We start from the raw sequence: 288,358 nt of genomic DNA, 5'->3' as shown, positions 1-288,358 counted from the left end.
GAAAGCTTCAAAACCTGCAGCACAAGATGTGCGTAACACACTGCGAGATGTCACAAAGACCCTTGAGGAGCGTCCACCATAGACATTGCATGTAAACCTGATGCCCTTAATGCTCAAAAAGTGTTTGGTCTGAACGTAGCATTAAGTTTTCTGGGTCTGAACAGTGAAAATTAATAAACAAGCCATTCATTGATCCCTTCAAAGTTCTACATGTAAAACGTGCCAATTTGCGTCTGGCGGTGGCATTTTATGGGCAGGGAATGGGTAAGTTCTCAGTGGCAGCTGTTCACGTGCTTATGCCTAATGCCTATGCACATACATGCGTGTGCATGTATGTGCATAGGCAGCCTGCCTGGTTATGTAAACACGACAACAACACAGAGAGACTGTGTGTGACGTTTAACCGTAGTCCATCTGAAACGATACCTTTGGTTTTTCACAAAACAATCGTTTAGTTTTAATATAATGAAATTTTGCTTATTGGTCCTTTAAACTATTTGCAGAATGGGAAACCACAATGATGTATACATGACAAAAATAGATTCAGTTTACCATTAGTTCAGGCAACCACAGAAAGGAGGCGCTATAACAGAGAAACAAACACCATGAAACAGCTTTTCCTCACCCAGCATGGTATCCAGGCTACCTGTTTTATGTCACTCTTGTTCTCAAGTTCCAATTTTAATCACAGTTTTTTGTCCTCCTTTTCCAGGAAACCTATACATGCCTTTTTGTGTCCTCACACTCTCCTTGCTCTCCTTCATCAAGCTTTTGACTTCTGAATAAATCCTCTCAACCTCCCCTACATTGACCTGGTTGCTGTTCCTCTGGCTGTCCTCATGGTGCCAGCCATTCAAACCACACTTTAACCTAACTCAATCTTGCAAAACGAAGTAACATAGAGATATTACCACCAAACAATTGTTCTCCACCACTTCCCAAACTCAGTTTCTGTGGATCTGCTCACCTGCCTCTAGACCATTTCCTCCATCACCCCATGAGGACTTATCTTTCTGCTTCTTTCATATAAAGTCAGGACATAAACTTCTTACCTCTTTCCCGGTGTTTCTTCTGAATCTCACCCTGAACCCAGAGGAGCTATCCTCCACCTTTTTAAGCTTGACAAATCTGCCAAATGATTTTGTTGTGTCCGTAAATGTTGCCTGCACTCCAGTGAATACCTTAAACAACATGCAAAAAACAATCTGGCGGCCAATCTGACTCTGCGGCACAATTACGGACCTCTTTCTTAAAGCAAGGTGTCTTTTTCAGACATCATGACCCCCATGATCTCCAATCCCTAATGCAACAACAGACTCACTCTCTTGATCAACTCTCCAGACAGTATCAAGATCTAAATACAAGAGTTTCTCCTCTTCAACCTGATCCCGCTCCATCTGCTTTTTCCTCCATTCAATCCAATCTTGCTGTTCCACCCGGTTCTGCCTTCCTCATTTTCCTGGATGTTGTTTCCCAGACTCCAGAGCATTTTACTGGGAGATGGGCAGATACAGCGGGTAACTTCTCCAGTGTTCCCTGGATTTCAGTTCTTGTCGATCCGGTTGACTCAAGTAAAATCTCTTATGTGATCGGATTACTCTGGGACAAGGCACTTAGGTGTGAAGAGTCTGTTTGAACCATTTTGAAGAGACAGATTGGAATTCCCCTGCACTTAAAGGGGAGTTTCACAATTCTTCAAAAAAAATGGCCTATCATGATGAGCTACAAATTCTGGAAGATTTTATCAGTCTAGCAGTTCGCATCAATAACAGACATAGGAAGAGAGCTCGAGACAAACAAAGCGCAAGGTCTCAAATCTACTGACAAACTTTCTCGGTACCTGCTGTGTTGTCAGAAGGCAGAGCTGCTAACTTTCCCCCTCCATAGTGAATAACACCTGAAGAGAGACTTTGCATGATCTCAGGTTAAATTCCTTTGTTGTGCTGCCTCTGGTCATTATATTGCTGTTTTACCCAAAAGCCACGGCCAACAAGTAAATAAGGGAATACTGGTAGGCGGAGTTCTTGAAACTGAATACACCTGATTTTAGTTAAAGTCTTCCCTTTGCAATAATCAGAGTTTCCTTCTCATCCTCGCTTTATTTGAGCCTGGCACTGAAGAGAATTTAATCAACCCAAGGTAGAACTATACCACATTCCAGTCGACAAACTTAAACGTCCAGTATATGTCACTGTCCTGGATTGGTGCTCACTAGAAATCATAAGTCAGACTGCCCCTCCAAATTATCGCTTCTGGTCACCACCATGAAATTATAATCTTTTTTGTCCCTGTTGTATTCAGCAACCCGTGGTTTAAAGAACATAATCCTTATATAAATTAGGCAGAATCATGTATATAGTCCTGGAGCACTCACTGCCTCTCGTTCTGACTTCAGTCTGTAGCTGCCCAGGCTAGTTCATACTCTGCTGATCAGATTGCCCCTTCTGACTTTTCAAATGTGGCTCCAGAGTATCAGGATTAACACAGAGTTTTTAGTAAAGAGCTGGCCCTTTCTCTTTCCACTCATAACTCATATGACTGCGCCATTGATCTTTTTCCAGGCACCCTCTTCTATCTGGGTGTTTGTATAACCTTTCCCGGCCAAAAAGGGGGGGCTATGGCGTGATATATGAATTATTCAGTTAGTGCTGCGATAATCCACCCATCTTTTTCGGCATTAAGAGCAGGGTTTTACTTTGTCACACAGAGAGATATAGTATTAAGACCCTGTATTAATTAATGGGGTCTGGGCCAAATAACAGTTAAAAACAAATATCTATTTCCCCTAATCTTCTCAGCCTTCGAACCATTACAAGGAGCCAGCATCGTTTATAAATTGGACCTCAGGAACAAATACCATTTGGTCCAGGATGAATGGAAAACTGCTTTTGAGACACCTATCAAGAATCTTTATTATCATCATGTAACCATACAGAAATCATGGTGAGACACCGGCACAGAATTCACACAGATTGACACATAATACAGTAGTTGAATCCACAGACAAATCTTCCTAAAATGCTAAAAGCGTGCAAATAGTCCTTAGCATTTGATAAGATTTAAGTCTTTATGTAAAAAAAGACAGATAGTAGTCACTTTACAGACAATGTAAATTGTTCTGCAATTGCATGAATGTATAAGACAAAACATTTCCTGAGAGTTTGAGAAGTGTGTAAAAAGTTACTTGATGCTCAAGTCAAAAAGACAGATAGCAGTCAGTTAACAGGATAATGTAAAACAATCATCCTCGGAGAAGTTAAAGTGTGCAAATAGTAATTAACAAAAAATGTAATCTTCAAGTTGAATATGTGTGTAATTTGCATTGCCTGAAACACTAAACGTGTGCACTAAACAGATGTCTGAGAGCATGTTGGGCATGCCCACTGCCATTTCAGATGTTCATTATTTAAACAAACGTTGGTGGACCGGCCCCCAATATGAAAACGCCTAAAGAAGATTTAGCCTACTGAGCTTGTCAGTTTTTATTTTAATTTGTGTCATAAATAAATCATTAAATAAATGAAAAAGTTGCCAATATTAACATTTATGTGTTAGGTTCGGAACTAGATGGAATCAGTGTTCAAACCAGACAAACAGTAAGTTCCGATAAACAGTTTATTTAACTGAAACAGGGCAATCAACGCCAACGTCAGCGGCAGGAAAACTAAGGACAGAGACAGTAGGTTAGTGACCACGTCTATCAGGAGATGATTGTTCAGAAACGTGACGGTCACTAACCTCAGCTCAATGTCCAGACTTGCTCCGGAGTCCGATGTAAAATCCCAGCCGGCTGGCTGTTTACGCTGCACGGCGGTGGCCGCCCTGGGTGTCCCGGACGCTGGTCCGTCGGCAGTCGTCGGACAGGTGGATGGTCGGAGCCGAGGAGGGAAACGGTAGCAGGATGTTCAAAAAAGGATAATCCAGAATCGGCGTCGGGGATGCGGTCCAAGTTCAGAGCCAGGTTGTCAGAAATCCGAAGAGGCGCCAGAGGATAATCCAAGACGTGGTCGGGTCACAGGTCCAAGGTACGGTACACAATCAAGCAGACAGAATGTAAGAGGACAAGCAGGCTCAGTGGTCGATAGACGGAACTGGTCGGGATCAGGAAATCAGACAAAGTAATAACGCTGGAAAATATCGCACCTAAGGCTTGAAAATAAGCTGGCACTGCTGTCTGGTTTGGAAAGTGAATATATACTGTTCTAAGCAGGTGGACCAGGTGAGCGGTAATGAAAAACAGGGCTGAGTTAAACAGGTGTGTGGCATAGACGATCAAACCAGACCTCAGTGCCGAGATCTTGACATTATGTGGAGCTACAATGAATGGCTAACACCGAAGCTAGCCGAACACATGAACACCAGAAGAACGAATGTGCAGTCAGCAAGCGGAAACAGTGTGCACACACACTGGCGTTATGTAAGCACGTCAGAATGATTGCCATGTGGGACAACCAATAGATAAGGTGTGGGTAGGACGAGATGTGAAGGCATCTGATTGGTTGTTTCCATTCGGACCGAAGGAAAAGATGCATACTAAAATTGGTCAGAGTTTTTACAGGCCTGCAGCTCTCATAGAGATAAAAAAAAATTCAGAGGTTGGTAGAGTAGCCAAAAATTTTACTCAAGTCAGAGTACCACTGCTTCAACATATTTTTTCTCAATTAAAAGTAGTAAAAAAGTATACAGTAACAAGGCTACTCAAGTACTGAGTTGCTAGTCATAACAGCTAATGATTTCATATTTAAAAATGGTGTAATTGGACAGACAAAAAATATAAGGTTACAAGCAAATTCTGGTATTTTAAAGAAAAGATACAGTGAAGACACTAAAGCCAAAAGAGACACTTTTCTAAATCATTTTTTCAACATAAAACTTGAAAGCAATACTTACAGCAGTTAATGTATATACACTATGTTAGAACAGTGCAATCAAAATCAGAATCCAAACTGCTGAAAGTACTTTAAATATAAATTACATACTTTTTTAATTAAGAGTCATTTTTATTTGAATATACTTTAGAGGAGGCATCCATTTTGGTCAAGAACAGTACTGCCACCTCCCAGTTTGTGACGTCAGGTTGCGGGATCAGCTGTTGAGCAAGTCCCAATGCCCTATCTGTCCCCTTGTAAATAAATACCCGTTTTCATGCCTAAGTATTTTCTTTTTACCTCTTGAACAAAGATAGACATGGTATTAAGCGTTTAAATTTTAAGTAATACTAATTTTGTCACGAACAAGATATTGAGCACCCAGTATTCAGCCAGACAAGAGAGGTATAAACAAAAAACAAAACAAAAAAAAAACAGGATTTATTAATAAACAGGGACAGGCAAGGCTCAATGGTCAAAAAGGCAGTCCAAAACAGGCAAAAGTACAGACAAGGACAAGCCAAGGCAAAACTCAAAATATCCCAAGGCAGGTCCAGGTCAGAGAAACAGGTAAGCAATCATACAGGGCAAGAAAATCAGGTTCAGGGATCAGGCTGGCTCAGAATCAAAAAGGCAATTGGGTCGGTATCAACAGTGCCATCAGAATTCAACGCTGGATAAGACTCACCAAGTGGCTCGAATTGATCTGGCCCATTGCAGGAGGAAGAGGCAGGTATAAGTAGGGGAGTGAGCAGGTGAATGGAGTGAAAACTAATTACTGGCATGGGTGGAGCTTATCAGGAACAGGGAAGTGACTGGAAGTAACTGAAACTGATTGGATGGTGACTGAAGAAGAGGAATGACAGGGTGTTGACTAAGAGGTGAGCTGGCAGATAGCTGGCAGGTGAACTGAGTGACTGATTAAAGGCTGGAGAGTTAACTAATAAATCTAAATGAGCAAACAGCCAAAACAAAACCCAAATCCTGACAAATTTCATATTTTAGAGACATAAAAAGACAACAAATAAGCATTAAAGTACTGTTTATAGGTTGGGTTCTGCGATGTTATACGATGAGTATAAAACTCATCTTTAGAACCAATCTCTGCTCAAAATGGAGAAAATACGGGCAGAGCGGCTCCTTCTGCCTTTACTCTGCTCCTGTCAGGATGAGCTCCAGCGCGTTATGTCACTTTAGCAATAGCTCTCGCAAATTTCAATGGTATGGTCCTCTCGAAATCCGAAATAATTGTTGTTGATCGCAGCTATGAACAACAGCTCCTATTGAATTAGCTTGTAAAGCGCAGTGCCTCACTGCAACATTACATCACAGGATGTGATGTCAGGTGGCCATTATTGCCCAAATATGGGCAATAATGGCCACCCCCAGACACAGTGATCGAGGCGACAATTTATGCTTTTATTTTCTTATTGAATAACGCTAAATTCATTAAATCACCACAAATGTATTAGTGTTAGGTATAGCTAATGATCCACTGATTTTTCCTTGTTGACCGGACTTCTCCCTTAACATAAACCCTTGGTTTTTGTCTCTCTGGTGCACTTTTGGTTTAAACAAGTCAGTTCTTTATTCATTACTCACAGCAGGTAGAATAGCCCGAAATTTAACTTAAGTAAGAGTAGTGATACTTGAGTAAGAATATGACTCAAATAAAAGTAAAAAGTACAGTGCCGTAAAACTACTCCTAAAAGTACATTTTGTTCAAGAAGTTGCTCAAGTAAATGTAATTAAGTACTACCCACCTCGGAATTTATTAACCGGATTACCAACTATAGCTTAACAATGTATATGAGGCAGAGGGTGAGAAATGGCAGGCAAACCAGATGAGTTTATCAGAGGAACTGAGGAACAGTTGAGGAGGAGCTGTAAGAGGGAAGGAGACTAATTATTTATTATGTAGAAATGGACAGAAACCCTGATACAGAAAACACAGGGGCAAGGGCACACAAAATGAACTCAATGTATGAAGAACAAGAAAAAATGGTAAACGGCTTGTACTTGTATAGCTCTTTATCAAGTCCAATGACCCCAAAGCTCTTTACACTACAATCAGTGATTCACATGCACATTCACACCCTGATGGTGGTGAGCTATGTTAGTAGTCACAGCTGCCCTGTGGCCGATTGGCAGAGGTGAAGCTGCCTTACATCAGCGTCACCGGGCCCTCTGACCTCCGCCAGCAGGCAATGTCATAAACTTAAAAGCTAAATGCAAAGATAGACATTATCCGGGAACATTAGTCTCAGGATCTGCTGAGACATTAGTCCTTAAATAGAAAGAATCTCGCCGAGAACCCAGAGGAGTTACCCTTCAGCGTTTTGTGTTTGTTAAACAATGTCATTGTGTCTGGAATTGTTGCCTGCACTGCAGGCGTGACATTTGCAAAGTTTCAAAAAGCCCCGTTCCACTAACTCATAACAGCCGCACACCACACAACTCTACCCACTTCTGAATGTGATTCTATATATCTTTTTGTTTATTTATGTTTCATTCATAATGAAGTTTTTGGATCATTTACCATTTCTCGCAGATTTCTTTAAAGTGTCAACTGAGGGAGGAGGACGGGGGTGGGGTTGGACATAGAGGGTGGGGGGATTGAGGGGACAGGGGCTAAAACAACTCCCAGGATGTCTGTGCCTGTTCCAAGCCTTTCTAGGATAGTCAAATCGAGATAGCGGGAGAAAGTATCCGTGTGGGGAAGAGTCGAGTAGTGTGGGAGAAAACGAGCGGGTCAGTGGAACCGTGCCTTAAGACTACTTGGCTCAGCCCTGCTTATAAACAAAACCAATATGAGTTAGACATATTGAATGCAAAATACGCAAACAAGTAAGCTTTCAAAGTTTAAAACAGATATTATTTAAAAAGAAAGAACATTTGCTGGTTTCTATGATGGGCTTAATTGGAAATGGGGCCCAAAATCTAGTTCCAAATACTGACTCACAAATTCTTGAGCTGGCTCTGTGGCAACATAAGGAGCAGTAGGAGAGCGATTTTGTAAAAACCATCAACTGCTGATTGACTTTTTTGAATGGGTGAGTTCAGTTCCAGTAGCTGCATCCAGACCTGACTACTTCCTAACCCTTAGAATAAAACACACTCTTAACCTGTATGATAATGCAATGTAGGCTAATAGATGTCAAAAAGAAAACTCATATCCCAATCCAAAGAAATTAAAGTATACCCTTTTACTCTGTAAAAGGTTACAAAGGCTTTTATATGACGGTAAGGTTCCACAGATCACACTGAGAGCTGTTAAACAAGAATGTAGAAAAGATGGAACAGGGTTGAACTTTACAAAGATTGGCTAGCCAAGGAAAATTGCTCCAAGAGTGGATCCATGATTTCTCCAGGAAGTTACAAAATAAAAACACAATGTAGAGGCAAGTGGGGTCTCTCCAGACCCCACTTGCCCCAGTTAAGGCCAGAGTTCAAAATTCAACAAGAACGCAGAGACTGAGAAAAAAATATATCCCTGGGAGCGTATCAAGGCCAAAATCACTGCTGATTCAAATTAACACAGAGGCTTTGAACCCCCACCCCCATAAAAAAAAAACATATTCATGATCCACAAGACTGGTACAAAACTAACAGTGAAATAGAAATTCCTACCATCAGATATTGTCCCAGTGGCATGATAGTCTGTGGTAAGTTTGGTGGAAACATGAATTCTTCTCTTTATCAGAAATTCCCGAGGGTTAGTGATCAACATTTAGTCCGCGATCTTAAGCTCAAGTGTACATTGTGGGTTGATTTGGATTGCTTTTTACCCTTAATAAAATAAATCATCATTTACTCAGGTTATCCTTGTCTGATATTAAAAATACGTACTAAGAAAGCTTTAAGGGGACGCACTTTTTCACAGCACTGTACATCAGTGCTTTTTTAAATCTGCTTTTATGTGTGGCCTTTTCTGCTACCACTAGTTCTACTTTCTCTCCTCAGACGTGACCCAGTGCTTTCCCCTCTGTAATGTCAGCTAAAAACAGAAGTATAGTAGAAGCGATCAGTACTGTATCTCATCGCGTGTCCTCACTGAAAAACATCATGTAGGTGTAATTTAAAAGGATGGCTGCTGGATCAGCAAAAGGTCACTAATTGTCACCAGTCAAATGGAGTTATTATACAGCTCACTTAGGTCACGGCTAAACACTCCATGCAGACAGTGTCACCTACAGGTTAGGAGCCTGCTGCACTCAAGGCCTGCATTTCATGCTCCATTAATTCTGTGCCCAGAGTTAAACATTCTCATACCCAGTGAACGGTGCTTCGGAAAAGGAAAGGACAGCCGTCTGTTGGGGTCCTGCCAGGTGCTCTGAAGGGTCTCTCAGTGTTAAATGCTGCTGGATCCAGGGAGGTCATGGGAAAGATGAGATAATTGTTGCTCCTCGTGAATGCTCTCCATTGCTGCAGTTACATAACTGACTGTGCAACAGTCATACAACTGACTTCAGTTCTAAAAAAAAAAAAAATTAAATAAAACATCTGCTTAAATGCCTGATTTCAGTCTGCCGGTGTAAATGTAACGTTGCCAAGCAACTTTTTTTTGTGCTTGCATTTTGCTTCCTGAGAAGTTTCCCCTGAAAGCGTGTAGTGAAGTGTTTTGCAGTTTTCTGGGTTGATGGCTGTATGACATGAAAGGTCTTAGGAAATTGAAAGTGACGACCCAGCATGGAACACGCATGGAAGTCACTTCTCAGAAATGTGACCTTTTTCTGGATGTTAAGTCAGGGGTGGGCAAAAAAAAGAAAAGTGGAGGGGGGAGAAGGGCAGAGTAGAGGGGAACAAACTGATTTGAAGAGAGTTCTACACTAGTGAACGGCGCGGTCCAAGACCATGAAAGAACACCCCGGAAGGCATATCGCTTTAAAGGCGCCCTCATGTTGGAAGGGAGACCAGTGGTGTGTTGGTGAGCCAAACTGGGGATGACTTCTGGTGTCCACAACATGTGTGGGATAGCCAGCATGGTTCCACGAACCAGTGCCTAACCAGGTCTGGAGTGTTTTTTTCCCTGCCAAAATGAATTCTGTAAAAAAATACACCCCCCCACCCTACCCCCACAAGTGCACTCCAACTTTAGGGTCAGTTTATCGCAACAACTTGGCTGCTCCCGCTGGCCAAGACAGCTACCAAATGATAAAAACACTGATGAATATGAATGCATTACAGGTGCATCTCTGTACATTTGAATTTCATCAAAAAGTTAATTTGTGTCAGACATTAAATTAACACCTATCATTCTAGAAAGAGGGATAATTTTCCTAGCATTTATTTCTGTTCGATTTAATGATTAGGGCTCTAAGTTAATGAAAGCCAGGTAGATAATCGTTATGGCAATGTGATAGCAGACTGCTAACCTTCCACAAGGAGGGTATGCCACATTAGATTATTGCCTAAGAAGCTGACAGTTCACTGCATATTTGAACATTTAGTGGAAGGAAAACGTGTGACCCTTACAGGATTGCGAGGCAAAGCCCATTCAAGAGTTTGGGGTAGTTTCCCCAAGTGATGACGGCAGCTGTTATCAGAGTTTCAAAAGCCGCCCCACACATGTTCCCAGGACATGATTTACCTCTGTGTCATCCGTTGTGTTAAGACATGCGCCAAAGATATCAGCAGATGCATCTAAACAATGCAAAAGGAAATGAAAAAAGGTCTGATTTCTTGCTCACTGCTCCTTTCTATAGGATGTTGTTCTGCACTTCATGCTTTTCTCTTCTCTCCTCTTTTCTGCTGAGTGGTCCAGCAGGACCTGGCACCTGCCCATACTGCCAAATGTACTAATACTGGCTTTAATGACCAAGCTATCGCTGTCCGGACGATGAACCAGCAAACTCACCTGACCTCCAACCCACAGATAATCTGTGGATTATTACCAAGAGGAAGACAAAAGAAACAAAAGGCAACAAAATAAGTGAGCTAAGGAGTGCTATTAAATCAACCTGGGCATCCTTAACACCTCAGCGGGCTGATATTCTTCATGTTACGCTGTATTGATGCAGTAATTTTACAAAAGGAGCTCTAAAGAAAGTATATTTATTTTTGTGGATGGAAAAGTCATATATATATATTCTGAGAAAACTGAATTTCGGGTTTTAATTTGCTGTCGGCCAGTCTTCTGAACAAAGCCACATCCAGTTGCAATTATACAACTAACCACTAGAGGGGGAGCAATCATCACAAATCAGAGAAGAATTCAAGGAGCGCAAGAGACCAAATTATATTTGAGCAAACTGATAACAATTTATGTTCTTTTTTTTTTTTTTATTCATCCGCTCCTACTAGTAGCTATGTGTGTTTGTCTGTTTATGAAGTGTGTGGCGTGCTTGTGTGTGTTCCCGTGTGATGTATGTGCGTGTGTACTGTTGGACATATACCGCAGGGGACTCCTGCATTGTCAGGGGACCTCATGTGGCTCATGTCTGGTCTCATCATCACCATCCCCTTCCCCATCCCACCACCCTGCGCACCCTACACATCAGCCGCCTGCCCTGCTCGGACCCCGTCTGCCTTTTTTCACCCCACTCGCGTGAATACTCCCCGTTCACACTTTGCTTCGTGTTTGTCATCCTAATCAGTGATGAGCTGTTTGTTGGTTCTCTCCAAACACTTTTACGCGTCCCTTCCTGAGCCTTACGTTTATCGTGGGTATGATATAGGAAGGCAGATTTTGCGTTAGCCTATAGTTATTTAAAGGCCACAGTTTTTTTTTTTTTTTTTTTTTGTTGCAGACTCAAAAAAGAAAGAAAGAAAGAAAAGCCTCCTTCTTCACCCAGAGCTAATTGTGATCTGGATTGTCACTTTGTTGACACCAAGGCTGGTTGTTAAAAACACACGCCAGGTCTCTATGGCTGGGGCACTTTGAGCTGCTCAAGACTTCACACCCATCAACATGCACAAAAGGCCACCTTTCTAACTTCTTGATGTATAAACTAGTCAGGCTAATAAAAAAACTATCTTTCAAATGTACTACCTTACTTATGCACAACAATGGATGCTATGGTCAAAGTTTTTTTTTTTTTTTTTTTTTTTTTAAATAAGTAGCCGGTTTCAGCACAAAACTTGTGAAATTTTGTGTTTCAGTTCCACTTCTGAAAATGACTAATTGGGGAAATAAGTCTGCTTGAACACAACAGTTTACACGAAGTGTAATTTATTTATTTTTTACATGGCAAATTGTTCATGGACTAACATTCTAAAATTTTCAACAAGATTCTATATATGTTAGGAAGTTGGTAAAAAAAAAACAAATGTAAAATGTATTGGCCTCACCTCTAAAGATTGTAAAAAGCTTTGTAGTCAATATATTGTGCTTTGCAATAGCACAGTGACAAAATGCAATCAAAATTGTTTCTGTTTAACCCCGCTAAAAAGAAAATCTTCCCCAACCTCCTCCTTACTAGGTATGAGCAAGATAAACTTATATCATAGTCCAGCCTTGTCAGTCATGCTCTCAATTGTTTATTTATTGCTCTGACTGTAGAGTTGAATATCCCCCTTTATATATTTCTAGAAAAATCAACACATATGAGCCTTATTTATATGGCCTGCTTTCTTTTGTTTCCCATTTTGAAGACTAAGAGAATTTTGCCTCTTGGTGAAATCATATGCATAACAAGGAACACATAAATTCAAAACCTTCTATGCAAACATATACTAAACAATAAAGTATAATTTAAAAAAAGAATATGTTTATATGAATTGCTCAGGGTGTCATAAATTGTGGCCCTGGGGATTTTGTAAAAAAGCAATTACTGCTTGACCTGTAATTTGTTTTTCTTTCAAAAATTGTTCTCAAATTGAAGGCTGGGTTTTGAAAAGGCAAGTCAATGTGACTTTTGTAATGGCAATAAAAATATATATATATTAAGGCTTTTTTTCTAATCCCAGCCAGGATGCTGTGTACATAGCAGTCACCAAATAATGTTTTTTTTTTTTAAATTACAAACTAAATTGAAATAAAAGTGCTCACTTCCTTATTAATAAAATGAACGTTTCCTTATACAGTTGGCTTGTTATGTGCTGCATTGTTCTGAGTTTTTAAATAGTGAAATGGGGGCAGTACAAGCAGGTTCTGTAGAGAGAATACATTCCAGAGAAATTAACAGAATTGTAGTCAAAGTCAACTTCATGGTGACTTCTGCCTTATCCATCATGTGTAGTCATTAAAACATTGTTTTCTTAGCCCCATGGTATGCTGGACACAAGAAAATATATCACATTAAATAGAAAAATACCAAATGTATAAGATATGGAAAATGGATTGTTAGGAGTCCTTCCACATGTCCTAACTTAGGACATGTGGAAGGATGTGAGGACTGCACAGAATGTACACAGATTAGGGCTTTTTTAAATAATTTTAAGTATGATTTATTGTCAATATACCCAAATTAATGTCCAGGAAAAACAACAAACAAAAAAACACTGCTCTCTATGTACACAATACACAACACACAACACTTGTTCAGCCCAATAATGGTTCATTCCCTTCCTCTCTACAGATGGTCACTGATGACTGAGATTGAAGGAATGCAGTGACATGCTCAGTAATACCAGTTCAGGATCTGGAATCTGTTCACACTAATGCAAAGTTTATTCTAGCTTTGGCAAAGTTTGAGGAGTTTTTTTTTTTTTTTTTGGCATAATTCTCTTGAAGTGAATCTCCTGTTTGGCTTGTTTGTGCTTTCCTGCAATGCCCACTTTAATTGGGAAAATATAAATATGTATAAAAAGACCCAACAAAACATATTTTTAATCCCCCCCCCCCTCCATTAAAAAAAGGCAATTCTTAAAATACATTTCATTGACAGAGGGTCACATACAACAAAGGGTAGTATCTATTCCTCTTGCTGGTATCGGTTCCTCTTTACTGGTGTTATGCCAGCGTGTATTTTACCAAAGAAAAGCCTGAACCGGACAGTTTTTCAGTTCCTGAGGGAAGGAACATGTGGTTTTAGCCCACAGTCTGTGATCCAGCAGTTTTTTTTCCGGCCATCTGAGGTGGTGCACATATTTTGGATGTCACATCTGCTGTTGTATTATTGTTTTATTCGCCAGGCACCGCCTAATTATTTCAACAGCCCCTCTTCACTAGGGAGCAGACTGACAGTTGCCATCATCGGAGTGATCAGTCTGTTTAGTGCGCTGGGCCGGGGCTTATTTGATGTATATTAACAATAATTGGTGCCACCGCCACAATGATGTTTAGTAAACCTTTGTGTTAGGTTCCAGGAGGATGCCCATGAGGAATTTCTCAGAGCTGCTTCTCGATCCGCAAAGGCGCCTTCAGAGTCAGGGCAGATGGGAGGACTGTTTTCTTCTGCAGATCAGCGGACAAAACGACCTAATCATCATTACAGCCTTAATAGAACTTACAGTATTTCTCGCTACAGAAAAACATTTTAGGGGTATAAGCTGAAAAAAACCTTCTGGCATTTGTTTGTTTTTTTTTTTCACAAAAGGAAAGTTAATTTGGGGCATTGTTTTGACGAGATTTGTTCAGTTGTGACCGAGGAGAAAGAGGTGATCATGAGTAATCAGTGGGGTTGTTCTCAAAAGGGCTGTAAACATGTGTTTTACAGCACAGTGAAAAAGTATTTGCTCCTTACAAATTTAAAATGTCTTTTTGTTCCACTTAAATGCTAAAAATCATTAAGGAAAGGGAACAGAGATAACCATCCAAAACAACCTGCCCTATATGAAAATATCTTTTGAAGCTCCTCTCCTCACCCCGCAGCTTTTCAAATCAGGAATTAGCTGGGATTAGCCATATTGTTTTAGTTAATTCCACCAGTCACACTAAGGTCTAATTGCTGCCCGACTCGTATCAATAAATTCACATAAATGTAACTGAAAGACCTCAAAAACACAACACATCATGCCTCGATCTAAAGAAAATCTGTCTTGAAAGGCTTACAAAGGTATCTCTAAGGCAATGGGACTCCAACAAACTGCCTTGACCAACATGTTTGATGTTTTTCACTTGATAAAATGTAATGTTTGTTACTGGTCTCATAATGTAAAGTACTTTGAACTGCGTTGCTGCTGAAAGGTGCTATACAAGTAAACTTGACTTGACTACAGTGTCAATCACCCACAAATAGAAGAAAAACCAACATGAAACAGCAGTGAACCTTTCCAGGAATATTGATGACTCATTCAGGACTTCACAAAAGCACCGAAAGCCTTTTGAAATGGCTTTGAAACCCTTACCAGACTGATAGAAGTCAACAACTTTGACATACTTCTCGTATGCTCTTGCCTACTTCGTGTTGTCATAAAGGTTCTATTTAAGCAATTTCTTGGTGTAGCTTGGGAAACTGAAACAAAAAGAAGTGGTTTGTTACATTTAAGTCATTATATTTTCACAAATGGCCAGGTTGGTTTGAATAGCTTCCTTTTAATAAATAAAATATATTTTCTTTGCATGAACTTTTGCATGGTTATTTTTGGATGGTTTGAAAACCATACAAAAGCACACATGTAATTCTTTTAAATCTTACTTTGAAGAATATAACATAGGTTGCATCGGAAAGAGTGAAAATGGTTTGACAGGATACAAGCTGTAAGTTGAAGGAAGTTGTGCCATTAGGTAAAATGTAATAATATTCTTAGTTTACTGTTTTCAAAATGGGAACCCCTAATTAGCATTGTTGGAATAAATATTCTATAATGATGGTGCACTAACAGATAAAAAGGGAAAACAGATGTTCTTGGGCTGTTGACTTAAAACAAAAAAAGTTGGAAAAAAGAGCTATAACTCACTTATTTATTCACAAACAGTTACAGTGTACATTTAAAGTTGTTCTGTCTCAGGTACAATCGGCAGAAGTTATTATACTGGTTTAAATGTATGACCATATTTGCAGAGCTTTCAAACCATAAAGGTTTTTCCTTGCATCTACAACTAGTGAACTTCTCAACCTGTCTAGTTTGAATTTGAGTTCATTTTGGGGCCCCAAAGCCAGCAGGGGGCCCTCAAGCAGTCGCAAAGCTCACCCTGAACAAGTCATTCCACTTTATTTTCAGTGAGCAGAAGCCAAGATTATTTTTTTTATTCTAAGCCAAACACAGAAAAATTCTATCTACTCTATTACTGATCTATAAAAAAAGAACATTAACGTGTGCAAAAATATCTTTACAGCTCAGACACACATTGCAAAAAAATAATTCAGCTTCAAATATGAGTCTGGTAACATCTTTATGAACGTTTTCTGTAGCATGTGATGCAATTGTCAACTTGTCCTGTGGGAATTCAAAGTGTCTTGGCGTCCCCTAAGACTACTCTGCTTTACCTCAGGCCGGCCCTGACAAGAAACAATATGGACTAAATAAACAAAGCTACAAAAAAAAAAAACAATAAAAAACTGACCTTTGTGCTATATCATTTAAACCCTTACTGCTCACCCATAAACCTCTCCACCACATCTTGTTCTTTGGTTTGTTAGACAAAAGCCACAGCTCAAGACTATGCGGCTTCTGCCATTGAGTCTGATTCTCTTGTTAAGCTACAATTTGTGGGTTTCTTTCCAATCTGGCAAACACCAATGTGGGCAGCGTCTCAACTTCCAGCATCGAGCAGCGACTCCAGCAGTTTTTCTTTTTTTTCTTTTTTTTCCCCGAGTCTGCCAGATTCTACAAGTGGAATGAGAGGCAGATGTGCGGTGACAGCCCTACGCTCATTAGGCCGAATCAGCGTCACACTGTGACAAGTGGCCAACTTGAGGCTTCTCTCGTCAGTCAGTAGCCGCTTCACTCAGTTCGGCCAACACCAGCTCGGACTCTGCGACAGCTAATTTGATTCATCGTTAACTTTTCGGTTTGTTCTTAAACGGAAACTTTAAGGTTCGGGGTTAGAGTCTGGACCATTGGTAAAGCGATCCAATGCACAATGCCCCACCTGCCTGACACGTTCTCCTGAATCCAAACTCGTTCTTCGCTTTCAGTTTTGACCTACATGCTCTCCCTGGTGCTGAGCATCCTCAATCCCAGCTGCGTGGTCAGTTTCAGTTCCTGCAGGGCAGCATCCCCAGGCTGAAGTTGTGATATCTATTTCAGTCCAGTTGAGACCAGACAGGCCGCTGCTGTGGCTCCAGAGAATCCCCCGTCCAACGATTACCGTTGGTTCCACCACGCTCATATGCTTTAGTATCCCCTGTGTCCAAACTGCTTAGTGTCTGATGGGTCGCTCTGAGCCATTAAGGCCAGTTTGCAATTATAGATGTGTGGCTGCTGGACACCAAAACAGATGTGCTTTGATCTATTTATGGTAGGGAGGAGCGGCTGGGCTGGGCTGGGGTCGGGGGTGGTTGGGTCATTATGGCTTACTTGCATGCGTGGGTCAAATCTTGCAGTTCGCTTGACATGCACTTGTGGATTATAATCAGCAAAACGTTGGTGGTTTGTGTGGATGAAGAGGAGCACTAACAGAAACTGTCCTGTGTGTGTGTGTGTGTGTGTGTGTGTGTTAGTGGGTGTGTGCGCGTGCATGTGTGTGCCGAGAGAGAACATATTTTTTAAATTTTACCACCAAAGTGAGGACTTTGATGTAAAGTGAGGAGCCAAGGAGTAGGGGTTAGGTATGCACTGGTAATGGTTAGGTTTAGGGATAGGATCAGTGTTAGGCCACAGAAATGGTTGAAAATTAATGGAAGTCAAGGCAAGGTCCTCGGTACACTGTCAACACAAGGATGTGTGTGTGTGTACTTGCACTTGCAGCTGAGTGAGAAACATTTTTCTGCATATAACTAGTAAGTGAGGATGTTTTTTGTCCTCCTTTTTTTGGGGGCTAGGGGTTAGGTTCAGGGCTAAGACATGAATTAGGTTTAGGTTAGGTATATCCTGCTTGTGTGATTAATTGTAAGTTTGCAACCCCAGGTTTTGGCGCCCCCTATCTGCTGGCGATAACAGTGAGACCAGCTTCACTCCTTTTTTGGGTCTGAACAGCATTTCATCCCAACCACAGAATTTAAATATCTCAGTTTATTTGGCTGGGGGGTGGCAAAAGTAGAGGCTTGCCCAGGGTGCCGTTCCAGTTAGAACCACCACCGTGTGGCCTACAGGGAAAGCTGAAGGTGTGGTGGAGGACTAGCGCTGCATGTCACCATGAACACACCATTTTCATAGTAAGAAAATATAGTTTGCAGTATCAAGTGTTGAGTGGATGGGAAGATGGACGGAGATAAATACAGGGAAATTTTCCCAACTTACATGGAGGTCAATCTTTTTGCAGGACAGCAACCTCCAACACACAACCAGAGCTATGATGAAAGGGTTTAGTTGAAAGCATGTTTACGCAGTTACTCAAACTCCTCAAAAACACACTCGCAGATGGGATGGATGGTTGAACATAAACGCAGCCCACACTTTATGAAAAATTTTGGGGGAAAAAATGAAAGACAAAAAAAAGTTTGAAGGGCGTGATTACTTTTGCAACACACTCAAAGACACTGTCTGTGTGTGTTTTGCCTCCAATCTCAATCTCAAGCCATGTGTGGAGGTGAGAACGCGTTGAATGGAAATGCAGGCAAACTTATCGCCCTAAATAAAACGGAACTAATTCGAGCCCCATCTGTTTAATCATCCAAAATCACCAAGGGGCAAAATAGTTAGTGTTGTGGCACATTCTTAACGCCCTGTCTCCTTTTTTCCCCTCCTTTGTAGATTAAAGTGCTTTGGGTGGTGAAAAATGGAAAACAAATGTTCTGTTGACAGCTTTCTTATGCCCAGGGTGTGTTGGTATTTATATCATAAAGGTGCCAACACATCCTGGTTTTACAGGCTGACCACTGCTATAGGCTAGAAGCAAGGGGGGAAAAGGGGGGTAGGGTGTATCCTCCAGCTCATTTTGGCAATTAGGCCTTGATAAGCTTGTGACAAATTAGCTCACAACTACGTCTGCAGTGGCAGACGTAGTTGTGAGCTACGTTCTTTCCATTTTAAAAGATTGTGTTGTCTGCAGAAGTAAGACATTAATAAATGGAACCTGCTCATCCTGGATTGGATCAATGGTGGAACGCCAGTAGAGCCTGGACCTGGACAGTAGTAAAAGTGAGTTTGAAGCTGGAAAAACTTTTTTTTGCAGAGTTCAATAAAATAATAATCTTTTAATTCTTGTCCAAACGGCAACAGAGTTCAATATTCAGACTCAACAGAGTTGCCAACTTTTGAGTGGACATGGAGTGAAACAGAGTTACAGATGGAGTCAGTATTTAAAAAAGTAGGAAGTTACTAACACTATTTTTTTTAGTGACACATTTAAAAAATATGTTTTAGTCAGTAATGTGTATCATGAAAACATCTGAACAACATGGGTGTTTGCTTTGTGGTTGACTTTAGGGGATGAGATGTCAAAATGCAAGTACAGCTATGAAGAATAGCCAAAATGCCATGTGCTGACCAATTCGTGTGTTTTTTTCGGGGGGACGGGGGTCATCTTTAACCTCTCCTTGCCACTCTTCATGGTCCCACCCTGCCTGAAGTCTTTCATTATTGTGCCCATTCCCAAATAAAACAACCACCACCTGCCTCAATTACTACTGTCCTTTTGCTCTGACTCCTGCCATCATAAAGTGTTTTGAGAGGATCCTCCTGAAATTCATCAAGGACGCCATCCCTGCAGCCCTGGGCAGCCTCTGTAGAACAGTATCGTTCTGCAGAGGCTGCTATCTCGCTAGCGTTTCACACGGCTCTGACTCTTCTGCAGCATCCCAACACCTATGTCAGGATGCTATTCATGGACTTCAGCTCAGCCTTCAACATTGTGCTTCCAGACAGGCTGGCTCTGAAGCTCCACAGTCTGGGATTATTTCTGCTCCTGGATCAGTGACTTCCTCACCAACAGGCCCTGGGTTTCATAACCCACCCATAACAACGATGAGACCCACTGCAGACAGGAGGTCCACAATCTGACACAGTGGTGCTCCATTTTCAGGAAAAATCTCATCCTGTTCACCAACAAGACCAAGGGGGTAATAGTGGACTACAGGAGGTCTAGGAAAACTGAACATGCCCCTCTCTAGATACTGGGGTTAGGTGGTGGAGCGTGTGGACAGCATAAAGTTCCTGGGCATTCACATCTCCTCTGACCTCTCCTGGACTGTGAACACCTGGTGATGAAGGCCCCAACAATTCAATTAAATTTTTTAATTAAATTTTATTTATATAGCGCCAATTCATGAAACAACAACAGCTCTTCTTCCTCAGGAAACTGAAACGGACAGGACTTTCCACTAAGCTTTCCACTAAATCCTTCACAAAGCTACCATAGAAAGCGTTTTGTGTCTCAGCGTAACAGTGTGGTTTGGGAGCTGCACAGTGCAGCAGAGAAAGGATTTAGCACGGGCAGTGAGGACAGCACGGGATTGTGGGATTCCGTCAACAAGATCTGGACTCGGTTTATGCTGCATGAGTCCAGGAAAGGGCAAGACATTTTCACAGATCCCACCCACACGGGCAATGCACTGTTTGACCCACTTTCATCAGGTAAACGCTTCAGAAACATGAAATCAGAAACGAATAGACTCAAAAACAGCTTGTTTCCAAAAGCTGTAAGGGCTATCGCCCCCTGCTGGTAAGTTTGTGGTCTGTTACATGTTACAAACACACTACTGGTTAAGGCCTATTTGGACACACTAGTTTCTAAGGGAATGTCTGGCTGGACATCCATCCATGCAGATTGCACAGTTCTGTAAATGAAAGCTTAAAATCATTGCATAGTATTTACTGCGGGCATGAGTGTATCATCAAAGGAGCGTTGGGTTACTAATTCATGCAGCAACAAAGTAATTCATATCGTTCGCAAAGGGATTACTATCAGACTTTTTGGGGCCGGAAACCAGTCTTATCAGACATAAAGACTATTTGCATGCTTTAAGCTTCTCAGAAAGAGTGTTGGTGAGTGCCATCAACTGATTTTTTTTTTTTTAAACGACAGTGTAGAAATATTATATTTTGTTGTGTCTCCTACATGTAATCTGTGTGCAGGTTGACCCGATGTCTGTCTAGAAAAAATGTCACTATGGTAATACATGGTGATAATAAGGATTCTTGATTCTTTAAAGACATTTCCCTTATACCATTGTGGTCAGGAGAAATGGGTGTTGGAGTGCACTGTGGGCAAAGCTGGCCTCTGTGTTTCTGTGCATGACAATGGGGCTGTATATCGCATCAGTCACATGGACACAGAAGAATTTAAATTTAGGCTGTGCGGATTGGCTGAGTTTGTTGATACATCAGGTAAGCGGTTAGGGTGTGTCAGAAGTGGAGCGAATAATTTGAAAAGACTTTTTATCTTGATTATTACATAGAAAAGAAAAAAGAATATAATTCTTGGTTTTTCAGATTATTATTTCATCTTTTTGTTTATTTGTTGAGTATGTCTTGGAAATTGAGCAAATATTACAACAGGTGGATTTTCTGATACAGAAGAGTCTTTATATCTATCCCTATTGAGTTCCAGAGATTTATTTTTGTATTTGTTGATTTATGAAAGCCTATTTGAAATGTGTCATTTAATTATTCGGTCTACCTACACAGAGATGACATACTTTAAATATGTGCAAAATCACAAGTGTTCTTTAGGTAAACAGAGTATCATCAAAGGGCTTTACAACAAGCCCTTTGAGTTAGGGAGTTTGCCCTGTAATCGGTTGTCAGTTCCATCCCCTGCTCTGACCTTCTCACTGTGTCCTCGGGCAAGACACTTGACCCGCATTGCTTGCTGTCGGTGTGGTGCTGATGTATGGCAGCCTCACTAACTACCATAGCTCACCATCGTTAGCGTGGGTGAATGACTGACTGTAGTGTAAAGCGTTTTGGACTTGACAAAGTGATGTAAGGATTTTACCATCCGAGTATCACATTATAAACTGCTTTTGTGCCAATTGCACATCATCCTTTATGAGTGTTTGATTTATTCCTCAGCATGCCATAGCACCTCACTGTACTATCACAGGCAGAGTGCAGTGAGGGAGCCCATCCCTGATGTGCTATAAGAACGCCTGTCCTGAGGTGAACCATGTGTACACAGCTTTAGGTCCTCTCTGATGTACGTGTTTCTCACTGCAGCAATGCTGTGTTGCAAGGCCACTATCCCATTGTGCTCAGTGTCAGTGCCCTCAAGCGCCACGAGAACACGCTTACACAAGCTCACACCCTTCAACCTACAGATCACACCACTGCATGATCTTCCTTTCCTTTATTTGTTTTGCTGGAAATATTTATTCTTTCTTTATAAAAAAAGCAACTTCAGTTTACAGGAAATGCATTTATTTGTTGCCAAACTGCACACGACAAGTGAAATATAAGAAGAAATACATACCCCCACTCCCACCCTCTACAAAAAAAAAAGAAAACGAAACAAAAAAAATCTTGGAAGTTAATTTTCAGATCTTTGGCTCGTCCTGCTCATTAATTTAGTTTAATGAAGTGAGAGAGGAGAGGAAGAATCAGAGTGAACCAAGCAGGGGGAAAAAAACAACCTTAAAAGCATTTCCAGTGTTTGACTAGCATGCAGAGATGTTCATGTTTTCTCCTCTACTGTTTCTTGGCTTTCTTCTGCACTAATATTTCATGTTGTCATATTTTTTCTTACCCTTGTTGGGTAAACTTTTTGAAATGTTCTTTGTTGCGCTGCCCTTTTCCTCTCTGCCTTGTTTTGAATGTTGTGCCAGTCACTTGGCAGCGGACTGGGTCAAGGGGCACAGTCTGATCTTGTCCACCAGCTTTGGGCTGTGAAGGCTAATGCCTCCTGACACCCTCAGCTCCATCAGTCCTGGCAGCATCATTTTAGTAATGCAGAAGTCATCAGGGCCTGGGATTGCGTGAGGGCTTTGAACCGGAAACCCAAACAGCCTTAGCTCCGTTGAAATCCTGCTGATGAATACGAATATTAGTGAATGGATTAGGCTGATGCTTAGAGTCATTGTATCACACGATACAGTTGAAAAAAAAAAAAAATCTCCGAAGAAGTCTCTCAAGGAAAATACATTATTTAAATTATTTTTTTTGGGAGGGGGATAATATTTAAGAACTAATTTTGAAATCTGCAAACTCCAGTTCAAAGGCCAAAGTTTAATCTGAAGCACTGGGCCTCTTTAACTGGTGTGCTGGTCCTTTCCAACCACACTCCGCTTCTTTTATGGGCACTCAACTGAATTGTTGCTTAACCCGCGCAGTGACCCTGCCACATGCTATCTGCACCCTTCTACACCCGATGCACTGCTACACTATTCCCCTCGTGGGCAAGGGTTTTGCTGTGCATCAACGCCAGCCACGCACTCGCAAAGGGGAACTCCATAGATCTTGTGTGAGGGCAGGGGGGTGGGGGGGGGGGTGTGGGGGGGAGTCAGCACCAGTGCTTACTCATCTGTTAAAAACGGAGTGATCTGCAAAGTTTGTACGAGAGGGTTTTTGACGGTGCCCTGCTGCTTTGTCAGTGCAGCACATGCTGCAGGCACTGGCATCCCCTATTGCCTTCCAGGTCATTGGCCAGGCTCAGCGGGGGGCGGGCTTCTAGCCCCATGAATCGTCCCTGATTCACAGCTGGATCCGTAACAAGGTATCATAGCAAATGAGTCGGTAAAACATCACTGGTCTGAAGAGCATGAAAAATCGTCATGATATCATTTGTAATTCCTGATTTGGGCCACTGTTAGTGGAGAGAGACAGAAAATGAGAAGGAAAAGGCAGAGTAATGAAGGCGTTTTTTTTGTTTTTTTTTATCATTCCTCTTTGCCATCTGCACCAATCTCCGCTTTCTCCTGCCACAACTCTACAGCCTGACCCCAAACTGATGCTTGAGAAAAGGAAGGCAGGGAGCGAGGCGGCTCTCAGCTAATGGAAAGAGGCAATAATTAAACATCTTGTGATTCTCAGCCTAGTGCGCTCATAGGTGTTGCCCTCTTAACATGAGATCTTTATGACAAACTGTCCAATTCTTGAATGTGGCTTTTGCTCCTCACTGCTCGTGACTCTTGTGCGGTCGTGATGTGTCAGATCGGGTTCGTCTCGGTGTGCTGCAGTGACGGTGGTGATGTTTGGAAAGGTTCTCTGGGGTAAATTAAGAGCAGTTTGTCACATGGCATGTCTTGCAAGTATGGCTGCCACTGAGTGTGCAATTCTAAGCATGATACTTTTGCACATTTATTCTGTTTTTAAAAGAAGAAAGTACTGGTTGTTTCTCAGTTGTCACATGTGCAATGCTCAAAATAAAAGACAATGCTGATTATAATTTTCAAATAGAATAACCTTTATTTTATTTTTGTAAAATGTCTTATTTCTATTAACCACTCTTTGTTTTTGTTTTTTTGTTGAATTCATACAGTGCCTTGCGAAAGGATTCACATCTCTTTAACTTTTTTTTCCCCACTTTTCCTCACTTTATGTGAGAGACCAACACAAAGTAGCAAATAACAGTAATGTGGGTGGAGACTGATACATGGTTTGTATTTCCTTTTACAAGCAACAAACTGATGATTCAACCTCTTTAAATCTGATCCATCCATCCATCCATCCATCCATTTCTTTTCCCAGTGATGCTTTATAGATCATTCTGGGGCATCCAAAGGCATTTCCAGGGTGGAGCAAAATCTGCTCATTAGTTGTGCTCTCTTAACCTTTGGATGACATACAAAACAGTCTTTGTCGCCAAAAGGTAAAAAAAAGAAAAGAAGAAAGAAGAAGAAGAAAAAAAAAACACCACACTTCACATCATCCCATTCCCACCATAAAGCATGGTGGTGGCAACATCATGCTTGGGTAAGAATTTCTTTACCAGGGACTTGAAAGCTGGTCAGTAGTAATGGGAAGGTGGAGGGAGCTAAAGGCAGAGAAGACCTGGATGAAAACCTGAGGCTCCAAAAGACTTGAGACTAGGGTGAAAGTTCAGCTTTCTGGACAAAGCCCCTAAACCCACAGGCAGGGCTATGATGGAATGGTTTAGATCAAAGAATATTTGAATGTTACAGTGTCTCAGTCGAAGCCTTCCACTTTGTGATTTTACGCTACGTTGTGCTTGTCCATCTGAATAATAGATATTGAAGCTTCGGCTTGTATTGTGACAAATTGTGAAAAGGTCCAGTGGTATTATCACTCTTCCAAGGCACAGCAGATCCGAATATTGAATTCAATAGAAAATTATTTACACATTTTGCCTACAATCTTTTAATTTTTTTTATTTATTTTTTGCTTTGTCATCAAAATATCAAACGAGCCAAACACAATAAATCTGGCCTTATGATCTTTAATCTTTTCATGTTTGTAGAACGGTTGGCTGTGTGGCTATGTGCAGGTTTGATGGAGGCGAAGAATGGACAAGCATCAGCTCCCTCTAAAACCACAATGGAGACCTTGGATCTAAATGTCATGGTTTCATAACGGATACACTGACATTTGTGTGATGGGATTTAGCCATGGGTTAATATAGCCATTGCTGGCACACTGCATTGATGTCCATCTCACTTGGTCTGTGAAGTCTATCTCACCATTTTTTTTATTTATTTTTTTATTTTTTTCCCGGTGCCCTCACAGAGGTTCCGTTCAAAGGGCTGGATTGGCTTCTGTGCCGGTTTTAAACCAATTATTTTATCAGAAAAAAAGCCCGTTTGATATGTAGGTTTGTTTTATATGATGTTAATGTGCCTCAGGAGCTGTTCAGATCATTCTTCTTTTTTTTTTTTCTTCTTTTTTTTCTGGGAGGGGTGAGGGATATGGGTGGGGGCTGCTGGGGGGGAAAGGCAGGCGATCAGCATCAAAATCAGAGCCATGTAAATCTAATCAATTATACAGTTTTTTCAGATAAAATGTTGGTAAATCAAAACACATTTTCCAAAAGTCACAGTATAATGAGAAATTTAAATTGGAAACAGAAACCATTTGTTTATTATAAATGCCAGGGTGAGGTGGTGTCTTGCCATCCATAAATTTTGTTATCCTTTCATATTCTTTTTATCTCTGACTACAGCTTTGGCACTCGTTCAAGATTTTAATGAACCCAGACTTCTGAGGCATCAAGGCCTAGTGATGCATTGTACATTTGGATGGGGGGAACTACCGAGGGGGGCAAAGGCAAAAAAAAGCTTACCCTTTTGACATAATATTTTATATTCTGTTGCCTTCAGGGGGGTCATTAGGTGAGAGCAACGTTAAACAACATAACAGACTTACAAGAATAAACATGTATTCGGCATATATCTCAAATTAACTGCCAGTCTGATGAGCCTGCGAGCGGGTCCGTGTGTACGTGCATGTGTCTGGGGTTGACTTGGATCAAAAAATAATTTTCTGTGCTTCATGAGGACACAGAGAACCCCCCCGCTCTGGCGCGACCTGGTGTCGGCTGCTTTTCTCGGGCTCAGAGGTTCCTAGGGGAGACCAGAATGGAAGTTGAGCATCTTGCTGTGATCCAAAGAAAGTGTGCCAAATGCTATCAAAACTGGATTAGTGGACAACAATTGTGTTCAATGAACAGCAGGGGGAGGGAGAGAAGTAGTTTCCAAGTAACCCATGGATGGAATTTTCTTACTTTGATGCATTTTTTTTTTATCATGTGCAAGAATTGATTTGAACGCTTCCTCACTTTATTTAGATGTGCAAATATCCTCATGACACCAAGAGTTTCTTTAGATTTACTCTATTAAAAAAATCATGTACAAAACTGAACATGTATCGTTTGTTTCAACTAAAAATTATTACAATTCTGTGATAGACTGGTGACCTGTCCGAGTTTTTACAATGGCCCAGCCACCCTGCACGGACAAGTGGGTATAGACAATGGATGGATGATTCAGATGCATTAGAAATTATATTGTTTTGGTATGTTTCCTGGTAAAAAAGCACCAGGAAACAAGATTTGAAACTCGCTAAAATACACAATCAATTATTTCTTATGGTTCAAACTCCTTTCAATAAGAGGCCAGAGAAAGCCACAGCTACATATTACCAAAATGTTTCTGCACACTGAATATCCACCTGACTGAATGAGGGTTCCTTCCCTTTTCCTTTGCTTTAAAGAAAGAGAAATTTGGCACAATGAATATGCGTCCATAGTATATTTACAAATAACATGGTGAATCATACAGTACTTTGTAAACTAAAGGAGCACTACCCATCCGTTTTATCAAGCTAACGTGGCTTTAAGAAATTATTGTAGGCAAGGTACTAGTTTGATAGCCAGCCAACAGCAGACTCTACGAGAGCAAATAATCCAACGAATAAATCAGCTAAAATAATTGTATGTCTCTTTTACTCTATATTGAGCATAACTGCAAATGGGTATAATGTACACACTTAGTTGAAAATTAATACAAAATAAATGAATTCTGTGATTGCTCTTACGCCAGTGAGGTCCACTAGTTTTGGTCCACGTATTTTTACATGCTCAATAAGAAACAAAACATAGAATATTTTAAATTTATATATTTTAGACATATCCATCTGCCCATCCATCCTGCTTTTTTATCATTTCCTCCATGACTATGGAAAGGTGTGTGCTTGTTTCCATAACAGTACCTATTTTTGTGTCCATTTGGTTAGAAATTTACATTAAACAACAATGACCGGAAGAAATGTCATATTATTACCGTTTATATATTCTCAATTAAAATATCTAATTCCCCAAAGTTGGGAAAACGTGAAATGACCAAAAAAAAAAAGAAAGGAAAAGAAAAAATAAAACATATACAACTGGCTGCTTAGTCTGCATGCATTACAGTTAGTAAAGCATTTGCGCCTCCACACATCTACAAACTAGGCTCACAAAAAACTGCCCTTGAACTCTGACATTTGCAGCCAGTCCCCTGCAGAACTCGTCACTGGAAATCCTGTGTGTCATTTGTCCACAACACCAGGACCTGGCTGATGGTGGTGGTAGTAATTCACCACTGCTGTGAGAGACAACTCCTGTGGTGACTTGCCTTGTCCAAAAAGCTCTCTCTGTCTGAGCTTAAAACTATCTGGTTCATTTTAAGGGCATAGTAGATTAAGAAAGACGCCAGTGTATAAGAAAAAAAAAAGATTTGCATTACATTTTCTTGTTTATTTTAGAACCAATCCACTATCAATTGTCTCCTATGAACTGTTTAGTTGCCCTGAGTAACATCTTCTCTGTTTACCTCACCATGTGCTCGCTGAAGTCCAAGCCCCGCCCCTTCCTCACTGTCTGTCCAATTGAAATACTAAAGCAGCACGTGGGAGTATCTTTTGAGGCCAATGGCTGCGCGCTGTCTCGTGCGTCACAAGAAAAACATGGCGGCGCACATTGTCAGAGCAGGGAGACGTCTTGCTCCACAGTAAGTGTGCTTCTGGATGTTTACGTTGCTCTCATTTGCTGCGTGTTATGTGACAGCGTTTCTGGCTGTTATTATGAGACGGTAGCAGCGGTCGCTTGAATTTTTTTTACATGTTTTTTTGGCTCCGTAGAAGCGCACAGTGGGGTTGAATCTGAATGGCTACAAATGTGTTGCAGAGAACGTTGCGCTACACTTGACATGCTTAAGGTCAAAGTCTCTGAAAAAACGAGCTGGAGGAAATGGTGAAACATGTTGCAGTTCTCAACTTTGGCCGTGGTAACATTTAACAGATGCAATACGTGAAGTAAACATCATGAATGCCATCATTGGGAGCTATTCTGGGACTGGAATGTGTTTGTGATGTACAACCTGTGTTTACGTGCTTTTAGGCTAGTTTTATTTTCTTGAACCAATCCAAAATGTTACTGAAGCTCAAACTTGAATGTTTCAGTAAGTAAAAGTCAGGCGTTGCACTGCAAAAACGGAACTAGAAATAGGTAAAATATTCTCTAAAATGAGTGTATTTGTCCTTGATTTAAGCAGGTAAATAAGATGATTTGCCAATGGAATAAGATGTTTGCACTTAAAATAGGAACAATTCATCTCCATCTTATTTTAAGTGCAGGATGTCTAATTATCTTATTTTAGGGCTCAAAATACTCATTCCGTTGGCAGATAATCTCATTTACCTGCTCAAATCAAGGATTAAAACACTAACTTTAAGAACATTTCACTTATTTTTAGATCCGTTTTTGCAGTGTGGCGTTTTTTTTTATGCGTGAGTGCAAATATTGGGCAGGCGTTGTTCTGAATTACTACTAAATCAAACATTTTCCATTTCCCTTGTTGTTTATCAGAGTGCAAACTACAAACATAATATTTTCTAATAACCACACAGATGATAAAATAAAACGGGCGACCTGTCCAGGGTGTACCCTGCCTCTCGCCCATTGACAGCTGGAGATAGGCACCAGCATCCCTCATGACCCCGCAAGGGGTAGGTGTTAGGAAATGGATGGATGGATGGATAACAAAAGTAAAATGCAATAAATCAGTAGCTTATATACTTACCAATCTCTTCAGTACAGTCATAAGCCTCCCATCCATGAAGTCTATCAGTGTCTGGATCTGCTGAGCATCGTTTTGGGTGGCAGCAGCAACGACAGCCTCCGGTTTAGGCGGAACCAAAAAGGCTTTTTTTTTTTTTTTAACATCTTGATTAAAATGAAAACTAGCTATCATGTACTCATGTGACTGTACAGTTAAGGACGGACAAATTTGAGACTTGGAATCTTTGTTCCTGTCAATTTATTCTTTACTATAAAAAAAAAAAAAACATTGCATTTCATAGATTTCATCTTTCTGATCACATGTTATAAGGTAAAAAAATACCTTTATTATCCCACAACGAGGAAATTCAGGTGGTGGCAACATTGCATTGACCGAGTTACACATAAGTAATGAAAAACAAGCTAATCTAGAGTTGAGCTCTAAAGCAACGGAGAACTTATTAGAAAGGCAAAAAATATATATATATATAAAAAAAAAAAGTATTCTACAATTGTTGATAATACAACATATTCAGATAAAATGCAATATTCAAGTTAAACAGGAAGTACAGCAGCTGATTTACACCATGATGTGAGGAAAAATATGCCGTGTGCATGACTGTACAAGCGACATGATGCTACGATATTACATATCTGGTAAAAACTTTCCACCCCGGGAGCAAACCTATGATGTCCATATATAAACGTTTATTTTACTAGGCAGAACATTAAGAGCGATTTCCTATTTACGCCGCTAGCCCGAAAGTGCTGAGACACTTAAAGCGGAACACGGGGAGAGGACAACAAACGTTTGCAGACACAAACTTACAGCGGCTGAAGTTCCGGTTACAGCAGGCTGAGTGTGTTTTAATATTCTAAGGGTGGTTCTGTTTTGGTCGGCTACAACTTGTGACATGTGGGTCTAATTGAGGGTGCATAAATTCCTAGGGGCACAAAGCTGACAGTCTCGCTAAATTAAAGTGTGAAGTGACTTTCACACCAGTCTGGTAGGTCTATCTTTGAGTGTTTAACGCTGTTCTCGCTCTGCTTAAGCTAAAGAGGTTGCAGATACCGTTCTTTTCTGTCCCTGTCGGCCATCTCCATTTTTAACTTGCCGCTTCGCAGGTTTCTTTTTTCCACATATTATCGTTTGCAGACATGCACTGCAGCTGCCTTCCTAAGCAAAGCCTTTTACTAAGGGGGGGTACGTTCAAAATTATGACAAGTATTTCTAAGACCCGGTAGTTGGGTGATTAAATGCAGCCCTCTCAGAAGGAATGCGTGTGTTTGTTTTTATGGACAGCCTAGAGCTCTCGTCGCAGCGTTGGCGGCAGACTGCTCTTTGTCACAAACACCCTCATGTCAAAGATGCAACTGCATCCTGGAGGAAGCGTCGGCTGCCACTATGAAGTCGAAAAGTGATGAAAGTAGCCTAGAGGTTGTCAATTAAGTGAGCCAAGGCCTGGACCTTATAAGTTAATGGGCAGTTTCCCCTCACAGGGCCTGCTAGGACTTTATAGCGCAGCCTATAAAAAGCCTAAGTGTAATGCACCCCTATAACGTTTTCAATTAAGAGAAAGGGCATAAAGCAGTGCAGACGCTTGGCATTCATGCTACAGCGGTAATGCATGCGGCATCGGGCTTAAACCGGTAGGGGAATTTTCGATTGCTCCGGTTGTTTTAAGTGGCGGCTACTGTGCAGATTTTAATGTTGATGGCACTTCATGCTGACTGGAAGCATTATGTACTTTCTGGTGTCTTTTCATCAACGTTTATATATTTTTTTTTTTTGCTTTGTCAAATGGATGCGCAGCTTGAGGTTTCAAAGCCATCTCACGATATATGTGTGATGGTATGCAGTATTCACGTAGTGGGGGGGAAAAAAAAAAGAAATGCATCAGTGAGTTTATGGTTTATATGTATGAAACGGTAAAGAAAATTAACTCTTTGTATGTCACTAATTCCGCACAGTAAAAACGTAACTCCTGCGGCTCTGAGCCCTTAACCGAGCTGCCGTCCGCCCATCTGGCAGACCTCTGTGGCCGAGCTTTTCTTGGCTTCCGGTAGGAAAATAAATGAGTGTCGAATAAACAGCCGAGTGTTGACACCTCATTTCCTCATTGATTGGTGGTGGAAGCTGGGCTTAAAGGTGTGTGGCCATAATCCAATCAAGCAAGAAAACATCCACTGGGTGCTTTGTAACCAAATTCTGCACATACGGGGAGGGATGAGCAGGTTGGCCCAGTAACTTTGACCCTTTATGTCTTTTGGACTATTTTATGCTTAATCCACTCTCGACATTTCGTTGCACAGCTCGGGAAAAACAGCATTAGCTTTTGCTTCTTTCTTTCTCTGAGGCCGAAACTTCTTAGGGGTGTTTCTCTTTTCCTTTCTTATTTCTTTTTGTTCGCAAATAAAAACTGTTTTTTTTTTTTATATCTTCAGCAAAGGAATCAATAAATTGCCCCGCAACCTGCTGTCGTCCCAGCTAAGCCTGCCTTTGAAATCCATCACAGAGCATTAAGTTAACACATGTTGCTGTGCGAAAACAAAGTCCTGGCGATTTGGCGTGGAAGCCAGCTGAGTAAACAGGGCCGAGACGGCAAGAGAGAGAGAGAGAGAGAGAGAGAGAGAGGCCTACACTTGTCCCAGCGCCGACGAAGGTGGGTACACGAGGCCAGCAGATGGATACGGTAACCTGTATCCCACAGAAGAAGAAGAAAGGGAACAAAAACAACCAAAGAGGAGCGCTCCTCCTCGAGCCCGAGCGCCTTTGATCAACAGCACATCTTCGGGCCGTGGTGCGGGACTCCTCGCGACCCCGGAGAGCACATGGAGCCGCATCTGTATAAACACGGCGAGGGAGGAATGTGCGAACAATTGTAACAAAAGAATTTTGTTCCCAAAACACGGGGCGGACTTGGCTAACGGGCGGTCTATGTGGTTAAGGATTTGAACGTGGGGGTTGGATGAGACGAGGAGCTGGGGAAACAGTTTCTGTTTTTAATGGCAACACGTGTGGGGGGGGGAAAGCGATGTTTTCGCTCGCAGACGCGAGCCAGTATGAGCGATTAGGTTATCGTCTTGGAAGAATTGGGCAAGGGATCGTTACGTTTTTATTGCACGTCTCGGTTTGTCCAATCAGCCGCCTCTGTGCGTCTCCACACACTGTAGGTGGGTCAGAATTTGGGGGAGTTATAAAGTAAGGCAATGTTTAAAAGTAACGGTAACAAAGCAGATGGGGTTGATTTGACCAATTAAGCGCTCAGATGAGTGATTTCAATGATACATGTGTCTGTCCTTTGCCTCGGTTCTGTTCTAGCGTTCTGACAGCCAGGTATTGTTCTTATCGCCATGTGGACTGTGGGTAGATGTAGGACGATGAGGCGTACTTTACCCAGAGTTTCCTGTCTGATACACAGAGCACTAATGAGAGGCCCTTTTTTTTTATAGCTGAGTATTTAACCAAGCTCAGCAGGGGATTTGTGTTCTTGTGTGGCTTTTTTATTGTATGTTTTTTTTTTTTTCTTGCTCTTGTTGCTATTATACCTCAAGCATGTTAAAAGTGTGTGTGGGTGTGTGTTCTTTGAGGTTACTTCTAATGGATTAATTCAAGGCTGCAGTTCTTATTTGAACCCCTTGGTGTCAGTGTTGTCAGTAGGCTTTGGGATGAGAAGTGGGTAGGCAGTTAATTTTAATTTTTTTACCCCAAAAGCATTATCTAATATGTATGTTGAATTCAGTCAAGGAAACATTGTTTGCAGAATCTCATAGTATTTATCCGTATGTACTGTTGTTTGGAGCAAGTTTTCTTCTGTGAGAAATATCTTGTTACAAAGAGACCAGGTAAATTCAGTTAAGTAATGACCACATGTTTTAGTTACATTTATTACTTAAAAATTAATCTGATCGTTAGTTATTTCATAATTGGATGAGATTTAGACCAAACCATTTAATTATTTAGATTTTTTTAAATTAAATGCTTAATTGTACATTGTATATTCATTGAATGAGCATTTACTAATGTAGTAATTCTGTTTTGATAATGTGTTTTTAAACTGAGACCCAGAGCTGACTAAGTGATGACCTAATGTAATTTATTTCTATTACCAGTCATGTTAGGGACCTCTCATTTTTCCTTTTTTGTTTGATTTTTTTGTGTTCATATACAGAACGAAGTCGATCTACTATATTGTAAAATGATAAATGGACTGAATACATAGTCATAGTCAAAATGCTTTACACTAGAGCCACATTCCCCTAACCCCCCTCACTAACGCACACACATTCATTCACTAATACGCAGATTGGTGAGCAACTTGGGGTTAAGTGCCTTGCCCAGGGGCACATCAACATGTGACAAGAACTCTCAACCGTCCGATGGCAAGATGACCTCCCACGAAGCCACAGTTGCGACTATACTATACCACAGTCATAGTCAATAAATTACAATATTATTAAAAGGTCAATTTGTTTCAGTAACCCAATCAACTAAGGTAAACGCATTATACAAATGAATTCCTCACAGGCTGTTGTTTTAATGCCCTTATGTCTGTTAGTGACAATGAATTATTTTGCTGACATATAATGAAAACATGCCAATTAAGATTGCAATATTACATCAAATTGATAAAAACATACAGTTTTGATACAGAAATGTGGGCTTAATGAAAAGTATGTTTTATACATGCCTAGAGGTTGTTATTTTCCAAAGCTACTTTTAATCTGACAAATGAGCCTCGTTGGAACCCCTATTCCAATTTATTGACTATGACTATACTATGTACTGTAGCATAAAAGAAAATAATTCGCTTCACCAACACCCATTTTGATGCGTCTTTACTAACATGTAAAATAAGGTTTCTGTCAAATTGCATTATTTGTTAATCTACAGTTTGTTTTAATCCACTGTGATTTCCTTGATTGTTATATATCCTCTGTTTGAGTAAAATGATCTTCTTTTGGAAAGCTGAAACTATTAAAGCCCTGCCAGTAGCTTGCGATGATGGAAGCATCTAGCATGTTCCCTCAACATACAGAGGTAGAACACATTCTCGGATAAACCATTGCTTGTGTGTTCCCCAGAACAGTCATAGCTCGTTTTCTCCTTTTACATCCTTTACGATTTCCTCTCAATCATTAACCTCCTCAGACCGAGATTGAAGGTACAAGTTGACAGTTCGAGCAACAACGAGTGAGACAGATGTAGGGTGTCTTGTAAAGTTAGCACCATTGTCATTATGGTTTCTAGCATGCAGAGCGGTAGTTGGCATTCACAAAATAGGCTGCTAAATTGTAGTATTTATAGATGTCTTTGTCAGGTCTACACAAATGCACCTAAGCATTTCTAATGTCTATTTAAATTCTTTTTTTCAGTTTTTTTGTTTTGTTTTTTTATAGTAAAAACTTATTTTGCATGTTGATGAGAGGTGGACATGCAAATAAGGGGGGGAAAGTTTATTTTGCTGAGTATCTTTTGGTGTTTACCGGGCCTAAGGGCCCTTAAGGCTTGATCCAGGAAGATTAGCAGTTAGTGGTCTGACATCTTCAAAGTGCTGCAGAGAACAAGGCTAAAGGCCTCAAATAGACATCAAGTTATGAAGTAATTGATGCGAGAGCCCTGTGATTGAGACCACAGCAAACAATGGAAATGGAGATTCTTTTATATTCCTACACTGCAGTCTTTGAAAGAGTTCGGGTATCTGACCTTTCTGCATTCATAATTATAATGATTTTCCAACATCTCCACTGTTATGTTTACATTTTACGGGCCTGCAAAGCTTTCTTCTAATCTACAATAGAGCTGGATAATTGACCAAATCACAATCATTAAATCAATATTCTTGGAGTGGCAAAGGCTTGCTTTGGCACAATATCTGTTCTGCATGCAGATAATATATTTGGCCAAGTTTGAGGCTAAAACCCAAACAAACACCGGTGAAGGGACATCATTAAAAACATATAGAAGAAAATGTGGGTTAAAGGCAGCCAGCATGATCATCACATTATACAAAAATATCAGAGTTTCATGTTTTTCTAAAGTTTTGCAGCCCTGCTTTAAAACTTCAATTACCTTTTTAAATATTTAGTGAAGTTTTTAATTTTTCTGCTCCCTTGGAAATAAAAACATGCGATTGAAGCTTTTCCTTTTGTTTCAAAACTAAAACTTTAGTTCTAAACAATAACTATATTTGACTCAACCTCAAAAAAGTTAATTCAGCCTTCCCTTTTTATAACTGAATAAGGTTTCTTGATTGTGGTTACTCACTTTCTAGTATTTCTATAACTTTTTTTTAATTTAAAACAGAGAGAACAATTAGTCCTACTGCTGCAAACACAGTGTTGCATATGGATTATTGCAGTCACAAGAATGCTATTAACTTTTTTTTATTTTGATGCATACACTTTAGCAGAAATGCAGTGTAAACACTCATATTAAACATATTTAATTTGTCAGCTCTCAGTTTATCCAGTCAGCTGCTTGCCAGACATGCAGCTGTAGCTTCAAAACAGTGTTGCCTTGGCTTAGTGAGAGCTTGAGGTGGTTCTCAATTTAGAACATTTTCACTTCTCCACTTAGTTTGCCAAGATGTCAATCAGTTGATGAGTTTGTAGACTTGAAACTTTTTCTGGGGGTTTGGTTCTTTTTCACACAGAGAAAACATCAAGCAACCCAACTCGTGTCACTGCAAACCTTCAGCCTGTTTGTTGGTCAGATATGTGTGTGTGTGTGTGTGTGTGTGTGTGTGTGTGGGGGGGGGGTACCAAAATGTAAATACAGGAAGCATATGCTGTGTTCTGACCTAGTTTAAAACACAAAGTATTTAATCATATCTTTAGTGTGTGAAGTAATATCTTGAAAGTTACATTAGCATTATCAGTTACAATGCATACGTGCAAGAATGGATGCAAGTCATCGATTGAACTAATCTAAATATGATTGATCTTATCAACTGATTAGCAATCGATACGAGGCCATTTTCTTAAAACCCCCAGTTTTCTCTTGTATCAAGAGGGTCTGTCCATTACATGAAGGGTTAATTATTTTTACAATGCTGAATTTAAAAGAGGCCCATCATAAAATTTTTACAGTCTGTTGTGCCCCCTATATTAAACACTGACTGAATAAACAAAAGTAATGGTTTTCTCACACATTATTAAACTTGGACATATTTATAAACTCTAACAAAACAGAAAGGTTACTGAATAGAAACAAATAAGTTGAGTAGAATAAGCTATATGAAATCACGAAATCCCTCACCATTAGCTGTGGTTTTGTTACCATTTTTTTTGTGTAATGCCCTCCGCTTTTCTGTCATCAGAATGGTGGATGTCGGCCATACTACGACACTGAAAAAATGCCCGTCTTAGCGGACAGTTATCAGTTAATTGATGGAAGAAACTTTAGTTAACCATTAATCGTCACTTAAGTTGATTGTTTTTTTTGTATCCCTATGTGCAATATTTGTTTATTAGTTTCTCAACTCTACCGCAGCCCCACAATGCAACGGGTATCTGGCTAAGGGGAGGTGTTTGCCTCAAGCTTGCAGCGGTCACCTTGTACGTTGCTGTCTCAGATCAAGGATTATGTACGCACAATAAACTAACCATTCTAGAGTTTTTTTTTTTTTAGACCCAAACCAGGACTGTTACTGAGACCACCCCCTTTATACAATCTCCTTTAAATACCTGAGTTTGTTTTAAAGGCACTGAACACTTTGGGTGTGCAGACACCCTTAGGTTCCATGCAATGACGGTCCTTGTTTCTTGTGTCCAGGTAGCTGAATCGCTCTTAAAAGCAAGGGTGTAACGTTTAGTAGCCTTCTTTCAGCCAGCTTATTGGCAGTATGCAGCAAAGGGGTACTGGTAAAGGGTCCTAGTTGAATACAGATATGGTGAATTCTTCTTTCAGTGTTTTGTACTAAGCGTGAATACGTTCTGTAATATTTCAGGTACATCACAGCTGTTTTCCTGTACTTAACAGCAGTGCTATGGCTCAAAAAGCCTCCTGTGACAACAGGTCATACATGACGTATCTTTCTGAACACCCCCCCCCCCCGAAAAAAGAATAAGAATAAACCATAAAAGCCTTTCTTTCTGTTTTTCTGAACAAAGAGCAACTGCCTAGCTCCTTTGCTTTTGGCATTTTGCTGAATTTGGGACTTGTTTGTAACTTCTCATCTCGACGCCGGTTGCAGACAGGCAGCCTCCTGTTAGCGCTGCACTTCATTAGAACCAGGTTTCAGTGGTACCACACACATTCAAACAGCAGGGCCATCTCCCTAGCATCAAAGGCTGTTTTATACAAAGGGCCGTGTCTGTGTCTGTCCTCCCATCAGTGTCCGCTAATGATGCATGCCGCACACATTTTTAACACGGACACCCTCCCTCTCCCCGTCATTCACTCAACACACTCGCAGTCCAAATGTCTGAAACCATTTCTGTCTTTTTTTTTTTTTTTGTTTTTATCTCTTTTTGTTTCTCTCCCCCTACTTCTGCCATTTTTGTGGTGTTTGTTTGGCTGCTGGGTTTTGTTTGTTTATCGTTTCCAGATGGCAGACACAGACTTCATTTGTGTGGCTTTCAAGTTTTCCCAGAGTTTTTTTTTTTTTTTTTTACTGCTTTGGCTCGAGCGCTTATCCTGTTTCCTCTCGCCAGTCTTTATGATGGGCCCTTTTAAATGTAGCAACTGGAAACGACTGTCAATTCCAGTCTGCATTCGGGCGAACGGGAGAAAGTGTGTCTCTTTTTGGCCACTCTCCATGCAACCTTTTTTTTTTTTTTGTTACTGATCTGGAAGTCTACGTTCAGATGAAGATGCCGCTTCTCCTCATTTTTTGAAACCATCCGCCACCCCATTGAGAAATAAGATTAATTATGGAGAAGTAATCTCTTTTTCAAGACTCTTGACATGTTTCTTTAAATACTGATAATTTTTATTACTTCTTTTTCCCCTCCAGCTCTGCTATATTTACCGTATTTTTTTTTCTCAAGCCTTGGCTGGTTAGTCTGGGCATCATTAAGCTCTATGACATCACTTATTTACAGGAATCCAGGAGGGCAACTGGCCCAGTAAACGTGGGGGAGGACCAGTGCTTGTCTTTACTCATCGGATGCGGTTTTAAGACGGCGCAGTAATCAAAGCTTTATAAAAACCCACCCCTCCTCCTTAAGGAGGCCGTTTCTCCTGGCCGCCGCTGATGAGTGATTAGCCTGGCATTCCAACCTGCCTAATCCCATTTCGGACACCGATTTCTTTTTTTTTCTTTTTACTCAAAGCTCCAATCATCGTGGTCATTAATTTATTGCCCCAAACATGCCAAACCAGTCACTGAAAGGAAAAATAAGCATCTTCTTACTTTTGTAAACAACCACCATAAATAGGTTATGTAGATATTTCTTTTTTTTTTAGCTGGAAAGGAAAATGTGTCGCTGTCTCGTGCTTTTTTTTGTGGGGGGCGGGGTCTGCTATCGTTTTTCTCTAACGGTGTCTTTAATCGGAATCAACAAACAGATCTGCAAGAATTGATGCCAATGGTAGCATAGTCATGATAGTAACCTGTTTGTGACCCCGCACAAGGGGATCCGAGCTAAAGTGTGAGAGGATCGGACTTTAATGTCCACGTAATCGCTGGTGTTTGTGTTTTACCACCACTGAGCGCCTGGCTGGCCGGCTAATCTCATCAGGGTTTGGGCTGCGGTGCCGGGGTGAGGGAGAGGACAGCCTAGCGTGACCCACATCTCCGTGCCAGGAAGGTTACAACACTCCGAGCTCTGCTGCGGCAGTTCCGCCGAGAGTTTACTACAAGGCCAATTGCCAGAGTGTTTACTACTGAATAGTCTGGCTCACCGAGATAATGCCCCGTGCTAATGCTCTCTGAGGACACTCACTGTTCCAAAGCTGCGGATTTTTTTTTACATTTCAGACTGTTTTAATATGGTTCTGATGGAAATTTTAGACATTTGGAGAACTTAACTAACCAAATACTGAGGAACTTACCTCGGGTTTGTTAGCACATCAAGTCGGAAATGCTTTCTAAATTTAAAAAAGACAGGTCTGATGAGGAGTTAATTCTTGTCTCTTGTCGATAACTATAAAATCTTCTGTTTTTAAATATAAAAACGTTGTGTGCCTATTTATGTAGGGTTAGTTGTTGCCGAATTGTTTACACTTTGACTTGTGTTTCAGCAGTTCTTTAACATAAGTCTTTTAATGGCTATTCATTCTTTATGACTGGATTGTCCCAGTTTGCAGCATTTAACAACAGCTTGTGGTCGTGACCTCTGTAGTCAGTCCACATTTGGATCATGAAGTGTTGTTTTTGTCATCTTTTAAATGGTGATACGTTTTTGTAATAACCTAAACCGTACTTGGACGATAGTAAATAATTACATGAGTTTCAGCAAATATTGGTCACCATTTCCATATGTTGTCACATTGAAACCTTAGTGTATTTTAGCTGCATTTGATGTGATAGACCATAAAGTTGTATGGAAGTAAAATACATTATATAAAAAGAAAAACTGTTAACAATAAAACCTGATAAAATTGAGTAGGAATAGAACAGACAGGTTATGGAGAAGTTTAATGCAGTGTTAGGTTATGAAACATTATCCAAAGCTCTGAACATCTCACAAAACACAGTTTCATTAAAAAACTAATCTGAAAACTGGATGATCTATGGCCAGTAGCCCTGTAGAGGACACAGGAAAGGTGTGGAATAAAAATGCTGAGATTTGACTGAAATGTTGCTCTGTATGCAGATGTAGTAGAAAGCTAGCACTGCATAATTTAACTACGTGGAGACATAGAAGTGGCAGCATAATGCTGTGGAGGGTGGAGGGACAGAGCAGAGGAGAAAATGGATGGAGCTAAATATGTTCCATCTGGTAACAACCCAAAACATACAACCAGAGTAACACTGGTGTGGTTAAGGACCCCCCCCATCCAATCTCACTGAGCTTGAACTATTAGACAATCTATTAGACCAATACAGCTGCAAACCACTTGCAGCTGTAACAGAAGTGACGGGTGGGGTGCTGAATACAAATGGCAACCACAGTTCTTTCACATCTTTAAAAAAAAAAAAAAAAAAAAATAAGATTTGTAAATCATACATCCTTTTCCTTCCATGTCACAATTATAAACCACTATCCCAATAAAATATGTTGAGGTTGGTGATTGTAATGTCCCAAAATGTGAGAAAGTTAATGAATATGAATATTTAATGAGGCTCTTGCAGTGGTGTTACCCCTGATTGGGACAACCCAGTTCACTTTTTTTTTTTTTTATGCTCTATGAAGGATATAAATGAGCATTGTAATCTCTGTACAGCAGCCAGGAAGTGTGACTAAGGTGGAGTTTAGGTTGAATTTTACAGAACAGCATGCTGTGTTTAGATGTCTCAAACTTTCAGCTCATGCATCTGTTGCACAGGGTCGACTGGCTGGATCGTAATTGATTTAGCTTTTAGCAGAGGCGCCACCATAATTAGTAATGGAAGGCTGTCGGATTTTTGGGGCATGAATGTCAAAGCTACAGATGAAATGGAGAACACATGTTGACTCCTATGAAGGTAGATATACAACTTTGATTTCACAGTATGGCATAATTAAACACTTTTAATTGTGTAACTTCTGAGGCAGGTGAAGCCCCAGAAGTTCAGGAAATAAGCGAAAGGACAAAGAGACAGTTTAAGGAATGTTAACATTTAGTGTTTTATATCTCAAAATACTCTTATTTACATCATGTGGTGGTAAACCTATAGCCATTCACCTCTGAAAGGTCTGACAGCTGATGGCATTTCCCCTGCCTCGACTCTTCACCCAACCAAAACAAACACGCACGCATGTCCTCCAACACACACACACACACACACACACACACACACACACACACACACACACACACACAGGAACCGCACTAGCAGCTGTTTGCTTGCGAGTCGATATTTTTGTGCCATTTCAACCCCCTGGTTTTCTGTGCATTTATCATCAAGTTCCTTTTATTCAAGGGAGTTTAATGAGAGGCAGCAAAACATTTGGTTTTCCATTTTATTTCTGAGAAAGACGCTTAAATATGTGGCAAAAACAGTGGTTTGCACCACCACTTTCCCACCTTTTTATTGATCTCTCTGCTGCCTTGCTGCAGAATACTCAAGCATGTCAAAAGTAACCACAATATAATGGTCTTACAAATCACATAGGAGATTACTAGCATTGCCTAGCATTATTTCTCAAAAATGGAGTGGGAAACTGAATATTTAAGAATCAGACAGAGGCTTTACGCAGGCTTTGATCTCCGATAATAATTAAAGCAATAATCTTACATATCCATCTGCGAACACCTGTTCAGATCAAAGAAACCATTTAGGATTCAGAATTCTCACCCCAGCATAATTATCGCCTGGTGGCTGATGTGACAACAAATGAGTCCTTATTATCCCCTTGGCTTTTCTTAGCCCTGCCCACAGACTGATGTACCTCTGCAGACGTCATGTTAAATGGGCTTTTATTCATACTGATTATTGGTGCTAAGTGGTCTTAAAGTTTTTTTTTGTTTTTTTTTTTACATCAGCTTGGCTGTCCACAGAAATGGGGTCAGCGTTGTATTCTCGCCAACGCATTGAATGAAAAGAAATTGTGTAAGGGGGGGAAAATGTACAAAATTGGCATTTATGAACAAACAGCAAGGATAGGCTTTGTTCTTAGAAGACAGAAGGGTATGTGCTGCCTCGTGGTTTTGCCAGGTGTTCATCGCATCCAAAGTGGATTCTACCTGCAGAGCATTTCTCTCGAAGCAAATACTCACAATTGCTTTATCTGTTTAGCGGCTAACCTGATATGAGAGCACTCATTTCATCAATAGATTAAAAACTTGCTTTGCTCTGTGATGTTAAACAACTGAACACAGACGTTACAAACACAAACAGCATGCTAGGCTGTTCATCTTTGATGTACAGTGACTGACTAAAAAAAAAAAAAAGACTCCCCACTATGAAAAGATTACACGTAAACTACAATAAACGGATTTGTTCACATGAGGTGGCCCGTGTTGGCTGCGTTTGCAATAAAGTCTGTTATTCATTAGTCGTTTATAATTTGATCTTCTAGACGTAGCACCCGTGCCATCCTTTTATAACAGAACTCGTTTAAAGATGCCTCACAAGCAGAGAAGGGCCGCTATTAGAACATATTAGAGGGGAACGGTGGATGATGGACAAAATCAGATGGGAGAATGACCACAAGCAAATTGCCGTGCCTTTTCAGTCCCATCTTCGCTGATGCGGGACTTCCTCTTGCTTTTGTCCTCCGTTCAGGGCACAGCTGTCAGGCTAGGTGCTGTCCTCGCTCCCCACCCGAAAACCTCAGGCCACGCGCCGCTGCTCCCCAAACGCTAAATAGGAGCATTAGACACACTGTGTTAAGGGCGGCTGGTGTTTGGGTTGCGGCTTTGGGCGCTTGTCTTGTCCTATGGCCAGAGACATGTGCATTATCACAAGGACACACTCGCAGCTGCACGCCACACTGCAGAGGTTATTCTCTGCTCCCTGCCCCTCTATTAGGAAACAGATTGTGGTAAATGTCTATTGTCCTGCTGCTGACTTCTGTTCCGTCCCTTGGTTATTGACTCCCAATCTACCGCTTCAGTTTGTCCTGCTTGACAAATCTGCACTGGATAAATGCCCTCAAGGCCTTTCCGCTCATATGCAGTGTTGCAGTTTTTGATTATGCACCACTGGCATCGCACCTCAGCAGGCTATAAGCAAACATGAAAATTAATTCACAGCTAAATGCTACTATATTCAGTCGCGGGGTGTCGAACAAAGGTTTGCACCAGGGAATAGGCCTAGCATTAACAACAGGAGCGACTGAATGCAGACAGTAAAGGTAGCGCACAAAACTGCAAATCCCAAATTCAAAGGGCCTACGCAAGCAGTTTATCCATAACAAGATAATTACTAACATGTAAAGTAAGAGCTGAAAGAGTGTGTCCTGAATTTGTCATGTTTCAACAGCAGTCCTAACATTTACGTGATGAGCAAACCTAATTTCCAGAGAGCCTAGTCCACACGTCACAGGATCACACGGTTGTGCTCCAGTGTCTCCAAAATCAGGACAATGTCAGATTCTTTGTCCATACCCTGATTGTTCAGAGCTGTTTTGAATGTAAAAGGATTATCCTCTAAAATTATAGGCAATTAGTGTTAAGAACGAAATTTGTGGAGAAGGAAAAAGACGGACAGCTGAAGTTTTAAACATCGCCTGAATCCAAGAAAAATTGGATTGATCCCTTTGAAATTACATTTGCAGAAAACATTTCTCATGCTTGTTTATTTAGAGATTTTTCCTTTTAATCTTGTAAGACCTGAACATTCTGGTCCAAACAAGTTTTTAGACACCTGAAGAAAGGCTGAAGAAAATATTTCCTGGTCAAACATGTATCATCAGCTGTAAACGCTTATCAGGAGAAAGAATAATATATATTTGAAGAGAAACTGATAATTTTTAGATATCAAAAAGCCAATGGTTAGACTAAAATTCTTAGGTCCTAACAGGTTTCAAGCCATCCACCAACTTATCTTAACATCAACAAGTTTGTTCTTCAATCTTCTGGGTACTTTGTATTATCAGGTTTTCAGAAAAAGAGCTTCATCCTCTTAGTTTATTTGGCTGAAGTCTTGTAGCCAATTTGACTTTCAGCTGCAGCCATAGAATCCTTTTCGATTGTCTGATATGAACTTAAGCATGAAAGTACTTGGGCATGACTTTGAGCAATGCAAATGGAATTGCCCCCCAATGGTTTGGTATGCACCCAGCTGGCCTTTAAAAGGTGATAATTGGAAAATACAGGATGAATTCACAGTCAAAGTGGGGACTTTGTGTAAGACAGAATTAGCCATAGAAGAATAAAAAGAACCAGGAAGACAAGGAGATATGAAAAGAAAAAAAGATCAAAAGTCTGGATTTTACCTTTGATCATCTGGTTTGTGGTACAAAACTGCACATAAGCAACGTAGTTCTTATTACTTCCCATTCATTTCTGAAGAAAAAAAGAAGACGTTCTTCAGAAGCTCTTGCCAAAAACTCCAATATAAATCGGCATCATTAGGAGACCGGGTTGATCTCGTGTTCTTTGAGAGCGAAGAAAAGCATTAAGAAAAAGGGAAATTGTAATGTGAGTAGCATAGTGTCTTTAACTTCTTGGTCAACTTCAAGTCTTTAGACATAACATTTCTAATTATTCTAGTCTTGGCCCTCCCTAATATGTGTTAAATTATTGAAAGTTGAAAAGCTTTTGTCATATATTAAAACGACTACTGTAAGAAATGCAAAATTGTGTAGGAATATCCACCCAATCCATCAATTTTCCAACCCCGGCAGTCGCTAGAGGATTGGGTGGCTGCTAGTACCTATCTCCAGGAGTCAGCGAGCTGGGGTTTTGGACAGAGATCAATGACAGGCTGAAGTGGCTGGTGCTTGTAAAACACACACCAGCTCAATAAAGACAATGTTCACTCTTTAAATGACACTTTCAAGTCAAAAATCTAGACGTGTCCTGTGCTCTTTAGTGTGTGTTTTGTAAAAGCCAATAAAAATGGAAGGTTAAAGTTGACATTGCTGTTACACCTCTGATCCACCAAAGCAAGGTAATCACAGTCAAATTGTTCCCTGTGTGTTAGGGTAGGCCAAGAGATGGTGATATCAAAATAGCTTTTAAGGAAAAGGGGAGATGATCTGCATATATTTTCTTTTTTGTTCTCACATCAGCTGTAAGAAGAGTTATGGCAAACATCATCTAGAAAGAGACTTGTAACAAATCTTCTATTTAGCATATCCAACTGGTTATGATTGCACATATATGGATGGGCAAGTAGTTAAAGTGGTTGGAGAACTGGGTTAATTGGTCTCTAAATTGCTGTTAGGTGTGAGTTTATGTGAGCATGGCTGTTTGCCCTTTTCCTTCCCCTACACAACCTGCCCAGGGTTTCTTGCCTATTGCCTGTAGGAGATGGGCTCTAGCTGGCTGCCATCCTATCTCCTTTGACAACCCTTGGCTGGTAAATAGATTCTAAAAAAACAAACAAACAATAATGCAGGAATTTTCTAATATAAGGAACTTTGCACCGGGTGCGATCAGCAGACATAAACATTGTTGTGCCATCCGGCGGCAGTATCGCATAACTATCAGAAAGCAAGATGGTAACAATTGACGCAGCTACTATAAAAGCCGATAGACGGTCCTGCAATGCCTCTAGGTAAAGTGTTAGCTTGGTGTCATCGAAGACCAACCCGTCCTACTGGCTTAATATTACTAAACCGCTTTCTTCCCTTCGCTGGACATTGCTGACTTACTCGGCTCTATTGCTTGTCCTTGGTTAATCATTGAGCGCATGTGTGATATCGTACTTCTGGTCACGTGGTCTTGTTATGGTAAATATTCAAAAGAAACATGTAATTTGCTAACATATGGAGCCAAAATACAGTATAAAACACAGAAATAAAATAAGCCAACAAGGTGCAATAATTTAATTGCAAAGCCTTTTGTATGAAACCTTGAGTGAGCAACTGCCGTTGAAATTTGTAACATCATAGTAAATGACTAGGCCCCTTTAAAGCCCCTCTAGAAAAGCATGTTTTCTGCTGTCAGTTTCTTAAAGAGGACATATAAAGCTTTTTAATGTCTTCCTTTTCACATTGAAAGTCATTCAGTTGTGGACTATATAAGCCCCATTTACACTACCCTTGTTAAACCGAGCCGAGCCGAGACCAGTCTGAGCTTGGATCAGTTAACCAAGCCGAGACGACCGTTTACACACCACACTATCCCGGTTCCTTGATTGCTCCTTGCCTCCTAGTGACGATCTGCGGTACTGCTGCTCTCTGGGATTGAAGGCGGGACCGAGCAAATCAAAATGGCGGCGCCCGTAACATTCAGGATGTTATGGTTAGACAGAGTCGGCTTTTGGGACGCGGATAAGACAAACGAACGTCTAATAAGGATTTACAGAAGCAGGAAACAACGACAGACGCTGAGGTTCATCACACTGCTAAGCAGACTCATCACTGCAAATTGTGTGGCACGGTAAGGAAGCTAGTATTTTTATGAATGTCTGAAATTTGTCTGAATGGAGTGTGAATCGGGACGTGCAGCCAAACACGCCGGAAAAACCGCAGACAGTCAGCTGACTGTAAGGGGATGATGCGGTCTGCTCATGCACTCTTCGTTATCAGATAACCGGGATAAAAAAAAAACAGTCTGAGACCTATTCAGGAAATGATCTGCATTTAGCGCGGTCCGGTTATGTCTAGAGCGGTTCAGTTCATTCTGCTGACCATTTACACACAAGAGTTATCTCGGTTACCGAGCTAGGACGGGTCTCGGCTCGGTTAAAAAAGTGTAGTGTAAACGGGCCTATAGAGTGAAACGGCAAAGCTATGGTCTGTATTGCCCATGATTGCTAGGGTTCTGTGTGTCTGAGAGCGACTTGTTTTGGTGCAGTCTTTTAAAATGCAAACGAGGCACTTCACACTCCGCCTCCCCTCCAGGTCATAGAGCTTTCCACTCCATCCAGTTTGGCCATTTTTGTAGTATTTTGTAGTATGTATTATAGTTTTGTATCGATTTATAGTTTCGGACTACAAAATTGTGGAAAAAATAAACCGGGGATTCGCAAAATTCCTTAAATGTAAGTAACGTTGTTATTGTTCAAATGAATTAGAGAATAGAGGAAACTGAATGGGTTGCAAAATTTAGTCAAACAGAATATAAAGACCTATACAGACTAAATGAACATGTTCTACACTGCTAGAGACTCAAAGTACACAACAAAGTGGATTCAAAGGCTTAAAAAGTGGATTTTGCATGATATTTCCCCTTTAATGTAGTGTACAGAGCAAAGACATCACTATTAACACTGTATTAATCAGTAATAACCTTTACAAAACAATTTTTACGATCCACTTTTTGAAAGTTACAATGCCATTTCTAAACAATTTGCAAATTATCATTCATACACCCAAAGCGGCCTAAAATTCAGAGTAGCTACCTAATGTTAGCAGCAAAAATATGTATGACAAGATGTTAAAAAGGGCCCAGTAATTTTAGGAAGGATTTTTAAATTGAAACGTATATGATTTCACCAGAATGCCTCAACTTCTCTTGAAATCTTTGCTGAATTAGACTTCTGAGAGAACTTCAAAAATGCATGCACCTAGCAATATATTAAATCTGACAACATTCCTTCACTTGACAGGAAGGAAGGTTGAGTAGGAAGGTCAGGAGGCCTATACAGGAGCTCTTCCTTTTACAAGCCAAAATTCAAAGCATTTCTACACTTTACTTCTTGTGTTAGCCCAACCTGGTGTGAGCCTTTGCATCCGGTCTCCAAGCCTGTGTTCTTTTCCAAGGGAACGTGACAGTGATAAGACTCTTTTGAAGTTCAGCTTTACTACAAAACGGGAAGAGAGGGGGTGTTGGTGGTACAGCCACCTGCCTAAAGTGTACAAAAAAAAAAGCTTAAATTCTACTTTTATTCACTTCAAGTTCGACTTTTAAGGTTTTTGGATGTCGTGAAATTATAATGGGGAATCCTACTGTCTCTTTAATGTCTATACAATTGTTCACTTTAACAGTTTTGCTCACTCTTTGATCATTAGGCTTCGGTCCAGTCAAAACAGTCTGCAGCACGACACGCATCATGCCCCGTGTCAATCAGCAGGCATTTCCAGTAACAATATGCCAACACCCATTCTGTGCTGTTCAGGAAAGATTTAGTGAACTTCAAATGGAATCTTCTTAATGACGTCCTGTACCTGGTATATCTTTCCTGCTGGTTATATGTGTTCCAGTAATGAGACAGGTTTTTTTTTCTTTTTCACTGCTGTTTGCAGGCATTGACATGGCTAGTTTGCAGGAGACCTGTCCCGCTCAGATGGTTTTAGACTCAGAAACGTCTCCAGACAAGTTAGCAGCTCCAATGAAAGAACTGGTCGTGGATCTGCACTTACTGATCAGGGTTAAGAGACCTGTCAGAGGACTGCTGCTCTTTCAAACATCCTCGATAATCCAGATACGACACAAAGGCTGACTCAACTAACTGGAACTGCTTTAGTGTCATATATTGTTTTCTTTGTTTTTGGCCTCACATCTCCATTGTAGCTGTGTTTTCATCAATGGATCTTTATGCACGTTTTGAAACTCCCATGAGAAAAGGTTGATGGAAACGGCAAAATGTGAAATGATATCCTCAGTTTCCTCAAAGTTTTTGCATTCGCTTGAGGTGTTTTTTTTTCCAATTTTGTAAAAGAATTGATACACTAAACAGGTGTGGCGAAAAGGTTCTGTTGTAGAGAACATTTACCTCACATGACAGATCAGCTGATCCCGCGGCCAGGTCCTTTTATTAGCATTAGCAAACATTTAGCTTACCTGTTCAGACGGAAAGCGGCAAACACTGCCTGGCTTCTGAACCCCTTTACTTCCTTAAGTCGGCACCAACGCTCAAAAGCTGGCCCAATGTTCAACCTCGTTTTACTTCTGTTTTGGTCTGCTTGAATCTCAGAAATGTAAACGTGGAGAAGAAACCATTCCTCAGTGCTATCTTGAAGCTACTACGATCTGGGAACACATGAGCTCCGTCTCGCGTAACTTCAACCTGCTCCTATTGGTTCACAATCTTTTCGTGTCGACAATGGCATCGTAACCAGAAGTAAATATTTATATATTCTGGACCTGTCAAAATTTATAGAACAATTATTTACTTACTAGATATTTATTTTTCAGTAAAATTAATACTTTTATTCTGCACCACTCTAGACGTTCTGTGGATGCATTATTTTTTTGGGAAAATGTATCGTTTTTATGAAAAGGTTGTAGCTATGACCTTTAAAAGACAGGAATTTTCTTGTTGCCTGAACTCTACTAAGTAGGAGTCAGGGCACCGAGGACCGGCTAATAGAAAGATGCCCTAGTTGTGCACATTTCCCTATTAGGTTTGTTGTTCGTATAACAGTAGAAATACACTTTAATCAGTATATTTTTTAAATGACAACCATTACAATTTTTACAGTATTTCCTTTGCTATACTAAAAGCAGGTTAAGGGCTACCATGGCTCAGCTGTTAAAGGTCATAAAAGGGTGACAGTTATGAAAAGCTGTACAGAAAAGGTTACAAATTTCATCTGTGAGGATTAACACAGCTTTAGTCATAAATATTAAAGTCCACATTAGAGTACACAAAGCAGTATCTACTAGTAAACCATTTCTAAATAAAATTTTATTCTTAAGGAACGTTACTGGCCATTAGTAGAAAACAACCAATGCACTGCTAAAACATATAAGATATATTCCTCAATGTGCATAAATGAAAATAAATATTATTTAATTGAAGTTAAAAAGCTGTGCAAGACTTTATTACAAATGTACAAACTTTTTTCCCTCTTGGATAAACATGTTTATTCCAGAACATGATAAACATGGGATTGTACATGGTTACTGTTTCATCGCTGCCTACTTTCTTTTCATAAGCTTAAAGAACTTCACGCCAATTAACTTAACTACAGTTTTAATGGTATGATCAATTTAGGAGATAATCATAAAATTGCTCTTGTCAATTGTCCATTGTTTTCTAACATTATAGTAAAGACTAAAGGGATTCATATCCCCTGTCAGATTTAGATCTAAAATTGTTATATGAATGTGAATAATTTTGGGTTTAATCATATCACATTGAGTCAAATTCTGTTGATTGTGATTGTAATGGCCATTTCACCCTCTTGACTAAAAATGTAAGTGACCAAAACCTGGCAGATCATTTCTATTGGAGTCACATAAGTACATTTTCAGGCAGTAGATAATTAATAGATTACTTATAATCATTAGTCGTTAAAGTAGAAAGACAGAGACTCAGAGGTGGATCAAACGACAAATGTTGATAAGAATTCCGGAGTCGAACATCGAACCCCAAAAATGTACATAAAGTGCAAAACTGTGAATATATGCAATGGCAAAGGACCAACATGACCAGCACCAAATTCATCTCCATGTTCCAGGTTGCTTGTGTAAAAAGGACCCCTGTCAACAATTTGTCTATTGCTACAATGAAGAAGAAAAAAATGCTGGTGTAAATGTAATTCTGTCTTTACTCTAGTGTCTTTGTTTGCATGTATTATAGAGAGCTTCAAAGCCATTATTATTTTATGCTGCTCAAAAAAGATGGTGCCAAAACAAAATCAAAAAATGAACTTTGACCTAAGTTTCCATGATCCTCCCATTAAGGGAAGGAACCCACCCACACCACACCCTTGGTGGAGCAATAGGGCAGCACTGGGTCTGGCTTTTTCCCCGTCACTTTCCACATTGTGGTTGGGTTTGTGTTTTTGTTTCTGAGCGTTTCATCGATTCACGCTCTACAGCTGTTAATGTTACGACTAAATGACACTTCTGCTGCACCATGAGACAGATGTGTGGCATCTTTTGCCAGCTCAGATGATAACAAGGTGCTATAATACTGTATAAAAGTAGAGTTCGAATTAGTTTCCTGTTACATAAAAATTTATTTTGAATTATATCAAATTACTATTAAAATTATTGCTAGTGTTTACGTGTGTCCCTGCTGTTCTACAATGTTTCTGACATGGGCTGTCAGCATTTTTCATTTATTTATACATGATTTATTAAAAGTTAAAACGCTGTTTTCATATAAATGTTTTAAGTCTTATACTTTTCCCTTTTTCTTCCTCAACCTCCAAACCTTTTCTGTTTGTGTAGCACTTAGAATGCCCTCAAAGTCATGTATAAATGGGAAGTGCCTTTTGGGTTTGGATACTTTTTTTTTTATCTGCTAAAGGAAATTAACTTTTCTGACTGAAGGGTTTGCCTCACATTCTAAGCCAGCTGGATTTATGGATTTTAGGTATTTATTTAAGTATAAATAATGCCAATACCTCTGGGTGTGAAACAAAGTCTAGCTAGAGAGTGAAGGCCTTGCGAGTTAGTGCCATGGCTTGTCAAGTATGACTTCTTTTAACAGCTTTGTGTATCTAACAGTTTTCTAACACTAATACATGCAAGACACTTCATAAAACTGTCTGTGCTAAAGCTGAAATCAGCTGTAGAATATCAATTCTCTTGTCAGGTTTAGGAGTGTGAAATGAACTTTCATCAGCTTTTTTGTTAACCATTTAAAAGTCCCTGGATGATTTGTATTCTGGCATGCATTTTATTTGTAAAACGGATCTTGTCGAACAATTCTGATCCAAAGCGATTTTAAAACCCATGACGTGCCGCAAGTGTTTGCTGAGCTCCTTTCTCTTTCATGGCTGTGTTATGCAGGAGGATGGAAAAGGAATTCTCTCCATGTGGCCCACAACACCCGCCGAACTCAGACACTCTGACAATCTCACAGTTCTGCCGCCGCTTCCTCCGTGCATTACTGCTTTTTCTGCCGGAAATATGCTACTACGTTTCATGATGACGAGCTCAGATGTGTAGAAGCTGCTATATAAGATTTCAACTGACTTTAAGAGGTCAGTTAAAATCAATTTTTTTGTTGCATATTAAACCGTCCAACATATATGTAGACTGTCAACCTACAGAGTACAGGGAATTTTCCAAAAAGTCAAAATGCCGTGAAGAATAGGGGGAAAAAATATTGCAGTTAAGGGTTAATGCAAAATGCCAAAGCCAGACTTATTAATACTGGGGCCCATAGACTTGACTGGAGGGGCTTTCAGCTTACAGTCCCCTTTATGTGGACTTTGCAGAGTGACTGTGAGCTTCTATGGGGGGTGCTGGCCTATATAATACTTCCATGGTTTTGGCAGTCAGATTTTTAAGAAACTTCCTGGTGTGTCAGGATCAGTCAGCCCTAAGCCAGTCTTAATTAAAGGCTTGGGGCTGGGCAGAAGTTGAGGGCAAAAGGCATCCCTGTTGGTTAAAAGAATGAAGCATCTGTCATTATAACACTATAGGGAGCATCAGCTTTATTACCTCAAATTCCTCCTTAAAGTGCCTGCCTATTCAGTTCTGACACACAGGAATGGTGATTTATCCACCTTTCATTGCAGTTTTCGGTTAGCATTTTTGTTGTTGCTAGAAACATTAATTAAAAACAGCGTAACCTCTTATTTAAAAAAATGCCTTTAGTTTCACACTTGGGCGATTTCCTTAACTTGATTTGAGCCAAATAAAATGTCACCAACCTGATTGTTGCACCACTTTAAGATTCCTCCTAATTCATAATTGCTTCCATTGGTTATTTTTGGAATGTACAATGAAATGCTTAAACATGATGGTGCATTTTAAAGTGCACAAAATAGTTAATTTCCTCAGCTTTTACAACATTTCAATTGTCCAATTTGAATCAATTTCATTTGCAAAACACATGCAGTGATCATGTTCGACCACTTGGGGGCAGAGGTAGCTTACAGGGAAAGAAGTGAGGTAGATTTGGGCTTAAGTGTGACTGTTTTGGTTCTGGTTTATTAATTAAATAGAACATGATCCAAAACTACCCCCCACCCCCCCATGCTCGTAAATGACTCATACACCACAAGAGAGAAAATGGGACAAATGTCACAGATGTCCCCTTTTTGTTTTGTCCAGTTATTCTGCAGTCGCTCCATATCCGGACCTCAAGTCAGGTAACGCTTTTGGTCTTCTGAGGGGATTTTTACAGTTCAGCCATACGCCCCATTTCTTTTACCCAGGTCTGACATATAAGTGTTGGTGTGTATTGGAGTCGGGGTAAGTGGTTGTAAAATAGTTCAAGCGAAGACCAGACAAAGTGCATTTCACATTGTAGCCCAACTATTTAAATTATCTCATCCAAGTATATTTTACTGTCAGACTTGTGCCCATATCCATCACTGAATCAAATCTAAAGGTCTAAATAGTTGAATTTGGCCAGTATTGTTTTAGTCATTTAGCCATAGCAGTAAATCTTTTTGTAATTAAAAAAGCTGGTAAATATTTTACCCTTTAACCTACCAACAAATTCCTTTAGATCTGCAGAGGCTACGAGTAGAGACGCACTGATCAGAGTTTTGTTTCTAGTTTTCTTTGAGTTATGACATGCTAAAAACAAGCCTTTTTTGACCTATTCCAGTTTTTTTTAACAAATATGCCACATAATAGAAAATAATGTGCAGCAGTTTCCATAAGAGAAATTAGACAGAAAGTGGAGGAAATTAACATATTTATGCACCAAAGCACATATCCCTGCCTTTTATGTTGGGTTTTTATTAAACTAAATAAAAAGTGCATCAAGTAAATGCTATTGGTTTATGCATTTATTGACCAAAGATGGTGTCCGTTCCTTGTTTTGGTCATTTTTAATCGGGGAAAAATTATCTAAAATTGTATTTGCTGATATCTTCTGATCAGTGTCAGCCGAGGAAAGATAGGCAGAATCCAATCTCTTGCCAATTTGTCAATACTTCACCCCATCTAGCAGACATCATCCTTGTGCTTTAATCAGTTCAATAGCTTCCTTGAAAACAATGGATATGCTCATAAGACTTTAACCTTTTAGGGTGCGTCCATATATCTTTACCCACACTCATCCTTTTCCACTGTGCCAATTTGAGGCAGTGCTATTTAGGAACAGTGCAAAGTGTTCTCACCTGCAGAACGAATGCTGTTAATGCATTCATATCAAGGAGGGTTATGTAACAGCGCTAACTGAGATGGAAAGAGCAGCCACCTTGACTTGCCAGTCTTAATGCATTCAGGCTCCACAGTGTCAGATGGCCCCGGTGATCCAGGGGGCTCAAGATGGCAATGCTGTTCAGCCGCCCGGATATGTGTGTCTGTGGGCAGGCGCGAACAAGCGTCTGCTTTGCAGTGTTTGTTAAGATTAGCCTAGGATATGTGCGTCCATATGGTTTGATGGCGACACATTCGAGTCTGTCTGGCCCCGCGCCAAATGTGTGTAGCGATGATATTGTGTCTGTTCATGTGCGTTACTGTTTTAACATTGAAGCCCTGCCAACCTAGTGTGTGTGTGTGTTTTTGTCGTGGAGTTCGTGTCCATGTAGGCTCCATTAGGCCATATGACCGGTGTGTTGATCATGTGACATACACATTAACAGTCTGTATCTTGTCGGGGGGATGAATTTGTTGATCCATGAGAGAGTGTCAGGGGGAGATGGTCCAATGCACGCTGACTTCTTTGGTTTGCCATTGTTTGAGAGGGTGCTTAAAAGTAAACACCAATCAATCGTCTCCGGCTCGCTGTCTCTGTCTCGCTCCCTCTGACACAGAATCGGTGACATGAGTTGTGCAGCGGGCTTTCCACCTCTCATCTGCCGCTTCTCTCCAGTGCACTGTAATCCTGACACTGAGACCCACCCCTCAGAGAACAAGTGTCAGCGTTCGAAAGGAGTGTGGAGTCCCCCCCCCCCAGGTTAGAGATTGCAGACGCTGATTGAGGTGGCAATTAACTTAACACTGATCACAGTGATTGTGGCTGTGTTGCTGCCTCACAGCCTTGCTAAAGAGATACGCAAACGATCTTGACACGACTGGGACTGCTCACATGTCAGATAAGCACACATGGGGAGCTTTACCTTTGTGAATCTATAGTGTAAGCTTGCACACCAGATGTTCTGCATGGCCTCTGTGCTGTGTATTTGACTTGCGATCCACAGGCTATTCTTAGTTTTTGTTGAAGCTTTAAACTTGTAACAGAACTTATACTATATATATGTAGCGTGAGCATTACCCGGCATTTGTTAAAAAATATAATGAGCATACCAAACAAGTCCTTTGAAATCAAGCTTTCAGTTTATACCTCAGGGAAATGAATGGGTCACTGCTCTAAATTCACTGCAGACTGTTAAATACACATTTGCTAATGCGCCCACCGGTTGACCAGGCCGGCGAAAAAATAACTAAATCAAAGATGTTTTTCTTGGGAGATGCAACCTGAAGTATTGACCATGTTGCAACCCCTGCTGTTAGGTTGTGAAACAAGCTGAAGATATTTGCATGAAATAAATAAAAACTTCTCTCATGCCCGTCCCTGCTGTGGCTAAAGGTTTACCGTCACATATTCATTCTCCACCTGGCTCTTTCCCAAGCTTCATGTTACACTATCACATACAGGGCTATTCGTCATCTTAGTCAAAAAGGCTCTTTATTCGGGTATTTTACATATACAATCCTTCTGCAAATGTCTTTAAATTCATATTTACTAATTTTTAAGAGAAATTCTTTTTTAAATAGAGCTCATTCGGACCCTTTTTCATTCCCCTTTTTCTGTCTTGCGAGGGTACGCGGGAGAATTTGACTTGCGTGTATGCGCGTCCATGTGTTCCCATGGAGAACACGTGGGAACACTAACGTACTGGTTAGCGGCGTCATATTAGCACTTTATGTGATAGCAGTCCTTTGCTCAGGCACACACAAACACGTGGAGCAGTTTACAGACATCCACATAGCAAAACCAATGAAATGAGAACATTTTAAACCTCAAGCACTAGGAATGTGTATCTCACATGGAGAAGTCACTTTAGCAACATTAGCAGTTGGCCATGGTTCGTTAGCCTTCGTTTCTCGGTCTCTTACACAATAGGTAAAAAGTTACACAAGGAACAACACTTACCGACTGCACTGCAGATGAGTCCCTGATTGTTGGAATCGCCCCTTTCTCCAAATGCTTGATGCGTTTGGAGAAAGGGGCCTGATGCCATCTTCACCTGGTATTGTCTCAAGTTAATGAAACACTCGGGTGGAAAATGTGAAGCGGATACATAAAGAGTTGCAGGTAGAGTCACCAGAACATAGTTATCAAAGATGAACTTAAAAACTGCTCCCTGGTAGTTTGGTCCACAGATGCAGGCAAATTGAAAACATTTGCATGTTTATTTCAGCAACCAACAACGGAGCAGTAGACATGAGCGCTACGTTTGAACATCTTTACTTTTAACACAACTCGTTAGTGGCGGCGACGCAACTAAATGATTTCAGGTGGTTGACGAAAGGCGGCTGTGGTTTCTGTTGGCGTCCTTCCATGAGTGATGCAAATCAAGGTGGAGCACCAAAATCTCACTTTGTGGAGAGCGCACTGGTTCTGGTTTGTACAGAGAGGCCATACAAAGAAACCAAGTCACTTTCACACTCCTGATTTTCTCAAAGGTCTTAACTGAAGCCCAACACTTTAAGATGAAATATCAGATTTCCAGGTGATGACTCCTTTAAGTTAATTTCATTTATATAGCACCAAATCCCAGCACATGTAATTCCAGGACACTTTACAAGACAAGAAGAAGCAATTTATATTCAACTAAATTGGAATTTAAATCAGTGAACTCAACAGACAACTCTAACAGGAGTACTTTCTATGAAAGACAACAAAAATGGTACACAAAGTTGATGGCGGTGATAACTTCAACATTGGCGCCGTCCAGGAACGATGCTCAGCTAAACCAGGGCCATCAGAGATAAAACATAAAGAAAAGAAAGCTGTTGTGATTATTGAAAAATAAAGACTAAATGGACAGAAGATAGAAAACACATATGGTAGGACATTTTGACAATTACGATTAGAGCTACCGAAGCTATTCAAAGTAGACTATGGGGTCATGTTCTTCTCTGCTATATTCTCTGGTTAGCACAGAGTTGAAAGGTCAATGTGTCTTGGGATTCCTAATATGCATGTGGAAGCTTGGGACAAACAAATTTCCACGAGAAATGGCTGTTCAGCCAACATTTCCCCTGCCCCTCAACTACCAGCAAAAACCCCTTCACCCCTTAGCCCAGGGCTGCGATCCTGCATAGCCGGCGTAATGAAGCCATATAAGCCTGTTATTTTCTGCTTTACGGCTTGTTTTATGAAGGTGAGTTGACAAGCAGCTCCCAGAATGGTTCCTGCCACTTTAACACACAGCATTACCAAGAGAAAAGAAGCAGGGAGGAGGGAGGGCAGGGAAGGCTGGAGAATGCACTGAGGCCTTTATGTTGTCCCTACAAGGGCTTTGATGGGTAGAGGTCTGGCTGCAGGCTATCACTGCCACATTTTATGTCTTCCACCTTTTGTCGCCGCAACATTATTGGCGTTTGACCTATGTTACTGTTCCCACCTCCTCTTCACTAATCAATTCCCGCATCGATCCATTAATCAGCCTAGGTGATGGCCAGTGAAAGGGCCCATGGGAATGTGTGGAGAATTGTGGGATAGGCCTCGGGCTGCTTCAGAGGAGGGCCTTCACTTGTAGACTGACCTGTTAGGATTGTGACTCAACAAGTGATCGTAGCATTTATTTTGAACATTTAAAAATCGTCTTACTTTGCAGAAAACGGCAATTTGTCCATTCAATTCCCCATTTATAATTGCAGTTGTTTCCCACATATTCATGCAAAACATATTTAATTTGTTTTTTTACAATTTTATGCTCCGGCTTAATATTTACATTTATGGCAAACCAAAAACACTTAAACATAAAAATACTTTTTTTAACAAATATTCTGTTCTGGCAAAAACAAAATGTTTCTAATATAAGGCAATATTAAGCTACATTAAGCTAGAATAATGTTCAGAAATCAGTCTGAGGGAAATATTTGACCTTTCCATTGAGTGATTTATATAATATTAGCCATTAAGAATGTGTGAATGTTGTATTTTTATCATGATAATTTAATATTTATTTAGAGTCAAAGATAATTAAAAATCAATTAAAAGTTATAGCAGTGATCAACAAGAGTAAATCGATCGGATTTTAAAAAGCATTGATCTATTAAACAACTTCAAAATATATAAAAATAACTTTAATTCTACTTTACTAAGTACTGACTAAAATGAAAAGTTTTATGATTTAGAGGATGTGTGTTTAAAATGTAATCCAAAGCGAATAAAGCCTGTTGTTTTAACAAGAGGCTATTAGTCATTCGAAAGCCTAAAGTAAGGGGGTTTTAGATGCCAATTTTAAGCTCTAATGCTTACATCAATCTAAAAGAGGAAAGTGAAATGGAAACTACCAAAATTGGTCCAACAGTTTTCATCAACAGAACCACTCAAATATAACAGGAGAAAGGGCCTTACTCCGTCAAAGTTCGAGCTATCATGCCGCTCACAGAAACAACTGAATATGTTTGAGCTTGGCTGATTGGAGAATCTAGGCTTAAACAGCTGTTCAGATTAGCCAGGGGTCTCCCTTAAGCTGTGGGGTCTGGCCCAGGTCAATGGAAGGCTGGTTGGTTTTGGTCTCTGGGTTATGCTGAGACAGGATTTCACAAGTAATGAGGGTAAACACCCCTAGACAACTTGGTAATAGCTTAATTTTTTTCCTTCCATAGCATGGATAATCCATTAAATGGAAGAAAGAAAACAAAACAAATCCTGACCGGACGAAACATTTTTCCCAACCAGATATTTAGATGTACATCAGTCCTCTCTGACCAATTTTGGGGGAAGATCCTTCTTGATGATTTCCAAGGTTTAGTCTACCCACATGCTTCTGAGTAGGTGACATCATGAGAGACTGATCAGCCAATCAGAGATGAACCTGGAGTTACATAACACCTATAATCAATATTAGACAACCGATGGAAAAAATGGATGGTACTACGATCATTGTCCTAACACTCTTTTTGTAGACTTGAAGAGATCTTTTCTTTAAGATCCAAAACTACCAGCAATCTATCACTGTCGCCAAAATACCTCCTTAGCTGGGCTGTTTCTGCGTCCAGATATGTAAACATGTAATCATTCTGTTGGATAAAAGACAGATTCACATTTATGATTTGACACCATCAACAAACAACATTAAAAGTTACAATTAATTCTGCACTGTTTCAAACTTTTCTAAACGAGTAAAGTACAATAATTAATCCAAGAAGGACAAGCTTTCAGAGAAAGCTTGTAACTTTTTCATCTGTTGTTTTGAGAATACCTAATGGGATCATAGACACTACTTCAGTGGAATACGTGGTTCTCAGCCCTGGTCCTCAAGGCCCACAGTCATTCATGTTTTAGGTATGTGGAAGCAGAGACACACTTAAAACGTGCAGTATAGTTGGCCCTGAGGAGCAGGGTTAAGAACCACTGGAATAGAGTTAAACTCCACCGAGAACATGTTGAAGGGATCTATTGAAAAGCCTTTCTTGTAGATGATGGGTCAAATGTCTATGGATCCATAGATAGACAGACAGATAGACATTTTTTTTCCCTGGGGGAGATGTCATCAGGGTTAAGACTTCTGGGAAGAATGTAATCAGTGAAGTATTTATTATAACTTGTAAGCTACTGGCTTTAATATCAGCAGCTTGGAGTCCCTAAAACAAGGATGCTCTTTGAGTGAGAGCAAACATTTTTGCTTGTGTGACTGTTTCCATGGAGTTTGGGCAGAAGCATAATTGTGCTTAGGCCACAAACAGAAATGGCTCAGATACACAGACATCCAGCAAATCAAAACGGAAGCTGCGGGAGCGGAACCCACCATCCTTTGATTAGTCTTGGTTTGGGTTTGGTTTGGTGTGCGAAGACTAAAGGCATCACCCCAGTCTGTCTCCGCTCTTGCCAAGTTGTTTGCCAAAACGGCAAAAGATTTTGGAAACAAAAGTTAGACAGAGAAAAGCTGTGGGCTGCTTTTTGCCCACCCGCTCCTCAGTTTGACCGGGGTCCAGCCCACAATCACTCAGCTCTTGTGGGTTTAGTGAATTGAGAAGACGCTTCTTGTGTAGATTTTTCAATTCTTCGACATGTCATTTGGCTGGGAGTGCCATTGTCCCCTGCCCCTTTTCTCCCTGCTCCTTCTGCCGAGACAAGTCGTGTCATCCCCTCGTGATCAGCACTTTTGTTGCCTTTGTTTTTGGCCCTACCTCAGAAGTCCATCTTGTCTTTTATGTCCCTGCCTTTCATGCATAAGGGAACAGTTGTGGCCTGTTGTGGGACTTTTCCACTGCATTTCCACCAGTGGGGTTTCCTTTCATTCATTTCAAGCAACTACAATGGGCTCTTAGGGGCTAAATGACCAATGTGGAGTGCACAATTCTTTAGAGTCTGCTCATTTTGTTTTTCCAGAGTCAATAAAAATGCTAAGTTGAAAGCTAACCCCCTTATGCCCTCTTGGAATGGAGTGACTGGTTTGACCTTTCGAAGGCCCCTCTTTATTAACTTTTAATGATGAATTCATTTTATTTTTGCGTTTAAACTTTAGCGAAACACTCGTATTCTCCATTAGATTTTGTAGTTGAATTTTGATTATGTTCATCACAGCAATTTAATTTATCTGGAGTGGCATTTCTGACTTTTAGTTGTCCTTGTAGATGTAGATTGAGATGTGATGCAGATTTAAGATGTATTTATTCTTTTAAGGAAGATGTGGGTCTATCTGATTTAAACCTCTTTTTTTTTTTTAGAGAAGCGAATGGGTTGCTTTGACAGGGGCCTTACATAAAAGCATTGTATGCCAATTTGTGAGGTGGGAAAATGCCTGGGATTTTGAGAGGGATTACAGATAGATAGGCATTGGCTGGTGAAGATAACTGCCATGGTCAGCCTCATTGTATAGATTAAGGCCTAAAACCTGAACTAATGAGAATGAACAGAGGAGAGAGGACATGGATGGGAGGATAAGGAAAAGGTTTAGTTGATTGTGAGGGCTATTGTTGCTACATTTAGCTAGTGGGTAATAACATGGGACTATGGATATAATCTGAGCAAATAGAAAGAAAATTCAAAAGAAAGAGGAAAATTTATACAGATTTGAGTTTAAGGAGAATGAACAAGGTTTTTGGGACATCTTTTTACGATGTTACAAATCAAATAGGGGGACAGTTATCATTATCAAAGTAAATAGGATTACAAAAGTGGTTTCAAAACCCCTACAATTTTCCATTTATTGCTAAACCTGACTTTTAAAGGCCTTTGGATATTCCACTGAGCTGTGTTCGGGTTGGTGTGTGGATATGGGTGTGTCTCTCTACTCACCACTTCCTTGCAGGGTGTGACTGGTAGGTGTGGCTCTGCAGCTGCAGCTCCTTTTAGGACCAATCAGGAGGAGCATAAAGGAGAAACAGACACCCTGAGACAGATGCCAGATTGTTTGCTCACCCAGCGGGGTAATTAGGCCTACCTTCTCCACATATCTCTTGTTCTCAAGCTCTCAGATTAATCAGAATTTTTGCTCACCTTCTCCTGGACCTTTTCCACTGACATATCAGTAAGGGCTTATCTCATTCCTTTCATCTTTCATCTCACAACTGTTCCTTTATAAAGTCGAGGCAACAACCTCTTACCTCTTTTCCCCAATGTTTCTTCTGAATCTCAACCAGAACCCAGAGGAGTTACCCTCTAACTTTTTATGTTCAATAAATCTGTTAAACGATCTCACTGTGTCCCCAGTTGTTGCCCGCACTAGAGACAAAGCCTTAAACATCACGACAGACTGGTCTGTGTTGGTCAATAGAAAAATCTTAAATTAAGAGTGTATTTACATTGAACAGACCAGAGTTCCTTTCTCCCCTAGGTATGGACCTTTTGTTAAGGTGTGAATACATGTGAGTGAACACTGGTCCAGACAAAACAATAGGGCTGGGAGAAAAAAATCTGTTTATTTGATGTTGGATCGATTCCATTTAAATTTTGCTTAATTGATGTGCCGGGAATGAGATCGATTTGTTTTAATAGTTTTGGGTGTGAGTTTGTTTAGGTTACGTTTTTTTCTATTTTTGTGTGGAAAAAATATTCCTACCCATGCCTAATAACACGAATAAACAGCATCTGTTTTTATGGAGCAACTCAGATTTAGAGATCTGAGCAAATTGAGTGTTTTTTGTTACATTTCTTTTTGTTTAATGATACAGGACAGGCAGTTTATTAAGAACAGTGTACCATATCCGGCATGCCATTGTCTTTCTTGCTTATTTCGGAAACGAGGGCCTAGCCGCTGTAAACACTACAGCCTCCAGCTGTTCTAATCTGGAGGGGAATGGATTGCTCATCCTGAGCTTCCAACTTGCTGGAGGGCAAGCAAAGGAGGCAGGGGGCAAAGAAGTAGAAAAGAATTGTTTGATTCTGTCCTCTGACCTGTCTTGGATGTCTCTGGTTAATTTTTCAACATTTCCGTACCATCACTTGTGTTTTCAGTTCTGAAGCAGTGTAGAAAAAGGAGATGTGTTGGGTGTGGGGGGGGGGGGGGGGGGGGGGGTGGATTGAGGAAGAGACATACACATTACAGCCACATGCTGGGAGGTGGAGCAGATGCGGGGGAATGCTTCAGCTTTCTTTTTCTCTCTGAAAAGCCAAGTGTCAGACAGGCAGGTAGACGTGTAGCTTGGTAAATATTGATGACTTCTTGACCATTTTATTTCCTCCCTGCTGACAGCTTTCGGTGAACGAGGGGGGGCTTGTTGGTACTTCAGAAACATCGATTTCCTCCCTGTTCTTTATTCATCTTTTATTCTTTTACCAAATTTAATCTGGATTCTTAAGCACCACAGACCACCGAACGGGGTGCATGCATTAAGAAGTGCCTTATTATTGTGGGGTGGAAACACAGATCTTTAATTTTTTTACATTTTAGACACAGCTTCTGCCTGCACTGCCATGCTGGAGATAATTGTGGAAATCTACATATTGAGTGGGAGGCTGTCATCAGAGTCGGTTTTCGAGTGGGCGTCTTGTTATCTGCAGTAATTCATGTAGTAGGATGAATATTAGCACCTGAATTAGGCGATTATGCTGCCATGTGGACGCCAGGAGAGTTACAAGAAATAGTGTTCTTCATGTCATGATAATGAAGCAATTACTACAAGCTGTCTATAATCCGACATCTAATAGAAAATCATTGCGATCAGTGGATGCGACCTTTTTGTAGTATGATCTGTTTAAAATGAGATGCAGTCATTATGAAGGTTGTATATCCGGTTCAGCATAAATCCAGATTATTTCAGGCAAATTTTATTTTAAGCATCTTAAATGCCACGTTGACAATGGAGCCTCTCGATCTATAACTTCCCAAGAAGTATTTTTTTCACTTTTCAGAAGATGTGCTAGAACAGTCAACAGTCATCATTGTACTGTGCTGTAGTTGCAAATGGCCAAAGACAATGTTTAGCAGCTGGGCTTGAAAAGACTGGCCTTTTATTTCAGGTATTTTTCAGTTCTGGGTAAGTAAAAGAACATCCGTCCGTCCGTCCGTCCATCCGTCCGTCCGTCCGTCCGTCCGTCCATCCATCCATCCATCCATCCATCCATCCATCCATCCATCCATCAATCCTTTGTTCATTCCTTCATTTGTTAAATTCTTTCCTCCTTCATTTGTTGATTTCTTCCCTCATTCCTCACCTCTGTTGTGTATTTAATTCCATTCCTTCTTTCTTCAATTCTTCCTTCGGTGATGCCTTGAGTCCTTTCTTCCATTCTTTGTTCCTTTTCTTTGTGCTGTCCTACCTTCCTTACATCCCACCTTTTTTTTGTTCATTTCTCCCTTCCTTTCATCCTTCCTCATGTCTTCTTTCTGTTCTTCCCTCTTTAATTTCTTAATTGCTGTTTTTCTAATTTATATATTTGAAAATTTACCACCATCTGTTGCGATTTATCATACATTTTGTATTTATACAAAATATGATTAAAGGAGTTAAACTCTGAGTTTTCATCAGGGAAAGTATCATAGATTGTTAATAAAATGAGATTTACAGCAACAGCAACCATCACTGTTGTAATTATTACGTTTGTATTTATGTTGTCCCCCATAACTGTGCTTATTCAAACTGATGCAATGCCCTGCAGTCTGTGAAGTCAATTGAAGATTTCTGGTTTTACTTGTGGCTTTGTTGGTATCAAAGGAAGTACAACCTAAATTCTTGTTTGCTTTTTACTGAGCCAGAATCATTCCTATTGGTGTTTACCCATTAGAAATTCATCTCCATGGTATTCTTTTCTGAAATTGCTAATACGTTTTTGAAATTGCTAATTCTCAACTTCATGCTTTCAACATTGTATACTTCTTGCTGAGCTACTATTTAATAAAATTGACAGGTCATGGTATTTTCAAAGATTGACACAATAAACCAGTACATAAGTCCCCTAGTTGATGAATGAGATAATATATATAGTCCAGACGTTTTGGACTCAGGCTATACAGAGAAGTTGAAACAAGAGTGTCAGATCCTTTTCTTTTCTGCTGTATTGAAGATCAGTGGGTCGTTTGTTACCTGGGAACCGCTTGTTCTGTATTGAATTCTTTCCCCCGTCCTCCTCTGTTTTCCGTGGCACAGAGTCTGCTGCCGTCTCTCTGTTAATAAGAACCAGTCCCTTGCAGCAATATATAACCCCACTAACTACACAACTGCCTCTGATCTCAGAGTAGTAAACATTGTCACCGTGGCTGGTTCCAACCACATTACAGCTGTAGTACAACCACACAGCCCCGTGTTATGGTAACCTGTGATGTAAAAAGAGAATTGGGGGGGGGGGGGGGGGCAAATAATAAGATAAGGCACCTCTGAACCTAGAGTCTTGGTGTCTCCCTGGCTCTACTTACCTACTGGAGAGAAGAACTGCATACCCTCTGGGACTTTTTATCAGTTTCCATTCACACTTCTGATAGGATCATTGAAGTGATAAAATAGCTGGCCAGCAGTTGGTGTACACGTCAAAGCTGTGTTGAATTACCTTCCTCACATATAGCTTTTAGAAAGCATGAATTTCTGTCTTGATATGTCCATGCTTTGTTTCTTTTTTATAGCTTTAAGTAGCATTTATATTAGTTACTAGCTTTTGACAACATTTAAACACCTAATGTACATTTTCCCCCCCTTGAAAGTAATTCATTTTCTCCTGTCAGAGGCTGAGTACCTGACATAAAACCAACACATAAACTTTTTTTTATATTCCCAACAACCTAGAAAATTTCAGTCTCGTGTATGTTAACATTGCAATGTGTACATTTCATAGAAGCACCGTGTTAACTATGGGACATTACAAATGAATGTTGTGTTGCTAGGTAGATTTACTTTGGGATGCTTGTTTTCAATATTGCCCTAATTAAAGAGTAGGAGTGCCCAGAAACGTCATGGCATGACCTTTCATAATAGTTGCATGTATCTATTAAAGTGTTTGTAATCTTTAACTTGGTAAACATCAGTGGCTAACTGCTAAAGTTTTTATCTGAGTAATAGCTTTCCATCAGTGCCAAACTAAACAGATAATTACCTGGTTTTATGGTTTTTTTTTTAAGCATTTGGGGTTTTAGTTGATGGTTTTGTAATTCAATATCTATATTTAAACTGGTCATATCTGACCTGGAAATGTACAATTAAAAGTATTTAATTTGTCAATCTATTTTTGAGCACAGAAAATCAAAACTTTTTTAACCCTTTTTGGCAGTATGACCATCAGTGACTGGAAAAAATATAAAATGCTCATGAGAGAACCTAAACAAAACATAAAAACTGGGTTTTCTCTGTTTCCTCAAAAACATGAAAATTTTGTCTCATCATTTTCTGGACTGTGTCGTCTCCTCTTGTGACCAATATGTATTGCAATACACCTATTAAAAAGTGGAAGGAATGAAACTGAAAGATCACAGCACTGCCATCTGTTCTTCCTTCGTACGACACCTGAATTAGCTTCTTGTACGACATCTGCCACTTTCATTAGCTATAATACAGTCCACACCATGATGTTGAAGGAAAAAACATGCCAAACTTTCAGCATAATGGGGTTGTGAGAAAATATGCTGGACTTTTGTTTCTTCAAACATGGGTTAGCAATAACAACACAAAAATTTAATTTTGGGATTATCTGACCAGACTATACTCTACAACTATATCTGTGTTTTTTCACAATTCTCCTATAGCCAACTTTAAACAAGCCTCAGCATGCCTTTTCTTCAGCAGTGGAGTCTTAAGCAGTACATGTGCAAAGAAGCCATTGCGATTCAGACGGTCACTTGTTATTTTCAAGGAAAACTTGCCTATTATTTACCCACATACTATTTCCATGTCTCTGTGAGTGCTTCTGCTCAGTGGAACATAGTTTAGAAACTGTTACCATTGCAATAATAGGCATTTTTTCTTGACAAGATCTCTTTGCTTTAATCAATCGTATAACTAGGTCCAATACATTGGTGATGATAAAGGTTGTTATAGCCCATTTTAAAGGTAAACCAGCTGACATTAATTTCCACAAAGCAGCAAGAATGCACTGTATACACTGTCAGATTTTAGATGATTTCTTGACTTTCTAAGCCTTTCTGGATAACCTTTGCGTGATGTGTTATTTTTGCTATTATTCTCATTTCTTAACCAAAACTTCATTTGGGAATTAATTTCCTTGATTTCTTTATATGTGTGGTTTACGTTGGATGTTCCTGATATCTGGATTTTATTTCAATGGCCCCATTAGAAGTATTTAAACTGAAAAAAGTTTACATGTTTAATAATTATTTTACCTATTGTATAGATTCTTATTTTAAGTCATTTATTTGTCCAATAGTTTGAATGGTTTTGACAATAGTCTGTTTTTCTCATCTTTGTTACTTTTCCGCAAGCCTTTGGTGAGTAGGCTCTATGCCTAGAAGCACTGAAGGGCTTGAAACCTTCTGAATTGGTTTTAACTACCTGCTCCAACTGCAACATTTCTGTGTAGATTAGGCTTTATTGGGACTGGAGGGCACGGGGAAGCGTAGTTGACAGGATTAATAGGCTATTGAAGTCACTTAAGCTCCTTTAGAGAGCAAAATACAAGAAAACAGAATAACTCAGCCTGCTTACTTAACAGATATCCTTTGTGTGCTCTCTTTTTTTATGCGGTAGCTCAAATAAAGGAGGACACTATCTACCAATAAGAGCCCTGTGAGGCCTTGTCATATCCAAAGAGTTATCGGCCGGAGATACTGTTTACCACTTTAATTAGTTGTATGTTTGTGTGTGTGCATTATTGCTAGTATGAAGACACTAAGCTAATTCATTAAGGATGTAGAAATAATGATGACCTTATTAGGTTAACATTGTCTATTTCTAGTAATACAATAAATGCATGTATATTTCATATGTTTTATTATTAGGGGTAAAAAATGTTTACTTCTGCAAACATTTTTAACAATTTGATGCTAGCTTTTTAAAAATGGTATCCAATTTGCTTTTAAGATGCTAAAGATTATAGTTGAAGCAATAGTGATATAATGCTGTTCAGACATGATAGGTCCCTGCGGTGTCCAGATCTATAGATTTGTGCAGGACTGACAGAAGCGGGGAGGGGGGACGAGACTGTCTGCTCCAAAGTTTGTCTTTTGGAGTTGAAATTTAGGTCTTTATGAGAAAATCTTTGCCTCAGCCACGGCAAGAATGATTAGAAGGACTGTTCAAGCACAAAACCGTAGACTTTTGACTTATCTTTAGTTGTTTTTAAAAGTTGGATATTGATTATTCGTGCTGCGCTGATTTGGCAGAGAACTCCCTTACATGGTGGTTTGATCAGGGGGCTTGAAGAAATTTTTGAACCAATCACTCTTTATAGACAAAATTAACACACTATAAAGTGTGTGTTATAAGCGTGTGTAAAATAAGAGAAAGCCTCACTAAAGCCACGGATCTGATGTATATAGAAAGCTGAAATGTCCCTTCTCTGTTCCTTTTTTTCCTTAAGCCGTGATTCATGGTTTGTAAATGGTAATATTATATTTTGGTTTGACCCACTCCTTTCATGGTGGTCATTAATATTAATGCTGTCGCTCTACAATTTAAATGTTTCCTGCACTTCCTCTGTTGAAACCTTCTCGTTTCTCCTCTCCCTCGTCCTATCAGCAAACGGCAGTGCGTACACGTCAAATACAAGCTCTTGTAAATTGTTCAAGACCGGAAAAACCCGGGCTGGGCCTGAAAAACACTGTTGCTATTGTCCTGCCAAGAGTGTAGAGCCAAGTAGAGCCCGACCAAACCAAGCTGGTGTAAAAGGGGCGATTATTTCCTGCATTTGACTGGTTTAAATTCTATAAAGTAAAAAAATAAATAAAAATATCTGCAGGTGCTTTTGTGAAATGTAAAGAAAGCAGAGCTGCAGTCATCGTCACTGAGCTGTGTTGGCTGTCAATCAAATTTCAAAAGCAGTGTCCCACATCATGACCAACCTGCCCACGATGCTCATGAAATAGGAATAAAAGGATTTTAACCTGTATAAAATATAAAGAAAACTACGTCAAAGGAAAGAAAATGCAGCTATAAGAAACACTTCTGAACGGTTTATAAATGGGTGAGGCTAGTGAGAGGTCATTGTCATAGAGCTTTTTTTTTTTATTTGTCAGTTCTTTTTCAATTTTACACGGAGGGGAGTACAATGTAAAGCAACACTTTTAAAGTGAGTCACACAAGAAACGCACAGCTGAAAAAGCTGCTTGCTGGTGGATAAATTTTTTTTTTTTAACTAAGACCCAAAGATGCCTTCCAGACATACAAGGGAACAGCGGCCAAGATTAATAATATAAATAATATTATAGATAATATATAACTTCACACAAAAGTTTAATAACGCTTTTCTAAAAATTAAGTGTTAAACTTTAAAAGCTTTTAAAGTTTCTTTCTCTGATGAACTTAGAACAACTAATCAACCTTTTAAAAGTTTAGCAATTTTATTAAATGTTGAAAAAGTTAAATAATGTTTTTAGAAACTTGTGCTAAATTCTTGTTGTCCACTGTAAGAAAAGCAGAGATTGATTAATGTAATGTGAGATCTTTGTTAAATTAAAATTGATGGCATCATCAGCGTTGGTAATATGTCCCTCATTAGCATAATTGTTGTCCCACATTTGTTTTTTGTTTTTTTTAGATCTACTCACGCTAGTAGTCCCTGAATGTTTTGTTTTGCTTTTAGTCAATAGCCAAGCCTTAAAAAACAAATGTACCATATGGTCCTATAATTCTTTTTTTTTTTTTTTTTTTTTTTTTTTTTACTGTTGGACATGAGTGCATTAGAGGTTTAGTTTGTTTCTGAAAAGCATGCAACATGTCTCCATCTCTAACTTTATAAACAAATCAAGGGCACATTTTGACTGTAACCAAGAAGAGGTGACCTCCTCCAGAATCAGTGCATATAATATAAGCACTCTAGAAAAATGAATACAAGAGCACTCATTTATTATATATTTCTTTCAACTTTGGATTGGCGTTGTGTGCCTACAAAAATAATACTGTATTAGTAATATTTAATCAACAATTTGGGGCACCTCCTGATTTTCGGGACTTAAAAGCCAAACAGTTCTTAGTATCAGTCAATATTTATCTATTAATATCAGCCTGAGGAGGAGGTTTTATTGAGCAATACATGGAGTGAATTTGCACACAGAGGTTCTCAGACAGCAAGTACTGCACACAAACAGAATGAACAAAAAAAGGTGTCTTCTAAACACCTGAGAATATATTAACCAAATGTTTCAACTTCCAGTTGCAGGAATGCGGTAATATGCTACAGTTCAGTATAGATAAGAGGCTTGCCAACTCTACACCTCCAAAATACGGGCCCACTTCACTGTGCAGCAAGAACCTTACCAGTTGGAGTTGTTGGCTTATGTTATGTTAATTTACCCCATTCATCTACCCAGGTATGTATATTATATTATACCCTTATTATTGGATGCAGCTGTGTAATTGAATAAATCTGATTACCAGATTAAATATCAGCTTTTAGTCTTGGATTGTGTGAAATACATTTCTAAATAAATGCCCGGTGCGATTTATAGTCAGTGTTATTTATATATGTTGTTTTCCTCTTTATGACACATGTTTTGACTGATGCAATTTATATTCCAGAGCAATTTATTGTCCAAAAAATACGGTATGCAAAAAAAAAAAAAAAAAGAGCGTTCCAAGTGGGATACTTTTAATCTGGCTAAAAATACTGGAAATCCCAGCTCATACGGGACAGTTGGCAACCCTAGTGTAGATTATGTATGTCTCAAACCCAAGGGGTGTTATGACATATTTGGAATTTGGCCAAATTAGCTCAAAATCTAGCAAAAAGGTCCGGTGCCATGTTCATCAACTAGTCCACAATGTAAAGGAAAAGAGAAAATAAAAGATCGGAGACGTCACATCCGGAACTCGGGGGTCAGACTAGCATTCGCAGAGCTTTAGCGTTAACAGTTTGGATGAAGAACCCATTTGCCCATTTCTAAGAAATACGCTGACATATGTGATTTACAACTGTTATTGAGAGGAGAGGAAGGAAAAACACTGACAAAACGGAATAAGCTCACGTTGCCGAACTACATGTACTTCAAGCATTCATAAACGCAGCCTGTAGCACTGATCGCTTTGGGGTAAGCAACTTTGTGGCCTGCTCTGGCCTAAATAATTTAAAAGACAACAATACAAAGCAAAAAAATAAGATTCAACTTTTTTTGTCCTAAACTAATTACCTCTGCCTAAACACAACCTTTTATTGTTAGCTATTCTGATTTACAATGAAGCATGTTGGCTTCTGGTATAGGCCAGAAAGACGTGGTAGCTTCATTATCTGTGGGTCATGTTCATATGGGGTGAGCGGTTGCTCTGTAATGGTACACTTGCATTCTGCACACAGAGCTGTAAATGCAAGTGTACAGGCAGTGGGGAAAGCCACTTGTATAATGACATTGACATTCCTACGGAATTTGTCTTCTGTATTTAACCCATCCCTTAGGGGTCAGTGGGCAGCTTTAACAGCGCCTGGGGATCAATCTGGGACTAGTCTGCAGAGAGACTCTGAGAAGGTACTTGCATCCATCTCAGAGCACAAGCACTCGGCTCTAACCACTAGGCCTCCGCTGTTTCCCTGGAACAGTGCTCTATGCTTGGTTTTATACCAATCAATTTCACACTCCTGGCAGCTAAGATGTGCAGGTGGGAATATCACTCAAATATGCAAATGCAAACTGAAGAGTGAGATTACAGTGACAAGACAGGAGAGAATGGCTCAGAAAGGAAATTAATTCCCTAAGTTTGTTTATTTATTTCCAAAAAAAAAAAAATTCACGAGCCTGTGGTTGGAGGACAAAAAGCAGATAAAGGAACTTGGAGCAGCCAAGTGATGGGTGGATTTATGTTCAAGTAAAGTTTATCATTGTGTCGTAATCTCCAACTCTTGGTGGGCCCCACACAAACTAAATGTTTATGACCAAGCACCACTGATTTTGACTTGGTAAATCTAACCCGTGACTATGCTTTGACCTACACACATTGTCCTACACACTTGCCACTGTTCTGTAAGATCAAATCTGTAAGTAGAGTCGACGACTTATAGTTGAACCATTACCAAATTTTCCTACTTGAGTTGTGGATCTCTGCAGCTACCAAGGGCCTCAGAGCTGCTTCTCTGACTAATGCTCTCCTTACCTGGATTTTCAGTTTATGTGGAAATCCATGTCTTTGTAGACACGATTTGAACAGTGCTTTATAAGACGTTCAGAGCTTTGGATATTGTTTAAAACTTAAACCTGCATTAAACTTCTCCACAACTTTCTCGCTGACCAGTCTACTGTGTTCCTTGGTCTTCATGATACCATTTGCTTGCTAAAGTTCTCTAAGCAAAGAAAAGCTGTATTTATACTACAACGGCTCTCAGTTGGGCTGAGGATACAAATTCTTGTTGCCCTGAATTTTATTTAGGGGTATCAGAGTAAGGGAAAGGGGGCTATATGGAAATTCTCATCACAACGTCATATTTTTTGTTTAATTTTTCCTGCCGATTCACAATGACCTACTATTACCTTTTGATATGTCAAATCTAGGGCTGGGCAACGATTAAAATATTTAATCGCGATTAATCGCATTGTATTTACAAACTCCAAGAATGAATTCAAAAGTAGTGTAAAGAGCACTTTTATTTTAATGTTCTGCTGCCATATGAACAAAAGTGTTGTAACATTTGTAGCACTTATTTTATACTGGATATTTTCAACCCATCTATTGAATTTAGTGCACTAGTTGATCTTTTCTTCATAAGAGAACAGCAAGCACTGCAGCCAAAATATGGCCTTTTTTGACCTGCTGTATATTAGCCAGTCCCTAAGCTTGATGTATCATGAAACTGTTGACCTTTTGGGTTTTGTGTTTTTTGTTTTATTATTACAATTAAATAATAATAATAATAATAATAATAATAATAATAATAATAATAATAATAATAATAATAATAATAATAATAATAATAACAATAATGTTATGTTCAGTGTTTTTTCGCTAATCCACCTCTTATATATTTCAATCCTTATGTAATTTTGTCTGTGTTGTGTGCACCTGCCTGTTGCTTTAATCCTATAAATTTCCCCGTCGTGGGATAAAAAAAGGATTAGCTAATGTTATCTTATCTTAAATAACACTTTTTAATATATGTACTGGGTTCTTTCAAGGTCTTAATTACATGTTATGTGTGGGCTCCAGTAACATCCATCCATCCATCCATCCATCCATCCATCCATCCATCCATCCATCCATCCACTGATCTACCTGGATGTTCCCTGGAGGACTGAAACGCCTCAGTCAGAGACGTCTGTGGGTCTGTCGGGGCAATGAGAGAAGTTTCGTCTCCTCTCTCCGTTTCTGGGGCTCGACGTTTTCATGTTTTTTCACGTGCTTAGATAAATTTGTTGTGTTTCCACTGAAATGAACCGGCTTTTTACAAAACATACAGCTTGATTTCATTTACGGTATTAAAATAAAGCCAAACGGTGCTACTTTCCCTGTTCATGTTTTTTCGCTGCTGCGGTCTCTCTCAGCTGTTTGTTTGTTAAGTTTGTGTGAGAGATGAGTGGGCGGGCCAGGCTGAGCCTGGGTGCTGATTGGCTGACGCCGCTGAGCCATGTACGAGAGGGGAGGGGGAGCGGGAGAGTGCTGCCATGACACAGCGCGCTGCAGTCAGCGCGCCTGCTGACTGACACTGACTGAAAGCATGTGAGCAACATGCGTTAATGCGCGATAAAATAAATATCGCCGTTAATAGTCTAATGAATTAACGCAAAATTAACGCGTTAACTTGCCCAGCCCTAGTCAAATCACATCCCGATAATATATATTCAAGTTTGTGGTTGCCAAATGTGATGCCTGAGCTTTGTTTGAGTGTAAACCATGCACAGATGTATGCACATGTCCATTTGCCAGGGTGCGCTTATGTTTGTATATATCTGTGCCGACAGGAAGAATGGCTGGCTCCTGCCTGCAGTCTGGCAGCTGTATACTCAAGCATGCTGTCATCACCATCAGTCCCCAGGCTCCTCGCTGCGCTACATCCCCCGTAGGGCAGTCCTCTACTGCCCCGGCAATGATGAACGAAAATTGAAGAAACTGGCCTTGCTGGATGTCGACTGCGCCGTGCTGGACTGCGAGGATGGCGTGGCCCTCACCAAAAAGGTACACAAATGCACCCATTGTGCCTCGCATAAATGAGAAATCGGCTTCCTCTAAACGGGATAGCAGGGAACACACAAACACACGCTTTGTTTTTGTGATCCTGGCTGATTCTAATTCCACCTCCCTCCGCCAGACAGGTGCTCGCTCTTAATCACTGAAAAGAAAACTACCTAAGTGAGATGTTTAAAACGAGCACATTTCACCCCATTGTGATTGTAGAAAAGGCCCCGGGTGCCCCCCTATTGGCCTTTTTTAAAGCAAGGTGACCACGTCCCACTGGGCGAGCAGTGGGAAAGCGCCAGATGCAGCAGGTTAAAAGCATTCTCCTCCTGCCCACTCAGCCTCCCCAATGGCCCAGCTGAACTGCCCATGAAATCGTGATTGGAGCGCGGGATAAAGAGGGATCCCAGGCAAAAAGTTAAGCAACAAAGGTTTTTAAGTCATGATAATAAAGATGATGGATATGGCCGGAGGCCGTTCCTGGAGCAGTCAAAGACAATAAGCTGATAGCCTAGTGTGACTGACAGGCCAGAAACCGTGACCCTGCGCTGGTGCTGGTGGATCTCAGAGCTTCTCGTTTATAACTTGTTTATAACTTGTTGAAGGGGGAAATGGGGAGGTGAAAGCAGTACAGAGGGCGCCATGAAGGCTTGTGGAAAAGTCTGTGTTCAGTTCCAACCTACCTATTTCTCACACCTACCCACACAGTCGATTACTGAATGTGAGGGGAATTATTGTATATTTTGATGTGATTCATTCTTTTCCCTGCTTTTTCTGAAAAACCTTATTTTATGTCAAGAATTAGCTGGTCGGTTACACTTGTCACCCTGGTATGTGCTGTTACAACTGAAATTGCATTAGCTACAGGGTAGAGACAGTTTTTTAAAATGGAAAATAATGCTACTCAGCGGGCTTATAACTCTGTCTTCCACATGCAGCACTCTGAGTAATGCACATCAAAACCAGCGATAACTTCAGGAAAATTGCATTCTACATCAGTGGTTTTTTTGCCAAATAATCCCATTACTTCCTCCTTTTCTCATTTTTAAACATCAGCACATGTTTGCCATCACGGTGTTCTTCGACATGTTAGACGCTTCTACACTGAGATGAAAACTGTTTTCCTTTCTGTGCTGTACTTTGCTCTGTAAGTATTTTTGTATCCCCCACTGCATTTCTTTCAATACTTTCACATTATTAACAAACTTTTCTTTTTCTGGAAAAGTTGCATATCAATAGTTGATAGCGTATAGCTTTTCCTAAAATCACCTTGTTTGTGTATCATATTTGTCTTTGATGTCAGATTAAAATGTCAAGACATTTATCTTCCTTAGATGGAGGATTGGCTTTTTGCTGAAGATTTGTGGAGCAAATAAAGGCAGTTAACTGTTGATTTTCTTAATTTTGGCAATTATTAAATGTTTGGTTTATTGCCTAATATATCTTAAAGTGTTCATGTTTTTTAAAAAAAAGGACTTTTAAAATGAACTATTGTAAAACACAAATGTATTTTAGCCCCACAACACCAAAATATTGTGTAAATATTGAAAATAAATAAATAAGTAAGTAGTTTCAAAATTCATTTGTCTGACCTATCCTAATGGATTATGACACGTCAACTGGAACTGCAGGGTGCAACTGTTTATCATTGTCAGTGGAAAATATATTGCTTTTAACAAATAGATTGTTCTTGCCCAAATATGGATGCGGCCAATCTTTAGTATAAACATCTGCTGAAGTGCATGGATCATATTATTAAATCAAATCAATATCTTTTCTTTCCCATTGTTCCCCCACCATGGCTTTCCTCATATTCTGTGAGCTTTACGAGCAGTGCTTCCAAAACGTAACCATACTCCTTCACTTTATCTACATTTCTACACATCTATGTTGTGTAGATGTATTTTTATGTTCAAATGTTTAATTTTCCACATAAATGATTAGACTTTTTGTCTAGTTTTGTTGTGTTTAGCTCCTCAGTAACTAATTCAAAATATTAAAGCCGGTCCAATGCAACCATGTCTGGAACATTTTTCAGGAAACAATGTATTTTATTTTTTAATCCATCCTTTACACCCTGCTGTTTTTACTGCTTTGACTGAGGTAAAAAAAAATATTACCTGCTTAAAAGGTAGGACTTTTTTCATTTACTTTGATTCTTCGAGATTGAGCTTTGTGGTTAGAGGGTAATAAATATTTCTCTTTGAAAGAATATTCTCAACTTTACATTTCAGCCCTTCCATTTTTCACTCAACACATTTTCTGTTAACCTCAACTCAACTGTAATAAACCTAAAATTAAAGACTTCTGTTTTTGTCCATCTGTGGAGAAATAGGAGTTATTCCCCCAATCAAAATATTTTCGTTGGACTTTTAACTGCAGAGGTTGAGAGCGTGTGGAAGGCACAGATATTTCCTTCCACTCAACTTTCCATTAATATCCTGGGTCTAGGATACAGTTCTGAATGAACAGCCAGCTTCTTTTTTGATTGATGTGCATTAAAACAATGTATGCTTAAATGCCCGCTGTTCTGCCAAAGTAGATTTATCCTCAACAGAACTCTGACAAAGCTCATATTTGGCAGGAAGAGCCATTCCAGCTGACTGCGCCTCATTTCCAACCATCAAGACGTGGAAGTAAGGCTTTATTTATTTATTTTTAAGTCTAGCTTGGATAATAGTAGGGAAAATGCTGCTCTAAAAATGTGGCTAGTTAAGAGCTTTTCAATTTGAAAGAAATAAGGGCATTCTGCTACAGCATAAGTGTGTGCTATTCTCTTTATGTACACTTGGCTATGTGTTAATTTACTAAACTTAATACTTAATGTTACATGTTTCCCCAGTGTTTGAAGAAATTCTAATTTGGATTCAGGCAAAATCACTAGATACATCTATGAAACACCAGGTTGTATGTTTGATCAGAGGTTCTCTTCATCTCTCTTCTGCCACAAATGCGGTGAAGGGGAATGCCTGCGTCCATGAAATAAATGTTAAACCTTACAATTACCAATTTGTAATACGTGTAAAGTGATCTGCTACTTTTATTGTTGAATAGGAAACCTTTTTATTTCCACGGGGCGAGATTTTTTACCTTTGTCGATTGAGATTTTAGAGCAATCTAGTTTTGGGGGATAAACAGTCAGTGACACGTGAAGGGAACATGCCTTAAATTTGAAGTCAGCTGTTGTCTCTCTTCATTCGGGGTTTAGAAAAGGAAGCACGGATCACCACTAAAATGTGCAAAATCTTTGTGGAAAGCCATCCGATTTTGTGTCCAAAAACAGAAAAAAAAACATAGCCTACCAATTTCCTCATTCCCTTTCTCCTTGTGCCTGTTTTAGTTGGGTAACTTTAGAAGATGATCAAGTTTTTGGTGACATTCGCCTCATGCTGATTTTTAGATGGATGGATTGATTAAATTGGGAGGACAAACTTATCCAACAATTTTATTGTAAAGTACAAGCGGCACTTTGCTCAGATCCAATGTCTTTAAGGGTTTTTCTTTTTCATTTCATCTGTGCTAACACAGAGTTTGCTGAAAAAGTTTGCAAACACAATGATGTCTTTTATTAAGTCAGTTGTTCCTAATGCTCTTTAAATGAATGGGAGATTTATCTACTACAGTCTATGTTGCTGGGTGTGTATTTGCACCGACAATTTCTACAGGCCCTCAGCAATGACTCAACGTGTGGTAATGCATGTCTAATGGGAGAAAAGCACAGGCTGAGCTTTTTAAATGTCATCTTGAAGCAGCGTTGCGGTGACGGCCACAATGGGCTGGGTGAAGTGTGAACTTAGTCACTGCGTATACATGGAGGTCCTTAAATAGGGCTGCTGCCGACTACCCCTGTTTTATTATGTGTTCACTAATGTATTCTCTTTTGTATCCTTCACCTTCACCTTAGAATGTTTGTTTAGGGCTAAAAAAAGTACATAATCTTAACCCCCCCTCTTTGAATCTGAAAAGTTGGAATTTGTGTGCTAATCACCATTTTGACTTGTGAAATGTTTGCACTTCGTGTTGGCAGAGATGGTGAGTGAGGGTAGAGGGGTAAGACTGGGAGTAAAGGGTAGCAGCCACCCAGAGTTTGCTGACTGTCACCATGGACCTGATGGTGGTAGGAGGAGGAGGAGGAGGAGGAGGAGGAGGAGGAGGAGGAGGAGGAACAAGGGAAGACAAGGCTGAGTGCTCTAACACTTTTACACATATCATCATATCTGTATGATCAGTGGGGTCCAGGAATAAGGAGGGGCAGGTTAAAACCCTGGAGCGGAACTGACGGCTACACCTGTCCTCTCTCCTCCTCCTCTCCTTCGCCGTCTTGTTCTCTATATTTGCCGTCTCCCCCTCTTCAGTGTCCTTAGGGTTACGATTGTTTATCTCTCCCTCCCCCATGTTCCCTCTCTGTCTCGTAGTGCCCTTTGGTCCAGTATTCCTCCCGGTGTTTCTCTTTCCCCTTCCCTTTCCCCACATGGGTCCCTCCATCCTCGATGACTCCCCCCTGCCTCCCTGCCGCAGAGAGTCTCTCCTAATCCCTGGAAGTTTGGAACTAATGAACTAACTGCTGAGCTGCTGCCACGGAGCCTGGTCCCAAACTATACTGTACTTCACACTCGATTTCCTCTCCAGATGGCATAGTGGCGCGGCCGACACAACGGGGAGCACCTCTCACACACCAGCGTGCGCTCGCAAATGCACACGAGACGAGCACAATACAAACATGCACACACGTCTGAATAGTGCCAATGTCCGCGCGTGTAGCTATACACACACACACACACACACACACACACACACACACACACACACACACACAGACGCTTGCACACAAAAAGCAGAATTAGTAAGAACAAAACCGAGGAGGAGAAAACTAGATGCAGTTCAATTTAGGTACATTTAGATAAACAGCACCCCGAACCCAACATCCCTCTGGGCTTTCACCCCAGGTCTTCTACATTTCCTCCGAGACCCTAAGTTACTGCGTAGATACAGCAAATTAACTCTGCTGAAGTGTGAAACGTAGCTGCTTAGTGAAGTGTCAGTGCTCCAGCAGTGGACACTCAGCAGCTTTTAAACCAGGAAGTGTGCTTCAGTTGAACTGATGTGGCTTTTTGTTCCAGTAAATAACAAAAGATCAAATAAGATATGAGATAACAAGAGACGGCTGCAGGATTTTGTACAAGTATTGAAGGAGCATATAAATAAAATATATATTTTTTTATTTTACGCCTCTGTAGTAGTCAGCTAAGGTGAGCGGAGTGAATAGGAAGCTTCTTTTTCCAGCAATTGTTCTAATCATCTTGTGGTGGAACATCTCAAGTGGCTACAGACTTTTTTTCAGTTCTCATACTCAAACTATTTAAACGCAGAGCGGTGCTACATGCTAAGCTAGCATGTAGTTTGTAGCTAGACAGTGAAGTTGTAAACCTCCCAGACAACATAAGCTAACACTTAGCTATTATTAGTTTGAGGAACATGGACAGCACAATGACTAGGTACCGGTACCTCCATCCCCACCCCCTTACTGCAACCACCGCCAGGCTTGGCAAGTTGTCTGAGGGTAGTGCTGATTTCTGAAACTATGACTGTTTGAAACCTTGGTATAACTTCATATTGGTGAACGGTTGATGTTGAAACTACTGCCAGAGTAATAGTTAAAAAGTGTAAAACAACTTACAACTGCATGTTGTTCAATCAGAGGTTATATTAACGCTGTATAACAAAATTGTGTTTATTTTACACACAGTTTTACTAAGGGTGCCAATGAACATATCCAAGAAGAATATCCGCATAAGTAAATTCCGGAGAATACTCAATCAACCATCAATTTTCTACACTACATGCTGAATATTCTGTGTAACACTAGGCTATGCTCCTTATAACCACTCTGTCACTGAAACAGCTCCTTAAGCTAAAAAATTCCAGCATTGAGGAAGAGGCTGTGGGTGGGGGGTAAAGGTGCTGTTTTTTGTGATTCCACATGCCCAATTGGACCATTTAACAGTGGTCTGGAGCTGGTCCACACATCCTTCCATTAAAAGCGGTTGAATGACAAACAGGTCATTGTTGCATGGATTACATTATTACAGTCTATTACCTTTGTCTGATTGTCAGTCAGCATGAGCCGTGCTGTATGCATGAATTGTGTCTGACACCAGAGATTTTCAACTTAACATAAATTATGCAGTCAACTGTCAACTACTGCATGACCTCCATTGAATGCTCACTGTGCTTTTCCAAAAGGACATAGAAAGCATTGCTCCCGTGTTCAAAAAGAGAGTTGAACAGATACAGTCTTCACGGACCGTGTTCCTGGGAAACGACATTGCCCAACTGAATTATGAATGATGTACATTTGTTTTTTTTTATATATATATATATATATAAACTACACATACGCACGCATTGCTTTGCAAAAAATATTCATACCACTTGAACCTTTTCACATTACAGCCATGGGCATCAGTGGTTCAACTGGGATTGTATTTGATAGACCATTACAAGGTAGCAAATACCTGGAAAGTGTTTTTTTTTCCAGAATTTTTTCCCCAAATCAAAATGTTAAGTGTTTTGTGTATTTGCCTGGTAGCAGAATCCTTTACTCTGGTACCCCTGATCAAAATCCAATGGCCCAACTGTCTTCCAAAGTCACCTAATTCGTAAATAAAGTAACTATGTATTAAATTTAAACGTAATATAAATCCTACTGTGCTATGAAGGCCTCAGTGGTTTGTTAGAGGACATTAGTGAACCAACAGCATCATGAAGACTAAGGAACAGAGATGGGAGGATGAAATTATAAAATAACATCCCTCACTTTAAATGTCTCCAGGAGCACCATTCATTTTATAATCAAAAATTGGACAGATTATAGAACAAACGCAAACCTTCCAAGTCATGGCCAGGAGGCGTTAATCAGTGAAGGAGCCAATAGTTAACTTTGGAGAAACCATAGAGATTTACAGCTCAGGTGAGAGAAGCCACCCATTAGCTGTATACTCCACGAACGTGTCCTTTATGTAGGAGTGGCAACATGGTGCTGATTGTATCACTCCAAGGCAAGGCCTTTCTTTAGCCTTGACAGGGAAGTGACAATGATGATGATGGATAGAGTTAAATACAATCCTGAAAGAAAACCTCTTACGTAATACTTGTACAGAGGTTCACCTGCCAGCAGGATAGCAACCCCAAATTTACAAGGATAACTACAAGTATGGACTGAAAAAAAGTTTATTCCTGTGACAGAATGGTCAAGGGAGAGTTGAGAGCTTAATCCATTTGAGGATCTGTGGCAAGACCAAGGGGGTGGATGAGATTCGCCCTGAGTACCTTAAGGCTGTGGATGTTGTGGGGCTGTGTTGGTTAACGCGGCTCTGCAACATTGCGTGGACATCGGGGGCAGTTCCCCTGGATTGGCAGACTGGGGTGGTGGTTCCCCTATTTAAAAAGGGGGACCGGAGGGTGTGTTCCAACTACAGAGGGATCACACTCTTAAGCCTCCCTGGTAAGGTCTATTCAGGGGTTCTGGAAAGGAGGGTCCATCGGATAGTCAAATCTCGGATTCAGGAAGAGCAGTGTGGTTTTCGTCCTGGCCGTGGAACACTGGACCAGCTCTACACCCTCAGCAGGATTCTGGAGGGGGCATGGGAGTTTGCCCAACCAGTCTACATGTGCTTTGTGGATCTGGAGAAGGCATTCGACCGTGTCCCCCGAGGGATCCTGTGGGGGGTACTCTGGGAGTATGGAGTACTGGACCCTTTAATAAGGGCTGTCGGGTCTCTGTACGACCGGTGTCAGAGTCTGGTCCGTATTGCCAGCTGTAAGTCGGATTCGTTTCCGGTGAGAGTTGGACTCCGCCAAGGTTGCCCTTTGTCACCGATTCTGTTCATAACTTTTATGGACAGAATTTCTAGGCGCAACCAAGGTGTTGAGGGGATCCATTTTGGTGGCCTTAGGATTGCGTCTCTGCTATTCGCGGATGACGTGGTCCTATTGGCTTCATCAGGGCGTGATCTACAGCTCTCACTGGAGCGGTTCGCAGCCGAGTGCGAAGCGGCCGGGATGAAAATCAGTGCCTCCAAATCCGAGACCATGGTCTTGAACCGGAAAAGGGTAGCGTGCCTTCTCCGGGTTGGGGAGGATGTGCTGCCCCTAGTGGAGGAGTTCAAGTATCTTGGGGTCTTGTTCACGAATGAGGGGAAGATGGAGCGGGAGATCGACAGGCAGATTGGTGCAGCGTCTGCTGTGAAGCGGGCGCTGTACCGATCCGTTGTGGTGAAGAGAGAGCTGAGCCAAAAGGCGAAGCTCTCGATTTACCGGTCGATCTACGTTCCTACCCTCATCTATGAAAGAACGAGATCCCGGATACAAGCAGCTGAAATTAGTTTTCTCCGTAGTGTATCTGGGCTCTCCCTTAGAGATAGGGTGAGGAGCTCAGTCATCCAGGGAGGACTCAGAGTAGAGCCGCTGCTCCTCCACGTCGAGAGGAGCCAGTTGAGGTGGCTCGGGCATCTGGTCAGGATGCCTCCTGGACGCCTCCCTGGTGAGGTGTTCCGGGCACGTCCCACCGGGAGGAGGCCCAGGGGAAGACCCAGGACACGCTGGAGAGACTATGTCTCCCGGTTGGCCTGTGAACGCCTTGGGATTCCTCCTGAGGAGCTGGCCCAAGTGGCCGGGGAGAGGGACGTCTGGGCCCCCCTACTGAAGCTGCTGCCCCCGCGACCCGACCCCGGATAAGCGGAAGAAGACGGACAGACGGCAAGACAAAAACAAATCAATACTTAAAGATACTCCATCCAATTTGAAAGAGTTTCATTTGTTTTGCTGAGAGGATTTGGCTTAAATGAAAGTCTCTTAATGTGCAAACCTGGTTCAGATGTGTTAAAAGACTTGCAGCCAACAGTGCTGCTACCAAATATTGACTCAGGGCCTCAGAAAACAAATTCAAGCCAGACTTTGGAAATTTGTACTTGTAAAAAAAAGGGGGGGGGAAAGTTAACCATGTATCATTTCCCAAGTACTTTGCAATTATTCATTACTTTGGGGTCTTGTTCACGAATGAGGGGAAGATGGAGCGGGAGATCGACAGGCAGATTGGTGCAGCGTCTGCTGTGAAGCGGGCGCTGTACCGATCCGTTGTGGTGAAGAGAGAGCTGAGCCAAAAGGCGAAGCTCTCGATTTACCGGTCGATCTACGTTCCTACCCTCATCTATGAAAGAACGAGATCCCGGATACAAGCAGCTCCTCAAACAATACAATCCTCCTCAAACACTGAAGTTTCCGGCTGTAGCATGACAAAATCCCCAAAATGCTCAATGGGTATGAATACTTTTGCAAAGCACTGTAGATGCATACACATTTTCTTGTGTTTTTACTCTTGCCCGACACAAAACCACAGAGACTTGAGAGAAACTCCCTGTTAGGCTGCCAAGTTTTACAAACGGGATGTGAGCTGCTCAACCAGAAAATGGACTCCATGCTGGTCAGATCTGAAAGGCCTTCCAATCCGAGCTTTACTGTCTGTCAAAATGTACGTGTGATTTTAGGTGTCATGTAACTACCGGAGACCTCATGTGGAGGGCACTACGGTCGAATAAGAGGTCATGGGGCACAAAGGAGTGAAGGCAAGGCTTGTTTTAGCATTTTTTTTTGTATGAATATGGAGGAATTCTAATATTGGTGTATTTTGTGGCATTGTTAATATCCTTAATTGTTGATTACACGGCAATATTTTGCAAGTCTTTCAGATGCCATTGCAAGTGTATTTTAAATAACAGCAATAGAAAGAAAAGGAATAAAAGGTGAGGACTGAGGTCCTCCTAAAGTCTTTCGTTATCCTGTTACACCCGTGTTTTCACTGGCAGCCATAACCCACTACCATTACAATGGTAGAGGGCTTCTCAGTGCACTCAACACCAGGGAGCAACGTCTGCTGGAGAACGGGTGACGGGGAGGGTTACAAGAAGAAGGGAGCATCAAAGAACTAGGAGAGGGTCAGAGCAGATGTGGGTGAGAGAAGAGCGCAAACTAAGCAAATATCTCCTGTTTTGCAAGAAATAAGAGATACTCACTACTCCCTCCCCACTGTCCACAATGCATCCAAGGAATTCTGGATGCATTGTGGGATTTGTAGAAAAAACAAATAAAGAGAGGGTTGATGGAGTAAGTGAAGAATTTAGTAGCAGTGTTAAAGATTTCCAATTTTTCACATACTACTGGTGCAATGAGATGGCACAGTACGAGGTCACGCAATAATAAAAGCAACAGTATTGCTTGTCAAAGTAAAGTGTGTCGCACAACGCAATTTAGTTGCTGTCAGCAAGTGACCTTGTCAATTGATTGTAAGCAATTATTTTAGGACCTAGATATAAAGGCACTTCCATATTTAAGTGAATATTCAAATATTAAATTTCACAATGTAGAGGGACATCTGCTAAGTCATTTCCTTCAAAAAGGTTCCCTTTACAGATAGTATTAAACTGTAATCAAGAATGTTAATTATATATTTTCATGCTTAATTAGTATACTAATGGTGTGCGAAAACTGGTGTTTTTCTACATTAACCTGTCAGTTTTTATCAACTTTGATAAGCAGGTATCATGATTTACAAATTTCTCCTCCTCTATCCGATTACCCGTGTCTTCTTGTCTCTCCGTGACAGGATAACACATAACGCAGTGTGCCTCCAACTGACAGATTGAAGGTCTGAATCTCCTCCTGCTACATCTCAGTTATCAGCGTAGCCTGAATTAGACAGTCATCTCACTCCAGCTTTCTGGAGTGCAGCATGTCACTTGTCAGAATGCATTCACTATGACTTGAAGCCTGCTAACATGCGCGCGCACGCGTGCACGCACGCATACACGCTCGCTCCCTGACACGCATGCACTGACGGAGAAAAACAAACGTGTACTTCTGCAACATTTCAGGCAGGCAGTCTTCGCTTGCCTCTACGAGTCTACAGTTCATTTTAAATGGCATTGTGAGTTGAACAGCAGGGTGCAAAATGCCAGTTCTTAAAAGGTACAAAAAAGAGTGGAAAAACAGCCACTCTCACTGTGAATCTCGATTTCCAACTCTCTTTACATCTAAACAAATGTGTGTTTTTTTTTTTCCGCTTTTGGTACATGCAATTGTGGCATAAAGGCAGATTTTTCAAGAAAAGTGACTGTGTGTGTATTGGTTCGCAGAGGGAGCAGTAGTCAACCGCTTTCTCTATATGGATGACATCATGAGCGAGGCAACTCACTGATCCGTCTCAGCAGGATAAACAGCAAGGACATTAGTATGGCATTTGGAATGGATGAATGGGGTCAAATGATATTCAAAAGAGACAAAGTGACAAAAGCTGAAGGTGTTGAACTACCAAGTCATAGGAACATCTTGGACGTTAAGGACAGTTACTAATACCCTGGGATCTCACTGGCAAATGGCAACCATAAGCCCCAGTTCCACCAGCATGGTTTGGCCACGCACCACTCGGCTGCGCCCGCTTGTGAGTGTTTCAGAAGTAGCTGTTTTCAGGGCCAGCCTGGGTTTCTCCCACTCTACCTAACAGTGGGGTCAAACTGAGCGGACTCAAGCGGAGTTTTGAATGAATACACTGCTTTTCAATATTCGGCAGAAGGGCGAGGAGAAATGAGAAGATTTGTTTGCCAGGAAGTCCAGAAAAACTGAAGAGCGACGATTTTAACTTTAAGAACCATAATGAAAGAAGTGGGTCAAACCAAAATATGAATTTATTATTTACAAACCATGAACCATGCTTGAAGCAGGTGTTTTTATTTTTTTTTATGTTTTTATTTATAATTTTTTAATAATTTACCATTTCTCACTGATTTCTTCAAAGTGTCAATGTTGCAAACACTGTGTGGTGCTTGGGGGACTGGGGTTAAAGCAATTCCCAGAAGGTGATTCCCTCGTCCAGACATTTCTAGGCCAGGTGAAACACAAACCACGCAAAGTTAAACTAAGTGGGGAGGAGCCAAGGCGGTCGGGCCAAACCAAGCGGTGTTGCTGCACTGCAGCTATAAAGAGGCCGCAGAGAAACCAGAGATGATTACAAACCTAGTCAGCTGTGGTTGTGTTTGGGTGTGTTTAGTTTTGTATTGTTCAAAATGTATCAGAACACCTCTAAATGCACAATTTCCCTCTTTGTTATTTCAGTAAGCTTAACATCTGATATTCCCTTGCTGTTAAGCTAGCCATGTTGTTACAAAGACGATTCCTGCTTATCTAAACCAAAAGCACTTTCTGCTCTGTTCACTCAGAAATTCAACATTCGCTGTTCTGCATTCACTACCCTGAGCCTCGCTTATTGCAGACGACACTGGAACATGCTTACTGTGTATACTTGTGAACACAGGTTGCCAATGTAGTTTAGGAAAGGGTTTACTGATGATCTTGAAATTCTTCAACCCAGAATGAGTATAAGAAATCTCCCCCAAACAATATCATGCAGTATGTAGTGAAAGAGAAAATACCAAGAACACAGGAATAAACAGGTATTCACTAATTCAATGCAAAGAGATGACAAAAGCACGTTTGATTTGTTCAGAAATTCTACACTAGCAGGTGTTAATGCACCTGCTAATGTAAAAAGGGGATAAATATTACTTTTGATAAATTTCCAAAGTAATATAAAACAGCTTGCATAACACTAAAATGCAATTGTTAATAGTTTGTGTATCATTGGCAGACTAGATGGCACATATTTTATAAGAAAATTATTTCATTCTTTAGAGATGTAATGCTTGACTTGCATTTGGGGTGAAAAAAGACTTGACACTGGACTTGGACATGAGAAAAATGATTTTTGAACAGCTCTGTGATAAATCAACTAAACATCACAGTGGGTAAAAACTATAGAAGAACATCACAGTGGTTAAAATATACTATAGAAGAAGGCAGTAAAGGCAGAAGTAAAAATCCCAAACCACATCAACATCTGAAAAAAAAAAAATGCAAGAAGCTCCAGACATACTTGGCACTGAAAGAAGAAGCTAAACATTTTTGGAAAATTAATGCCTTAGTCTTGACAGTGATAATCTGAGCTCTTAGGACTTTCCACCCTTTAAGCTGGAAGAGTTTCTCCAGGAGATGTTAGGCAAGAACAGCTTAGATCTGTGTGTATTAAAAAAAAAAAAATGTGTCCTAGAAAAGCTTAATCTACTGCTTAGGACTCTCAAGTACCATGGACTGAAACTTGAAGGTCTATAACTCAAACGGAAAAGTGAATAAATCCCAATTCCTTATGTTTTAGAGGTTAGAGAAACTCCTCTGTGTTAGATAATTATGGTGTGAATTCAGTTTATTTTGTAATGACAAATCAGACATAAATATGACCATTGGAAAACCAACACCACTTCTCTCCCTGAAAAGTTGATTCTCCTATTAGCCTACTAAAAGATCTGTATAACTTATCTCATCTCTCGTACTTCGTATTCAATATATGCTGCTCTTCTAACTACGAGGAGAAAAGATTTCAATTCAACGTGTCAACTAAGTGAACTTACACACATAGGCTCTCCGTAGGCAACGCTTGATTCAAGCAGCTTGACAGGAGGGCGAGACATCCGTGATCTGATGCTGAAGAGGAAGCTGGTCCCGCTGTGGACTGTACACACATCAGTTTGGACGTTCCAGTCTGATGTTGTGTCTACAAGGCAGTGGCCATGCTGTGTCACATATACACAGCACTCCATAGGATCCTGAGCGTCGAGGCTCAGGCTGTGTGTTAAGAAGCTGCCCTCGCTCTCCTGGAAGGTCAGCTCTTCTGCACTTGAAAAGCTTCTCATGTGCATCTATGCGTTCTGCGGGCCCCGTCCGTCCGCCGGGCTGTCTGCTCGCGAGCTTGCTTGCTTTTGTGTGTCGACCTCTAATGATGAGAATGATGGAGGGAATCAAAGGGTGGATAGAGCTGACGTTGAGGCGAGCTCTCCATGGGAGACCAGGTGATTGGGGAGGGCGCTTTGAAGCAACTTGTTGGATGGCTGTCTATTAATGTAAAATATCTTGTTTTCAAAGGGCTTTATTCAAGCTCAGAGTACAGGAAACCATCGGGGTCAAGGTATCTGCCAGAATAATCTCTTACTTTAGGCAGGAAGGCCGATGAAAGAAAGGACGGTTGGTGCATCATCACCTCGCCGTTTCTGGTATCATGGAATAGGAAATTGAGAAAAAGTTCAAGAGGCTATCCATATGATGAGTCTCAGTTTACATTAAACAAGGAAAAAAAAACATTCTTAAAGGCTCCCTTTTTGAAGTGGCAGCTTGCATTACCGCTGTCTATTTGATCTGCGAATGATATAAACCCTGTTTATTGATCTCATCTGGCTCTCTGTTTATCTTGTTTGCTTAATGATCCCTGCGACTTTGAGCAGAGAAAGCAGTGTGTAGTTCTCACAGATCAGTTTTCCCCTTTTACAGAGGGACAGACAGAATTTTATCCACCAAGTAGCAGGTTTATGATTAGTGATTTAAGGGCTTCATAAATCGTCCCATCCGTTTTGAGTTACCTCCGTACAGTTGCAGGTCTGTCTTGGCTTATAGGACCGGCAGTAAGACTTAGAGAGAGAACAGCTTGTGTAAATGTTAGACATCACGGCTTACCCATCATACAGTGTGACGATCCCTCTCCTCCAGTTCGGTGAGGTGAAATGAAGGCATGGAGGACACAGAGCAGTTCAGCCGCCTCGTGACCCCTGTTAAATCATCGTAAATCTTTGATATGTAGTTTGATACAGGATTTTATTGATGCTGGATGAGGGTTCACGATATCAAGTATAGTTCTGCATTCCAGGAAATCAGAGCATGAACTGTCGAGTCATGTGAATCGAGACGGCTTCCCAAACGCTCAGAAAAATCCCAAACTCGAGTTTTCTCTCGTTCTCTGAAGTTTTTACAAGAGGCTGTGAACTAAAGTCTCTCCATGTTGTTCCCCTCCATTAATGTTCTTCAGTGCCACCTCTCGCAACACTTAACTGAGCAGTCCACCAGTTAAAACACAGTTAAAATGCAAAGCCATAAAGACACAAAAATAGTCTGTCAAAGTTTTTTTTTGCAGAACTTTAGTTGAGGAAAGATAATCCCAATCTGAGCATCATTTCAATAGACAAATATGTAGAAAAACATAAAAAATATCAAAGAGTTTAGCCTCTAATGTGAGTTGACAACTATTAAGCCACTGTTTCCTCACATTGCTTAACTCAGACCACATTTCTTCCCACAGAAGCTCTTTCCTCTCCCTAGCTTGACTTTTCCTCTCTACTGCATAATGTGTTCTCTTAATTCCTGCTGCCGCAGCATCTGGTTTGAATAAAGCTGCTTGTGCCACTTGGTTACTGAGAGAAATTGGATGTGTAGCCTTCCCTTCATTTTTTTACCCTCAAAGAATCACAAAAAACTCTAGGTTTAGAAATGTTTTTTTTTATATATATTACATAAAAAATGTGTTAAATATTAAACTTCAATCAGTCAGTCAGAATGTTTTTATTGGTTTTTACTAAGTTCTTACTAAATTGGGTGGCCACTCATATTGATGTAATAGAATAGGACACATAAACCAGGGTGGTCACAATAAATGATATTTTGATATAATCAACATTAGAAAAATTATTTTTTTTCTAAATATTTCTTTCAAAATCAACACAAACTGACCTATTCACATTTACCTCGATTGTTTCACTTCTGCTGGCGGCCACAGCACTGCAGCAACAGCCTCTCCCCTTCTTGCAGCTGCTCACCTGACCAAAAAATGAGCTGTTTTAAAGACTAACATGGTGAGTACATCCAGGAAATGATGTATGCAACCCTCTTTAGCCAGCAAGGCAAACACCTAAGTGTTGTTTGTAGGTGGTTTCCTTTTTGGGCGGACTATTGGGGGTGGGGTTGGTTGCTGAATGATGCCACATGTGGATAACAGTGTTAGGGAGTTTGTCTTTTACCTGGTAGGTTGCCGCTTCGATCACCCACTCCAACCGTCTCAGTCGTTGTGGCCATGGGCATGGCACTTCACCCACATTGCCTGCTGGCGGTAGTCAGAGGGCCTGGTGGCTCCGATGTATGGCAGCCTCGCCTGTCAGTCTGCCCCAGGGCAGCTGTGGCTACTAACATAGCTCACCACCGTCAGGGTGAGAATGTGTGGGTGAATGACTGAATGTAGCTTTGGGGTTGTCGGACTTGTTAACACTTTGCAAGTACAAGCCATTTATCATTTACATGTTTGCTGCACTAATGCTGCAAAATTGACAATTGAGAACAACTTAAAAAGGTCAGTGAAGCTCCTGTATCTGCAGCAGTGAAGTGGTAAACCTCCCAAATGACATAAGCTAACACCATCTGTTTGAATAATAGCTTCAGCTACCATGCTATTGTTTATCCTGTACAGGTCTGTGTGCCCCTCAATGACTAACACTCACCCAGCATTAACCTAGTCTTGCTGAACAATGTTGCAGGCAGCGTAATGTTCATCCCAGCTTCTCCAGACCCTTTCCTGACTGCCACATGAGGTCAGACTCAGACTGCTCTCATCTGGGAAAAGAACAGGTGCTAAACCTGCCAATTCCAGTGTTTTCAGGAATTGGCAGTTTGAGCTAATGGAGAACGTTGGGCCCTCAGGCCAGCCTGTAGGTTTCTAATGGTTTGGTCAGACAGTCACACCGGTGGCCTGGTAGAGGCCATGTTGTAGGGCTCTGGCAGTACTCGTCCTGTGCCTCCTTGGACAAAGTAACAGATCCTGGTCCTACTTGTCTTCTTTCCTCAGTTGTTGGTTGTTCCTTCTCTTAGATCTAAGATTAAAACCATATTATTATACAATGTAATAAAATTAAGATTTTGTCCTTTCATTCATTCATGACTTAGACTTTTAGACTTAGACAACTTTATTGTCATTTTTTATGCACAGAGTGCGTACAGAACGAAATTTCGTTTGCATATAGCTTGAAATTTAGATTACAGGATAAGGTAAAGTGCAGCAGTGATTTAACAGTACAACAATTGAAATGTAAAACAATGCAGGACAAAGAGACAGTGTGCAATCCCAGTGTACAGGTGAGTATTTCTTAAAAACCATTTGTATGTGCAGAAATGATTTGTGCAAGAATGCATTTTAGAGACTGAGTTCGGCAGCATTTGTAATGCTGGATAAGGATGCAATGATGCAAATGTGCAAATATGCGATTGTGGTACAGAGTCCAGTTTATAGCTTCAGCAGTTCAACAGTCTGATGGCAACAGGGAAAAAGCTTTTGCAGAACCTGGTGGACCTGCAGCGGATGCTGCGGAACCTTTTCCCAGAGGGCAGCAGGGAGAACAGTCCATGGTGGGGGTGCGAGGGGTCCCCGATGATGTTACGGGCCCAGGCCAGGCAGCGCTGGGATGAAATGTCCTTAATGGAGGGAAGAGGAGCCCCTATGATCTCTTCTGCTGTCCTCACCACTCTCCTCACATTCTTCCAGTCAGAGGCACTGCAGCGTCCACACCACACAGAGAGACAGCTGGTCAGAATGCTCTCTATGGAGCTTCTGTAGAAGGTCGTGAGGATGGGCGGGAGCAAGTGGGCTCTCCTCATCCTCCGCAGGAAGTACAGCCGCTTTTGTGCCCTTTTCACCAGTGAAGAGGGCACAGGGCACATAAAGGTTTTTTTTAGTGGCCTTGCAGCTAATAAGGTAGTTCTAAAACACTAGACCTCTGTTTAATATGTAACCTGTTATAGCATAATAAAAACACAAAGGAAAGTATTTAATCTTCGTTGCTTGCTGACTTCTTCATGAATTACTTTCAGATCTCATTTGGGACAGATGCGTTTTAGGCTTTTAATGATTTTTTTGAACTGCTCGTTTTATTGAAAGCAACTTTTGTACATTTTAAAAACAAAAATTGGGTGTACAAGTTAGAAAGCATTGTGAATTTTCTCAGATCCACGCAGGGTTGTAATTATACCTACAAACTCAAATATATACATTCAACCCCACAGATGTGGGGCTAAATTTATCTTTGCAAGCTTCAGAGAAACCAGGAGCACTTTAAAAAAAAAAAAGAAGATCCTGGCATATATGTAGCTGGATATTTTAACCCTTTTAAGCAAGGTGTTTACATTTTCAACTGGTTGAGGTCATGTCCGTTTTAAAATACTTGCATTTACCTGCTTCAGTCCCTCCAAAACCAATTTTACGTGTTTGGCATCATTGTCTTGTTGGAAACCTCAATTGTGCCCAATTTTTAGTAATATAGCTTTTGATTTATAGTAAAGGTTCCTTTATTGGGATTTCAACCTTGTGCAATACGTAACAGTGACTGGTTGACTTCAAACCCCCTCGCTGAGATTGTAAAATGGCATCCAAGTCATACCTTAATGTGATTTTGCTTCATCTGACCATTAAACTGTTCTCCAGTAGGCATTTGACTTGTACATCTGGGCACTGCAAATATCAGTCGAGCTTGTAAATTCAAAGGTGGATTTTGAAACAGGTGCTTCTTTCTTGGTAGGCACCGTCTCAGTGAATGGTTTTCCGAAACTGAGTTCCCTGTGGACAATGACACGGGTGTCCCAGCATTCATGCTGATGGTGAATACATGTGAATCTTTTAACAGAACATTATTTTCTGTAGTTTTTGATTAAAGCTTCAGATTTACTTTTCTTGAAACACTTTGGGTTTTTATGAGCAAGAGAATACTATTTCCTGTCTGGACCTTAGTGCTACAAGGAGCTCCACTAGGTTTAAGGATTAGAAGTTTTTTGTTAAAACAGCTTTGGTCCGTTAGAAATATTCAGTTCCATGTTATGGCCAGTGTTTGGTGAGGAGACTATTTCAATGTTTACATCACTGGGATAGCTCTATGGTGTTGTTTAAAAAGCAGCAGTGGATGGTAGCATCAGCCTGAGAACTTAAAGCAGGTTTATCTGGCTGGGCTGAAGATTCAACATTCAAAGTTTGAGTCATTTAATCTGCATATATATTTTCCATTCTGGCGTATTCATTCAGTGTAAACAAATCCACGTTCTGCTACACTTTTTCTTATTTTCCTTTTATTCACTTAAAAACTTTGTTTGCACATTACCAGTATTCTTATATAAGGTGAACGGACTGCTTTTATATCCAGTGCCATTTAATTTATTCACACAGTCAATCATAGTATGAGCAATTATTGCACAGAATGTTTCCCTAACACTGATTGTTTTTAAATCAGAATAATAAAAAATGTATTTTAGCCAAGCCTTTCAGAATAATTACTCTTTTGATTCATAAATGGAAATGTTCAGCCAATAAACTGACTGCTGTATAGTCACGGTATGAAGGGGGGACAAACTTTATTTTCCCAGTGTGGGGTCTCAAATGTTTTATCATATTATTATTATTATTATTATTATTTATGCCAAATTGATGTTTAAACTCTTTGATCACTCATTTTTCTTCATATTGAAATTATTATTTTTATGCTTGAACTCAGTGTAATTTACACAGCTATATTTCTATTCAGGACATTTGACTTTGATTGCATTTCGTTTCATGTTTTTTCAATTATAAATTGATGACTATAAATGGTTAGTCTTTGAATGTTAAGTGGTTGCTGAAATACAGAAAGCGTCATTTACATGACCTTAATTTGACCACAGTTGCTTTCAAAATGAATGTAATAACTTCACACAGTTAAAATGATGGAGCACGATTTTTATTAATTTCAACTTGCAGTGAAGAGGTTCCTAAAATAATCATGGTTTATGTGTGTGTGCCTTTTATGTCTCTGTTTGATAGGCTGAAGCCAGAGAGACGATAGCTCGGATGTTGGGAGAGCTGGACTTGGGCCGAACTGAGAAGTGTGTTAGAATAAACTCAGTCTCCAGTGGCCTAGCTGAGGCCGACCTGCAGGTCGTTCTACAAGCAAATGTTCTTCCTCCTGCCATCATGCTGCCCAAAGTGGAGGACATTCAGGAGGTCAAATGGGTGAGCTCCAAATCCAACTCCATGTAGAACCACTCTCCCAAATTATTAGCACTTGTTGTTGTGCATGTACTCATCGGGAAAAAACATAGCATTTTATATTTTCTGACCCACTAGTAATAAGTCAAGGACAATTGCAGTGATAAATTATGTGCATCTAGTCACAATCCACTTTTGTTACTGCATCTCTATTTTTTCTCTCTCCTAGCAACCTGCTGTGAATGAAGTTCCTGTTGCTGAATCAAGAACTTCATTTGTGGCTGAATCATGCTCTTCACAGCTGTAGGTTGTCATGAAATGTAGCCATGGTGTAAACTGTTGCATTAGGGGAGTACATTACTTATTAGTGGGACCCTAGGTAAAGATGTATCCTTAAAATGAACGGTCTTTATGAAGACTTTCTGACCCCAATAGACAGTGACCTCTAGCAGTCTTACTTTGGAGATAGTTTACCCTTGCTTACCATCTTCTGTGTTTTTTTTTTTTTTTTTTGTGGGTTTATATTTAACTCATCACTTCATACAGCCAGAGCCCCATGGAAACAAAAACTGCTTTAGAAATAAATCGTACGCGTTATCAAAACTATGGGAGTTACTTGAATAGAGCAACGGTGCAGTTAAAGGGCAGTTCAGTCTTATTTTGAAATGCAAACTGAGCTATTGTTGATGATCACGTGTAACAGCAAAAGTAACACAATCACAATCATATTTCAAAAAGGTTTTGGGCTTGCAAACATCGTCAATTAGAGTTTATCATGTTTATAGCACAATGTATAAATGTTATCAAGATATTTTTTTTCAGGATGATTATAAATTATGTTAAAATTTCCTATTCCTCTTCAATGTTCATGTTCTCTTGAAGAGTGACAAGCAAAAATGGGCCTCTGTGTCATATTTATAGCCCAGGAATACAGGAAGTCAGAGATTACAGAGTATAATTTCTTACACACTTTGATCAGCTACAAAAATGTATATAAATTACAAAATTGCCTTAGATACATTTTGTTTTATTGGAATATTTGGGGGTGCCAGTAATTGCAGCTCAGGCAATTTAGCTACTTACACAAATTAAACAAGTTAATTATTTGCTAACTTGGCATTTTTATCCCCACACTAAATGATTGTGATACAAAATAAAGGTTGTATTCTTTTTTTAAACGGTTTGATGCTATTACATAAAAGCTACATTTTATTTCAAGGCTTTCTACGGACCTATAACAGGGTTGTTAATAATTGCGGAGGGCACTGTACCTAACCTCGATGTAGGTATTGCAGTTTTTTATGTTCTTGAAAATAGTATAATTAAATCTTCACATTTCTGGGCATTTTCTTTTCTGCGCATTAGTTAAAAGACGTGTGTTTGGCCTTGGCCGTGCCTATGGGTTCTAATAAAGAGTTGCTGTACGGATGGCAAGTTCTCAAGGGTCAGGAGAGAGGAACGTCATTAATGCAGAGCTTTTTGATCAGCTCCATATGCTTCACTTACCCGAAAACAAACCAATGAATACAAGCTCTCTTCACTGCTTATGTGATTGTAATTCCAAGACAATAAGTATGATGTAGACTTCTGAATAGATGAACTTAACATATTATTTTTAGCTTTCATCTTTACAGGCTAGTGTTCTTTTCAGCTTTTTCTTAAGCGGCTGATATAGCCTTTTAAAAGCTTCAGTTAAATTGGTTGTGAAAGGCATGTGTCTGCTCTGGCTTCGAAACCGTAGTCCACACACGCATGACCCACCCCCACCCCCCCAAAAAAACACACACACACACACACACACACACACACGGACTAATATGTACACATACATGGTCCAGCGTCAGACGGAGGAAGTTTTTAACTAGTGGTTTTAATTAGAACACGTCTATTTCCTGCTGCCCTTTCTTCCCACTATAATTGCTGACAGGTGTTCGCTTATTCACTGCTCCAGCTTTTCATCCTGGACTACTTATTTTTTTTTTTTCCTTTAAAAAGATACCTTTGTCATGCATTTTCCTTTAAAATTATTATTGTTATCACTTAAGGCTAAAGAAAATCCATCTTGGCAAACAAAAAGCTGTACGACAGATAATTGCCCCGCTATTTTATTTCCCTTTTGTGACACTAATGCGCTTAATTGGAAGTTTATTCAAGTCAGCCTCTTGTTTAGTCTATTCTCCTCACGAGAACTGGCGACTGCAGGCTTACTGCGCTTCTGTTGTCATTTATTTGTGTGTCTCTGCACCAGCAGGCGTATGCACGCTCCAGAGACTGGGACAAGCTCTGCGCTGGCCTTTGATTCTGTCACGCATGCTCATCCGATCTCACCTTGGTCCCTCACAGCTCTTTCCGTCTGTGCCTTGCCCAGACTTTTCCCTCTATGTGTTTGCATTGTAAGCATGTCTGATTCTCTCCGCTCTTGTTAGGCCAGGCAGTAAATCCCTCACTTGTTTATTTTTCGCCCTTTTTTTTTTTTTTTTTTTTTTATTGATACTGGCACAGGAACCTTCAGCCTGATTTGTTGCTAAAAGATGGACTTGCTTGTTTCTCTTTGTGCCGAACTCTTTTGCTCAGCCTTTCTGCTCTCCTCCAGCCCCTTGTGTGACTGACAGGCCTTATTGGGCTGTAACAGGCGTAAACCCCCCTTCACACACGCACCCTTTTGTTCGAGGACAATTCTCACACAGATTCGGAGCCGTGCGCATTCTTTGCCCACCGCACTATTTGGTGTGCACCGGGGACCAAAAGAATCGCACCCTGTACCGCTCCTCCTCCTTCTCCACTCCTCCTCCTCCCGTCCCCTCCCCTCATCCCCTTTTCTCCGCTTCCCCTCTGTGAAATGAACACTTCAGCAGGCCGGAAACATTTAATCTGGCCCCCTTTTGAAGAAAATTAATTGAAACTTGTCCCACTATAGCCTCCTTTCTCGAGCCCCGTCTCTCCCTCCTTCTCTTTTCATGATTGCGAGTCGAAAATTGTCAGAGGGCTTGTTTGCATCGTGTCTCTGAATGGCTAGAAGAGGTGTTATTTCTTCCCTTCTATCAATTCTTTTATTTATTTATTTATTTATTTTTTCAATTCAGCACTGAATAGCACCTTGAAGGCTCTCACTTTTGAAAGCTATTGACAGCTAATGGTTGCCGCGCATGTCGGAGTAACAATAATCAGCCACTATTGCACCTCTTATGCTGGTGAATCAGACCCTTAAGGTGTATAATAGCTGAAGAGGAGAGTTTTGAGGAAGGACAGAAACATGTAATCATTGAAGTTTTTTTTTTTTTTTTTTTTTTTTCGTCCAGTGGAGCCATCACTTGTTCTCCTTCGGTAGGATCTAAACCGCTCGCTCGCTCGTTTGCTCGGCCGGCCGCGATGTCTGCTGGATTTCCCAACGACGGGGCCACATCTATCTGGTCTCCTCTGTCATCACAGAAATGGGTTTATCTACACCCTCTTTTCACACACCCCCACCCCCAGCGCCCCCCCCCCCAACCCCTTCCTGTGTTGGCAAGAGAGGGGGGCATATTATGCTAAAACCCCCAGCGTTAGTTTTTATGTTGCCATAGCAGCCTTGCTCCCACGGGGTTGTGACCTCAGATGATTACAGTACAAAGCCTATTGGGTCTTGAAAACCTCTTTGAAGATGAAAAGTCTTTGATGGTTTGTATTTATGCAAATCTCCCCGATATGATTTATCCAACTGAGATTGAATGGAGAGATGATTAAAATTGCCCCTATTTTTTTTTTGAACCCCTTCAATGGAGGTCCACTCTTTCTGTTTTCAGAATGAGAGCGGTGAGTGTGAGGGTGAAGGCTATTGTGTTCCTCGCTCGGACAAACAATCGCGGTGTACCTGAGGTTATTTATTTTATATATATATATATATATATATATATATATATATATATATATATATATATATATATATATATATATATATATATATATATATTCTGATATCTTAAAGAAGGAGCAGAAGGAGAGGAACGGGGAACTCAGACGTAGTAGACATTTCTTCTCTGAGCTTTTGCTCTCTCTTCTTTCTGTCTCTTTTTTTTTTTTTTCCTTTTTGTCTGGCTTTGAAAGGAAATATCTGAAGGAGGGGGCTTTTGTGTGTTTCCAGATGATAGATTTAGGAATTTGGGCAACCCCACTGGCAGTCCAGGGCTAGCTGTGAACTGGTCTGTTGGAAAAAATCGGAATGCTTTGGTCTTCAAAGAATTAAACGTGGGTTTTAAAACCCTACTTAGGTGAGCTTGCATATTAGCAGGAGTCGTGCAGAATAAAGGCCTCGGCAAAGTGTCACATCGCTCTCTGATTGTTGCTGCAGTCTCTCCCGTTTCCCCCCGCCACGGAGGAGGTACGCAGAAACAGAATAATGCAGTGGTTAAAAAAAAAAAAAAAAAAACATGCTCAAAGACGTCCCAAATCTTGTTTCTTCTTCCTTTTTGCTGCACTTTGTTTCTTCTGTCTGTATGCATGTGTCGGTGTGTGGGTGGGTGCATTTACATGACTGCGTGCTCTCTAAGGGGGTGCACTAGCTGTAGTTGAGGAGAGCCTCTGAAAGAAGGTAGGGCAGAATACTTCAGACGAAGGGGGGAACCCTAGTGTTAATGTAAAATATTTCCTTTCTTCGCTTTTGTTGCCGCTCCGCTTTGCTTGCTCTCTGCGCCGTGTGAGCCTTCACAGATGTGTTCCAGAAGGAGGGCTGAATCTGGAATGGCACAGGTGATAAAGGTGTCGAGATTTCCATCAAAAAGGGATGTTAACACATTAAGACTTTTTTCCCCCCTACTCTTATCGTTCTCATCCTACTGGAGGTTTTGAAAACCATTGTTGTAATCCTTTTGCAGTCGTTGCCACGGAATAATCCGTCCGATTTTAATGTCACGGCGTTTTAACCGACACTAGGAAAGTGCATCGTTAAGATGAAAATTACGCGTGGTTTTCAAGATTTCTTGCAAATAAAAATCTGTAAAAGTGTGACATCCATTTGTATTCAACCCCCTTCCCTCTGCTACCCCGAATTATAATCCAGGGCTGAGCTCCTTATTGGTTGTGGGATATGTGTACAGCATCCTACTCTCTGCTGCCCCTAAATGAAACCCGGGTACCAGTTAGCTTGCTATGGCGGTTTGTATAATTTCTATTCAGCCCCATGTATTCTGCTACCCCTAGATAAAACCCAGTGCCTAGTGGCGTCTGATGTTGATATATTTTGTTTGTTAAGTACTAACGAGTTGCAGAAAATACACAGATGATGTCGACTGCATATTAAGAAGAGCAACGGCTTCTAAGAAAAAAATAATAACCCAATGAAAAACACTGTCCCTGGAGTTAAAGTTAATTGTGTGACTAAAAATGTATTTTCCTATTTATTTGTATTGTGTAAACATGATTTGCCAAAAGCGCTGCAAGTAGATTAATTTCTTGTGATTGCTGAGGGCTTTATTGTCTCGCAGTCACACAAACTGCGGGCGCTGTTAATGAGTCCAGCCTGAGACGTTGTCCGTGTGCTCAGTTTGTTGACAGCTTTCAGCGCAACTTGAAAGGACGGACGCCGACGGAACCCGTTCGCCTCGTCACCTTTGTGGAAACCGCTGTGGGCCTGCTCAATTTTAAGGTAAATCGCGAGTAAATAAAAGGGAAACTGCGAACGTAAGGGGTTTTGCTGTGTGTGTGCATGGCTGGCTTCAGATTAAAGACGCCATCAGCGTGAGGAGAGCTCGCCGCATCCAGAATGGGGAAAAAAAGGATCTGAAGCTTCTCAAAATGAGCCTTTAGACGCTGTTTCTTTCCATCCTCGCCTGCCCTGACATTGTTTAATTAGTGCTAACTTCATATCCTCATAGTGAGAATATCCTTTAGGATATTTCAGCAAGTATCAGTCAGACTTTTCTAGCAGTGCAGCGTGACCTTCAGCTTCTTGGAGGGGTAAGGAGAGCAGATTTGGGGAGGTACCAGCTGGCAGTCCTTCTTTTGCTCTGTCAGTTCTTTAGTCTAATTCTCCGACTGTGTTTGTGATCGTGTCTCCGCGCATGTGTGTTTTGTCGGGGGGAAAGGGGGGGGGGTGCTTTCCTGAGCAAACCCTTCAGTTTCGTCAACACTAGGTAACAAACTTGCTGTGGCGCAGCTCGGGGGCCATACTAATTTGGAGTTAAGATTTAAAAAGCATCTTACTGTATCTCACGCTTTACAACAGACCATCCAGATTTTGGTTCTTTCGCTCGGGACTCTGGCTGCTAGTCTTACCCGCTTTTATCTGTAACATCTGGGTGGCTTTTAATTAGGTTTTGGCCCAATCTCTGTGTATCCCATCAGTATGTCGTTGGCCAAAAGAATAAATAATCAAGCAATAATCAACTATAATCAATGTTTCCCTACTCGTACTGTTAAAGGCGTTTGCACAAATACAGTTTTGTCTTTCACATTAAAATGCCGTTGAAAGAAGAATATAGATAAACGGAGGGAAAAAAATGCTGTCTGGCAGTGTACAGTATTTTATTGATCACAAAAAACATCACAACTAATCCATTTGATTAATTAAACCATCTTTTCTCTCTTTTTGTTTTATACACAGTCAACCTGGTAAAAGTGCTTCTCTGACAGCCTTTCATGCCCGTCTCTTTGCCGTGATTTCTAAGATGTGTTTTTTTTTTTCCCCCTTCCAGCTTGTCCAGCCAGTCTTCCTCTGTCATGCTGATTTATCCGTTCTCTCATAGGCCGTGTGTGAGGAGATCCGCCAACTCGCTCCCAGGGCCGGGCTCCACCATGACGGCGTGGTGTTTGGCTCCGATGACTTCTGTGCCAGCATAGGTGTTGATCGCTCTCTGTGCTCACATTTCTACACTCTCCAATAACTGCAAATCAAATATTCACCGTTACTGTCTTTACAATGCCTTGCAAAAATATCACTTTTTCCACATTTCATTTTTTTTTTACATTAACTTCACAGTTTATTTGTATTTTAGGTAAATGACTAACACTGTGGAGAGGTTTAAATTAGGGTTAAACAAACATGCCAAGACATCAGTTTCCACCTGGGATGACAGCAAAAACCCCACAAGGGTCCATGGTAACTCTGAAGCTGCAGAGATCCAAGCTAACCTGGAAAAAAATTGTTTACAGGAAAACTCAGTTGTGCACTAAACAGGTCTTTACTTCAGGAAAGTCATTGAAGGAAAGCTAATACTGCACACACAACGGTGATAGATGCATCGCGGTGGCAGCATCATGCTGTGAGATGCTTTCATTCAGCACGGACGGGGCGGCTGGTCAGATGCTGCGTTCCCTTTGCCTCGGAGCTCGAAACTAGGAGGTCGGAGATCACGTCTTATCCAAGTTACTGCGTTCCGGTTTCCAGCTTGTCTGACAGTAGGAAAAGCCATTGTTAAGTGTATAATTACAGCCAACCTGAGTCTTAGAAAGCGTTTTAAAGTCACATTTAATTCCAAAATCTTTTTTAAGCTGTGCTGAACTGTTCAACTGAATATGAAATGTTAAACAATAGGTGGCGATTCCTTATTGCTAATTTAACCTCTATGCCCAAACAAAAACACTATTCTACGAGGTGTTTTGTGTAAACAGCAGTGAAACATCCCATCTTCTAAATACTGAAAAGTAGTGCCTGGATGACGGACTAAATATTACAAATATAACTGAGAAACTGCTAAAAACAGTCACAGTCCTGTCGCGTCGACTTTCTGACTCATAATTCCGGCGTTAGGGGGCGTTCTAGTTCCTACTGGAAAGTCGGAAGAAACTCTGACTTCCGAGGAACGCAGTGTAGAGTATGATGTATGAAGGGAAGATGGTTGGAGTTCAATACAGTAGCAAACCTGTTAGAAACTACAACAGGCTGGAGACTGGGGCTGACATTCACCTTTAGGTCAAAGCAAGGTCGTGTGTTAGAATGCCCCAGTCAAGGTCTAGACCTAAATCCAACAGAGAATCTATGACATGCCCTAAAAATTGTTCTTCAAAGGTGGCTGTCCATTCAATCTGGCTAAGCTTAAGCTATTTTACAAACTTTTAAAATGTCTAATGCGGGTAGATATGTACCCTAAAACATGCGCGGCTCTTCCTGTCATTCTAGTAATATTGACTCTGGGGGGCTGAATGGAAATGCATGCCACACTTTTCAGATCCATAATTGCAAAAGCCTTGTATCATGTTCCTTTTGTTTCCTTTCAAATTAAAAGCATCTCTTTGTGTTGACACAATTCCCTTAAAACACAAAAGTTTTCTTCTGAATAGAGAGTAACTGTATGTGTCATTTATTGCACCACCTCAGCGTTCTTGCTCTCTTTAGGTGCCACGCGGACTAAGGATGCCAGGGAGCTCCTCTATGCGAGGCAGAAGGTGGTTGTGACCACCAAAGCTTTCGGGCTGCAGGCCATCGACCTGGTTTACATCGACTATAAAGACGTGGAAGGACTGAGGCTACAGGCCAGGGAGGGAGCGCTCATGGGCTTCACGGGTAAATTTTCTGACTGTAATCGTGATGTATATCCTCCATGTGCTCCTTTGACAACTGTGCTTGCTTCCCGATCTTATTAGGTTTTGTTGTATTAATTGCATGCCGCATAACCGTGGATCCACCCTGTGGGAGAACATTACAAAGGTTAGACTTGGGATAGTTTTGTAATAATTGTGTTACCAGAAAATTACCTCCATCTGTGTTTCACAATGGAACGGTTTTGTGTCTCTCAGTGAATACGCGTACTTTGAATAAGATGTGATATGATAAAGCGCCATGTACCAGTCCTGAGGAGGATTCTGTCCATAGTCTGTATTCTGGTCAGTGATTTATTTTATTTTTTTGATAATGTGGTAATCTGCCCAGAGCGGCATGTCCGTGGGGATGCCATTGGCATGCAAAAAAGTACAAGTTGGCAGTTGCATGTTTAACAAATTAGCTTTTTCTTATTTTTGTGTCCATTCAGTGTGCAGCACAAAAACAGGATATAGGTATTTACTGCCGCCGGCTAAAGACACAGAAGTTGGTGTCTGATCTGAAGCTTCCAAGTCAGAAAGACTATTTCATCATTTTCTAAAGAATCTGGCCCACATTTGATTGCTGTGTTTTCTAGAATCATTATTATATCAATAATTTTATCCATCAAAAAATTTAAAATAAATATATCTCCATTCATAAATCTTATACACAAAATAAGTAAAAAATTAGCTGAATATGACAATGTTATTTTATTAGAATGGTTTTTAAAGTGTGAGTGTTTTAGCTGAGCAGGATCAGGCTTTAGCTGACCTGACGAAAAAGAAGAGACATTGAATCCATGACCTGCTCTTCATGGGGCACTTAACGACACACACAAAATGCCTGCACGTCATGTTATATCAGTGTGTAGGTTGCGCTTCTTGCTGTTTCCCACTGAAACTCATCCAGGTGACCTTGTTTGCCACTTCCGCCCTCGGGTGTGCCGCAGGTTCACGTGCGTGCGTGTACGTTGAGGTCTGTCCTGTTTTTGCATCTTCGGAGCTACTCTCTGCACATGATTCCTAAAGCTTAGGCAAGAATAGACCTACAATCCCGCTGTTGATTATTCGTGTTTGCTTGAGTCTGAAAGATTTGCCGTTTATCGCTCGGTGCACGAGGAATTAAGGTGGAAAAGCTGAGGGGAAACAGCTGGTTGATGAAATAAATGGTTCAATTTGAAAGGGAGCAGAAGCATTTAAAGCGCTGGATTAGTGCCGTACAAGCCGTGGGCACTCTGTATAATCTTGGTTAGTAGCTATTACTGGCCCATGTGTGCTTAAGCAATAATACGGGGCGGCCAAAAGCTCTACCTGTGCAGTAATTGACCTTGGCACAACCTAAGCTGGGAACAGCACCCATTAAGCAGAGAGTACAGAACACCAGTGCTCCGTACAGGGGAGCTTAGTCATGTAAAGGCAGAAATGTTCGGATCTAATGTGCACAGCAGAAGATATTGAAACACGACACACTTGATAGTGTGCACAGTTGCATGCTTAACAAAATTTGTTTGTTTATTAATATTGTGGTAAAATATTTTTTTTTAGATGCCTCTATTTCATACAGTCTTAGATGTGTGTTTGCATTTAAAAATGTCCTGTAAATCGGGGGGGGGGGCACAAAAAACAAACAATTCCTCCGCTGTTAGGGACCACATTTCACTTCAGTCCCCAGGACCCTGTCCATCATTCGCCTGAGAGCACTTTGCTAAATAGCAATCCTCCAATAAGGTGCCAGCCCCACATGGCAGCCTGGGATTGGCTGCAGGGCGTGAATGATGCATTTTAGGAGAACCAATGGATCGTAACCAAGGGCACCTGAGTCACCCAGCCGGCCCTGTTGGAACCACCGTTCTCTTGTTGTCCTAAACAGCTACACTTACACACTCATACACACACACACACACACACACACGCACAGCTAGGCTGACATAAAGAGACACTTTCTTAAGGTACATCTAAGCCTGCCAGGTTTAGTATAGAAACTGTCCTATGAATACATGTGAAAGCATGTGGCAGAAGAGGGAAAACACTTGTTTTTATTTCTTCCTAAAAGAGAACGACACACGGCCTCAGACGTACAGCGAATACATAGGCCGGTGTTGGCCGTGAACGTGTTTGTCTCACGTTTCAGGTCAGACATAATCATGAGGTCCTCGCAAATAATGATTGGAAATAAAAGCCGAGCTGACGGGTAATATTCGTTTCGTTTCCCCCCAAGGTTACCTAGGGTGAGCAGAGCTGGATGAAGCAACTGGGTTCTCTCCTCCCTCTTTTTTTTTTTCTCCGCTCTCCTGGGCGACTTTTTTTTTTTTACCCTACTCGCTCGTGTAGCCCGCCTGCACAGCCACCTTTAAGGATTTGTTGCTGGCGACAGAGCTAAGCCCTAAAGTGTCGGGTTCCCGCTGGCTGCTGCTGAGCCGCCGTTCTCGCCAGACATGTTCATAACCCTCAACTTTATCACTACAAGTTTGATCTGCAAATGTACACGGGATTATGTCTGCAGCCTTCGCCCACATTTAACGGAGAAGATGGCTCTGTGTGTGTGTGTGTGTGTGCGTGTGTGTGTGTGTGTGGAGGAGGGGGCTGGCGATTGTGACCAACAGAGACATAACTCCTTGTTAGTCCTCAGTTTTACCTTTTCAGTGACAGATTTTTTTTGTTGCTTTAGTGAATTCTTATGACGCTCTCATGGTTCCGTCACCATCTGGTTCACCTCAGTCACTTAGGACACGCAGACAGAGGCCAGTCGCTCGCGTGTTTTTTCCACCTTCTCCTCTGTTGTTGCCTCTGTATGTTCGTATTCATCTTTTGCACACTGGTACCGGACTGATTTCCCCTTCTCTTTTTCTATCCATAGCTGCAAATTGTGCCGATTGCTGTAAAATCGGAATGATGAACACAGTGCAAGTGATCATTTGGGCCAACACAAATTTACTGGTTTTTTTTTTGTGTGCTTGCGTTCAAGCAGATAAACTCTTCAGATCATGTATTTTAAATACTCTGGATTAATTTGCAACCAGATGTTGTGCACTCTTGGTGCCATTCTGTCACCTTCTACTTTGATTGCGTAACAGTTTGCTCTTTACTATTTAAATCACTTTATTTTGGTAGGCAGGTGGGTTAGTTAGATAGCCAGGCTCTTTTGATGAATGATGATGATGATGATGATGATGATGATGATGAATAATCATAAAATGTAATTTTATATTGTCTGAAAACTTTGTTACACGCTATTTCTATAGATGATGTTTCTAATTCCCATATAGGCAACTTGACCCTTGACCCTTTCTTTTCCTTCATCACAATGTCCCCAACACACTTTGTGAACTTTAGAATCTCCTAAAAATATACATCAAGTATAGGCAAGGAGGGCAGTTCAAGTATTTCCTATAAGCCGAACATATTATTTCAATTATTTGTATCCTTAGGACTTGAAATATAATATTCTACTTTACTTTGCCATTGCAATGTCACACAAATATGCAGCGCAACTCTATCTAAGATGAAATTAAAATGACTGAGGGCCACCTGCTGGTAGATGTTGTTAATCAAAATAATATTACTCCTTGAATGAGCAGATGACAGAGGATGACATGCGTCAAAGCAGGTTTCCATTGGATGCATGGTGGGTATGAAACGTCTCCTGAAATCTGAAGTCTCCTTTTTGTACCTGGAAAAACTCTGGCTCAATAGAAACAACTGCAAAAGAGTAAAATGCTGAAAGGGCAAAATGATCCGCATTATGGTGGAAAAAAACATCTGTTTCCAGCTAAAAGAGCTAAATGTTCTGATATGCGTGTGTGTTTCTCTGTAGGTAAGCAGGTCATTCACCCCGGGCAGATCCAGCCTGTGCAGGAAGAGTTCTCCCCGAGTCAAGACAGGGTCCAGTGGGCCGAGGAGCTCATTGCTGCTTTTGACCAGCATCAGAAAGAAGGAAAGGTAAACATGGATCTAGTGTGTGTGTGTGTGTGTGTGTGTGTGTGTGTGTGTGTGTGTGTGTGTCCAAATTCAAGGGCTGCTTCTCTCAAATTCCGCATTACGTCACAGCGAGGCAACAAAGGCTATCCAAATTCGAATGCTTCTACAAATGTGGCGGACAAATTCGTCCTTCATTTCGTCGGGTTTGAAGGATGGGTCCAGTGTATCAAAGGGGTCAAAGTGGATTGATTAAACTGAAGCAGCAATAGCAGAGGAGAGCGGTTGAAATTGTGATTAAGGTTTGATATGCATTATATTCCCAGAAGTATTTGGTCCACTTTTTTCCTCTGTAACAGCTTCTACTCTTCTTGGAAAGCTGTCCATAACGTTCTGTAGTGTTTATTGGGATGTTGAAGCATTCTTCCATAAGCACAATTTTGAGGTCAGACACTGATGTTGGACGAGAAGGCCTGGCACTCTGTCTCTGCTCTGATTCATCTCAAATGTGTTTTATTGGGTTAAGGTCAGGGCTCTGTGAGGGCAAGTCAAGGTCATCCACACCAGACTCTCTTATCCATGTCTTTATGAACCTTATTTTGTGCACTGGTGCACAGTCATGTTGGAAGAGGAAGGGACCATATCCACACTGTTGAGAGCAAGGGATTGTCCAGAATCTCTTGGTATGCAGAAGCATTCAGATTTCCTTTTTACTGGAACTATGGGAACTAAGCCCAGCTCCTGAAAAACAACCCCACACCAGAATCCTCCTGTCCATCACACTTTACACTTAGCACAATACAGTCAGACAAGTACTGTTCTCCTGAATGATTGATTAACAGGTTGCTGCAGCAGCTGATGACCGCTGAGGAGCTCATGCAATCATTTGAATCAGGATTGAGAACCACTTCTTTATAGTCCAGTGGTGGCGAGCTTCACATCACTGCATCCGGAGCTTTGTATTACACCTGGTGATGTATGGCTTGGATGCAGCTGCTCGGCCCCAGAAACCCATTCCATGAAGCGCTCTGCTCACTGATTTTGAGCTAATCTGAAGGCAACACGGAGGCGTGGAGTTCTGCAGCGATTGAGACCACTTGGTTATAATACCGCTGATAGTTGACTTTGGAATATTTCAAAGCAAGTTCCATGTTTACGCAGCTCTGTCTTTACACTGTCACAGCTGTAGATTGTAGATGCAGCGGTCTCAGACTCCAGTCCTCGAGGGCCAGCGTCCTGCAACTTTCTGATGCGTCTCTGCTCCAACACACCAGACTCCAATATTAGCTCATTAGCAGAGCTCTCTTGACTGCATGCTAGGGAGTTTAGCCATTTTTATTCAGGTGTGTAGGACAACAGACAAATCTGAAAGTTGCAGGACACCAGCCCTTGAGGAATTGAGTTAGAGACCTCTGCTCTAATGCCAAACTGAATTTTAATAGTGTTTATTGTTATTAGGTTGTAATCATTATCAGTTTTATGTCATACAGTTTCTATATTTGCTATATGCAATTGGAGCATATAATTGCAGAGCTCCCCTCTCCCACACTTGCTGCTAAGTATTGCCCATCATTGCTTTACCCTTCTGATAGGAAAAATGACCTTCGCTCTTTGAAACACTCCTTTTCCTGAAAAAACGTAACTCATGATGCGTCAAACTAAACTAATTGTGCAGCATCCACAAGTCTTAATATTGAATGCATATTTGCATTGTAGAGAGAATGTGTTAACTATATTTAGCAACATCTATTTAATATAGCAGGTTTTTGAGGGAAAAGAGGGAATTTAAAGACACAGACATACTGCTGGAAAGCTACCAGCTGCATGTCTGTTAAAAATTCTAGTGCCTGCACTACCTGAGCAGATAACCTGACTAACTATCCAGGTAATATCAGGTTGTTGTACCTAAACCGAAGTACTACTCTGTAAAGAGCAGAATTACTAAAATGCTCTGTCATACAAGCACTTGAAAACTACTAGTAAAATTTACTGTGTGCTATTTGTATATTTTGTCTTGGGTCTCTTTATCAAAATCAAAAAAAAACAATAAAAAATGTCCTACATACTCATTGTAACTGCAGTTATGTATAATTATTTTAGCAGCAGAATGAATAATTGCTTTGCAGGTTTAAATATGTTTTGCCAAAAGAGTCCAAAACCACGAAACGCAGTATTGTAACTTGAAAATGTCACACCGTCTCTTCCCTCGATTGTTGTTTAAAAAAAACACTATCTATAAGAACCGCTATTATCGGACTTTCCCATCCGTAACTTCCCAGCATCTCTCTGCTGTCCCTACGCCGCGATGACACGGCCGTTTCTCTGCTCCGACGCGCACACCGATCCTTTGTGTGCGCACCTCCATAGCTCCGAAGACTACATACTGTACACCCCGGGGTGACTATCAGGACAGTGAGGGGAGGGGAATTGGGCCAATTAAGTGTACAATATTATTGTCCCTAATTTAGTGCATGGTTGGAGCCTGTGTGCCGAGCTCTGTGGGCTGTCTGCTGAGGTAATGCGCAATCTGCCCGCCACCTCTCTCTCCCTGCCAGGGCATCGCCCGAAGGGATTCGTATCTTAGCCGAGCACTACATGTGCGGGTGTGTGCGCGTTTGTATTTCTTACGGTTCCTTTTTGTTTCCTATTTTTGTTTCCTATTATTCTGACGTCTAAATATTGACAGAGAGTTTGAGTTTGCAGCTGATTCCGTTCGTCAAACGTGCATTTCAAGTGCAACGTGTGTGCTTCTCTCCAGGGCGCCTTCACCTTCCGCGGCAGCATGATCGACTTGCCCTCGCTGAAGCAGGCTCGGAACATCCTGACCCTCTCTGCCGCGGTGTCGGAGAACTAATCGGAGGGACCCGCGGGTCTGAGCCGGGGCAAGGAACAGGAAATCTCCCAGACGAAAACGAGCTCCTCAGGACCCGCACAAGCCCTCCATGACAGTGGAAAACACGGCTGGTGTTTGTGTTGTAATTGACAGAGGTGGCCCCGAGTCTATTTTTAGCAGAGCCTTGCTTGCATCGCCGTGCCGCGGTTTTTAAAACATTAGAGAATCGCACAGCGGACGGCATCACCGCTTTCCTCCGGCGATGAGCCCTGTGCGGCTTTCTGGCAGCGTGTTTCGCCATCGTGTCCCTCTGCAGCCTGCGTGCCCACACCCTCCATCCCTCCCCAGTCATGATGAATGCTCTCCTATCAGCACGTCCAGGCGGGGGGGGGGGGGGCCCAAAGGGTAAACAAACAACACCACTCTGCTGTGTCGGGTCTATTCTTTGGGTTACAGTCAGGCCTCGCTCCGCCTGCCTCCGAGCCTGAGTCAAGAACTTCCAACATCATCTTGGCTTCAGACGCTAAAGAAAAACAAAATCGGAACAGTTTTGTGTTTTGTTTTTTCAATTGACGTGTTAGCCTCGCACGGCCTGCAAGCAAAACATGTGCGGCACCATTTAAGTGATTTTTTTTCTACATCGGGGCGACCTGCGTTTACTGCCGCATTCATCGAAACTGTTTCGGCGGAGCATAAAAAATGAACTCCTTAATGAGCGGAGTGAAGAAGTCACAAATGAAAGCACAAAAGGGGGCTTTGTGGAGCACTTGTCTGACTCGCAGAGGCTGTGAAGTGGGTGTGATGTTCGAGGAGAGACAGATTAGTGGCCATGTTGCTCCAGCAGACCAGGACCAAGGCTTTGTCTCTCTGACTGCGGATGGGAGGATAATTGGGGGGGTGTTGAATGGTTAATAGTGCCATTGGTGACCATGGTAATGAAAGGCACCGTACCACCTCAACCCCACCTCATCCCCTCTCTCTCTCGCTCTCTCGCTCTCTTTTTTATGTTTCTTTCCCTTTACTGTATGATGTATTGTGTCTGGGACAGAGCCCGTGTCTGTGCCAGGCCCGTCCAGACAAAAAAAAAAAAAAAAAAAAAAAAAAGAGAGAGACAGAAACGGCTCCTGCGTCCAGCCAAAGACCCCGGCAGTAAGCCGTCGTGTTGGCATTTGGCCACATCGGTTACTTGAAGCGGGCTCACTTTTTGCTGCCATGAGGAAACATTGGCCTTGCTTGTTTTCAAACTCTAAGTAAAAACCCTGATAGTGGGGATCAAAATAATTGTACCGTTTGACTTAAAATGAATAGCTATGTACTCCAGCTGTTTCTTTAGACTCTGTATGATGATGTCAAAACCATAAACTCTAAAATAATTCATGGGTTGTTTGACTGTCTCGATTATTTAGAATGTAGTTTGTTGATGTGTTTTTCTTCAACCTTTGTTTAACTTTGAAATGTTTTTTCTCTGACTTTTGAAACTCTTACACAATTGTGTCCAAGTTCAATCCAAATGTGATTGTCCTTTTAGGGCACATAATTGACAAACAAAAAATGGACTGTACCGCTGGGATCAGTTAATTAAAATCATAGGTAAAATTCATAAAACAAAATACGAAAAACAGGAGTTCTTGACGTCTGGAACGAGTCATTAAAAAAATATCAGTTTTAGTTTTTTTTTTTTTTCATTTTAAGGTTGTCTGTTTTTGGTTTTTGGTTTGTTTTTTTTTCGTTTTGATGAATGTTTCAAATGATGAATATTATTTCTTTCCATTTTAATGTTTTGTTGTTCCGGCTGCATAATTCGGGGGTTATGTTGTGATGAACCTAGATGCCCAGACAGTCTCTCTTAACACACGTTAAACAACGTGCTGCAATGTGAGTTTTGCATCAAATAAAGAGGCATAACCATTCTGTATTTGTATGTTAAATTGGTGAAGTATTTCTATTTAGTTGTTTTTTGTACTTTTATGTAGGACTTAAATTTAAGATAAAAGGATTTAGGAGATTTGTTTTTATAAAGTAATAAAGTATGGAGACATGACATAACTGCAATGATTTAAAGTGCAGCAGCTGAGGGTCCAGTTTGTCTAAGCTCTGAAGCAGATGCTCCACAGACAGAATCGTGGCGGCTTCCGTCAACCGTGTCGGCTCCCCTCACCATCTTTTGCAAGGCAGTCCTGTCTGCCCATCCCTCCCACAGCTGAGATGCAACACAATGCGATAAACGTGCCCACCTTTACCTGAAAATGTGTTTTTAATTGAGAATAACTTGGCTCCGTGTGGCTGCGTTCAGATTCATCTCTAAGGCGATTAAAACATTATTTTCTTGCAGTAAAACAGCTCTTCTGACAGCCCCCCCATTCACTGCACTGCAGAGGTGCATGAAAGGCCTCCAGAAAGCCGTTTAGCCGTTGCTGTGAATGCCCTACACTGCAAGCCCACCAGAGCGTAACAGAGTGACTTTAGTTTTGCTGGAGCCCAGTTTGATGGGACAACTTGACTCTGCAAGCTGCTCTGCTCCAACAGGTGCCCCCCCACCCACCCCCACCCCCAACCCACAGACAGGAAGGAAGACCTCAGAGCAGAGAGGGGACTGCAACTCCACATCATGCGGGAACAAAAGCAAAGCTCCTCCTGAGGAAGAAGCAGAAAATCTTTAGGGCTGGGTTGCATTTTTCCAGAAAGGCAGTAAAACATCAGCTCCTATTGTTTTCACCCTAACATCTATGTAGATTGGAGGAATTTGTCCCCGTCTGCCACTGCTGCGTAATGACATTTCTATTATATAATGAACATTATCATATTAATAAAAAAAAATAAAAAAACTCCTCGCTCGGCAGTCTTATTTAAATACAAGTCTCCGGTATTCCCTGAGAGATTAAATTACAATTAACACGATTAGAAGCTCGCAGAAGAAGGGTAAAAAAAATGTGACGAGGAATCAATTAGGCAGCGAGCAGCGTTTCATGGCCCGGTAATGTGCCGGTCGAGATTGCTTTCATAAATAATGAGCGCCTCAGCGCAGGCGGGGAGAAAGAGAGAGAGAAAGAGAGAGAGAGAGAGAGAGAGAGAAACGGCGTGTATGCAAAACACCGTGAGAGGAAAATTAAAACGAAATGTTTTACATATTTCCCCATTAATCCAAATGGGACCCGTGCGGCAAAGATAGTTTTATTCTAATTCCCCCCCTGCCCGGGGATGCTCAAATAATGACTTGATGTTTTAATAGACTTCTAATGGCGATGTATGACGGGCTAATTGTCGGCGGCAGATTATTCCGAGGCAATGAAATAAAAAAAATAAATAAAAATGAAATAAAACACGTCGCAATGGTGTGCGCATGCGGCGCAGTTTGAGAGGAGCGGGATTTATTTGGAACATAATGGAGCAGATCGAGAGGAGACACGTATCAATTGAGACAATTAACAACCAGGACTCATGTTTACAGGAGTTGCGGCGTTTTTATTATTTTTTTAAAGCGATTTAAAAGCACAGGCCGAGAAACTGCGACCAGAACGTCTGAAATTGGAGCATATCAGAGCCATGCAGGCGCACAGAAGGGGAAATAAAAGCTTGGTTCCTCCTATCAGCTACTTAAATGCATTATTAAAAATGAACAACTATGTTCAATAATATAAAATAATTTGGTGCTTTGCATTTTTCTTTTGAGTTTAACTATTAAACGGTTACAAACAAAATATGGATATTAAAGTGAAAGGTTGTGCTTAATGTGAGCCATTGGGCCTTTTAACAACATTTCAGTGGGGCCATTTCCTACTTCACACGTTCATGTGAGCAGATGAAACCCGGCAAAGAACTTGATATATTTTATTGTTTCATCCTGGTTGTAAACCTTGTGTGAAACCGCTCTGATGACGGGCGCGGTGAGCTCGCGTGGATGTAAACCCTCACCGAGGCCCGTCTCTGCTGGCGTGCGTCAGCTGGCGCATGCGGACCATTACTAACTCAATTTAAGGCGCTCTACGTGCCCCCCCCCCCCCCCCCCTTCATAGCAAAGACAGGAAAATAGGCATTTAGTCAATGTAATTTACCTGTGCTCGTATTTTATTTTATTTATTTTTTTTACGACAAAAACGACAGGTGTAATGCTCAATTAATTTTGCGCTTATTTGCGTTGGGCTGTAGGTATTAAAAAACATAATGGGTGGTGGGGGGAGTCTATACCTGTCCAGTATCTACCCACCAGAACTATTCGGCCCTTTGAAGGCCTTCTTTGTTCTGGTAGAGTTTTAGACCTTGATCTGCACTGGTAAAACATACTTTTATTAAGAAAAAAAAAAATAATAAAAACAACATGCCTACATTTTAGCTGGCTATACTCTGTATTTCTGAGTTCATATTTTCTTAGTTCAATAACCAAAAGACACACATAAAACATTTAAATGCTATATTTGTGACATCAGTGTTGAAAAGGAAACAAAAAAAGAAAAAAGAATTAGTTTGTAGGGTTCAAATGTTGCCATAGCCACCTAGACCTTTTCATAAGACACAGCTAAGACATGCTGTTGGCTGGCCTCCGGGTTGCAAAACTTAGTTTGATTTTAGCATTAGTGCTAGGGCAGTTAGACCAAAAAGGCTACTAATACATTTATAGTGATTTGTGACGCTACATTTTTATCTGTTCTAATCTGCAGGTTAATCTTTTCCCCAGCGACAGATGTGGATGAGAAGTTCAGCTTGCTAGCGCGTTTGACTTTAGCATTAGCGTTGTCGCTGGACTAGCTAAAGCTGGGTTCAAACTGCAACACAGAGAGTTTGTCAGCCTCACGCTTCATGTCAGCTCTCTACTTGTTTCACTAAGTTGTATTCGTTTATATAATTATAATACAACCAAGCCTGTTCACCTTGCTGCTGTCTTCGAGTCCAATAGAACAGACTGACCGAACAAACGCTTTCAGTTAAACGCTGTTCAAAGAGCTTGGGGTTTGTTACTGACATAAAACAGACGCTGCCTTTAAGATTCAAGCATATTAAAACGTTACATTTTTAATATCACTGTTTTGTATTTTTTAATAGCCTAATTAATACCTAAAATTGAATCCTCTCCTATATTCCTTTTTTATAGTGTAGCTGTCCGCTACCTTCAGTTTTCAAAGTGATGTCAGCAGAAATGGAGATCTGCATGGCTTGAATCACCCCTAATATTAGGAGCCTCTGCCCATTAACTGAAATTAATTGGGATTATGAAGTGATTGAATGTGTTTCTTGTTGTTGTTTTTTAGTTTTAGTTTAGAACAAAGCAATATTTCTATAGGGGACAATACTTTCCTCCAGAGTTCCTTTCCTGGGTGGACCCCCCCCCCCCCTTTTCCCCCTCAATTCACTTCTTCTTAACGGGGCCAGATCAAAGGCTGACCGGCCCGGCGGAGACCACTAAAACCCGCCCGCTTTGTCTGCTGTTGCCAGGGGTGAGGAAGAGGAAGAGAGGAGGAGGGGTAGCATAATGAAACCGAGGCAGTCGCCACAACTTTTTGGTCATTTTATTTATCTCCTTTTAGTCGCCGTTGACTGTCATTTAGACGGTCATTTTAACCCTCTTTGTTGACAGAATATCTTTTTTTATGTTACTTTATTCACATTTACAGATTACCAAAAAAAAAAAAAAAAAAAACTCTCTTCCCAAAGTGGCCTAACACCGCCCACCCGAAATCAAGTCACGGAGAGGAAAAAAAATTAAGCAAAAGTGGTACGATTGTGGTTCCTGAGCGCATCACGGGCCAAAGTTGAGACGCAGAAGAAGAAAAAAAGGCAATTAAAAGGCAGACGTAAATGGAGGTGTGCGGTCACATGACTTGGAGAGGACGTCAGTATCACTTGATTGAAAGGAAACGGCTGCAACACATAGCCTTTCTTTTTAATTGGAGGGATATGGGGTTCTCTGCTTAGCACCCTGCTTAAAAAAAAAAAAAAAAAACTTGATGAAACTTGATGGACAGCAGGCTACCTTCGTCCATCAGCATTTCTGTTTCACGCATTGCACTTTTAAGAGGAGACGTGCCAAAAAAGGGCGGATGTGTGTCAAGTAAAGATCTAGGTTTCCTTTATTTTCAAGGGATTGCTTGTGTTTTTCCTGAGCTGCCATACATAACTGATCATGATGTTTGTTTCCTTTGCACTATAAAAAGGAATGTTGCAGGATTTCAAATAGCCATTAAAATAACTAACATTTTAAATGCCTGTATAATTTTCAATAAAGGTTATGTTCTAACAAATTAGTGGCTTTATTTGGACAAATCCTATAATTGATCAGAATTCCACAGAAAATGTTGGTTCACTCAATCTTTATATTTTGTTTATCAAAGTAATATTAGATGCCATCTATAGATATTCTCATTTACAGTGTGCACTGTCCAGTGGAGAAGGTGAATATGTTAGTAGAAGTTGAGGACTGCCATCACACCACTGAAGATCATCTGCTGGAGGGAGAAGTACAGTATCCAGTTTTTGTGACGATTGCATCAAAAAACAACAAAAAAAGGATTATTGTTGTTGTTTGTGGTCGTTTCTTTTAAATGTTAAGGCTATGTGAGCAATATATTCTCAATAAGTAATGAAAAACATTTCAAGTTTTCACTAAGTAGGAATGCATGTAAAAAATAAATAAATGAAACTGTTTAGTTTAAGAATGTTTTAATGGGGAGTTCCAGTTTTTTTTTTTTTTTTGTTTGTTTTGTTTTTTTTACCTTGATTTGATGTTTCATTTGACAATTCGTTTTGATATAAACTAGTTTTGAAAATACTGCTGTCTTCCCTAATTGCGCTATAGCTGTTGTGAAATAGCTACAAAGATGGGGGCGAGGATGGACTGAGCGAGAGAATGGTGGACGTTTCTCAAAAGTGGCATGCTGTGAAGGACATAAAACTGACCCAAGCATGGCATAAAAGCAACATATGTACCAACATCTTAGAAGCTTGTCTTTTCTTCTTTCAAATACATATTAACTACATTATAATGCATAATCGTGGTACTCGTAGTCCCATCTCGGTGGCCCTGCTGGTCTTTTATCTGCTAAACTTGTTTCATTTATTCAGGATATTGTAAAAAAAAAACCTTACCCAAAGTACTACCTAAGCAGACTATTACTCAAGTTTTACTTGTATTATTTTATATTTCAACCTTCACAAATGAAACGCACTGATGATCTCTCCGCTAAATCAAACCCCCATGCTTTTGATCAGAAGCGCCCTCCGCCCTCTTCTCTTCTCTTCTGCTCCCATCTCCTCTCCTCCCCTGCCTCGTTGCCGTTGAGCAGGTGGAGGCCGCGCACCTGCGCGCTCCAGCTGCACGCACCTGGTTAGCCCCGCCGCTGCTTGACGCCGAGACGAGCGCAGTGCGCGCAGCTCCGGGGTTACTAGAGACCCGCGCTTGTTTTTTCCAAGAACAAGAACGCACTAAATATTTGAATGAGGGAGAAAAAACGGCATATCCCTGACGGTAATTTTGTTTATTCAAATATCCACTTTGGGTAATTGTGGGTTTATCCCGGCGTATCAGTCTGCGCCTGAACGCCACACCATCTAATCCAATTAAACACGATAACCCAGGACACACGCATTATTCTCCTCCTTTTTTATATCCCCCCCCCCCTCTTCAACTTGCAGACAAGCACTCTTGGTTTTGTGTCAAAGACAGAGTCAAGAGCCCTCTCTTGATCCCGAGCAAGGACCACGAGTGATTGAAAAGTGAAAGGAAGCCCTCATTGGTCCTCAAGCTGGATAGGGGTTTCTTTGTGCCGCGCTATATACGGTCTCAGTCCTTTTAATGTGGCTCTTTGCAGAGGAACCACGTTCCGACGCGGCTGTCTGAATGGATCTGGCAACATGTCTCTTCTTTTATCTAACTGTTAAAATGTGTAATCCACACCGCCTATTAGTTGGGGTTTAACAAACAATTAAACATGCAGAGTTGGCACAAGTAGCCCTTCTGTTTGAATAGATTAGGCCCGTGCTCATAAACAATATTCTGTATCATGAAATAAACAAAATTACAAAAAAAGGTGCTGTTTCTTTAAGTCGAATTTTAACTACACCTCTGAAATAAATAACTGAAATTCTGTTTACAAAAAAAATGAACCCAGCTGAAACTTCAGCTGGCTTATATGGTTGCGTTTCCACTTTTTGACGTCATACTTTGGGAAATTTATGGCTGCGTAGCGTTGTGGGAGTGGATGCTGCAAAACGACAGGTAATTGACATTAATCCGCTCTCTGGCAGACTCAGGGGGGATGATGGAAAGTAAATGGGGATGCGGTTAATGAAGCACCACTTGCCCTTTTGAATCTCGGTCACAGTGTGCGGCAGGAGGAAGTTTTCAAGAAACTTTTGATTTGTTACTTTTCAGACTTGCGTCACAAAATATATAATCAAGTGGAGGAAAAAAAGTACTGAGCTGCAGATTACATTTTGACTGGGGGGGTGAGCTCAAGTTTACAGTTTTTTTTTTTTTCTCAAGCCATGATTCAGTTTATTGGACTGCTTCATTAAGCTTTCAGGAGGTTACTCTTGCAGAGGGTTATTGTTGTTATGCTTATTATCATTCAGATTGGGAGATCTCCCTGTAGGAGCCGCGACAGACGGACAGGGGCCAGGTGAGGGAGGGAGGTTTTCAGCGTGAGGACTCGCACCTCTCCTCAACCGGTGCAACAGGGGCCTGCCTAATGAGGGCACCTATGGGGCCCCTCCCGGATAGAGAAGTGGCGTAACCTCGCCTCGGCCCCAGACGGAACTGAAGCACCTGCGCGTCCCCCCGCTCTCCCTCCTGGTTCCCTCCTGTCACCGGCTTCATCATCAAGAGTTCATACTCCCAACTTCTACTTTTGACAAAGAGAATGCTGCTCGTGGTTGTCTTTGAAAATCTGAGGAGGAAGGGGTGGGCTGGGGAAGCAACCCACCACCTTCATCCCCCTCCACCACCTCCACCAGTACAATGAAATAGACACTCCACTGACTGCTCTCCTCCTTCAGTCCTAAGGAGAATCAGAGAGTATAAAGGTACAGAGTCTATTTTTTATTCTAATCATAGACAGGTGCATCTTAGTGAAAAAGCTCCTCAATAGGTTGATTTCAATAATTAGATCCAAAAGGCAAAACTTTCATATAGATTCCTGAAACACTGGTTGACACATTGTGAGTGTTTATTTCTCTTAACACGGATGACTATACACCGCGGCTGCCGAGAATCCCAAATTCAGGTTCCCAGATAATTGGGGCATACATGATACACAAGACACATTTTTTTAGAAAAATGGGAGTTTTCATACAGAAGTGTCACACTGATCTTTAAATTGAGCACAATAACTGCTCTCAGCACCTAGGCTTCTTTTTGCATGAATGAATGCATCAGTGCTACGTGTCATGGAGGTGACTGGCCTATGGATCTGCTGAGGTGTAAAGAGAGGCACAGTTGTTTTAAGAGCAGTCTCTCTCATCTTCCTCTTGACAATACCCCACATACTCTCTTTGTTGCTTTGGTCTGATGAGATAGCTGGCCAATCCGTCAAGCTAGTCCACGTCCATTCAGTCTGTTTGCTTCTGCTCTTCTTTCTGACACACTTTTTCCTTCCACTTAACTTTCCTTTGAGATGCTTGGATACATTTCTTTAGCAGTGACATTCTGTGGTTTTCCATGCTTTTGGAGTGTGTGGACACTATTTACTCATTAATAATAATAATAATAATAATAATAATAATAATAATAATAATAATAATTAATTTGTAGGACATGGTCATACAATGTTTGTATAAAAAACACTTTTTTAAGTTTGTGTGTTTTATGGCAAATTTTATGACAAAGTGAGGTAATATTTTTAATGAGCTGTAAGCCATAATGACCACAGTTAACCTAAATGAATACCTAGAACACATCTCTGTCTCTCTCTGTGTAACCAATCTACATACGTGCTTCATTTTTTTTGAATAGCATTACAGCAGAAAATTGAATTTCAATGATATTCTCATTCATTGAGATGCACCCGTACACCACCAGTGTCACAGGTTATCCCTTCAGACAGAAATCTGATGAGCTATCAGTCAAGCTGTAATGAAATCACGGCCTTTCAGATTTCATGGCACAAAAAGATGGATAAGCTTTGATATTTCCAGAGATACACTGTCATCAACAATGGCAAGTGTCTGCGAAGGGCCAAAAGGTCCCCGTCCCCAGTGGAGCCAGCCTAATTATACAATTAGTCTTGTGATAGGGACAGTCCAGTGCCAAATGTCCTCTGGGACATAAGCAGGCACATTATGGCTAGCATCCGTACCTTCACAGGAGTTCACACAGAGCATCGTTTGTGTTGTGATTTTGTTTTTAATGGTGTGGGCAGTGACTGATATCCAAGTACAGTGGCACAAAATGTTTAACATTTATGTTACGGCATAAGCTTCTTGTTCTTTGAGTTTAAAATCCTTTTTTAGAGACGCCAGAGAAGGTGTGGTAGCGACTGGATTTTCTCCGGCCGTACGGAGCAAAGAGTGACACAACGCTGCCCCTCCCGCAGCTGATGCTGCACACTGTCAGCCAGCTGGCTGCAAGAAGTTTCATAAGCTGTGTTGTTTGTATGAAAGATCAATTTGGCTGTTCAGAGATATTTCTGCTTGCGACAGACATTTGATAGCCCTGTTGGGGACACTAAAGGAGCGTCACAAATCACTATGAAGAAATAAAGAATCTTTAAATCTATGTTGTCTTAAACCACAAGAGCCTGGGACAAGAAATAGAAAATGGAAAATTCAGATTGAAAAGAAAACGACTCTTTATTGGATGCTTTAAACAAAACATCTGGATTCTGTTTATGAAACTTTGCCTCGTTTTAGCTTTTTTGTGTCCCAATGAACTGGTGTGTTCACTTTTGCGTGCTGTCGCTCGCCTGACGTCGTCGCCGGCCATTTGCACAGCAAATCCACAGTGAGCAACAAGTCAGGAGTACAGCAGTACAATGGCGCCATCTAGCGACGCTTTCACTTCCCTGCCACTCCAGCCTCCTCACTCACTCTTCTCCAGGCTTGCTCCTTTCTGGACTTGTCTCGGTGGTAATCATTGGTTGAGTCATACAACTTGGGCCGACCACAGAGCACCACTATCCGCTTGTCTTCCATGTTGAATGAAAACTGCTACATCTCTGTCGCAGTCTTTCACCCCACGTCACAGCCAGTTCCTTATTGGTTCGCATCCATCGCAGGTGTCGTGTCGCTCTGGCTTTGCTTTAATCGCCAAAATTGGACGTTTGGCGTCGCTAGAATTGCCTCTGCGGCCTCGCTCCCATGTGGCACCTGTTCACGGGGATACGATGTAAATCTGTCGCTCAGACAGACACATTTGCGCTCAATGTGAACGCACCTTAAGGCTTGGGCCGTTGTGTAGTTACAACCAAAGCGAACATTTTGATGGCATTTTCAAAGCACATCGGACTATGAAACAGTATCTCATCTGAAGTTTTTTAAAACGGTATTACAGTTTATTCTGGTAACTTTTTCCATGCATTTTCCCTTTTTCAGGAGAATCGGTAAATACATTTAGCAGCTCTTTTACTCAACAGAAGATATTGGGGGAAAAAAGAGGCCAAAGTCTCTGAACAAAGCTCCATCAAAAATGACACCATTGGCTTTAAAGAGATGGAAAGTCTCTGAGTAGCACATCTGTTAAGCAGCAACTGCAGGCTGCAAAATCCTCCTTCACCAACTCAAGGTTACCACAACATGAGAATCTCATACCAGCCCGTGCCTAGATTTTTATTTTTTTCCTTTACAAACAAAATGTTTTAGAACCAGAAGTGCATTCAGCAGTGAAAAATAAAATAAAAAAAACGAGTAGTTGGTGAGGGGATGATTGCTTGTGTGGACAGCAGTAACACCTAAAGTCATCTCGGCATTCAATCATTTCATGCCTTAAGCCTCATCTGGGGCCTCACCAGACTGAGCCCACGGCTCTTTGAAGCTCTGGGCCAGATGGATACCCTTGTATCTCAATCCCATTGCCCAGCCGACCATATTTCCCTCTCTGGCTTATCCCTGGTCAGTTGGAAACATCAAGACGCCACATTTGCTTCCATTGGACAGTCAGAGGCATATCTGCCATTGCCAAAGTCACGTCGGCGAGCAGTGAGTGGGTGTGACGCCTAAGATGTTTCGGGGCTGCACGCAGACATCTGTGTGAAGTCAGGGGAGGCCTGGGCTCCACGTGCTCGAAGAAGCCGAGGTGTCTCCGCAAGGAATTCTTTGCAGTCACTTTGCTGGCTTATCACACTGGATTAAAGCTCTTACAGAGAACCTGGAAGCAAAGGCTGAGTGGTAACCAACTCCACCACTTTGTCCACGGTGAATAGGTGGTGGTTCAGCTGTGGTGAAAGTCAGATGGTTGCAGCCAGAGGAGGAGTTGTGCTTTTATCTGCTGTCCACCCTGTGGCCTCTTGTCTTTCATTTATTTCCATGACTCATGCTTGAGTTCGCCTCGCTCAAGTTTTCTATCCCTTATCCAGATATAAGCCTTTTTCCCTGTCCCCAAAGAGACCTCGTCTTCCCCCTTTCCTAGCTGTGCAAGAGGGATTTGTCCCCTCTCTGGATGCTGACCTTTTCTCGCACTAAACCCAGACGCATTCAGGGGGCCAGCCCTCTGATGTTGCAGGCACACAGTTCCCTCCGAACCCGCCTCCGATACCAATCTTCGTCCCACAATGCAGATGGCCGATCGCGAGGAAAGAGAAAAATAAAATGGTGGTCTGTCTCCACGCGGCTGAAGTAGTTTTTTCCTCAAACGCAGATACGTTTGAAGATATGAGAGCGGGGGGGAGAGAGAGAAGCGTGGATTTGAATTACATTACCCAGGACCATGATGGTGAGGGTAATCCTTATTTATGAAGAGCTGCAGTGCACCGTTGCTTCGGTGTGTAAACGGACCCGTGTGTTAGACATAGGCACTGTTTGCAGTGACTTGCAAAAGTGTTCAATTCAATTAAATTTTATTTATATAGCGCCAATTCATGAAACGTGTCATCTCAAGGCGCTTTCCAAAGTCAAATTCAATCAGATCATACAGATTGGGTCAGATTCAAACCCCTTGGACTACAATTTGCAAGGAATCTATAAGAACATTGGATCAGATTCTTTATGCAGGAGCTCAGAGAGCCAGTTTCAGGTGGCTAGTCTTATTTTTGGCTGGGGTACAGTCATCAAATACACCAACAACTGGCCATACTTTTCTCTGGATCCAAGGTTTCTTTAAGGATCCATGTCCCCACCCCAATGCAGCCCGCTGAGAGCTGCGGGCAAAGGGGAAGAAATGCTGCTTTGCACAGAGTTTCGCAGCTCTGTGGTGTCATGGAGAATGTAAGGAGGTCCTTCTTCCTCAGAGCTGTGAAATAAAAGTGGGTTAAATGCTGCGCGTTCTGAAATTCAACGTTTTTTTTTTATCGGTGTCTTTGTTTGTTTTTTTGTTTTTCTGTGTGAGTGGTTCAGTTCTTGTTCCCTCCCGTGGCTGGGCCCAACATACATTCCCAACACTAAAGTACACTAAAGTATGTGGATGTAATCAGACAAAATGTGAAAACGTTAGTGGGGTATGAATACTTTTGCATTGCTTTATATAAAGCATAATTGCTAAAATGAGGTGTTCACGTGTGTAAAGAAAAAAAAATGCTTGGATCTAAACATCCAGGCATTCTTTACCTATTTAAGCTGCGGAGCCGCATTTTTTAAAAAAATCAAGAGGTCGCAAAAGTCATAGAAGCTGCCAGGAGGGAAGCTGTTTCCTCATGTCCTGTCTGGTATCATGTAACCAGCAACATCTCTGGGCACAAATCAGAATACAGATCACTAAAAAGTCCATCTGCTGCACTTTGATGGAGTAGTTGACCATCTCCCTCCACCCGCTCTCATCCCCACTCTCCAAGTTTCGCTGAAGCCTACATCCTGCATTTAGAGGCTTTTAGGAAAGCCTTGTCATTCAATAAGAGACGGCCGGGGGAAGCATGCTCGCGCTCATCCGCACTTTAGTTTTTCTACTTTCTGGCCGGTGGGCCACATAATAGGGCCAAGGTACGGCGGCGGCTGGCTCATGCGGCTGTCCGTGGACGACCTTGCCCTCCCTCACCTGCAGCCTTGGAGCGGCTCCCAGTCCTGGGATGGGGCTTTTTGGAGCGGCACCAAGTGTACGTACCCCCACAGATGTTACCCAGTCACCAGATTTGATGTCAGGCTCTGAGTGATGTATCACGCTCCTTTGAACAGCAGTGCAGGACTGCGAAGTAGCCCCTGTGTTCGTGAAACTCAAGCTTTATCAGATTAAACGAAAAAGGGTTGTTAACACAATTTATGACGTGAGAGTTACAGGTTAGGAACAAAGCTGCTCCTCCGACAGCGATGGCAATCACAGAGAAGAACGTTTTTCTCCTGGTTGATTAAATACGGGATCTAAAATGTTCTTTTAAAGCTTGACGTTTTTGTCACCAGTCTTTGGAGAGCTATTTACTTCAGAGAATGAATGATTAATATGTCTTGAAACAGCCTTTCTGTCTCTTTAAATCTAGTTGTTTAATTGTTTTCTTGCACACATTTTTTTATTTTAATACATATTAAAAGTATTTGCTAAATTACGTTGAGAGTTTTATCTAATATATATATCTATATATATATATCTATCTATATATATATATATATATATATATATATATATATATATATATATATATATATATATATATATATCAGATGGTTGCAGCCAGAGGAAGAGTTGTGCTTTTATCTGTTGTCCACCCCTATATATATATATATATATATATATATATATATATATATATATATATATATATATATATATATAATTTAAATGTTCAACACAGAAAAATCACGCGTAAGAGGACTAAAGCGTGGGCCCTGCCAAGACCCGTCTTACTAGGGCTGTGATTTGTCCAAGTGCTCAAAGATCAACTTTTAGAGATTACAAGAGAGGCCCACTACTCATAGAAAATATAAAGAATGAGGGAGGGACCAAAGGATCGTGCACTGTATTGTTTGTGCAGATGGGATTGCATTGTGAAGGTCAGAAAAATCAAGGAAACATGTTGGAAGCCACAAATAAGTCAAAATGTAAACTTCAACTCTGTATAGGGCTCAGGCGAGACGCAGGAAGACTTTAAAGCTTGTGATTTAGATCCTAAATAGAGCAGTACAGCATGTTTTCAGTTACTTTCCTAAAATGTTGCTTTTTTTTTTTCATTTGCAGTCTAGTCTATCAACGCCCCTGGCCTAAAGGTACCTTCCTTTCATATCAAACGGGATAAAATGTATTATCCAAACAGGCCTATATTTACATGACACCTTCAGACGGCTTTGATAACTGAAGAAGACAATTGAAAAACAATAAAGAAAAAGATTTGCATTCAGTATAATTAATTTAATGACATTCCATTTAAAGAAGAAAAAAAAAAAGAAACCCTTCCTTCGGAGCCTTTTTTTTTCAGATGAGGAACTCTGGCGCTCCTTCGGGAAACACATCGGGGCTAATAGGTGAAAGCCCAGCTGCTGAGGCTGGGGCTGTGCAGAGGCGCGACATTCCCCCTGTAGACATCCGACGAAAGAAGGACGGGAAAACAGCAAGTCTCTTTCCCAAAACGGTCTTCAAAGGCTTCAAAACCCTCCGTCAAACCCGCATCCTAAACCTGAGGACCAAATTATCCCCTGCAGGCTGCCGAGCATTGGAGGAGGAGGAGAGGAAGAAAACAACAACAAAAAAACTCCAGACTGACTTTGCGCGGAGCAGTCTCCCCAAACCTGCGCCTGGCTTCCGATGGATGAGAGAGAGAGGGAGTGAGAGAGGGAGAGAGAGAGAGAACGGAAGAAAGAAAGGAAGAGAGGGATCAAGTCCGGACAGAAAGTTTTTTGTGGGGCGAGTTTTCCAAAGGCAACTGGACTGCCTTGTTTTCGGGCTTTCTCGTGAAACACAACACCTTCCCCCAGGTAGAGGCGGAGAGAACTTTGGCCAAACGTCTCGAAGGCAAATGAGTGTCCGAGAAAATCTTGGAGAAAAAAAATGGGGGTTTGTGAGAAAATGAAAGTATGAAACAAACAGAAAGACAAGCAGGTGTAGTTGTGCGTGTACTTCCGCACAGGTTGACGCACACTGATTATTATTTTAAAAGCGCAACTCCTGCGCAATCCTCCTTTTTTCCCCCTCTCTTATCTGGTTGACTAAATTTGTCTTACAGTGTGAAACCTTATTGCAAAGGCGTGAAGAGATCCGCTTTATTCTGCTAATAGGAGTTGGCTAAATATTGATTAAACTCAGGCCCCTGTTCTCTCTCTCTCTCTCTCTCTCTCTCTCTCTCTCTCTCTCTCTCTCTCTCTCTCTCTCTCTCTCTCTCTCTCTCTCTCTCTCCCTCTCTCATTTCCAGGGGCCTTGGGTTCCGTTTATCACTCGATTTTCGTAGTTTTCACTCTGTAAGAATCAGCAAACGTGTGACTTGATTGTGTGGCCAGAGCTGTCACAGGGTGTTGCAGTTTGGAATCTGGAGGTTTACGGTGGAAAGACGTCCTCCTTTCTTTCTAATTACCTAAAAAAGTTTTAAAAAAATAAAATAAAAAAAATAACGACAAAACAATATTGTTCTGATTTCTTCTCGATTAAATTCTGATTCCCCGGAGAAGTGAGCCGTCCCCGGCCGCAAGGTGCTCTCTGATCACACACCCGGAGGACGCTTTTTAACTTTTTTTGTCATCGCTTCACATGCGACTCCTGTGCGCATTGTGCCGGCGGCATTCAGGTGATGGATAAAGCTTGTAAACGCTGACAAGTCCGCGTTTGTTTTGCGTCCACGCTCGTCTGAGAAATTATCGCTCAACCCCTTTAAAGGGCGCAATTGAGAAGCATGCACCGTTCTCACTGGGACCCCCTCTTTTTTTTTTATTCAACCCCCGCTACTCCTCCCCCCCCCACCCACCCCCCCCCCTCTTTGTCCCCTCCAAAGTGGCGTCTGCATGTCTGACTCTTGCCAGTTACTGATTTGCAGGCAGTATATGTTAAGGTGGCCCATGTAAGTGATTTCCACGGACATCCCACTAAAGGAGAACAAATCGCTGACAAAAGGAGCGCCTTTCCCATTCAGCAGCGTCGTTAGGACAACCCAAAAAGTATTCCTCAGATAATAAGTTCTACTTCAAAGCGTTTCTCGCTGAGGGGTGACTGCTTCACTCCTTTTTATTAAGTCCCCCTCCTTTTAATGCGGCCGGCGGAGTGTCTCCGCTTATTTTCCATCGTGTTTATTTTGGAGCGTCTGTTTCCAAACAGAAGCTCCTCTCCTTTTGAGGGCCATTACCTATTTACAGGGGCGGCTACAGAAAGTTTTGTGAGGGGCGGCCTCACGAGGGGGGCCCACTGAGAATTTGGGTGTGCGCGTTTGGGGGAAGGAGGGTGGCCGGGATTTCTGGATTCATTTCAGGTCTTATTAGGTAGGGCAGCGGGGCGCCTGACCCTGATTGTGTATTTTTTTTTTCTTTTTTGTTTTTTTTTAAAAACTGAAAAATAATTTAGGGTTGCACAATTTTTTTCCATGTCCTCACCATTCCTGAAAGTTTTTTTCATTTACCTCTCAGGAGGGGGGAGGAAAATCAAACAGCAGACTTCGAAATATTTATCACCCGCTTACAAAACTGCAGTAGTAACCTGGGGAATTTGTCCCATCCCCATTTTGTACTTTTGCACTTTTGCTTGTTTCTTATTCACACTCTTCCTACCAAACACATGCCCATTCCTACCTGCCGTGACAGCTGATGATTGAAGCACTTTTCCATATTTCTTACTCAAAGTTTATAAATAATATGCACAAGCAACTGGTTACAGTCAGTAGGTCCAAACAGAGATCAGAAGCCAAATGAATGGAAATACAGTGTAATAGATATGTTATAGATAACAATACGGGGTTTAAATATGATTATTTGTGAGTTTTGCTGTATTTTTATAACTTTTTATGTCTATTATCCTGGTTATTCCATTTAGCACCTATGATAAAAAAAACAACTCAGATGGAATGGTTCAAGTACATCAACACGAAATGATTTGTTTACAGGTCCAATGTAGATCAGAAAGGGACAAAAGGCCAATATAGGCACCAAATAGGGGTTAGAATTAGTAAATTAAACAGGAGCTAATTTAAACTATTGATGATATTTCCATAATCCAAATTTTAAACCCATGTACTAAAACTTCAGTCATTATATTTATTTATTTTTATATTACATTTTTTTAAATTTCCTTTCTTTAGTTTTATTCAAGTTTATTCCTCCTTCACTCTCTCTCCCTTCATTTACTTATTTCTTCATAAAATAATGTCCTGGATTTGCTGACTAATGTTTTACACTCTTAACACTGCCCCCATCCCCACCACCCGCGATAAAAGTCGATGATTATTAGCCGTCATTGGATATAACTTGGGTTGTGTATTTTTTTTTTAAATGTGCATATAACATAGGACTTGATTCAGTAGATGTGACTTGCAGCTCAGTATTTAAACAGAACAGTACACTGAAAAATAAGAAATATCCTCACTGTGCTGAAGCACTTGTTTCTGCAGATCCCTGCAAATTTAACTGGGAACTGTCTGTGATTTTGGTTTGGAGACTGTCTCATTATGACCGAAAGTACACACCGCTCTACCCTCGGCTAAAGGTCTGCGTTACGTTTGATCCCAGGGAATCACGTAGCCCCGTCCTCTCCCATGTTGCTATGGCAGAATTTCACATTGTAGGCACAGCTTCATGTTTCCTAGAACCTATATACCAGAAATCAGCCTATTTGATTTCTTAAAATATTTTTTCAGCATTTGCAAAAGTTAATGATCACAACTTGAAAATACCTCTTTTTTTCTTTTTAAATCTAAATAGTGATGCCGTTGGCATGCGAGGGTTTCTACTGTTTCATATGAAATACTTAGTTTTGACATAAAACTGCTATGAAACTGTAGCTAACGCACCAAGGTTCACTGAGCTGTTATGGTAAATATCGAGGAGGCAGCAGGATCAGAAGTCAATGACAGACATGTCAAGAAGGAAAAAAGACCAGATCATATTTACAAATTAGATGATTAAATACCCATATATTTTTTGCAGCTCTTTAAAAGGTGCCAGCTAATTTCTGAAGTTTGCTATTTAAAAGCCCACCACCCCAACCCTATGTGACACCTCTGCCGCTCTGAAACTGCTGCCTCGTGTTGCCTGCAGGTGACCAGAAAAGTCAGACATTGTGGTACATTCTCCCTCCTCTTATGTTTAGTCAAACTGATCAAAACCTTCTTAGGAAAGCATGCAGAGATTGGCGTTTCAAGCAGTTCCTTTCCACCAACAAACAAATCTTATCTTGGGCCCTATATGAATATTTAAGATAGTTTGTAGTCCTCATTAAAATATCCACGCCGACCTGAGGCAGGAGAGCTGTTTTTTTTCCCTTTTTTTGATCATGTTTCATATTGTTATACAATGTTCCTTCATGGATTTCTTTTGTTGTCATAACTCTGTAAAGTTTTCAGCTTGGGTGTCGGTGTCGTCTACCTGCCAGGGTCAACGAGCGCTTCTGGAGAAAAGGGGTTGGGGGCATTCCCATTCCCATTCCATCCCATCCGTGCTTTGATTGGACTCCATTTAGTGGCAGTTAGCGCAAACGGACGTATTGAAATGAGAGTGTTTCGCTGCCCGATTGCCATAGAAATCCTAACGCGGCGTGCAGGGCTGTCAAAGCGTCCCCCCTGAGAAAGTAGAAGCTTTGAAGTGCTCGCACAAACCAGGCGTTGGTCAATTTTCATTCTATAGACTGGACAGGCAAGTCTTTGAAAGTGAGAGCCTGCGCTTTAATGGAGGAAATAAGAAGGGAACCTAGCTTTACCCCCCCCCCCCCCTCACACACACATACACACACACACTTTTTCATACACTCTATACAAGGCTTTCCTTATTGTCAGATATCTTTTTATCTTTTATTTTTCCCATGAATGATTCATGCCTCAGTCGCTTTGTGTCAGCCTTTTCAGGAACTAGCGCCATTAGGGGGCTATAAGTTTTCCCATTAGCTCGGTGATTAGTTTATATCAGCCCTCCTTGGCCTGTTGGGCCTGTTTCTGGGAATATGTTGAAGAGAATAAGGCAGCTAAGTCAGCTTTCCCCGTTTCTGTTGAGACTGGTGGTTTGTATGCTCCTAATTAAAGTTAAACAGGCTATTAAATAAGAGGGGTACAACCTCCTTAAACCTCTTAATGAACCCGCAATAACCATTACAATCGTTTTCGGGTTCGATTGCAAACATTCCACACTTGCTTACTGTGTTCCTCCTGACTGTTTTTATTAAATATACCAAGAGTTTTGTGTTGTAAATTAAATCTGAAACATCAAGGGTCTGCACAGCCATAACTGATTTATATCTCTCTCTTTTTTTTTCTTTTTTTTTTTGTCCTTAAGCCACACCGTCCACTGGCATCATGCACCTCAATATGAAAGACACATCACTACAAAAGGCATGCGAGAGCAGGGACTTTTTTCACATTTCACGGCCTATCCAGGTAGATGGTTTCATCTTTTACAGAGCACGGGTTTAAGAAAAAGTTTAACATAAATTTGCAAAAAAAAAAAGAAAAAAGAAATAAAAATTCCTCAACATCAGTAGGGCTCTTTACACCACCAAAACTGATATTATTAATATTATTATTATTATTATTAATAGGATTCTTTGGTGTTTCTGTAATTCCAGTTAACAACACGGACACCAGCAAATAAGTTACAATGTACAAAACAAACCCCTCCATCATTAAAACTACACAACATTCACAAGCATCGGTACAGTTACATATTTACAAATCCTTACAGAGTCGACATTTTTAGGGTCTCAGGGGACTTTTTTTTTTTTTAAACTGGACTCTTTAAATGAGCATTACGCTTGTGTGTAGGTGTGTGTGTTTGCATAAAATACAGTCTTAAATAGTTCTTAAATATTACAAAAACAAAAATCCCGTATAAGACGTATTTTTATAAATCTGAAAAAATCAGCACAGTTCAGACACTGGGTTGATCACTTTTGCCAAAACCAGGATTTTTTTTTTTCTCTCTCGTTTCTTCTTTCTGATAACAGCTTGTTGTCATTTGTGAGGCTTTCCCTTCCTAGTGTGAGATGATGAGAAATATGGTCATGTAAAAAAATGCAATTTTGAGTCAAAATGTAAGAATGTGCTAAAATGTGTCTATAACATCAGTGCAGTTTTTAAAAAAGTGTTCTTTAAAGATAAAGTCTGACTTAAGGTTCTGTGTTCAATGTGTATGTATATATATATATATATATATATATATATATATATATATATATATATATATATATATATATATATATATATATAGTTTAAAGGTCATGGGGTCACCTCCGTGAAATCTCCTCCTCTTATTAGGGGGCCTGCAATGTACCCAGTGTCAATGCTATTTGGATGGTTTTAGCCTTAGGCTGCATCTCTCGGTTCTGGTAGCCAACGCTCATAAATGGGTCAACTCATCGACGAGTCGGACAGTCTGATCCAGGTTGTAAACAAGCAATCAGAGCATCGTCCTCGGGTCTGAGCCTCTGAAAGAGTCATCCTCGTCCGAATCTGATGTCGGCACATCGCTGGACGGCGTGTGCAGGTGGTTGGGCCCCCCGCTCCCCTGGCACACGTACCACTCGTTCAGGTTGGTGACCTGCGGCGAGAGGTTCGCCGAGCGGTTCCGGTGCACTTCGGAGCCCGGCGAAAGATTGTGCTCCGCCACCAGGGGGTTGGCGGAGGAGATGTAGGTGACGTTGGTGGAGGTGGGAGGCGGCGGGGACTTGCAGTGGACCTTCATGTGTTTCCGCAGGGAGCTTGGGTGCGTGTAGGACTTGTCGCAGCCGCGCACCTTGCAGTAGTAGGGCTTGTCACTGGTGTGGACGTGGGAGTGCTTCTTGCGGTCGCTGCTGTTGGCAAACTTTCTGTCGCAGCCGTCAAACTCGCACTTGAAGGGCTTCTCTCCTTTGGACAAATGAGAAACGCACACAGTCATCATGCGGGCCTGGAAGTCGACTGACCAACCCAGAAAATAAACGCTGGAACCACTGAAACAACTCGTCAGCATTACGTCTTAAAGATAAACTATTGTATCCGTCACTGAACATCTATCCACTGCTTCACACCCACTTATCCCAACATATAAGCTCCATTTCCCTGTTGAACACGTGTAACGTTGCCTGCAGGCCTTCTGGTTTTCCATGTTTGCATGTGGCTGGGAGAGGGGGGAGGCACTCAAGAGACCACCAGGAGACGCTTGTGTAGCATTTTCTTCCTTTTCCTAAGGCACAAGCTTCTTATGCTTGCAATATAAGCCTATGTAAGGGAGGGCTTATATTTTATACCTTTTCATCAGTGTCAGTGTTACGTAGCAGGGCTCCCTTTGCTTTTGGCAAAATAATAATAATAATTACAAATAAATTAAACCTATAACCCCACTGGTCTGGTAAGATTCAAGCTACAAACCAAACAAAACACAAAAAAGAAAAATCAAACTCAATTAGTGGTACATTAATCTATAATTAGTAAACAAATAAAACTATATATATATATATATATATATATATATATATATATATATATATATATATATATATATATATATATATATATATATATATATATTAAACTCAGGGGAAGAGCTGAAAAAAATTAAGACAAATTAAACAAGTTGTTTAAAAAAATAAGTCACTTGGCAGAAAGTATTTCTAATAAAAAAAAAATCTCCAATAATATAAAAGGTTCAGGACAGCACTTGAAAGTTCTTTAGTGGAAAGTTAATCCAGAAAAAAATAACTTTAAAACTTTAACTAAAAAAAAACACCCTTTTTGGATAGCAATGGGAAACCCCAATTAGTTTAAGGTTTATCACCTACAAAAATAAACAACAACAAAATAATAATAAAATAAACTCAGAGGACGGGTAGAAATAGTTAAAAAGTTATTACATGGTTGTCTTCGCTATGCGGTTGTTTTACCTGCCTGTAGACCCAAACACACTGCTCACAGTCAGAACACACCGTTGTTGCGATGCGGACCATAATATCAAATCACCTTAGATATATAGAGTTTTAATTCAGCTTCTGTATATGATGACTATTCTGAACAAATGCCACCTCAAGGCACCTTTAAAAGACAAACTATCCAATTCTTACACAGAAGTATCTCATCAGATCAATCCAGACATATAGACTGCTTTACATTCAGGTGCAAGCGTTCTGTTTCGTCCCTAAGTCTAACTGCACTGCTTTTGCGTAAAGCGCCCCACGCTAGAAGACAATTACATTTACGCGTGCAGTAGTATGTACGTAAGCACGTTTTACAAATCATGTGCGCTAATCCTTTCACGCCTACTCCGGGCGTCTGGAAGAGTAAATCGGGGGGAAAAGTTTATATTACAGAATAGAGGTGATTAATGTTTATAACGTCTCTAAATACTGTTTGCATTTAAAAAAAAAAAATAACTTTACTTTCGTCTGTGCGCAATTACGCGCGATCGCACAACCCGTTTGTTCAGGACGCGCACAAACACGGGGAAAATAAGCTCACAGATCATGGTTGTTCGAGGGTTTTTAGACACAGCGAAGCATTTACCGACCTGTGTGGGTTCTCTTGTGGATCTTGAGGTTTTCCGACCGGGCGAACACTTTCCCGCATCCAGGGAACGGACACGGGAAGGGCTTCTCCCCCGTGTGAACTCGAATGTGGTTGATCAGTTTGTACTTTGCCTTGAAAGCCTTCCCCTCCCGCGGACATTCCTCCCAGAAGCAGACGTGCATGCTCTGCTCGGGTCCGCCGACGTGCTCCACCGTGACGTGGTTGACCAGTTCGTGCATGGTGCTGTACGTCTTCGAGCAGGGCTTCTTCTGGCTCTGCTCCTGGTCGATCCACTTGCAGATGAGCTCCTGCTTGATGGGCTGCCGCATGTATCTCAGAAACGCCCCCGCGGCTCCGTGAGGAGCGGCGGCGGCGATGTTGACGTTGAGGTTCATGGAGTTGTAGCTGTGCAGGGAGGACGCTCCATAGTGCTCCGGCCTGTGCCCGAAGTGCTCCGGCCTGCCGTAGATGTCCCCCGGCAGACCCAGGCGCATCTGCCCGTTGAGGGCATGGTGGTGGTGGGCGCCCGGGGACGCCTGCTCGTGGAGTCCAGTAAAAAGTGAATGGGCCCCACTTTCCGCGTGGCCGTAAGCACCTGTTGGCGAGATGAACATGCCATGGTGATGAGGGGAGGAGGCGGAACTATGCTGGTCGCCAAGTGCATGCATAGCAGAGGCTGAGAGTTCTCTCCTGAGGATGAAGTCCCTGCTGCTTGAGTAGCCTGAGTGGGGGTGAGCCACGGGGAAACCCACTGTGGTCTGAGCAGGAGTGAAAGATGTCGCGGTCTGGGCTTCGGGATGGCTCTGAATGTGCTGAGACGGGCTAAGTTTGAGAGCATTTGTCTGTGCCATGTGCTCGGGTCCAAATGGAGTGAGTGCCACTCCGGGGTCGTTGCCCAGCTCCCCAGGGTGGAGGTGGGCATGGTGGGAGAGAGGGTGATGCCCCCCTAGCCCCGGGAAGCCTGTCATATTCTGATGAGGAAGGGGCTGAGTTGCTGCCAAATCCGCTAATCTTATCGCCGGGTTCCTCTTGCTTAAAGGGGGCTCCATAACTTACACAGACAAGTCCATCCGCGCTCACCGCAGCTGTTTTTGCGCTCTAAAACATGAGGAAAATATGTACATAAGGGCTCTATAAGTTCTTTTGTCCGGCTTCTAACTCTGCTTGCTCCTTTCCCCACTCTGTCCTCAAGCGATTGGCAGAACATACAACAGTTGGAGGACACAGTGGGGAATACAGTTTAGAAATGGCACTGCGGGTATTGGACGGATTTCGGTGACTGGCAGTTAGGAGAACGAAGCGATTGGCTGTCTTTCAGCGCAGGGGCTCAGCAGGGTTCCGCCCCCTCACTCTCTTTATCGCTGTTGACTCCAAAAAGTTGTACTCACAAAGTTACCGAGCGGATCGGGTCTGTGCGTCTCTCTCTCTCTCTCTCTCTCTCTCTCTCTCTCTCTCTCTCTCTCTCTCTCTCTCTCTCTCTCTCTCTCTCTCTCTCTCTCTCTCTCTCTCTCTCTCTCTCTCTCTCTCTCTCTCTCTCTCTCTCTTTTTTGTGCGCGTGTGTGTGTGTGTGTGTGTGTTTACTGGTGTCGGTGAGTGTGGATGACCGAAATATCAGTTTACGTGACAAGTGCATTCCAGTTCACCCCGATGGCTGGTTTTTCCTAATGCCTCGCTAGTATTCTGCCGAGGAAATACATTTTTAAAATAAACCTAAATAAATAACTACATCTGCCGGATAGCAGTGTTTGTATAAGATGTGTAAACTTATAGTAAGACTTGTGTGTGTGTGTGTGTGTGTGTGTGGGGGGGGGTGGAAGCATAGTAGCAATGATTATTGTTTATTTATTTGATATTCAGCGCGTTTTGGTAAATAAGATCTATCAAAAACATACACGATGACCAGAGCGCACGTGTGGGAATGTACCGATAAATCAATCAATAAATAAATGTGTGAGGGATATTTTAAAATCTGAAATAATATTAAAATAACATGACGTTAAATTAATAAATAAATAAATAACAGAGAAAAAAAAAAAACAAATTATATGGTTAAATACAATTAAAGGAAATATGACAATTGAAATGAATTATTGGGGGAAAAAAGGAGATTCTACCCGCTCTAGGTTTTGGTATTTTCTTTAACCCTGCGGCTTCCTTGGCTTTTTGTAGCAGCTTACACACGTTTTTGTTTTATTAATACTTAATTATAATGAAGTGTGAATCTAATGTCATCCAAGCTTCCCTTCACAATGTTAAGTAAGGAAAAGCATACAGCTGGTATAAACTTGTATTTATATATATTGTTTTTACAATGCTTCCGTTTATCATATTTTACAGTAGGTGCATTGGCAAAGCTTTGATAAAGTTTCTTTACTCATTCAATTTATATTGTCTCTGAAAAAAATCTCGCCGGTTTAACCCTTTGGACTAGATTTATTAAAAAATGTTTTCCTTTTTATCCCTTTAACTCAAATTTCTACTTTGCATATACGTCCCCGCATTCACCTATTAAAGATGTTTTTTTTTTCTTTTTCTGAACTATAATAACAAGCCTTAAAACTGTTGAGCCGAGGTGGCAACAGCGAGGTGAGTGGGACCTGAGAAAGCTGTAAATTGGAACATGTCCAAAACGGTTTTTTTCCCCAAAAAATAAGTAATCAGATTACTTTAAAATTCATAAATTTCTATGAAAATACTTGACACAGTTTAAGCCTGTTGCATGCGCACCACGGGCTGAAAATTATTTATAAACTTAATAAAAAAAAAAAAAATCCAAAGAAGGGTTTAATCTGCCAGAGTGCAATAAATAAATAAAGTTCAGTTAATCACTAAACATTTGTGCTTTTTTTAATTAATATTACAAGCTGTCCTCTAATTTCACTTCAACTATATTATGGGATCCACCCTCCCCTCAAATTTTAAAATTGCTAAAAAAAAAAAATCACCCCCACTCCCAGTAGGATCTGTTGTCAGGAATGTAGTAAAATACATAAATAAATTATATCAGCTCCAAAGAGTGCTTCGCTTCTAGAGCCCATAAAACACAAAGGAGCAGCTGGAGCACTGTTTATGATTTTTCCGCAAGCTTTGTTTCCCAAATCCCAATAAATGTAGAAGCAATCCATAAACACACAGGGGGAAGGAAAAAAAATCAGATTTTGGTTAAATTTACCACTGGACTTGATGATTTACGCACACAATGTCTTTATTTTGCCCCCTTCCTAGCAAAAATTACATCACAAAAGTTAATTTCAATTGACTTCAATTGATAGTTCCTTCATCACCTAAAAGATGACGATGTCAGATGGGGGGGGGGGGGTATAAGACACCCTCTCTTTCCCTCTAAAACAAAGACGCTTTGTCATAAAATGGGTTATTTTCCCAAAAGGAGTCAAGGGGGGCGGCATATGTGGTCTTAACGGGTCAGAGTTCAAACATCCATGAAACACAAGGTCGCTGAAGCCACACAAGTAACCTTGCAGCGTGTCAGCATATTAAAACTGTCGGAGTAACAGAGAGGAGAAACGCTCCTTATAATAACGCAGCCGGAGCGCCCCTCATGTGATCAAGATTGTAGGTTTTATTGATGGCGTTTCCCGCACGCAGCGCCGAGGCATGTCAGTGTGCTCCGTGAGCTCTCACTTCATATTCTGACTCATATTTCCAGTGATTTATGTGCCACATCTGCAGGTCGGGTCTCAATGCGTAATATAGTGCCTCTTTGGGGGGGATTTTCCAATGGGCCAGACCCCCTTTTTCTTTTCCCTCAACTAAAAAGAGAGCTGCAGCCTTCTCCGATTGATTTCCCCCCCACTCTTCTCTTTCTTCTTTTTCCTTTCTTTCTCTTTTTTAATTTTCTTTATGCTTTTCTCTCTATCTGGGGAATGCTCCGTAGTTTTCCCACAAAAATAAAGAACTTCTTATAGGGGTCGGCAGACGTGACTTTGAACTTGGATCAGCTCCTGCGTTTCCTGTGGTGCGGGTTGAAATAGACTTGGGAGAATGGCGCACACACAGCGGCCCAGTCTCCCCCTCCGATAACTTGGAGCCAGGACACACAATTTTAAAGGAGAAAAAAAAAAAAGTTTACAAAAAAAAAAAAAAAAAAGCCTTTCCCCAGGCTTTCACCGTTATTTGCCGCACAGAGTGCGCAGAGTGGAGACTGACGGAGGGTTGCTGTGTGCGGGACAAGAGAGCCCGCGTGGATTTTTATGTGGTGCAACTGTAAGTAAACTTCCTTTTTGGCTTTTGGGAGCGTATGCGCAGCAGCTGTGATGTATGGCTTGTGTGTTAACTGTTTCGGCTCAGGCTGAGTGGTGAGTGGCCAGGAAAACGAGTGCTTTTAAAAAAAAACAATTAGAAACAAACGAGGTTGCAAATATTAGGGTAGGACCAAAAAAAAATATCTATACATATACAAATAAGACATCTTACAACCAGAAAATAACTTCAGGTTTAGAGATCAAAGAGGTCTGACTTTGATCCTTTCGCTGTTCACCACCATGACAGGCGACTTCATTTGGTGTGGTGGCTGTGAGAACCGCAGAGGGAGCAGAAGCAGCGTTGTATGGCGGCGGTTTGTAGGGTAAACAAAAACAAAACCCGCAGAACCACGACGTGGCCCAGTTACAGTTGGGAAACCACGGGCCTCCACACGGAGCCACACGCGCGCTGTTCCAGCTGAATCTATGTGTGGCGTCATACCCTCAGCATCATGACCCCACCGCCATGTGTCACCGTGGGGATGGAGTCTGGAGGGTCAAACTTAAAATGTGTTGACATGTAAATGTTCAAGAGTATTCACACCCCTTGAGTACAGTTCAAGGGGTGTGAATACTTTTGCAAATAGATACCTCGCTGTATCTCGCTGGTATGTCCCCCACAGAATGATACTGCCACTACTGTGGGGATTTTTACTGGAAAAGCTTTATTTCTTGTATGTTGGCCATAAAACATCTATCTATCTATCTATCTATCTATCTATCTATCTATCTATCTATCTATCTATCTATCTATCTATCTATCTATCTATCTATCTATCTATCTATCTATCTATCTATCTATCTATCTATCTATCTATCTATCTATCTATCTATCTATCTATCTATCTATCTATGTCTGTCTGTCTGTCTGTCTGTCTGTCTGTGTACGTGGTGACGTCTTATGACGTGACTTTTTAAACTTTAAATGCACTTATAAATAAATAAAGCTGCTCGGCCACATGTTGGCTGGATCAGATAAGTAAATCATCATTTTCTTATCTAATACATTGTTTTTCATTCACTGCCATGACCAGAACGTAACACTCAGAATATTATTATTTAAGGGGGAAAAAACAACAACAACAACACGGTCTCGTCTCTCTGGTCGTGATCCACTAAACCAGCTCAGGGAGACAGGAAAAAAAGGAGAGAAGATCTTCTCCCCTAAAAAGTAGGCGGTAATCGTTTACTTGGAAATATGGCGTTGCGCTATTAAGTCGCCAGAGCGCTACCTGCCATTGGAGGGGCACCTGGGATTGATGAGGCGCGGGAGCCAATGAGACTGCGCGGAATGAGCGAACGGGCTCCAGTTAAAGGGGGCAGAAGAGGAGATAGAGTCAGTCCACGGCGAAACAGGGACCCTCCGCCGATAAAGCGCTCAGCTCGAGCTATAGAAAACAACCCGTTCCCAGACTGGACCTCGGTGATTTTTTTTTTTTTTTTTTAATATCATTGTTATTGAGATGGTCCAACCACTTTCGCTCTGCGTGCGCAGAAGACGTCTAGTAAGATAATTGTTTTATTCAAACTGTATTTTTTTTCCCTATTCTTCCCAAGTGTCGTAGTCAGGAGGAGAAGACACGAGGGAATCCTTCACTTTCGTTTGGATTTTTCGATCCCAAGTAATTTCGAAAATATTTGATCGATAGTTAAGTTTGTATCTTTTAGTTATGAGCGGAGAGGCGCTTTCGATCCCCGCCTGATATGGTGTTTCCAAAGCTGGAAGTTGCATCGGTGCGCGTCAACATTTGATCCTTTTTTTTCCTCTCCTCTCTTTTAATTACTGTAACTAAAAAAAAAAAGAAAGAAAGAAATCTGCGCTGGTTTTGAAAAGCAACAAATAATGTTACTGGATGCTGGCCACCAGTTCCCCGGACTGGGAGTGGGCTCGTTTGCCAGGCATCACTCTGCGAGCGAGATGCAGGACAGAGACTTGAGTTTGGCGCAGAACAGCTTTGTAGACTCCGCACACATGGGTGCGTTCAAGCTGAACCACGATCTCTCCCCGGGACAGAGCTCTGCCTTCACCACCCAGGCGCCTGGCTACCCCGCTGCGGCTCTGGGGGCCCACGCCGCCCATGTCACGTCGTACGCGAGCTCCCCCTTCAACTCCACCAGGGACTTTCTCTTCCGCAGCCGCGGCTTCGGAGAATCCTCTCCGGCGAGCGGCCAGCACGCTATTTTTGGCCCCACGGCGGGGTCCCTTCACCACTCCCACACAGACACTCAGAGCCACATTCTCTTCCCCGGCATCCACGACCAGCACGGCTCCCACGGTTCCCCGAATGTCCTAAACGGCCAGATGAGGCTCGGGCTGCCGGGTGAGGTGTTCGGGCGCTCCGAGCAGTACCACCAGGTCTCCAGCCCCAGGACCGACCCGTACTCCGCCGCGCAGCTCCACAACCAGTACGGCTCCATGAATATGAACATGGGCATGAACATGGCAGCCCACCATCACCATCACCCCGGTGCCTTTTTCCGCTACATGAGGCAGCAGTGCATCAAGCAGGAGCTCATCTGCAAGTGGATCGACCCGGAGCAGCTGAGCAACCCCAAGAAGTGCTGCAACAAAACTTTCAGCACCATGCACGAGCTGGTCACGCACGTCTCCGTGGAGCACGTCGGCGGCCCGGAGCAGACCAACCACATCTGCTTCTGGGAGGACTGCGCCCGGGAGAGCAAGCCGTTCAAGGCGAAATACAAACTGGTGAATCACATTCGGGTGCACACGGGGGAGAAGCCCTTCCCGTGCCCGTTCCCCGGCTGCGGCAAGGTCTTCGCCCGCTCGGAGAACTTGAAGATCCACAAGAGAACGCACACAGGTAGGCCCCTCCGTTTTAGACCGTCGCTTTGTAGGATTTGTGGGATTGCAATGTACGGGGGAAAAGCCGCCTCGAATTACCTGCAAATTGATTTAAACAATTAGGATCTGTGTAATTGTCATTGGCCTGCGAGCGCTTTTTTATTTCCAAGCCGTGTGAAGGCGTCTTGCTGAAAGAAACCCACAATAGCATCTGATTAAGAGCGAGTATTTTTGGGCTGGTAAAGTAGTCATCGAAGTAACAACATAGAACCGGAGCAGCGATTATCCGTTTTACTCTACTCCTTTTATAATGATACCGGTGGGTTGTTGCACACATTTCCCCCTCGGTTCGGTTGCACCTAAAGCAGCCAAGCTGCTTTTATTTAACGGTCGTAGAAATGGGTCAGTGAGAACCAGTAGGAGCGCCTTGCGTGCGCATCCGGGCAGCCCGGGCGGGCTGGTGTAGTAAATCTCATCAGCTCGTTCACGAACGCGCTTTAATAGCGCTTATCTCCTCCACTGCGCTCCTCTCCTCGTAGCTTCGGCTTTTATCCGCGCTTTATTAATTAAATATTTCGAACTCGGCTTGTGCGCCTCGTTCCCGCGGATCGCAGCAGCGGGGGAAAGCCTTTTGTTTGCGCCCCTTCTGATATGCGCTGAGGTGCTAGACGGGGCCATTATCAGCCACTCTTTTCCGCGTTTAGACGCATTTTGTTGGGGGGGGATACATGAAAGTGATCATGTGTTAATTAGATTTTTTTTTTTTGTTGTTTTTATTGTCTTCGCACCAAATGGCGTGCCTTCCGTGTAAGGCCTTCCCTCCCCTTTCCTAAATCACTATGCGCATTATTTAAGCTAAATACGTCTTTCAGCTGCCCCCTCCTCCTCCTCCTCTATCCACACTCTCAGCAAGATCAGAAACCTTAACTTTAAAAATCACAGCTGGGATGAAAAGCATAAACTTTCAGCTCAACTTTTGCGTTCGAATTTTACGCACAAGTCTTGTTGTTATACGCACACAAACACACACACACACACACACACGCAAACAACGCCTGAGGCGATTTCGTTGTAAATATTATCTGAGTTCATATATGCATCTGCTTGTTGTTTTCTTTCTGCAGGAGAGAAACCGTTCCAGTGTGAGTTTGAGGGCTGTGACAGAAGATTCGCAAACAGCAGCGACCGAAAGAAACACATGCACGTTCACACGTCGGACAAGCCATATCTGTGCAAAATGTGCGACAAGTCCTACACACACCCCAGCTCTCTACGAAAACACATGAAGGTAAACATCTCACCTGTGGGAACTGTGTGTGTGTGTGTGTGTGTGTGTGTGTGTGCAGCAATATACCCCATCATAGTTCTGGTTGTATCTTATGTTTTCCATCGTATTGAGTCATGTTTTTTAATTTTTTTATTTTGCAGCTGTTTGCAAATGCCTACATCTGTTTTTTTTCTTCCCCCTTGATGCTTCCAATGCTTGAATACCTCTTTATTCCTTTTATCCAACCAGGTCCACGAATCCACTCCATCTGCGTCAGACTCATCGCCAGCTGCGAGCTCCGGCTACGAATCGTCCACACCCCCGGGCCTGGTGTCCCCCACCACCGAGACGCAAAGCAACACCACCCTGTCCCCAGCATCAGCTGTACACAACACCACCAGCCACAGTGGCCTGTCCTCCAATTTCAGTGAATGGTATGTGTAGGACTGAACTCGAAAAAGCGAAGCCAAAACACATTTCACTTCACAGCACTGGCCCCGTTCCGCAGGATTTTCTTGTTATTTGGACACAAACAAAACCCCCCCAATACCATTTATTTTTTATTTCATTATCCAACCAGGCAGGGCGATAATGACCAGCAGAGGAAAATGTGTATAATAAATTTGGTGGGGGGTGTGTTTCATACTGTAAATAGGAAGTTAAAAAAAAACTTCCACGTTCCCATTTGGTTGTGGTAGTTTTGTCATGTCTTTTGGTGTATAGATGTTCCTTCAGGTAGCTGTTTCTCTAACTGGAATCTTAGTGCACATATTACCATTAAAACTGTACTATAATGTTGACTATTGTGATCCTGAGGCAAACTGATTGTACTATCCTTAAAAAAAAAAACATCTATAAACTGGAGAGAGTGCCAAAGTTAACCTTCTAACTCCAACAGACCACAATAATCATGATCGTGAATGTATATTTTAGTTTGCTGGGGCTTAACTTGTGATGTTTTTGTGCTTTGCAAGTTTGAATTGTGGAGAAAAAAAAAGAGAAAACACTATCTGGAAAGATTGTGAGGTCAAATAATTGTTGTGCCGTTTTTCCAACATTTTTTTTTTAATTTTAATTTTTTTTTGTTTGTTTGTTTGTTCTGTACCCACACATCCTTTCCATTTCTTTTTTTGTAAATATCAGCTGCCATATTTATCCATTTGTAATTAAATTATGGTATTTACTTGCTACAGATGAAACAGTATTTATAAAAAGAATGTTTCTTTACCTATAAATATGTACAATGATGAGCTAAAAACACAGGCAGTTGTTTCGTTCTGTGCTAATTTCTGTTCAAAGTTTTAAGAGGTGTTTCCTTCCATTAATTGTGATAAGAATTTTACTGCTTACAAATATAATAAAAAGGTGTTGCAAGTGCTTAGTAATCCTTTTGTCATCCTTTTAAAAAAAAAAAGAAAAAAACGTGCCTGGCTGCTGGTGTTTTTGGTGTTGCGAATCTGCATGATGTTGTTGTTTTTTTTTTTTTTTTTTGGGCAACTGCTTTGCGCATTAATTAGGGCCTCTCAAAAATGTTCAGTAGGTTTTAGGTTTCAACTCAAACATGGAGGTTTGCAGAGCGTGCAACGCTGGCGAGCTCTATAAACAGTGGGCATGCGTTTTTTTTGGGGGGTGCATGCTCCTTTTAAAAAGCTAACTTGGAGGAAAAGCTAAATTGCTCCAGGAAAAACACTGGGGCCTCTTTTATTCCCCCCCTCTATAGTTTTAAATGAAGTCAACCTCGAGCATGATGAGTTTGTGTGACCATACCAGTTTAAAATCCCTTGGATTTACTTGCTGAGTTTATTTAAAATATCCCGCTCCTTACAAACACAGCCTCAACAACAGAGCACGTTTGAGCTTGAACTTGACACAGCCCGGTTTGTCTAGCAGCTTGTCCTCATATATGCTTATATGTTTTGCAGTTGGCATTAATTGACCAGCTGACCATGATTGTAATATATTTGTAATTTATTTGGATCATATTGGGATCAAAATGCACCGTTCGTGATTGCATCTGAAGTGGGCCTGCATGGCTGGGCTGGGCTGCAATAGTAGAATAGTAGAATAAACCTGGACTTTATTTAGGCTGATTCAGATTTCCTGCATAGCTGCATGAACCGGGTGTGCGTAAAAGTTCCCTCAGGTTGCAGCTGCTGTAAGTCACGATTTGCGTAAACACAACTGAACTGAATGAAACCTGCTGGTTGAGCACGTCTCCCAAAGTTCATGTTATTAATTCCGCTCCGGCGCTTGATTGGAGGTGTGCATGTTTTTGAGCTGCTGTGATTCAGCATAATTGCAGGGGAGAAAAATGTTTTTTTTTTTCCCCTCTTTATTCGAACAGATGGCTCTTTAGAGAATACTCAAAGTAGGCCGAAATTAAAGACTTTAAATAGGTGGAGAATGGAAATAGCATTTTTTGTCGCTTTGATGCCGTTTTGTTCTGATCGTTTGCGCACGCTTCTGTAGGAATAAGTGGTTTGCGTCCTTGTTGCGCATACGCAGACTTGGGGGACTTGTTATCCGTGGCGGGCCGGGGCTCTCTGCAGCAGCAGCAGCAGCAGCAAGTGGCCCTGCCTCACGGAGATGCTTGACTGCAGGCGACGCTGTCTCTTGTTGTACAAGCTGCTCGCATTACTTGGCTGGCAGAGCACATGTACAGTAAATAAAATCGGGTTGGTGGGCTCTCCAGGGAGGATCCTCTTGATCCCAAAGAAAATTTGCCAGAAGCCAATGCAAATGCCGCGCCGCCTACATTTTTTTTTAAATTAATATTATTGATATTTGTCAGTCTAAAATAAGGGAAAACGTTTTTGCTTTTTTGTTCTGCTCTGCTGTTTTCGTCATAAAGTTCTGCTTTGCTTCGTGACAATGGAAAAAAAAAAAAACGCGTGGAGACTACATGTGGCACATGTGTGGTTTGTATGCAGAATATTTAGCGGGCTCCTTTAGCGGCTGGCCCGCTGACCGCCTCGGCAGAGCGAAGGTATGACCCGTGGAGAGTGGGAAAGGTCAGCTCCACAACAGTGCGTCGATGTCGGTTCCTGTTCGGCTCCCGCTGCGCTGATATTGATCCGCAGAGAAAGGAAGCTCCTTTTTTTTGTTGTTGTTGTTCTTGTTTCCTCATACTTTTCACGGCGATGTCTACGCAGTTGTTTTTTACTGTAAGGACGCAATACTGTAAATAAGGAAGGGACAAGCGCCTCGCCGGAGCAGCCGCTGTGGTTTGAGGCTCAGTTCAAAGTTAGATCACGTAAAGTCATTCCAGAGATCTGGTCGGGGGTTACACGGTGAAGGCAATAATCGACCAATAACTTACAATAATGAATTAAATAGAAGCTACAGCGTCTTTTGATAGGTTACATGACGGATTAAACACCATTAAACTAATTAAACAAAATCCAAAACAAAGTTTTCGTTTCTTCATGTTTTATTCCTTGGTTTATATGGGTGGGAAATGTTCACCTAATTGAATCTAGCAAAATTAAACTAACATCATTTTAAACCTCCCTCCCCCTCCCCCTCAAAAAACAGTAAATAAGTAAATAATATATAAATAAATAAATAAAAAAACGCGCGCCCTGATTGTTTGGGATTTTTATGTTCCATGTCAAAATATGACAGATGCGTTCAGTGAAACCAGCAGGAAAGGACGATGAAACGCGATTTAATCACTGCCACATGTGTCACTGCGTGCGCACCTATCATACGTCAGAGGCGATGAGTGTTACGCCTGCCTAATGCGGGTGACGGAGAGGAAGCGGAGACGTTGGGTTGTCATAGACCCTAATATTATAGGGACACACTTCTGATCATCCTGACAGGGGCAGCGCCTTTCTTTCCTTCTTGATTTGGACGATGCCTTTTTCTAAATTTGGGCGCCCTTCTGATTCTGCGTGGGTTCATTTCTGACGCGAACGTGTTGTGTGCGCGCCTGTGTGTCTGTTGAGAGAGGCACTTGTGGGTTCGCGCAGAAGCGACCTGTCTGTCGCGTCACTCGTTTTGGGTGCGTGTTTCCAAAGAAACGTCAAATAACTGGGATCTTACATTTTGTCCCCATGCAACGGTTTGAACGTGCGGTCCGAAACAAAATGCAATGGGAGATAAAACCCTAAGCAGCCGAGAGCAGGCCAAACCTGCCCGAGAAGGCGTTTGTTTCATTGTAAATTCGTTAGTTTTTATGCGCCGAGGTCAACCAGAGGGTTTTTAAAGCCCCAACATTTCTAAGCAGTCGTGACGTGTGTCGCGTTCATCCACAGAGCCTGCAGTCATACACATATTAGATTTGCCTTTTTTATTTTATTTTTTTACACGATTGGACAGTTTGGGTAGACATGAGCCAATTCATTTTGCGCATACGGAACATTAATGTGCGTACCGCAACGGTGGTACAGGTGGCTGGGTGACCATTGTGGCATGAAAGCCTAAAATAAACTTTTCATGTCGTGTGCATAACAGAAAAAGGATATAGGCCACTGTGGAATTGCAAGAGGGCTGTTAGAATAAACAACGAGCGGCCTTATTTAATATAAAAAGGAATATGGAATTACGCTGACAATTTTTTTTTTACCTAAGAACCGGTGCTTAGAAAACGGATTTTAACGAAAACATAAATACATTTGGAAAGGAGACAAACAATGCGCCCAAAGTTGTACCTATTTCTGTTAGGACCTGCTTAAGCTCACAACTCATCCGATGGACTCAAATCAACTATATATGTACAAATACGTTTTATTTTATTTTATTTTATTTATTTTTTTGCCTGCTTGCTGGAGGTGGCCATAATAAAATCGGGTCTCCTCAGCCAAATTCATTTTCACAAAGCGAAACTTCCCAAATCCCTCCCCTCGCCGGCAAGAAACAACAGAGGCATTGCAGGGGAAAATCGTAGGTGCGTGTTTTCAGAGAAAACTTTTAAAACAAACGCCATATCCTTTAATTGAATCTGAGTGAGCCCAAATGAAATGAATACGTGTGGAGTGGAGAGTAATCTTTAGAGTTTCCCCCCCCCCCCCACTTTAACATAACCAGAAGCAAGCGAAGAACACAATGCAATAACAAAAAAATTATAAACATAAAGTTCAATAATTTTTTTTCTGGTGCCAAGATGCAATAAATAAATAATAAATAAATAAAAGCTTCTTATCAGAGTATTTCAATATGATAAATAAATATTGTATTAATGTTATATTACAGCTGAAGCTCAGAGAGTTGTTTGTGCAGTCTTAAGATTTATTAACAGATGCGGATCCACAAATACACAAACAAGACTAAACACCCCAACAAAGTTCAAAAAGACAATAAAAACATAATGACACCTGTAAGCATAATTCAACTGTTTTTATGTAAGCTAGAGAACGGTATAATAAAAAGGAGTCGTTTGCATGCAGAGTGCCCTCAGTATGGACGAGTCATGGTAGGACTGAGGAGTGCAGTGTATTACTACCCTGCACAACAGCAGCCAGGCGTTGCATAAAGTTCAGATACTCGGTTTCTTAATCAGGCGTCCCCTCTGCAAAGTTGTGCAGGTCGCTTAGTTGTAGCATGTAGATTCTGGAGTATGGGTCCTTCCCGTCTTCCTCTTTTTTTTTTTGCTGTTGCTTTTATAAAGTAATCAGTGTGCAGTTAAAGGTAAATAAGAAAATATATTAAAAGTTTCTTTCTTTCCTTTCCTTCTTTCCTTCCCTTCTTTCCTTCTGCCTCCATCTGTCTGTCTCTGTCTCTATCTGCGTGACGCTGCTCATGTTGTGTTTGCACTGAAGTCCATGTACAGTCTGCCTTCCTGTGCAGCGCAGCTCCCATGGCCTTTCATCTGAGGTTCAGCGGCCGCCTTTTTCTTTCTCACACAGATGAATGTGTTTGAGTGAAAGAGCCGGAATGGCTGTCACTTCTCCTGGCACGGCGCAGAAACAAACAAACCCCCACCCCTCTATCCCCACCACCACCACCACCACCACCCCCCTCCTCACTCCTTTAAGGAAGCTGGGGCAGGCGCCTCCCATCGGACACAAACACCACAGAGTCAGAAGCACAAATAGCCTCAAAAGCTAAACGCTCTCCCTTTCATGCAGAACGCTCGGCTCGACTGGTCCTCTCATGCGCACACAGAGAAACACAAAGTGGAGAGGTGCAGAGTAAATGACATCCTCAAGTTCGACTGAGGTGTGCTCATTGTTGTGGATTCCCCCCACCAAAAAGAAGGGGGGTAGGGGGGGTGGAGTGTTAGAATTTTGCTAATCCCTCAAAAAAAAAACCCCAAAAAAAACAGCATCCGTCTCTGCTGGTGCTTTTGCAGCAAGGTTCTCAATATGGCTCCAATACAGCACCTTGCCAGTTCTGTTTATTCACCTCAGTAGGTAATGTGCCGTTAGGAGGAGACGTTTCCAGGTACCTCCTTTTCCTGCTCCAGCCAAGGCGCTTCAAAACAGGAGCAGGTGCACCATCAAAGGGCAATTATCTGCCAGCAGAACACAAAGAAACCAAGAGACACACGGCGGATAATATTACTGATTTTCTCCCCACGCGTTCCCAGTTTATGCGCCTCTTTACGCACAGAGACAGAGAGGAACTCGTGACAAGATACGAGTCGGCGGAGATAACGTTTTTTTTTTTGAAAGCGCGCCACCTTCATCTCCTTAGACGTACTAAAGGCTCCCTCTTCTATTCAAAGCAAACGATGTCAAGGAAAATTTCCCATTTCCCCCCCACCTGTAAACACGCCGTTTCACCTTGACTCCTTTGATGTTGGCGCAGGCCAGGCCTGTGGCCCCTCGGAGGGAACTCTGCAGAGAGGTGACCGGGTGGGGTGTGTCTGCTGGTTTGTGAGAATGCCGCGTAACAGAAGGAAAACCCGTGACATCTTACAGGTCTGATTTATTTATTTATCAAGGTAAATGCAAGTAAAGACTGCGGCAAGCTTTTAATTAAAGGGATAAATTAGAAGGTTGTGAGAGAGGTTCTGTTTAAAGGGTATACATGGTCAATATCCTACTTGGAGTAGAGAACTTATGTGGTGTTTTAAGTTAGTATACATCTAGAATTAGTTGGTCCCAGAGGCTGAAGCTAACACGTAGGTTATGATGGGTCAAGACCGAAGATGACGTCTACCCTCTTAAAATAAGCTCCGTTCTCAAAACCATCTGAGCAGTTTTTGCAAACCCTTTTTTATATATAAACTTTAAAACTTTGTTACATTTGCATTAGACAGTAACTGGCAGAGAGACCTATATTCTCAAGGGAGATCGTTCAGTGAACACCTGCCTCACAAATTTAAAAACAGCTTATTTTTAGAAGCATTTCACCTACCGCTACTTTATGACTTTTCAATTTAAACATGTAATAGGTTAAAATGTAAAAAAGAAGAAGAAAAAAAAGCCAATTAAAGCATTTAGAGTTTAAAGAAAATCTCAGGTTTCGCACAAATCTCTTCCACCGATTCGTCGGCATAAGGCCAATTAGTGTGGCTCATGAAGGATGCTGTTTAAATTTAGAGCACTTATGGTGGCACTTTCCAGGCAATAGTTACACATTACTTACCTATGTTTATATAATTATAAGGTAGCACCTTGCATGCTGCCAAACGTCCTTTATGTTTAATGCTTGATAAAAAAAAAAGAACCTCAACAAAAGACACTCTGGTCAGCTATATGCTGGACATCTTACCAACTAGCATCTGGGCACAGTCTCTTACTAGCTATGTTTACATGGTTACAAAAGTTTAATTGAAATGTATTTGGTTTAAAAAAAATCTGATTGTACCATTTAACGTTTATATGGGCACACAATCAATTAATCCAATGATGTGCGTGTATATTTAGAATAGAACCATTCTGACATGCGCGGAAATTAAATTTCTCCAAAAAGAAATTTAAATATACTGCAACAAAAAAAGGCAGAAGAAGAAATACTTCTGTCTTTGCTGAGCAACAAAAAAAAAAAGAAGAAAACAAAGCAGTAGTGTGTGAGTCTGACTTTTCTTCCCTAACCAGAAAATGGAAAGAAGATTGGAGGGATCCTATTAGAGATTTAGATTGGTATTTACAGGAAGACCCAATCTCTGGTGAATAGTGGTACGACGGCTTTAAAATAATATTTCAAGTTGTAAGTTCAAGTTCTTTTACATACCATATTTTTCCTAATAACGGGTATATGAAATGCATATGTTAAAAAGTACAACATTAACAACTTATTACTGAGTTTGAGATTGGCATCTTGTCAACTCTAAACTTCGCTGCGCTACTTGCTGTGTTAATGTTCTGTAGCGTTTTGTAAAACTATCTATCCTTCAGTCATTCACAGGCGTAAGAAAGATATTTGATCAAGTTAAATAGACCACCCCCTCAATGGGGGTCAACTGTCTTTTTGTCTTGACATCGGTGATGCCATGTCTGTTTAAAAGTAAAACCATATGAAAACCAAATATAATAGAAACATTTAAGAGAACAATATATATAGAGTGATTTGGGTCACATTCTCTTGGTGTGCACATGGTGTGACGCTCTGCAAACTAACCTTCACCTGACTACTTTGTTGAGTTTCTGCCTTAATCGACGCATTAGCGAGAGAGCAGGGGCTAACTTCAACATTTATAGCTTTCCCGCCTCAGAAGACATTACGCCTCTAAACAAAATGGCAGATGCTTTTCCTCTTCTCCCATGCATATCACTAGTGTTATTTCAATTTGTTGACAGAGGTGGCTAACCTGACTCTCGCCAGATGGATTTTGTTCCACGGAGCTCCTCACATTAAAGCCGTTCTCCAGTGTTCTTTTAAAGAATTAATATTCGGTAGTTGGACAACACTGATGAAATAGCAGCATCAACGTTACCGCTTGCTTCCTTTGCGCCATTGTTGTCTGAATCCAAACAGTCGCTTCTCTGACAGGTCACATCAACGAAAATCCTGCTCTGCGATCCTGATTGGCTCGTCCATTTTATGTGGTATTGAAATCCCTCCCAATGGCATCGATTCCAGCTGGATGTGTGGAGCCGTGTGGCGCTCGGCGGAACTACATCCATCTGGCGAGAGTCAGCTTAAGAGGTGGCAGATGTCTGCAAAAATCCTGGAACTTATACTGTGCTCCCTTAATGCTTTAACGTGTTGTAGGGTAATATCTGCATTAACCACATGACATTTTTCAAATGGGAGGTGATAAAACTCTGCTACAGTTTTGTAGCAGAGTTTTGTAGCAGATTAGTTGGTCCAACTAATCTGGATTTGTACCAAATGATGCCAAGAACATTATACACTGCAGGTAAGATATTAAATGCTAAGAATGTTTTGACAGAACCCCACTTCAAAACTCCTGAATAGTCCCTTTAACCCAAAGTTGGTATTTGTCCAACCTTGCTCAATTGTCAAGACTTTTCCAAGGAGGACTGAATAATTCCTCAATGCCAAACAACAAATCACATGAACCAATTCAAGTGTCTGAGACAAGAACACCCTTTTTTGTTGTTTTGGAAAACAACGCACTGAAAAGGAAGAAGAAAGACGTAGAACATATGAGAAAAGAGAGCTCGATGTGACTCCAGATGGAGTCATTTTTGCTTCATGTAAAAGTCTGATCAGATAAGATTCTGCGCTTTGTATTCTTATTAGAAAAGACAGCACCGATAGCGCTCAAAATTCCCCAAATTACACACTCAGCAAACGATCTGTTTTCTCTCTCAGTGACAGCGAACTCAAAGGGCGCGGGTAAAAAAAAAAATCTCATCCCGACACGAAAATCTAATCTTTGAGTCAAAGCAGATCAACTCTTCCGGTTGATCTCGCCGTCTGAACATCCATTGTGACAGATTAAAACAACGACAAAAAGTTTCAGAGGGACTGTCGTTTGTAGGTAAAAAAAAAACTAAAACTAAAAAAATTCATGCTTGCTTGCGAGCCGAGGTGTTCCTGCGCCCCTCTGCTGTCACTCACGTTCAGCTCGAGAGTGTTAAGACAACAAAAGTCCCCGCTGATATTTAAATAGATTTATATGACATGACACAGGAAGGAGTTGAATATGCCCCCTACTAGCTCCAGCGCACACTCACACAAACAGACACGCGCTAGCCTCCCAACCTTCCAGCCCCACGCATGTGTTTTCGCGTCTTTTCTGATTTCGCTCATTGATTTTTTATCCCTCCTCTCCCCCTCCCTCCCTCCAATCATACGAAAACAACTTCTGACACCAGATTAATCCCAATGAAGAGAGAGTTTCCGGCCAAATTTCCTTCGCTTTGAGATGATTTAATTCCTCGTGTGCCGTGACGTGACTGTGTTGAATGTTTAACGTCTTAAAAACACATCAGTGGTAAAAGGCTGTCTGACTTCCGCAGGTTTTGCCTAATGAGACAGAAATGAAAAGGACAGGGATCAAACCGGCTGCGGGCCCCATGACGCAGACAATATTCAGTAAGTCATTATCGCTCTGATCTTAAGCGCGTTGTCGCTGGCTGTTCCTCTCCCGAGGGTTCCATTCGCCAGAGGAGACAAACAAATAACAGGTTGGTGAAGGCTTTGTCACATGCAAATCGGCGCGCTTGCTCCGAGCGTTTCTGGCCTAAGGAACACTGTTTTGGCCACAAAAACAACTGTAGCCCACCGATTGAATATACAAACTTCTTCTTGGATACCCTCCCATATGATGTCTGGAGAGCCGTACGGCGGTTCCTTTCTGGTTTGTCAGCGTTAGCCTTTCTTGACGGGGCGCCGCTCAGATTGCACCCCATACGCACTGCCAGATCTCTCAGAAGAGGCCGGGCTTGCTTACCTCCAGTTCCTGAGTTTAGTAAGCTGGAAGGAGCTAATTTGATTGACTTTCACCTCCTTCCACCCGGCCTCCCCACCCCTCGCCTGTATCTCGCAGTCCCCTGACAGTGCGAGACTTTTCTGCTCAGTGAGTGTATTGACAGGCAGTCAGTTAGCACTTGACATGTCAATGTCCAGTCTGCTCGAGTCTTGTTAGGTTCCGGGTGTTTCTGTGTATTTCTCGTTGATGGAGCCGATGCGCTTGACAGCGAAAAAAGATCATTCCGGGCTTTATTCTCTGTGTTGCACAAGTATGTGGTTATAGTTCTCAAGTTGGTGTTGATTGGCTTTCATTTAGTTGGCCGTTGATGAAATTCAATTCAGAATCTGTAAAGACTTAATAACTGATGTTTACATATGGCATAAATCCAAGTAGCAGCTGGTAAAGTAGCCCACGATAGCCAGTCGAGGCATTCCTCAAAAGACTTGAAGCCGTAATCTGAGCAAAAGACGTTTCTACAAAGGATGCGTTTGGATAAAAAATAAGAGCCACACTTTTCAGATATCGATTTGCACAGACTTTGAAAGCAGAATCCTTTTTCTTCCGCTGTACAAAGTTTGACTGACATGAAATACTTAATGAATCTGTGCTACATTTGCTGAAGATAACCATCCCTACTTCATGACGCTGTGAACAGCATCTTTCTCTACCTAGATGGTGTGATAGCTACCCCTCCCAAAGCATTTTGCTCATAGGACAACCAATCAGTTTTTGTCACATCTTTACACAGTACCTTCATTCCTTGTGTTTGCTGTGAGACTTGTTTTTTTTTTTTTTCTTTCAACTGCGGTTTCCTCCTTGTCCGTCTTTCGTAGACTTCAGGTTTGGGGAGTTAATGACTAGAAGATGTAAATATTGTCCCACCTGAGCTGTGAATCTCTGCAGCTCCTCCAGAGTCACCATGGATTTATGAGCTGCTTCTATGATTAATGCTGTCTGTTCCCATCCTGTCAGGTTAGGTGACCTTTTCCATTTTTTAAACGATAGATCGAAGAGTGCTGCGTGAGATGTTTGAAGTTTGGCAAACTGTTTTATAACCAACAACCCTTGAAACTTGTCCGCAACTTTCTCCCTGACCTGTGTGCTTTGTTCTTTGTTCTTTACGATGCAGTTTGCTCACTGGCGTTCTCCAACAAACCTCTGAGGCCATCAGGGAGCAGCTGTATTTATACTGGTGTTTACTTGCACTTGAGTGGATTCTGTTTACTAATTGCCTTTGAAGGCTGCCGGTTGTGCTGGGGATTTATTTAGGGCTGTCGAAACAAAGGTGGCTGAATAAAAATGCTCACCACGCATTTCAAGGTTTTGATTAATAAAAAGACTGAATGAAAGACTCTGAACATAGCAGATTGAAACATAAAGCATTAATCAATTTAAACCTTATGAATATTTTCTTAAGGTACTATACAATCAGTGCAAATATAATGTAGGAAAACAGATTAGCATATATTAATTGTATTTATTGTTTCTTCAGTTGCTTTGTTGAATTGTTCCTCCTCCATTCAAGGCTGCCGGCAGCTGTCTGACTTCATGTTAAGAGGAAAGCAGCGTGTTTCACTGAGCAAAAATGCTGTAAATAAAGGACACAAAACTGATACGTTGTACCTAGTTATTACACAATTTTCACATTTACTCATTCTGAAATTGATGCCAGCAATTCATGTAAAAAAAAAAGCTAGACCATTAAAAAAAGACACAGTACACCAGTACTGGTAAGGCCCCGATGGTTTCCTGCTTTAAGACGGACTCTTAACTAAAACAAACAAGTTTAAGGGTATCGTGATATCCATGACAAAAACCTATTTCAAGACTGATGGAATCCAAACACCAAGGGAAAATCAAGTGTTAATTGGTTGTGATAAGTGGGACTTTCAGACTACATTCAGTTTGGACTCATTTCCATGAACTCCCTGTTAATGCGTCACTCTAAAAACCATCACCACAGTTTCTCAACAGCTCTGTTAAAAAGAACAAAAATCATTTAAATAAAGTTCAGAAACACAGATCACTCCTCTAGACCAAAGCTATGTCAAGATGGAATTTTAGCAGGTGCTGTTTTTATAAATCAAAACATGAAGGTACTTTTTTGTGGGTGTGATCAATGCCTCCTTCAGGAAAAATAATAAGAAGAAATCCTCCTCCAGGAAAGGTGTGGATGTCTACCTTGGTTATTTTTGCAAAGCAGCTCCAACAAGATCCAACGCATGTTAAGGAAGTACATTTAAAACCCAACAGGACCCTCAGACAGAGGCTGGTCCATCCTAAGGACAAAACCCCCCAGCCTAAGATGAGTGAAGTGGTGTATGCAGTTCATTGCAGTGAGGAATGTTCTGATCTTTATTTTGGAGAAACCAAACAACCTTTCCACAGACGCAAGGCCCAACACAGGAGAGCTACTTCCTCTGGACAAGATTCAGCCGTCCACCTGCACCCCAAGGACAAATGATACTCTTTTGAGGACCGAAATGTTCATACTTTGGACAGCCATTTACGTAAAGCGAGAAAAAACAACTTTAAACAGAGGAGGAGGGCTCATGTTTGATTCCTGCCAGCTTTCACCCCAATTCACACCTCCACACATGTGACCACAACTTTCCTCCTGTGAGCTGCAGGCAAACAATGGCCTTAACGACTCTCCATTGTTGGGGCGAACAGTTCTAGGTGAATCTACATGTGAATCTAAGTTCCAATGAGGAGTCTCCTGTAGATCTGTAAAGCTTGGAGCTCTACACTACTCCAGACATTTTGAATTAAGAAAGCTTCCTGGATGGGAAGCGAAACGTCTTCAGCTTCAGAATGGAATTCCATTTTATTCTTTAACCTTTTTGGATTGGTCATGACCTGATATGACTGAGAATCTTTGCTGCCTTAACATGTTAAGGCAGCAAAAACTCCATTGCTCAAAGATCTGGCCTTGGGTAAAACTTAGACCCACCATAAAGAATGAACGTCCACAAGCATCTTTCTCATGCCTGTTTCAGGTTTATCAGTCCTTGTGTTTATTTAGCCCAGAATGTACATTGAAAATGTGACTATTCTAGCTTATAATGGGGGTTTGGACCCCTTAATCAACTTTTTAACCTCACCAAAACCTTGCAGAAATACATCTTTGGTTCCTTAATTAAATGAAAAACAAATGTTATATAGTAGGAAACTATACAATTTCATAAGCTCAATCCATCTATTATTGAACCATTATGTAGATTTTATGGCTCTAGACAGTGTTTTTACTGTAGAAGTGAGGACGAAATGGCTCTTTGAGGTCAGCTTGCTCACACCTGGATCAGAAGAAAGGTAGCGTTGAGTTTTTTTTTTTAGTTTTTTTTTATGAACTGTTATGCAGGAGGTCAGTCTGAAAAAAACAAGAGCAGTGACTGAAAGAAAATTCGGCAAACTGATGTCTTGAAAAGGTATTCACACGTCTTAAACTTTTTCACATTTTGTCATGGCAAACTTTCCAGTGTGATTTATAGGAATTTTATGTTAACGGGCCACACAAAGTAGTTCATCATTGAAGAAGTGGAAGGACAGGGATACATGGTTTTCAACATTTTCCATAAATAAAAAGGAAAAAATTCTGGATTTGTGTTTGGGTTGGATGGGAAGCATCTGTTAAAATCAATCTTCAAGTCCTTCCTCAGATTCTCGGTTGGCTTTAGATCTGGGCTTTGATTGGGCCATTCTAACACATGCTGTGGATCGCTTCATTTTAGCTCTGGCTTTATGATTGCTGTCGCCGTGCAGGAAGGAGAACCTCTGCTCCAGTCTGGAGTCTTTTCCAGCCTCTAACAGGTTTTCCCACAGGATCTTTCCAGTAACGCTGACAAGCTTCCATGTTGCTGCTGAAGGAAAGCATCCCCACGGCACAATGCTGCCACCACCATGTTTCACAGTGGGGTTTTTCATTGTATCTAGGCCAAACCATTCAAGTCTGACCAACATAGTCTTTTTCACGTTTGCCGTGTCCCATTTATGGCTTGTGCCAAACGTCTGCCTTTCTTTCAACCATGGATTTTTTTCTTGCCAATTTTCTCTAAGGGCTATATGTCCTCATGAAGGATTTAGTTACTCTGCAGTTCCTCCAAGGGTATTCTTGGCCCCTTGGCTGTTGTTTTTTGATTAGCCTGTCAGTTTAGAAGGGCAACCAAGCCCTGATAGGTCTGCAGTTGATTTACTAAAAAGTGCCCTGTGAGATGTTTAAGGCCTCAGATATTTCTTCAAAATGTAACCTAGCTTTAAACTTTTTATTTGAACAATTTAAATTAGGGGCACCAAAGTAAAGGAGATTAAATAATTCAGCAGAGTGTTATTAGTAAAGAAAAAATAAAAATTAAAACAGTAAACCAAACTGCATATGTCTATGTCTATTACAGAAAATATCAATACTAACATGAAATAATATATATTTAAAAAATGTAAAGATATGTATATGATTTCCAGTACACCCATCGTACTGCACATTTCTGTATTAATCAAGAACATTAACACATTTTATTTTCAAACTTCAGACATGCCATCAGACACAGCATTGTTTTTAAGAAGATACTGTAGCTTACAAGATACACATTAAGAATACCACTGATCTCCAAATTTGAACGTGAACATAAGTAAAAAAAATATAAATAGAGCTGTTCAAACTAATCCTATACATTTACCAGTTATTTATCTGGGCTTTAAGTACGTAACTTGCTTTGCACGTTACTGTAGGAAAAAAACCCCTCAAATATTTCATTTGTGATTCAAATGACTATTTTGAAGGTTTTAAGTGCCAAATAATCACTTATTTCTACAAAAAGCCAGTAACTAGAGGCGTTTTGCAGACGGGTGGAGTGCACGCTATCTGTGTACCAGTGCTTAAGTGACAAAAAGTGTCAAGCTATCACTTGTTTGTCATTGCGCTTTCATTTATCTTAGTGACACATTTATGCATATTTTTTTCCAAAAGATCCACGTTTGTCATGCGAGGCATGAATATAAACATGACTCCAAAAAAAATATTGTCACACACGGCTCTTTTCAACACAGCGATGCAGACTGACAGTACCTCCTGTCTGCTGTTTCCCTGCTGCAAACCTGTGAAGGAGGTGTTGATGGGTGTACTGCGCCCGGCTTCAGGAGAGCGGGCTAAGTTTGCTTCCCACTGAAAGACTCTAGAGTCGGAGAAACCATGGCTCTGCCCGCCCCTGTGGACCCCCACATCCCATCGACAGGGCAGTAGGGCCATGCAGGAGCTTGAGTCCTCCCAACACTTGAGGGGGGAAAAAAAAGGACCTTCCGTTGACAGCCGCTTACAGCATAGCAGGAGGATGGGGAATGACATAAAAAGAGTGGTATTCATGACATGATATTTTCATAGCTGAATGGGGTTGTCTTTTGTTGTTGTTGTTGCTTTTTTTTTTTTTTTAAAGGAAAAACAATTTTGAGTTTAAACACATTCGGATTGAGCAAGAAATTCCCCCATGCATTAAATATTTGGAAAGTGTCATCGCTGGCTGTTGATAAAAGACAATCCTTTGCTGCATCAGGGAGCCATGCAGATGACACACTGAGAAGAATTCGTATTTTTGTTAGATGCACAGAACGCTTCCCCGAGCATAACAGCCCAATCTTCCCCTCCCTTCGCCGAGGCTTCGCTCGTGTCTCCCTCCTCGTTTCACTCCGGTTTAATGCAGAGGCTGCGGACCGGGTGGCGTGAGGGTGAGCGTGGAATAACACGAGCTTTAACTCAGACACCTTTGGGACTTAGGTCTTAATCAGGCCCAGGTCAAAGGAAGATTTATGATTATTACGGCATGTTAGCACATGCCTCAGAATGGAACGGACAGATATATGAGCTCATTGATGGCAGGATTAGCTCGCCCACATGCTGATCAGTAACTACCATACAAGACCAGCCTTGGTAATTGTTGTAAGAATAGGTTTTCTTGGAGGATAGTTTTTTTGAATGGGTCATTTCATTTTCAAGAGCTGTGAACGCCTCCGGAAACTCTCACGTTTTGTTGCTTTGCAATCGCAAACCTCCACGTATTTTATCGGGGTTTTATCTAACAGATCGACACAAAGCGGTGCGTCATTTGGAAATGAAAGGATACAAATATATGGCATTCCATAATCTGAAAAGTTCTTAAAATTTTAAAAAGATAATTTTTTCTGGCTCCTTTACGTCAAATTCAGTAAGGAGCCAGGTAGGGGATCGAAAGTGCTCCAGCTGAATGACAAAAAAACGTCCTACAGAAGGCCATGTGCGGTGGAAAAGCCGACCCCATAACAAACCATCTCCACGGTGAAACGTAGTGGTAGCAGCACCATGCTGACGGGATGCTGTTCTTCTGCAGGGGCAGGCAAAGATGGATGGCGTTAAAAAAGCAAAAATCCTAGTTTGAAAACCTTTTAGCTGAGTAAAAGGCTCAACAAAATGGACAGGGCAGCTGTGGCTAGTCAAAGTGGAGACTAACTCTAATTGAAAATCTGTAGCAAAACTTTGGTCCACAGATGCTCTCCAACAAATCTGACAGAATATGAGGTGTTATGCAGCGAGGAAAAAGGCAAAACCTCCATCACTAGATGTGAAAAGCAGGTAGAGGCATACCCCAATAATTACAAGTGTTAACTGCATCAAAAGCTGGTTCATCAAAATTCAGTCTCAAAGGGGCCGAAAACAAATACATTTCATACTTTTCGCATTTTTATTTGAGAAAAAACGGGGCAAAAATTCAAAACCAGGCATTTAATTTCCATACACTTCTCAATGATACAATATTTTGTTTCAGTTTATCCTAAATAACTCTCATAAAAGACATTCAGGTTTGTGACAAGTTGGGACAAAGTATGAATACTTTAGCGAGGCGCTGTAAACGCTCCATCCAACGGAAGCGAGACCCACTCCGAACAATAAACCTTGTGTATAAAAAAAACGCGAGCGTGTCCGAATGTCCTTCGAGGTCAGACGTCATGGGCATGCAAATGCGTTTTCCTCGATTCAACGTTGACTTTGCAGAAAGATTTTTGTAGATCCAAAAAAAAAAAAAAAAAAAGCATTCTGCAGGCTGATAACCTTTGAAAGTGGGGACTCTTCAACGTTTCACGTGTCTTTCAACATGTGTGTGAAAACATTTCATGCTCTCTGACAGTGTATGACCCTGCATTGTAAGAGGAAAATGCACTGTAAGCTGCTAGGCATGTCAAGCCGCAGTATGGGGTCCCTACTTGCGCTATAATCCCAGTCGTGGCCTTTTAACCCTCTGCGGCTCGCCATTCTCTCCGCTGCTCCAGCCCCTCTTTGCACCTGACAGAGGAACACGGAAAAACAAATGGAGACCTTGAAAACCATAAGGCACTGCTTGTACGCCCTCTAAGTTGTGCCTCTTTCCCTCACCTGGGTTTGTTTGTAGCTTTCACAATGTTTAGCTTAAAAATGCAATGCCTTTGGAGGAAAGGCGCTCTCCTAAATTCACTTGCAGCCTGGGGATGCTATTGATTTGCTTCTTTGCCGAAGCTGTCTCATCTCTGATACACAAGCTGCAGGTTTTTTTTTTTTTTTTTTTTTTTAAGTCAGGTAATGTTTTCTCACCTGTCAGAAAGTTGCTGAAAGAGGAAATCGTGCTTGACACTAACAGACATCTTAAGATACAGGCTTGTTTTTAACAACCTTCTGTCTACTTTGAAAGAGATATAGGTATGATATCTCCAGAAACCTCCATAAGGACTGCAGGACTGTGTTAAAGTATTTTCAGATGTGCTTTATTGTCTCATATGTGTTTCTTTTTTTATTTTTATAAATGCACTTATGTGTGATAACCTTAGAAAGTCAGAAACATGTTTTGGTAAACTTTTTGATTTGAGTCATCCATCAGTTTATTGCCCTCCTATTACATTTAAAGCTACTATGTAAACTTGATTTCACTTTTCTCCGTTACCTCCCACTTCCCCCCCCTTACTTTCACTAATAAAGCCACGTTCCCTGCTGATGGAAAATTGTCGGTTTACCTCGCACCGCGGGGGGCTGGGCAATCAGTCCTTAGAAAAGCAGTGCCAGGTTAACCTGCTGTGATAGTGGACTCTCGGGAGAGTGCCTCACCTCTGCTTGACATGCAGAGGCTCTGTTCACCAATAAGAGGCATGCCCACTGCACAATAGAGCCGTTCCCAACCCCTTCAGTTTAACGTTATAAACATCAATCTTCTGGTCCGAGCTGTGCATGCATAAAATTGTTTATTTTTCCTATCTTGTCTGATTGAATTTCTGGTTTTGATTGCGATGGAAATCGCCATCTTTCCATTCTTTTCTTTTCTTTCCTTTTCTTTTTTTTTTTGTTTGTCAAAGCTTTTTCTACCCCTTCCTAATTTTATGTGAATGCTTGATTGTTTTGATTGCCTTGCTTCCACCTAGCTTAGCTGGCAGTTGCGTCGTGTGTTGAAACACAAAGGAGGGCCTTTGTGAGGCGATCTCGCCCGTCTCCTTTGCCCGTTCTCCAGGAGGACCTGTTAATGGGACACTTGCAGTATGGGGGTTCACAAGTCGAGGATGGAGATGTGCAAAAGCAAGTTTCTTCACCTTTCTGCTGAACTGCAGGATCAAGCCAAATTGCAGGACCAAACAACACATTGTAATTCAGAAGGACTTTAAGTGGCTCTTAACAAGCGCGAGTTAAAGCATTTCTTATGCAGATGCTCTCAGAAGATCTTGCTAAACTGCAAGTGGACAGGAACTGAGTCTGTTGGGTGCAGAGGCTGGTCGTTCACCGCTATATTTGCATCACAATACGGAGGTATGCCAGGGCCCGCGATGCAAATGTGTGTGATTTAGAGAGTTTAGAGATTGGTTCAGATTGCCCTGTAAACCACTGTCCCCCAGACACTGCACTCGCAGAATGGGACCCTATCAAACAAAAATATGTTGTGTTGGGTCTTTCAAGCAGTTGGCATGGTGTCAGCGACCGAGTAGTAGTTTGCAAGCTAATCACGTTTTCATTCAAAACCTCTCGTATTGATTTGACCACATTTGATTTAATGAAGTGAATTATTTCGACCAAATTAAAACAAGTAACTCTTTAGATTACAAGAAAATTTGTCGACTTTGCCAACTCAGTAGACCCATCCATAACACAGCTTGTCTTAAATTTAGCTTTTGCTGGGCGGGAAAACCTCAGGTGATGTAGGTGTTAAATAATTGAACTGTTTGCGGTCACCCCAGGTTCTTTTATCTGATAACATGGTGTTTCTTTTGTAGACTTCTGTTGTAAGAAAAAAAATCTTCAAATCGCAACTATATTTTACCATATTTAATCTAAAAGGCAGAGAGATGTTTACAACTTCAGTACTGGACTCTCACAACAACCCAAAGCAACAGGTGCCAGAGCGCCCCGTTCATTCTCTCACACAGACATTAAGTAGGACCAATTGTGTAAATCCATTCAGGGGCGTGCCCAGTATGATATCAGTGCTCTGTTCATCACATTGGTAGAGAAGATCATGCTGTAATACAGACGTGTCCTTGCTGACACATCTTCACCTAAACAGTCATCCTTTCCAATCCAAACATGTCAGACTTTGTGCTTCCAGAGTCCGTTTATCTGTAATTTCCATGGCAACCAATTTTGCAATCCAGTCTCTGTAATCTCATAATCTCTAACACAGGGATGGACATTGAAAATTAATGGGTGCTGTTTAGTTACAGCAGCTTGTTTGTCTTTTTTCTTTTATTATATAGGGGTATCACAATATTATTAGCCCATAATAAGGGGCAATACAAGGTACTGGGATCTCAAGGAGAAATGAGCAATGTCTTTATAGTAAAACTGAGGATTGTGTTCATTAAGACAGTACATTTTACCTGAATGTGCCATTGTATCGGTAACAATAGTTACTCTGGTTTTTATTTTATTTTGGCCTTTCTGATAAGTTCATTCTCTGTTGCTTTAGAACTAACCGTAGATTAGATTAGCTTGTTTTTTCATTACTGATGTAATGTGTAACCATGTCTTGTCTTATCTTAATGTTTCACAAGTCACAAACTGTGTTTTAAAGAGTCTGTTTTCAGAAAAATCAAGGTCAGGTTTGTTTTATCCATATATGGGATATTTCAGGCTTGTCCAATTCTAAAGTGGTCTTAATGTTAAGACCTAATAAAACATTTATTTTTTTTATATAAATAGAACAAAGCTTTCACAAAACTCAACCAGTTTTTTTATAGATCTATGTTCAGCGCGGAAATATCCACTTCAGTTTTGATCCATTTTTGATTTTAGATTCCGAAAAAAGAAATGATCAAATGCAGTCCAGGCTCACACATGTCATGTCTGTCCCATTTTTCTTCTTCTACTTATGTAACCAAAATGATCCAGATAAACGATTTCAGTGACAGCGTGGGGCTGAGTTTGGGGTTGTCAAGGCCTTTGTGTGTTTGCGAGTCTCCGTCCACCAGCCCATAGAGCTTTGAAAACCCAGCTGACGATGCTTTGAAAAACATCAGATATGTATCAGACTTAGAACCACATATGAGAGTTGCCTAGGTTGGATTAACAAAAATACACAAATAAAAAGAACTCTCGCGCTGTTTGGACAGTCATGTAAAAAACAGACATGGATCCCTTAGTGGGTAAAATAATCAGATACAGGCCAGTCTTGCCTGCAGTGTAAATGTAACCTCTGGATTTTAGTTAAGAAGTTTCCTTTTTTTGCAAAGAGTTGACGCATGTTGACGATGCAGTTTCCCTTGACAGAAAGGCAGGTTGACAACAAGTGGCTCACAAAGCATCCATGCTATACAGTACAGTGTGCGGCTGCTGTTCTGATGGAGCCGGTGATAGGTTTCACTGGAAGTGCCTTTTTGCAAGCTGTTGTCTGTCACTTAATTAGCCTCCTGTTCTAGCATCATATGCTCTTCTTGTGTATTAATTTATGTTCACACACAGCTGTGAGGAAAGTATGCGGGTGTCATCTATGCAGCCGATCTGACTTGTTTGGGTATCACCAAGCATATGCATGACAATGAACCAAGACAAAAGAAAGTTGGCTACATCCTTCTTTGAACATCTTTTGGGCAAATGGGAAACATGGTAAAAATGCTGGTAATGATAGAATGCATAATAATGTGACAGATGTCCTTAATTTAAACTGATCAAAACAAAAACTGATCAACCTTGATTGGTAAAAAAAAAAAAAACATAGTCACGGACATGGAGGAGAAGCATTTCTGTTAAAAGATTATAAGCATCTAATGTCTTATCTAGCAGATAACTTCCTTGGCCAGCAGTTGAAGCCAATGAATGGTACAAGCGGAGGCAAACGCTTGTAATGGAGATAGTTTCCATTACATCAGGAAATTAGATTATTGATTAAGTTACAGACCAAGCAGTTGAGTTGTTTAATTTTTATTGTATTTTTGTTTAGACATTTAAATATACCTTATTGAGAGGCAGGGGGACTGGCCATCCATTCTGTGTAAAGGAAGTGTAGATATAAATGTCAATTTATGTTTCCTTAAATGTCTGGATGTTTGATTCCTTGCGTTAACAATACACTTGTTTGGTTGTAAGCACTTACCTCTTCCTGCTTTGGCTCCTCAGCAGGGTGTGGCAGCAAAAGGGAGGAAAGCTCTTGGAGTAAACCATTTGGAAGGCGGGTAGAGCTTTATGTAATTATGTTTAATTTGAAGTATTCTTTTTGATTGACTTTAAATTTGTTTATTTGAAATTATTTGTATTTATGTAAATATTTATTAGGTTTCATTTATTGTGTTGTGTGTTCCTTTTGTTGTAAGTATTGTTTATTTCTTATTTTCGGATCATCCCTTTTCATTGGGTCCTTCTAGCAAGACATTCAGGGTGCACTGCTATAAAAGGCAGACAGTGTTGTCGGTCAGGGTGGAATGGATGTCGGTGCAAGTTTGTAAATAAAGCCACCTCAAATGTAATTTATGGTCCTGCCTATTCAACTTTTAGCCACCACCAATCAAAAGCTGACATTGGTCCATAAAAGGAAAATCTCAAAACGTCATAGCTCTTTATTTTTTAAACCTTTTATATTAATCTCATCCACTTTGTCTGAGCCCAACACTTAACATATTCCATTCTCAGTGCATGTTTCACACAAGAAGAGCAGCACCGCCTCTCTCCTCTACTGCCTGTGTAGATGAATATAGGCTTTGATATAAAGCATCCTTCACTGCCAAAATGATGGCGGTTTAAGCATTCATAAAACAGCATTTAACTTGTGGCTAGCCTCCAATCATGATAGAAGCTAATCTGGATTTATACTAAATATAGGTGCCGAGCATAGTTTCACATACTGTGAATGCAGCAGACAAACTCAGTTACACATGAATTTCAAACTTGTTCTGGTTATCAACTAATTGCTATCCAACCCACCAAATGAGACATGCTTTTCATTTGCGAGGATATCGACAAGTTAATTAAAACCTATTTAAGTTGGTCGTTGAGTGTGATTTATAACAATCACCGACTATATTTCTCTGAACATTGCACTGTCTGACCTTTGTTAGAACATCTACCATATTGACCATTGACAGCCGTCCAAAATGTTTGCCACTTGTAAATATTGCTTCTCTTGGTAGAATAATTGACTTTAAAATAGTGTGGAAATGGCCCTTTAACCTTTCCCAGAGCAATGGGCAGCACACACAGCTACTGTTAGGGATATATCGATGTATTTGACATTGAGCCATTGAGACATTGGATTTGTGGCAGAAAACTGAAATAGTTTTCTGCCTATGCCCTATGTCGCTGCTTCTTTTTCTGAATCCTGTGAAACTATCAAAAGTGGACTTAATTTTCTCAATGGCTCCACTGAAGATCATGGCTGTAGAGTCAGAAACCAGGGAACCTCTACTCCAGGGCCGGTGTCCTGCAACTTGTATGCGTATCTGCTTCAACACACCTGAGTCAAATAATCCGGTCATTAGCAGGACTCTGGAGAACTTGACTGCATACTGAGGAGGTAATTCAGCCATTTGATTCCGGTGCACTGGACCAGGGACACACCTAAGAGTTCCTTGGCATTAGATCTTGAGTGCTGGAATCGAAGACTCCCATCCTAGACCATCTCTACGGGCGTTAGTGCCCTTAGAGATGGTCACTTACCATCATATACCATGTACACTTACTTTCAGCCCCCTGTACCCCCTCCCCACCCCACACCCCCACCCCCAAACCTCGCTGTAGACCTTTCAGGTGATTTCAGAGACATACTGAATTTAAAAAGTCTAAGCATGGACAACAAGATCTACAGCAACATTGGCAATGAGAAAACTCTTATAGATTTTGTTTCAAATTTGGAAACAAAATCTCTTCAAAGAAAGGCAACATAAGAAAGGCACAACTTGGAGAGGTCCCCAATCCATTGCACAGTGCACACAGAGACAAACAACTATCCAGACCCCCACACACATATCTTAGGAAATTTAGCCTTGCCAATTAACTTCACATGTATGTTTTCGTAATGTGGGAAAAAACCGGGACCCATGCATGCAGGGAACGAATATGCAAAAGACGAAAACAGATAGAGGGAATTAAAACCTGTAACTTTCCAGCTGACGAGGCAACAGGGCTAACCCATGCTCCACTGTGCAGCCCAGGAGGCATTTAGGGATGGAGCACTGTAAAAAAAAAAAATATAAATAACATCAACAATGAAACATTCTTACGCTTCTCCACTTCAGATAAATTAATGTTTACTCTTCTTGGCCCCTGGCTTTAATTTGGCAGCAAGGCTGACCTGACACAGTGTTGGGTTATTCATTGCATCCCTTTTAGTCGATTCATTTAATTATGCCATTCTACCCAGGGTGCCAGAGCTAGAGCAGCATCTGAATGTTGCTTCTTCAATCTGCATGTATAATCTGCTGGTATAAATGGAGCCAGTCACAAGGAGCTAAGGTGACCAGAAGATACATTCTGGTGCTTTATAAATACGTACATCAATGTTTTTTTTTTGTGGCTGTGTAGGAAAGCAGCCGAGTTTCATAGGGAACTCAATTCATCAATAAACAGAGGAAATGATGAGAGGCAGTGCAGGCTCTGCTAATTGGGAGGAAACAGCAGTTGAGATTAGTGTGGAGAGAGGATGAGTGTGTAACCATTAAAAGGCTCCCCCAGTTCTTTTCACATTTAGTAAGGAGAATTGCTTTCACACTCATCAACGACAAGATTTTTTTTCCCTTTCTTTGTTGCAGTCCTTTATGACATATGATAGATTATAGTCTTCCTACCCCTCTGAAGATTATATTGTATATCAGCATGGTCTTTCTGCTCAGCTCGGTTCATAGGTATCCCAACCAAATTACATCCAAGGAGGAAACATTCAAAGGGGTAATTAAAAGTCAAAATAATTTCAAATACTGTCGATACTGAACTAAGGTGTTTGCGACTAATTTGTTTTTTACCTATTTGACCTACATGTGGATGGCTATATATGGGAATAAGAGATCAAATGGGGTTATTGTGAAAGCACCTATAAAGCCCTTTTACTGAAGGATGCAAAAACAAAAAGATTCATCAGTCAAGTTTATGAAGTTGATTCGAATTTGTTAAAAACAACTAAACGGTATTTATTCTAGGTATAACACATTGGAAACATTTCCCTTTTACTCAGTGAAACCAAATGTATTTTGGAGTTGCAGCATCTAAGTCCACTTAAGTCACATTGATGTTTATTAGAGATGGTGTGTGCCGTAAAAATTTGTTTGACTCTTTTGTTACTTTTAAACATATCAAATCATCAAACCCATTTTGATATCGGATAAGGTTAACACGAGCAACTGCATGAAAGCTGTTTTCTAATGGCGATCTCATTTATCAAAGAGAAGATTGGAACTATCCAAACCAACTTGGCCCTGGGGAAAAAGTAATCACCCCCCAAATCTAATCAGTCATTGCACCGATACTGGTAGAACAAGTGCAATCAAGGGTTTATAAAGCGGTAATGAATGGCAATGGGTCAGATATCATGTCTTTCTTGGAAACAAATATTTCAAATATTGAACAAGAAAAGGTTGACCTTTCTAGCCTAAGATACATATTACTCTTGAGGTAGCTACATTCTATATACTTTCTCAATCCTTACAGGCTTACAGGGTCTTGATGCTGGGGTTGAGGAGTTCACGTTTTCTTTCATTTTTTTTTTTTAGTAGGTTTTAAAGCTGCTGTCACACTGTTCCCTCATAGGTGTAAAGGAGACTAAATACAGGTGATTTTGAAAAGCATTGGGTCCTGTCAGGCCTTTAAAGATGTATGTATTGTCTGATGTGCTCCAACACTGAATACTGTAGTGCATGAAATTTAATCATAATAATAATAATTAGCTCAAATTTTTTTTTACCACACTTTACATCTTTTAATCTCAGCAAGCTGCAATACACCAGGTTTTCTTTTATTTCGATGAAGGACATCATCCTTAAGGAAATACTTAAACGTAACGATGGACCGTTAAATTTACGATACTTGAATGTGCAAGTGGCAACAGCTTAAAGGCATATCATTTTAAAATAGTATGATAAAATATATAAAAAACATAAAATTAAAAATATGGCAGTCTGACTACATAGCGTGGACCAGGGCTTGTACTTCTTTTGAGAAATATTCCTTAATATTATGAAGCCCTTTAAAATGCTTGATATCTCACCATACAAAAATAATAAAGGTGAAATAAAGAAGAGTGGCTGTCAGGTATCAACTAGAATTATTAGCTCACTGAATACCCACTTGTTGAGAGCTTTTCCATATATTTTATTTAAAACAAAATAGAAAACTGAAAAGTGGGATGAGCAATTGTATACCATTCGCCAAAACCCAATGCAACCAGTTCTGATGCCATTCATCACTGAAAGCAACATATTTCACTTTCCAGTCCTGCAACATAGAAGCATTTCTGTATCTCATACGCTTTTCGTCTGATAGGGATCGTGTTCTGTGGTTGGGAAAATGGCGGCAGTGGTTGCCGGGACTGGCGGCTGTAACATGGAAGCTCAGGACAACGAAGAGGCAGAGGAGAGGGGGAAAAGATGGAGGTGAGGGAGTTTAGAGGGAAGCACAAGCTGTGAGTCTGAAAGCGGCCAGATGCAGTTCTCCGTCGGGCAACGGCTTAGGCATACACGAAACTCAAAACCCTAAAAAACAGCAAAAGACAGCGGGTGTATTAAAAGTGGATTGATAGTGTGGAATGTGCACTTTTGTGGATTAACAAAGACATGGAAGAAGCGTTGTAGTGCATTCGACTCTTAGACAATATCAGGAATGTGGAAGACGAAAGGGCAACCAAGTCTTTAAAACATAATATGTGGACAAAAACAACCTGAAAAAGAGCACACGCGAAGTTTATCACTCTCACCTGCTCAGTGTGTAAGGCTCATGATCAGATTTGCTGTCTTCGGCCTTATTCCTCTACAAACACAAAGATACAGTGCATCTTGAGCGTATTATGAATTATTAAAGACGAAAAAAATGGGTGGGGGAGATGGTTGTGAGAGGACAAAACCACTGCGGGTGGTAATTCAGAGCAAAAGAGGACTGGGAAGAGTTTGTGTTAACTGAGATTAGGCTCCGTGGCATAAATATAGCGCAGAAAATTCTACTGTCTCTGGCTTTCATGTCGGCTCTGAAAATGAGACGTGTTGAACCAAGACTTGCAGTGGTAACACAGTGATAAACAAACAAAACACCACATGAATACCCAATTAGTGCCTTGAGTGCAGTAGCATGTTTGGGTGGGGTGTGAATAACCAGAACCACAGCTTGGAAACTGCACGGGATCATCATGGTTCATCATGCACAATGGCCGCTACGCTGCTGAGATTCAATTCCATCATAGGCACTTTCGGTGGAATTTTTTGCACATGCTCTTTTCATGTATGTTATTCTACCAAAACAAATAAGATATGTGCTTTGCCTAATTTGAGATGTGAGATGAAAGGGTGCTCTCTTTCATTCTATCTCATGAGGATATATTTGATTTGGTGGTTTCAGGCAGTGTGTATCTTTCTCTCTTTTTTTTTTTTGTTCGATGAATGTCTTTGTTGTGCTGAATTGGTCCCAGAGCTTCTTTTCCAGCCTGCAGTTCCCCAAAGATAACTGTGTTCTTATTTTTGCAAGCAAATTTCAAGCCAATATTTTCAAATTCAACCCCCCCCCCCCCCATTACAAGCACAAACTTTAATATGTTATTTAAAATCATATATGGTACCTCAAGATCAAATAGTGCATAATTGTGACATTAAAGGAAAGAGGTCCACGCTTTTTGCAAACAAAACTGAAAAATCTTGCTTAAATTTCTGCGAAGCCCCCTGTAGTCTGATACTCGTAAATAAATTCCAGTGGATTCAATTGCCTACAATGATCTAGCTGTCACAGCAATATCCCAGGTTTTGAACATCTTGGGGTACTCTGGGGGAGCAGGTAAGAAAAACTGTCAAGGGATCAACTATTAGCCAGGCACTCCACAAATCCATTCTAATGGAAGAATGGAAAGAAAAGATAATTGAAGCAGACACAGTGTTCTGTTTAGCAATTACCTCAAGTCGTCTATACAACACAGCAAACATGTTAAATAAGATGCCGTGGTTAAATGAGACCAGATTGGTACTTTTTGCCTACTTGCAACATTCTATGAGTGGCGGAAAACTAACACTGCACATCACGCTGACCGTCCTCTAGCCACCATGAAACATTGTGGCGGTAGCATCATGCTGTGGGGATACTTTTTTGACAGGTAGAGAGAAGCCCATCAGAGTTAATGAGAATCAGGATGAAACTAAATGCGGGGCAATTGCGAAAGAAACTTGTTCGACTCAAGACTACTATGTAGTGTCACAAAAAATATGCAGAGAGAACAACGGTAGAATTACTTAAATCTAAGCACATTTATGTGTTAGAATGCTCCAGTTGTTATCTAGACTTAACTTTTATGTGAATCAATGGCCACACTTGAATTACTGTTCACAGAGGGCTCCCTGCATCCGCTCTGAGTGAGCTTATGCTGGTAAACATATAACAAAAGAGACGCCACTGTAGGTAGTGCAGCGAACGATTCTACAACGCATTGCCTTGAGCTGAGTACAAGTTAATGACGTGCTATGAAGGTTGTCTACTTGTAAATAATTTGTAAACGATGAATCATTTCCCATTTCAACCTTTCACGCTTGATTTGCCAGAATAAAGGGTTTTTCCATCAAATTTAGGATACCAAAATGCTGGCGCATGCTTTTATTTTCAGTGAAAGATTATTGCAAAAAAATAAATAAATAAATAAAAAAAAAAGAAATCAGACTGCAGCTTTTATTTGTGCTACACCAGTCTTTAAATCATGGCTCCCTGTTGCTAAAAGAATGGGATTTCAACTCTTTAAACTCTACAAGGTGCTGAACGCTCTTGGACTTAAATACCTTGCAGAGTTGTTGGTTGGGCATGTGCAGAAATTGTTAGCTATTATAAATCAGGACTGAAAACATTATTGTTTACTGCAGCTTACTCATAAATGTTAAAGATAGCTTTATCAGCTTATTTTTATCATGTCTAAGGCAGTTATTTAGTACACATTTTAGTATTTCTGTTTATAAAAAGCTTAAATTTGACTGTTGTTTTTAGAAAATAGTTCTTGTCTTTAATGTAGTTTGTCCACCACTGTTTTTTATATCATTTGATAAAGCATTTTAAATGACCATTTTTATGAATAGTATACAAATAAGCTTGCCTTGCCCTCACAGTTATGTGTTCCTTTTGTTGATGCCTCGTTTATAATCCCTGCAAATGAAGTTTGTGGTTATTTCATGACAAAATCTGAAAAAGCTTAAAGGGGACATACCATACAAGATCAACCTTTTGAGCCATTAAATCAATTTTGTTGTGTACTTAGAGTCTCTAGCAGAACAAATCTGAATACAGTTTGTCCAGGTGCTGATACCTTTATTTTCCATTTGGGTCACATTTTTTAAGCCATTCAGTTTTCTCTATTCTGTATTACCAGTAGTGGACACAGCTAACCAGTAAGTTATATTCCGCAAAAAAAAAAAAATGATTCACTACCGTTAAACCAACGATAAATAAGGAGGCTAAAGCTAGCCGTGAACCAACAGCTGTCACTCAGTCTGCATGTCTTCAGACAAACGATTCTGCATGCACACACATGGTGCATGACGAACGTGTGCAGAGCTGCGTGTTTGAGGGGATCGGCAAACATGCATCAGCAGTGGAAGCATTTGAGAAGAATATTCTATCTATCCTTCTGTGACCAGGCAGCAGCATCAAAAAGAACAGGTGTGAGTGGGCTGGAAGCCAGTGTTGCCAGTTCTTGAGAGAGAAACAAGCAATCAGCGCTATGAAAATAGACAAGCCCAAAACAGCCAACCCACCACAATGTAAAACAATGGATGCCTGTACACAGCACAATGATGTAAATGATCAATGTCTTGTGAATGTTGTTATTGTACTTACACGTATCAAAACCCAATAAAATTGACTCAGTTTCTAAGCTTGAATAATAATGCGATGAACGAAAAGTTAACTCTGCAATTATCTTTTTGCGCATTAGCACGACTCTGCCCACCACTGTCTATGGGACTTGAAAGAGTGACATAACTGTTCTATTTACACCGCCTTCCTCCACAACTTTGCCTTTGTTTTCTGTTCTTTTGTTTTTAAAAGTTTAAACATGGTGCAAACATGCAACTATCACTTGTTCTCATGATTGCTTTAGGAAAAAGGTTAACATTTTTCAGTTTTCCAATGTGGAGTCAAAGCCAAGAGCCTGGATCTCTGAACGAACAAAGAGATGCTGAATGGACCCTAAATAGCAGCTGCATGATGACCAAATCTTACTTCCGGCGCTATATTAGGATAGGTGTGTGTGTGTGTGTGTGTGTGTGTGTGTGTGTGTGTGTGTGTGTGTGTGTGTGTGTGTGTGTTCACAGCATTTTCAGACTGGTAAGTTTGAATCAAAGCTTGTTGTGCTGTTCTACATAGAGCTTTTTGCTGGCTGCTCATGCTAGCCCAGCCACCTGAGGGTAGCAAACAATGTAGAAGTAGAGGAGATTCCCTATTTCCTCCACGCATGGGAGATAAATTTAGATTTTACATCATAAATTGTCTTCTGTCACATTTGTTTTTACCATAACAGATCTGAATGGGACAACAAGCATGGAATCAGAGGTGTAATTTAACACTTTTGTGGGCTTCATCCGAATACCTCTTTTGGGTATGGCCTCTTTAGCCGAAGCAGAGGTGGGTCAACGGTCGCCATGATAAATGCTGTTTGAATTGTGCAGTCAGTAAGAAAGGAGGAAGGAAAATGAGCCTGTATGGTTCCTCTCACAGCTACCTTAGCATAGGAACCCCAGGAGCTATGAGCAATCCCACAATCGTTTACGTGACATGAAGTATAAGCACAGCCCAAGCACAGAAATTAGCACAAATGTCTCGAGAGAAGAGACCGCACACTTTGTAGTTCATTTTCAGATGACTGTAGGCCTGGATTTTACTCGCATCGGCCATGTGCATTCCTGTCACGTAATGATGTCGTAGTTATCCAAAATCGGCACAGCAGTCCGAAGTTCCTTTCCTCCCCACGATAGTGTTCTTACTGTTGAACTCATTAAAGGTCAAGGAACAGGAGCTAGGAGCAGGAATTAGGAGCTCCAATTAGACGTTTTCAGATGGAGCTATTGACTGGCTTGTAAAAAGGGTCCTGGGTAAACTGGGAGGGCTCCAGGAGGAGCACTGACGACAAACACATTGACTGGTGAGATGGCTGACTTATGGGCAGGGTGAGTAGGTGAGTCCTGGAGAAGAGTGAGTTGGTGCGCAGAGAGCTGCGGATGACAGGCTGAATAGTGGCTTGTGGTGAATAGCAGGTGAAGAAACACATCAGAGGGTGGACGGGCAGGCGATGGTCCAGCAAGGAATGAGAGACATTTTTCAGAGAACCAGAGTGGGAGAGACTAGCAGTGTCAGGAGGGCTTTTCAATACACAGTCTGGGAAATCTGGATCTTTCCAAGAATACAGGAACAGAGTACAACCAAGGTGATGGTCTGATAACCGAGTTGGAGCTTTCTGGAAGGAAAAGGCATGGATGAGTCTTAGGAGACAGAATAAGCACAATAACAAAGGTCTCGGTCAGGTTACCTCTCTGGGTAAGCTAAAGCTAGGTTTATACTCACCTCATTGAACAGGGTGCGAGGCTGCATGTGCCAAAGGCTACACAATCATGCTGTACCCACCCCCGAGTGCGGGCCCTGCGAGCTGCTGCGGCGTGGGGTCGTGCACCTCCGAATTTTTATTACTTGGCGCGGCCAGCACACGCAAGCCTCATTGAAAGTGGGGGGATTCAACGTAGCCCTCGCCGAACAAGTTTGCCTGTACTGACATAAAATTATCTGTTGTTACTGTTTATTCTGTGACTGAAAACAGCATACACAAGATGTTGACAGCCTTTCAAGGGTGAGTTTATTGGCCAAGCCTGTGGGTACAAATAAGGATCTCGGTTTCGGCTTCCATCCCCTGCAGCATGAATAAATAGTAATAATAACAACAACAATAATAATAATAATAATAATAATAATAATAATAATAATAATAATAATAATGATGATGATGATGATGATGATGATGATGATGATAATAATGATGATGATAATAAACTGTATATGACAAACTAACATATTCTAAACCTTAAAATTTCAAAGTTATGAAAACGGAATTAATATTGACAACAGATTAAAGCCTGTATTGGGTACTTTCCAGGCTTGCACACATTAACATTATGTCTCTTAGTGTCTCATTCAACTTCTTAACAGCAAAGTCCTGCCTTTGTTATTCCTCGGAAAATCCAAGCCAAATTGTTCATCTTGCTTTATTAACATCACCTGTCTCTCCAAAGGTGTTCTAATATGGCAGATGGTACTAATTATCAAGGGTCACACACATGCACTTGAATGCCCAAGCCCTTCCATCACACACATGCACACACACTCGCCAAGGGTTTTGTGCTGCTCCGTAGAAACAATACACTTCCATCTAACATTGAATATATGTTTTAATACGTTTTCCATATGCTAGAGTTCACACCTAGCATATGGGATAAAATATGCAGATAATCCCATAGAGACCTTGCCAACTAAAGCCTTCATTATTTTGAGTCAAATTTGACTCAGTAGACTATCAATCCCAAATAGTAACCTTTAACCGATTGATTTTAATTCTATTTCTGAACAAAGATTCTCTAGTTTGAGTCAATTACAATATCACTCTCTTCCAGGTTCCTGCACTTCATGCGTGAAATAAATCGGACTGAGCCTTTTTTTTTTCTGTTCCACTTCCTCTCCGTGTACGTTGATGAGTATATTCTTGGCCACATTTAAATGTGCTCCACTTAACAGTGACTGCAGTCCTGTCGTTCTGTGCATTAACCTTTGCAGTGGTATTTAATTAAAGTTTCACACCTGTACCTCCACCGCCTCCACCCCTATCATTTCCAGCTTCCTCCTCAACAAAACTGCAGCAGACTGAAAGCATGCTTGCAAGTACATGGCAATTAGCATGACCTTAAAAACACCATGAGAGCCTCGGCGCTGAGACCCCCTCCCCAACCAGCGCACATTTTCCTTTGCCCGGCAGACCACAAGTTCTGCCTGTCGGTTTTTCTGTGTCCCTGGTGCGTTGCGGCTGTGCTGACACTCAGTGGGGTACGAGCGATTAGATGTGGCCTCTCTACTTCATGGTGGCCAGGGGAGACCACATCAAGATACAAGTAGGGGGTTCTGGGTCCACACGGTTCCCAAGGGGGTCCCTCTTGTGTCCTGACCCCAAATCACCTCAGCTCAAATTACAAGAAGAGGAAATGACTGTTGTCAGATTGAAATAAGTCCCCTGAAGGATAGATCCTCTTTTTTTGGCCCATGTAAAGATATAAAGAGTTTCTGAAAAATGCAATGGCGTAATGAAAGACCTTGTAGTGATATGAACCCTATGAAAACTGACTTTTTCCAAAAGACATACATCATGACTTTAAATTTATTTGAAATCATAATTTATCCGACAGGTGACGTTACAGAGATTGTCACTCCATGTAATGCTTACACCACTAGAACTGTTATTAAATCTTTTTAATTAGATGGATGGCAACAGAGATCAAATCTTGCACTTTGAAGTGAATAGTCATCCGCCTATTTGGAGCTCAGCAAACTTTTGGAATCCATAATAAAGTCATATTTGATAAATTAGAATGTGTGTTCCAATCAGGCTAGTTTTTCAGATTAAAAGTACCTTTTGGGAATTAGCTTTCAGCGGGTATCAAATATACTTTTAATTAAGCCCATATTTCTGTATTAAAAATGTTTTTTATTGGTCTGTTGTAATATTCAAATCTTAAATCCCAAGTTTTCATAAGCTGTAAGGTAAAAATCGACACAATTAACAGATATTTAGTCTTTAAAACATTTGTCTATGAGTAATTCATTTGGATGTGTTTCACTTAGTTACTGAAATAAATGAACCTTTCAACAACATTTCAATAAATGTAATAAATATGTTTAAAAGTAGTGTCCATTTTTTATTGCAATCATATATTTTGAATGCATTAAATCTTAGGAATCTTAGGTTATTACAGGGCACATCTTAGACCTTGAATCAGACTGCTCTTCACAGCCAAAAAGATATTTTCTTTTTTTGGGGGGTGGGGGCCTTTCTCTCATTTGAAACACAAACAGTGGTGTTTAAAAAAAACAACATAGGATCTATTTCTTTCAACAGCTGTTTATCTGTCACGGAGAACGTTTTCCTCAGTTCTTCCTATTCTGATTAGGGGATCATCACATTACAAGGGACTGCAGTACGTTGAGGCTGGGCCCAACAGCAGTTGTGCAAATAGCTGCTGTATGATGCTTCTTCCACTGTTATGAACTACTTTGTTTTGGTCTATCATATAAAGTCTAAAAAAAATGTTTGAAGTTTATGGTTTCACCGTGAAAATATAAAAAAAGGTAAATAAGTATGAATACTTTGCCAAGCCCCCACGTACCGGGGATGCCAGTTTCCAAAATTAAAACCCTTTTGCGTTTTACTTTGCAGTAAAAATCTTTGTTGCTATTATGTGTGTTGTTTTTTTTTTTTTTTTTAAAAAAACATTAGCACCTTTATGTATGAACACATGGCTGTCATAACAGCAGAAAGGTCATCACAGAGTCATGTCATGTTATGTTACCAGCAGAAGGTGATCTGCAGGTTCCCCCCACATGAGCAAATCAAGTCTTTTCAGAACTGCTTATCATACAGTACATTGCCTACAATAACAACGACGACACTTATTGACCAGATAAATGTCCTGCGCGGGGTCACGAGACCACACATGATTAGCCACTCATACATGCATGGATGAGCATAAGAGGTGCGCCCGTGTCCACACATGCATACACCTCACTGGCCTCTGTGGACCCCCAGTGTGGCCAGGAGCACCAGTGCCCCTGTGGCGTTTTGCCCTAAGGTATCATGCTGGGCTGATATTTCTGTCTGCTTGGATGGCTACTTGACATGGTGTTTATTTGGATTGGCAACTTGTTTTCAGTTGAATCAATATCTAGTGTAGAGGAAGGGAGAGGTTGTCCGAGGAAGGGATTGACAGCCCAGGAATGAGTACCGGTCTGCCCTGACATAAAGAAAAGGGCTCGGGTGGATGCCTAGAGGAGGCTGTGGGTGAAACAGGCCTCCGTCTAAATATTTCTACTGATATTAATAAAGAAAGACATCTGGCTTTCAAGTGCTAATTTTATCCAGTTTTGAAAAATCTTTGCTTCAGTTAAAACAAATTATTGACAGTCCCTTCCAAGCTTGGAGGGGACTGCATTTATGTCTGACTACTACAAAGAGTGAAATTATTAGCCTAAATCGGCCAGCCTCAACGATAAGGTACTTTGAACTTTGGGTCCTCTCAATGTTCAGTGAAATGAACAAATCAAGTGGCGAAATGTTTTTATGAAAGTATAATAATCCACTTTTCACCTTTCTTATTTGTCTTGTACAGTTCAACAGCAAACCAACAAATATTTGAGAGGGGAACATAATAAACATAAAGAAGCTGCTACTACCTGGTTGCATAAGTGCGCACACCTTTAGGCTAATATTTCTTTCTGAATCACCTTTTGATTCAACATACTTCTCTACTAGTAGTCCATCAGCATGCCAGATATTCACTTGGAAATATTCACCAACTCTTCTCCAAATATGTCAGGTGGTGAGCAGATGTCTTGTTCGCGGTTCTTTCCGTGAGCCCAAATATTCAGATTTAGTTCTGAACTTTGGCCATTCCAAAACTTAGAGTGTATTCACATCAGGAAAGTCCTTTGGTCCAGACCAAAAGCAGACTTTATTCTTTTTTTCCATTTAGTGCAGTTTGCTAACCTGGCGAGCCGTATTGATTATGTGTAGCACTCTCGGTTCTACACATAATAAATCTGGGCCTGCTCCCAGTTCAGGGAAAAGAGGGACATTTCGGCAAATAAAAATGACATAAGCCATTCAATAAATACACAAGGTGCTTTTCAAAGATGAAACCTGCTGATTTTGACAAAACAGATGTGACAGCGGCAGCTACGCATGCGTCTTCCTGTGCTGCCATGTTTATTTCGTTACAGCTCTCTGTCCCACCTCAAACCATAATACTGCAATCTGATTGGCCGACCCGCACTGGATTACTTCTCGAACAGAACGAGAGTGGGACAAGATGGATTCTTGTGTGTTTGGGAACACAAAAATACTGTGAGAATTCAGCTTGCTGGCAAGGTTAGCAGTTTGCTTTCACATCATACTTTTTGCAAGTGAACTACAATTTGTAAACAAAGCCACACGTGTGACGATCCTCGCTTTCATTGGACATAAATGACTAGGGCGGGACATATAGCTCAGACCCAGAAATGGAGGAAAACTACCACGGAAATCATGTGTGCAGCATCTCTCTTTAGCTTAGCTTCTTGTGCTTCCTCGTGATGTGTGCTGGTTTATTTTAGTTTGATACGTGAATGGCTACAACCAAACATTGGTAGGCGGGCACTAGGTATCACTTTGCCCAATCAGCTTTTAGAGTTATGCTGAAATTCCCTCCTTTTCCCAAACTGATTCAAATACAGCAGGCAAAAATTGATCATGTGCAGAACTAGAGTGCTACACATTATCAATCTGACTGGCCAGGTTACCATAGTGAGGTCTTTATTGGAAATTCACTAACAAACTGTTTTGTAGCAACACACCCACATAAACAACTCAAGAAAAAGAGGAATGTTGTTTTTTTTATATTGGGGTTGCATCTTTTTGTATTTGCATATAATGAAGAGTACAAACATGCCATATTTTTTGCAGGCTGCTAGGCTAATAGGACTGCCAAGGAGCCTGCTAATAAAATGTCACCAGAGTGAAATGAGAGTTAAGTGAAGGGGAAAAAGCTGAATATTCACACTCATTTGGCTGACACCTAGGGGACTGCAGTCACTCATGTTTGCATTGATATGCATTGTATTATGTGCTCCTCACCCGCTCACAGTGACAATCAACAGCTTTAACACCTTTGCTTTAATTTAATTAAAGCTTGGGCCGTCAAGGTGAAAACTTGATTTGCACACATGCAAGCATTCACGCGTGTGCATGCCCACGCATACACACACACCAAAAAAAAAAAAAAAAAACACACACAAAAAAAAACACAAGGGTCACTGTACATGGAGGTGGACCAATTATATCTGTATGGATAATTAGGCAGCCTAAATGTTTGTCCTAGCAGGACAGAGCAGGTGGGAGCAAGAAGTGACAGGCCACTACATTTACCTTTGAGTCACTCATTTATTCTACATTTAGCTTTGGAAGGCTGTTCTTTCCTCAGATGGATACCTTCAAGGAAGTCTGAACATAAAACTACCTTCATTTTTATAAATATAAATTTAATTTATAGAGGCCCAGTGAAATACAATATGAAAGTTGAATCAAAATGGACCTGCGACTTTGAGTTGTTGCAATATATAAAATTGTTATATATATATACAACAAGATATTTTTGGTCATTCTTTGTATTTACCGGTTGCTTTATTCCTTCTAAGTGATAACTCATGCTGAGTCTCACAAACAGATTCAAAACTAATAAAGCCTTGTTTCCAACATTTCTAAGGTCTGTGGTCATCTTTTAATCTTTGGATAAAAGAAGACCCTGGTGGCATTTGCTGAACATTAAAGGAGTGCAGAGAGACAGAGCCTAGTGAGGTGATGAAAGTGTGGTCAACGTTTTTTATGAGCAAGTGGGATCGCTGTCCAATTTCCATCATGGTCTTTCATCACTGACTGGTCTTCCAGACCCTAATGACCACACCAAACACTGATCTGCACTCAGTTTGATACCTTTACAAATCCTTGGAACTTAATTCAAATGAACAAAAAGCTCTCTCTGGATCAGGGCTACATCTATAGACTGATGTCAATTTCCACATTATGATTACAGAATGTTGATGAAAGTGTGACGTGGAGGTTTTTTTTAACTAGACGCTACAGATTGAATACAACAGATTCTTAGCTGAAGCAATTGCCCAGAAAATCTTCTGCAGGTATTCATATTTATATCTGTTTTTATATGTTTTTGTGCTGTTAACAGGTTACTTCTAAAACAGGTCTGTATGTTTAAATCGAGGTGAGATACCATGACCTCCCAAGGATATGACATTAACTACATAATTACACGATTAACGCATTATACCTTATTGACTCTTGTTAGTTGGAAGAATCAGACATTATCACCAATATGTACAAAGACACAATGTCTTAAAAACCCACAAATGTACTGGCAAATCTGGTGAAAATATGTAAAAACAAATTTAACATAAACCTATTTTAAGAATATAGAAAAAGCCAAAAAAAAAAGCAATTTAGACTGAATACATTTATTACATTAATAAATAATTGTTTTTAAAGTAATCACTGGTGCCAAATTTGCGACACAATTCCAGTAAAATAAGTGAAATTGCATTACTGCATTATTTTAACTTAGACCTCGAGAACTCTTTAATAGTGATCTGTGTCTTTCTGTGTCCCTGTTATGCATAGTTCATGCAACATGGATGTCCGTTTCCCCTAGCCACTCCTCAAAATGGTAAAGACAAGAAAATGTCTATGTGATAAAGATGTGCGATAATCTTTATAAGACAGAAAATGCTTAAAAAAATGATAAGTAGGCAGTTCTATAAACTTGGCCATATCTACAGTCAGATCAATGATTAAAACTTACATCCGGAACTGTGACATGCATTTCTCCATCACCATCCACATGCCAACTGGTTGTTTGGGATTGATGCCAAAACAAGTATTTCTGTCGTCTCATAAAAATAAACGTGCAGAGGTTGAACATGTTTAAATGTCCTTGTTTGCTTTGGTCAGTGGCGCCATTAAACATTTTGACATCAAACGCTCTGGTGTGAATCAAAGTGTGACTATGTGGAAAGCCCCTTATACCCACTGTTCAGTACGGTGGAGGATCTGTGTTGCTGGGGGCCAATTTCTCTTCCAAAGCCCCTGAGAACAATGTCAAAGTGTATTGTGAAAGCTTTGCGCAGATTTGGTGGTAGTTAACCATATATGATGCAACACATTTGATTTTTACTAATTAGATGAATTTAACCTTTTAACTTTAAAGATTTAGATCGTTTAGATTGTCCTGTCTCTGTTTGCAGATTGAGATCTTACTCAGGTGATCATTATGCCACCTCTGACGTCTGAGCTCTCTGCCATGAGCCGGCAACCTTTTAGCTCTTACTTCCTAACCCTCGTCTCCAAGGAGAATCTGAGACAAGGTGTAAAACATCAGAGACATAAATCGAGTCAAACAGGGGTATACAAATGACAAATCTTAGAAAAGTGATTACGGTAGGAACTAATGCCCCAAAGTCACCTGAAAGCATAATATTACTTTATAATTTCCAGCAAGAATAAATCATCCACACAGATGCATGATCTTTGCACACATACGTACCAACACACCGACACACACAGATTCCCCGGGGAAGCCTTCCCCTCCGTTTCCCAATTCTCACCTACTCCTGTTTTCTGTCATGTGTCTCATTTGTCACAACATTCACATGTAACACTTTGCTTCAATTTGATGTGTGAGATGCAGTCAAACCCGAACACCAAACAAGCCCCCGGAAAAAGCCACCCTCTTACCCAAAAAAAAAAAAAAAAAAAAAACCCACGGTAAACACCTCACCCACCTCTGTTCCCTCTCACCTGCCGCTTGTACCAATGGCCACTGTGCTCAGAACAAACAAAATCCAGTGAGAGCTTTGCGTTCTGCTTTCAGTTCGCATCCCACAAGTTTCCCACTGGCAGCATAATGATTACCTTTACGAAAATGGCAGGTTAATCTAAACCTCTAAGTAAGTTTTTGTCCCCCTCCTGTCCTTTTCTCCTCCCTTCCTCTCCACACCAGGTGAGCATTGCTGATGCCTACATATTCGGATTGTGAGCGTTTATCCTTTTATGACTCTGTTCATCTCAGAAGGCTACGCTTCCTGTAGGTTTGCAAAAACACCGAGGTGTGCATGGAGTGAGGAACAATACCCCTCCTCCGTGGCCTCGTGGAACCCCCGAAGTGTTCTTATCATTGAGATTGCATTGTAATGAGTCCCCCCCTCCCTGCCCCTTGAAACAAAAGGCCAGTCAACTCTAAAAACTCTGTGGCTCCCCAGTACCGTAGCATTGTTGTTAGAATCCCCAGGACAGCTTGCGGAGTGGTACACTTGACTTGTCTGCATCTATATGTAAAAAAAGATGCAAGAATAGATAAATAAAATGATGAATGATACTAATATATGTACCAAATCAGTTTTAAAATACACGCCAAAAGTGATTTCTAGCTGAAGTGTGGTTTAACATCATGTAAAGTCTTTCATCGCAGCCTAAGCCTCTTTTCCTTTGGTAATATCTCTTCAGTGACGGGTAGCACATCCACTGACCTCTCCATCTCTCCTCCATATTTTTATTTTCCCTTATGAAAAAAAGGCCACCAGCAACTCTGATATTCATCACTTGGAAGCTATGCTCGTATTGTGCGCCTGCAGGACAATCTCAGGGCGAAGGGGCACTGGATTAGGACAATGAAGGAATATGACAAAAACATCCTCCACACTAGGAAGCGTTTGTGTGGGATAACAGGCCGTATTCAGACTTTGAATTAGGTGAAAAAGGGAAGAAGTTTGCATCTTTGTCTCTTTATAATTACATGAATCATATAGCTTGCTGTTTGAACCAGAAACAGTCTGTTGTGCCACTAATTGAATAAAGTCAACCGTGCAATAAGAAGAAATCCGATTTCCTCTTTTTGTAGGGAAAATTGTCCATGGACACTTCATGGACAGCTCCCAGAACTGGAACAGAATCAATTTAATATTTTAATGTGTCACAGTAATTCACTTCAATTCAGTTTAGTTTTACTCATATTGGGTCAGTTCAGAACAAATGTAACATCAGTGCACTTTTCAAGACCAACAGGTCCAATTAATCTCCACTTTTACAGAAATGCACACTAAATAAAATGAATACTAATACAATCCTATAATGATGACAGAATAGATTTAATGACATAGTTTCCAATGCAAATGTTACAATAATACAAGACAGTCTTATTCCAATTATATTGCAAGTTGGTAAAATAGTTTTAACTACAAAAAAAAAAAAATCCAACAGTGTTGGTTTCATTATATAATGGTGCTTATGGATAACAAAATTCCAATCTTTGGGTTTGATAACTCTCAGTTCCCCTTAATTTATCAATCAAGAATCTTTATTGTCATTATCTGTTACTATAAAAAAACTTTTCACATACAACACACAGACACAAGACAATGTTTCCATGACTTTTTTCTCTCTCCATGAAATTAGTTGAATGCACTGACCAGCAATGCTTCCTGAAAAGCTTAAAGTGTGTAAATAGTCCTTATGGTCTAATAAAACTCATGTCTGAGTCAAAAAGTAAGATAGTAGTCCTTTTACAAACAATATGGATTACTGTGTTGTTGCATGAAACACTCCAACATTGATACACTCATGCCCGCAGTAAATACTATAAAATTATTTTAAACATTTAGGTTACAGAACTGTGCAATCTGCATGGATGGATGTCCAACCAGACATTCCCTGAGAAATTAGAGAGTGCAACTAGGCATTACCAGGAGTGTGTTTGTAACCATGTAACAGACCACAGACTGGGCTGGTGGTTTATTGATGCTCAGCAGCGGGTGATAGTCCTCACAGTTTTGGTAAAGAAGCTGTTTTAATTTTTTATTTTATTGTTGTTATTTAACTTTCCTATATCGTTTACCTGATTGGTGGGTGGGATCTGTGGCAATGCGTCTGCCCTCTTTCTGGACTCATGCAGTATAAACTGTGTCCAGATCTTGTAGATGACATCTCACAACCCAGATCTCACCACCAGTGCTAAGTCCTTCTTCTCCTGTGCGGTGCAGTTCCCATACCACACTGTTATGCTGAGACAAGATGCTTTCTATCGTAGCCCTATAAAAGTTTATTAGCAGCTGAGTCAAAAGTCCAGTCTGTTTCAGTTTCCTGAGGAAGAGAAGCCATTGCAATTCTCTATCGGAGCCGGATGCTAAATCGGATTTGATGTGACTTGGTGTTTAGCCAATGTGATCATAGTTTTGCACTCACACTCCGGTCCAACTCAGCTTTGTTTATAACAGACTTTAGAACAACAGACAGGACAGAATTGCCATTCATAGTTTTTTTAGAAAGTACAATTTGTCTTTTTGACATTCACAGATGGTGTACAAACCTATCTCTGGTGGAAGCCAGTCAGTAACCTGTCAAACTGTTTAAAGGGCATTCAAACTTGGATGGCGCTTAACTTCCTTTATTTGAATAAAACTGAGTGGATAGTTGATAGGGGAAAATGATGTGTGGAAGTGTTGCAGTGCAGTGTGGCTGTGCAGCTGGTCCTTTAAAGGAACTAAACCTGATCCTGCTCAAATTCAAACCATGAGTGAGGAGAACAGTTTAGTTTGATCTGTAAGCCCGGCCCCGACTATTTTTTACCAATGAGAAACCCTCGACATGCATGAGACTAAGCACATGCCTCAAGGTTATACAAACCCTCTGGAGGAAACAAGGTTTCATCATGGGACTTTTTTTGTTGTTGTCTTTGACATAAATTATATTTTCTTATGTGTTTTATTATGGTAAAAAACTTACATGCATGCTATGCTGTTCTGTTTGCACGTGCTAGAGAAGCTGCTTCTTAGCAACGGCTTCGCACCTTGTTGTGCCATTGGCAGGGAAAGCCATTCCAGGTTGTCCCCAGATCACTGCTTATTCCTACCAAAAAGAGCCTGGACTAGCTCAATCGCGCAGTCATTTAGTCAATTGTTATTATCAAATTAGGTCTTCAAACCCATAATACATAGCGTAAAAAGCCTTTTTCTCAACCAGACAAACATATATTCACTTATAGTCCCGTCAGCAAGAGCTCTGATGAAAATCAACAAAAGGGATCATATTTCTCCAATTTTAGCTTCCCTTCATTGGCTTCCTGTTAAATCAAGAATATAATTTAAAATTCTCCTTCTCACGTATAAAGCCCTTAATAATCAAGCTCCATCATATATCAGATCTCTGATTACCTCGTATGTTCCTAACAAAGCACTTCGCTCTCAGACTGCAGGTCTGCTGGTGGTTCCTAGAGTCTCTAAAAGTAGAATGGGAGGCAGATCCTTCAGCTATCAGGCTCCTCTCCTGTGGAACCAACTCCCAGTTTTGGTCCGTGAGGCAGACACCCAGTCTACTTTTAAGACTAGGCTTAAAACTTTCCTTTGTGACAAAGCATAAAGTTAGAGTGGCTTAGGTTACCTTGAGCTATCTCTGTAGTTATGTTGCTATAGGCTTAGGCTGCTGGGGGACATCAGGGCCTATTTTTTTTTCAATTAGCATTGTTTGTTGTTATGTCAGTTTTTAACTTTTTTTTCTGTCATTTTTTTTTTCTTCATAGTAGGTACACCTGGTCTGACGTTCTGTTAGCTGTGACATCATCCAGGGAAGACAGATCATCTGTTATTACCATATAACATAGAAAAGATTCCTGGATCAATGTGTGCTTCTGTGCTTTTGTGTCTCTGCTCTGTCTTTTCTAACACCCAGTCGGTCACGCCAGATGATTGTTCACACTGAGCCTGGTTCTGGTTCTGCCGGAGGTTTTCCTCCCTGGTAAAGGAAAGTTTTCCTCTCCACTGTCGCTTCATGCATGCTCAGTATGAGGGATTGCTGCAAAGCAACTGACAATGCAGATGACTGTCCACTGTAGCTCTATGCTCTTTCATGAGGAGTGAATGCAGCTTGTCAAGACTTGATGCAATCTACTGAGTTTCCTTAGATAGGAAACTTTTTAACAATATGTCTGGATGATATGATTGAATTTGACTTTGTAAAGTGCCTTAATGGCATGTTACAAAAAAATCTCTAGGATATTTGAGAATATATATATTTGTATATATAGTAAAGAGAATTGTCTCAAGGACTAAACCTTGTGGTACTCCACCGGTGACCCTGGAGTTTGATGAAGATTTATTATTAACATGAACAAACTGGAATCTGTCAGACAGATAATATATATCCAGCTTGATGCTGTTCCTTTAATATGTTCAAGTCTTTCTTGGAAAATATTGTTATCAACTGTATCAAATGCAGCACTGAGATATAACAGGAAGAATACTGACATGTCCATTATCTGAAGCCATGAGAATATCATTAGTGACCTTTACCAGAGCTGTTTCCATGCTGTGATGAGCTCTGAAGCCTGACTGAAACTCTTCAAGTAATTTCTTTGTAAATGTTCACATAGTTGAGTTAATCACAAAACATTTCTGTCTGTTTTGCACTTTCAGACTAAAATGTTCACTAAGCAAGGTTGTCCAGTATCATGTGTATGAAAGATTTGATAAGATGAAACATTTCATTTTTCAATATATAGTACCCATAATGGATTTTATGGTCAGAGTTGTTGACGAACAATAACTTTTCAAGAATTTGGACTCCAGGCTAACTTTCTTTTTTTTCTACCTTGGAACTTATACATTTATTTCATAGTTGTACCATGTCTTTCAACTAACCATGTAGTGCTGAAAGATATGAACTTTAGTTTTCATGACAAAATTGGAAACATTGGAATATTGGAAACAGAAAAAGTCCTAGTCCAAGTAAAACTGATTCAAAACTTATGTCAATGTTGACAAAATCCTTTTGTATAACCAAAGTTGGGGGAAACTTTGGTTTCACAAAATTATTCACCAAAACCTTTTGTCCATTTCCATTGATACTGTCATAATTTAAAATAAGTAACTGAAAATGAGAAATAGTTTTAAAATTTAATTCAGGCAATGTGTGATGTTACACTGGAACGGCCAAGAGGCATTGCATTACATGTAGCGCTGGCTGAAAAAAAACACCAACATATTTGTTTAAAGCTCTTTTTTTTATCGGTCCCTGTTGAGTGTGTGGTAAATATTTTATGTCTACAAGCCTCTACCATTTTGGAGTGACATTCTTTATGTGCTACTGAGCCACTTGCTAAACACACACATACACGTGTGTGTGTGTGCTGAAGTGAGTGTCGGGGGCTGCTTTGTTTTGTTAGCTGACAGCTCCCCTCCCTGTATTGGGCCTGGCAGATGCAGAGGTGTCACAATGTTGATTAATTGTTTACGGTCACCTGTCTGCGTGGCTGCCTGTCTGCCATGTCGCCATGCGCTGGGGGGATTCAGGGGTTGCAGGGTCAGAGAGAAAGTAAGAGAGGGGTGGGGAATGGCAGTTTGGGGTGGGGAAAAAAAGGTGAGGAAAGGCGAGACGACAGAGAGACGGCGCGCAGGAACTTGTGCTACTGTAAGTGATGCCATGCCATCAACCCCGGCATCTTCAGCTGTGCCTGTCAGAACAGCGGTGTTGCCGTGTCGAACACGAATCACCGCTAGCCAGGGCCTGGCAGGGCCCTGTGCTCCCGCGCTGTTTCCCGCAGTTTGTTGTGCTCCTCTCTGTTGAGGGACGAGGCAGGAGGAGGATGTTCTGGAAAGGAGAGCCAAGAAGGAAAAATAAGTTTTGGGGAGTTTTTTTTTTCCTTCTTCTTCTTTTTTTTTTTTTTTTTTTTGGAAAAAGATGTTTTATTTTTTTTTAGCCCAACTACGCCTGCTGAGTAAATTAAAACCTCTAATGACTGTATGATGTTTATCTAAAAGGAACTGGGGCCTCTCAAATGCTGTGAAGAAATTTGTAATTAGGACTATAAAAGCCGAGCGAGAATCACAAACACTCATTGCAGGAATCTAATAAGTTGTGGTAGTTTGGCTACTACTGTGAAATTCACATTGGTTACTGGTTCTGTCCATCACCATCCCATTTTTAATACATATCGCTTGCATTTCTAATGTGAAAAAACAATTAATATTTCACCAAATCGTTCACCAAAGAGGTTTGGCTCATTTAAATTAGATTGAGTTTCATTCAGAGAAGATTTTTCATCTTTGATTTCCCTCTTTTGCTCTTCTGTCTCCTTTCTGCGTTTTTCAGATGGATGATGCTAGCGACATGACTCGAGGAGGCTTCAGTACCGTGGTTGGCTGTGCCCTCATGTAGAGAGAAAGGCGCACTGGACCTCTGCATCATTGAGAACCCATATTCAATTCAGTTTGAATGGCTTTTGATTTAGCCCATATTAACCATTACTTACTTATTCATAGGCCACTAGGTTTTCTTCCCCTCCATCCATTCAAATCAATATTGCAGAACTCAGTTGTGAGTGTAGGTTGGGGTTTTCTTCAAAGTGGCAATTCTTCCAACCATCTGCGCCTCTTTCTCTCTCTCTCTCTCTCTCTCTCTCTCTCTCTGTCTTTCTCTCTCCCTCGCTCTGCACGTTCTAAACCCACCCTTAGTAACAAGCCACGGAGCACCAATCTGTGCCGTGATTCGGCCAAGCCCTGCCTGCCGACTGGGAAGGAACATCATCAAAACTATTCTGTGTTGCCATGGAAATAGAGACCTCAATAAGTTCATCTTTTTTATGTTGTTTTTTTTAAGCTTGCTTGGCATTTGGTTGGTTGGGTTGGTTTGGGTGAATGAGTGGCAGAGCTACAAGCTGTTCCTCCTCTTTCCACTTCTGCTTGTGTGTGTGTGTGTGTGTTTGAAGACCTCAAATATTAGACATATTCAGTCGTTTTTCTGATCCTACGGGGAGAAAAACGTCCGTTTCTCGTTGGGTTTACCTATATTTATTAAGTATATGTATTCACACAAATGTATGGATGCTGACAAATACATATAGAAATAGGAGCTTCAGGAGACTTCTAGATTTGAACAAGTTTAGTAACGCACAGGTTATATTTCTTCTTTTATTTGGGTGTTTGTATTTGAATGCTGTGTGGCGGCGCCATTCATGTTCAACACTGCTGTCTTATCATGTCTGTAAGTAGTAGCACTTGTAGCGGTTGCATTACTTGAATTGCCTCTTTGAAGTGTTTGGATCTTCCTTCTTATACTGGAAGAATACCAATGTATGTTAGGTGTGTGTGTGTGTGTGTGTGTGTGTGTGCTTGGTAGATTGAGATGAGAGGATAAAAAGAGAGAAAATCAGAAGGACTGGGGTTTGTTATGGGCTTGTCACTGCAACGTATGATACAGCTTGATCAGCTGGTTTGAGAGAGAGATTCTCTTTGATGTTAATGTTATTCATGCGTGGTGGTGTACACCAGCTCTCAGAGGAGGAAGCATGCACAATGTCTCAGTTACCTCTACTCTTTCAGCCCTGATTCACAGGGAGAAAGAAAAAAAAAAAAGATCCTTCCTGAAAGCAGAATTTGGGGAGGAGAACCTAGTTCGGGGTGGGCTGGAACAGCCTTACTCCGTGTAATTGGACAATTAAAATCAGATCTTGGCATCTGTTTTTCTGTCTACTCTTGATGGGATAATTTTTATAATGTATTCTCGCAGCCATCTTGACACGATTGTGTAAAATAATGCTCTGAGCCTCAGTATGTGTCAGATTATCTGTGTGTATAAAGACGCCCACAGTCATGATAAATAGAAAGTACATTCAATTTAAATGTTTGGATTTTCTCTACTTTGTACATTTGTATGTTTTTTAGGGATTTCTTAGGTTTTCACATTTTTTTGTCTTTATGTTCCCTTTAGCTTAGATGTATAAATATGATGCGATAAAATAAAAGTGCAGTGGTCCATATCAATCAATGATAAAAGACAAAATAGAGCCCAGAGCCTATGGGCAGCGGCACCAAAGGCTCGGTCACCTCTGGGCTTAAGCTTTATTTTTGGGACTTACAGCAGGGGATGGTTTGGCAACATAAACATCCTGGCTGGAGTATGGCAGTGAGAGATTGAGGTCAAATGTATCATTTGACCTTAGGAATACTGCATAACTGAAATTTGACTTTGTGACAAAACTCACCTGTTTATTCAATTTAAGTGCACTGTGAAATGACACACCAAGGATTTCATTTTACAGATGAGTGAATAAAAGAGGAAAGGGGCCCAAAACGACCTGAGAGACAGCTACCTGAGATAATTATGCATGAATAGTACAATATAGATTTTGCTGTTATTGTATTTAAAAATGCTACTCTCAAGGATTTACCTCCTTGAAGCAACTAAATAAAGGGCCGGTATTCAGTTGCTCAATAAACAGGTATGCCCCCAGCTTTTACCAAGGGCTGAGTACAACTGTTTTGGTTTTTGGGGAGGTAGATTCTAAGACGGCAGTGAAAATTGATATTGTGGATTTCTTTTCTTAAGTGACCCCAGAGAAAATAAACACAATATTAAAAAGGGTAAGGAACCTAAAGCCCCTTTCACACCCAAGCCCCCGTAATTTATTTGGACCACAGTCTCGGGTTAAACAAGAATCAGAGCCGTGTGGCATATTAGTCCCAGTAAATCGCCGGGCCAGCTTTGTTTCACTTTTAACCCAGCGACAGCGGAATGGATGTACCTAATATCACCTGCAGGTGGCTGTAACGCAAATGTCATAGCATGAACTGATCAAACCTCTATAGAAGAATTTCTGTCAAACAGTTGTTGGTCAAACAATCGATTAGGCACAGCAAACAATGGCTTCGGGACTAGTGGTTCTTACAGTGGTTAGTAGCATTATGAAAACTACTGAAGAAATGCAATTTCAGTACGTTACTCAGTCAGAGAAGAGACTTCCAGACTTCAGGGGAAGAGCTAAACGTAGACTACAAATGTCTTACATAATCACACAAACGCATGCCTTAGCCGGTGCATGCCTTGCTTTATTCGCATAAGAGCGGCCCCTATAAATTACCGCGTATTAAACTAGGATTTGAACCAGTAAATAGCCGGGTCAGTTTTACCCGGTAAATCAGTTTTGGCTTTATTCACACACAACTCTGACCCATTAAATTACCAGTAAATTACGGGGTAAGGTTGGAAGCGTTAAAGGGGCTTTTGATAGAATCTTGGGGGGGGGGCACCAGATGTGAGTGGAGCTGTGATTTAAATAACAACATAATGAAAACAATAGATGAGCAAATCCTTCATATGCTAAAACTATGTCTTTTTACTCTGGCAGTAAAAGTGTTGGTAGATGGGGTGCACTTTGCTCACAAAAAAGGTTTTGTTAACTTAAGATAAAATTTGATAATAATTCCAGAACCTGGTGAAGACCAGATCAACAATTCTTTAGAAACTTAAAATTGACTAAATAGTTATTTCTTTTTTATGCACTTTGGAGTACTTTAGCTTTATGTAAAGAAACAAAAAAGGATGAATTAGCAGTTTCTAAATTTCTTGGGTTAAATAAATCAATGCGGTAAAGTTCCCATTATTTATATACTAAAATGTTAAAATATTATAATGCTATATTGCTATATTGTCCATACATTTACACACTTGAGGGAACATTTACTTATTGAAAATGTTGCAGTAAATGTGGGAAACTTTCTTTTAACCATGACTGAAATGGCCTTACTGCGTCTCAACATTGTTTATATATATATATATATATATATATATATATATATATATATATATATATATATATATATATATATATATATTTCCTAGAAATTTTAGAAAAACATTGAATGATAATAAACATATTTTTTGTTTGTTTTGCTTGCTTGCAAAGTCAGGCAAATAACAAAATCCCAAATATAGATTTAAAAAAAAATGTAAAGAAGTAATCTTAAACTGATGTACAACGCGACTTTAAATCCTACAATTTCCAATTTCAAGGTGAAGCGAGGCTTGTTTGCAGCTACGCGTCAGAATGTGTGTTTTTGTGCTTATCTGCTTGTAATCAGCTCTCCGCTTCCATTCCCAAAGCTGACCCTAACAAGATGTGGCTGATAAGGCGGGCCTCTGGATGCATCTGTATGCCGGGCCCATTGTGCTGCGAGAGAAGGGATGAGAGTGGGAAAAGAGAGAGGGGTAGGCGAGAGCGGAAGAGGGAGAGGGGTGAGTTTGCTCGAATCTCTGAGGGGCTGGCTAACCCCCCGCTCCTTTTTCCTGAAATGGAGATGTTATTACATTAGCAGCTAAAAGGGTTTATTCACAGTTAGTGCAGTTTAGGCATGCAAATGGAGGATTTCAGTGCGCTGTGTTGCCTGGAGGTATAGGACAGAAAGCACAGGAGATTTGCAAGGATTAGTTCCACAGGTTCCTTTTATTATGGTAAGAACCCTTCATGAATAAAAGGGGGAGGGAAAAGGTGAGTTGAGGAGAAAGGATAGAAGGGAGGCAGTCAGGGAGTATTTCTCCCCTCGCTCTTTACTATGTTCAGCTGCACTGTAAAGGATCTGGTTGATTTTTTGATTCGTCAACTCTCCCATGGTCCGAGGTTGCATACATCCGAGTTCACCTCCAACCTTCGCCCCTGCGTAACAGTTGCCGAACGGTGTACTACTCTTCGCTTGTAGACACAGAAAACGGTCTCTCTTCAGCGGAGGCGCACAACGATGAGCCGGAATCCCACACCGAAATAAGTGACGGCTGCGATGGTGAAGCCTCTCGGCATGTTTTACAGTGCACACTGCTCAGTGCACATGAAATGGAGGGTGGCGACCCATTCAGATCACTGATGTAGCGGGTGCATGTCTGAGGGACCAGGGTGCTGCAATCTGATATGCTTGAGTTGTAAAGTTAAAGCCTTCATTATCTCGGCACGCGGCGTAAGGTGTCACCTTCATTGGGCCTGACACATGCATGAGAGACCACACACACTCATGGACACGCGCACACACACAGAGAAGTGCCCACCAGTGTAAATACCACTCAAACTGTGGGAGACGGGGTTGAGAGATTAGGGCTTGGAGGACGAGATGGACGGAAAAGCTGTGAATTAATGGCCAGTGGGGTACACCAAGGTCGGCCCGGCTCGGGTTTGCTGTGCTGGTCAAGGTGATGGGTCCTGTCGGAGGGGAAAAGGGATGCACAAACACAGAGACAGAAGGCCGGTGGCAAATTACTCAGGTCTGTTGTGCCGCGGGGAGCGGAGGGTGATGGTAAAAATGAAGGACGAGATTGATGGGACAGCGTGCGCTTCAATCAGACTTGATGCGATGTCACCTGGTGTCCGATCATCCATTCTTCACCCAGACTTTTTTCCTCTAACTTCTTTGTTTCCTCACTTGTTCCAACCTTCACAACGGACAATTAAATACAAGGTTTACACGTTTTGTAAAGTATTCTTAAAATGAAAAAAAAAAAAAAAAAAAACTTTCATTAGAATTTATTTGACGTGTCAGCATGACATTCCCACCGTTTAGTAACTGGTATAATCACAATGGTTTCACTGTGATAATTAGAAAAAAACGTATGACATGATCTCACCGCTTTTGTTTTGAAACTGGAAAAGCATCAGTTATTGATACTGTTGTGGTTCATGTCCACTGTCGCCACATCCTTGGTCAGTCTGAGTGGTTTCAACAACCTCACTGACTAAATGATATCAGCTCAGCTTACTTACTTCTTACAATTTCACATTGTAAAATGAGTTTGACTGCACTGAATTAGAGCAAGGATTGAACTGAATGAATATATAATATTTCTGATAATGAATTGGATCTGTGTAAATAAACTGAAATGAGTTGCTGTAATGGGATTGGCTCGTTCACTACTTAATGTTAACGAGCAAGTGTAAAAGTGTTTGTGGTTAGTCACACTTAAGCAATATGTCATATATGCCTCTTTTTATATTCATGTGGATTGTCTTTGGTTTTGTGTCCCCACCCTAACCTTCATTCTGTCTCTTTCACACTTTTTTTTTTTTTTTTTTTTGTCTCTAGTGATTGTCACAATCAGTCCTCTGTTCACTCAACAGCATAAAAGTTATTGAATATTTAACTGAATAAAGTTGACTATCCACCATGGGGGACATTCCAATATCCCCTTTCTTGTAAAGCATTAAAGTCAACCAGACCCACCATAATATTGACCTACGCTTTAAGGTCAGGACAGGTAAAAAAAAAAAAAAGAAAAAGATTATTACAGCAGTTATTTAGTATTTATTAGATCCATACAAGAGTAAAGAAAGTATGACAAGCTGATTTTAACTGCTTAATTGGCTGGGCTATTTGCTTAGGTGCAGCCTTTGAAACAGTCAAACATTCTTGTTTAGCAGCTTTCTTTCAGCCAGCTGACAGGCAGTACGCAGCAATGGGTGGGGGAGGGAGCGGTGCTGCGTTAGTTTGTTCTCCATCCAGCCAGAAAAAAACTCTGGTCACTTTCTCTGACCTCTCATTAAAGGGGTTTAAACTAAAGAGACCCTATGGCTTAACTTTTTAAAACCCTAGCAAAGCCTGATGCTGGTACTTGGCCCACGCATGTCCAGAAACGGCCCTTGAGGTGAAGTGGCCTGTTAAACTCTGTTTTCAGCCCAAGACATTGCATAAGAAAAGAGAGAGCGAGCCACTGAATGAAAGGCTCTGCCGTCTCCGCTCCAACAGCCCAGCCATCCATCTCTTCTGGCGGAGCGGCTCTTTAATTGTCCGCATTTGGATGCTTTAACACTTGTGCTGTTAACAACCATTAACCGTGAGTGTCCTCACACAACTGTGAAGGAGGTACAAAAAGGACGAGCACACAAACCGCCAATTGTTGTGTGAGACTCTCAAACAAGAATGAGCGCAGTCAAACAATATCTTTTTCGCGAGCCGTCTGTTAACGACACACTGGGACACAGTGGGCAAATTTGTCCCGTGGCTCCATTCTGCAAATATCTCCAGCGTTGCATTATTAGTGTGGTCAGTAATTTATTGCAAAGTTGATTAAGTTACAAGAGAACATATGTCTTTACTGCTTCTAGAAGTGGGATTTCTATGAACCGTCGTCTGAAAGGTTTTAACGAAGAACCGGAAGTCTAGTTAGCATAAGAAGGCTCTGATCAAATCAGATAGCGTTTTGAATTAAATTATTAATTTAAAAGATTTGTCAATGAAAACTGAAAGGTTAAAGGAGCAAATGTATAAACACCTTGTATTAAAACCACATGTAAGTCCAGGCAACATAAAGATTTTCCTAATTTTGACTGAAACTTGATTATAAATGTGAATGTCTACACATAGGTTTACGTGCAGACACAGCTGCCAGAGTAAGGCTGTTGTATATAAATGTCCAAAAACACAGAGAAAAGACATGAGAGAAATAAGGTACACGTTGTCCTGTTTATATCGCTGCTCCTCAATTTTTCACCAAAGTGGCATCTCACTGTCAGCAATATTCTGAACACATAAAAGAAAAAAAATGATTTTGCTCTGGGTGAAATATTCCCCCACCACAGCGAAACTGAATACACGAGTTCCTCCCAAAAGCTTGATATTTTGAGCAATCTGTCAAAAAACCAAACAAAAAAACCAAACATATTTTGGGATAAACTTCAACAAAACTACTGCTACAATAGGAATAACGTGTATTTCTTTACTAACACCAGACTGCCGCTTCATTGAATTAGGTGTTCTTAAACAAAAAGATGTGGATAAATTCTAAGTTCTTTAGTGTTTGCTTTCATTTATACACATATTGACCAGTGTTACATGCTGGTTTAAAAATAAATATTTTAATAATCTGTTTCCCAGGATTATTATTATTATTATTTAATACTGATATGCATTTTTGCTAAACTGTATTAAAAGGGTGACAAAAGAAAGAAAGTGTCAGCAAACAAAACATTAACGAGTCACACTGCACTATGCTGCTATCTTGTTCCAGCACCCATCACTACATCCCTTTGAGCATATTTGTAAGTGTTTGCATTGAACAAACAGCCCCCAACTGCACAACCCCAACCGCCTGGGGCCTGGGTCCACTCAGAACAATAGTGGAGCTGCTCCCCCTGCTGCTTGCACGTAGAAACTGCCTCTGGGCCTTCTATTCCGTTTCTTTGGCTCTGTGCGTTTTAGTGTCTGCATGGGCAATTGGCGAGGTGCGCCGTTCAGCACTTTTAAGCATCCTGCTGCATCCTGCCACAAATATGTACGTGACCTCACCTTCCATTCTCTCACCCCTGTTCTGTTCAACAACAACAGCTCCAGCATCTGTAAGCCATTGTTTGTGGTTGTTGACTTTTATGAAGCCCCTCTTCCTTCTTGTCTGCCCGTGCAGCTGTTAAAATCTGATGATCTTCTTTTTTTTTTTTTTGCGCTTCTTTTACTGTGCATGGGCGAATTTTGAATGCACAACGATCAGAAATCTCCCAATTTGCATAGGGCAGATAAAAAACTGTTCAAATAAAATCCATACGTGTTTTAAAGCAAACGGAACAAAGCTAATTCAAATTTCAGACAGGGATGGTGGGAGGTCATTTTGAAACTTAAATTATTAAAGGCCCCCACACCCACCCACCTATTTCTCATTGCACTATGGATCCAGAGAGTTTGAGCACCAATTACCATTTGCATTTTATCAGCCATATGGTCACCTGTCATGTTCACATGACCAGGTGATCAAAGGCTGGGATTTGGTTTAATTGTTCCCCATTCCGAGCGTTCAGCCAATAAGGACTCTCTCCATCCCTATTTCAGCAGGTGGTGTATGTAGTGTGTGTGTGTGTGTGTGTGTGTGTGTGTGTGTGTGTAATCGCTCAGTGCAACTTAGGACAGTTCTTTGTTTTTGTCTCTGTGCGTCTTACATGGATGAAAAGAAAAAGACATTAAACCTATATTTAACTCCATTTTTGTCATTAATCCCAGTATTTAGTCAACAAATGAATCTTGTAAATGGAATAATTCCATACCATCTGTAAATGCTGTGTAAAGGCTATGAGCTGGAGTAATTAAAAATTTATTTTTTACTTGAAGTCTGCTAAAGAAGTTTACATTTGTGCAGAATTAATATTTCAAAACACGTGTGTCAGGTGTTCAAAAGGCAAAGTTCAGTCTGTGGCTTACTGTCTTTCAAACTCAAGAGGATGCAATAAAGAACATGAAAAACTGATTTTCACATCGGGGCCCAACAGGAAGGAAGTTGATTGCACTTTTACGTATGGTCAATTTCTTAACACTAAAAATCACTCAGTGAAAAAAGACAATTCATTGTGAGCTTTGCCATGTCCGATGCTTTATGTTGAGGTTTGCAAAACCTGTTGAACCTAAAAGCTCAGCCAAGCAGTAGAGTGGGTGATGTTGACAGCTCTAGGTGAGAAAAAGCTGTATTTTTCGGAAAACTGAACGAAACTTAGATTGCCCAGTGTCTTGAGACCAATTTACACTTTCGCTCATTGTTTCAAGCTGAACGTAAGAGGAAGTATTTAGCCTTCATAGAGCACAGCAAGCTCCATTAGGTCATTTCTATGGGGGAAATAGTTGAATTTAAATTTTCAAAGATAACAGGTATTTATAGCAGAAGTCCGAGATGTTGTGTCGTGAAAAAGCTGAAAATCCTGGTGTTTGCATGATTAAAATAGCACAAGAATTACAGAAGTAGCACAAGGACAATAGTGTCAACTGCAAGAGGCATTTACAGCATTAACACCATTAAAGATTGTATTTTAACTATGCCACGCAGAACAGAAATTCCCCGTGTTTTTAACTCTGCCACTGTTCTGAACGTGTCCGCAGGAATGATGCGATGATGTTGGAAACATTTCCTGGTGGTTTGCACAGTTCCCAAAAACGCAAATCTGTTAATACCTAAAGACTCTAAATTATTATAATCAGGTTGGTTTTACTTGTCTTTGTTTAAGGATTAATCCCTGTGGTGTTGTAGAGATAAACGATGTCTGTTTTTGGTGCTGTGGCTGACGCAGAGCCGAGCAAGAAAAATGTTGTCCGAAAGTGCTGGGGGGTGAGTTTGGTCGAGGTGCTGGGGGGCTGAGGAGGGGTCGAGGTGCTCGTGGCTTGGAGGAAGAGGGTTTAGGTTGAAAAGGGCTGTGAGAGATTTTCATTGATTGGGTTTTAATTTGGTGGAGAGCATCCCTTCAACCCAAACACCAAGCTCCACCCTTCCCCCTTCAGTCCTTTCCACCAAATCCCCATGAAAGCCCCCCCACCCCCCATCCCACACCCCTGCTTGTCCCAGTGATATTGAGGGTGTTGAGAAGTCGGGGTGGTCCGCGTGGCCGGTCAGAGCCAGCTGATGGGAGTAAACCAAACTCAGCAGGCCTGTTGTTTGTGTTTACTCTGTGTGTGTGTTTGTGTGTTTGTGTGTTACTACATGTCACTCAGCAGAAAGGAGAAAAAAAAAAAACTCTGTTTCTTCACATGTTTAGGAAACTTTAATGGCCCTTTTCTGCGAAAACACCGTCAATCACGTCATACTTTCACAGGTGTTCAGAGCAGCACGTCTCTTTCTATCGAGCACGTTATCAGCTTTGAAATGCTGCATGCAATGCGTCATTATCGGAGGTGTAAAAAGTATTCACATGTATTACTCGAGTAGAAGTACTAAGGTTTAAATATACTTCTGTAGGAGTAGAAGTATCAACTCAAACCTTTCACTCAAGTAAAAGTATAAAAGTACCAGATATAAAACAATGTAAATTATTAAAGTATACGTAAATGCAACGCTCTTCTTCTACATTTTGTTCTTCTTAGGTTTTTGTTGGGCGATTGGTAAACAACTTGGTGCAGTACTGCCTTCAACCACAATTAAAATCACTCGAGTGGTGCTATTTATCTGAATATTTTTAGATTTTTATTGACAAGCCAGAACGAAAAACAATTTGAAATAAAATAAAAGAAATGTGATTATTTTCAAATTGTAAGAGTAGAAAGTACAGATAATTGCATGAAAATGTATGGCGTAGAGGTAAAAACTAGGGAAAAAGCAATTACTCCACTAAAGTATAAATAACCAAAGGAAATGGAGTATTTGTACTAAGTTGTTTGACACCTCTGATCATTATAGCGGTGCCTTACTAAAGCATTCGGACCTCTTGAATGTTTGCACAGTTTCAAAAATGTACAAAACTTCTAAGTAATTTTACTCTGTAGACTAGAGCAACCTTTTGCTATGATTGCATTGATGAATCTTTAGGGAAATGTCTCTATGTAGGTACTGAAAGTTTCCCCCATTCTGTCTTGCAAGCAGCTTAGACACAGCTAGATTGTACTGACATGGATTCTGAGTGGTTTTTAGGTCTAGACTTTGACTAGACTATTCAAATACATGTTTGCTCAACAATGGCCTTCTTCTTGCCACTAAAGGCAAAATTATTAAATTTACATCTGATGTTTGTTAGGACAAAGGGGGCTGCAACACTTTTTAGCTTTTATTTCAGTTATGCAGTACGTTGTTCTGGTCTAGCACATGCAGTCCCAATCAAATTAATAGAAAGTTTGTGTTTGGAATGTGACAAAATGTAGAAAAGGTCGCGGGATGTGAATATTTTCCTAGACACCACTTTTTATTTATCTTTTATTGGGCTACGGTGAAAGCCCTCTGCAAAAGAGCACTAAACATTTGAAAGCCTTTTACAGAAATAGTCTACCCTCCTGTGTTTTCTTTACCAATCTAATCTCAGCCCTAATCTTTCACAAGTTTTCTTTTTCTTTTCTTAATTTGCAACCTCAAAGGGGACAGAGGTAGAAGTCGAGTCTTAATTAGGTTAGTTATCTCTGCTGCAAGAGATAAAGAGAAAAAGATAAAGTTCTCTCACCAGGACTGTTTCAAATTAACCTAATTGGATTTTTAGCAGAAACTCAGCATATAGTCAGGGTTAAACAAAGAGTAGGACATGAAGGAGGAGCGCGAGCCACGTGAACAGTGCTGCATGAACTGAGAATAAAAGGACCGTCTTAAGGGTCACGTTCAAGGCTCTCCTCTCTGGTCTGTCTCAACAAACAGAAGAGAAAGCTGCAGCCCTGCTTCGAGGGGAGCTGACCTGGCCAGCAGCACAGAGAGCCTGAGCGGGGGCCCCGGCATCAGACTGAAAGAAGCGTAGGACAGAGAAGAAAAGATGGCTGAGGACATATGGAATGTGCTTGAAGTGTTTTTTTTAAGCCTTTCAATCAGAGTTTCAAAAGCTGAACCAAATAGGACTCTTCCTCTTGCTTAGTTTTGATTAGAATAATATGAAATTGTAGCATTTTGCCTGAGCAACTTGTACCTCATATAAACTTATGGGGATTTCTTGTTTTAAATGCGTCGAATTAAGGTTTTTACATCAGGCCTTTTGCACTAATTTGCAGATTAGTGCCTGATGTAGAAAAAAAAATACAGCTTGAAGTTACCTTTCTGCTCCAAGAAAGTTTCATGTGATGGGAAAATAGGGATAAAAAAACATGAAAAAAAAATCACATTTTATATAAAGTCACAGGAGGAATAGGCTGTTTTTGTCTCCTCTGATACCCGAATGCTATCAAATTAACACTTCCTGAAGAAGCAGGGGTTGTATTAAGAATCCCAAGTTCCCCACTAAGTCAAGGTGAGAAAATTTTGCAGGGGGCAGTTTGATAATAACCAGGAATAGAGGGTAAAACTATTCCCTCAGTCAAGTCTCTTAGGGTGAATTAATTAGGGAAGAAGACCTGCGAGACTTGCTCTCCCATATATAATTTACACCACACCTTCTGCAAGATGAACTGTAATTTGAGGTAAAAAGAAAACTCATATGAGTCATAATGATTTCAATTATAAAGGAAGTGTTGGGTGGAATTAGTCAAGTAAATGAAACATAAAATCATATTTCTTTATCATATCCTGTGAAGATTCTGAAGTAAAATAGTTGATATTCTTGCACTGGCTGTGTCAAAAAATTAGGATCTATTGTGTGCCGCTGTGATGTATAGATGAGTTAATTAAGCACATTGATCGGTGCCCAATTGATGCAGAGTGTGGATTTCTAATTAATGCATGCTTGAGTGTATTGAAACTCTTGTGGGCTTTCTGAGTGGAGCCAAGTGGAACTGAGCATGTCGGTACAGAACACAGCCCAACATAAATCTGGGCTGTCTAAGGTACGCATTTCTTCCAAAACACAAATTCACTCCTTCAGACTGGCTCGCCGACTCAAAAAACAATCCCCCATCCATTTTAGGCCTGCCCTTCATTTTGATTTGGCGGGGTGGGGGTGTCAGAGTGTCGCTTTAAGGCGAGCTAATTTAAACCTCAGAGTAGCTCATTTAAATACTCATTCTTAAAAGCTTGTTTCATGCCCCACCTCTCCATTGTGATCAAAGTCTAGCTATCTGAGCTCCTGTTTTACTAATTGCTTTTTCTAAAATTGAAATTTTATGTAAACTTTGTGCGGCCAAAGGACAGATTTATTTTACAATGTATTTTACGATCTATTCAAGAGCGATGCGCTTCAACGTGCACTTTAACCAAGGCCTCGAGTCGGTGCAGATGTTGTTTCATCCAGATGTGGAAAAGTATCTTGTGTCCACCTGTGTATTTGGGTAACACTGTCAGTCCATTCGTTTTTTGTTTTTGACGTCCGTATGCCATCCACCTGTCATAATAGTCCGTTTGTCCAGCTGCTTTTGAACTGCTTGTTTTCCCTCTCAGAGGCCCACTTGGTCCACAAGGGACAGCCTGCAGCTAACTGGCCCCTCTGTCACGCACATCCGCGGAACTCCGCAGAGAAGCAGGCGAAGGAACACGCGTCCTCATACTTGACATGCCAAAGTTCAAAAACTGATTTCTAGGTAAAAGTTAAAGATCCGGCAGAAATAGTGATGAGCAAAGCCATTTTATCACATTGATTGCAAGTTACAAGCAAAGGAAATCCCACTTTGTCCCAGAATTGTTTGTTGTTGGCACTAATGGGCTCTAATTTCTGGTAATGAAAACTAAGTTTATAATCAGTTTTAACCATAATCTCTGCCATCTTAATTACTTTTCCTCAAATATTGAGCCTTCATTTACACACAAAAATAAACAGAGGTTATCATTGTTTTCATGCAAAAAAAAAAAGGTTCTTGGTTTGAATTGGGGCCAGGGCCTTCCTGCGTGAAGTTTACATCTTCTCCCGATTCTCTCCTCCCAATGACTGCTGGGAATAGGCACCAGCTCCCCTGTGTCCAAGCATGGATAAATCACGTATAGTAAATTAATGGATGAATTATCTTGAATTGCATCAAGAAAATGTATCAACTGGTGTGGAACTTAATGATACCCAGTGGCAGTGACTTTTTCAAATACCATTTTATTTTCATCTCATGATTTAACTTAAAATACTATCTAATAATATGTGCATCTGCTCCAACATTGGGTTGACTGGGTTTTAGAAATCTAGTATAATGAGCTAATAACTCTGCACTTAAAACACATGTAGCTTTGCCCTTTCCTTCTAACGGACAATCTGACGGCACATACAACTAGACAAACTATTCAATAAATGTGCGTATATGGCTTCCACTGAAGATTTTCCTACAGAGAACTGGTTATTGAGATGCTTGGCTAACATTAGCTTTCCTCCCCCATTTTGAAATTGTTTTGGAATTGCTGATAACATGTTTTTTTCTTTTTCTTTTGAGGTTCTAAGTAACAGTATGTGGACAAAACATGAAGCTTTTCCCCTCGTTAGTGTTACAACGTTTTCTAAAACTGAAGTTAAAGTCTCCAATTATCTCACTGATCTCCAATCAGTTAAAAACACAAACCGAAGTAGTCATTTGTTTACTAAGATTAGGTGCACTAGGAAAAATGAAAACGTCTTCGGAAGAAAAAACTGCAAATACTGAAATCAAATGAACAAATACCTATAAAATAACTAATAAATTATTAAATACTTCGTGTCAGTATAACACTGAATGCTCTCTTGTGCAGAGTCCCTTGTCACACACGTTAACGTTGGGTGGAAAAGTGCTTAATTCTAGCTCGCTTGCATTGCTCACCCTGCTAGCTGCAAGTCTCTCTTTCCTTCTGAATGGTGGCAAACCCACTTACTTTGAGATAATTACTGCCACCCAAAGGGCTGGAGATGGAAAGGTTATGTCTTAATCTTGTTAAACATTACGTGACCAAATATTGTATGCCTCTGCAATTTGGAAATTGTGTGATTTTTTTTAAAATTGTGATTATATTGCAAATGCAATTAATTGTGCAGCCCTAATAGACAGCTTGGCATACAACCACTTTATGTGAGGCCAGTTTATTAAAATACCTGCCTATTTTCTTTGACACCGTTTGTATTTACCCATACGTGTCCTCAGCTTCTACTTGTTGCTTCCAGTCACTATGCTGGAAACTATTTAATTAAGCAAGTTAACTTTTAACCAGATGGTTTAACTGGCTAGGAACTGGCTACCATTCATTTGACATGTTAACCAAAAAGGTTTACTTACCATTGGCAAAACCCCTGAACTAATAAAAACAAAGCGTTCTGCGTAATGAGACAACTTCCTTCAAACCTTCACAATATAAGCAAGGTATATTGTAGGTCTATAATTTGCCTCATATTGCACCTTTCCATTTAATTTTTTCAAACATTCCCAGGGAAATAGTTCCTGCAACTTAGCATAAGGCAAGACGCCAAGTTCTCTCATCTCTTGGCCCATATTCCTTGAGGATAAAACTCAGCACTTCCTTTGGTTCAGATGTGCATAGTGGTCAGATGTGCATAATTGTGTAGTCAATGGCATTTTGGCATTTTTACCCATCCTTATCATTCCCTATTTCTATGAAGGATGATTAAGGGACAGTAGAGCACTGCACACCGGGCAACAGATGCATGCAGACTGCTGCTCTGTTCCACTTCGTTTGGCACCCTTGCAGCTCCCAACACATGCCTCACTTACTGACGCTCACTACTTCCCTGTGGTCTATCACATTGTCTTTCTACGGAGAACAGTCACATGATCAGATCAAACAAAAAGGCCCGGGGAGGAGTGTTTATTATGTATGCTAGATTTTAGCCTCTAGGTTTTTGGCATCCAGCTTTGGGAAACTGAAATACCAGCGAGAGGCACATCACCAGTTAGTGGCATATCAGTGAGATGGTAGAGCTCTGGGACTTCCTCACACAGCCAAGGCCTGGCTTATTGTGCCATGTGGGTACCCCCAGCTGAAGCGCCACCTCTCAGTCTGGCTCTGCTTTAGACACGCCTCCCATGGAGTTCAACTATGCCATCAGCAAAACACAGCGTCGATGTTAAAACACACCTGTCCTTTCCACTGAGTGGGGATTACGTCCTCTATATGGCACCGATGGGTAATGTGTCTGCCAGCATTAAATGATGGTCAGGTTATTGTGTTTTTTTTGCCATGAATGTTTATTTTATAGTTTTGTTGTTTTTACATTGTTTTCAAGTTTAAGCAAGTTTCACAGTCAAAAGTTATATACATATTTTAGAAAGAACGGGATTAATTTCCACTCGCCATGCTGCAAACCTCTGAAGGCCTTGTTTGAGCAGGTCTTTGGTTCCCCGCTGGGCGTATTGATAAATAGCACTGAACCCTGTGGTCAGTGTTTAATTGTATTACTTGGATTCCTCTAGGTACCCTCCTCTATCCTTGTTGGGAGAACAAGTGTCTGTTGATTAAAAAAAGTTAATGTTTAAAAAAGCATATAGTTCTTAACACCTTAACACAAAGTAGTGCCTATTTGCAACATAGTTTTTTAAAAAAATAATAATCAGAAATACATTTCTAAAAGATTTGAAGTGCATTTGTAATCAGCCACATTTAGTATGCTACCCTTAAAATACCCAGGTCAGGCAGGTAATCCTGGCAGTAGTTTTCTCGGTGGGTTATGGGAGGTGCGCTCACAATTGTGGAGCAGGGGGCGTAGTGTAAGCGCGAGGAGCGTTGCGTGACACAACTCGAAGGAGGAGCGCAAGTCGGGTGCTGTTGTGTGCGTCAAGCTAATAACAGCTAATGCGTTAGCTTATGGAGGTTTTCTCCCAGACGAGAACTTTGCTGAATATCTTATGTTGCTCCCAAACATTGAGCATGTTAAGTAAACAAATGACATTTAGCCTGGTGGGGTGGGTTGGGGGTGGTGAGCACATTCTGGTGTGGAAGCGGAGCTACGAGCGTCTACGAGCCGATTTCCCCCAACCTTGCGCATTGTGCATGTGCAAACAAGGGAGTTCTTCTTCTTCTTCTTCTCAGGCGACAACATAGGAGTGGAGAGAAGCATGGTGGCGGTACATGTAACATGGCCTTAAACTACAGTGAGCATTGACACTTCCGTCTTTTTCTACTTCTACTGTTCACGTTTGGCTTCCAAATAGACGAGTCTGACAAGTGGCATCTCTTTACGGGGCTGAATTCGACATGTGGTTTTTAGACAGTGTGAGCAGTCAGATTGCATCAGAGCGTCAGAACAAATATTGTGAGCTGTGAACTTTTAAACCCTGCGGTTTCGTCGTACAGTTTGAGCTGTACCTGAGTACAACGATTGAAAATATCGTACAGTGGATGCCTGCCTTTAAGGAGTCAACCATTTATTTAATAGAGTCCACTTATTTGTAACTTAATCAAAGTTTTAGTGCAGATGTTCCGTGAAGGTCTCAGAGGTTGTTGGAAACCATTAGTCAACAACAAAGATCAAAAAGAGCGTAGGCAATATGAGGTGGTTAAGAGCCATAGAGTACAGCACAACTGCAAACCTACCAAGACGTTGTCGTTCACATGAACTCACAAAGAGAGCATTATTCAGAGAAAAAGCCAGGAGGATAGCTCTCGAGAAGCTGCAGAGATCCAAAGCTCTGGTGAAAGACTCGTTTTACAGCAGTTACTGGTGAAGCAAACAGCAAACCAAGCCTTTATTGAAGAGTGGCGAGAAGAAAGCCATTGCTGAAAGAAAGTCACAAGAAGTCCTGTTTGCAGTTCGCCATAAGTCATGTTGGGGACACGGCATACACACTGAAAATGGTGCTCTGATCCGATGAGACCAAAGTTGAACCTTTTGGCCTTTATGCAACGCACTGTGTGGTGGAAAACTAATGGTTTCCTTACAGAGAAACATGGTTGGGGCAGCAGGATACAGTGAGGATGCATCTCTTTAGCAGAAACGAACTGAATGCAAGCTATTTTGCAAAGAAGAATTGGAAACTAGCTCAGTCTATAGATTTGCAAAACTGGTAGAGACATAACCCGACAGACTTATAGCTGTGACTCAAGTGGGGTTTTAGATATTTATTTGTACTAATATTTGCATACTGCGTTAATTTAAATGAAAAAGGTCATGTCTACTGCTTTGCCTCAGTCTTAAAGCTATCTCATTCATATTTTCTCATAAATGCAGAGAACCAAAAAAGGATGGACACGTACGCTTTTTTTCATCTGTGACTTCACCTATACTGCTGACAATCTGGGGAAAATCTGTGACTTCATTGTCCAAGGCTGACTTGATCCTGTTTTTGTTTTTATCCCATGCAGTTTGTGGCTTTTCGTGCCCACCATAGCAAGCATTCACACGGCTCACACATGCACAGTCCCAGAGAGGAGACTTCCAGCAGAGTGGATTAAAACAGTCCACACACTCCGACAGACCTCAGTGAGCCCTAACATCTGTTCGGAGCTCTGATTGGGGACCTTGTTAGTCCTGTAAGAGGTGACTCACATAAAGTGCTCAAACACCAGAAACAACTTATTTTCTGTCATTTGGAAAATGCAATGTTGGGATTAGCCTGAATTGAATATTTGGAGCTGTATAGTTGCAAAACATAATTCATTTAAACCCATTTGAAACAGCCTAAAACGATTATCCCACTGAAAGATGTTGCTGGTGTCCCATTAATGAGCAGGGGTTGATGGAGCATGACAGGAAAAAGAAGAAAACACTAAAAAGGAAGATTTGAACAACATGTCATGGTTGAGCAGTGTTGTAAAACCCTCTTTCCCTTTCACCTCTGACTCTTCCTCTCAAACCAAGACATTTTTGTCATGGTATTTCACAATGTTGCTTTATCTACTCATTATGCCCTCCCACGCCCTTGCTGGACACTCTAGCTATTGACACACACCCTCAAAAGTGAAACCATCTACACAGAAACACAAACAGGGGTCAGAGCCAGCAGCATTCATTCAAGTCTAGCCAGCTGCACCGCCTTTCACCTGGTGTTTAATAAAGAACGGTCGCTGGATGTGGAACCTTAAGCTGGGACCTATTAGGTGTGGTGGACACTCACAAAAAAAATTCACCTTCAAGAAACCTGTCTTTGGTGTTTGTTGCATTTGCCCACACCGCATATGCTCAAATTGTCTGAGTCTGTGTAGAGCTTCTCATTATAGTGGCCATTGTGGATGTTCTTCTTTCCGGAGTCACTGGCTTGGAAACTTACTCACTGAGATTTGGAACAGAGTGGCCATCGTATTCATTGTAAAGTTCCCACCGACTCCGACGGCATTGTGTGCTCCTATGTGAACACATACACTCTGAAAAGCTACGGATGAGATGAACCATGTCTCACTTACCGAGCCCCCACTGATTCAAGGAAATCAGGGCTAATTACGTCATCATTACCTCGATATTTGTTTTTGTACTGGGAACTGGCTGCTACGAGATGTTCATGGTAGGGTGATTTGGACGAAAAAAAAAATACCATGGTTTCACTCCATCACTACATTTACAGAAAGAGAGTAATTAAAGTCTAAAGAGCTGACATTAGCCGGTTAATTAGCGAGGTTATTTGCTCGGGTAGCATGCATGCGCTCGTCTGTATGACACGCTACTCAGTGCTTCCCAGCTGTATAAAACAGTGCCACCTTAACAAGAGTGATGTGTAGCATTGCTTTAGTTTCCACAGCATGACTGTCCATGTTTTTTTTTTTTTTAGAATTAGAAATATTTAGCAAAAAAATTTCCCATCTGACTTCCATTAAATTTCTTTTCCAGCTGAAGTTGTACCTTTTCATTGAGTTCCTATTAAGGATTGTAGAGGGGACACCGCATCTAATGCTGATTGGACACAAATTTATAATAGCTACATATTTTTGTGAGTTACACTCTACTTAAATTATCAGATCAAGCAAAGCACATCCCCAAAATGGGTGGAGATCTGTGTCTTGCCTGCATCATCTTAGAACAAATGAAAACAAAACTTCTATTGCAACTGAGGTCCGAACAGGGTGATCAGTCCTGGTTACTCGGTCCAGATTTATCGATGGACAGATCTTCTTTCCCACTGAAACTGCCATTTCCACCCAGATCTAGTGAACTAAGGATGTACAACCAATGAAAAAAAGACTGGTGCATTGTAAAAGCTGCTTTATTTTATGAAGTGGAACCAAAGTTAAGAAGTTACAAAGAGTTGTTTCACTACATTTCATCTTTTTAACGAAAATTGTCAGCTATGCGCTGACTCATACATTCAATGTACAACATTCATATGTACAGAGCAATAAAACACCATAATGAAAAGCCAGCATGTTATTTGATAAATAGCCTTTATTTTGACTGAACTGAAGGTTCATTTTGATTTAAATAATCTAGCTGGTTAGGTGAAGTGGGGAGTACAGCAAAGAGTCTCTGAAGATGAAAAGTCAAACTTCAAAGGTTGATTCAGAGCACATCTTCAAAATAGATAAATTGGTCTTTTTTAAAGCAAGGGGAAATTGTTTGAGTTTTTCTTTCAGCAAGCAACATCGAGAGTGCGGAGCAACAACTTACGTATTATGAGTTGTTCTCCATGCTCTGCGATAGGCTGCCGACCTGTCCAGGGTGTACCCCGCCTCTCGCCCATTGACAGCTGAAGATAAGCACCAGCACCCCTCGTTAACCCTAACCCCACAAGAGATAGACGTGTTAGATAATGGATGGATGGATGGAATAGTTCTCCACTTACTTTAAGCCCCATACCCCCAGTCACAGGTGCCTGATTTTGTCAGAAAATTGGGGAGAAAAGTTGGGGTAACTGTCATGATCCTGGTGTGTATATGCAGGTATGAGCGTTAAGGGTGGGAGATCCTTCCTATAGATCTCTGCTGGAAGACATGGCCACCATCTGCAGGTCTCATACCTGTCTGATATCCAATCATAAAACTGCTAGTGATTTAAGGTGCAGCTCGAGAACCAAATCTAACATTATTCCCAGTCCTCCGGCAAAATCCCGACTTACCTTCAAAAACCTCCATTGACAACAAGACAACCCCACAGAAGCTGTTAAAACCCGAGCCTCCCAGATGCAACAGTTATTTCCCTTCTGTGTCTGACTCTGCACGTGGGTTAGGAAGCTTTGTTAAATTATGATAAAAAATTGTTCAACCGATCCTCCGTCACCACTTCACCAACACCCCAGGCAACAACAACAAAAACAAAAAGTAAACAAGGTTTGATATTCAAAATTTTGGTTTCCATGTCTTCACTCCAGATGACAACATGGAATACACACACACACACACACACACACACACACACACACACACACATATATATATATATATATATATATATATATATATATATATTTTAGGATTGTTTGAATGCCGTGTCGTGGTGCAGAAGATCCCAAGATTAATAGCTGACTTATATATATTTGTAAGTTTTCTTCCCCCAGCTGATTCTGTATGTGTCAGGTATTTGCTGATTCAGTTAGGCTTTTCAAAATGTTCACAGTTAGACCAAGTGGGAAAACAGCCTCTGGTATAATATCTCTATGAATAAGAGTTTTTTTAAGTTGACATAGGCTGCATGATGCCCATGATGCACACTGGTTGGTCCATGCAGCTCCTGCCTGAATACTGCAAGTTTGTGTGAATTTTCTGCCATATTTGACCTGATTCACGGTCAGTGGGAAGGATGTAGCATGGTTATAGGACTTATAAATTCAGACCATGATTTATTGACCTTGTTTTTTTGCCATAGCTGTCTGACTGAAACAGGTCAAAGGTAAAATAGCCTGGGATTAAATTTTGCAATTATTCACACTAAGAATATGTTTAATTTTTTTTCTAATTAAAGAAGCATGAAATTAACTGACTCAGATTTAAAATCTCTGTCAGACAGCAGTCGCTCCATTGTGTGGATGCCCATAACTCCAACCACCACCCCAGTTGTTTCAGATCAGGAGCTGAAGAGGTGCCATTTCTTTATGTGCTCACCTTTCAGTTTTGCACCTTCTAAGTTACCTACAAGCACTGATCTCTCTGTGTGGCTGCTACGTGCGCGCAGGCGAGATAGCGAACCGTGGGGTCAGCGAAGAGTTCAGTGTGTTAGAGGTCTCCGAAACCTCGGCTCTTTGATTCCCCTCCCTTGCGGCTTGGAGAATTTCCTCTGCAGTTTCCCAGTGCTGGGCCCATGCTGGGCAAGGCGAACTGTGCCAAGAAAATTTATGTTGATGTCAGCAATGAAAACACTACCATCCCTCCACCGCATCGAACAATATTTTTCAAACAGCGGTTTGTCCGTTCATTCTCCCTTTTTTCGCCTCCTGCTCTTCTTTCTGCCTGAATATTTCCATTCTTTCAGATGTACGTCTCTGCAAACTTAAATCCGTGTTGGCGAGGGGTTTCACACTTCACATGGGTTGTTGTCTCTGCAGGGACTTTGGTAACACAGCTTTCTATTGGTCTCCTCGGGGGCTGCGCCAGTTTGGGGGTGTCTTTAAAGGTGTTAGCCACACATATTGGTTTCCCTAAGGCCTTGTCTAAGGAAATGTGAGACAAAATCACAAAAGAATGAGAGATAAAGCCTTTGTTTTCATTATGCCGGCTTTTATCTTTATTCCACATTTATGGTATATCTCACTATTGTAACAAGTTCAATATTTAAATGCATAAATATTAAGTTTTTGAGAACTACACTGTCTGTTTGACAAACTCCATGAATGAATCGAGGTTGTTTATTCGGTCTTGCTATTTATATGTTCGGTTTGATCTCTTTATATATGTTTTTTTATTTCCTCCAAGATTTTCTTGGGTGAATCAGCAAGCCAAGAGCTGAGATCTGAGGAGGACACTTTCATAATTTAAGACCTTACAGTATCTATCATCTTGCAAGGGTAACATCAGATTTTTATAGTAACCACTTGCTAAACGATATCTGCCTTCATATGGAATTATAAATGAATGCCGACAGCCCCGAGTACATTTTGAACTAAAATTTATGTCATAACTAATGTGAAATTCATGTTCTGTGACTCTTCCTTTTTTAAGCTCATGGGCAAACAGTATTTGAAGCAAATATTGTAAAGACAGATTTATTTTTAGATTGTTTCAGTACTTTTTAAATTCAGAGGTATATACATCCAATAAGATTACCGGACCTTTGAATGGAAGCAAAACTATGATTGTGTGTTAAGGAAACAACTGCACCCTGCTGCTTTATGACCTGAAAAGAAAATCCAAAGAAATCAGCCTAGAAATCAGGAGAGGAATTGTGGTCCTCCCCTCCTCTGGTGCATCCTTAGGCGTTCTAGATGGCTAATTTTTGCCACATTTATGAGCTCAAACAATTATCTGCACCAAAGCAATGTCCAGGCAATAATAATGTAAAGGAAAGAAACTGATACTATGTCCCAGAGATGGACAGGTTTTGGTGTGTTTCAAACTGAAATCAAAAACCTTGTGCAAGATGCTGGCTAAAGCTGGAGAAAGAGTGTAATTTTCCCTCCTGAAACTAATCCTGAGTCGACGGGCTGAAAACTTACTCAGAGGAGGAATCCATTACTCCAAAGGCTATGACTAAATGCTGGTCATAGCTTACAGGAACAAAGGACCTGACCAGTTGTGAAACTGAAACTATGTTTGTAACAAAGAAAACAAATATAATATAGGACTTGTGGCTAAATGATTTGGACTGGATAGTTTGAAGCATCATATGTCACTAATTAGCATGATTAGCATGGACTAGCAACCAGTCCAGGGTTTAACCAGTCATGTGTTGGATTCTGTTTATTCTGTGGTGCAGTTAAGCTTCTTGCATACAGATATGTAGTTCTTAGTTTCTCATTTGTAGTTTCCTGTTTTATTTAACATAGTGTGGCCCTTTCATTGTTCTCTTTACTTCCTGTTTCTTTTTCTTATTTCTGAGTCCACCAGTCTTCTATGGGGTTTGAGTCTTTCTCGTGTTTAGTAATGTTCTCCTTATGTACCACTTTTTTAGTTTCAGACTTCTGCGTGTGTTTATGTTCTGTTTTACCATTTGTTCCACTTGATTCCCCCTGTCTATGTCATCTGGTCTTCTCTCGCAGCTTTCCTCACTCTGGTTAATTAGTCTCTCCCTATCTCTTATTCCACTTATCACCTTTCCGAAAAGTTGATTCGTTCAATCCCCCCTGGTTCTTGTCATAACTGTACAGCCCCATTTCCAATTCTCTACTGTTTGATGTGTTTTGCTTAATTTTATTTTAATTTTTTTTCTGACACTGAACTCGGGGTTTCATTCATCAGTTTTATTCATTTATAAAACATATTTATTTGCCTCTTGTCTGCCTGCAATAAAGTTCTCCACAATTCCCTTTGTGACCTACTTTTCGGCCAGTGGCTGCTGGAGGTACCGATACCCCACAAACCTTAAAAAGGTTAGTGGATGGACGAACAGATGGATGGATGGATGGATGGATGGATGGATGGATGGATGAAGATTAGTGGTTTGTATTCCCTAGAGAATGAAGATCCTTAACATAATAGATTCTCAAAAAGACACATTTACAGATCCATCATGTTCCGTTACAGACAGAGGTTGAAAGCTCCAAAGGATAAAGCGGAGCATCTTTGCTGTAACACATTATGTTTTCCTTGTGATCTGCTGCTAAGTGTCATTCTGCAGGGTTTTTTTTTTTCCAATTGGATGAAACATCACCAGGGTGGGTAAGTGGGATCCTTTACATAACTTAAAAAGCTGAGTATGAAATGATCAAGACTGCAAAACTTTGATATGGAAAAGATTCGAAATGACAGGCTCCCACTGAAGTCTTGTTCTCTTTTATAGCGGCTTGAGAGAACAGCCCGCATGCCTCTGTTTAAAACAGTTTCTTTTTTAATTTACACTCCTCAGATGTAATTCTTACATCTTCATATGCTTCTTCTGACTTTATTTTGCTAAGCTCACTTTGTAGTTTTCCTTCATTAGCAATAACTTCCAAATTAAAGAGTGCTGCTGCTAGTGCGTCCCATTGCTCTTAGGCGTGTACACGGATAGGAAAAAGGTTGGATTCTGGAGTTTCCAAACGGCTTGCTCACGATTAGTATTTTCTGGTTGGTCAACTGTTGAATTCTAGGTGCGTTTCTCATCACACCTGGCATTAGCAAGAAAAAAGCTCACTGCTTTTTAAGTAATGTGCTTTTTTTTGTTAAGACCGGGATGTGCATTTTGTGTACCGTAAGACCTGGCGGGTGTTCCTGCCCACGCAGAGACAAATTTGTTGACATGACATACTCTTGAATGCTTGATAAACACCTTGGTTCTCCGGTGAATTGTGTGTCACTCTTACGAGAGGAATGATACATCTTTTATCTTTGCTGAACTGTCAGCTGTAGCAAGACGCAGGGAGTTAAAACGCCGGCGCTACTTTTCCAAGCCGAGAAGTCATGCATATGTATAACCACACTTAATGTACTTACCTGACTGACTTGAGCATGCGATTGTGCTCGAAGATGAGTTTTTTTGAGATTGATCTCTTTAATATTGTCTTGCATATTATGGGAACAGGAGAAAGATAAGGCAGAGGCAGGAAATCGGTATAGAATAAAATGAAAAGGGTTGATATGTTTCCGCGACACCTTGTTCCTGCTTTGTTCCGCCTCTTCTGGTACTCGCACGCATATAAACCCGACTCCTGGTAGTCACTTTCACTTTCGCTTATTTGGGCTTGAGCTGATGCCTTCAGGCAATGCCGGTCCCCTGATTCCCAACCCCATCCCGCTGGCCCTCAAATCAGTCCCTCCCTCGATGTGCTGGGAGGCAGGTGAAAGGACTTTTTAGCTATTATATGAGGCAGAATAACTAGATTGCTGCCCTAAGGCCTTTGTTGTCTCAGTATTGTTATTATCACTAGTGGAATGTAGAATTACGTGGTATGCATATTTCACACAAACACACACACACACACACACACACACACACACACACAAACATTGACACAAATTGGCTCCAACCTTGCTTATCAGTGACTGAATTTAAGTCCGTCTCTGATGTATTTTGCATTACTTCATGCTTTGAATTCGAAGCTCCGTCTTTGCGTGGTTCCTATACATAATTCATGTTATCTGCAAACCTAAATCTGTAATCTGCACCATTTTTTTTTCTTTTAATTTTTACAGTAGAGTAGTCTTTCTTCTTGCCCTGTTTTTTTTTTCCCTAAGATTTTTTTCTGTGAAAGCATTAATCCATGTTTTTTGTAGGAGAGCTGGTCGGAGCGTCGCAGACGTGACCGCGTACGAAGTCTCCGCGACGGTAAAGGCGACAAGCGGACATTCCGGTCACGTTTTCCTCACACCTCCTGCATGGCATCTATCCATCATCTCATTGGTTGGCATGCCTCGCTCCCGCCATCATCACCATGGCAATGCAAGTGTCCTCCCAGTAGCCATCACCATGGCGATGGGAGTGTCCCCCAGCAACTATCCACATGGGCCCAAATGTAAGCCTCTTAACCAGGATCACCATGGTAATGTCTGTTCGCTTAAACTACAGGCTGTGGCGCGTCTGTGGGCTAAAAGTAAAAATCATGTGGACGATATCGTGTCACAGGAAATGGAGTTGCTGTTTTTTTTTTCTTCTATTTCCTTAATGCGGTTTTCCCCTTTTCCCCATCTCACTGCATCACTGTCATAGGTATGTCCCGTGATGTTGTAAGGGAGACATGGCAGGATGCTCAAGTGGCACTGACTGAGCCTGAGTCCATCACATCCAGCTCACAAATACCCAGGGGCCCTTGTAGGGGAGCTCACCAACCTCGTCTGCTTAGGACATCCTCCAGTGTCAGTGTCGTGACACACAATAGCGAAAGCTGACAAATCCACAGGGGGTGAATTTAGGAGTGGTCCCGCCGGAGAGGGAAGCATGCCATTGCTCTTGCAAGGACATGTGCATGACATCCCCGTAAACGTACAGTGTCTTCTACACACACACAGATTTGAATAGCAAGACACACGTGTGCAAAGATATCCTGCAACGCTCCTGCGAAGACCTGAAACACGCAGAGGCACACACGTGCGCGCAGGTAATCGTGCATATTCATGAGCATGCATTCAGGGCGTTCCGTTTCGCAAGGCTGGGTTTTATTGTTTTTAGCGTGTGCAGCCTTTCCGTGCACGTTCGTGTGAAGCCGGCGCGAGCACTTGTGAGTGTGCGAAAGCGTCTCTCTGCGTGCGCGTGTGCATTTAGCTAAAGAGCCTGGTGAGCACCAAGAAGCATAGCTTTAAGGTATGATATGTTAATAAAATGTGTCAAGATGTCTGGAACCCCTTTCTCTCTTTATAAACAAACTTACAGCTTGAGCACCGCTAATTAGCAAGCCCATCTGTTCAGTTTAGCAAAGTTGTTGAGATTTACCAGGGAAACTGTAAAAAGACGAGCTCGCTTCATCACGGCAGATGACAAGTGTTAAAAATCCCAAATTCAGTTCCCCTGCCTGCAGTGTCTTGTTGGGTATTTCATTCAATTACTTCCCTGTTTATACATTTATATATTTAATTGTTTGCTAATGAATGAAAAAGACACTTTGTTGCTTTTTTTTCTTTTTTTTCTTTTTTTTTTTTTTCTCCCCCGTTTATTTTAAAGTGAGCACACAGGCTTGCACTGGCTGCAGCGTTCGATGAGATGCAGCATGTGAGGAAATGTGTGGGGAAACACTCCCCGAACAGCATCATCCAAAGCTAGGGCAATTTGCTGGAGAACATTAACCGCTGTGGCTGGTGTCCAGGTTGGGCATGCAAAAGCTTTGTGCAGCTAAGGCTGACGCGTGTGTTTGTGACTTGGAGTGTTTACGTTTATGGGTTTGTATGCTGGAGTCACGGGGAAGGGATGGGAGGAGGTGGGTACAAGGGGTCCATCTGGTCTCTTCTGCTCCTCTGCACTGATATGAAATTACGTTAATCTGGGTACTTGTCAGGACAGGTTAGTGAAAGCAGACGACTGGGTGGGACTCATGCTAAACAGAAAGCGGCTATTGTCTTTTTTTTCCCTCTCAGACTCTGCGGTGAGTTTAGGCAGAAAGTGGTAGATGATGAACAGAGAGGGTCCTAATCATTTTTGCTCTCGTCTTCAGAACCAATATATTTCGCATGTTGAGGAAACCTTGCTTCTCTGTTTTTGCAGTGCTTTGCAAATTGCATTTGTTTCATTTGAAGGTTTTCATTTGTCACAATATCTAATCGATTTCGTTGGGACTTTAACGCGACGGGAGGACACACATGTGGCATCAGTGTGAAAGTAGGAGGAAAAGGATGGATCGTTTTCAAATTTATTTACATAGGAATTTTTAATGGTGTTGTGTTCATTTGTATTTATCCTCCATTGAGTCAATGCTTTGAAGATCCATTTTGTCTTTTGAGTTGTGTGTTTACCAGTTTTTCACATCTGGACCATTTTGATCTCATCTGACCAGAGCACTTTTATTCAACTGCTCGCCGTGTCCCCGCATCCACAGCTTTGTCCCTGACCTGCCTAGGGTGCTTCTTGATGACACCTTTAGTTAATGTTCTCTAACAAACATCAGAGGCACTGCAGCATCTGATTTCAGCCTCTGAAGGCAGGCGTTTGCGCTTAAATTTTAGATTTGTGGTATCATAGCGGGCTAAATTGAAATGCAAGACACATTTTTTTCCAACTTAAAAATTCCGTGCCACTTGTTGTTGGTAAAATTACAATAAAATCTTGTGAAATTGGATGTTTTGCAATTTTGCTATGAGAAAAGATTGGAAAAAAGTCAGAAGGTCCGAACACTTTTGCAAGGCTCTGTTGTTATCCTGCTCTGGGCAGGGCAGCAGAGGAGTTTTCTTTTCTCTTCCTGTTTAGCAGTTTTCATCGACACTCGACGTTTGTTAACTTGTGTTTTGTAAGTTCTTTCATGCCTCCTGTGTGTTTCAGTGCATTGCTATACATTGTGTTTACTTCTCTATATAACCTCCCCAAACATTTTATTCCAGTAACCCCCCCCCCCCCCCCCCCCCCCAAAACCCATCCCGTGGTCGTCTGATGTTGTTCACTGTCTCAGAGCAGTTTAAGGCCGTAATGTTTTTGTAACTTGTTATGCTAATTAGAGTGACCCTCTTGGACTGTGTAACACAAGGAAGGATTTATTGCCTGTTAAAGTTAAAGTAATTAATCCTGTTAACCAAGGATAATTGAGGAGGGAGCCGAGCCACTGGTGCTCTGGCTGGGAGGAGCAGTAGCTAACCCTGTTTCCTGTGTTTTATTTCAAACCTAATGTTTTCTCTTGTTCAAACTTCCTCCTCGGGATTGCTGCTAATCCATCAGTCCAGGATTCATGGGTGGATGGAGGCAGCACTGGGGCGGGAAAAAAGAGAGGGGCCTTAATTGATGAGAGAAGTTTTCTTTTTTTTTTTCTTTTTTTTCTATCAAAAATTTACCTAACAGGATTTAGCTTGAACATAGTAGGAGGAGCAAGGCAGTGACGATGCAGTAATGGAATTACTTCTCTGTTTTATGCTTCAACTAAGTTTTGCTTACATGTCAACAAAATTATAGATATCTGAAAGTTTCATTGGATAAAAAAAAGAGTTTTGCAGGACTTTGGAAAATATTCATGGCCTTTTTCACATCTTGTCATGTAGCACCTTCTTTATTGGAATGTTGTGCGATTAATTAAAACATTAGCATAATGGTGAAGTGGAAAAAAGATGTTGTATGACTTTGTAAGTCATTTACAAATAAAGATATTACCATTTTCATCCATAAGCTTGGACTGCATTGCCATCTGCATTCATTTTGATGTTTCTACCAGCACTGCATGTGTAGAGACGCAATTCCTTGCAAAATAGCAAAATAGTAGAGAATTTGTTAAAATCACATTTTATATGGAGGTAAATCTGGGTCATAATGTTTGTTTGAAAAAAAAAAACTGAAATAGATTTTAAACTAAAAGGGAAAAAAATACAACTAAAAAGAAGACTTAAACTGAAAGAAAAATTTGAAACTAAAAAAAATAAGATTTGAAACTGAAAAAACGATTTGAAACAGAAAAAAAAAAGATTTGAAACTGGAAGAAAATTCAAAACTATTTTTCAGATTCAATTATCATTCATACATTTTTTTACACTTTCATTTTTTTTTTTTTTATATCTGATTAAAACTTTTGTCCCTGTTCTGGCATGAGGGCAGGGCCTCAGATAACATGAGTGTGGAATCATGACAGCTCAACACAGGGCTGAACTAAACATTCCCAGCTGTTGCTTCGGGAACTGTGGGAACTGGCGCCAGCAGGAGGACAAGAAGAAGAGGAGGCCATGCTGGGTAGAGCTGTGGTCGGATGCTACCACTGCAGTTTGACGGTTCCTCTGTTTTAATTAAAGAGCATGGCTAATGGTCAAGATTGACTGAAAAAGCTGTGTAGATTCATCAGTTTTAGAATTTTTCCACTGAGATTTGTGTTGTGTGTTGACATAAGCAGCTTACATCAGTAAAGCATGTTGTTTTTTTAAATCACATAAAGAGAATATCTTTAAAGTTTAAAAAAAAATCCCAGTTCCCACAGTTCTTGAATGCAACAGCTGGGAATATTTAGTCCAGCCCTGTGTTGAGTTGTCATGATTCCACACCCCTGTTGTCTGAGGCTCCGCCCACATGCCAGAACAGGGCCAGAAGTTTGAAACTGAAAAAAATCTGAAAGTGTAAAAAAAAAAAAAAAGAAATTATAATCTGAAAAATAGTTTTGAATTTTTTTTCCACTTTTAATTTTTTTTTTTTTTTTTTTTTACAAACATTATGACCCCAATTTAGCTCCATACTTTTAAGTCTTGCCACATATTCTCAATAGGATTTAGGTCTGGACTTTGACTGGGCCATTCAAATTAATCAAAAATGCTTTGATCTGAATTGTTCCATTGCTGCATTAATGTGAAGGGTGAAACTCCACCCCAGTCTCAAGCCTTTTGCAGGCTCCTAGCACATTTCCTTCCAGCATCAATCTGTATTTGGCTAAATCCATCTTCCTATTGACTCTGACCTGCTTTCCTGTCCCCACATCCCCACAGCATAATGCTGCCACCACAATGCATCACAGTGGCTGAATAGAAGAGCATGACACACATTTCATTTTTATTCAAGAAACAAGAGTATTTATTGTCATTATGTAACCATAAGGACATTTTGGTGAGACAGTAGCTCAGAGTTCACACATTACACACAGACACAGATCAAGACATAATGTTCATGGTGCTGAGAAACTAAAGAGCATGCAAATAGTTCTTTGCATCTGATAAAAAAGTTAAAAAAACAAACAGAAAACACAGTTTCCTACCACTTTGTTACTTTACATTGGCAGATCACATAAAATCGTGGTTGTCATGTGACAAAGCGTGGAAAGGTTTAGGAGGTGTGAATCATTTTGCAGACGGTTAATGTTGTTATGGACAAAAAGGAAGAAGAAAACACTCATGGTATGTTTCAGTCCTGCTAATGCTTGAGCTCAAGTTTTGCTTTGTATCTGGCATGCTAGTAAAATTGACATCTGCTTACCTTTGATTCTGACATAAAAACAAGCTTCACGATTTGTTTTGTTCACTGATAGATTTTTTCTTTGAACAAGCTTATATTTAAAAAGCATTATAATAATCAGGACTGGTGACTTGCCCACGGTTTACCATTGGAGACACACGTCAGCCCTCCTGTGACCCTACAAGGATACATGGGTATAGACAATGGACGGATGGATGGATTACAATAATTAGAATTCTATGGACATATAAATTTACCCATTTAATAACCATTTATTGAAGCTCTGTCTTCTATCCAACTGTTTTGAATCACCATATTTTTATGGGAGCAAACATCATCCAGTTTTTTACAGTGAAATTCCCATGCACATAGCCTCTTTATAATCAGCTCCAATAACAGGCAGCGCTAACTGGTTCCATACCCACAGCCCTCTCCCTCAGGAGAAACACTCATCTGTTTTTGTCAGTACCACGCCGGGACTGTAAGCAGAATAGGCCTATCCTAATTTCATCCCCTTTCAAGGAATTTACAAGCTTAAACAAGACCTCCTTGAAGAGGTATTTGTGTAAAGGTTTTTTTTTCTTTAAAGGAACAAATACAAAGAGATAACTGTTTCTGTTTTTTAAAAGGGTTCAGTCATTGCATCAAAGGTCCGCCAAATTATTCAAAGAACGTAAGATACAAATCTACTTTCAAACACCATCTTTGATATATCAATTTAATTGCTTTTCTCCAAATCTTATTTTATATGGATTCTGTTTCTTTATCAGAAAAAAAATAAAAGCTTTCTCTCTTGTGTTTGATTTGGGCCATCGGTAGTTCTATGTTTCCCCTCATTTTTCATCTTTATCTATACAACCTGAAATGCCACCTGAACATGCCCTGCCGACATGAAAAGCAGTTTTTTTTTTTGCATTCATTTGAAAATATAGCATTTCCGGGCTCTTGTTTCTAATTGCTGTTTTGATTGTTTTCAAGTTCAGCGATTAGCCACATTAGGTCACATTAAGGACGAGCATGCCGGGATGAAGCCAGATAATTAAGAGAGGATATGGAAAGCTCCGTCCAGCTACTCTTGACTTCATTAACACTTGAGTTAACCATTACAAAGCAAGCAAGAAGGCTGTTTTTTGTAAATGTGAACTTGGAGTCCTGTCCACCTGTCCTCAAGTTCTGCTATTCAGCACCTACAGTATGGCTATTGTCATTGCCATCTATACAATAAGAGGCAAGGGCACAGCAGAGGAGAGGCTACAAAGAGAACACTTGACATACCCTCATGCAAACTAACCTCCCCCATTAATTACCCCTTAAAAAAAACAATTATCTTCTTGATTTGTTTGCTCTCGCATCTCCTGTTGTGCCGGCTACATCTCTCGCTCCTTTTGTTTACTTATTTATCTGTTTTCGGGGCTCCCCCACCAACCCCACCCCCTTCCCTGCCTGCACCATATGGTTGCAGATCAAATAATGTCAAACATTTTGCCCTTGCAAGTTTTTGCAATTTGCAGTTTCCAAATGTGAGACCTGTTGAAAGCAGGAGTGATAATGGACATGCACTACCCCCCGGCGTTTTTCGTCCTACCATATCTCCCTTCAATTAATGCTACAGCGGGAGTTTCATGTAATAACACTTGCACTTCTGAGCTGTCCACATGAGAGAGGGAAAGAAGAGGGAGACGACGGACGAACTGGGGAGGGGAATGGGTGGCAAGAGGAGTCAGTACGGGGGGAGAGAAACAATTAAAATCGGGCCGCGCTGGAGCGACTGGCCTGTGTTGTGTGGCCATGTGAAGGATGCATGTCAGATAAAGAGAGCAGACAGGGAGGGAGTGGGATGGAGGGCATGCTAAGCTTGTCCATCATTGTTGCTGAGAGCAATCAAATCGGTGCCAGCAGGATAGAGAACGCGCCGACAGCTGTAATTACGCATCACCATAGCGATCACTTTTGGCCTGCCGTGGACGGCGGGTGAAGGCTCCTCGTCTCGTCAGCCTTTAATCAGATTGGGCTGCCGGTCGTCAGGTAGACATGGCTGGACTGGACACTCTGTGTTGATCCTTTGTTGGTTCCCCACATGGTTTTAATCAAGCGTTTTCCCCAAAAAAACAGAAGACCCCATTAGAATGTGAAAATAAAACACATTATTTACCTTGCCAATAAATGTAGGAGTAGGAGTTATGCTTATCCACAAAGCTGCAGTGCTTTTTAATATTTTGAGTCGCCATTTATAGGGTGTCTTGTTGGCTCACAGGTACTCTCTGTAGGTTTTACGTCAACTCTTTTTGGTCGCTTGGTGTAAAAGTAAAGAATATCACCATCTCAATTACACATTTTTATGCTCTAGTCGTTAGCTATTGGATTCTTCAATAAATGGCGGAAAATGTGTGTTTGAGTGACTAAATTTCATTACTATGGGATACTAAATTAGGCTGACCGTCTCTTTATTGGCAATAAAACAGGACACTTGTCTCAGTCCTAAAACCCTTTAGTGGCACTGTTTACTTAGACGTATAATTTTAATACATTTAAAGCAAGTGTTCTCTGTGTCGTTGGAAAGAATGGTTACATAACAAATTTTACATAGGCTTTCAGAAGTCAACAAATACAAAAAGGACTTAAAGGAGCAATAAACGATATTTCACCACTAGGTGAACAAGATGTATGACAAGCCATGGTCTTCGCTCCAAGCGAGCGCCCCGCTCCAGGCAGCCACCCAGCCCCTCCTTCCCTTTTCAAGCTTCACTTTGATATTATCTTCTTTCAGAGGAACATTTCAAGTAAAGAAGTAAGTGACTCATATTTTTATAATGCTGTTAGCAAGAGAAAAGTTTGATCTGCTGGGGTGCTCTCTGCCATATTTCTCCAACGATGTGCTGCTCTGAAGGTGGTATTTTAGGGCAAGGTGGGGCTAAACCCCGAGTAGCGGCTGTTCACATGCACATACATCCATGCACAGTCTGGCCTGACAATATAAATATGAGACTGGAGAAAACACAGAGCACTGTGGTATGAAGTCATACCATAGTCCATCTGAAATTATACCTTTAGGTCTTCACATCATTATTAATTCGTTTTTTTCAATCCAAAATATTGAAATTTTGCTTATTGCTCCTTTAAATGATAGAAAAAAATGACTCTTCTGAAAATTTACCTTTAACAGTAATAATTGCGCTTTTCAAGTCATACTGGACAAATATATCAGAAATAATATTCTGAGAAAAGAAGTATTTTATCATTTTCTTTGGAATGTAATTATAAAAACAAGTATTTTGCTGTAAAGCGGCTCTTACTCAGCAGGGTTTGATTCCTTTCCATGATCCACTGAATCTGCATCATTAGCTATGTTTACATGGATACAAATAATCGGAATGAAGGGCCAATCTGAATAAAAATGTGTCATCTAAACAAAGCAGTCGAAATATTTTTATCAAATTAAGCTCAATCAGAATTAAACTGTATTCCGAATGAGATGGGTGGTGTATGGCAATCATTAATCCGAATAGCAACCATTTAAAAACTTATCCCGATCATGTCATTCGGATTCAGGCAAACTGCCCTGACTACGCATGTGTGCCATATGTCCTATAAGGTCAATTTCATGTGTTGTTAAACTTGTAGCTTTATTGGTGAGTGAAGTAACATCAAAACTGTTCTTACCCCCCCCCCCCCATGTTTTTTAGTATATAGTAATCGTTTGATTTCTGTGTTTGTTCAATAAAACTTTAAATACAAAACACCCTCTGATTTGTCTTTGGCACAGACAGAATTAAAACTTCTTCTTCTATGTTTTTTAGGGAAATTTGAGGACTGCACATGTCACAGTGCTTGTATTCTAAATAAAGCCTGGTGCATGTAAAAGTACGTCATGATCAGCTACAATGACTTTGTGCCTAAATAAACCATGGATTCAGAAAGTTTTTTTTCTTTTTCAATCCAAACACATTTCAATCCAGTCAAGGAATTTTGCGAATGTAAAAATAGCTAGTGAGAGAACCCTCTCAGCATTTGCAATGTGCGAGGGAAGTACAAATCCAAACTGTGCAATCTTCAGTGATTCTGAGCAACTTGCTTTTGGTTTCTCGAAATATTTGCTCCACTTCTTCTGGTGCATCCTCACCCTTTTCTCCTTGAAACAACAAACTCAGTCAAAGCTTTGACCGACATCCATGTCGCCTTTGTCATATTCAGAAAAACATAGCTTTGCACAAAACGCACTCCAGCACCGATTTGTTCCAACGGTGTGAGGGAAATTCCTTTTGCGGTTCGTCTGTAAAGCTATGATTGTGCTTTGACATCTTGCAACAGCAGCAGCTCTTCCAGCGCTGCTGTTCAGTCTGTGAGTGGAGAAGAACCACCCACGAGGCAGCATCTTGTTATGGCGTCACATTCCACGCATCGCCCAACTTTTACCACTTTTACTTGTAAAATATTTTCCTCTCACTTCACAATAAGGCACTAGTTTATGTTGCTCCATCACAAAACTCCAAAAGAAAACATGAAGGTTTGCAGTTTCAAAATAATGTTAGAAATGCTGAAAAAAATACATTGTTCTAAACAATTTTGCAAGGCATTGTCTACCACAGCATTAAGACATCTCTTAGCAAAGAGAAGAGTTTTATTTAGCATTAAATCATGATAAAGGGAAGCATAATGTTTCCTAAATAAACAACTGTCTCCTTTAAGGCAATGTTGAGCTAGCAGTCAATGATGGTTCAGTGCTTAAGGTGGGAGAGAATGCCAGGTACAGTCTGATAATGTCAGTGTGATAATTAGTGCAGAGAGGCTTAAACCAGCATCCCACAGGGAGACGGCCCCTGGTGTGGAGAGATGGCACGCAGCTGGATCATACTTAATTAAGTAATTGAATATCATTTTGCCAGTTAGTTGGAAATTAGCTGGAAATTAAAAGATGGACAAACACGACACAGAATGGACCATAGCGCGTTAATTTGAGAGAATCCCATTTGCCAGATGAGAAAGTATCGTCCTCTATGATAGAGGTTGATTTAATTCTGATTCTGACTAATTAATGTTTTTCACTACCTGATGCTCATTTTTCATCAAGATTTTAAGAGGTGTCACATTTTGATTCTTTCTGGCACTGCATCACACAGTTTTCCACATTATCTCGTGATATGTTTAACAGAGTATGGCATGAAAAGCTAAATCTCCTTATAGTGAAAAGTAATACATTAAAGATGTGTACAATGTGTGTAATAAAGCAATACAATAAAAATGTATTTTTTGATGCACAAAAAAGACCTGTGACTCATATTTTGAACATGTTTTTGGGTCTGGGTAATCTGGGCTTTACATTTGTTGAGTTACTATAATGAAAAATTCCTTATGTCAAAATATGTGTTAAGATGAGGGTTGTTTGTCACGTCAAAAAGTACCTTTTGAAAATAGCAGCATTTGAAAGGTTATCAAACATACTTTTCATTAAGTATGGGGTGGTTCAATCGGTAGTCATCTTGCAATTGGAAGGTTGTGGGTTTGATTCCAGCTTCCTACTGTCACACGTCAGTGGGCCCATGGGCAAGGCACTTAATCCCAAATTGCCTACCAATATGTGTATCGGTGTAGGAATGTGTGCACCTTAGTGAGTGTGACTGGGTGAAAGTGGCTCTAGTGTAAAGCGCTTTGAGTGGTCAGTATGACTGAAAAATCATTATACTTGTTCAGGCCATTTACCATTAAGCCTGCATTTCTGTATTAATTTTTTTAATTGCTCTGATGTAATATTAAAATCTTAAACGTTGTGTTTTCATAAGCTGTCAGTGGAACATCTTCATAATTAACAAAATTAAAGGCTTGAAAACATCCGTCTGTGTGTAATTAATAAATTGAATGTGTGTATGTCTCATTGAAAGTAGTCTCTACAGAAATAAAAAGAGATTTGGTATCATTTTCAGAATCATCTTAATCAGTCAAATTGTACACACAAAGAAGGAAGTTAGATGTTCCACTATGTTCTAAATGGAGATGTTTAGGTATAAATATTTCAGAAGGGAATTAAAAATACAAGTTTTTTGTGATTATGTTTATGTACATATTAACACAAAAGAGATGAACATGGTTGACTTAGAGCTAATATGATTGGTATCAATCAGGGAACTTGGACTGTTGAGTATTTATCAGAGAGAAAGCCAGGGGGAAAAAACAGCCTCTCTGGCGGCTGGTTTTTGCAAATAGCAATATCAAGTCTAAACACTATATTTCCAGGGAGTTTGAGGTTTTCAGAGATGTTAGCTGTCCCTTTCCTAACCCTACAGCTGTATAAGTCATGGATGGAGGGAAGGTCAGCCCTGATGATCCTCTCTGCAGACCTAATAGACCCTTTTCACATGACGTCACTCAACTTCCGTTTTGAAGCGGAGCAGGGTATCTTTACTTCCGGCTACATGCTTTTACATAGAAAATTCGGGAGGTGAAGAGGTGTTTCACTGATAATCAGCGCGATTTCATAAGGTAAGACTGAGACCACAATGTGTCGCATTGACTATCTTTATTTTCCTTTGTATTTGTAGGGATCATTGCTGTTATATAGATGCTTTGATCGGGACAGTAACATGTAGATCAAAGCTAACATGCAGCAGCTTGTTAGCTTACCTTACCAAACTTTTACCTATCAGTAATCAGCGTGATTTCATCAGGTAAGACTAAAAGCACAATATTAAACGTGTCTTATTGACTATCTTTATTTTCCTTAGTATTTATAGCGATCATTGCTGTTATATAGATGCTTTGATTGGGACAGTAACATGAAGATCAAAGCTGACATGCAGCATTAATATGATGTAGATGTTATAAAATGATTACTGTAGCTTTGCCATTATAAAAATAAATCTTGTTCACTGAGTGAAAAAAGAGACATTTATCTGCTACATTGTTCCCCTTACTTGATTATGGTGAGGTGTTATATATAATTGCAGTCACTGAATTAAAAAGATCTTATTCCATTTGAATTTTTTTGTTCATTCCTAAAAAAAAAATTACCGTGGGTCTATTGGACAGTACTTCTGTTTCTGAATTTTCTGTGTATTATAATGAATTTTCTTCATAATATTATTTGCACTTATATTAATGCACTTTTTTTTTAGTTTTTGTGCAAAATACTGTATATTTTAAGTAGAAGCCTGAAATTGTTTTATTATACTGTATTAGTAATGACATGTGCTGCTGACCTCTTAGTCAGATCAACCTTTAAAAAAGAGATCTTAATCTCAATGGGAGTTTATCTGGTTAAATAAAGGTTTTAAAAAGTATTATAATTAATCTATTTTTTCTCCCCTTGTGTCCATCTCTCAGCAGCATCATATCCACCAAGCATGGCACAATCACAGAGAAACTGGTACTGCAGTGTCCCACAGTGTTCGAACAACAAAAAAAAAAACTTTCCATATCTCAGTTTTCACAACTTCCCGGCTGATGCTGAGACTGGAGCCCGTTGGGTGACGGCAATAAGAGACGAGGGGCCAAATTTTAAAATCCTTCGCAGCAGCATTTACGCCTGCAGTCAGCACTTCTCTTCCGAGGAGACCTATGTTTCTGCAAGTGGTCTTTAACAAATTAAACTCCATCTTTCTTTCTTAAAGATAATTGAGTTATAAGTTTATTTAGCTATTCCCAAGATAATTTCAGTGGCTCACTATGTAATTTTTTATTAGAGCTGTCAAAATCAATTTATTAATGAAAGGAAATTAATCTGAGAAATTAATTTCTGCACATACAAATGTTTTTAAAAAATACTCACCTGTACACTGTGATCGCACTCTGTCTCTTTCTCCTGCATTGTTTACATTTCAATTGTTTACTGTTAAATCACTGCTGCACTTTATCCTGTAATTTACTGTAATTCTCAAGCTGTATGCAAACGGAATTTCGTTCTGTACGCACTCTGTGCATACATAATGACAAATAAAGTTGTCTAAGTCTAATTTGTCTATGGATGAACCCAGAACCACACACAAGGGACTTAAAATGAAAGTCTTTATTGAAGGTTTGATGGGATGGAGGGTGATGTAAGCAGCGAGGTAGAACTGCACGGGAACAGGGTGATGGTGTTGGCAGGAGCTGACGGCCCGGAGAGAGACTTCTTGGAACCAGGAACAGGCAGCAGGGTCCACACCTAGGCAGAGAATTGACAGTTCAGGGGAGAACCCACCAGAGCTCGGCAGCAGGCTCTTCTGTAAGGCAGAGGGGAACCGGAGCAAGGCAGCAGGATAAACAGGACAGGTAAAAGGTAAAATGGACAGAGCTGCTATGAAGTATCTATGTAATAAATAACTAAAATATATGAAGTGTGATGTCTGAAGTTTTTTAAAATCCATGTTTTTTTTGGTCAGTTCCTGAAAAATAACAGTATAGGACACAAGGGGTTTGCCCCGACAGCAGCATAATCCATAAATACTATAATTAACTGATTATTAGTGTGCATGCAGTGTGCAAGCAACATTGACAGCGTCTTTCTCAGTCTTTGATGTCCTAAACTATCACAGTTTTAACAGGAATGGGCAGAATTATTTTATTAATTGGGGCTCCAAATCTACTGACGAGACTGAGAAACACACTGAACCCACAGAGGAATTTTGAGGGATACTGCAAAGTCTGCAACTTTAGTAAAATACTACACAAAAAAAAAAAAAAAAAACGGGAGGGAATAAGGCTCCTCATTTTTATTCATAGAGCTGTGACCAAGTGGCCAACAGCATTGACACTGTTCCAAAACAAAGTATGAAAAGGCTCAACATTATACATCAACTATATCCCTGGTGTGACTCATTGGCTAAAAGCTGTGAAACAGATAAGCTGATATAGCAATAAAGCTAGCGTAGCAATAAAATGGAGAAATAGAAAACTAATAAATGACAAAAGTCCTGTTGATAGCATAGCTACCATTATCCTAGCATCTATGCTAACAACAGAGCTAAGAAGACAAAGCTCTTACCTTCATAATCGAAAAGGTATTGTTCCACAAAGAACTTGTCATCTTTGTCAAGTCTGGAGGCTGGTGTGGCCGAAAGCTTTTGTACCAGTTTGTGCACGTCTCCCAAACGAAATTTGGGTAGATTGGTGAGGGACTGTGTGAATTCCCTATGTAAAAACACTGCTCGCGGAGAAAGCGGAAGTAAAGATACCCTGCTTCACCGCAGAACGGAAGTTGCATGACGTCACTGTGAAAAGGGTCTATTGTTGTAGTTTGGAGCTGTGCTGTTTTGTTGACGAGCCAAACCACACAACGTTGGACAAACACAGGACGGACTGAATGTTGGCAGCGTTGAAGATGACCAGCCGGTCCAGTGGAAGGTTGTATTTCTGGGGTTGCCGGAGGAAGCTTAGTCTCTGCTGGGCCTTCCCCTGAACAGTGTTTATGTGTGAGGACCTTCTCAGGGCCAGAGAAAGGGTGGTTCCTGGGAGGCAGTTTGGGGTTCCATCATCATCTCGGTTATCTTCAGCGGGATAAGCTCCAGGTGGTTCTGATTACTCCAGTGGACCAGCTGTGTAGCCACTGATTGGATGGATGGATAGGTTGGTTGTAAAACAATAAAACCTCTTAAAATAGTCACTGTCGTTATTTAGGTGTTTTTTTTAATAAGACAGTGTTGACATATGTGAATAAAAAAGTTTTAATCACTTTGGGACTGTCTTAATAGATAGACAAACTGGTGTACAAGATTTACTTGAACGCATCATCATGCAATGCTGCATTTGTTTGTTACATGTGTGTACTGTACTGACAGGGCAGCACTGGGTATTTGCAATATGAATATGTGCACCATCACACACATAATCTAACTAAACAAACATAATATCACAGAGACAGTACACTAAAGATATCCGTCAGGAGTTAAGTTTTGTAGGAACTCTAAGTATTAAATTTTTTCACCAGGACCATGTCGTATAAAAACATTTATTCCAGTAGGAGCTTGGCTTGTTTCTCCAACACGTGTTTTCTAGCTTGCTGGGCTCTGCAGCATCCCATTGTGCTATTTCTTTCAATTGACACAAGACATCGGCATATTTAACACATATAGCAACACTCTGGTAACTAAATGTAAAATTTATCCAACTTAGTGATAAGATGAGAGAACATCTCTGTTCTTTAACACACTATACATGTAAAGCTGGAGATTCTACTTCAACACCATCGAATGTGAAATTTTATTTACTAGGCGAAGGACTCGTTAAAAAAGCTTTTCACTCAGTTTTTGGCAAAAATATGTCTTTTAAATCTTAAATTGAAGTCCAATGTCTTGGGTTTTCTTTCAGAATTCAGCATGTTTAGCGCCATGTAATTTTAAATCAACTACAGCCATCTTACCCTGAGTCTGATGATAAAAGCATCTTACCCCCTTGGTGGTTTACTTGGTACTTAGAATGATATCAAGTGTTACGTGCAGACCAAATACTTTATATTTGGTGTCATTGTGATTAAAAGTTGGTAACAAATTTTTCCACATGAGCTATGGATCTCTGGAGCTCTTCCAGAGATACTGTGAGTCTCTTGGTTGATCTATACTTCCCTCTATAGTTTAAGTGGGCGGCCGCCGGCCAGTTTTGGTATAAGTTCGCAGGTGTGCCACAGGCATGCCATTTTCAGATAATGGATTAAACAGCACTCTGTGAGGTGTTCAAAGTGTGGGATTTAGTTGTATACTGTAACCCTGCTTTGATCTTCTCCACGCCATTATCACTAACCTGTCTGGTTCTTTGGGCTTTGTTGTTTATTTATGTTCTCTAACGAAGCTCTGAGGTCCTTACTGAACAGATGGATTTATACTGAAAATAAATTACACACAGATGGACTGTTTTTACCTAATTAGTGACTTCTAAAGCCAGTTGGTACTGTCACTGTATATAGGGTATCTGAATAAAGGGTCCCAATATATTTGCATGCATTCTATTTTTAGATACTGTATTTATTAGTTAAGAAAATGTATAATTTTATTTCCCCTTCACGGCTATGTGCAATTTTGGTTTGGCCTATGAAATAAAAAAAAAGCAAAAAACAAAAAAATAAACACATGTACATTTGTGGCTGTAACCGAAATACTGTATGTGGAAATCAAGAAGCACTAGTACATTTGCAAGGCACAATGAAAATAACTCTGCCTTATTTAGGTGTGTTACAGGTTTTTAAATCTCAAAAATGCAATGAATATGGAAGCCCTTTTCAAAGATCAGTGCTTGATCTGAATGTTAATGAAGGTTTACTGAAACTTTGTTTTTAATTTTGTAAAACAATGTTTACATCAACACTGAGTTGTTTGACATGTTGATTGGGGGAAGCAAACTCTCCTTAAACTATTCCCTGGGTAACTATGTTTTAATATGTGTGTTATTCTCGTGTGAAATAGGCATAGTGAGACTCTTGGTGTGAGAAGGGAGGAATGTGGCTTGAGAAGGTACAAAAATATCAAAATTGTATAGAAAAGGAGGTCTGACTCCTGGGTGATTTCAGGAACTCCAAAGAAATTGAATTGATTTAACTGCTTTTATCTAAAATGTAACATTCTGATTTAATCTTTGTCTATCTTTTTAAAGACTTTCACGTCTTTTTATCATATTATTTAATATAATAGAGAATATCAACCTACATATTTATCATTGAAGCTGCTTTGGCTTTTAATTATAGTTCATCTTATGGGAGCCATCTTAAAAAAAAAAAAAAATCCATTGTATATTATTGGGATTTTAAGTGGTAAATTGACACAAAACAGCTGATAATTTTGAAATTGAGAGCAAATTATACAAAACAACTTTTTACTTTTGTTTTTTTTACAAATAAATATTTGAAAAGTGTTCATAATCGAGCACCTTCATTCTGACACCTGAGCCGAAGCTATTCTGTAAAGAGAAATGGACAAAAGTTTCTGCCTGAAGCTGTGCAAAGCTGACAGGGACACATTCCAAAAAACTTCCAAAACTACAAAAAAACAAGACAAAAAAAAGGATTAAACCTTTTTAAGGGGCCGTAAACAGCCAGCAGTGTGAAACAAGTAACAGAAAGTTTACTGTTAACCGGAAAAAAACCAGCTCTGTTTACTGTACATCACTGTGTCCACTGTAACCATTTCAATCAAATGATCAGCATGAAGCCTCAAAAGCCACAGGAAGAGGCCTTTCCGTGCTGCTTGCTATGCTACTGCTACCCCAGTTGCTCACCATGCAGTAATAAACAAACAAAGTGGGAGAAATTAATCCCTCTGGAGCCATTGTGGGCATTTCACATCAGCCGCCCCTGTGTTCACCAGCTGCTTTACTCCATACACCTGTGCCTGTACACACAAATCTTGGATGTGCAAGTCTGAAATTGTTAATGTTTCCCTTTTTTTTTTTTTGGAATTCTCCATTTTCCATCCTAGCTCAAAAAATTCAAACTACCGTAATAGTATATTTTTTTTCTTTTTATATAATCCTGTTAACAAACAAACCTTACAAAAGGCACGGAAACCATACCTCCACAGAGGATTTAGCTCAATGGTGACATTAATCAGTAAAATAGACCACAGAGAAAAGGTTTCTCCTCAGATCTTAACACACCCACACATGTGAGTTTAGTGTGTGCGGGTCAGCCCAGCAAAGAGGCTTATTGCTTGTTGTTTCCTAATTAGGAATATAAAAGGGGATTAGGCTTCAAATGGTACAGTATGTGTTGTTTCATTCTTCCCCCCGCCGTCAAGGTGTAGGTTATCTATTGCTAATGCTGGCTGTGCCGCATTAACGTTCTTTCGACTGAATGAGGTTTGATGTTTTGCAAGGTGTGGATGCATAGATACACATTTTTGTCTGTGTAAAATGGCTTGAAATTAATGCATATTTTATGGCAGGATGAATCAGAGTGCACACCGAAAATTTCTGAGAATCCTAACCTTGAATTTGAGTACATTTATTCAAAATTCTAATTAAGACATAATTGCTTATTGTTTGTTCCTCTAAAAACACTTTTAACATAATTGTAACTGAAGCATATTTGCTCTCACTTTTTGAGCTGTTCAGCGCTTCTAAAAACTCCCAGTTCAGTAAAGTGTAAGGGGTAGCCAGCTTCCTGGTCTGAGGGCGAAATGTAGCAGAGAAAGTTGTACTTTGAGACTAGCTTATAATAGAATATTTCTGCCACACATTGTACAAATAATGTGCTCGTTTTTGTGAGAGAGACTTTAGACTGAACCTTTTGGCAGCAAAGACTTCCGGTGGGTCTGGGGTGGGATAATGGATAAATACGTGAAAAGATCTGTGATGCTGTAGATCTGTTCCTCTTCTAAGAGCCTTGGGAACCCTTCTGAATAGCAATGCATTTTAGGACTGAACAACTAGATTATTCTAAAATGGCATTTGGAAATTGGTCAACAGAATAACAATTAAAAGCATATATATGTAGCTAAACCAGCACAGGACCGATTATTGTCCCACAGTGGGGAAATTTGGGCATGACAGTGGCAAGGACATGTAAACAAGATACACCAGACTTACACCCTAGATTAAGGAATCTGAATAATAATAAAAAAAAAGATAATTTAAAGGTAAGTCAGAAAGCAGAAGAGAATGAATTTATGGGGGGGGGGGGGTGAAACTGCACAATTAATAACTGATAATATGGCATATTCAGGTAAAAAATACAATGTTCACGTTAAAACAGAAGAAAGACAGCAGCCGATTTTCGGAATGATGTAAGAAAACTGTGGAGAGAAGCTAAAAAGTGTGCAAATGGACATCAGCATCTGACAGGCAGTGTACGTGATTCTTGATCAGTTCAAGAACTTGAGGAACCAATAGCCTGTATGTAAAGATTTATTGAGTCTTGCGAGCAGCAGAAATTATAAAGTCCAACAGCAACTGGGAGGGAGGACCTGTTTGAGCATCAACGATGCAGCAGTCTGTCACTGACAGAGCTACCCAGCTCCATGCACGGGCTGGGAGACATTGTCCATCAGTGATGTTTTTTTTGTCTCCCTCCACCTGCACTGTGTCCAGGGGGCATCCCAGGACAGAGCTGGCCCTCCTGATGAGTTTATCCCGCCGCTTCCTCTTAGCTACAGATAAGCTGCTGCTCCAATAGACCATAGAAGATGGCTGATGCCACCACAGAGGTAAAGAAGGTCTCCAGGAGTGTCCCCTGCACTCCAGAAGACCTCAGCCTCCTCAGCTGGCAGTCTGCTCTGACCCTTCCTGTAAAATGCATCCATTTTGTGACTCCTGTCCAGTTTATTGTTCAGGTGAACACCCAGGTACTTATAAGACTTAAGAGAGTACAAATGAAGACCCAGGACTCTGAATCATTTCGAGAGATTGTGCCGCTGGGAATGGAGAAAGATCTCTTCTTTGTACTCTCTTGTGAAATGTTATAGGAAAAGAAAAGGTGTTGTCTTATTGGCAAAAGGGCATTGTACAAAGTATTGATGGTAATTGTGATGTTTAAAAATACTTTTACGATTCTCAAATATTATATACTAATCATAAATGTACTCAAATTAAAGGAGTGGACATTTCTAATTTTAGGTGCAAGGAGTATTGTATTTGAAGGGTAATTAAAAAAAAAAATTGAACATCTCTTTGCTAGGGTGCCAAACAATTTGATAATGTCTGAATATAAAGTAAGTATTTTAAATTCTTGATGTCCTTTCCAGTTCTCAAAGCCTTTGATAACATCCGAGGGATTGTAAAAGGTTGTATTTAGCAATTTATCATATTATCATCACTGTATGTCATTTTTAGACAAGGGTTAATGCATTTGTACACATTGCTGAATCATGAATTAACGCTGTCAAAGCACAGAGGACACCCTAATGTTAAAACTTTGTGTCCGTTTTTAAATCTGTGGACTTGTTTGTTGTTCTTACAACACCAGTTAGGGCTTTTTCTGTCTTCTTCATTGTCTCGGTCACAACAACAGTTTTCCACCCTCGTTTTCCTTTCCATCTGCCTAAAGTAGCACAAAACATACCACTGGAGCCCCCCACCATCCCCCATAAGCTCCCCCACCCACCCCCCCGCACCGCCTCCTCCCCTCCAAAACCCCTCTTTCTGTTTCACTGAAATAAGCAGTATTTTCTGGCCCTGTTTGATCCTTTGACTATGCAGGGGCTTCATGTCTGGCCAGTGTTTTTGGATCAGCAGGTAGTCGCAGGCAAGCTGTTAAAGGGGTCATCATTCTTCTTCTCTCCCTGCTCCTCTCAGCTCCTCGCACACAGATGGGGGACTTGCTGAACTCTGCCAAAGGTCAGAGCTAAATTACATACTTTCAGAATTCCTGCTCCAGCCGATTTTTTTTTTTTTTTTTTTTTAGGGAAAAAAGACACAGAATGATGAAATGGTGCCAGGACACGATAATCTGACATTTCCATTAATCACTCCAAGCGGGCCATCGTTTCATTAAGCTCGTAAAGTGTCTGAGATATTTCTGGGAATTGTTTAAAAAATGCAAAACTTTTGTTTCACATTCATCAGACACAGAATTGTGATTTGTTTTTTTTTTCTGTTTTTTCTTCTTCAGGCCTTTTCTCTGCATCCTGCATGGGTTGAAAGAATGTGTGATAACTGAAGAGGAGACACGTTGGCTGCCATCCAGCTTATTGTACACCAGTGTGAAGCTGGCTGCCACACTGACACTAACCGCTGCACGGCAAACAGACGACTACTGCCGACACGCCACTCGAGACCTCAGATGCATCCCGTCACCATGTCTGATGAATTAGGAATAGAAATCATTGTTCTCCTTTTCCTTTGTTGCAAAATAAGAGATTCGCCTTCGCCTTCTCCCTCGCATGCCGAATTAGGGTCCTTTCTTAATTTCTTTATTAGCATTTTTTCGGATGTATACATGAGCATACGCGCATGTGCGTGCGGATATGTGCGCGCACATATGCTAAGATAGGAAGAGGCAATGATTTGGTGTGGTTGGATAACTCAGTTGCCATCAGACTGCAGCATCTGCCATCAGATGTCTTCTCACCGGGGATCCCGAATGGTGCTAGAGACGCGAGAATATCTGCTTTCACACTGCTGAACATGACATTTGAACGTGCATGTACGAGCAAGAAGAAAGATGGAAAAAAAAAACGTGTGTGCGCGCATGCTTACAGTGTATAGATGTATATATACACACGGGTGCACACTTCACAGAGGCTGTGTGAGAGCCAGAATGTGGAGCCTGAGGGGCTGTTGTGTCTCAGATGCTTGTATTGTTTATGCTGTTGTACAAGCGCACTTTAGGCCTCACACTCGCCTTGTATTATTTACTATGACTGCTGTGGACAGCGGGTTACTGTCCAGGAGAGCAGAACGGCCGAGCAAAGAGAATAGGGAGGATGGAATAAAGAGGGCAGAGATCGAAGGAGACAGAAAAGGGATCATTGGTTCTATCTTTTTTTTCCTCCCTGTATTTGTTCACATACCACTTTCCTTCTCCTTTCTGGTTCCTCTTTGATCCCCATCTCCTCAAACCTCTGCCCCCATGGGTCGCCAGCTGACAGACAGCGAGAGCAGGGTGCCGCCTCTCTTCTTATCCACTTTGCTCTCACTTTTTTTTTTTTTTTTTTTTTGCCATTTGGGATAAGCACCGTTTTTGCAGCCAGGGAATCATTTGGGATCCCCAGGTAAGTGAACCGAAGCCACACAGATGTTAATCTCCCTTTGGCACCCGTTAGACAAGCACCGCACTCCTCCACCTCCTTCTAGGTCTCCTCCACTCTTTTTCCATCCTTCTTGCCCTAAGTCTCTGAAATCTCATTGAAGATGGCCAAGCAGGAGTGGAGGTCTCTTGATTATGTTTTTTTTTTCCTCTTTTTTATAGGAGAAGGGGGGCAAACCAGGGATAGGATACACATTACTCTGGGGATGCAGGCAGGCAGGTGAGCTTCTCATCTCATGTTGCTCCTCACCTATCCTTCTCGTCCAACAATCCGGTTATCTGTGTCTATTACAGAAGGGTGGCTGACAGCCTGGATAATTCCTCACACTTCCAGACAAGTTCTCAGGCCCTATCAGCTGGGGACAGGACCTTGAGCTCTGATGAGAAAACTGGTCCAGGGAAATTGAATTAACCATTGTGACTGGGTCTTCATTGATTGCTATTAGAGTTGACCTGGAGCTAGGTGAAGGAGAGATGAGAAAGAGTTAAGCCAGTCTTAGAGAGCAGCTCTGGTTAGCCTCAATAGGGAGAGCTTAAAGCAGGACAGATTCTTTTTTTTTTTAACTGTGCCTTTTCTAATGACAACTATAAGCACTTAAAGTAAAAAAATAAAAAAATAAATAAATAAAATAATGTTGTGTAAAAATGAAACATGGAGAATTGTGAAAGTCCAATTTCTTTCTTTTATTTTTTAGTTGGTTTTATCACAGTTTCCAAACACAAAGGTAAAGCTATTAAAGTAAAATGTCTAACAGGTTAATTAGGCCAAAGAACATTTTTGAACAACTTTTGGTCACATTGTGGATTTCTTTTCAAACCCAGTCATTTATCCCTATTTCAAGTCAAATTTAAAATCACTAACCACCAATTCATCCATTACATGGCATCTATCAATAAAATAACAAAGTGCTCCTGTAAGATAGGAATTCCTAATTCATTCATACTAATTTACCACATGGAAATTTATCATTTATCAATAATTATTTGTATTTTGCAAAAACCTTTAAAGGAGCTGTAAGTAATATTGAGCAATCTAAAATGCTGTTTTTAAACGGTGTGTTGCTGTTGTGAATTTTTATTTCCAGAGGATAGGTTTATGATGTTGTATTTTGTTCTATTTCTGGTTCGCTTGTCTTACTGGCCTCCATGCTAGCAGGCTGCTGCTCTTTTGCCCAAATAAAACATCAAATGCTGCGTTCTGTGTTGCGAACCCTGGGAACTCTCATATGATTGGTTCAGGAACCAGGAAGTAAACACAGGCTACTCTCTGAACAGAAGTAGTTCCAGACCGCAGGAGAAAAACGTGACTGAGACATTGTTGATGGAGAGGACTGATTGTGTATAGGGAATGTTACTTGCATCCTGAGTGACAAATGAGAATGATTTATGTTGATTTTACAGCAAATATCCTACTTATAGCTCGTTCAATGAGTTGCAATACATTATTTTGGTAATTGATAAAGAATAATATCTAACTTAATAGAATTATAAATATGCTATATTCAGAAAATAAAACAATAGAAACAGAATGACACGTTGATATTGTATTTGTGAAAGAATCAAATTATTTTTATTTTTACTTGTAATGACATGGTTAATACCTGTTTATCGTTGTGTTTATATTGTCCACGTTCATAACATAGCTCACAGTCAGGGATGGATTGAAAGGCCAAATTTTCTTTGTCTAAAATAAATCACAGCATTTCATAGTGACAGTTTTTGGCTACTGTATCTTTTTGGGCCAGTCAGATGATTGTTTTAAAGATTGTTCACAAAAAATTGAGGTATACCCTTTTTTTAGGACTGTGGGAGGAAGCAGGAGTACCCGGAGAGAACCCACATATCCAAACCCAGGACCTTGTAGCTGCAAGGCAACAGTGCTGAAGCTGAATTAAAAAGCAGAAAACTAAACTGATAAGTCTGTGCAAAAACATACATCAGCAGTGAACAAAACATCCCATTTGGATGATGCCATGATCTCTCCACTTTGGCAGGTGGTCACGCATCATCTAATCCCTGTCGATCTGATGTCGTCGTATCGCCCACCCGTACATTTAGGCAAAATCTGTGTATTCCGATTACAATGGCCTTTCTTCCACAAGTAGCTTTGAGACGCAACAGTGTTAGAAGTGGATAACAATGAGAGTCAAAAAGTCTATAAATGTGACAGGTCTTTTAGCTGCAGATGATGGATGGAGCCTGTGATGCCGACACTTCCTGTTTCTCTGGCTGCAGAAGCACGGATGAAAGAGCTGCGGTGTGTTTTCAAACTGAGGAAGAACAATAGGTCAGAGGAAGAAAGAGTTCCCCCTGACCTGACCCCTCCCTCTCCGGCTTCTGTTCAGTCTGGGGGCTTGATAGTTCTGACACCACTGATCTGTCTCTGTCTCTTGCTAACTCACACAAAGAAACACATACCTGTGGGCGTAAAAAGCTGTACCAGGGATGCTGCATATACACCTGCTTCATTTAGTCATATGAGTGTTTGAGATGTATGGACAAGAAGAGCAATGTCAGCATACGAGTTGAGAAAGAAACAGGTGAATTGTCTGAGTGACTGCTGAATCTGCAAGTGACCACTTTCATGTAAGGCGCTGCCCATAAATAGGTAATAGCATGAATGGAATATATTCAAATGTGTTATTTCCCCCTCATTTTTCAAATGTAGGGTTTAACCGGAAGAGTGAGCAAAGAGGATATCAGAGACTTAACTACTGAGACAATCTCCAGGGATTAAACAATTTCAACAAACTTGGTTCTTTTTTGCATCTGAATTTTTTTTTTTTTATTTCTTGCTGCTTAAAGATGCTAATATCCTCTACACACACCCGCCACTGTGAAAGTTAGGACACATGCAGTATGGTGTTACAGTTATTGAAAAAAGACAATTAAAGTCTAATCAAAAACCCTTTGCTTTGTCGCACCTTTGTGTCACACCTCTCTTTAAAAAACACAAAACACATGAAGTGAACCAGAGGAGATCGAACGCTAGCAAATGCAGCTGATAAATTATTAGCTAAAAACGGATTGAATTGTTGTTTTTTTCTTCTTCTTTTTTTACCTTGACTTAATAACTGCCAACAAGAGTCAAACAAGGTGAGATTTTGTCAACCTATTTAATTAAACATGTAGAAATGGAAGTTGTGTTTTTACAAGAAAACCCTTCAAAGTTTGAGATTATTTCCTCCGGAAAATTAATAAATGGTGTTACTTTTTTAATTTCACTGTTTACACCTTCACGCCAAGGTTGGATGAGCAACCTTTCACTGTGAATAAAGGTCTGTTGTCATCATTAATTTCCCTTCAGCATGAAAACTACCTGTGTCTCTCTGCTTGTTCTCATCAGAAGTCCATGTTGTTTCTTCCAAAAAAACAAAAACAGCCGAAAGGATTGATAACTTGACGCTTTAATTTTTTCACAACTATGAGATGTCAGTTCTTGGATAAAGATTGTGAATATGTTCATGGCAGCGTCTCCTTCTCCAAGGAATGAGAAGCTGAAGGACAACCAAGGACACGTGGAATGTGCTCTGCTGGACACTGGAGCACTCTTTCTTGATTCTGCAGCCTCTGATCCCACCTCCCAACTTCTGTTGCTGGATTTGTACGCCGATCGCTCTCCCAATTTTTGTTTCTGGATTAACAAGCTCTCAGTTCAGCCTCTAGACTTTTGCTAATTTATTTGGCAGTTTTCAAATCATCCTCCTGACTTTTAGCACTGGGCATTAAGGCCTGTGGATCATCTTCTAAAGCTCTGTCGATAGGCCTCGTGATCTCCAGGTAGTCATCCAATCTATATCCCTGACCTCTAAGTTCTCCTAAATAACGTTCTTGTTCAAAGTTTCCAGCTGACAAGAACATTCTGCATCTGTCTCAGCTGTCATCCACTGGAACAGTCACTCTTTCAATGACCCCCAGATCCCATTCCCAGTCTTTTTGTCTTCAGTCAGGTGTTGTCATTCAGTAATTAGTCTCACTTAGTCCCAGACCAGAGTGTGCAACCGTATGTGAGAAACTGACCAAACATAAATTCTAATCTTTAGGTAGAGAGGTTATGTGAACTGATAACCAACTCAACTACTGAATGCATGTTACTGCCTATGAAAAATAGAGGCCAGGACACAGTTGAGAGAGGTTTTTTTTATGTCCTATAAAACTTTATTCACAACTATACAACAATATAAACATAAGTGACCAAACAGCAGTGGGCATCAGACACACTACCACCCGCAACTAATTACAGTCGACTGTAGAAAAAATGATATTTATGGAGGTCCTAGCTGAATTAAACCCAACGATTCACTTAATTACCATGAAGGCAGTCGATGATGATTTAAATAATTCCAATTGTCTATTTGCTTAATCCAGTCTAAATATTATAGCTCTGTTTGTAAAGATAAAAATAAGATTAAGGCCCACATTGAAAGTCAACCTTAACGTTCAGGACAATTCATTATATCCAGAACTTATTGAAGTCTTGCTGTTCCTCTCGGACTTTAGGATCATCTGACCAGAGGTTGTTGGTGATACTAGGGACTTATATCAAAATTTGTGGAGAACGGGCTTTCCGTGGCCCTGAGGCTCTGGAACTCTCTCCTGCTGTACTTGTGCTGCATGACCCCCACTGACTCTTTTCAAAAGCAGTTAAAGACATCAATCAATCAGGATTTTAACTGGACTGCTCCATTTATTTCTACGTATATGTTTTTTTAATGTTTTTATTATGGCTAAGTACTTTGTGATTTTAATATCCGCGAAAGGCGCTATACAGATAACTTTTTACTTTGCTTCACCATATCCCCAAAACCCCTAAATACTTCACTTGAAAAGATAAATGCAACAAACTATCAAAATCGGTATTTCAAAAAAACAGAGTAAACATTATTTAAAGGAGCAATAAGCAACATTTCAATATTTTAGATAGAAAAAAATAAAAAATAATGATGTGAAAAACTAAAGGTGATATTTCAGATGGACTATGGTATAACGTCACATTACAACTCTCTTATTTGTTCTCCAGTGTCTTGTTTACATACCCAAACCGGACAGTGCATGTGTATACATGCATGTGAACAGCTGCCACTCAGGGCTCAGCACCTCCCTGCACTAAAATGCCACCATCAGAGCTGTGCAGCATTGGAGTAACATGGCATAGAGCAACCCAGTAGATCAAAGTGTTCTCTTGCTAACACGATTATAAAGTTATGAGTTACTTACTTCTTTACTTGAAATGTTCAAGTAAAGAAGGTGGTGCTCTTTTGCTGTGTTTTTGTCCTTTACAAATATGCCCATAGAAGGCACCTCATGAGAAGGGAAAGGAGGAGCTGGGTGGCAGCCTGAGCGGAGCTAAAGAGAGGCACGGCTTGTCATACATCTTGTTTTGGTCTACAGACAGTGCTCAAGCACCACCTAGTGGGGAAATATTGCTTATTGCTCTTTTAAATGATATGCACTTGTTATTTAAACTTAAAATATTTTCAGTTACATCATTCATTTTATGAGGGAGTGAAAAGATAGAAGGACCATGATACCCAGTATAATGAAACCGAAATATAGCCCATCTCAGAATATCTTCTATTACCACCACCAACTAGTATGTTTGTTCCTTCAAATGGTCGCCATCGCAAAGGTTTTCATGAGAGTTTGATGCATTCAGGTTCTTTTAGTTAGTTTAATAAATAATGTTGTATGTGGTCCCTCAGCAAGTCCAGTTGTTAAGTTGCTGAAGCCAGGCTCTAAGTGTGAACTCCAACTCTTTTCACAGTCAGGCAAGACTGTAAAAGTCGTGTTGTGTGTCCCAAGCTTTAGTATAACAACCTACGTTTCCCTTTTGCTCATCACAAGATTCACCTGTTACCAATACTGTTGCATTAAAGGTAGAGTTGCCAAAGATTCCCTATGTCCGTTTTTGAATAACTGTGCATGATGACGACTGTCTTACGTGCTCTAATGCTCCTCAGGGGCATTGTATGAAAAAAATCTCCCAAATACACTCTTGTCCTATTTGTTTCTCATGAGGCCTTCCTCTTCTTCTCTTAAAGTTGTACAAGGTTTGCTTCTAGCGACTCTCAGCCATATTCAAAGTAAACAATGAGAGCAGCAAAGCTACAATCAATGGCTAACACCGAAGCTAACTGCTAAGCTAACATAATACATAAACACTAAAAGTGCGCATGCGCAGCCATCAAGTGGAAAGTAACAAGGAACCAGCATGCACACTGGCGTTATGTGAGCGCGTCAGAATGATTGGCATGTGGTATAACCAATAGATAAGGCGATACCCCCGGAACTTCAGGGACAGAGGGGGGGGGGGCAGAACAAACTGACCAATCCCTGCCATTCGGACCGCACGGCAGGGATTGGTCAGTGTTTAAAGATCTGCAGCTCCCACAGAAAACGATTTTTTAACCTCCTTGTTGTGAATACATAATGTATTGACTACTTTCAGGATGGAATGACCATTTTACCCACTATAATGAAACGTGTTTCTAAACAGGATTACCAACTATAGCTTTAATGTCCTTGGTTTCTGTTCTCTCAGTGGTGCCTTTGCCAGATTTGGTCTCTGCCTCAGTCAGTCTTAAGCTAGACTTAGATTTTGACAAACTGTTTTTGTCAAAATTGCCCCCCCTCCTGCCCTGCCAGCCTTCACATGGGTCCTTCTTGACACTAAATGATGCATATCTGATTTAAAACTTTAAGCAGTTTTAAAACTACTTTAGACTATCACCACCCATCAGCCAGTAGAGCAGATTGGTGGTTACCAGGGAGACTAAATGTAGGCTGGTCGAGAGTTGACCAAGGAGTCACACTGATTTCTTCAGTAGGTCATCCAGTTGCTTTGGATTCAAGAAACATGATAGGTTTAATTGTGTCATTTATAAATATATACATATATATTTATATACACATATACATATTAAATAACAAATAGATTACTTGTACACCTTCTACAAGTACAGTTAGAGTTTGAATGGCAAGATTTGAAGGAAAACTAGAAATTGTAGAAATAGAAATTTCTTTTATTGTGTGACAGCGGAGGTATTCAGGTGTACCAGCAGCAAAGTGACAGGCAAATGGAAGCATGCAGGTAGAAAAAATAGGAACAAAAGTGAGAGTGAGAGACTGTTCCCGCAAGGGCAAATTTACAACATAAGAAAAAAATACTGGAAAGTTATTGAAAAAAGCATACTCAGATAAAAGAAATTTGCAATTAAGGTGATTTATAAATGTTTACAAAACGTGCATGTACTGTGTACAACAAACAACAAACAGCAGGTATATAAACACATCTTGAGTTTGTTGGGAGCAGTGATGGTCATTAAGTCTGACAGCTGCTGGGCGGAAGGATCTGCAATGACGCCCCTTTGTGTGTGCAAGATGTAGCAGTCAGTCTGTGAAGATGATTGTGTCCTCCACCCCGTTGCTAGGCTGGTAGGCGAACTGCTGCAGATCCCATGAAGACTTCATCAGGGGACGAAGATGGTTGAAGGCCAACCTCTGTAGGGTCTTTATCAGATGTAAGGTCATTGCTACCGGCTTGTAACTCCTGATGTCCTTCGAATGTGTGTTCTTTAGCACTGGTACCACACAGGACGTCTCCCACAGCCGGGGTACCATCCACAGCTTCCGGCTCATGTTGATATGTGTCTCATGATTCCACACAGTTGATCTGCGCTGTAGCCTGGAGCTGGCGCCATCCGTTCTTGCAGTCTTTCAACCTTGATCTTGGGTGCAGTGGCTGGGTGGAGGCAGAGAGTTATGAGGAAGAGTAGCAGGTAGTCGTCAAAAGATTGTAGCGGGGGAGGACAGTGGTGGGGGAGGGGCGCCTATCCGATCAAACCAGTTAAAGAACTGGTTCGGGTAATTCACCCACCCTAAATCTGCTACAGTGCTGGAGTTTGGGCTGTGATCTGAAATTATTTTCAGGCTCTTCCAAACGCATCTGATGTCATTTTGCTGCCGTCCCTCCTCCATCTTCTTCCTGTAGGTGTTTTCTCCATTCCTGATCTTCTTTCCCACTTGATCCTTGTGTCCTGATTTAAATGATCTCTTCTTCTCCTTTAGGAGAGCCTTTATTTCAGGGTTGATTCAGAGCTTGTTATTGGAGACACACCACACCTTCATGAGGGCCATGGTGTTGTCCACGCATAAGTTAGCATAGTCCATGATGTTCTCTGTGATGCTACCAATATCCTCTCCATAAAGAGCAAAGAGCTCTTCCCACACATTGGAGAAGGAACAGTCCCTCCCAGCTTCATCAGTCTCCTCAGACCATCTCTTCCCTGTGTTTCTCAAAGCTGGTTCTCTTTGTACGACGGGGTTTATACACAGGCTGGAGAAGTTGTTATCTGAGAGATGATGTGCTGTATGTCTTGTTAACGTTGCCATAAAATAAGTCCAGCATTTTTATTGTCTTTGATGTGGCAGGTGACATACTAAGTGAAGGTGGGGAGAGTGGAGGACAGGGAGACATGATTAAAATCCAGGGAGATCAGAAAAGGGCCTGGGGATGCTGTGTTTGGAGTCTGCTAGTAATGGCGTGGATGACATCACAGGCTGCTGCAGCATTGGCAGAGTCAATTATACTGACATGAAGTCCGTTAGCATACAGTAAGTCTGTGTTGTTGTTTTTTTTTCATTCTCATGTGATAATGAAATAAAAATTCCAGACACAGAGGAATGTTTTTTTTTTTCTTTGTGTTTACTGTGGGTGAGCCATGAACTCATTAACACTGTTGCTTTCACTTGGTGCAATGGAAGAAAATAAGCTTTTCCAATTGTTTTGCTAAAGCCCTACCTTTCCAAAATGCAAAATCTATTTTTTACCCGTTTTACAACAACCTGCAGATTAATTGTGATTGCGCAACCTCAGCCTCCCTGTTATCCAGCAGGTAACCTCACATTCGCCAAATACGTTCAGCAGCGGCTTTACACCCTCTATAGGTGTGGGCCCAAGAAACATCCCATGCTGTTATAGCCTCAAGCTCTTCGAATGAGACATTCAGCGTGCATGTGTGTGTACGCCGGCAGCCTCGCTCTTTTATTCAACCTTAGAGCTTTGATCCTCTGCGAGAGGGCTGCAGGATTTTTGCCCTTTGAGTTCCAGAGATGGAGTCTGGTGTTTACTGGCGTTAGGCTTCCCTCCCACTTAGCTGACCCTCCCCTTGCACTCACAATGAAGAGGAGGTGTGGATCTGCAAAGTGGTTTACTTTTTCATAATTGCTGGTTTTACGGGGAAAAGGATTTAAGAGGGAATGATTATTTATACTATTTATATAGTGATAGCATTATCAGTCAATTTACTTACTTATCTTTCAGTTGCTAGTTTGCAAGGAGAATGGAGTTGAAGAGATCACTATTGATGTTTTCTTCTTAGAATGCAAACACACAAACCAGTGTGCATCAAATTACTACCATAGAACCCTTGATAAATACGATGGAATACCACACTGACACAGAAAAACACATTACCACGTGTGATTAACGGATTAAAAAAAGGACGGAGGGTGCCGGTATGGCCGGATGTGTGGTGGACATGTCCCACTCGTAGCCCGCACCCGTTATGCCCGTGGTCTGGGAACATCAATTTTAGTGTCTTGTCACAGATTCCCAATTAACTTTAGTTCTAGGCCATTCTGAGAAATGAATATTTCTTGATTGAAACAAGATAAGTCTCTTGCTGGAAAGTAGAACCTCAGTTTAAGGATTTCTTGAAGGATTGCCAATTTTTTTGCTCCATTTAGTTGATCACCATAGCAGTCTCTGAAGTAGAAAAGCATGGTCACAAAATGATACCTTGACTCCAGAGTAACCATGGGCCACTCCTCTGCCTAGCCCATCCTGTCAGTTTAGATAGAGTTCTTGTCCTGGTAGATTTTCATTTGGGCCATACTGATTCGACTTTTGTACACTGGATCAAACAGAGCTCCTTAAGGGATTCAAAGCTTGGGTTATTGTTTTATTACCTAAACCTGCTTTAACCGTCTCTACGTCTTTATCTCCGACCTGTCTAATGTGTACCTTGGTCTTCATAATGCTGCATGTTCTCTAATATCCCCTAATGTACCTCTTAGGCCTTCAGACAACTGCTGTGTTCATACTGAGATTAAATTACGTACCGGTAGATTTTGTTTGCTAACTACGTGACTTCTAAGTGCAATTGGTTGCCCTGTATTTTATTTAGGAGTTAAAGAGAAAAAAGTCCCAAAATACAAAAGGGCAGAAAAGAGGCAGAATACTCTGTACTTTTTAAGAGTTTTGTTCAAAAATAATACAACCATGTATCTTTTCTGTCCATTTCACAAATATTGACTACTCTGTGTTATTATGGAAAAAAAAACAATAAAACATGTTTAAATTTGTGGTCGTAATGTAACAAAAAATGTGTTCAAGGGGTATAAATACTCGCATGTATTTTCATTCAGATCTTTTGCACACCCATTCATGTGTTTATGTAGGCGCCACCTCAGCCACACGCACACGCAGGTTCTATGTCTGCTCGTTGGACATGCACGTGCCATAAAGAGTGGTGGGTCGGATCAGTAGCCGAGGCCGGGGTTGACCTCTGGGGAGTGTGTAGATTTATTCTAATCAGTACTCTGCTTCTGACAGGTTAACTGCCGCCCTCTGACCCGGGGAGCTCTCCGGGTGTCACCGTCCTTGTGTTCCCTGTCTGCTTTTATCGGCAGCAAAAGAAAATGTAAATTAAACGCAGCATAAAAATAGATGATGGGAGCTTGTTCCTCTCATCTCTTTACTCACCCCGTCTTATCTCTCCCTTCTTCCCCCGCTGCCCCCCCCCTTCCCCCTATCCCCCCACTACAGCTTCATGCTCAAAATGAAATAAAAAAGATTTGCATTTTGTGTCATTATACCATACTGCTCCAACAATAACAATTGTGGATGCACAAGGATCGGGAAGCTTCCAAAACCTAAAGCCTTTCATCCACACATCACATTGGAGAACAACAGAAAAAGAAACAAGAAAAAAAAAGCTCTGTCTTTCTGTAAACCTGTTTCTCCTGGTTATAAAAGGTAGCGTTACATCTGTTGTTGTGCCTTTTCGAGATGAGCAGAGGGGGTACTTGAATTAGACAGCACTGTTATGCCTCCATCAGAGCAATTTTCCAGCAATGCCCCTAAAAGCCCTCACACACTTCATCAGTATTATTGTAATTCTTTAGCTCTAGGTTATTTGGCAGCTGCTGAGCCCCACTGGCAAATCCCATTCGTGATGCCGTCCCTTTCACCACAGCCAGAGCTCCATTGATTTTTCTTTTTCTCTCCTCTCAGCTCGCCCAATTCATTTTGGATTGCTCGATATGAAACATTTTAATTTCTGCTCGCACCTCCGCTTGGATAACAGTCAGAGGTTTCTCGTCTGCTTTCCTTTCTTGTTAAACATCTCTCTTTTTTTTTTATTCTCAAAACTCTATAACCAGTCAAAGCATCAGAGGAAATTGATAGAAATCGTTTGCTTTCAGTTGACGAAATTTTGGCTACTTTATTGATTTTTCTGAAAATGTTACCAACAGAGAAAACTGTGCCAACATGAAACACAAAGAAATTAGGAAAAAAAAAAAAAAAACGGACCATTTCTGTAGTACCACGATTAAAAAAAAGTAAGCGCATAAAACAAAATTAAGCACAGCAATCTTTGCACCTAGTGCAAGCTCTCTGTTTAAATGTGTGCATATCTGCAGGTGTATAATCAGCTCTATTCCCTCTATGATTGGGCACGAGCTATTATAGAAGCTATGTGCAGTCTGATGGAACCTATTGACGACTGAATACAGAGGCACTGCTTAATTAGTCTAACACACCCACTGCTTTGGTCTCTACAGGATCCCAGAAAATGGTGCTTCTTTGCATTTGCCATCCATTTTGTTTGGGAAGTTTCTTAATTTAGACTCAACATTACATGTTATCGGGGATAAGACGGTCTTGTCTGCTTTGGGAATATGTGACCGACTGAATTCCTGTCTTCATGCATGTAAAAGTTCAGTTGCGTGCGTGACTTACAGAATTGGTGTCACTTTGTGTTGTCCTCACAGATCTGGAAGCCTTGCAGTTTAGCATGACAGACATTTTGGACTGTGTCATTGATTTGGAATCGAGCTCTGAACTCCTTGTCCTTCACTTAGTGTTTTAATCAATGATGCCCGCTTCTGACCACGCATTTAAATCTGCTCCCCTCAACTTCCCAACATGGACTCACACAAATTCACAAATGTAAAACACACGCACACATTGCTTTTAGAAATATGTTAACCCAATAATTGTATTTGTTAGACTAGAAATTGTGTTAAGCATGAGTATAACAGGTGAAGATAGAGATGGCTTCTTTTTTTAACATGAAGCCTAATGTAAGTTTTGCTTGAATGGTGGAATGTACTCTTGTGTTTGTCATGGTAGGAGTAAAATGTCACATTGTGGAGTTATTATTAATACTCGCAGTAAGGCCCTATAGACCAGTGATTTTAAAAGTCTGCATCTAGATCGAACTTCAAATTAACCTAGTCAACAAGGCAAGCTCAGCGAAGGCTTATCCAAAAGCCAAGTGGGCGAGACAAGAACAAAGTGCTGCTATAAGAAAAGAAAAATAATTACAACATTCAAAGCAAAGCACTTAGTCTATGAAGCTGTAAAACAACTCTCTGTAAGTTGTAGACACATTTAAAATTTAAAACACCAAAGCAAACATAGGAAACTTCATTATCAACAAGTTACATCAAACCAAAAGGGAAGAAAGCTAACATTAAGCTAGCAGCTAGCAAGGATATTCCTGTGCAAAGTTGACCAAGATGCTTGTTTACTGAAGAGTTTTGCTAGCAGTCAGATGGTCATTTAGAAATTAATGATACCGATGTTAAAACATTATAGCAGCTATCCCATGTTGGAGCAGAGACTCCAGGGCAACATCAATCGTTGTAAAGAAAGGGGGAAACACATCCTGAACATGAACATTGGTGAGTGCAACTACAACTTTTGACAGTAAAATTCATATTGTAAGAATTGTTATTTTACCATATTTGTAACAGTGGGTGCTGTTTTTTTAAATCAACACTTTGAGATAGCAGAATGTTTTAAGAATTTTACAGAACCATTAGAGTAATCCCAAAAAAATAATGAACTATTGACATTTTATGCATGAACCATGTGATAAGATGCCATTTTAAAATATGTATGAAGATAAAAAATCTGATAAAAAAATTTTCCTAGGTGGGAGCCCCCAGACATGGGAGGTATCCAGATATCAGATAGGCAGTAGAGATCTGTCATGTGCAAGGAAAAGGCATAAATGTACGGTCGTGGAACAAGGTCAATAACAAAAGCACTAGAAAGCATGGAAAGGAAACTCTGGACTTCTATCAGGACAAGCAGTCGATAATCTGGCGAAGAGGCAGTGGCTGTGAAGTGCTCAAGTAGTGCAGCACATAGGTGAAACAGAAAGGCAATTGGGCATGGCACAGATGAGACTGATTAGATCGGAGAGACGACAGGAGAGATGTGGTGGCACAACTTCACAAACATGACATGAGAAAATGTGGATCAGTTTACTTTGTAAAACATGGAACTCTGAACATTTTTAATTGAATTTTGGAGCAAATAAAATGGAAATAGAAAAATGCAAACAAATCTCATTGTTTTAATTTTAATTAAATTTTCATCAACCGTTTGACAGTCGTCCGTCACAGAAACCGTAAGCCCCACTCTTTGCTCACTATCACAAAATATATAGATTGCTGACCTCCTCACCACCTCTAACCATTCCTCTCCTTTCCAGATGGTGCAAAACTATAGACTCAGAATCCTCTCCTGTTGTGTTTCATTTTTTTTCCATTTTCCTTGTAAATATACATTTTCTCCAGTGCATTTACTCAATTTAAGCTGATTTGCTGTTTTAGAAACTCCACAAGACAAAGATGAAGGCCTCAACAATCGCCTGGATCAACGACTGTCTGGCAAACAGTCCACAGTTTGTTAGACTGAGGGGTTGTTGTGTGTCTGCCCAGACGGTCAGTTGCGTAGGAGCACCACACAAGACTCTACTCTCATTTTCGAGCTGTACACCTCAGACATCCATACGGGCAGAGTCCTGTCGCCTGCAAAAACAGTCAAATGAGTCTTTAGTCACCGGTTGCAACGGTTGGATGGCTTTGTGGAATGGTGTGGTGTCAATCATCTTACCTTGAATTTTAACAAAGGAGATCATTTCAAATTTTAGGGGAAACATCAATATGTCAAACTCTGTTTGTATTATCAAAGAAGAAGTGGAGGAGGTAGAGAAAGACTTTAGACTGTACTAGAGATGCAGCAGTGAAGCTATACATACGAAGGTGCTGAGTGGGGTATAGTTCTTGAGGAAGCTTAGGTTCGGCAGTTTTTACAAATCAGTCTGTTGTGGAGGCTGCAATCTCATCTGCAACTGGTGGTGGTAGTACCACAGTAGGTTCTGCGGACTGCTCTGACACCTCTGGAGATAATTATGCGAAGAAAGATGTTTCATAAAATGAAAAACACAATGGATCACAAGACTCTAATACAACATCAGTGTCTTTACTGAAAGCCTTCCTCAGATCTGCTGTAAAATAAACTGCTGCCCACAGCCATCACCATCTACAATGGCTGAAGAAACTTGGATGGTTTGAGTTACTACAACATTCAATTTCCCTTTGGGGTCAATACATTTTGAACTGGGTTTAATCCCATGGCTAAATGTCATCATAATAATTACATTTATTGTAATTGCAACATACATTCCAATGACATGTGTCCTTTGCATTTAACAGATCCCTTAGGGAGAAGTGGGCTACCACTGCTGCACCCTGGGAGAATTCTAGGGCTCCAGGGATCCAGAGTGGCAGTCTGTGGAAGTCAAACCAGGAACCTTGCAGCCTCTCCAGGTCGCAAGCACCATGCTCTCTAACCACTAGCCCACCACTCCCATGGCACTGTTCCTAACATTTGGCTTTTGGCTAAATTATGAAAAAATATTTTTTTCACAATGTATTCATATAAAAAGTGTTGAAATCAGTAGCACTGGGAGAATGTATTTCAAATGAGACAAAATGAAGAAATTACCAGAGGAAATTGATGGAAAGAAAAAAAAAAGAAAGTGATGTTATACTGATAAGTTGTCACTTAAGTACATTGTGTATCACATGAACAGTGCCCTGTATAGTGCATGGCTAGTATTGTATGCGCTGTGTTGCTTTTGCCACCCTTAGCTTCATTGTGTCTTTCAGTCCAGTTTGGTTTGCAGTTGGTGCTGTTGAGGTTTCCAAAATGAAAGCACATCTGTTGAGATCACTTTTTTTTTATAGCCATTATTTCCCACAAAGTATTATACAGAGAAGGGAACAATATGTGAGAAAAATTGAAGTTAGGAGCAAGGTCAGGTGGATGGAGACAGAGCAGGACCAAACAAATGAATGAGGAGAACATCTCATACACGGCTCCCCTGTTGTGCTCAGTTGAATGGATCCAGCACTCATGTCAAAAGAAAGGACCATCAGCCACATTGTACACATATCTGTCATCACAGCACTTTGACAAAATATTGCACCTAGATAAATATTCTGAAAGGCAGGGGGTTAGAGGTGTACGCTGTACCTGCAAGACTTAAGTGAAAATCAATACTGTGAGCTGTTGAGGCCACGGCAGTGCTGCTCAGAGTTTGAACCGGGGGGGTTTGGGGTAATGACGCTGTATCAATCACGGGACACTTGGAGAGGTCAGCAATTTTGGTTTCTTCTCACCTTTTAAACCTTTTCACATTTTGTCCTATTAGAATGAAAAACTTTAGAACATTCAAGAGGAATCTTTATCTGACAGAGCAACACAAAGTAGTGCATATTCGTAAGTAAAGGCCAGATTTGGGATGAGCGTAACAAACAGTAGCCATGCCAGCAGATTCTTCCAGCTGAGCTGAGGATCACTGCAGCTCCTCCAGAGTTACTACGGGCCTCTTGGTTACCTCTCTGATCAATCCTTTCCTTTCCTGGTCTGTCAGGTTAGCTTGATGGACTTGGTGGGTTTGCCGTTGTGCCATATCTCTTTCCATTTTTGATTGATCGATTTAATGTTGCCCTTTGAGATATTCAAAGCTTGTGATATTGTTTTATAACATATTGCTGTTTCCAAAGCATAACCCCTGATCTGTTCTGTGAATAATGCCTGTCTGTTCAAACACGTCACCCTGGCTGCCCATATGGTCCCTTCCTTTAGATCCTTTTCTATTTAACTTTGCAAATCACTGTATAGCAGTGTATATAACTAGCCTGTATAAATGTTTGTGTAGAGGCACACAATTTAATTTTATTATTTGCTTCACATAAAATATATAAATATTCATATGGTACCATATTAATGAAAAACGAGTAACCTGACATGATATTTGAGCTCCTAAATGTTACAAGGCACATGAATTACATTCTTCTTTTATTGCACAGGAGAGAAATTGCATTTCCACCCATTAAAACCAAATGTATACGTTAACCACAAAAGGAGACACAACTGTTGGTTAGAAGAAGTGAGGAGATGTTGAATCCATCTATCCATGTCTCGCTCGAAGGAAGTGTCTGTTTGGGGAAGTGGTGGCCTAGTGGTTTCAGGATTGCAGTTTTGTCCTGGAGGTTCTGGGTTTGACTCCCACAGACTGCCACTCTGGGTCCCTGAGCAAGACCCTTAGCCCCAGAATGCTCCTTGGCTGCTGCACAATGCCACTCCACTGCTCCCTAAGGGATGGGTTAAATGCAGAGAACACATTTCATTGCAATGTTTGCAATGACAAACTAAGGCATTTTGGACCCCAATATTATTGTGCATGTGTTGGAGACACTAGAGATGAAATGAGGAATCGTACAGGCAAGTAACCGAAATTACAGCAGAGATGTTGTCTTCAATTGACATAATTGGGTCGTTATCTTATTACAGAGCAATGTCCCAGTTTTTTTATTAGATCTACTCCAATTATACATAGGATACATATACATATCTGGATTTTTTTGGATATTATTGCTGTAGAAATAGACTTTTACTCACTTTACAACTTTCAATATCTTACATTCAGTACTACTGTGTTTTTTCGTTTTTGTTTTTTTGTTTGTTTTTTTTTGAGGGGGGGGGGCTTTGAAATGGTAGTTTAAAGGACAAAAACGTAAAAAAAAAACATCTGCCAGGACGGTTATAAGAGGATTAAAAGGGACACAGCAAATGCACTTTAAATGAATGAGATAATTTAAAAATGGGAATGAGAGCAGCCTTTTTCGGAATTTGGTCATCATAAAATACAGTTTATGTGCACAAAGACAAAGTTTGCCAATTAGTACATGATGTCTTGACTTAAGAATTAACTCGCTGAAAGAAAAGTTAATTAGTAGTCCTCAATTATTGCATGTGTTCAATCAGTGTTTCTGAAAGTTTTTTTTTTTTTGAGTGATTCTTTTCTTTATAAAGGCAAGAAAGCCTTGGAAAAATCATAATAACTGCATCCTGAGGTCTATTTTCAGTTTGCTTTAAAGAATTTCGAATTGTTTAACATTTTCAATTATTTAATTGCATCTACAAACAAATTCAAATCGATGGCTACATATAGTCCTTCTTGCCTTTGGGGCTCAGAATTGTAATTATATATGGTGGATTATGTATACTGGTTTTAGATACTGGGTATCCTCCATAGAAATAAATTCAAATATTACGAATGTTTAAACTGCATCTTCTGCTTTTTGATTAGGTTTTCTCACCCATGAAAAGAAAATTTGATTAAGCAAAATCCAGAAAATGCATTTTGTGTGTGGCACCCCGATTTGCTCCCTTCACCGACCAAGCAGAACAGCCATTGCTCTCTCAGTCAGTAATGAAGACCCTGGGCAGGGTGGACGGGCCTCAGGGCAAGCATACACAAGCACACCAGCATGCAAACACAAGTATAGTGTTGGACAGGTTAATAAGCATAGCATAGTTTGGAAACGTGGAGGCGAAGGGGCCAAAATCAAAGCATTTTGGATTTCATCACTATTAAAAATCTGATGCCATGTTCTAGAAATGGTTTTGTTAAGCAGCGCTCCTGAAATTTTATGGTTGTGTCATGTGAGAGAAATTCAAGCGTATGATTAGGCCTCGATAGGTTTGGGTAAGCCCGAAGGGAGACTGTGGGTGGGATAGGCAGGTTGGTTTCAGGGGATTGTCTAATAGGCATTTGCTTGGTGAAAAGCCCCGTCAACCCCCCCACACACACACAAGCACACAGTTTCTTCACTCTAAATGCTCTTTCACCTTCGTTCTTACATTCATTTGGGGATTTCTGTGAGTGCTACTGTTTCATGGAGGAGAACAGCAGTGGGAATGGATTATGATTATAAAAGATAGGTCATGCATTGGCACCACACCTCCACTTTTCAGCATTTATCTGGCAAAGCACACCCCAGGAGGCTCCTGTGTCCTTCCTGCCCACACTAGTGTAGACAGAAAGGTTATTCTCTTTTCCTCACGTTTCTTTATGTATTGTACTGTAGGGGTCTGACGATGCATCCTCGTTCATTAAACGAAACGATGCACGATACAAGGTTGTGGAGAACTGGACATTTTAGAAGAGTTCGTTTTTTTTTTTTGGTTTTCATAAAAGAAGGTTTCATGCTTGAGCTCAATTCACCCCTTTGCCAGTTTTCTTCTCATTTTCACTTATACGAAATGGGGCGACAGGGCAGCTAGAGAGTTTTCCCTTTAACTGTTGGGTTGCCGGTTCAAACCCCAGCTTTGACCATCTCAATCATTGTGGCCTTGGGCAAGTCACTACACCCGCTTTAAGTGGTGGTGCCGAATATCATTTCATCCCTTCCTACTTCTCTTTTGTACCTAATTCCTATTAGCAAGGCACAACAAGGCACAACCTCAGTTCATAAGATACACTATTTTGGCAAAATATTTTGCTCATGCATCCAAATTATTGGAATCAGGACAGGAGTTCCAATCACTCCCATGGACGAAGGTGTATAAAATTAAGCATCTATGCATGCAGACTGTTTCTACAAACATTTGTGAAAGAATTGGTCGCTCTCAGGAGTTCAGTGAATTCCAGTGTGGAACTGTGATAGGATGCCACCTGTGAAACAAATCCAGTGGTGAAACTGTTTCGCTCCTAAATATTCCACGGTCAACTGTCAGCTGTATCATAAGAAAATGGAAGTATTTGGGAACGACAGCAACTCAACCATGAAGTGGTCGGCTACGTAGCGGGGTCAGCGGATGCTGAAGCGCATAGTGCGAAGAGGTCGGCAACTTTCTGCAGTCAATCACTACACACCTCCAAACTTCATGTGGCCTCAAGAACAGCGAAGAGAGCTTCATGGAATGGGTTTCCATGGCCGAGCAGCTGCATCCAGGGCATACATCACCATGTACAATGCAAAGCATCGGCTGCAGTGATGTAAAACACGCCGCCACTGGACTCCAGAGCAGTGGAGACTGCCCTTAGTTCCAGTCAAATGATCTCTGAATGCTTCAGCAGACCAGTCAGTTTTGGACAACTCCATGCTCCCAACTTTGTGGGAACAGTTTGGAGCAGGCCCCTTCCTCTTCCAACATGACTGTGCACCAGAGCACAAAACAAGGTCCATAAAGACATAGATATAGATGAGTCTGGTGTGGATAACCTTGACTGGCCTGCACAGAGTCCTGACCTCAACCCAATAGAACACCTTCGGGATGAATTAGAGCGGAGACTGAGAGCCAGCCCTTCTCGTCTAACATCAGTATGTGACCTAACAAATGCGCTTCTGGAAGAATGGTCAAGATTTCCCATGAACACATTTCTAAACCTTGTGGACAGCCTTCCCAGAAGAATTGAAGCTTTTCTAGCCGCAAATGGTGGACCAAAGTCATATTGAACCCCTATTGATTAGGAATGGGATATCACTTTAGCTCCTATGTGAGTGAAGACTGGTGAGCGAATACTTTTGGCAATATAATGAAGTATCAGACTATGGCATTTATATCAGGCAGTTTTTGTGGTCGAGTGGACAGGGAGGTAAAAGTCAGCTGTTAAACACTTACACTTTGCAAGAGAGGCTTTTTGCCTTTTTGGGAATATCATGGTGCTTTAATATTGTAAGATATCACGCCAAATGATCTGACTCCTCACTTACTCTTATCGTGCACAACCCAAAAACACGTCACTTGCTGCTTGCTCCCTCTGCAAAGCTTTTTAAATCTCAGTAGATTTTTCTTTCATCCATGAGAGAATTCAAGTGTAAAGGTTGGATATGGTCAGATAATCACCAGAAATTGGATACAAATCATAAACGAAATACCTTTTTTTTTTTTGTCTTTTCTCTCCACCATATAATTAGCTGCACATTTCAGATATTTGATAGCAGTTTCTTCATTAATAATTCATACTCGCTAAATTCATAAAACATCATCTTGTCCCCAGCAAGTAACATTTGATATTACATCTAAGGCCCAGAGCAGAGATGTTTGCCAGAATCCCATCAAATGAAATTTCTAAAAATACTGACTAGCACGTTCTCCCTCAAAGGCTCTCAGTGGCCCTTTAAGAAGGACTGGAGGAGGAGAAGTCCCCTGCTATCTATTTTCTTTGGCACCGCAGCTCTTTTCTGAACGTTTTTCATTTGATTCCTTGCCTCTGCTTCCCCCCACCCCCCCCCTCCTTCTCCCTCTGCTTCTTTTCCAACGCCTTCTCATGATGTCAATTTAATTCAATCTAAAGGATATAAAGCAAGCAGCATCTTTTAATGTCTTTTGGAAAGGCACTTGTAACACATTAAATTTACTTTCACCTTTTCTGCTGGGATTTTAAGGGGTGGGGGGGGATAAAGATCAATTATTCGCAGAATTTGAAGTTTCATTAAAATCACTTTTCTCTGCTTGTGTCCTTGCGTCGTTTTAAGTGGGCCATCTGTCTAAACATCTCTCAGGGTTCTTTTTCCTTTTTTTTCTGATCATTTCCTCGCCTTATTCATGAACCCTAGGAGTCCAGCTTTGTAGTAGTGTTGGAGCTGGAGCAGCCTCCCCCCGCTGAATACAGCTCTGGGCCTCAGCCTGCTCAACGCTCCCCCCTCTGCCCTGTACCCCCCCCTCCCATCCCAAACACTCTCCCAAATAGCCTCCCCTTTCCTTTCGCCTCCCTTCATAAGGGCCCACAGAATGTCTGAACTTGCTACACAAAAATGACCCGCCTCATTGTGATCGGTTCTCCTCACCCTCCGTGTCTCGCGCTCTCTTCCCCTCTCTCCGACCCACCTACTGTTTCAGATCCCCCTGTCTCTTCCCTCCTTCCCTGCTTCTGCTCCTTATTGCAGATTTGTATGCAGGCTGTGACCTGGGTGGCTACAAAGCACGGCAGATTATTCTTGATCATTCCTCTGCCCCCCATGAAGCTAGTTATGAGAAGAGATCCTTTAATGATGCTCTGACTATTAACAGTGTTTTATGTCCAAATGTCTGCCGCATTCACGTAACAAACCGGTACAATATAGACACAAGGAACTGGGGAACAAGCGGTGACTAGACATGCACGGGCTTTTGTGATTAGGCCTATAATTGGATATTAAAGGCTTCGAGAAGAATAGGGCATTGGCCGATGATGCACTTTTGGATTCTTTGACCAAAAGTAAGAAACCGAATAAGTAAGAACATAAATATCGAATGTGAGAATATGTTTGTGCTCTGCTGTCAGCATACGAGAGGCCGAGATTAGACTCGATTGCTGTCTCCTGTCACTGTGCCAGTATTGTGTCTGCAGTTGGTCCATCCAGTCCCCCACATCTCCCATCCCATCCCAAGCTCATCCCTCTGTCTGTAGGAAGACAAGTCGCAGCGCCAGTCTGGCTCAGAGCCAGTGTGGAAGCTCTGGGTAAGTCCCTGTGCCAAGCTGGGATTAGACTGAGATGTTAATCATTGGGGGGCATATTGAGAAAAAAAAACATCATTATACTTTCCATTTTCAAGCCTTTGGCTTTAAAGTTGCAGCAAAAAAAATGCCCCGTGTAAGTTCTGCTGAATCTTTTTCTTTTTTTCTGCAGCTCTCGTCAACAACACAGTTCTTTCCAAAACTATTCCTACCCTTGTAACTTTTCCACGCCTTGTTACGTTCGGACCCCGTGCTTCAGTGTATCTCAGTGGGACTGCACGTGATAGACTACATGAAGTAAAAGCACAATGCAAAAGAACGATGGAATAAACATGGTTTGATTCAGAAATGATTTGCAAAACCTTCTTTCGCTGAAATAAAAGCTGTATCATCTTTTGTTGATGTTGAAGATTTGGAAACTGGATTGTTTTGATGCTGAGTAGCTGAAACTCAGCCAATGAACTCAGCCAGTGAATGGAAAGTGGTTTTCAACAAGAATGTTTAAGTTTTGCCACAGATTAATAACAGGATTTACATGTGGGCTTTAAGTGGACCATTCTGATAGGGGAAATGCTTTATATATTTTATCTGAAGCAACCCTTTAATAAGTTCCATCAGTCTTTCAATAATTTCTGAGCAGATTCTCTGCCCTGCCGAAGAATAGTACCTCAACTACAAGATACTGCCATCAACATATGTTCTGTGTTACTGTTCTGTCACACTTTGAGTTTTACGTGTTGGACAGAAAGTTCAGCTTCTATCTTCACTGATAAGAGGAATGTTTTGGAAAACTGCAAACATGATTTGTTACATGCCTGTGCAAATTCTCAGTTATCCGGGTCATTGCAACAGTTAACAGGCTTAAATCGAAGGCAACCGGGCTTTCGCTCAGTTCTTTCTGAAAACGTTTTGACACCTATCCAGGAGTCTTTGTCAATTCTGGTAGCCGGAACTTGATTTGTTACAGCTTTCTGTCCTCAATGATTTTCTTACTGCCACTTTCCTCTAAGGCCATTATTTGTGGAGAGCACAACTGATAGTTGTTCAGTCCACAGATTCTTCCACCTGAAATGTGTCGATATCTGCAGAGTTACCCCGATCTTCTTAGCTGTTTCTCTGGCAAATACTCTCCTTGTCCAATGCGGAAGTGTACCCCAGCCCTGACAGCAAAGATGTTAGTTGTGAAGCTCACAGCATTGACAGAGGCATTTTTGCCTTATTTGCTAACATTAGAGCAAAAAGGACAGGGGAAAAAATTTCTAACGAGTTCTAAACTGTGTCAGTGAAGGTAATTCAAGATAATTACAGACAAATCAACGTTAAAGCCCAAGTTTAAACACCAAACTTATATGCGACTTTAAATACATTAATTCATATATTTGCAACAACATAGTTACTGCAGACTGCAGTACGTTTTCATGCTGCCGTCAAGTTATCTATGGCAAGAGTTTACAGTGAAACTCTGTCTTAGGATTTTGCGTTAAACTACCTTTTAAACGGTTTGTGCAAAATTGGAGTCCTGTTCACTGATCATAGCTGACAGAGACTCAACTTAGGCAACCAGAAGTTACAACATGCATATATCCAAAAACACACAAAACACAGCAGAACCAGCGTCAAGCATTTCCCTTTAATTTACCCATTAAAAATACAATGTTTATGAACTAAAATGAAGTTACCTTCGCACAGCCGAACATGCGGTAGTTCCCCATCTATCACTGTTGTGTTCAGCTCCTTGTGAGGTCAGTCTGCCACATATCCATCTTTTACATTTTGATAGACTGCTTTTAGGTTTTGGGAAAGGAATAAACAACCTCTAAATCGGGGTGTCACAGTCCACTCCTCAAGGGTTGGTGTCCTGCAAGTTTTAGATGATCCAAGACCTCTGAATCTAATGGCTTAATCACCCCCTCTGTCTGCAGTCAGGTTTTCCAGAATCCTGTTAATGCCCTGATTATTTGACTCAGGTGTGTTGAAGCAGAGACAGATATTTAAGTTGCAGGGGGAAATAAAAGTTGCAGGATGCCAGCCTTCAAGGACTGGAGTTTGACATACCTGCTGTTAATGTTTGGGATAACCGAAATATACCTTCCCTTTTTTTGAAATTTTTTTGTAGCACATGTAGACATGAAGGGGGTTTGAGAAAAGGGGGGTGGGAAGATATGTGGTAAAGGACCTCAGACAGAATCAAACCTAGATCAAGGACAACGGCCTCACTACCCCTGCGCCATCGGAGCACACCCAATTATCAATGTTTTTCTAATGAAATCCCTCTGACCGCATTGTGTTCATCGTGAAAATAAAGCCCAGAATCTTGGCGTAGGGGGTGAGGACAAATTACAATTGGTGATTGGAGTCTCATTGGTTACTAATGAGCCTCCAAGATTGATTGACGGGCAGCGTCACGTCAAAAAAGATGGATGGCCCGGTCATGGTAGGTTTGGGCTTCTTCTATAGCTGAACAGTGCTTAAGCCTGTTTCATACTACATGAAAATCTTCCCCTTTTGACAGGCTCTGATTGTCAGGATGGTTCTTAAGATAATCTTAAAGGATATTCCTGCCATGTGTGGCTCGTTAAGAGTGATCTGCTCCGCTCGGAAAGGCCGTCGGGACCGCTCCGACCTCCAATCGGGGATATTTAACATGTTGGATTGTCTTGGCCCGATATCCTAGCATGTGTGGTATTCCTTCAGGACAAATGAACACGCAGACTGGTGAATGACAGATATTGCCAATCAGAAAGCGAGGTGAAGGAAACACAGAGAAAAAAAACATAACTACTCATATACGTACTTCATATAATAGTGCAGCCAGCATAGAGCCCCTAATTACACTGTCTCCACTCCTTTAACCAATGCCTTTTCTTTTTGTGATCGCCATTGTTCTTCCTTCTTTAGGTTCATTCGGCGGTTGGCAACCAACTTAAAAGAGCATTATCCGTCCACCTTGTGTTCCAGAGTATGCTGTCGGCCATTTTTATTTACCTTGAACTCGTGTTTGGCAGGGAGAAGATTTCCCGTCCTACATCTGAATGATCCCGGGTGAAATCTGTTTGTGTGTGGTGTGTTGTACACGGTATGAGCAAACCTGTTTTAGCTACGACATTTTATCGTTATGTGTGCTGTCTGTCAGGTTTTGAAAATTGGCCGACAGTTTTAAAATCTTGCCGTGTGAACCGGGGATTAGTTATTTGTGTTCATTGATCTTTATGAATCTGTTTGTTCTCTAATGTTCTCTACAAACATCTCCATGGAGCAGCCTCATTTATATTGGGAATAAATTACACACGGGTGGACTCTATGTACTCGTTAGGTGAAAGCAATTGGTTGCACTCGATTTCATTTACAGGCTCATTTCCAGGGTTTTAGAGTGAAACGGGCTGAATACAAACACACGTCTCACTTTTCAGATTTTTATTTCTAAAACATGTGAAAAACAAAAGCATCACTCTTGTTCAACTCCACAGTAATGCACTGTGTTGTGTTGGTCTAGCACATAAAATTCAAACAAACACATGAAGGTTTGTGATGTGACAAAATGCAGAAAGGTTCTGAGGGTATGAATAATTTTGCAGCAGAAAGTAGCTTATTTTGGGCGCAGTTTGGTGAGGAGACGGTTTGCCCTTTCGATTCAAGTCTCTTTTGTTACTTATTGTTTCAGCTTATTGTGTCATAAGTAATTCTAGCTGACTTCAAAGGAGTTCGGGGCCACATTTATAGGGCTGTGGGAAGCGCTGTGAATGTCAAGCAATGCAAACAACCTCCCTTCAGATGGGAGAGTCAGAGATGGCCTCTCGTGAAAATGGTTTGTTTCCATTTTTTGCCATCCTTCAGACTTCGATTTGACCTAAATCTGGCAAATATAACCTTATAACGCAGGAACCCAATGCCAAACCTGACCTCCCGAAGGGTTGTGTGGATGATGTGTGTGCTTTTGTTGTTATGCACTGAGAAGCTTGTGTTTAACTGTGAGGCACACATTTAATGGGTTTTTGTGGAGGGGAGTGGGAGATACCAAAATGGCAAAGGGACCAACACAGACATAGATCAGGTTTCTGCTTTTTGTGGGGTTTTATTCTTTCTTCCTTATAAACCAAAGCAATATATCAGAATTACACATAATCTGTGGATTTTCAATTTTAGCTAAGTTCATTTGTGAGAGGTGTGTAGGAGAGAAGATAACTTTAATCAATTCACTTAGGAGGCATGTCTTTGCTTTTAAAACTTTAAAACCACATAAACTTGAATGAAAAAAAAAATCAGTTCAGGTCCAAGCTCACACACTTAACACATTCATTGACGGTCCTCTTACATGGGTTTAAAAATGTACCACATGTTTTCTTTTTATAAAAATCTAATCTTTATTCCAAAGGCATATCAATAGGCATAAGAGGATCATGTTAAGGCACAGAAAGGAATTGCATTTGACTTGTTATTTTGATGTAAATCCCATATGCAAAACTGAACAGCAAGTACAATATTTCAGCATAGCAATCATGTCCATTGGCTCTGTGTGTTTATGTCAAATTTGCAGTGCGGTCCAGAAGTAGAACAGCATTTTTCTCTCTTGACAGCCGTGAAATGATCTTGCTGCTAAAAGTAACAGAGAGAAGTTGCATCTGTGCTTTGCAGCTGTCATAACTTTATGGAGAAAAAAAAATTGCATGAGGCTTTTAAAGAATACACACAAACAGTGTGTTGCCTGAACAGAGAGTATATTCTGTGACTGCAAATCAATGGATGGACTCATATTTATGTTCTTGAAACAATGAGATTCTCATGGTATGATAATACTGAGGTAAATGCTATGTTTTCACAGTATTACAGCATTTCTCTAAGATCTCAAAAATATATCTCCATCTTGTCCTCTCAACCACCAGTAATATAAACAGTGGCGGTAACAGAGAATTATGAGTGGGGCTGGTTAATTGGAGGGTCCACTGAAATTTAACACAGCTAATAATAGTAATATAGATATGAAGTATGAAGGATTTACTGATCCCAGAGTATAATGGGTAAAAAATGTGACATGCATGGTACTGCTAACTAATCAATTCAACAAATATGAAACAAGAAACTTAAACTAAGTTGAAACAAACCACAGAAAATCTCCTTTGCAAAGGGGAAAATTTAGCATCCTCCTGGACCTTCCTTGGACCATCATCTTTTGTCTTGTTACAAGTTTTAATATTTCAGTTACTAATACTGTATAAATAAAATGGTATCTGTTTTATTTTGAATAAAACTGTATCTTTGTTTAATTTGTTTATATAATATTACACATATTGTTCAGAAAACTAAAGGAATTAATTAAGCTGTGATAGTTATTTGCATCTATGATCAACTGCTATGGCTAATTTCTTTTTATCACTGCATCTTTAAACAACCCAGATCTGTATGTTTTGAATAAGGACAGAAAATGTGGTGGAGAACATGAAGGCTCACTTTTGAACTTACTGTGTAGATGCGTTATATTTCACAATTTATTGCGCAGAAACCTTTTTTCTGTCAGCAGAGAATTGGACCGGCTGCAGGAATGAAAAGTAATGTGATGATCTAAATTAACTTTTAATGTTTTTAGCTACTCCAGGAATAAATCTTTTGGTTTTCACTAAACCAAGCACCATATCATTTTCAACTCTTGATGCAAATCCATTAAGAAGCTCACAGAGAGGGCTGCTTTTGTTTTCTGTCATAGCCAGAGCTATCAGGTGAAGGTCCCTCTACTCTCTGCTCATCAGAAGACACTGCTGATGCGTATTAGAGTAAACATCCACCTCATTTCTTGCTGGGTGAAATTAAGACTCAAGAGTTGTACTGACCTGGGATGAACCACACATCAGTGATATTCTGTATGACCAGCAGCCGGATCTAGCTCTTAACTGGAGCGCCAGTGTTATTTTACATTAGAGCATTTTTTTTTTTTTACCTCACTTGAATCTGCTTCTGTGCTGCCTACAGAACACATGCATGCCATAACATTTTTTTGCAGCTGGTCTCTGCCACTGTGATGCCTACTCCTAATGAAGCCATCAGTCAGTAATAGTCAATGACAACGGTTCCCTCTGTTATTAGTATACACGTGGGAAATTGGCAGCCTTCTAATTAAGTGTATCAGAATTAATCAAGCTACCAGTGAGACTGGCTCTATATCAGCCTAAGAGGTTATCAACAAAAGGACACAACTGCCTATGAACATTGATGCACACTTACACATATTTAGCTGTTATGTGTAAAGCGTAGTGCAGCCCATTATAAAAACTATTAAACATTTTCAAAGCTATAATTGTGGGAGTTCTTTTACTACAAGTACAACCCTAGTCAGGCTGGCTAAAGATTTTTTTTTAACCTTAACCTTCTCACATGGACTTGTTTTTGGTGACTTCTTTAGTCTAATGGTAATGTGACTTTATCTGATTATTAAGCTGTCTGGCATTTAAACTCCATTATTGTTGAATTTTTTGGCTTCCGCTAACCTTTTGGAGGCAAGCCTGTCCTCCTTTGGTATTTATCAGCCTGTTTGGGTTTTGCAAGCGAGGTAGACAGTGAAACTTCCTACACATGCACAGTATGTATGTTTATACCTGCGGTTTGTGTCATCGTAGGAAAAAATTTTTTTACAGTCTAGACAGGTTGATAAGTAGGTGTGTGTGTGAGTGTGTGTGTGTATGTGTGTTTATTTTGAAATTGTACTAGCATGGACGTTGTCTTCATCTCGACTTACTGCGGTGCCCTCCCCCAGCTGACCTTTTAATGTAAATGCTTGTTTTAAGATGCCATGTTGCATCAGTGGAGAGAAGCGGCAGGGACGCAGGTCTAGTGTTGCGGGGAATGAGGGAGACAATTCACAGGTGGAGAGAGCCCAACCAAGTGACCTCCTGAACCTTTAACCTTTTAATGAAGCTTTTATTACTGAAAACCACATTCACTTTGGAGTGTTTTGAGCTTAAGCCATGCTGAAGCTCACAGTAGACATATTTTCTTTTCTTTCTTACTCACAGTTTAGGTTTTGTTTTTATTTGTTTTATTGTTTCATCATGGCTTTCTGGCTACTGGCTTCTCATACAGATGTTGTGTATGGTAAAGATTTTGTCTGGTTCATTGTTTGCTTTCTTCAGGAATACTTCATGAACAATAAATAAGCGAAAACAAAATGTTAATCTTGGTTTAATGTAACTGAATTAAACAATTACATATTCCAAGAGGCGTACTTCTTTTTATTTATGAACTAAATAAAAATGGGAAAAAAACTTTTGTCCCGTTACAGATTTCTTCCCATGACAAAGATAACATGAGGATATTCAAAATGCAGTTTTTAAGGAGTAAAGTCATCGAGCGTTGGCAACACCTGGCAGTGAGTCATTTACATCAAAGTAGAGGAATTATGTCTCTTTCTTCTTAGCAGAATTGCTTTGATTTTGCCACATTGGAGGGTTTTTGAGTATAAATGGCCTGTTCAGGGTTTCAGTTGGATTTAACTCCAGACTTTGACTTGGCCACTCAAAAAGGTCAATTTTCAATCGTTCAGAGCTGGTGTGGTTACTGGTGGGCTTCCGATCATTATCCTTCATAACCCAGGTTTGCTTGATCTTAATTCACAAACTGATGGGTGTATATTCTCCATGAGAATGTCACTGGTTGAGAGTAGAACTCATATTTTCATTTCATGACAAATCATCCTGGATAAGACCCTCACGCTACCACCTTATTTAGCTACGGGCATCATGTTTTATTTATTTTCTGGCAAATGAGATCTACAGTGCATCAGATATTGTTTTGCCAGTTTTACAATTTCCTGAAGACCTGTCAATGAATTCTTAGAGTAATTGTGGTGTGGAAGATTCACCACTGTTCTTTATTTCCTCTCTTTGCAGATGCTGACTTGTTAATTTTAATAACAATAGCCCTAAAGCCTTAGAAATAGCTTGGTGACGCTTCCCTAATGGGCATATGTCAATTAATCTTTCTCATTTCTCCCTGGATTTCTTTAGATCGAGAAAATATGCAAGGCCCTTTGATTCTACTTCATGTCTGGCAGGTTCTTTTTTTAAAAGGTCTTTGGATTCAGCAATAATCAGGTCTGGGTTTGGCTACTAAAACTGAACAAAATTTTCAAAAGTTTATCCTGATTTAACAATGGGGCTATCACCTTTTCCACACAAGGCCTGGATGGTATGGACAGCTTTGTGCCCCTAGTGAAGAAAATCATTTGAAAAGTGCATTTTGTAATTACTCAGATTATGTTTTGATAGTATATAATTCTGGTTCTTGGACTAAAGCCTTTAGGTTTGACAGAAAAGAGAAAATAGACATGAGACATGAGTGGATCTCCACGCATGCACCCATGCTAAGGTCAATTAACCTAACAATCATGTTGGACTGTCGGTGGAAGCTGGCGTGCCCGCAGAGAACCCACGTTCCTCATATGCACAGAGTGGACATACAATTATTTATTTTTTTTCACCGTAGTTACAATAGTGTAATTTGGCCAGGAATTTATAGGAATCCAGAAAGATAATATATAACACAGGTCTGGAAAATGAGTCAGTTTCTGTGAAAACTGTTGTTGACTCAAATCCTTAAGTAATTGAAGTAGAGGTTACAGAGGTAATGGTCATGATAGACTGCTTTTTCTGAGGGCGAAAAAATCTCAGAAGAACTTTACATATTTTAGAAAAATAATTTTTGGAAACACACTTGAACTTTAAAAATCATTTGTTGTATCTGCTTCTCCACATGTATTAGCTCATCTGTTTAAGATGTGTAAACAATTAAATGAACCATGTACTGCAGTTTTTGCAGTCTTATACTGAAAAAATGAAAGGTGACCCAGGACTTCTCCTTTAATGCTGTGTACAGCTGCCTTTTGCCAACAGGACATCCCTTAGTCCTATCTAAACCATTATACGAGGTTGTAGCATTTAGTGAGAGGGGTCTTGGTCCAATCCTCTTTGCACAGCCTCTCTAGTGTCCACATGTTTTCTGTAAGATTTAGGCCAAACCTAAACCCACCTGGGGTTTTTTTTGGTCACCTGACCAAAGTAATTCCAAATAAAGTCTCAGGAGAGTTTAGCTCCACAACTTAACGTTTAGCATTTTAGCACAGAAAATACTTTCTTTCTGACAAGCCTCTAAAATAATTGGTTGACATGTTTATTATAACAAACAGTTGTCATGAGGGCTTGGTCAGCCTAGAGTGATACTCTTAGCTTTAATTCTTTGATAGGGATTTTGTTTTAAGCATTTCAGTTATCACTCTTACCGAAGACACGGGCAAGTTAAGGGACTTTCCTATTTTTGTGAAGCCGTTTACTGACTTGCGAAGATCAACACGCATCTACCTTTCATGGATAACGTTTTGTCTTTTCTTACCTGTTTTTGAAAGAGACTTGGATAACTTTTCTTTCTCATATTAATTTCACGAATAAGTGGGAATAATAGTGAACTAAGTCGTTCAGTTACATTTTATGTGAGTTAAGCAAAGGAAAGTATAGATTACATAAAATGCTTCCATTATAGTTATGAATGCAAATGTATGTCAGCAGGGATTTTGAGTAACCTCTACCCGAAATATAGGGAGGATACAACAAGTGCTTTATTTATAATGTTTTTATGAACGATTTCTAGGCTTTTGCCTTTCCTTAGGGGTGAGTAACTAGTAAATTGAGCATAAAAATACTACTGTGTTATCTACACAGTCCCTAGATGCATTCTATGAGCTGTCTGCTTGGCCTATGGCTGTCTGGCACACTGACCCCCATAAGTAGGTGCATTGTGTGTGTGCGTATGTGTGTGTGCGTATGTGTGCGTGTGTGTGCGTGCGCGTGTGTGTGTGCCATTCCTTCTCTACCCTAACATCAACTCATGTCTTGGCTGCTATAAATAATTCATTGGCCATTTGAGGCCCCCAGAGCAGAAGAGCACTTGTGCGAGCCTTTGGTGATGGCCCTTAGTTACTTCTTACAAATACCCACTTAAGCAGTCCTCACACATAAGAATACACTCCTCTCAAAACACAGCAAAGCTGCCACTTTAACTGTCACAGCGCATCAATAGGAAGCTTAAACTCGACATTGTCCTCTCATGTCAAAGCTGAGATTTTTTCTTTTACTTTTGACAGCCGACGACACAACGCAGAGGAATGGCTGTTTCACTCCTACACAGCTGTTTATCAATTGGCTGATCCGTGTCAAGAAACCTCAAGGGGGGGCTTAGGAAGGTGTCCTGATTACAAAGGTGCTTTGATTTTCCAGAACATTATGAATTGCTGCTCCTGTGTACCAATAGTTTGTGCAGCTGTTGTGGATCAGAATTAAAAAAGGCCACCAGAAAGAAACTTAATTGAGAGAGGTAAGAAAGACATGACGAGAATGAGTAAAAAAAAGGTAGTTGTTGAGGGGTCAATGTAGCATCTTGACTCCTGAGGTGAGGAAGGGAAATATCCAGTAGCACCTGCCTCATTATCGTCTGCCCCCCCCTCGGTCTGACGTAACCCCCGCTAACCTCAAAGAATATACATTAGCTGTGGGCCATACCTATGGGCCATGCAAACACATTTGTACAAGTTTTTGACGATTAACTAATTCAGAAGTGAGCTTCATTATTCTTCCGCCCTTAATTGAGATAACAATGCAAATTCCCTTCATTAACTGTGACATGGACAATTTCTCGCGGGCTCCGCAGGGACACCATTATATTCAGAGCCCACGGAGCAGGTTGCAAGGTGTCATCAGATATTCAAATGGTGTGCTTGCTTAATTGCAGTAAATGTAGCATGTCCGGACAGCTCAGTGGAGGACATTTAAAGTGTGTGTCTGGCCCCTCTTTTGCCGTTGGTTTTCAGGCTTGTGTATATTTCAGGCAAATCGAGGCATCTGAAAAGAAGTTAAGATAGGAGTCAGTTCAAGGTGTGAGCGCGTCTGTATGCGTGAAGGTGTAGGGCCGGTCCCCCACTAGAGGCAGCTGTTTGCAGGCCCCTGTGCGATCCCGTGGGGCTCCTGAGGGAGTGTGTTGTTGGACTCTTGTCTTTTATGGCAGCAGCAGTAAACATGACAGGCTGTTTGGAGACCATCTGTTTCCAATGGCTGCCGCATGGTAACAGGGAGCTCAACCTGAGATCTGCTCGGTGTCTGTCTCAGAGGTAACAGTCCTGTCTTCTGGCTTTTACAAGGGAATTCTGACAGGCAGAGGGATGGAACGCAAATGAGACAGAGTGAAAATATGAAGGGCCCCAATGAGCTGAACTTGCCATCTGCATGTGCTGCCCAGCATCTTACAGCACCCAAAGGACCTACAGGTGCTCCCCCTTCTGATTTGGCCTCACAGTATGACCTCCTAAAACATTATTTTGCAATGACATGGAAGGTGCTAAAATTGTATCCTAGTGCCCTGTTAGAGATGTCAATGGGGAAGTTGTTGGTTTGTTTGAAACACAATGCCCTTCATTCAGCTGAAGTGTAAGTACAAATATTCTAGAGGTAGATATTCCATAATGTGAGGGTGTAGATTCTGAGTAACCCATAACATTTTATTGCCCTATGGTTTCAATTTGTGAGAGCTGGTGGTACTTTACTGGTACCCAGAACACATTCTGATATAAACTGTTCAAAATGTATACTGATTAACAGCCACAAAATATGAATTGTTCAAGCACATTGATATTTTTCTTCAAACAGAAAGTGCTCAAATAAACATTACAGTGGAAAAAAAAACTTTTTAGACTTCAAAGTTCATATGGCTCTGAGAATAACACCAAACCCAACTGAGCTATATTCCAGTTGCATGTTAGAAACCTAGTGGGCTAACCAACATTAGCAAAACAAGCTAACGTATTAGCTTGTTTTGGACAGCAGATCATTAAATCAGTCGGTTTCATTGCTTTTACTTGAAAGCAGCATGTTCAATAAGTACATGTGTGAGAAATGTGATAGAATACAAAACCTCAAAAGCACATATCATGGCTGCTAACTATCACTGCGTTTTAAACAATTGGCAGATATTCTAGATTTTGAGGGCAAGAGTGATACGAAACCTTTGACTTTCCTGCTTAGGATTTCAACTTTGTTGTACTCTTCTCGTTTTTTTGGTTGTTGTTTTTTTTTGCTATTAGTGTATTTAGATTACATATTCATTAGACTTCTCTTCATGCTGGGTTACAATGATCAGCTGTATTTGCAGTGAAATTACTTGCACCACTCTTAAGGTATTTATGTGACAGCAATTGTGTATTTGATTAAAAAAATAAAATATGTGTCAGAGTAACTGACGATGTGAAACAATTTGCAAACACCGAAAATAATACAATTAGTTTAAAATCGACCGTTAATTACATTAAAGTTGACATCGACTTGATAGCTTCTTATTGGTACTATACCAAGGGGCTACTTTACAGGTTTCTTTTATAATTCCGGGCAGAATTTTATCATCTCCTGTTTAAAATCAAAAATGCCTAGACTAATCAAACCTGGACGCAGAGATTTATCGAAACTTTATTCTATTTCTGAAATCATTAAAATAGTAAACTTTGATGTTATTTTGTGATCTGGAACACCAATTTATTATACAAGAATCTAAACACTCATAGCTATATGGACAAGTCAAACCTGATATCCAACACGTATAATAGCCTTTTTAAAAACAGCTTTTTTATTCATAAAGGTAACTCATGGACACCAAGAATGTGATTTAAACTTGTTCTCGTAAAGCCAATACTGTGTATCAACGCATCTAGTGAGCTCTATGTATTATTATACTGCTAGCTTTTAATAAATCTAAACTGAAGTAACTGTCAATTTTGCTCTCAGCCTGTTTTAACTGACAGAGTGAAGCTAATTACTGATTTATTATAAGCAGTCTTATTGACTACCCTATGAAAACATCTCCACAATTCTCCAAACTGAGTGTTGACACTCTGTCTGTTGTCTGTCCAGTGAAACTAAACTTTACAAAAAAAAGTGTGTTTCTGTTGTTCATTTTATTCACTTTGTGATAACTAACAAACATACATACTCACTTTGACGGGGAAAAAAAAAACATGAGGTTTCACCAAAACATATCACATATATACTCCGAAACACCTGTGGCCATTATGCTAAAGCAGTATTACGGGAGGTTTTCCCAAATTGTGACAGACTGAGTTAAATTCTTCTGGCACTCTCTGTCAACAAACCCTGCGCTGTTTCAAGTGCACATTTCCCCTCTACGTCTTCTCTTGCCAAAGGAAGAAGAGGAGAGGAAAAGATTGTCACACTCCTCTTGACACATAAGTCACTAATATGTCTCTGATGATGTAATTACCTAACTTCACTCATTAATCCGGGCCCTTAAACAGCATTTAAATCCAACCTGCGTAGAGGTGTGACTCTGACTGATTCACGGGTTTTGTACCTTCGAGGCCTTCTCTTTGTCAAAGCAATATGACAGATGCACATGCATTAATGGTCTGTTGTCCTTTGTTAGAAGAACAACAGTCCGCTCTTAGTGTGCTCTTAGCTGTAGCTTGACACTGTTTTTATTTAAATAATCCTGAGGTGTATCTGTTGAGACAAGGTTGGCTTTTTTTCCCCTATCTTGGCCTAATTATTCTTTTAAAGTCATTTACTTCTCCGTCATTACCCTGCTTGAATGAGCCAATTCTGAAAGGCCTTGAACCTTTTTCTCCTTTTGCCTTGTCGTTTCACTCTCCCCCGAACGTACTCAACCATTAAAGAGCCGCTGCAGTCCGCCACTCATTATTGCTCAGTGCATTTACATTGAATAGGTCATTGGGACTCAACTAAGTGGAACTAATGTGGGGCAGAATAGTTAAGGGTTTTGCTTCAGCGTTACACAAACCCTCTGGTCTGTAATAAGGACTCTCTGATTACTGTTAAGTAAGAAGGAGAACAACTCACTGATCGGTGCCATGTCCAAAAAAGGGAAGGTTGAGTTGCTTGTTGTTTGCTTTAGGGTTATGTGTTATGTGTATGCAAAGTAGATATGTTGTCTAAAGCCCAAAATGACAGAAACCTCTTATCTTTGTGAGAGTAGAAGTTCTGTATTGTTGTTCATTTTAATGCTTTGATTTCGGCTGAATGGTTGTGATGCATACAGTCCAGTAATTATTCAGGGAAAAGGATGCAGAAGGCATGGCCATATGGTGGACGTCTCTTCTCCATCCTGACGTAGAGAAGACTCAACAACAGGCCACAGGGTCACTTTCTGACATCAGCTACAGAGCACCAGCATGGCCAGCAATTACGCGCCTTGCAAGAGCATTCATACCCCATGAACACTGTCACATTCTGTCACATTAGAACCACAGACGTCAGTCAATTTGATAAGGATTGTGTGTGATAGACCAGCACAAAGTAGTGCAAAATTGTGAACTGGAAGAAAAACAATTCATAGTTTTAAATGTTTTTTTACAAATAAAAACTGGAAACATTTTTCATCCATTTAAAGGCAGTCTCTTTTCTTACAGAGATCCCTACAAAACAGTATAACCCACTGCCTTCAGGAATCAACTAATTATTACTTTATTATAATAGTTCATCTTTGTTTAATTTATTGCTAGTAAAGCCAAGCAGTCCCTTGAGGTTTCAAAATATTAAAGGATAATAGATGAAATAGTGAATTTTCACCGCGTTCTTGAACAAAACCTGCATATACAGTAACACATATACAGAATAAACATAAACAACTTTTCTCCAAAATAAAAATAATTTATTAGACAATACTTCCACTTCTACTTCAAATACTTCAATCAATAAACTCTTTGACAAGGCTTGTAAAAAGGGAAAAGAATTATAATACTGATAAGAATAAAACTGAAACATTCATAATGAATAAAGTACTACAGTGATCTCACAGTTCATTTGAATATCTATGCTTTAGAACCAAGGTTTGTTATGAGGAATTGAGAGAACGGTCAAATTCATTTTAGAACTAATTAGGATCCACCAGTTAAAAATGCAAAGCAAAACGGACAACAAAACATTATTTTGATAAAATACTTTATAATTTGCTAAATTAGAAATCAATAATGTTTTGGAAAATTTATTCTTAATGTAATGGTTACTATCAACCACTGTGATGGATTAAATAGAGTTAAGGACTACCAAGATGGCGGCAAAAACTAACAAGATGGTGCACGGAGTACGATGCGAGGATGTCAAATCCGGATTTAACAGTTTAGCCCCATTTATGAGGACTATGCAGTCATATATTCATGCAGGTTAGTGAGAGATGAGGAAATGAGAAAACGCATAAATGAACCAGACTCACGTTCCGGCAGTAAAGTGACTCTTTAACGGTCATATGCTTCACAAAACAAATCCTGTAGGGCTGATAACTGCAGGTGAGTGGCAGAGGGCCTGTTCTAGCCCAAACCATTTAAAACACAACAAAGCAAAGCACACTGAATTTAAAAAAAGAAGTTTTATCCCATTTAACTATTGATCTCTTTCAGGAGGAGGGAATGCTGCAAGTCAATGACTCGATGCAATCTGTTTGGTTTCTTTAGAAAAGTTCTTATGCTGTCTTTTCTCAGAACTGTGAAAGGGAAACCACTCCGTTGATGTAATTAGGGACATTGTCTCTTCTTGGGGAATCCATGATCAAATTCTTTCCACCGGAGCTTACACAGCCAATTTCAGGTGGCTAGTTTTATTTTTGTCCAGGGTGTGGTCACTGGATAAGCAGACAGCAGGCCATCCTTTACCTTGGCTCTAAGTTTATTCTTCTAAGATGCAGTCTTTTACTTGGTCAAAGAAAAAAAGCATTATAGACCAAAATTTAACTTCTGGGCTGCATACAACATGTTATGTAACACTTCAAACACCCTGAAATGATAATTGTGACAGCATCATTTTCTCCCAGTGCTTTTCTTCAATATGGACAGGTAACTTGGTCAAAGTAGATGAGAGAATGGATGGTGCTAAATCTTGGGCAATCCTGCCTGGAAGAAAACCTGTTAAAGGCTACAAAAGACTTTAGACCGAGTCAGAGGTGCACCTTCCCGCATGCCAACAACCATAAACATACAATCGGAGCTACGAGGGGATCTTTTAGTTCAAAGCCCGTTCATGTGTTAGAAGTCCTGACATATAATCTGTGACAAGAGTTGTAAACAAACACTCACAAGTGCTCGCACCCAATCTGATAAAGAAATGTTATTTTGTGAAGAAGTGCGCGTAAACATTTCCGTCTCCAGATGTTAACAGCTGGTTAAGTTATACCCCAAAAGACTGTAATTACAGCAAAAGTTGGTTTCACAAAGTATTGGCTCGGAGCCCCCGAACACAAATGCATACCACACTTTTCAAATTTGTCACTTCTCTGATCATTTCCCTCCCCACTTTCCAAGTATGCACAAAACACATTGAAGTTTGTGATTTTAACTTAACTAGAACGTGAAAAAGTTCAACGAGCGTGGAGGATCTGGCAAAGCGCAATATAACCAAAAACAGATGCACGCCGCCAGTTTGACTGTTCCTTGTAAATGTGTGAGGAAATACAGCCACTGCTTTTTCCCGCTGACAATAAAGTCTACCTTCCCACACAACACGTGTAATGTCTCCAGTTGAAGTAAACGAGGAGTAATTTTGGATCTTGTTTCTATTTCGTAGGCTCGTCTGTGGGTGCTGGCGGGGAGGGAATGATAGCTGATATGTAAACCTCTGGCTCAACAAGGTGGGCGGGAGCACCCAAGCTAGTTGACTTTATTAACACGCTGTGGTGAAAGTGTGTGTGTCTGCCGAGCTTCGTGTTCGCACCGTTTGCTGAGACAGATACAATCGACTGCTTCTATCAATTAAGACTAACTTCCACTTCATGTTACACGGCCAATAAAACAGATTGTTTTTGGAGTCAGCGAGGTGGTCACTTCTGCGAGCATGGGAGAGGAGTACGAGTAACTGGTGATAAACAGGGGGGTAGCACTATGTGAATACACTTCTGCTGGATTTAGCTGTAAGAAGTAAGATAGATCGAATATTGAGCGAGTGAAGGAAGAGCATCAAAGGCATGGTTTGAGAGGCACCGGTGGAGATTAAAGGCAGCCTTGGAGAAATACGTGAAGGAGCCCAAACTGTGGCTGTTCTGGCCAAACCGAACATGCGATAACAGTCGATATTTTACTCCTTCTCCTCTTCCAAGTCACAGCTATCTAAGGACGTTGCTGCTTTTCTGTACTTTGGCTCCCAGATCTTGAAAAGCCACACCGGGACATTGAATGGGTCCCGCTCTATTCATTTTCATCGACGTTACAGCCCTTACAAACTGTCAGTAGGATTTCAGCTAATATCTAAACCTGTCGAGCGTTATTCTGAAAATGCTTCAGATTGCTTTAAAAGGAAGTCCTGATCCAAAGGACACAATGGCACTTAAATAAAGTTGAGTAGTAACCCAAACTCCTGCTGTTTCTGGCCCAATCAGCCTGCCCTATTCTGGCCCAGCTTGTGTGCCTGCATGCCTGCCTGAGCTTGGCTAGGTTTGAAAAGTCATGCTTGTGGGTGGATGCTACTCATAAATATGTATTTGGCTTAAGCCGAGCAGTCCCACTGCTCTCGACTCCGCTGTGCTCGCCCAAACCTTATGCTCTTCTCAACCGTCAGACATCCGCAAGTTACGGATGCAACTTCCTGGGGCATATTCATGAAAAGCCGAACAAAAGAATGATTGATGTTAGGATTTCTGATACAGGTTGCCACTACGGGGGGGTGAATGCTAAGATGGCAACAGGATGTTTGTGGAGGCAAAATCCAAATTTATTCTGTTGTTGGAACAGTGTATTTTGCTATGTCTAGCTTTCTGTCTGTCCCTTCATCCAAACATCAGTTCATCTACCTTTAAATGTGGCCCAGACAATTATTATGTTTGGTGTTGACTTCAGTCGTGTTTTTTTTTTTTCCCCCCTTCTTTGCATTTATTAAAGCTAGTGACACTATCCTGCTTTTTATGAAGTTATTATTATGCTGAGACATAGTAAAAACTTATATTCAGGAGAAAATTGTGAAAACTAAAATGAACAATAATATATGACTAACTGCAAAAGCTTAAAATAGTATTAGTATTTTATTACATAGGAAACGTCCCCTGCATTGTTATTCTCAAAGTGCAAAGCAGTTAACATGAAGTGAAGCGTTCGGAGCAGAACGCTGCACATTTTAACCATTTAGAAGGAAAGCACAGATCTAATCTTAGCAAAATAGAGACCATTTTGAAGTGAAGGTAATGAAAATGAGTTGTAACCCAAAATAGCAACACTTGTTCTTACTGTGTGTTTGACATATTTGAAAACTGTTCTGTTTCAATCCATGTGTTTTTGCCATCTTTACAGCACCTTGAAAAATCTGCCTAGAAAATGTATTCATACCGACTGAACTTTTTAATATTTTGTCATAGGAGAACCACAATTTTCATAGCTTGTTATTAAGATTTCATGAGAAAGACCAACACACAATGGTGCATAACTTACAGGTGGAAAGAAGATAATACATTGTCTGCTATGAATTTATAAATATATTTATAAATAACATTTGCTGGTCATGATTTGGATTTTGGTTTGCCTTCGTTTGGACATTTCTGGACTTATTAGTTTCCACTCTCCTCATTCCTACAGCCATCTGTCACTATCCAATCCTCAGTCACCAGTCACTCAGCTCCTGATCTGTTCCACCTGCGGATATCAATCAGTGTCAACTCTGCTCACCCGTTCCCCCGCCTACTTATACCTGCCTCAGTCATCCAATCACTGCCAGAACATCTCATCTTGCCTCATGTGCACTGCTGCTGTGTTTCTACCGGTTCCTGACAACTGGACTCTATTTCTCTGTTTGTGTTCAGCCCTCACTGATGTGTGTTTCCAGTGTCAGCGTGCTGCTCGAACTGCCTTGTTCTCCATGAGTTCCAGTTGCTTGCTCTGCGCGTCCAGGTTGTTCCACGGCCCGCATCGTCTGTTCTGGTCAGCTTTTGCTTTCATCCCTGGTTCTGGTCTGCTGCCGCCTGCTACACCTGATCAAGTCTGGTTCTGCATGCCAGCCTGTTTCGTCAGCCACTACTCATCAGTCGAGTTTGTTTCTGTCTGCCCGCATCATCAGCCACTATTCATCCATTTCAATAAACCTTTTAAAATATTACTCTATGTTTGGCTGAATATCGGGTTCACCAGTGCTATTCATTACAATTTGCTGTAAATACAAATCTGAAAAGTGTTGACTGCATAGGCATTAAGCCTCATTGAGACAGACGTTTGGAGAATCACCTTTTTGACATAATGGGTAGGTTGTTGGCAGGACCAATGTCTATACAGCAACCTGGGAGCAGCATGGTGAATGAAGGATAAGAATAGCAAGGATAAAACAGACTTACAGTAGGCATGAGGATAACAGGACAAGGAGCATGGGCAGAGAACTGGGCAGATTAACAGAGGACTGGCGTATATGGAAATTGGAGAAGTAAAAGGCTTGGAAATGAAATATTCCAGTGAAGAACAATGGGAACCGGTGAGCATATATACTGAGGGACAAGTGGAGAATGGCATTGAATCGGCATGAGGAGAGGGAGGAAGTGAGACTAATGAACATGAATGAAGCTGAACACAGAGACAAGTAAACTATCAAACCAAGAGGAAGATCTAACGTAAAGAACCATAGAATATGCAGCGACCAGAAAACAAAAAAATAAGTAAGAAACTTTACCCAAAGGAATAAACTAATAAAATAGCACCAAGAGAACATAAACAACAGGACAATGATAAAAACAGAAACACAATAGAAATCTGTTCATGATACTTTTTGCTATAACTGTAAGTCTTATCCCACTTAACTGGGCCCAACGTTGTACAGAGAGAGAGCGAGAGTTGCGTCACTCTCTCGCTCTTTATGAGAATAAAGTTACAACGGTGCTTGAAACCGAACTGAACTGGTGTCTGCATTGCCTTCTTCGGCTGAGCTTTCAGAAAAAATGCTACATGGTGTCAGAAGTCAAGCTTATTAACCCCACTCGTGGCAAGTCTGTGTGCATCATCATGGCTAAGTTTTCCCCTCCCGAACCATGGAAGCTTACCGAGGAAGACGAGACAGTTCAGGTCAGTACATTGATTTATTCAATGGGAGTGGAGGGAGAGCACATCTTCAAGTCGTTCACTTGAAGATGTTCCTAAACGAAACGTCATATTTGAGAGAGCCAAATTTCACTTCCAAAAAAGGATTCTGGAACTGGAATTGCTGCTGTTTGGAACTACCTGCAGCAGGAACTACTTGCATCTGGAACTACCTGCAGCAGGAACTACTTGCAGCTGGAACTATCTGCAGCTGGAACTATCTGCAGCTGAAACTATCTGCAGCTGGAACTATCAGCAGCAGGAGCTACCTGCACATGACTTCCGCATTCCATTCTTTCTATAGAAGTCTATGGGAGTGTTTGTACTCTCTCTCATCCCTGACCGGGCCTTTCTAACTCATGGTTATTCCGTTTATGGTTGTTGTCCAGCTGGAAGGCATCACATTTTCATAAAGGCCAAATGCGTGTAGATTCTTCCACCTGAGCTTTAAGTCTCTGTAACTCCTCCAAAGTGGGCCTCTTGGCAAGTTCTCTAATTAAGGCTTTTATTTTCCTGGACTGTCAGTGAGGTGGACGGGTATGTCTTGGTAATTGTTGTGCCATGCTTTCTCCATTGGGGAGTGCCCCATGAGATGTTTAAAGCCTGGGATATAATGTTTTATCACCTAACACTGTTTTAAACTTCCCCACCACTTCATTTCTTTCTTGTAAGCTGTGTTCATTAGTCTTCATGATGCTGTTTGTTCACAAATGCTCTATAACAACCTCTGAGGCCTTCACAGCACAGCTGCATTATACTGAGATTATATTGCATACAACCGGACTCTCTTTACCAATTAAGTGACTTCTGAAGGACCAATCTAACTTTATTTATGAAGTATTTAAAATAAACACAGAGGCCAAAGTGATGTACAGATTGAAGCAAAATATAGATAACACTAATAGAATGCATACAATTTAAAACCATATAGCATTTTTTTTTTAAGTTTGTTGTTCTAACGTGACAAAATATGGAAAAAGTGGTATGAATACTTTGGCAAGCCACTATTTTTGTTTTGATAAGATAAGAGATAAGAAAAGATAGGGCTTTATTGATCTCACAGTGGAGAAATTTACTTGTCACACATCGGCTTAATAAAGAAAAAGAAAGGTGCCAAAAGGAGGAAAGGTGCATAAGGTATAAGGCATATACAGTGTGTCCTCATATGTACAGTGTATCAAAATAAAAATCAAATAAAAGTACAGGGGAAATAAAGCAGATATTTAGGGTCACTTATGCACACTTATGCAGGTGACTTATTTACAAATGGAATGACGTTTTGTTGTTTGTGTTGTTGTTTTCATCGTCTTTTTGCCCTCTTCCACTTTTAAACAAATGTACTATATAAAGTTATGTGTACCTACTCTAAATAACTTTGTTTGATTACGAGGCACAGCCATTTGTATATCTTTTGTTTAATTGATATATTAACACCAGGTCACTACACTATGCAAATCAAAGCCATATAGCTGAGCTTTGATTGTCCAGAGCAACAAAACTTCTTCAGGAAGTATCCGTACATGTCCTACCTCAATGGTTGCAGGTGGGGCAGCATAATGACAATTTGCCGGCTGAAAGCCAAAGCAGTCCTTTCAATCTTTTCTCTGTAGGGATTGTCCACTCAATTCCGCCAGCCAACTACTGCAGTGCAAGTGCTGCAGTAACCTTGACAGGATCTGACCTCTGCAATTCCAATTAGGATTATCTAATTTATTTATCTTATTTCTTATTTTCTTGAATCATTGTTACCAAAAATTACACTACGGTTAAAAAACATTTAACTAATGGTCTTGCTGCTGTCATGGGCTTTATGGCCGGTCTCCCTGCAAAAGCAGCATCTCATCCTTTCACTCTATGGATAATGCTATTCCCTTTCCTATTCTTACCCTGAGGTCCATCCTCTTCAGGTCTTGCCCAGCGAAAACTGCTGCCCACGGTAGTCTGTCCACCCTGTGCCCTGGCTGTCAGCTTTCCAGGCAGGCTACGTTGACAAGGGGAGGCCACTCGGGCTGTCTGTCATGGGGTTATTCTCGGGGCGGAGACGGTTCAGCTGATTCGCTGACACCGGCTGGTGTGCGCAGGGGCTGGAAGGGCGGCCGTTTGGCGGGGATTTACAATGTGTGTATGTGTACGCATTTGGCGGGGAGCTACCAGGGGTTAGCCCTGCCAGATGACAGGTATGAGGGAGGCGGGGAAAGAGTATCAAGGCAAAAACACAGAAATACAAGGCTATGCACCAAAACACACCTAGAATTTGTTCACTTATGTTGAAGGACAATAAAGAGGGTCGCAGACCCCTGATGCACAGCTGGAAAGAAAAGCATGACAACTTTAAAGGACAAGGTAATGCCATTTTTTAGCCTTGTTAGAGTCAGAAAACCTAAAACTTATGAAACATAATTCCATCACGGCCATTGTTATTATTTTAGAAAATTAAATTTCAAGTTTTATCTGTCACAGATCATAACATGGCTTATGCTACTTTAAAGATGCCCTTAGCTATGGCCATAAACACAGACTAAATAATTTTTCACGAAACAAAAAAAAAAATAAATAAATAAATAATACAGTGACTGTTTGTCCTTGAAAGATCATCTGTAGAGTAAAACATAGTGAGATTTGCGAAGGTAATCAGAAGGAATCAGAATCAGAATGAAGTTTAATCGCCAAGTAGGTTTGCACTTACAAGGAATTTGACTTGGTGTTGATGGTACAGACAAAGAATAAAAAATACAATAAAATAAAAAGGATATATATACAGAAGCTATATACACTCAGTAAACTGTGCGTTAATTTAACGCAGAAGCTAAACAGGTGAAGAGGCCATATTATTCCTCATTCACATACATTGGAGAAACCTCCCCCCCCCCCCAGAATTATATACCATTTCAAATCTAAGCAACAATCTAAATACAAGGGGCCTGGAAAAAAAAACACACGTTGTTCCATGATTAGGACAGGTGACTCTAGCAGGGAGTCAACAGACAGGCCACCGTGGCGACCCCAGCTGTTGTTTGTGAGGATAAAGTTTATCAGGCAAGAAAATGTTTGTTTTGTTTACTTTTACCTTCTCTCTGTCCTCTGTGAGTTCAAAACATCTGCATGGTGCAGAATCAACATGTTTTTAAAAAATGGGCATGAGCTATCTTCAGAAAAATGCAATGAATGCTTCATTACTGTAGTATATTTTTAACTGTATGTGTGTTTTTGACTTTATGTGTAAAACATGATGATTATGTTGAGATTGTGTAGGGCTCCGTAAAAATTAAGTCCACTTTAGGCTGGAGACTCTTCTATCACTGCTTTCCTCTTGGAAGGCCTTTGTGCTATCCACAGGCCTGAGTTACGTATGGGGTGCCATTTAGTGGACCAAACATAACTAATTTTTTTCATTGAAATTTCCAGTTGTTTTCTTGGCTGGCTTGTCGAGAAAATGCTTAACGCATTGCTGTTTTGCAAAAGGAGTTCTTTGACTCTTCTCTGCCCTATGCAATTCTTTTGTCAGGATAGGACAGATCTTGACTCTAGACAACCTTATCAAAAGGAGTCATGGAGAATGTGCGTTTGTGGTCCTTCTGGAATTTTTAAACTCATTTATTGTTATAGATAGTGCTGTTTCTGATCAAAGTAAAGAAATATCCTGACCCTTGAATTTTCAGGTAAATCTCCAAATGCAGTGGTAAATTGTGCCAAGGGGCACGGTGTTCCAAACTGCTCCAGTTGCTTTATTCTCTTGGAGTTCTGCTTTAGGGCTTGCGGATCATTCAAGGATTATCAGATGAAGTTTGGCACAATGTATTAAGATGAAGGCTGTGGTTGAAACTAGGTTTTTCCCCCCACCTATGATGCTCAGTCTGTAGACGTTTCTTGAAAAGGATTAATTGTATATTCTTCCAGATCATATGTATTTCTTTAAATCCATGCAAACAGTTTAGCACAGGTTGTGCATGTGAATGTGTGTGCATGATTGTGCTGTATCTTAGTGCTGGTCTTGTGATGGACTGGAAAGATGTTCTTTCTGTTCCTTAACTTCAACTCCAGTGGGATATCCTTTAATCAAACTGGCTTTAGTTAGCCAAAGTACTATTTTAACGCCCCGCAGGCATTTATCCCCTGAAAACTTTTGGTGCTCCTGAAATGTTTTTATTTTAGGTTTTCCGTCACGTAAAGCCTCTCGTGGCCTTAACTTGACATAGGATATGACTCTGCACCTTCCTGGTTGAGTTAATGGGAACCTATGAATATGCTAATATGGCCCCACTAACACCTACACCTGCCAGCAGTTCTGGAAAGTCTCCTCGGGCGCTGCCACACTGGCTCTGCTATGTATGCAGTGAGGTTGGTTTCTTCTCCTCGCCTTTCATGTGAAGTCTAGGTTCATGAAACTGTTGTCCATGAAACAGAGGCTCTAGATATATCACATATATCACGATAAAACAAATTAAAAATACATATTTTCATCCATATTGTTTAAGATAAAACACTATTTTTCATTTTTTAGTTGTTTAGAAAACATGAAAATATCGTAGCCAATGTTGAACTTTACAGTTATTTAAAAAAATGCAAATGAAAGAGAGTGCAGACATTAGTAAACTTTTTACTGCTTCAGGTATTACTGAATGAAATTCAGAAAAAAATTCTATGTTTCATTCAAGACCCCCCAAAAAAGAAATACAACAACCATTTTCTATTGAACTATTAAAAGACCTTCCTCTTATTTCTTTTTACTTTAAGGCACAACATTGAAGGCCTGGGTGTAGCTAGTGAAATTGAAACAAATGTGGATATTCACTGTTTATTTGTGATTTAACATTAGTCAGGTTGGTTTGGATAGCTGTTTTCCCTTAATACGTGAAATCAAAATTTGAAATCTCCATTATGTGTTCATGCAGTTTATATTTGTCTGACATTGAAATTAGTTTGATGATCTTCACTATTTAAGTAAGAAAAAACAGAACAGATCTGTAAGGAATTTCATAATTTGTCTTGGTAGTGTAACTCCTGGCAGCAGACTGCAGTTTGCCCCCAGTTGGATTCCTGCTTGTGGTGCGGGGAGCAGACATCTGTTATTTTAGCGATATGGTGTCTATGCCATCGTAGGGACCACTATGACTCCTGAGGAATCCTGCGGCACTTTTCAGTCTCCTTTGGGAGGCTGGCTGGCTTCATGATCCAACAGACTCTCAATGTATCAACGGAGTAATTTTAATGTTCTTGACTGTTGTTTTAGATTTGACAAGTGTAATACTGTACCCCTGGTGAAAATGCATTTTCTATCTGTTAGAATAGGATAATCCCTTGATCTCCATAAGAAGGTTTCAGCAACATGCCAATGCTGACTTTAGCCACAGGAGCCAGGACAACCCAGGCGCCAAGGGAACCCCACTCCACTCATGTGGTGCCAGCACTTAAACAAACAGGGTTGGCTTTCATAGACAAAAAGGGAAACGTGGACTCCTGGTCAAGTACTTTTGCATCAGTCAAAATCTGTCAGTCTCCATACTCACAGAAATATGATCAGATGTTACTGTTGGCGATGAGGGAGGGCAAATATCTAATTACAAAGCGAAATTTTTCACACTCCTTTAACTTTGGCGTTTTTTGCTGAAACATGTAAAAAGGCATTAATGTTTATCTATAGGCTTTTGTGTGATTGATCAAAAGTCTGTTTGGAAACTTCCAAACAGGCTTTCTTTCAACAATGGTTTTATCCTTGTCACTCATCCATAAAGAACATAGTTGTAGAACATCTACAGAATCTCCCACCTGAGCTGCGAAGCTGCAGCTCCTCCAGAGTGACCATGGGACGCAGTCCTTCTATTGTCTTGCTTCTATTGCCAGACAATGGGATAAGCAGTAAGATTTTTAAGGCCATATTGGGGAATTCTTTAATAGACTAACCCTGATCTAAAGGCCTTTACAGCTCTCTCCCTGACCTGTCTTGTTTTTTTTTTATTGGTTTCCATGACGCTGAACAGCTAGACATCTAATGAGATCGAATTACACACCTATTTACTAACTTGATGACTTTAAAAGGTTGTTGGTTGCACCGTATTTTAAGCAGAGGTGTCACAGTAAAGAAGGCTGAAAACTATTGCATGCTACTTTCCAATTCTTCTATAAAAAAGATGTATAGTTTTAATTCCACTTATATGTGTTATATTGTTTCTCTTTCACATAAGCAAATAAAATGCATTAAACACAAATTTTCTGAATTATTCTAATTCAAGTGAAAATCTATATTTTAAATCCATTATGTATTCGTTACAATTTCTGTGTGTCACATCTTGTTAAAAAAAAAAAAAAACATGCACTGGTAATATTTGATAATTCCTGAACACTCACACATGCTTTGTGCTGAGGAGCATTTTTTTTTTCTGTCCTTACCTTGGACCTCTATTATCATCTTGAGAGTTTCTCAAACCTATTTTAGATAAATGACAATTGACTCCTTTTTTAATCTATAATAGAAACAGCATCCCGAAACTGCAAATGAGACAGAGTTCAGACATTAGTATTCTGTTAATTTGACCCTAGGCGCCTCTATGCAATCAGATCTGAGGCAAAGCACTTAGCCTATGCTAAGGATTAATGACGGCCATCTAAAACAATTTGGGAACCAATCAGTTGAACTGAGGAGGGTAAATCTAATATGATAATTTATCTGCATCAACGCGACTTGCCTGGCAGGGTGGAGTATGCTAATTATGCGACCCTTACCTAGTGACTGGATGCACACAGCTGGGTGTGCCGGCTCTGGCTCTCCTATTAGGGAACTTTGAGGGACTTTAGAGTTTGCCGAGGCGAATTCTCCTTGGAGGGTGATGGGAAGTGAACCCCGTCGCTTCACACTGAGTTCAGTCCTGCTTCCCTCAACCCCTCCATTTCAATTTCCATAATGTGCCCGCCTCCAATGACATGACAGCAAGGCGCAAATAAGTGCCTGCGTTGGTTTCAGATAGAGATGTAGAGGATAGCGGCTTTAATATGGTTGGAAGGCCTCCCCAAGGGACCATTTTTGCCACTACAGAACATCAGTTACACAGTTACGACAATAGTCTCTTAATTGATTCGTTTAATTAGCCTGAGATGGTGCTAGCACTCTGGCTTGTCATCCTTTATCATAGGGGGTCTCCGCTGCAGAAAGCACGGCCAGTCTCTCACCCCAAACCAGTCAGACTTCTATTAAAGTGTAATTATATGTAAATTAAAACTTCTTCAAAACCCCTTGCATGTTGACCATGGAAACAAGACTGGTTTTTCATCTTTGAATTTAACTGATGAAAACAAAGTGAGAGAGCATTTTGAAATTAATAGCCTTGAGGTTTTTCTTCTTTTTTTTTTTTCTTGGTAAGCCACTCTGAAGTATCTTGGAATAATTCCCTTTTTCTTCTTTTTTCCTTTTTTTTTGGTGGAGAGGTGACTTGATATGTTTTACGATTGCTGAGGACCCTCAGCCAAGTCGAGTCTACAGAAGAAGCATAAGGATCAAGAGGCCTGTATGGGGGTATAAAAGAGTTTCTATTCAAGCTTAGTCCTCTCAAGAATAACATGAAACCCTTTTAAACCCTATACAAGCACTCCCCCTCTCTTCAGCCTGTTGTTTACCATGGGCCTTCTTGCTAAGAAGTTGGAGCTGCACAGCAAAGAGTGTGGGGAGTGATTACAACTTCCTTCGGTGTGAATGCTGCAGATGTCGGCCCGGCCTCAGTGAAGCAGAACAATGCCCTCAAAGGCGTCCGAACACAATGGGTCTTTCTCGTCTGCCGGAGATGTCTCTCTATAGCAGCTTGCGGTGCGGGGATGCTAAGCAGGTGGCACCCAGAAAAAGAGACAGAGACGGCCCCTGCTCTTTCAAGTTCCCCTCAGCTGAAAAGCATCAGCGGGGACGTGTGTGAAGGAGTCGGCGCGGATTGCTTCTGTGGTCAGTCTGGGCATTAGCGTTCGGAGGTGTCATTTAGCTGTGGATTAGCCGTGCACTCTGTTCACTGGGGATTTTCTCCCATTGATGGGCCATGGAGGGAAGCTTGGCATTGATGCTTGCTGCCGACTTTCCCTCTGATCTTTCAAAGCTTGGCTGAAGATTGAGAGCTCTTTCACTCTTATGAGGAAGTTATAAAGTCCCACAGGCCTACCCTTCCCCTCAAATGTGTTTGTTCATCTTATCCCTCAATTTCTTCTGATTTGGAAGAAAAAAACATTTGTTACTGATTTAATGCATTGTGATCATTTAAAACATGGATGCAACAATCCAGTGCAGGACACTGATAAAAACTCAGATTTTCTTTCTCCCCAAAATAGACAACATACAAATCTCAAATCTATGATTTCAATGATCTGTTTTCAGTACTTGTCTAATTCTGAAGCAATAAAATACGTAGTTTCCCTTTTTTGTATTTTCACTCAGAAAAAGTAATTAAAACTTTTATTAATGATGTTTTATTGTTGTTGCTTTATTTTTATTGGTAATATGACCATGAGTGTTTCTTCTAAATAAAATGTATTATTATTATTATTATTATTATTATTATTATTATTATTATTATTATTATTATTATTATTGTTGTTGTTGTTGTTGTTGTTGTTGTTGTTGTTGTTATAACAATGGTAAGCAAATCAAACAAAGTAAAGGAAGTAATGGAAACTGCTGTTTCTGGGTCCATTCCTTTCAAACTCTGGCTGACTTTTTAAATGCATGTATTTATTTATTAATATTTTCTTGTCTTTGCATTTCAGGCACACCATATGGCGAAGCTGGTTGCTTACATGTGCCAGGGCAGTTTTACTCATCAAAAAGGATATTTCCAAACAGAACCCCAGTGGCGTGATTAACTTTAATAGATCAACATTGCGTCTGGCATCAAAGTAGATGTCAGTTCGTCTTTTTAAGATTCCAGCCACCCAATCCTTCTGTCCCTGTTAGCTCACTGCATACAGAGCACTCATGTGAAGGTAATGTGGACAACTTAGATTACATCATGCATTCTGCTTATCAAATATGCACCGCACATCCCCTCGGCTGCACTCCTCCTCTTGTGCTCGTGGTCAGTCTCACACCATGGAGAAGCAAAACAGGAGCTTGTGAATTAATGTTTTAAAACTGATAGTCAGTTCCCATCATTTATGTTAAGGGGCTGGTCAAAAAGATTTGGTTTGTTAGTGAAAGTCACAACTCTAGCATAAAGGCCAAACTCTAAACATAACAGAATCAAGTATCCCCAGCAAGAGTTTTCTCTTCTCATTCATAGCAAGGAGTCGGCTCTTAAAGCCTTTACGTATATGGAAGAACTGAAAAATGTGTTCTCTCAGAAAAGAAAAGAACATTATCATTGTCTTCAGGCCCTGGTTTGAGAGTTGTCACAGCTTATTGTCAATACATGGATGGGGCAGAAAATCTTTCTCATGTGGGTTTCGAGGAGTATTGAAGTGTGTGTGGTTAACATGGAAAAAAGAGAAAGATTGTTATTCTTGCTTTTCTATGGGAGGCCTTATGAGGACTTCTCAGGAGTCTAGTTATTTGTGGAATATGAAATACAGAGCGACCTATAGGGCTTTAAATCGGACTTGTTCGCAAACAACAGACCACTATAGTGGAGATATTTTAGATTCTTACACTGAAATGCCATCGAAACTCATTGAAAACTGTGAAATGCTTTTATTGTTTAGAGCCGTTATGAAACAGATCAGAATGTTAGTGTCATTACCGACCGATTGTTTGCTAGTTATCATTTGATTTTCTTCTGTGCACCAAAAATGCACATCACAAATCTAAACCTTAACGGCTTTTTCTAGGTTTTTGTAATTAACTGTTCACCTGCCCTAGCAGTCTTTATTAGTGATCACAACAGAGAAAATTAAGGTACTTACTTCAAAATAAGAGCCTCAAACATACATACAACAGCATGTCTATCGCATTGTGCACACCTTTATAAGTAGGGCTCATATCTAATTATGCTTGTTTTAAAGCTATTATTAGGGTGTTTTAATAGTATCTTGTTACACCCCTATTAAAGACAATAAATACAGTCAGAGAATGCACATTTACAACTGTAAGATAAAATAATAGGCTTCTACTCGACTGTTTCCCACACCACATGTTTGTCTGTGTACCCAAAATGAAGGCACCCCGGTCTTGCGGATTCGCAGATTTAATTATGACAGCACAAATGTCCCACCGTGTGTTTACCACAAAGAGTCCCTCTCCATGGAGCTGAATAATTTGCTCAGTGCTACCCCAACTGCGTGGCATTACTGCGGTTTTTTCCTGGGCCCAGAGGAGAGCAGTGGGGACCAAATGAAGAAGAGTCACCTGGTGTCTCCTTCCAAGGTCTCACAGAGTTAACATGTAATGAATAAATTAATATCTAATGAAGGAAGGGGGGCACTATTACACTCACCCTCCATTTGTGCCATCAGGGAAGACGGAGGTTGAATAAACTAAAATGCTGCGAGTTGACAAGCAACACGAGAGGACAGAAAAAAAGTGGGGCTAAATACTTTGTGTGTCCTCCTACTGTGCTTATTTGAGCAGAAGTTAATGTCATCTGTACTTTTTTTTGGTCATTTTTTTCACTTCTTGCTTTATCTTTCATTACGATGTGATTTTTACTCTCAGAGGTGGAATGGCATTTTATAAATAAGCTTTTTTTTTTACATACAGAGCAGTAATTTCTGTTTTCCCCCTCCTCAAACACCAAAAAACCCTGGTAATAATTAGGAAAATCCACAGGGCTCCTTCCGAATTCTTGATGTTCACATATGATTTTCCAGCAAATGCCTCTGTCTTGCTCTCTCGCATGCTCTGTGCCATTAGCAGCCAGCATTAAACAGCTCTTTGTTACAGGAATACGTACAGTACGACGTCTGATGAATTATAGCCGTGAATCAGTGTGCCTACAGATATACCTTTCATGTACCTTTTGTCATTGAAGGATTTAATGCGTCATTGGCACATGTGCGAGCCGAGCCCTGCTGCGCTGTTGCTAATGTCGCAGCCCCCCCGTGAGAGTACATTATCTCTGAGCCTTCCTATTATTCTGGAACAGTCTTTGACTTCTAATGTGCCTATCTACACTTCCCTGGATATTGAGCGTTATTATGAAGCAAACTAACACTCCATTATTCTCCTATCTTGTCATTACAACAAGAAATACTCCATTAGTTAAAGCTCTCCAGTTTGGCCCTGTTAATTTATGTGAATGTCAGTTTGCTGTCCCACAAACACAAAGACACGATTTGTCTGCAGAGAGGGCTTCGTCTCGAGGTTT

The 288,358-nt window shown here is 40.7% G+C and overlaps 3 protein-coding genes and 1 long non-coding RNA gene across 7 annotated transcripts; 3 read left to right on the top strand and 1 right to left on the bottom strand.

Moving 5' to 3' along the window:
- The first annotated feature begins 28,103 nt into the window (after window positions 1-28,103).
- clybl (citrate lyase beta like) lies at window positions 28,104-110,622 on the top strand. 2 transcript variants are annotated; one of them, XM_036139065.1, is made up of 8 exons: window positions 28,104-28,174; window positions 73,339-73,552; window positions 93,306-93,494; window positions 98,989-99,090; window positions 100,190-100,283; window positions 101,779-101,946; window positions 105,778-105,902; window positions 108,637-110,622. In XM_036139065.1, exons 1-8 carry the CDS (start codon window positions 28,131-28,133, stop codon window positions 108,730-108,732), a joined length of 1,032 nt encoding a protein of 343 aa, XP_035994958.1. In that variant the 5' UTR covers window positions 28,104-28,130; the 3' UTR covers window positions 108,733-110,622. The 2 variants fall into 2 exon arrangements, with proteins under 2 accessions (XP_035994958.1, XP_035994959.1); XM_036139066.1 differs by lacking the exon at window positions 28,104-28,174 and adding an exon at window positions 69,688-69,768.
- An 18,410-nt stretch (window positions 110,623-129,032) lies between these two features.
- On the bottom strand, window positions 129,033-133,591 carry zic5 (zic family member 5 (odd-paired homolog, Drosophila)). Its single transcript, XM_012864254.3, has 2 exons — window positions 132,367-133,591; window positions 129,033-130,733 (listed from the first exon to the last, which is right to left on the bottom strand). Exons 1-2 carry the CDS (start codon window positions 133,412-133,414, stop codon window positions 130,285-130,287), a joined length of 1,497 nt encoding a protein of 498 aa, XP_012719708.1. The 5' UTR covers window positions 133,415-133,591; the 3' UTR covers window positions 129,033-130,284.
- Window positions 133,592-136,025: 2,434 nt separating this feature from the next.
- Window positions 136,026-235,765, top strand: LOC118563703. 3 transcript variants are annotated; one of them, XR_004931365.1, is made up of 4 exons: window positions 136,026-136,589; window positions 213,217-213,455; window positions 233,994-235,350; window positions 235,425-235,765. It is a non-coding gene; the product is annotated as an uncharacterized LOC118563703 (long non-coding RNA). The 3 variants fall into 3 exon arrangements; XR_004931367.1 differs by lacking the exon at window positions 213,217-213,455 and adding an exon at window positions 167,406-167,515; XR_004931366.1 differs by lacking the exon at window positions 213,217-213,455 and having other exon boundaries at window positions 235,425-235,762.
- On the top strand, window positions 137,826-142,082 carry zic2a (zic family member 2 (odd-paired homolog, Drosophila), a). The gene is made up of 3 exons (XM_012864483.3): window positions 137,826-139,449; window positions 140,555-140,718; window positions 140,947-142,082. The coding sequence occupies exons 1-3, from the start codon at window positions 138,471-138,473 to the stop codon at window positions 141,139-141,141; spliced, it is 1,338 nt and encodes a 445-aa protein (XP_012719937.1). The 5' UTR covers window positions 137,826-138,470; the 3' UTR covers window positions 141,142-142,082.
- Window positions 235,766-288,358: the final 52,593 nt, after the last annotated feature.

Source organism: Fundulus heteroclitus, chromosome 7 (assembly GCF_011125445.2).
Source record: "Fundulus heteroclitus isolate FHET01 chromosome 7, MU-UCD_Fhet_4.1, whole genome shotgun sequence".
Taxonomy (NCBI): domain Eukaryota; kingdom Metazoa; phylum Chordata; class Actinopteri; order Cyprinodontiformes; family Fundulidae; genus Fundulus; species Fundulus heteroclitus.
Note: the sequence above shows the minus strand (reverse complement) of the source record. Positions and strands in the feature narration are given on the sequence as shown.

Coding starts and splice junctions, on each gene's coding strand:
- zic2a (XM_012864483.3), top strand. CDS start 138,471: ATGTTACTGGATGCTGGCCACCAGTTCCCCGGACTGGGAGTGGGCTCG. Junction 139,450..140,554: donor CCACAAGAGAACGCACACAG/GTAGGCCCCTCC, acceptor TTCTTTCTGCAG/GAGAGAAACCGTTCCAGTGT. Junction 140,719..140,946: donor CTCTACGAAAACACATGAAG/GTAAACATCTCA, acceptor TTATCCAACCAG/GTCCACGAATCCACTCCATC.
- clybl (XM_036139065.1), top strand. CDS start 28,131: ATGGCGGCGCACATTGTCAGAGCAGGGAGACGTCTTGCTCCACA. Junction 73,553..93,305: donor GCGTGGCCCTCACCAAAAAG/GTACACAAATGC, acceptor TCTGTTTGATAG/GCTGAAGCCAGAGAGACGAT. Junction 99,091..100,189: donor TGGGCCTGCTCAATTTTAAG/GTAAATCGCGAG, acceptor GTTCTCTCATAG/GCCGTGTGTGAGGAGATCCG.
- zic5 (XM_012864254.3), bottom strand. CDS start 133,414: ATGGAGCCCCCTTTAAGCAAGAGGAACCCGGCGATAAGATTAGCGGAT. Junction 130,734..132,366: donor CCACAAGAGAACCCACACAG/GTCGGTAAATGC, acceptor ATTTGTCCAAAG/GAGAGAAGCCCTTCAAGTGC.